Source organism: Dendrobates tinctorius, unplaced genomic scaffold (genome assembly GCF_039654945.1).
Source record: "Dendrobates tinctorius isolate UK_male_01 unplaced genomic scaffold, ASM3965494v1 ptg000191l, whole genome shotgun sequence".
Taxonomy (NCBI): domain Eukaryota; kingdom Metazoa; phylum Chordata; class Amphibia; order Anura; family Dendrobatidae; genus Dendrobates; species Dendrobates tinctorius.
In genome coordinates this window covers 8,753,025-9,041,382 of record NW_027361858.1, presented here as the reverse complement: position 1 = coordinate 9,041,382, position 288,358 = coordinate 8,753,025, and the positions used below count along the sequence as shown (strand labels likewise).

The window sequence follows — 288,358 nt, the reverse complement described above, 5'->3', positions numbered from 1 at the left end:
TCTACCTCAGAGGAGACTGCAGAGGAGATTGCCTTGCAGCAAATCTCTCCTGAGGCTACGTCCTTCTGTCCTCCTACTGAGCATGCTCATGGGACAATCTCCCATTGGAGATCGGGAGTCATGTGCTCAGGTCCCGCTCCAGATCTCATTGGTCCATCTCAGAGATCTGGAAGCTTGCGGAAGGTCCCAGCTGCTAAAAAAGGCACGCATGGCTGTTCCGCCTTGCGCTAGTATAAACTTACTTGCTGCTGTGTGTATGAGGATGGATGTATGATTCTGGTGAATGACTCATTATAAAACCCCTTCCCTCTGATATTATGTATGTGGTTAAGGACTGAGTCAGACTCAGCGTCAGCGCACCTCTGCTGCAACATCCACAGCTGCTAGCGTCCGACATTGCACTTGCACCTTAGCCTTGTCGTTTAGCGGCAGTGTCCATGCCGCACTGCAGTAGCAGCCCCTTTGTGTCCGCAGTTGCGACGCTCCGCACACGGTAGGTCTAGACGGACGTAGTGCCGCCATCTGGGGCTACTCCTTTGACCTGATACCGTGTGTGCATTTTTACTGAGTACTGTGACCTCAACAGGCTCAGTCTTTTGTGTTTGTACTTATTTGGCATCTCTGAATTAACTGAGATTGCTCTGTGCACCTAGGAGAAGTTTAACCTTGTGCGCATTTCCACCATATTGCTCCTGCCACCACTTAGCAGCGGTTATATCACCTACTGCACGGTGGACCCCGAGCGGCGAACGCACTTTATTATTGTTTTTATTTAGTGCGTTCCACCGTTCCTAACATTATACTAGCGCCAGGGTCTGGCTAGTGATGGCAGAGCAGCAGCAACTGTTACAGTGTATTTGGTAGCTTGAGGGCCGGTTGACCACTCTTGAGAGTGCTCTCTCAACTGCACAATCAAACGAAGCTGCTGTAAAGGCAATCACAGACGCAGTTTCCCGTATGTCCACGTCCTCCCTCGCGCCGACAGTTACCTGCCTCCCGTTGCCCGATAAATTTTCTGGTGATGGCGCCTCCTGTAGGGGTTTCATCAGCCAGTGCTCTATTCAGCTGGAGCTTCTGGCTGTGCGATTCCCTACGGAGCAGGCCAAGGTGAGGTTTATTGTTTCCCTTCTGTCGGGCAAGGCGTTGGAGTGGGCTACGCCATTATGGGAGCGTGGTGACCCAGAGGTTCGGACTGCTGCTCAATTTCTAACAGCTATTAAGCAGATCTTCCTCGGTCCATGGGTCACGCACGACACCTCTCTTCAGCTTTTTGCTTTGACTCAGGGTTCTCTCTCGGTTAGTCAGTATGCCGTCCGTTTTCGGACACTGGCTTCTGAGCTGCAGTGGTCCGATAAAGCCCTCATCCCTGTGTTTTGGAGAGGTTTGGCGGAGCATGTTAAAGATGCTCTCTCCACCAGAGAGGTTTCTGCAAGTTTGGAAGAGCTGATTGCCATTTCCACCTGCATTGACCTCCATTTTTCGGAGTGCAGTATGGAGCATGCTCAATCCAAACCGAAGGTTACCTCGGCTCCCAATTTTTTTGAGCCTCTGGAACTACCCGAGCCAGAGGTTCCACCCCCAGAGCCCATGGAGGTGTCTTGCGCCGTTCTCCAGGCACGTCCGGCACAAGACTCCAGTTGCGGTTATAGTTGTCAACATGCTGTTTCTCAGAACAACAGTGCCCCGCAACGGCCAAATTCTGTGCCGCCGGGCAAGACCCTTGTTCCTCCCCACCTTCGGCTGAAGGTTCTCGCTTGGGCACATGCGTACAGGAGGGGTGGTCACTGTGGCTATATGCAGACCACAAAACTCCTGGCAGGATCTTACTGGTGGCCGCACAGGGCTCGGGATGTTAAATAATATATTCGGGCATGCGACTTTTGTGCACGGAATAACCTCCTTAAACAAAGGGTGGAGATGCCTGCCGACACACGGTGGCGTTCCACTTTAACTTCTGCTCCATTGTCTCCCATGGGTCCCTTCTCAAACCTGGCGATCTTGCCGCCCTGATGCCTTCCATTTGTCCCGGGTCTCCCTGTCACCTAAAGGGACATCAGACTTGCCTTCGGACGAGTCTGAGGCCTATATCTCTGATGGGCACAAGGTGGTGGATCAGAAGGCTCAGGGAAGAGGGGGCCCTAGGAGGGGGGTAATGTTAGGCGTCGGATTTCTGCGTCTACTCCGCAGGGATCCAGACCCTCACATTCATGCAGCGGTTATATCACCTACTGCATGATGGACCCGAGCGGCGAACACACTTTATTATTAATTTTATTTAGTGCGTTCCGCCGTTCTTAACAGGAAGCACTGCACCACCAGGTTCAAAGTGTGAGCCAGGCAAGGTATGTGTGTGAGCTTTGCATGGGCTATGGCTGCCACAAAATTACGGCCATTATCACTGACTACCTTGCCTGCCTCAAGATGTAGACTGCCCAGCCATGACTCTGTTTGTCGCTGCAAGTAGTCGGCCAGTACCTCCACGGTGTGTCTGTTGTCGCCCATAGACATCATCTTTAACACAGCCTGCTGACGCTTACCACTAGCTTTTCGATAGTGGGACACCTCGTGTGCAACACTGCCTGCTGTGGATGTAGTACTCGTGTGACTGCGCTCTGTGAACGAGCGTTCGCTGATAGACGAGGAGGAGGAGCGAAAGCCTACAGCCAACTGTTTCCTATACCGTGGGCTAGGCAGCACTGTTCCACCGCCGCTGTCCCCAGTGGAGCCTGCATCCACCACATTAACCCAGTGCGCAGTGATGGACACGTAACGGCCCTGGCCATGCCTACTGGTCCATGCATCCATTGTGAGGTGCACCTTTACACTCACTGACTGTTTTAGTGCATGGACAATGCGGTCTTTCACATGTCGGTGGAGGGCAGGGATGGCTTTTCAAGAAAAGAAGTGCCGACTGGGTAGGTCATAGCGTGGGACAGCGTAGGCCATGAGGTCGCGCAAAGCTTCGCTTTCAACCAAACAGTAGGGCATCATCTCTAATGAGATTAGTTTGGCAATGTAGGCGTTCAAACACAGTGTACGCGGATGAGAGGATGAATACTTTCTTGTCCTACTCAGAGTGTCTGGTAGGGTGAGCTGGACTGGAGAGCCGCATATAGGGGAAGTAGCGGTGGACGGGATGGAGTGAGAGGGGGTTGGTGATCGTATTGTTGGTGATGGCCTAGATTCAGTGTTGTGTTGCAAAACCATTGTGATTCCCTGAGTGCTTTGGCCTTGCGACGACACCTCCACATTTAGTGCTGGTGGTGTGCTTAATGGTGGCGGTGGTCTTACAGTGGGGATAGCGATGGAGCGTTGTTGGCTACCTTCAGTCGGAGCAGGTGCACATGTGCTACCTGAGGTTTTGTAGTCCATCCACGCTTGCAAGTGCATGTTGATTAAATGTCTAAGCATGCAACTGGTATTCAAATTTCTGAGTTGTTTACCTCGGCTAAAGGTCCTTCCGCACTTATTACAGGTAACCTTTGCCTCATCAGTAGGATTTTGGACAAAGAAGTGCCACACTGCCCTCTTCCAACTATGGTAAACATTTTCTGGCCTTGCATGCTGTGCTAAGTTGACCGTCTGGTCAAGCTGTCCTGCAACTCTTTTAGTTTTTGTTCCACATTTTAGGACAGCTACGGGCCTGCTAGATAACCTCTTCTGCGATGTCAATGCCTGTTGCGGATCCTTCTCCTTATCTGAACTATTGCTAGTGCCACCCTCCTCCCCCAATGGATGCCAATCCGGGTCAACAACTGGGTCATCCATCACCTCCTCTTCAAAGTCATCTGCACCTTCCTCTGTGTCACCGTGTAAGGTGGTATGCAGGAAGGGGAACCTGGGTTTCATCAGGGTCAGATTGTGGCTCAATAGACTGCGAGGGCAATGTAGTGGTGTGGGTCAACGTACCAGCAGAATCATCTAGCAGTGGCTGTGCATCAGTGCACTCCATGTAAGATTCATCTTGGACTGTGGAATTCAGGATTTGACTGGATAACCCAGGCATGGTGTGTGAAAAGAGCTCCATTGAGTTATCTGAAGTGTGGGCTGCCGCATCCTTAACTTTTGGTGGGGGTGAAGAACACAAGGAAAGGGGTTTTTATGACCAGAACCCTGCACTGACGACTCCGTGCTTGCAGGTTTCAACCGTTCAGAAGAGGAGACAATAGAGCTGGTGGCTGTTTTGGCAATGTACGCCAAAACCTGTTCTTGATGCTCCGGCTTTAAAAGCGTTTTTCCAAGAAAAGGCAACCTTACAGGCCTTCTTGGGCCAGAGGATGATGCAGGCTCAACACCTCCTGCCTTAGCTGCTATTGTGCTTTTGCCAGAACCATCCGATGCACCACCACCATCAGTACCAGCTGCGCCCCCCTGCCCATGTCCGCGGCCTTTTCCACCATACTTACTCATGTTTGGAAAAATGTACCAAAAATACCAGCAGAGAGATGGTACTGTATGAGTAGCATCCAGCTGTGTAAGGTGTATTAAACAAATTAAATCAACGTATATATTATGTTAGTCATAGACGCTCTCACAGTATGTATTGGACCGTAATCCAACAAGCAGATATATGGAACTGTATCAGAAGTGTACAGCTGTATACGATTTTTGTGCAACTAACAATCTCCGTATATGTATTTACAGAGTGTCACACAAACACGCTGACTAGGTATAAAAGTGACAGTAATGCGAACGGCAGATATACAATACTGTTGGAGAATTGGACAGCTCTATACGATGTGTGTAAGGAAAATTGTCAAGCTCCGTGTATTTGTATATGGACTGACACACGCTGTCTCTGTCTAGTTTTGACCGTTATCAAACAGCAGATGTACGAAACTGTTTGAAAAACGGACACGACTCTAAGGTGTAGGTCTGTAAAAATGGACAAACTCCTCGGCTTTTTTTTTCCAGAGTCACACACAGGTAGCTTCTATTTGTCCATGCTAGAAGGCGGTACACGGTAGTGTGTGAGGAGCGTACAACGCTGTACGGTGTGTGTATGTAAAATTGTCAAGCTCCGTGTATTTGTATACGGACTAACACACGCTGTCTTTGTCTATTTTTGACCGTGATCAAACAGCAGATATACGAAACTGTTTGAAAAACAGACACAACTCTACGGTGTAGGTCTGGAAAAACGGACAAACTCCACGGCTTTTTCTTCCAGAGTCACACCCAGATAGCTTCTATTTGTCCGTGATACCAGCCGGTACACGGTAGTGTGTGAGGAGCGTACACCGCTAGACGGTGTCTGTATGGAAAATTGTCAAGCTCCATGTATTTGTATATGGACAGACACACGCTGTCTCTGTCTAGTTTTGACTGTAATCAAATAGCAGATATACGAAACTGTTTGAAAAATGGACACAACTCTAAGGTGTAGGTCTGGAAAAACGGACAAACTCCTCTGCTTTTTCTTCCAGAGTCACACCCAGGTAGCTTCTATTTGTCCGTGATACCAGCTGGTACACGGTAGTGTGTGAGGAGCGTACACCGCTAGACGGTGTGTGAAAAAATGAATGCTCAGTAACTCACCAGGACAAAATAATAAAATTTGGAGTGCTTTGAAAAAAGTAGTTTGAACAGCAGTGTGCACACAGCAATGTAGCTAGCAGGTAACCTTTAAAGGCAGCCTAATCACCACCAGCGCTGCTGCACACAACAAAAATCCTCCCCTTTCACTGCACACTAACTGTACAGTGAAAAGCGCTATCAGCAGAAGCAGTTTTTTTTTTCTTCTTCCCTGCCTAACTCTCTCCCTGTTCAGAATCAGCAGCAGCACCTTTCCCTATTCTAAGATCAGCAGAAGTAAGATGGCGGTCAGCGTTCACAGCCTTATATACCCACTGACACCACACAATGCCAGCCAATCACTTCAATGCCCTTCTCTAAGATGGTGCTGGCCGCTGCACATGTCATTGCATTGCCCACAGTGTGCGTCCTCCATCATTTGGTGAGAAAAGGTGCTGAAAGCATCATTTGAAATGCGACTTTGGCGCGCTGACCGGCGACCTCATGGCCGACCTCACGCTAGGGTCGGGTTTCGATCGGCAAAACCCGACTTTGGCGAAAGTCTGCGATTTTTGAATCTGACCGACCTGTTTCGCTCAACTCTAGTTATCAGAAACAGCATGAAAAACAGAGGTCACATTTGTTAAGCAGATTATGGCACGAAAAACCCTTTGACACTTATATTTACTATTACTTTTAGAGGACCCATTGTTCTTTTCAGTTTCGAGTCTGAAATGAGGTTCAAAAGTATAATGGTATCAGATACGGACAAGGTGGTGCTTTCACTTAAATTTTGCAAAGATTAACTAAACTGAGTCTAAAAAGAATAATGTTGCAACCTTTGCTTTGTGACTTCTGTTCACATCACAGGAGTTTCTTCTAATGATTGTATCACTTCACACACGTCCATGTGTCTTCTCAACTACCACCAACAAATGTTTATTGTACGCTTAGACTAAGCCTTCCTTCTCATAGACCTTACTCTTTCTCGGCTACTAAAATACTGATTAGTTCAGTACCAATATGTAACACCACTGAATTCAACAGTTCACTAAGGCCTCTTTCACACATCAGGTTTTCGCCGTCAGGCGCGATCCGGCGCTTTTGACAGAAACCGGATCCGGCGAAATGCAATGCAGGATCCGGTTTCCCCCCCATTGACTTGCATTTGCGCCGGATCGCGCCGGACGGCCATGCGCTTCATCCGGTTTTCGCCGGATCCGGCAATGTGTCGCAATGTGTCGCGATCCGGCGTCTGGAAAAAACGTCTACTGTAACGTTTTTTGTCTCCGGCGGCCGGATCCGGTTTTTTGGTCTGAGCATGCTCAGTAGCTCTGCCCACAAGACATATATAAAAGCAAGACAGTGGGACCCACAACCACACCCAACATGCCACCCAAGACAGCAACCAGGCGCAGGAGAAGGCAGGAGACATCTGCAGCAGCACCATCAGCACCACCCCAATTGGAGCAGCATGCTGAACAACGGGAGGGGAGTCCAGCAGCAGATGAGAGACGTTAATTATCAAATCACCCATTCCTCCAAACTAGGGCTATTGAATATCAAGATATTCATTGGCCCTTTGTTTCTCTTTATTCAACAGCCGCCCAATAGATGCAGCAGCAGCAGCAATGGCAGCAGCTGGAACACCACCCACAGGCATGGAGTGTGGCCACCAGGAAGACAGCACATCATCTTCTGGGAGCCCTCCCTCGCATCGTCAGCGTTTGACGGTAAGTTTTTATTTCCAAAATCCATCTTCTCTGTAATATATGTCTATTCATGGCCTTTTATTTCAAAACAGGAATCACAAGATGAAGAGGAGCTCCCAGAAGAAGAAGGAAGGGGTGGACAGACACCTGGAGTGGGCTCACAATTGGTAAGTTTTTTGCATCAAACGCAGAAACACAACATCACACTACACACAACACATAGAAAACAATGTTCTGCAGACCACACACAGCAAACAAATGCCTACATCCAAAGACATAACTTTTTTTGTTTTCTTCTCTAGTCTTCCCAATCTGGTGCTTGGCCAAGAGGTCCTCGCAGTGCCTCCCAGGGTCGTCGGCGACAGCAACGCGGTGGTCACCAGCGTGTAAGTATAAATATTTTTGCTTTGTTTTTTTGCACTTTTTATTTCATTTCTTTTGTGGAGGCTAATTATGTTATTTTTGTCTTTTTCTTTAACAGCCTTCACAGCGTGCTCCCGACTCTGACGTTGAGGATGGAGGGATTGATGTGGACCGCCTCATCGATCTCGTCAGAGAAAGGGAGCCGCTCTGGAATATGGCTGACCACCGCCACGCTGACCTGATCGTTACCCGACGACTCTGGGAGGAAATTTGTTCGCTCCTTGTGGGCCGCTGGGAGGACCTCGATGTTCGGGCCCAGATTACAGAGTGTAAGTATATACAGTACCGGTTGCTTGATTTAAACCAGTGTTTCCCGAACTCCAGTCCTTGTGGTCCCCACGGATCATGTGTTCAGGATTTCTATTTACTATGGAAATCCTGAAAACATGACCCCTGGGGACCATGAGGACTGGAGTTTGGGAAACACTGATGTTGTATACTAACCACTCCTTTCTCGTTTCAGGGAACAGAATTGTGAATCGGTGGCGGTCTGTGAGAGATCGTTTCAAGAAGGAGTTCAATAAAGAGATGCGGGCCCCGAGTGGATCTGGAGGACGCAGGAGCAAGTACAAGTACGCAGAAGCCCTGTCGTTCCTCCGGGAAACAATGGTCACCAGAAGGTAAATATTACACACCACATGTGAAAAAAAATGTTAGATGTAAATTTTTTTTTCAGCCAGGGCCATACCATGTCAGTATTTTAATTGTTTTTTTTTCTCTTTATTCCACAGCACGGTGAGCAGCACTCGGGAGCCGGCACGATTGGACCCTTCTGAGGCGATCCCTGAGGAGACCGGCACCGAGGGACACTTCGACCGCCCCGGTACATCTGCACCTTCCCAGCCTTCCAACACATTCGACCCATCTGTCCCATCCACCAGCACAGGAGCATCGTGGCCGCCTACATTACATGAAGCTGCTGGTGAGGAGATCGCTTTCCCTTTACCCCACCCTTCTGCCCCTGCCACCTCTAGTACACCTGCTGGTACTGGGCGGCAGCGGCAGAGGGGTCAGGAAAAGACTTATGCGCCAGAGTTCTTGCATCTGAATGCATCTTTCCAGAACTGTCTAAAAGTCTTGTCAGAGCAAATCTCCGCAGGCTATCAGCAGATCAACTCCAGCATTCTGGAGGTGAAGACACTTCTGCAAACCATGCATTCAGAAGCAAGATCTTCGCCAAACCACACCTTTTTCAGGTCTGTTGTGGAGCGCATGGAAACGCTCTCTCCTGCCCAGCAGATGCATGTAATGCATTCATGCCACGCTGCTCTCCAGCAAGTTACCTCCCAACCTCCTCCTCCTCCCACCACAGTAGTTCCTCCACCTGCACCCCCTCCAGCCACTTTCCATCCTCCCCCTCCTATTACATCTACACCCCCTCCAGCCACTTTCCATCCTCCCCCTCCTATTACATCTACACCCCCTCCAGCCACTTTCCATCCTCCCCCTCCTATTACATACCATCCACCTCCAGCCACTTTCCATCCTCCCCCTCCTATTACATACCATCCACCTCCCCAGCACCATCCACCTCCCCAGCACCAGCAACCTCCCCAGCACCAGCAACCTCCCCAGCACCAGCAACCTCCCCAGCACCAGCAACCTCCCCAGCACCAGCAACCTCCCCAGCACCAGCAACCTCCCCAGCACCAGCAACCTCACCAGTACCAGCAACCTCCACAGTACCTGCAAACTCCCCAGTACCTGCAAACTCCCCAGTACCAGCAACCTCCCCAGTACCAGACATCTCCCCACTTCCAGCAACCTGCCCCGTACCAGACATCTCCCCACTTCCAGCAACCTGCCCCGTACCAGACATCTCCCCACTTCCAGCAACCTGCCCCGTACCAGACATCTCCCCACTTCCAGCAACCTGCCCCGTACCAAACTCCTTCCCCATACAACTTGCCATCAACATCATCTGCTCCTACAGTCCCTGCCCAACCCTCCACTCCACCACCCACCACCTCTTCTGCTTCCCACATGTCCACCCATTCTGTAGTTTTTTCCACACCTTCACCTCTAACTGTTCCTTCCCCACCACGATCCCAGTCCTCTCTCCACACTCCCAGTGTCGAAGTGTCCCGCAGCCCCTACAGCAGTATTTCCACCACACACACACAGAATTATAATGTGTGAATTTAAATAAAAATGACCAGTTTTATGGTTTCAGTTTTATAGTTTCAAATTTTTATTAAACATGTTTATTAAAATTTTAAAAAAGTTTACTAAAAAAAACATTTTTCAATAAAAGTTAAATTATTTTACACTGGTTGTCTGTCATTTCTTTCTGCGGCGAAAAAGGTTAAATACAGGGTATTTAAAAGGTGAAATGGTATTCAAAACTAGGTATATAACTGTGGGTAAATTTTAGCTTTTTGCCACAGTTGTGTTCCTGGTTGTGTTTGAAGCAAAGTATTTCACCTAAAAAGTTGTGTTTATTGTTGGTGATTTCCTAACAATGTACACAACTTTTGTTAAAAGGTGAAATACTTTGCATAAAACACAACCAGGTACACACCTGTGGCCTAAAGCTAAAAATAGAGACCATGACAAGATAGCCAACTTTGGTTGGCAAAGGTATATACTGTTGGTACAGAAGGTACACAAGTTTGGTTAGGGCACAAATCTTTCACACTCTGTCATCCTGCCAGTGTACTCCTGAAAAAGGTGTGGTTTGGCGAAGATCTTGCTTCTGAATGCATGGTTTGCAGAAGTGTCTTCACCTCCAGAATGCTGGAGTTGATCTGCTGAAAGCCTGCGGAGATTTGCTCTGACAAGACTTTTAGACAGTTCTGGAAAGATGCATTCAGATGCAAGAACTCTTGCGCATAACTCTTTTCCTGACCCCTCTGCCGCTGCCGCCCAGTACCCGCAGGTGTACTAGAGGTGGCAGGGGCAGAAGGGTGGGGTAAAGGGAAAGCGATCTCCTCACCAGCAGCTTCATGTAATGTAGGCGGCCACGATGCTCCTGTGCTGGTGGATGGGACAGATGGGTCGAATGTGTGGGAAGGCTGGGAAGGTGCAGATGTACCGGGGCGGTCGAAGTGTCCCTCGGTGCCGGTCTCCTCAGGGATCGCCTCAGAAGGGTCCAATCGTGCCGGCTCCCGAGTGCTGCTCACCGTGCTGTGGAATAAAGAGAAAAAAAAACAACTAAAATACTGACATGGTATGGCCCTGGCTGAAAAAAAAAAGTTACATCTAACATTTTTTTTCACATGTGGTGTGTAATATTTACCTTCTAGTGACCATTGTTTCCCGGAGGAACGACAGGGCTTGTGCGTACTTGTACTTGCTCCTGCGTCCTCCAGATCCACTCGGGGCCCACATCTCTTTATTGAACTCCTTCTTGAAACGATCCCTCACAGACCGCCACCGATTCACAATTCTGTTCCCTGAAACGAGAAAGGAGCTTTCGCCGGATCAGGCGCATTGCGGCGCTCATAGGCTTTCATTGTGTGAAAAAGCAGGACGCGCCGGATCCGGCGTGTCCGGCTTTTTTGCCGGAGACAAAAAACGTTACAGTAGCCGTTTTTTCCAGACGCCGGATCGCGACACATTGCCGGATCCGGCGAAAACCGGATGAAACGCATGGCCATCCGGCGCGATCCGGCGCAAATGCAAGTCAATGGGGGGGAAACCGGATCCGGCATTGCATTTCGCCGGATCCGGTTTCTGTCAAAAGCGCCGGATCGCGCCTGACGGCGAAAACCTGATGTGTGAAAGAGGCCTAATTCAAATAGATAGACGACACATAAGATCTTCTTTTCAGTCCAAGAATGCTCTCTTCCACAGCTTCATGGCTTCCTGTTTGCTTCATTGACAGTTTGGACAATCATCACCATTATGCCACCATAAAAATGGTTATAACACTTCATCTTATGTTACGCACTGACTGGACCTAGTAATTGTTTTTTTTCAGTTCTTGGCTCAGCCTTGCAGCCACTTTGTACTGGTTCCCTTCAGTTTGCTATAGTCTCCACAGTTACATAAGACTCTACTACCAGAACTGACCCTTCCAAGGTTAACGATATTTTCAGCCTACTGATCAGCAATTGTGCACAGAACACCTGCAAAGCTCCTTTCCACATGGTTAGGCTAGCCTACTTACCTCACAGTCTGGTTACCTGTTGATGAGCTATCTCACCATCTGCTCTTCTGATGGCTGGATCTCTTTTGGAGGAACTGTATCACTTCTTCCCTTCAGGGATTCACCTTTGCAAACTAGACAATTTCCCTGTCCAGTTTTGCATGGACTACATCATTCAAACTTTGCCAAAGTTTGTGACTTTTAGACTTGAAGTACACCATGTTTCCTAAAACATAGTGGAATAGGTCCAGGTCTAATCTTTTCACTTGACAATAACATCTCCAACAATGACCCTACGTACGCTGCTTCTATTGATCACAAACTTCCCCTTCCAGCTACACCTCCAAGTTTCTCCTAACAACTCCTTTGCCACAGCATGGTGGCTGAGTGGATATGGACGGCTCTCCATGGGCTGACTTATCCTGCCTTTTTATGGTTATTATCCAATCAAATCACTCTGGCATTTAAGGAAAAGAACACATGACAAAATAGTATGAAACAATATCTTCATGCAACATACTAGATAATTACAAGCTCATATATCCCTATTCCATAATATTCCACAACTTAGAGATCAAATATAAAGACAAATGTTAGATATACAGACAAGGGCACTTTTGATAATAAATTGTATACAAAATAACACATTTTCTGTCTTGCATTATATTATTATGTCTTGCTTATACTGTATATCAGCAATTAAGGGAAGGTAGTCTCTTGCTTGTGTATTGTGGTCATTTGACAATCAAAGTCTGTTATCTTTCTATTCCAACACTGCCCCCTACAGTACAACTGCTAGCTATGTTGTATTAACCTAATACATTTTACTTTAAATTTTCAAAATATTTTCACAAATAATATATTGACACCAATATCATTTATTGTTTCGCTGATTTTATCATGATACATGCACTTATTGTAAGTTATTTACTGTGTAATCAATCTAAAAAAAAACATTATCCTTGGGTTCTGTAAATTTGATGTCTGTATAGGTTGCAGTTGATTAGTTAGGAGTTGAGCTCAAGGAAAGCCAACATGTTATTACCTGATTAGGGGCGCACTAAGTTTACAACTATGGTGGCGCACCCAAATGGGTAGGGAACCCCAGCAGATGACTATGCTGCTACTGAAAAGAAATTTCTATACAAAGACCATTAACAATATTAGAGCCATATGGTGGTAGACTCCAGTCCTACAGAATATACAAGAGATTACAGTACAGTTACAGATAGTGTCTTCCACCTGACGCCCGTTCTGATGGAGTCATTCACTTTTCCCATTTTTACCATCCAGCCTAGACCACCATGACATGACTTTTCAGCCACAACTTTTCACCAGAGTTTACAACAAAGACACATTTACTTCTGGCATTTCCAGCAGCGTCCCCATCTAATCCCAACCTGCACAACCTACTCATCTTACTGTCACCCTAATGCTGAACCTGCTTCTGACATATTTATCCTTTACTGGACCTGCTGGGTGGCACAAAAATAGTTCTGCTCATAGTACCCTACATAATAATGCCCCAAACTGTGCCCTTCTCAAAGTTAAATGCCTTGTTTGTGCCTTCTGGATGGTAAAATTGTAGATGTAGAAAAAAGTAATGTGTGCAGATGCCCACATTTAGCCTCCTAGAAAGCAAAAATGACATTCACAATACCCCGAGTTCCCCTATAACAATAATGCTTCTTAAGTGGCCACTCATTATTTAATAATTTACCCCTGAATCTTTTTCATGTGCAGTAATAATTTTCCACTAAATCACTCCATGTACACCATGTACGTACAGCAATAATGTCCAAAGTCCCCCCACATACAGCTCCCCTATACACAGTATGAGCCTCCATTATTCTCCTATGCACAGTATAATGCTCCCCACACTATACTATGGACTTCATAATAGTCTACAAATTGTATTATGGCCCCAACAGTAGTCCCTGCACTGTATAATGGTACCCACAGTAGTCCCTACATGGTATGATGGTCCCCACAAGTAGTCCATATACTGAATGAGGGCACCCCCAGTAGTCCCCATACAGTATCATGGTCTCCACAGTTGTCCCTATACTGTATGATGAACAAACACCATTACTCACACTGTATTATAGTCCATACATTGTATGATGGACCCCATAGTAATCTCCATGCTGTATGATGGCCTCTACAGTAGTCTCCATAGCAGTCCCAGCCTTGAATAATGGCCCCCACCGTTATCCCTATACTGTTTGATGCCCGGATAATATACACAGAGTCATACCCTCTGTATATTATAAGCCCCGTATTTCCCCTAAACAGAGTATGGGGCATTTTGGTCTCCACAGTAGTCTCCACACTGTATTATGGCCCCCAACAGTAGACCCCACACTGAATTATGGCCCCAACAGTGGTTCCCATACTGTATTATGGCCTGCACAGTAATCCCCACACTGTATGGTTGTCCCTACAGTAGTCCATACATTGTATGATTATGCAAATAAAGTCCGTGGAGCCCCATTTAAGAGTCTCAAACACGGGACTAGCCAGATCTTCCTCCAGGGAAGGACCCAGCCAAGGAGTGGCTCCTTTCAGAAACCATTACCACCATATTAAGTGGCCCTTTAAGTTAACTCGTAAAGAGCTGGATATTGACTTAAAGGGCCACTTAATATGGTGGTAATGGTGGTTTCCGAAAGGAGCCACTCCTTGGCTGGGTCCTTTCCTGGAGGAAGATCTGGCTAGTCCCGTGTTTGAGACTCTTAAATGGGGCTCCACGGACTTTATTTGCATATTCGTATTTCCCAGGGAGCAATGCACCTAAGATTTCACTGATTGAGCGCCTTTGCTGGCTGCCGCAGTGTTTTCTTTGACTGGTCTCCCTGAGGTCAGTGATTGTTTCGTGATACATTGTATGATGACACACACCGTTGTCCTCAAGCTGTATAATGGCCATACAGTTTTCCACACACTGTATGATGGCCTCTACAGTAGTTTACGTACTGTATTATGGCCCCCACTCTAGTCCCTACACTGTATGATTGACTCTGCAGTGGCCCCCACATTTTACGACGGCTTCCATAGTTGTCTCTACACTGTATGATGCCCCCATAGCAGTTGTCACATTGTATTATGGTACCCACACTGTGTTATTTCCCCATAGTAGTCCCCAGACTGTATAATGGCCTCCACGTTAGTCCCTACACTGCATGATGGCCCCAACAGTACTCCCAAAACTGAATGATAGCATCCGTAGTTTTTCATATATTGCCTGATGCCCGGCAGCAGTCACCACACTGTATTATGGTCCCCACACTGTATGATACATCCACAGTAGTCCCCACACTGCATAATGGTCACCACAGTCAACCTGCAAGTACTGAAATTAATTAAAAAACAATCATATACCCACCTATCCCCATATTCTGGCTAGTCCGCTGACAGACATAGGCAAGGCATTGGTAGACCAATGCGATGAAGTCACCATACTGGGGCACACACAGGACATCAGAGTCCTGCTACAATGATGTCATCACATCACTCCGCTCCCGTTCTGGGGCTCACATTGTACATTAGCCTGCTGTTCTGGTAGCTGCAGGCCTAAAACAACTTATGGACTACAGGATGGAAAGCAGTAGTGCAGGGAATCCATGCTTCCTTGTTCTATCAAAGAGTCTAACTGTGTCGACATGTTGTGCATGTGTGCTGTGTATGCTGATACGGTTACGAGTTGTGGTCACTCCAGGCTGATCAGTTGGTGACTACTTAGTAGAAGGAAGAGTGTAGTTCGCCAGATTATAGTATTCAATTTACTTTCATTTTTCATTTTAGGCATTTTTATCAAATAATACACATGAGTACATATATCATACTATTACTCCTTTCTATATTGTTAGAACCATTACCTTTGTTTACCATTTTTTCAAATAGTATTGAAACAATACTGCCAATTACAACTTCCATTAGTTGCAATCCAGGATACATATAAAGGCATAAGCAATATCTATAAAAAATTACATGCAAGACAAAGTACCATAAACGCTCAAAAATTTTACTAGTACATATTAAAAATAGGCACATATATATATATATATATATATATATATATATATATATATATATATATATATATATATATATATATATGTCCTGACGAAGGAAGTTTTATTCCGAAACGCGCGTCGGGGCGCGTTCACAGGCATCCCCAGGCATCATTCTCCGGCTCATTAGGTATTATTTTATTTTCCGCTCCCATTACTTCTTTCCCCTCTCACATTGTGTGACACTCTCGTAGTGTCTTTTTTTGTTCACTGCACTATTTTTTTTTTTTTTTTTATTGCACGGTTCATTTTACACATTATTTGCACAGCTGTTGTTGTTATTATTATTCTTTATTTATTATTTTTTGTATACTGTGTTTACACAATTTTTGGATATTCATTATTATATGGTGCACTGTATACACAATTCCTTTTGGGGGATTTATTAAGGTTCCATTAATATTTATTTTAATTTTCTTTTTTCATATTCCTTTCGAGCCTTGCCTTATGGGTATACATTTTACCCTATGTTGTAGGATATCATAATCCAATATTACGCATTTATTTGGGATGCCTTTTTATTATTTTTTATTTTATTTAAGTGTACACCCATTTATATATTAATAAAGGTGTTTTTATCTATCCTCACGTGTTGCTGTATACAGTATATTATTTCTTCTTGGCACTCTGTCAGTATCATCTTCCACCATACTCATTGGTATTGGGTTCTTACATATATATATATATATATATATATATATATATATATATATATATATATATATATACACACAGTGGGGCAAAAAAGTATTTAGTCAGTCAGCAATAGTGCAAGTTCCACCACTTAAAAAGATGAGAGGCGTCTGTAATTTACATCATAGGTAGACCTCAACTATGGGAGACAAACTGAGAAAAAAAAATCCAGAAAATCACATTGTCTGTTTTTTTTTTCATTTTATTTGCATATTATGGTGGAAAATAAGTATTTGGTCAGAAACAAAATTTCATCTCAATACTTTGTGATATATCCTTTGTTGGCAATGACAGAGGTCAAACGTTTTCTGTAAGTCTTCACAAGGTTGCCACACACTGTTGTTGGTATGTTGGCCCATTCCTCCATGCAGATCTCCTCTAGAGCAGTGATGTTTTTGGCTTTTCGCTTGGCAACACGGACTTTCAACTCCCTCCAAAGGTTTTCTATAGGGTTGAGATCTGGAGACTGGCTAGGCCACTCCAGGACCTTGAAATGCTTCTTACGAAGCCACTCCTTCGTTGCCCTGGCGGTGTGCTTTGGATCATTGTCATGTTGAAAGACCCAGCCACGTTTCATCTTCAATGCCCTTGCTGATGGAAGGAGGTTTGCACTCAAAATCTCGCGATACATGGCCCCATTCATTCTTTCATGTACCCGGATCAGTCGTCCTGGCCCCTTTGCAGAGAAACAGCCCCAAAGCATGATGTTTCCACCACCATGCTTTACAGTAGGTATGGTGTTTGATGGATGCAACTCAGTATTCTTTTTCCTCCAAACACGACAAGTTGTGTTTCTACCAAACAGTTCCAGTTTGGTTTCATCAGACCAAAGGACATTCTCCCAAAACTCCTCTGGATCATCCAAATGCTCTCTAGCAAACTTCAGACGGGCCCGGACATGTACAGGCTTAAGCAGTGGGACACGTCTGGCACTGCAGGATCTGAGTCCATGGTGGCGTAGTGTGTTACTTATGGTAGGCCTTGTTACATTGGTCCCAGCTCTCTGCAGTTCATTCACTAGGTCCCCCCGCGTGGTTCTGGGATTTTTGCTCACCGTTCTTGTGATCATTCTGACCCCACGGGGTGGGATTTTGCGTGGAGCACCAGATCGAGGGAGATTATCAGTGGTCTTGTATGTCTTCCATTTTCTAATTATTGCTCCCACAGTTGATTTCTTCACTCCAAGCTGGTTGGCTATTGCAGATTCAGTCTTCCCAGTCTGGTGCAGGGCTACAATTTTGTTTCTGGTGTCCTTTGACAGCTCTTTGGTCTTCACCATAGTGGAGTTTGGAGTCAGACTGTTTGAGGGTGTGCACAGGTGTCTTTTTATACTGATAACAAGTTTAAACAGGTGCCATTACTACAGGTAATGAGTGGAGGAAAGAGGAGACTCTTAAAGAAGAAGTTACAGGTCTGTGAGAGCCAGAAATCTTGATTGCTTGTTTCTGACCAAATACTTATTTTCCACCATAATATGCAAATAAAATGAAAAAAAAACAGACAATGTGATTTTCTGGATTTTTTTTTCTCAGTTTGTCTCCCATAGTTGAGGTCTACCTATGATGTAAATTACAGACGCCTCTCATCTTTTTAAGTGGTGGAACTTGCACTATTGCTGACTGACTAAATACTTTTTTTCCCCACTGTATATATATATATATATATATATATATATATATACACTGTACACTAGATGGTGGCCCGATTCTATCGCATCAGGTATTCTAGAGTCTCTGTTAAAATAAAAAATAGTGATATACTCACCTCCCGGCGGCCCCCGGATGCTTTCTCTCCTCTAATCACGCTCCCGGCATCTTCTGATCCCAGTAATGCTTTGCTCAAAACACCGCTGGTGATGTCGCGCTCTCGTGAGAGTGACATCATCTCCGGCCCTTCACGCTAAGCATTACTGGGACAGGAAGAGCGTGGTGAGAGGCGGGACAGAGTCCAGGGGCCGTCGGAAGGTGAGTATATAACTATTTTTATAACTATTTTTTATTTTAACAGAGACTCTAGAATACCCGATGCGATAGAATCGGGCCACCATCTAGTGTATTATACTCCTGTTACACCCAGAGCTGCTGTCACTGTTCTGCTGTTACCTAAAGTATTGTACTCCAGTTACAGGCAGAGCTGCAGTCACTGTTCTGCTGTTACCTGATGTATTGTCCTCCAGTTACATCAGAGCTGCTGTCACTGTTCTGCTGTTATCTAATGTATTGTACTCTAGTTACTCCCAGAGCTGCAGTCACTGTTCTGCTTTTACCTAATGTACTAATGTATTGTAGTCCAGTTACACCCAGAGCTGTAGTCACCATTCTGCTCATACCTAATGTATTATACTCCTGTTACAGCCGAGCTGCAGTCACTGTTCAGAGCTTACCAAATGTATTGTACTTAAGTTGCACCCAAAGCTGCAGTCACTGATCTGCTCTTACCTAATGTATTGTACGCAAGTTACACCCAGAGCTGCAGTCACTGTTCTGCTGTTACCTAATGTATTGTAGTTCAGTTACACCCAGAGCTGCAGTCACTGTTCTGCTGTTACCTAATGTGTTGTACTCCAGTTACACCCAGAGCTGCAGTAACTGTTCTGCTGTTACCTAATGTATTGTACGCAAGTTACACCCAGAGCTGCAGTCACTGTTCTGCTGTTACCTAATGTATTGTATTCCAGTTACACCCAGAGCTGCAGTCACCGTTCTGCTCTTACCTAATGTATTATACTCCTGTTACAGCCAGAGCTGCAGTCACTGTTAACTGCCGCGACCAATCAGCTAGGCAGGATTTCCATTACAGACAGAATTAGACAATTATATAGTAGATATATACAGTATATACAGTATATATATATATAGTGAGGTAGCGCTGTCATTTAAGTAGGGGATCACTCACTTGGCAGCCACAAAATCAGATCCATCACAGGTTTTCCATAAACCAGTGTAGTCCATGCAGTTTACTAAACATCATAAACCATGACCAGCAATATATAAGCGGCATAACGTCCATGACAGAGCTTCACTCTGCTAGCAATGTCCAATACGCAGGCTTTTCAGCCTCACAGTTATATCTCACCCCATCAGGGTTCTCTCATGGCTACTTCTCCTTACTGCAGAGATTCATTCCCTCCAGGGAACTCTCAGGCACTTGCAGCCATTACTCACAGCGTCCACATGTGCTGTCAGGCAGGAAGCCCCATCTCAGTGGGACCTTCCACACTGGACCAACCAGGTCCCAGCATTCACCACATGTAACCTACCCTGGCCACATTATATGGTCCACAGCCACGCCCACCGGGTCACATGACTCTGACCTCATCACAGGTCCTTCAAGCATTTACACACTCTTTACAACAGTGTTCTTTAAACACACCCCCTGGGTGGGTTTGTAGGTAACCAGGCCCACCCATCAATCTAGTTACCTAGAGACTTCTCCCTGACACATTGAAGCAACACCTCAGCAATGTCATTGCTGATCCACACACATACATAAGTCTCCATCTCAAGGCCACCCACCTTGAGACACATAACGGTCCTTCCATATTCTGCCACTCATCCTCTCTCTTGGGACATCCACACAGCGCCCCCTAGCGGACATAGTGGTCATTACACCACATAATATATATATGTATATATATATATATACTGTATATATAGAGCGCACACAAAGGTTCACACACAAGGGAGCTGAGTAAAACTGTACATTAATATAATATGTAAAAACACACTATAATTACTCTCCTATTTCTATTTGTGCTTCTTTCCTGACCAGTATGCCAGTACACATTCATCCTCCTCTGCCTGCCATACAGTATATGCCATTTTTGTACACCAGGTGTCCCATTTATTTTGTCTCCTTTGTGTGTGGATTTCTATTTATAGGAAGGAATATAAATGAGGAAAGGGCTAAGATTCCTCAGGAACACTGCCAAAGGCTGTTATCTGACTATAGATTACATTTACAGCAGGTCCCATGAGCCAAATGGTGCTTTATTGTAGCATTATTGTCAGGTGCTTAACCCCTTCACAACTTACGATGTGCATGTACATCATAGGTTGTGTATCCCCCTTTAATGTGGGATCCGGCCCTGAGCGCACACGATATTGTCCATCATGGAATTACAACAGAAAATTATCCTGCAGCAGGCAATGACCTCATACAGGCAATGTCATTAAGAACTATCTTCAGCGTTAAGAAGCAAGGAGACCAAGAAGTGATGATATGGCCCCCACAGACCCCTGGTCTCCACATCATCAAACCTGTGTTGGATTACATGATAAGACAGAAGGATTTGGGCATGACCATTTGCAGAACAGATCTGTGGTTATGTTTCCAAGATGTTTGGAACAACCTCTCTGCCATGTTTCTTCAAAAAGTGTGTGCAGGTGAACTTAGAAGAATTGATTCTGTTTGGAAGGCAAAAGGTGGTCACACCAAATAGTGATTTGTTTTAGACTTCTTTTTTAGACGTTTCTTTTTTATTCAATACCTTGAGTTTTGATAAAATAGACTATTAGGGCCATATGTTAATGTTGAGCATTTGGTCAGTATTTTCCATCAGTATTTGTAGCCAAAAACAGGAGAGGAACAATCAGAGGAAACGTATAATAGAAACCACTTCTGTATTTATCACCCACTCCTGGTTTTGTCTTACAAATACTGATGGAAAATACTGACCAAATACTGAACATGTGCACATGGCCTTAACAATACTACTTTTGAAAGTATTCATTCTTACTTTGCAGTATTTTTTCTACACCTGCCTAAAATTTTTGCCTACATTTATATAGCAATAAATATGTGTACAGTGTATCATATCGGTATCTTTACAGGGCTTTGGTATATATTTTTATATGTACATATATGTCTAATATATATATACTAGATGGTGGCCCGATTCTAACCCATCAGGTATTCTAGAATATGTATGCAGTTTATTTTTGAAGATTTAATAATAATGCAATAATGTACCCCCCAATCCTGATATGTATGGTTCTCTCACCCCCAATCCTGATATGCATGCTACCCCTCAACCCCCTATCCTGGTATGCATGGTCCCCTGACCCCCCAATCCTTGAATGCATGGTCCTCTCACCCCCCAATCCTGGTATGCATGGTCCTCTCGCCTCTCTTTCCTGGTATGCATGGTCCTCTTACTCCCCTTTCGTGGTATGCATGGTCCCCTCACCCCCCAATCCTGGAATGCATGGTCCTCTCACCCCCCAATCCTGGTATGCATGATCCCCTCACCTCCCTATCCTGGTATGAATGGTCCCCTCACCCCCCTTTCTTGGTATGCATGGTCCCCTCACCCCCCTTTCCTGATATGCATGGTCCTCTCACCCCCCAATCCTGGTATGCATGGTCCCCTCACCCCCCTTTCCTGGTATGCATGGTCCCCTCACCCCCCAATCCTGGTATGCATGGTCCCCCTCTCCCCCTTTCCTGGTATGCATGGTCCCCTCTCCCCCCAATCCTGGTATGCATGGTCCCCTCACCCCCCAATCCTGGTATGCATCATGGTACCAATCAGCAGCAGGCGCAGCTTACCGTTACAAACAGCTGCGCCTGTCGCTGATTGGTTGCGGCCTGGCAGGGGCCTGGCGGCCGTGACCAATCAGTGGCCTGCGATTTCGGTTACAGACAGACATGATAAGGCGTTTATATATATATATATATATACTAGCTGAAGTGCCCGGCGCTGCCCAGGCATAGTAACTAACTGTGGTTAGTTATAACAAATTATAATTATCCTCCATCCCATAGGCCCATGCCCATATACCCATCATATACTGTATATCCTCTATCCCATAGTCGAGTGCCCATATACCCATCACACATCCTCCATCCCATAGTCCCATGCCCATATACCCATCATACATATTCTCCATCCCATAGTCCCATGCCCATATACCCATCATACATATTCGCCATCCCATAGTCGAGTGCCCATATACCCATCACATATCCTTCATCTCATAGTCCCATGCCCATATACCCATCATACATATCCTCCATCCCATAGTCCCGTGCCCATATATCCGTCATACATATCCGCCATCCCATAGTCCTGTGCCCATATACCCATCATACATATCCTCCATCCCATAGTCCCATGCCCATATACCCATCATACATATTCTCCATCCCATAGTCCCATGCCCATATACCCATCATACATATCCGCCATCCCATAGTCCTGTGCCCATATACCCATCATACATATCCTCCATCCCATAGTCCCGTGCCCATATACCCATCACACATCCTCCATCCCATAGTCCCGTGCCCATATACCCATCATACATATCCACCATCCCATAGTCCTGTGCCCATATACCTGTCATACATATCCTCCATCCCATAGTCCAGTGCCCATATACCCATCATACATATCCTCCATCCCATAGTCCAGTGCCCATATACCCATCACACATCCTCCATCCCATAGTCAACCATTATGACATCATAATTCGGGGCGGGGCTTGATGCGCACACACTTTTTCCCCAGTATGTAGATAGGGGCAAAATTGCTTGGTGAATTGGAATGCGCAGGGTTAAAATTTTGCCTCACAACATTGCCTAGGACACTCTCGGGGTCCAGACGTGTGACTGTGCCAAATTTTGTGGCTGTAGCTGGGACGGTGCGGCTGCCGATCCCGGACGTACACACACACACATACATATGCACACTTAAGCTTTATATATTATATATATATATATATATATATAATATTCACATAATTCTCTAATAAATGTTAAGTATATAAAGTGTTATAGAGAAAGAATGGTTGGCAGATAATGAAATGCTGTCTGACAGTAAGCCAATATTTAATAATATGTGTTCAGGCCACCCTGAAACTAATGTGAAATGGAAAAGCAAATATGAAGTATGGACACTTTCCAAGTCATATGCCAATTAGGCATGAAGATGTTCACCATAACAGTGTGATAAAATGATATTGTTTGACAGATTTGTGTAAATGCTGTTTAAATTAGAAATGTTTTCCGATGCTTTCCCGCAGAAAAAAAAACTTTAAGTATTAAAGCAAATCTCTAAAGACTTCCTTGGATACAAGGTCTGAACAGGTAAATATGTCACGTATACTTCTTGGGAAATCAATGAAAGATGAATTCAAAACGTATATTAAAATAAAAACATAAAATGTTCTCTGGCTGTCAACTTTGAACAGAACGTATAAAAATGTTAAAGTCCATAACACATAAAATGTATTGTCTACCATCGCAACCATTTATTTTATTGCAAATAATCTCAATTGATCATATCCTACCATTATATATATAGATTCTACACAGATTTATGTGTTGTCATCATTATAGACTACAAATAAATGGTGTAGTCTGGTCCTACAGTCATATTTCACTTCTATCCATCTGTCCTTTCTTATTGTCAACACAGTAGGAAGGCAACAAATGACTGGAGGGTAAGAATATATTAGGGTGATTTGTAGCCTATGCCATGGAAACACATACATTACCGCATATGGGAAAAAGTATTGGGATACCTCCTTTAACCAATGAATTCAAGTTTTTCATTCATTACCATTGCCACAGGTAAAATTCAGCCCCTAGCCATAGAGTCTGCCTTTACTAACAGAATGGGTCATTCTAAAGCGCTCCCTGAATCTGAGAGTGGTAATGTGCCATTGTCAAATCATAAAATGTTCAAACTACGACTATTGAAAAATGGAAGAGTATAAAAGTCACAGAAACTCAACCACAAAGTGGAGACCATGTAAAGTTGCAGAGTGGGGTCACCGAGTGATGAGATGCTCAGTGCATAAAAGGCACCAATGTCACGGTTCAACCCCACAGGGTGTCTGGGATGCAGTTACTGACAGCTCGGCCATCCAATCCAGTACAGGGCCGTGCTGAAGTTGTCAGTACTTTGATTGACAGCATGACCATCCATTCTGGTTCAGAGGCGTGCTGAGCTGTCAGAATGTTTATTGACAGCTCGACTCGCCAATCTGTGACTGGGAGGTGTTGGCTGTCTTCAAGTGTTCACTATCATGGGAAATTGCAATGCCTACGTAACTGAGCAGCTTGCCCCAGACCACTGCCAGATGTGCATTCATCGTGTGAGGTTTGTGCTCCGTGCTCTCCTGTGCCTTGAGTTCTATATGCTTGATCTGTTGCCTAGCCTTGGACTTTGTTCTGACCATCCGCCTGTTTAACCCCATCTGCTCCGATCTGTTGTCCTCCAGATACTCTGATCTCGTAATGTTACCTGACTATGCTCCTGCGCAGGCGTACTGATCTGCCCTGTTGAAGGCAGAGCCAAGTACTGCAGTGCAGGAGCCACGGCATGAAGCAAGGAAGATGACGACATTGCATGAAGATGGGAGGAGCCGGACCCGGACCTGCGACGCCCATCAGACCGGACCGCCCCGGGTGAGTATGATAAAACTTGTTTTTCTTATCTTTCTGGTTAGACCGAGGACTTATCTACTGCATTCTAGAATACTGTAGATAAGCCCCGAAAGGCACTGGCCACAGCTTATAGCTGAAAAATGAGGTGACAGGTTCCCTTTAAATGTTCCTGTGCTGAGATAACCTTATAAATGTGCCCCTTCTATTTACTGTGTAATGGCCGTGTCTGACCTTACAGTTAAAAAAAAAACAATAAAGGTTGCACCAGAAATTACTGAGAATGATTACTCTACAATATTGAAACTGAATTACTGCCATAGAAAATGGGAAGAAAAAACACTATATAAGGCTTCTTTTACACTTCCCGGGTTTTTTGTGGCCCGTTATTGCGACCCGTTTTTGCGGGCCGTACCGTCGCAATTTTCACCGTCTGCCGCAATAACGGGCCACAAAAAACTTGCAGATCTCCGTTTTTCAGGTTTCAAATACCATGGAAGAAGTATTGGAAAAAAAAACGGCATTCCGCAAAACTGGAAGTGATCCAAAATGGCTTCGTACGGCTTCCCCTGACGAAGCCGTACGTGTTACAGAGATACGCATGGGGCCACCATACTGGGTTCTCATTCTGGGTCCTGCCTATCACATCTTCCTGCACGGATGATCCCATTTTGGTCATCTTCTTTTGCTGCTACCATGCTTCGCACACTTGGGGCTGTTTTTTGTGGAGCTATACTCTGCTTATTCTCTTTGGGCTAGTATTTGTTTCTCAATACATTTTGCACTGGGCTTTGATAGTCTCTCCAGTCCCAGTATATTATTTCCCATATCTATGTCATATTTTTGACACTATTGCAGCCCTTCAGTTGTGTCCATATAGAGTCTTGATATATGGTTCTGGCTCAAAATTATAAATTACTGAGAGCCTCAAATCTGTTTATTACATGTACAGCTTTTGTGGCTTTCTATATTATGGATGTTATGAGCTGAGTCTTTTTCAGATATTGTCTATCTTATAAGACCTACCATATGTCACACATTGTATTCTATATGTCACAGGTGCTCTATTTTGCCTGTGCTTGGGCAGGTACCCGGTAATAGGGTTCACCCTTGGTTTTTAATTATGTTTTATTATGCACTTGCTGCTATTGTGTGCCAATAAAGCTATTGTTCACTGATTTTTTTCTATATATTAAGGTGTAGTGTGCATACTTACGATAGTACTTTCCCTCTTTTCTCATTATTATTGTGTTCATTACTACCGGTTTTGCACCTCCCTCTATTGATAAGATATGTAGTGCACCCTAAATTTCCATATATTGTGTCATTCCAACACATCACAGCCCTGGGAATGTGAGTGCCGGCACACCGCTGAAACGATGCTGGCACGATAGGTTAATAAAGACTTATTTAACCAATGTGGCAGATGGCAGCTATTTAGGGCTTTATAGCTATTGCTATCTGTTGGTTTGAAAAAGGTACGGGTACATACTTGGTTTCATGAATAAGAATAGTGAGGTCTAAAAAGTTAAGGTACTCTATACTAATGGTGGACGTGCAGTGCAAATAAAACTCATTTTTATTGATATCTAAAAACCGAAATAGAGAGTTCCCTGACCAGATAAATAACACATCATCTATAAAACATTTCCATAGGACCAGGATTGCGCACAGCTCGCTTAGGCTTGTTTCACACTTGCGTTTTTTGCGCTGTATTTTAGCGCTAAAAAACGCATGCGCTTTTTTTCCTATATTTTGCATGGGATGCGCTTATGTGCGCATACACATGCGTTTGTATGCGTTTTTACACGCATGCGGTTTTTTGTGGTGTGCGCTCGGGCGCACAAAATGCATCCTGTTGCATTTTTTGGGCGTCCGACTTGCCTCAAAAAAACGCATGCGCGCGCAATGCGTTTTTTTACAGCAAGACTCCCATTGTAAGTCTATGGGTGCGCATACGTGCGCATTGGCATGCTCATGTATGCGTTTTTTTGCGCATGCGTTTTTTTGTTGACCATTGGTTACACAATGGAAATTAGGAGTTTGGGTTAGAGTTAGGGTTAGTTAAGGGGGTTTAGGGTTAGGGTTAGGGTTAGTATGGTTTGGTTAAGGGTTAGGGTTTAGGGTTAGTTAGGGGTTAGGGTTTGTAGGGTTTGGTTAAGGGTTAGGGTTAGTAGGGTTTGGTTAAGGGTTAGGGTTAGGGTTAGTATGGTTTGGTTAAGGGTTAGGGTTAGTACAGTCATGGTTTGGGTTAATCCTAACCCGATCTTGATTTTTTTTGGTTAGGCCAACTAATGTTGAAAAAAAACGCAAACGCGGTAAAAACGCACTAAAAACGCATACAAACGCATAAAAACGCTGCGTTTTTTTCATGCATGCGCATAAAAATGCTTGAAAAAAACGCAGCATTTGTATGCGTTTGTATGCGTTTTTTCCATGCATTTTTTTGTGGGAAAAACGCGCTGCAAAAAAAAGCAAGTGTGAAAGTAGCCTTAGGGGGTAAATGTGCTGGTACTCCCATAAACCAATATAGAGATTGGCATAGCTGGGCGTGAACCTAGTCTCCATGGTTGTGCCCCACTGCTGACAATAATAGTCATGTTCAAATTTAGAAAAATTATGAGTAAGAATAAAATTCATACTGTACGTTCCCCAATAAAATTAACTTGCTCTGTGGGGATTTGTTTAAATGTATTCAAAAAGCCTTATCTATGTGCATTTTTCCTACTAGGCAGCCAACCCCACCATGGTTTGTTAGGTGTGGGGTGGTTGTTTTTATCAGTAGTTTGCACCTGAGCTGCCCCTTGCCTCTATTAGTGGAGGCCAGCTGCATCCTGCTATATGTGCATTTGTCATCAGACAGGGTTCTGGTAAGGCCATATCTTGTTGTGTGAGTTTCTCTGTGGGGATTTGTTTAAAAGTATTCAAAAAGTGCGTTGAGGCCTCACATGCTTTTTTGTGTTCAATAACTGTATAGAGTGAGGTTACATCTAGAGTCTTCATAATGTAATTCTCTCTCCATTGAAAACCATTTAAAATTTGTAAAATATGTTTGATGTCCCTAAGGTAAGCAGCCAGTCGGGGGACACAAGTCTGTAGCTGGTGATCCACGTACCTAGACAAGTTTGAAGTTAGAAAACCTATCGCTGACACTAAATCCCCCAGGGAGATGGATAGAGTAGATTTATGTATTTTTGGGAGATAATAAAAAGCAGCAATGCGAGGGTGTTGTATGTTGATGTACTGGGCCTCATCCTTATTGAGGAATCCTTGGTTGTGAACAGTGTTAATTAATAAGTTTAATTCCCTTTTTTTGAAATCTTCTGTGGGGTCATAGTTAATTTTCATATAGGATTTCTCATCACCTAGTAGTCTAAATGCTTCGATATGATATTTTTCTTGATCTAAAATCACTATCCCCGCTGCCTTTATCAGTGGTGTGGATAATAATTTGGTTATAAGTTTGAAGAGTTTTTATAGCAGTATTCTCCATAGGGGTGAGGTTATGGTTACTTCTTTTATTCATACGTATTGGATTGAGTTTATCATCGGTAACACGTTTCTGAAATGTTTCCCTTGAGTCTGAATACTCATGAACGGGGTGGAAGTTGGATTTGTTTTTAAGATTGGTATGGAAACAGGCAAAGATGGGTGTGATATTCTGAATACTAGGATGTAAAAAAAAAAATTTTTTGCGCTTATTTTCCATAAAAAAACACTCAAGAGCTGTCTATCTATGTTGGTGCATTGCTTTCTTCAATGTTATGTTACCTTTTAACTCGGTATAGCCACAAACAATATAATCTAGCTCCTATCCGGGGCAAGTACAGATATTATAGTACCTATCATAATTTATACCAAACCACTTCCCCCTCTTTTTCACATTAACATGATTGCAAACCCTCTGTGTTGAGATCCGTGACAACTATCAGTCACATGTCCATTTGGACTAATTGATCCCTCTACAGTAGTTCATCTGAATGGGGCTGTCATATCCCTGACGAAGGAAGCCACAAGCTTTTGAAATGCGTAAGATTACTGACTACCAGCCCCCTATTTACTCCAGTATCTGCCTGGGAGTGACATCACTTTCCTGACCCATCAGCGGTGCATTGCCGCTTGGGTTAACTGGCAGTGATTACTTTGCGCTTGCCGCAGGCTGGGGCTGCACAAATCTCCTTTAATCACTGCACAGCAGGTTAATTTGAACTTTTACATCCCGCAGGCCTGTAGGCCAACACTAGGATCATCATCACTCCATCACGGTACTCACCATGGCATCCTCGCAGATGTCCTTGACTGACTATTCAAAAAGCACAGCATTCACCCACCTCCGTGTGAAGCTCCAGCAGCCGTCACTGGATTGTGTGCCTTCACCCACGCTGGAGACTCAATCACAGCTCATGCTAAACTTGCATACTTCCAGGATCTCTGCATCACACGCATCAACTGGTTCTCAGTGACTTAACACCGGTACTCATACTATACGGTACTGCCTCTATAGCTCTGCCGATACTTGGGAATTGGAAAAAGCACATGGAGTGTGCTCCTCACACAACTATAGACACAGGTATCTGCCTTACATTACTCTTTTAGTTACCTGTAAGGTGAGATTGTACTGTTGCTTATTCATCTTTCTACCATAATTGATATGATATTATCCTTACTCAAACATCCTCTCCTTCACCGCAAACCTCAACACATATGGGGCTATGCTGCAAGTTATCTGATCTTTGACAACAAGGACCTATGCGTCCATGCATCTTTACATCCTGTAGCCCTAAGCGTCATTTGAATATACAGTACTTAAGATTTGCGATATAGTTTTCTCTTCTAACATCAACTAGCATGGGGAGATTCAGAGGTCAGGCAATGTTTCCTGGGAAAAATATATGCAAATTAGCATGGGAAAATGAAAGAAAAGAGGAAAAAAGCTGAAAAACAGCCGTCTGCAAATGGAAGTATTTTTCTTTTGGATAATACTACAGTTTGGCTAAATAATCTAATCATAAGGCAAGGCTTGCTTAAGAACTGGACAGTGAGTTATAGGGTAGCTGTGAGCACAACCCCCAACTGTGGACGTCAGGCCCTCAGACCATTCTCATGGAGTCGGTTTCTAACCGTTTGTGCTGACACATGCACATTTGTGGCCTGCTGGAGGTCATTTTGCAGGGCTCTGGCACTGCTCCTCCTGTTCCTTCTTGCAAAAAGGCGGATGTAGTGGTCCTGCTGCTGGGTTGTTGCCCTCCTACAGCCCCCTCCACATCTCCTGGTGTAATGGCATGTCTCCTTGTTGCACCTCCAGCCTTTGGACTCTACGCTGACAGACACAACAAACCTTCTTGCCACAGCTCTCATTGATGTGCCATCCTGGATGAGCTGCATTACCTGAGCCACTTGTGTGGGTTGTAGAGTCCGTCTCATGCTACCACGAGTGTGAAAGCACAACCAACATTCAAAAGTGACCAAAACATCAGCCAGAAAGCATTGGTACTGAGATGTGGTCTGTGGTCCCCACCTGCAGAACCACTCCTTTATTGAGGGTGTCTTGATAATTGCCAATTATTTCCATCTATTGTCTATTCCATTTGTGACCCGCCCCGGAGGCAGTAGGGTACTCGGTGCTGGGCCCATTGATTTCAATGGGAAATGTCACAGTGGCAGTGACCTGGTCCGTGGCCTCAGGCAGTCATTGTAAAAGGGGTAGAGTGATGGGGATAAAGTTATTGAGATGATTCATGATGCCACCTGTGGTTTCTAGCAAGTAGTAGAGATGGTTAGCACTTGACTAAGAGGTGTGGATATACGGTGCTAGTGAGAAGGGAACTGGTAGTCCCGCTAGCATAAGTCAAATATAAAGTCACTGCACACGTGGATTTTTTGCAAAAGTGGAAAATCTTTATTTCTATTGGACGGTGAAGAAGCGACAGCTTTTTTGACGTTTCGGCCTCACAATGGCCTTTATCATTTAGTCGCTGAAAAAATAAAATATATACAATAAAAATTACAGACAAATATATACAATAAAAATGACATGTAGAATAGATCTTAGAATAAGTATCTCTTTGAGAAGCATCTTCATGTTATGTGCCAAACGATCATTAGGGAGTATAGACACATTTTTAAGAAAAGAAACAGAGAAAAGGAAAGCATGGCGGCAGACAGAGTATCACTCGATAAGTAAATATTGATATCATACCCCTTCGAGAAGAAAGATTGTAGTCATCAGTTAGATAGTTTCACTGTTAGACAATGTTTTTAGAGTAAATGGATTGTCCTGTAAAGGGAGGTTGAATGAGAATATAATTAGATAGGAGCCAATACTTGAGAATATAATTAGAAGGGAGTATGATCAGATGGGAACCAATAATAGAGACAAACATGTTACAAGGTAATGAAAAGGTCTTTATAAGAGTCTATAGACCGTATGGTTCCTAGTACTACTAAGATCAGAAATATAGACAGAAAAGTTTCATTTCTAGTGTGACTAATGGAAACTTGTATATTGATCATGTAAATGTGGGATATACGGTGTAGGCCTATGGAAAAATGATGTAACACTCTAAATGACTAGTTTGTATAAAGAAAGAATAAAATCAACAGGAAAATTAGAATACCTTTGTGGCAAGTGGTCCTGGTTCAAGGGGATCCACAACTGTGTGAATGTGCCAAAAGCTAATTGCCTTAAAAGAGAAAATCTTATATAGGTATGTGCCAAAAAGGCATACTAATAAGTATGATATGTTGAGGACAGAGATACATATGGAGTCATGAGGAAAAATGAATACCTTTAAGATAAGTGATTCTAGAGGGTCCACAATTATGCCAGTATGCCCAAGGTACATCGCCTTAAAGGTAAAAATATACACATAATAACATTAAAAAGTGAGATCTATTGGTGGTGCAGCGGTAGTTATGGGAATCTCTTCCATGTTACTCACAATCATTGGTGGCAGAGGTGGATGCAGGCACCGCCGTGCCTGTGCAGTGAATGAGCGCTGTGTCTGTATCAGCGCTCTTATTGGTGGCAGGGTCGGTCATCTGACCGGAAGTGACGTCAGACGCCGGCGCCTGCGCAGTAAGGAGTGGAACATGTCGCCCATAAGGGGAAAACCACCAAGAAAATGGCGCGGGGAACCCGCGCCTGCGCAGTAGCGCTTGGGGAGAAACTTACTCACAGGAGAGACGCCAATGGGCGGGAGCAGATATCGCCATGGGCAAAGTTAGATAAAAGGAGATGAAAGCTCCATATGGAGCAGATAAGAATGCATACATATCGATTGTAAGGCACAACATGGTGAACATGAGAGATATAAACCAATGACAATATTTATAGCAATACATTACACAGATTTAATAAAAATAACAATATTCTATTGTAGGAGTCCAAACTGAAAGGAAGGGAGAAGAGGAAAGGGGGAAAAAGAAAAAAGAGAAAATAAAAGAAAAAAAAGGGGGGAGGGAAAGAAATGTTTTAATGATATTATGTAAAAAAGGAAAAGGAGGGGGAAAAGAATGGAAAAAAAAGGGGAAAAAAAAGGGGAAAAAAAGGGGGGAAAAATATGTGTAAATGGGGGAAAAAAAAGGATACACAAAAAAAGGAGTTGAATCTAAATGGATCATGCTAAAAAGTGAAAACAAAAAGAAAAAGTAAAAAAGAAAGAAGAAAAAAGAAAAATTGAAATATAAAATAAATATACATGAGAAATGGAGAAAAAATTGTGGGAAATTTGGGGGAAGAAAAAGGGTGGGAGAAAGGGGGGGGGAAAGGTTGGGATGAAAAAATAATGGTGAAAGAAGGAGAAAGGGGAAGAAAAATAAATGGATGAAAAAATGAATGTAAAATAAAAAGGAAAAAAAATTGAAATAAAAAATAAAAAATTAAAATTAAAATAATAATAAGAAATGAAAAAAATGAAAATGAAAATGAAAATAAAAGAAAAAATAAGAAAAATAAGAAAAATAAGAAAAATGGGGTTGATATGTCTTACCGCCATGGAGGATGTCAAAAGAGACCCATACAAGAAAACGATCAATTGGTCTAAAGAGAAAAAAAAGGGTTTATTAGATTAACCAATCAATTTTGCGGTTGAGACCCTTGGGATGTAAAGTGTCAAGGGTATAGATCCAGTAGGTTTCGTGTTGTTTTAGTAAGCGAACATGGTTGCCCCCCCTCTTGGGCCTAGGGACTTTTTCTATGATCTGGTACCTCAACTGGGATACATTATGTCGGGCTTCCTTGAAGTGGGCAGGGAGTGGAAGCCATGTCTTTCCGCACCTGATGGTCGACTTGTGGCTAGAGATGCGATCTCTAATGGCTTGGGTGGTTTCACCTACATACAGTAAACCACAGGGGCATTTGATGATATATACGACAAAATTTGATTCACAGGTGAAGCAATCCCTGATGTGATAAGATTTACCAGTGCGTGGGTGAATAATTTCGTTTCCTTTGATAATGTTCGAGCAACTCATGCAGCTGAGACACGGGAAGGTGCCTGTTCTCCTTTGTCCTGTAAGTGTACGTTGAGTGGTCTGATTGGTGGATCCTAAATCAGCCCTAACCAATTTGTCCCTGATGTTTTGGGGCCTTCTTAGACACATAAGAGGTGGGGATTTAAAGATCTCAATTCTAGGATATGACTTGGTAAGTAAATACCAATGCTTACGAATTAAGTTGTGGATTCTTCGCATGGAAGGATGGTGGCCATGGACAAATGGGAGTCTCGGTGGTTTTGATGTAGTGTGAGTGGTGTCGCCAGGAGTAGTGAGTGCCTTCGTCATCTCGGAGGCTAACAGTGTGGATGGGTAGTGTCTTGTTTTGAATTTTGTTGACATCTCCCGCAGTCTTGAGACTCTGGTAGTGGGATCTGATACAATTCTGGTGACTCTCTTAAATTGTGACCGGGGGAGGCTGTTGAGGGTAGATTTCGGGTGACAACTGTCATACAGAAGAAGATTATTACAATCTGTAGGTTTGGTGTAAATATCAGAGGTAAGTTGACCTTTTGAATCCTTATGTATTGTGGTGTCCAAAAAATTGATGGATTCCAAACTGTGTGAAATGGTGAATTTCAGTTCCTGTCTGGCGCTATTGATTATATTGTAGAATGTGAATAGGCTATTAGAATCACCTTGCCAAATACAAAAAATGTCGTCGATATATCGGTACCAGACAACAGCAAATTGTTGGAATAATGTATTGGAATAAACATAATCATGTTCGAACTTGTCCATGTAAAGATTAGCATATGCAGGGGCTACGTTAGAGCCCATAGCGGTCCCACATATCTGGACAAAAAAATCATCCTCAAAGCGAAAGAAGTTTTCACGTAAAACTAGATTCAATAGGTCTAGACACAATTCATGTATGCCTGAATCAATGCCAGCTTGGTCTAGGGTTAATGAGACTGCATCAATTCCTTTGTCATGTGCAATAGATGTGTACAAACTATTGACATCAAATGTGCAAAGGATGCTATTAGGTGGAATGCAGTTGATAGTACGGATTCTACTAAGGAAGTCTCCTGTGTCCAGGATAAACGATTTAGTGATGTAGGTATAGGGGGTTAACAGTTTTTCTAGGAAAATGGATAAGGGATTGAGAATTGAATCTGTGGATGCGACGATAGGACGTCCGGGTGGATTATGTAGATTTTTATGGATTTTGGGAAGAATATACAGAACTGGCGTTACTGGATGTAAATTGGTCAAAAAAGTCTTGGTTTTGGTATCAATGTTTTTTTGTTGTGTATGTTTATTAAGAATGCAGTCAATTTTCTTACGAATCTGATATGTAGGATCACTATGAATTTTTTTATAGGTTTTTGTATCAGAGAGCTGTCTCCTAATTTCGTCAACATATTGGTTTTTATTCATGACAACAATGGCGCCCCCTTTATCTGCTGGTTTTATGATGATGTTTGGATTGTCTTTTAAGGATATAATTGCTTGTTTCTCGGCTGGTGGTAAATTGTGGCAGACAGGGAGTAGGCCCAAACGCTGTTCATGTATAGTGTGTTTAATGTCTCTATCGAGTAGGTTCACAAAGGTCTCGACAGCATGGTTTGTTTTAGGTGGAATAAAACTACTAGGATTTCGTAGTCCTAGAGAATCTATGGAAATGGAAGGATTAGTGTCACGATTTGGGGCTATACCTGCAGTGTTGGTCATTTTTTGATGTTGGGTCCTCAAAGTGTACCTTGAGTCTAATGTTCCGATAGAACTGTTGTAGATCTTTTTCTAACTGGAAGGAATCCCATCTGGGTGTAGGGCAAAAAGAGAGGCCCAGGTTGAGTACCTTCAGTTCTAAGGGAGAGAGAGAATAATCAGAAATGTTGATGACTAGGTTTGGACTCCTACCTGTTGTGATCGGAGTATCATCTGTCGATTCTGTTCTCCTCCTCCTCGATCGCCTTGTTGGCCTATTCTTTGGCCTAAAAAAGGAGCCCTTGGAAGAGATGTTCCACCAGCATCGCTCCCGGAACCTGGTGAAGACCCTCCGACAGGAGAGGATCCCCCGGAGGCTGTATATCCTCCCGGTTGGCGACGATTTCTTGACCGGAAGCGTCTTGGTGTTGGGTCTTCCCATCTATAGACCCTGTTGTTCAGATAGTCCTCAGTATCACGTTGGAACTTAGACCTTTTTCTTTCCTCAAGAGTCTTCTGATGTGAAAGTAGAGCCGCATCAACTTTGGTTCTAAGAGTATTAAATTCAGTGCTATTAAGCGTTGAGGATAACTGGCTTTCAATGGTAGTTATTTTTACTTCAGTTTCTTTTATAGCTTCTTGAAGATATTCGATTGTTAGAAGTATAATATCAAATGAGCATTTATTCAGGATTTTCTGAAAGGTGGCACAGTATTTAGAATTATCTGAGAAGAGGGTAGGTTTCAGATGACTTCGAAGACCACAGGGTATTTTTCCTTGTCTGTGATATTCACCCAAAGTGGCACAATGTAAGTCGTAAGCTATGAGTTATTTTCTTAAAAATGTCTCTATACTCCCTAATGATCGTTTGGCACATAACATGAAGATGCTTCTCAAAGAGATACTTATTCTAAGATCTATTCTACATGTCATTTTTATTGTATATATTTGTCTGTAATTTTTATTGTATATATTTTATTTTTTCAGCGACTAAATGATAAAGGCCATTGTGAGGCCGAAACGTCAAAAAAAGCTGTCGCTTCTTCACCGTCCAATAGAAATAAAGATTTTCCACTTTTGCAAAAAATCCACGTGTGCAGTGACTTTATATTTGACCTGTGGTTTCTGGTCAGTTTGACCAGCGCTGCAGGGTAGCTTCCCTAGGATAGATGGTGTGGTGCAGCAATGATGTTGGGGCTCCCCACAGGTGGAGCTGAGGTCCCAGGGCAGTAGTAATAGGTGTTGAGGAAGAGGGTGCAGTGTTAGGCACAGAGATGTAGCAGTGCTGAAGGGATTGCAGGAAGAAGGCAATGACACAACAGGGTGCAGTTTCCTTTACCTTTACTGTGCTTTGCAAGTGCAGTCCAAGATACAGTTTACAGATGGAACAGGAGTTGATCAGCCTGAAAGCAAATTAAGAATCTCTCTATGCAGATGGGTTGTGTAGTCTCCTTTCTAGCACTTATCTGAGGCACTTGAAGTACTGAGTTACACTGAAGTTCCCCTTGCTTGCTCTCTTTAGAACTCCCCTCGTATGGCAGACAGCCGTAGCCTTCTATCTCTTCTGTCTCACACACGTTACTGCTGTGCCTCCGAGTCTTAGTTGGGAACAGAGCATTTACAGCTTTCTGTTCCTCCGGTTTCTGCTGCAGGACCATCAGCATCCATACAACTTTGGATACCGGACTCCGAACCATGCTCTTGAAGCCAGAAGTGGGCCTGAATTCCCCTCAATCCTCCAGCTCCTCTTTTTCACATCCACACACTTTGACCTCCTCACAGAACTGACTTAACTTCCCCTTCCCGGCCCCAGAGAGCAGCTCCTCCCCCAGTTTGGTTCAGAGCTCCCTCTGCTGGCCTGGAGAGGGAACTGTGCTGTGTGTTGTATTTAACTGATAGAGAGACCCTTCATTGCTTCCAAGCATGACATCACAATCCCTAGGAGGAAGGTAATGCGACTGTGGCGACCATACTCCTTGGGGCGCCACCTTCCCCCTAGTGCAATTCAGTACTCCTGGACTGAAGAAAACGTGCAAAACATATTAACGAATGAACAACTGTAACTGTTACAAGATTTCAAAATTGAAAAGTTACAAAAACCAAAGCTCAAAAATAGTCCTTGTGACGATTAGTCCATGCATCAATGTCCATGGTCCAATTCCTCAGCAAGTTGGTAACTATTTACAAGGATTGTTTTGGCCACACATAGTCCTGTGGCCCAGTTGTCCATCAAAACAAAATAAGATATTCAAAAAGTTCTTACAGAGTCTCTGTAGGCACATAAGCTTGAAAAGTTGCATATTTACAGGTACAGTTTACATTTTCTATTTGTCCTATAATCTCTATATCTAACTGGGATCTCACCTTTTGTACTACGAGTAGATCTGCGTAGCATGGGTACTTCTAATGGCCTATTTAGGTTTAGTGGGTCTGTTACTGCTGTTGGGTAAACTAAAACTGGGTAGTAGACGTCTGAGAACTCTTAGACTCACTGTGGGCATGACAGATTCACCACTGGAAGGGCAAGGCTCCTCTTGCTCCACTGCTGGTGTGGTATCCGCTGCCTGAACTTCCTGACTTTGAGTTGTCTTGAGTCTCTGCTACTTCAGTTGCAGTAGGCTGGGGAAAGATTAGGACAGGAACTACGATGGCTTGATCCACTCTTGTCTAGGAAATTCTCCAAGTACAGTGCTGACCTTTTTCTCTTCTTCCTCTACGGGTTGAAGGTTTTTTTGCTCTTCCATCTTTTCCTTTAGTTGGTCAGGGCACAGTTTCAGATGATCCCTCGATACTGCTGATGAGGTTTCTCCTCCATCCTTACTGATAAGGCACACTTTGGTGTTGTCAAAGTTTGATGGTAGGATGGTGTAGGGTTCAGCTTCCCATTGGTCATCCAATTTATGCTTCCTCCTTTTCCTCTTTAGAACTTGTTCTCCTGGTGACAGGTGAACTGCAGGTGCATGTTGATTGTAGTTCTTTTCCTGCTTTTGTCTCGCCTGAGCTAGACTCTTTTCTACGCACTCTTGTACTCTTCGGTATTGCTGCTTCCTCTCTGTGTCCCAGTCAGCATCTGGTGATGTCACCTCAGGTGTAAGGACTCCCATATCCAAATCAATAGGCATCTTGCCAGGCATCGCTCTCATTAGGTAGGCTGGAGTGCAGTTGGTGGAATTCACAAGAATGTGATTGTAGAGGTCTACCAGATCTGGCAACTTCTCTGGCCACAGATTCCTCTCTTCCAAAGGCAAAGTCTTCAGTAGATCGATCACCACCTGATTCATCTTTTCACACATGCCATTGGTCTGTGGATGGTACGGTGTTGCCCTTATCTTCTTACAACCATACAAGTTACAGAATTCCTGGAACACTTCTACCTCAAAGGCTGGACCTTGATCTGTAAGCACTCACTCGGGATATCCGTGTGGTCGACAAAAGTGCTGTTGGAATGCTCTGGCTGCTGTCCTGGCTGTTTGATCCTTGACAGGCACGACTACCAAGAATCTCGAGTAGTGGTCAATGATGGTAAGAGCATAAATGTAGCCTGAACGGCTTGGGACCAGCTTCACATGGTCCAGGGCTACCAACTCGAGTGGCTGTTTAGTTATTATTGGCTGCAAAGGAGCTCGCTGGCTGTTACGGTCCTTCCTGCGTAGGTTGCATTGTCCACACTCCCGGCACCAATTTTCAATGGCCTTCCTCAAACCAGCCCAGTAGAATCTCTCTCGGAGCAAGGCCTCCAACTTCTTCCATCCAAAGTGTCCTGCTCCATTATGGTACGCTTCCAAAACCATCGATGCCTCCCTCTTTGGGACTACCACCTGCCAGACCAGCTCATGAGTGCGGGCATTGATACTCCTCCGACCCAGCTTTCCCTCATAGATGAACAACCTGCCTCTTTCCTTCCACAACTGCTGGGTTTCTTCAGGACCATCTGGACCTGGGCGTGAGTCAGCTTGTGACAGTAGCTCTTTTACCAGGCAGACTGCAGGGTTGGTATCCTGCATTTGTGCCCAGTCATGATGAGGCAATGGATTTAGGGTGGCTTCTTTCACGATAGATCGTCTGTTTCTCACTCCTTGGGCACATCGGGCCGCAATTGGCCGGTGGAAGGCAGGTAACTCTATTTCTTCGAGTGCCTCAGGGTCTTCTCCCCCATCTGGCAGATTGGGCATCCTGGGCAGAGCATCAGCATTGGCATTCTTGTGCCCCGCTCAGTACTTGATGGTAAATTCATAGTTAGACAGCCGGGCCATCCATCGCTGCTCCAGTGCACCTAGTTTTGCAGTTTCCAAGTGAGTCAGCGGGTTGTTGTCCGTGAAGATGGTAAACTTGGCTGAAGCTAGGTAATGCTTGAATTGTTCAGTCACAGCCCAGACTATGGTGAGGATCTCCAGTTTGGAGGAACTGTAGTTGTCTGGGTTCCTTTCAGTGGGACGAAGCTTCCTGCTGGTGTAGGAGATCAATTTCTTTGCCATTCTGTACCTGTGACAGTACTGCTCCCAGTCCCACGTTGCTGGCATCAGTATACAGAACAAATGGTTGGTGATAATCTGGGTAGGCCAGAACTTTATCTCCTGTGAGAGCCATTTTCAGTCGAGTGAAGGACCTCTCCAGTTCCTCATTCCGTTCAAATGTAGGACTCTTCTTCCTGGTTTTCTTGGGCTGGCCCACCAGAAGATTTTGCATAGGTGTGTCTATCTCAGTGAAGTCTTTGATGAACCTTTGGTAGTAGCCTACCAACCCGAGGAATTGACGTACCTCATGGAGGTTGCTGGGTTTTTGCCAGTCCCGGATGACAGTGACTTTGTCAGGATCCGGTGCCACACCTTCTGCACTCACTACATGACCGAGGTACTGCACATTGGGCTTCAGAGGGTGGCATTTGGATGGCTTCACTTTCAGGCCAAAGTTGGACAGGGCTTCAAACACCTCAGCCAGGTGCTCCAGATGGTCTTCATAAGTCTTGGAGAAAACAATGACATCATCAAGGTACAACAGAAATGTCTCGAAGTTCTTGTGTCCAAGACAGCACTCCATTAGCCGTTGAAATGTCCCTGGGGCGGTGCAGAGCCCGAACGGCATGTAGTTGAACTCGCAGAGACCCATTGGTGTAGTAAATGCTGTTTTCTCTTTGTCTGCCTCTGCCACGGGAACCTGCCAATACCCACTAGTGAGATCCAAGGTGGAAAAATAGTTAGCAGTTTTAAGTGCTGCTAATGACTCTTCAATTCTGGGTAATGGGTAGGCAACCTTATGTGTAATGCTGTTAATTTTTCTGTACTCAACACACATTCTCATGGTACCATCTTTCTTTTTCACAAAGACTATTGCGGCTGCCCAGCTTCCTTCATTTCCCGCAACATACTTTTGGCAAATTGATATTGTGTTGGGCGTATAGGCCGGTACCTTTCTTTAATGGGTGGATGATCTCCAGTGGGGATATGGTGCTGAACCCCTTTTGCCTTCCCACAGTCTAGAGGGTGTTTGCTGAATACCCGCTCATACTACTGAACCACTCGGTAAACCCCATTCTTTTGGTATGAAGGGGTGGAGTCAGTTCCCACATGCAGCTACTGACACCACTCCTCCAGCTGCTTTACAGAGCCATTGTCCCCTGCCTGGTCGGATGAAACCAAGGGCTCTGCTGCCTGTATTGCGCTGTTACTGACAGTAAACAGCTTAGCGACTGTGGCATACCGAGGTATTGTGGCCTCCTCTTCCCCACAATTCAAGAGGCGTACAAGTACACTCCCTTTGCAGACATCAACTACCCCTCTGGCTGTCAGGACAGTGGGCCAGCTATCAGAGTACACTGGCTCTACCAATGCTTGGTAATCTTTTCCTCTGAGGCCTATGGCTGTCCGACACCAAATTAACATTTCACATCTGGGGGGTATCGCAATGGGGAAAGAATCACTCACTCTGACGCTGCCAATTTCTCCGTCAGACAGTTCTAACTGCTGTCTTTGCATCAGGGCCTTGATCTCCTTCTGCAGGACTCATTGTTCACTGGAACCAGCAGTCTCGGCTACCTGTTGCAACAAAACAATAACCTCGGCAAGACAATTTTCAATCACATTAGTACCTAAGGTCATCATTGGCTTACATTCTCGTCGATCAATGTCTACAACTATCAGACCTTGAGATTTTAACTCTACTCGCCCCACTTTAATGGTAATCTCTTTACATCCTACTTGCGGCAAAGACTGACCATTGCTGGCAACTACTGTCAGCTCATCACTTGGGCTAAGTTCAGAGTCAGCCCAATACCATTTGTAAAGGATATATGGCATAGTTGTCACTTGAGAGCCAGTGTCCAGCAAAGCGTTCATGGGGATACCGTCAATCACCACTGGGAGGCCCAGTCGCCCTTCAACATGCTTGGCTCACCAGTTCCTTGGGCCTTGTGGTCCTACTCCTGGGGGTTGGCCCTCTGCCCCAGGGGTTGCTCATTTAAATAACAGAATCTTGCGATGTGGACTGCCTTGCGGCAGTGACAACAGATGGGACGTCCGTCCTGGTCATAGCGATCATTGTCTCTCTGTTGTGAGTTCATTTTCCCCTTCATTACTGAGGCCCGAGGAACTCTCTCTACTGGTAAAGAAAGGTAGTGAGCCTGATTATCAAACACCTGAGGCTGATGATGATGACTGGCTGAGTGGAGTTACTGACTGGATATAAGGCTGCCGACGCCCTTCTGCCCTGCGGGTGATTTCTCTGTGGGATCCTTGGAGACCAGTCTGAATTCCTGCTCCTCTAAAGCTAAGTTTGCTGCTCGGCCTTTTGCATTGGTGCTTTGACTTTGTTTTGCTTTGTTTTTCTGGATTTCTGCCATTACCTGCTGGGGTGTGCTGAATTCCTTTAGCTCTGTCTTCTGAAAATACCTGAGTGCTGATTTAGTTTTTGAAGCCTAGCTGCTTCAGGGTCTTTTTCATATCAGCTTGTTGGCTTATGTCTTTGATAGGGTTTTGGCAGATTGCAGACAGCAGCCTTCCTGTCCTTTCCTATCTAGGTAGTTTTGGGCCCCGTCTTTGCCCAGTCTATCTTTCTGTCTGTGTTAGTGTTTTCATCTTGCTTCACCGTCATTATATGTTGGGGGCTGCCTATTGCTTTGGGGTCTGCTCTGGGGCAGTTTAGATTTCCCCATTCTTTCTTTAGGCCTATTTAATTCTCCGGCCGTGATCGAGGGGTCTAGGGCATCGTAGGAACCCCCCACGGCTACTGCTAGTTGTGTTGATAGGTTCAGGGGTCTGCAATCTGATAGTTGCCAACTTCTCTGGTTTTCTGGACTTAGCTTGTATTTCTGTTTTGGCCTCCTACGGTGACTCATTCATAACAGAATCACCCGCCATACCGCAGATCCTAGGGTACTCAATAGCAGGAAAGAATTGTGTAAAAAAAAAAAAAAAGTGTGTATATTTTTTCCTCTATATCTCTGAGGCCGTAGGGGGAATTTTTTTTTCTCTCAATGGAGATAAAGCAATTGTCTGATCGTGTGGAGCAGCTCGCTGCGGAAGTGCGGGGAATTTCCGCCTACCTTGCTCATTCACATGCTGCTGAACCAAAGATTCCTACACCTGATGTATTTTTTGGGGATCGGTCTAAATTTTTGAATTTCAAAAATAATTGTAAATTATTTTTTGCCTTGAAGCCTAACTCGTCAAGGAGCTCCGCGCAGCAGGTTAAAATTGTCATCTCTTTGCTGCGTGGCGATCCCCAGGATTGGGCATTTTCTTTGAAACCAGATGATCCTATTCTGACTAATGTGAACGCATTTTTTCAGGCCTTGGGGTTGTTGTATGACGAACCTAATGCCATTGATCAGACTGAAAAGACCCTGCTGGCATTGAACCAGGGTCGTGATTCTGCAGAATTGTACTGTCAAAAATTCCAAAAGTGGGCAGTACTTACTACCTGGAATGATAATGCCTTGGCTGCTCTCTTTCGGAAGGGGTTGTCAGAAGCCGTAAAAGATACTATGGTGGGATTTCCTGTTCCCTCTGGTCTTGACGATTCTATGTAATTAGCCATTCAGGTTGATCGGCGTTTGCGCGAACGCAAAGCTGCACGAGAGGTGTTGCCACCTGTTGAACAAATGTCTGAACCTATGCAATGTGATAGAGTTTTTTCCAGAGAGCAGCGTCAGGAGTTCAGAAGGCGTAATAAGTTGTGTTTTTTCTGTGGAGATGCCTCGCATATTATTTCTGTCTGTCCTAAACGAGAGAAACGCTTTGCACACACGTTTTCTGTTGGGGGTGTTCAACCTAAGTTTCTTCTGGCTATTACTCTGATCTGCTCCCTGTCCACATTTTCCGCCAAGGCTTTTGTGGATTCGGGAGCAGCCCTAAACCTAATGGACTTGGATTTTGCTAAACGTTGTGGATTTCCGATGACACCTCTGCAGACGCCTATCCCTTTGAGGGGGATTGATGCTACTCCTTTGGCTAAAAATAAACCTCAGTTTTGGACCCAGGTGGTAATGCGGGTCGCCCCAGACCTTCAAGAAAATTGCAGATTTTTGGTGTTGCATAATCTGCATAATACTATTGTTCTGGGGTTTCCCTGGTTACAAATTCATAATCCAGTTTTGGATTGGAAATCTGTGTCTGTGGTGAGTTGGGGTTGTCGGTGTGCCTTTAGTGAGGCTCCGGTGTTTTCCACCTCTCCTCAGTCGCATGATGTTCCTGATTATTTGGCGGACTTTTATGATGTATTTAGTGAGAATGAGTCTGCGTCTCTGCCTCGTCATAGGAGTTATGACTGTGCAATTGAACTGAGCCCGGGGTGTAAATTTCCCAAGGGTCGGCTCTTCAATTTATCTGTACCCGAGCACGAGGCTATGCGATCCTATATTAAGGAGGCGTTGGAGAAGGGTCATATTAGACCATCCTCGTCACCCTTAGGTGCCGTTTTTTTTTTTGTAGCCAAAAAGGATGGATCATTAAGACCTTGTATTGATTATCGTGCCCTCAACAAAATTACTGTTAAATATCAGTATCCGTTACCCCTGATTTCTGATCTATTCTCCAGAGTTAAAGGTGCTTGCTGGTTTACCAAGCTTGACCTCAGGGGGGCGTATAATCTTATTCGCATTAAGCATGGGGATGAATGGAAGACGGCGTTTAATACTCCGGAGGGACATTTTGAGTACCTGGTGATGCCTTTTGGGCTCACTAATGCCCCTTCTGTCTTCCAGTGCTTCATGAACGATATTTTCCGAGATTTTGTCGATAAATTTTTGATTATCTATCTGGATGATATTTTGATCTTCTCCAAGGATTGGGATTCTCATGTGGAACATATTTGGACTGTGTTCCGGATCTTGAGGGAGAATTCCCTGTATGTCAAAGGATCTAAATGCCTTTTTGGAGTACAGAGGATTTCTTTTTTGGGATTTATTTTGTCCCCGTCAACTATTGAAATGGACCCGGCCAAGGTACAGGCCATTTACGATTGGGTTCAGCCCACTTCTTTGAAGGCCCTCCAGAAGTTTTTGGGTTTTGCTAATTTTTATCAGAAATTTATAGCAAAATTTTCTAGTATTGCCAAGCCATTGACTGATTTGACTAAGAAGGGTGCTGATGTGTTAAATTGGTCTCCGGAGGCTGTTTCTTCCTTTCAGGAGCTGAAGCGAAGATTCACCTCTGCCCCGGTTTTGCGGCAACCTGATGTCTCACTTCCATTCCAGGTAGAGGTGGATGCTTCTGAGATTGGTGCAGGAGCTGTTTTGTCCCAAAAGGATCCTGTAACATCTAAAATGAATCCCTGTGCTTTCTTTTCCCGAAAGTTCTCTCCATCTGAACGTAACTATGATGTGGGGAATAGGGAACTGTTGGCCATGAAATGGGCATTTGAGGAGAGGAGACATTGGTTGGAGGGAGCTAAGCATCAAGTCGTGGTCCTCACTGACCACAAGAATTTGATTTACCTAGAGTCGGCTAAGCGCTTGAACCCTAGACAGGCTAGGTGGGCCTTGTTTTTTACACGTTTTGATTTTGTGGTTTCTTTTCTTCCTGGAACGAAGAATGTCAAGGCAGACGCCCTCTCTAGGAGCTTCTTTGCTGATTCTCCTGTGGTGACCAAGCCTGCTACCATCTTAGGCGAAGGGGTAGTTATTTCTGCCATCTCGCCCGATTTGAGACGTGCTCTGGAAGAGTTCCAGGAGGACAAACCTGAGCGTTGTCCCAGTGGAAAGTTGTATGTTCCTGACCAGTGGAAGAAGAGAGTTATGTCTGAAGTTCATTGCTCTGCTTTGGCTGGTCATCCAGGTATTTTTGGTACTAGAGATCTGGTGAGTCGGTTTTTTTGGTGGCCCTCCTTGTCTCGTGATGTCAGGAATTTTGTGCAGTCCTGTGGGACGTGCTCCCGGTCTAAACCGTGTTCTCGCTCTAGTGGGTTGTTGATGCCTTTGCCTGTCCCCAAGAGGCCATGGACACATATTTCAATGGATTTCATCTCTGATATGCCTGTCTCTCAAAGGATGACTGTTATTTGGGTGATTTCTGATAGGTTCTCTAAGATGGTTCATCTTGTACCACTCCCTAAATTGCCATTTTCCTCTGAGTTGGTGCCCCTGTTTTTACAACAGGTGGTTCGTTTGCACGGGATTCCTGAGAACATTGTATCTGACAGAGGAGTCCAGTTTGTGTCTAGATTTTGGAGAACTTTCTGTTCCAGGCTGGGAATTCAGTTGTCCTTCTCCTCTGCTTTTCACCCTCAGACCAATGGGCAGACAGAGAGAACAAACCATACCTTGGAGTCATATTTGAGATGTTTTATTTCTGCTGATCAGGATGATTGGGTTTCATTTTTGCCCTTGGCCGAATTTGCTTTAAATAATAGAGCTAGTTCTGCCACTTTGATGTCACCTTTTTTTTGTAACTTTGGGTTTCATCCTCGATTTTCTTCAGGGCAGGTGGAGCCCTCTGCCTGCCCAGGTGTTGACACTGTGGTGGAGAGAATGCACCAGATCTGAGACCAAGTGGTGGATAAGTTATCTCTCTCCCAGGAAAAGGCCCAGCGGTTTTCCAACTGACATAGGACCATTGGTCCCCAGTTTAAGGTTGGTGATATGGTGTGGTTATCATCAAAAAATATTGCTATGAAGGTGGCTTCTCCTAAGTTTAAGCCTAGATTTATTGGACCTTACAAGATTGTGGAGAGTATTAATCCGGTCTCTTTTCGTTTGGCTCTTCCTGTCACATTTAAAATCCATAATGTGTTCCATAAATCTTTGTTGAAGAGGTTTGTTGAACCTGTTGTTCCGGGGGTGGCACCTCCAGACCCTGTATTGGTTGAAGGTAACATGGAATATGAGGTAGAGAAAGTACTGGATTCCCGTCTGGCTAGACGGAGACTCCAGTATTTGGTTAAGTGGAAGGGTTATGGTCAGGAGGATAATTCCTGGGTCTCTGACTCTGATATTCATGCCAAAAGATTGGTGCGTGCCTTTCATCGGGCTCACCCTGATTGCCCTGGTGGCGTAGTTGAGGGTTCGGTGACCCCTCCTCAAGGGGGAGGTACTGTTGTGAGTTCATTTTCCCCTTCATTACTGAGGCCCGAGGAATTCCCTCTTCTGGTAAAGAAAGGTAGTGAGCCTGATTATCAAACACCTGAGGCTGATGATGATGACTGGCTGAGTGGAGTTACTGACTGGATATAAGGCTGCCGACGCCCTTCTGCCCTGCGGGTGATTTCTCTTTGGGATCCTTGGAGACCAGTCTGAATTCCTGCTCCTCTAAAGCTAAGTTTTCTGCTCGGCCTTTTGCATTGGTGCTTTGACTTTGTTTTGCTTTGTTTTTCTGGATTTCTGCCATTACCTGCTGGGGTGTGCTGAATTCCTTTAGCTCTGTCTTCTGAAAATACCTGAGTGCTGATTTAGTTTTTGAAGCCTAGCTGCTTCAGGGCCTTTTTCATATCAGCTTGTTGGCTTATGTCTTTGATAGGGTTTTGGCAGATTGCAGACAACAGCCTTCCTGTCCTTTCCTATCTAGGTAGTTTTGGGCCCCGTCTTTGCTCAGTCTATCTTTCTGTCTGTGTTAGTGTTTTCATCTTGCTTCACCATCATTATATGTTGGGGGCTGCCTATTGCTTTGAGGTCTGCTCTGGGGCAGTTTAGATTTCCCCTTTCTTTCTTTAGGCCTATTTAATTCTCTGGCCGTGATCGAGGGGTCTAGGGCATCGTAGGAACCCCCCACGGCTACTGCTAGTTGTGTTGATAGGTTCAGGGGTCTGCAATCTGATAGTTGCCAACTTCTCTGGTTTTCTGGACTTAGCTTGTATTTCTGTTTTGGCCTCCTACGGTGACTCATTCATAACATCTCTCCCTCGGAGTGGCAGGATCCTCTTCTTCCATAGCCATGGGACATCCTCTGGACTGGAGGCCAGCTGGTTCTTCTCCTTTGAGGACACCTGCATGGACTGCACAGTTTTTGCAAGTGCAGCCATATTTTTGGTCAGCTCTTGGACCTGAAGACGCAGTTCTGTAGATGGATCATTATCCAGAGTCTGTGCGTCAGCCTCCACAGGGCTCTGAGGGAAAATGTCAGAGTGACAGCCAGCTAGCGCTGTCACTCGGAGAACCAGGGCTGATTAAAAGACAGCAGACTGTTTACTCACCGCGATGAGATTCTGCAGCGCTGGCAACAGTAACTTGGCTGTAGGACCTGCAGGGAGGGCGGAGCAGTGGTGAGACTTCCAGAGGTCGCAGGACCTGCGGTCACGTGACCGCGCATCAGAGGGAGTGGGCGGAGCCACGGACAAGCTCCCGGGACGCTACCAGCTGTACAGGGAATGCTGTGGCACAGAGAATTACAGTAGTGAAGCATGCAATCGGGTCATACACGGGGCGGGCAGCAAGGTACAGAAGGGAAGTACAGAGGCAGGTCAATCAACATAGCCAAGGGTCATACACAGAATGGGCAGTGTGGTACAGGAGGGGGATGCTCAAGAAGGGTCAGAAACGTAGCCAGGGGTCATACACAGGACAATCAGCAAAGCACAAAATCAGCAGGCAGGAGACGTAAACCAAGACGGGACCGAATGAAATACCAGACAGACAGACAAGGATTGGCATGAAGCACAGGCAGCACAGGGTCAGGCACACTCAACTAGGAGTATAAATGACAGGGGACTGCACTCCCCTGAAGCAATAAAAACCCTCCCCAGACCCAAAGAGAGGCTCTCCCCATTAACTCCTACACCACCTGCCCAGCATTCTAAATAAACCATGACAGTACCCCTCCTTCAACGGGGGGCCTCAGGACCCCCAGATCTCTCCGGGTACTGAGCATGGTACGCGCTAACCAGTCGATCCGCGTGCATCAACCTGGCCGGTACCCACGACCGATCCTCCGGACCATACCCCTTCCAATGGACGAGATACTGCAGTGAACCGCGAACCCATCGGGACTGCAAAATGTTTTGCACTTCAAATTCCATATGACCGTCCACCGACACCGGAGGCGGTAGAGACGCAGGTTCCTCTACCACCGAGCCTACAGGTTTGAGTAAGGACCTATGGAAAAAGTTATGCAGTTTCAAAGACGAGGGGAGGAGTAAGCGATAGGCCACTGGGTTAATCACTTCAGTTATCACATAGGGGCCAATGAATTTGGGACCCAACTTGGCGGAGGGCAACTTTAAAGTTATGTTTCGCGTTGAGAGCCACACCTTATCCCCACAGTGAAGTGTCTGACGTGGTCCCTCTTATTATCTGCAAAGTGTTTATATTTCCCTTGTGCTTTGCAAATGTTTGCACGAACCTTCGACCATAGCTCACTTATTCTGCTGACAGAGTCCTCGGCCCCCGGACAGTTTGAATCCAGGCGTGAAAACTCACCAAAATGAGGGTTCAATTCGTAATTAATAAAGAATGGTGACCTACCAGTGGATTGGTTAATTCGGTTGTTGAAAGCGAATTCCGCCTATGGCAAGGCATCGCATCAGTCATCATGCAACGTCGAAGTCAAACACTGGAGGATCTGTTCCAGTGACTGGTTGATACGCTTCGTTTGTCCATTGCTCTCTGGGTGGTAAGCTGAGGAGAAAGATAGAGATATCCCAATTTCCTGCAAAAAGCCTTCCAAAATTACGCTACAAATTGTGTCCCCCTATCAGAAGCAATATTAATAGGCACACCATGGAGGCGAACAATTTGGGAAAGGAAGTGTTTCGAAAGAACTTCAGCTGACGGTAACTTGGCCATGGGTACGAAATGTGCCAACTTAGAAAATCTATCCACAATTACCCAAACTACCGTGTTACCCCGGGATAGAGGGAGATTGGTTATGAAGCCCATGGGCAAATGAGTCCAAGGTCTTCTCGGAATTGGCAAAGGTGCCAATTCCCCGGCCAGCCGGCAATGAGAGCTCTTTGAACAGGCGCAAACCCCACATGCTGTGACATGTTTCTTAATCTCTGCAGACATTAATGGCCACCAAAAAACTCTTTTCACTGCCTCACACGTAGCTGCAATACCTGGGTGAGTGCCCAATTTAGAGTCATGAAATTCTCGCAGAAGATCAGAACGTAAATGTTGTGGGACAAACAATTTATGAGCAGGTTTGGACCTTGGAGCTAAAGATTGAGCCCCCACAATCTCCCGCTCCAGTTCCGATGACAGCTCCGCTATAACCACCCCAGGTTGAAGAATGGATGACGATGGATCAGGGGCAGACAATGGTTCAAAACTACGTGATAAAGCATCTGCTTTTACATTCTTAGACCCAGGACGGAACGTAATAGAGAATTGAAACCGAGAGAAAAGTGACCACCGGGCCTGTCTGGGCGTCAATCTTTTAGCTGTTTTTATGTATTCCAGATTTTTATGATCCGTGATGACCATAATTGGATGCTCTGCCCCTTCCAAAAAATGTCTCCATTCTTCAAACGCCAGATTAATTGCCAGAAGCTCTCTATTCCCAACATCATAATATCTCTATGCCGGAGAAAATGTTTTGGAAAATAAATTACAGGGTCTAAGGTTAGTCAGAGTAGCTGGCCTCTGAGACAATACGGCCCCCACCCCCACTTCGGAAGCATCGACTTCCACAACAAATGGCAAGGACGGGTTAGGTTGCACAAGTATCAGAGCAGACATAAAACATTTCTTCAAGTCTAAAAAGGATTGTTTCGCCGGGAGAGACCAATTTTTGATATCAGCCCCTTTACACGTGAGGTCGGTGAGAGGCTTCACTATCTTTGAAAAACCCTTGATAAACCTTCGATAATAGTTTGCGAATCCCAAGAAGCGCTGGAGTCCTTTTAGGTCCTGAGGTTGAACCCACTCCGCAATGGCCTGCACTTTCTTGGGATCCATGCAAAACCCCTGTGGTGAAATTATGAGCCCTAAAAAGGTTAGTTCTTCGACAAAAAATGTACATTTTTCCAGTTTAACAAATAATTGATTTTCCTTGAGTCTTTGGAGAAGTTTTTACATGTAACAAATGAGAATCCTCGTCAGTCGAATAAATCAGAATATCATCCAAGTAGATGACAACAAAGCGGCCGAGTAGGTCCACGAATACCACATTGATGAAATTTTGAAAAACTGCTGGTGCATTAGTGAGTCCAAACGGCATCACTAAGTTTTCAAATAACTCCTCTGTTGTGAGAAAAGCAGTTTTCCATTCATCCCCCTCTTTAATTCTTATCAAATTATAAGCCACCCTAAGATCCAATTTGGAGAACCATTTTGCCCCCGAGAGTTGGTTGCACAAATCTGGAATCAGGGTAAGGGATACGTATTCCTGACGGTAATTTTGTTGAGTTCTCGAAAGTCGAGGCAGGGACGCAGGCCACCATCTTTCTTTTTAACAAAGAAAAACCCCGCTGCCACCAGAGAAACTGAGGGTCTTATATGCCCTTTACGGAGACTTTCCGTTATGTATTCCTTCATCGCCAGACGCTCAGGTCCTGACAAATTAAATAAACAGGCTTTGGGCAATTTGGCCCCAGGGATCAGGTCAATTGTGGAGTCGAATGGCCTATGTGGGGGTAATGCCTCAGCCTCGCTTTCGGAGAACACGTCCTCAAAGTCCTTAAGGTACTCCGGAATACCCTCCAGACCAACAGAAGACTCATAGACAGATTGTGCGGGTGTAACACAGAACACGGGTTTATAGGAACAGTTAATACATTTACCGCCCCACTTAACAATTTCTCTTTTCTCCCAATCAATAACTGGGTTGTGCTGTTGAAGCAACGGCATGCCCAATACCAGCCCTTCGGGCAGGTTGTCCTTGACAAAACATTTCACCTCCTCAACATGGGAGGAACCAACATGCAAAACAAAACTGTTAGTAACGTAATGAATCCCCGAACGGGTGAGAGGGGAAGAGTCAATGGCCACAATTTTCAGAGGGGTCTCCAACCTGAATGTCCCTATCTTGACCCTGGAGATGGTACTGGAACTGACCAGGTTTAGTGATGAACTGCAGTCCACCAAGACTGTAGAAACAAAATGATAGTTGTCTACTACCAGTTCGACATTAAGCAGAAATTTAGTGCATGAGGAAAAAAGTACCTGGGAGTCTGGGCAGCCTCCTCGATCACTACCCAGACCTAGTAGTTTCCCGTCGGCTTGGAAGATGCTGGACATGATGGATAGTCTCTTCTCCAATGTCCTGATTCCTCACAGTAGAAGCAGAGTTGCTTTTCTCGGCGGCGTTTCCTTTCCTTATCTCTGACCGAGGTAGCGCCAATTTCCATGGGCACAGGACTGGTCTCCACCTCTTTGCTGCCAGAAAACAAGTGAGAAACTGGGTCTGAGCAGAAAAAGTAAATTAATGTGCATGCAAAATGTAATTGCATATGAACACATGACCTTTACACAGAGAAAACCAAAAGCAAAACACAAAACAAATATCCTGGAATAAAAAAGTAAAAAAATATATTGCAAAAATTGCATGAAGGTAGTAATAATAGTAATAATAAGGGAATTTAGTTAACATAATTTTGATCAAATGATGTAGAAGCCATCCCGCCACGTCACGGCAACCCTTGTGGGACAGTCCTAACTCTTGTATTTAAAACCTTTCCACTTGTCAAGTGACGTAAATGTGAACAAGGACAGAGGGACTGAACCACCAGTAATAGTATAGGCCAGACAGGATGGATTTTCCAACTCAGAAACAGGGCGGTCACACCCGTATATGCACAGAATGCACTATGAAACAAATGAGAAACTGGATCTGAGCAGAAAAAGTAAATTAAAGTGCATGCAAAATGTAATTACATATGAACACATGACCTTTACACAGAGAAAACCAAAAGCAAAACACAAAACAAATATCCTGGAATAAAAAAGTAAAAAAATATATTGCAAAAATTGCATGAAGGTAGTAATAATAGTAATAATAAGGGAATTTAGTTAACATAATTTTGATCAAATGATGTAGAAGCCATCCCGCCACGTCACGGCAACCCTTGTGGGACAGTCCTAACTCTTGTATTTAAAACCTTTCCACTTGTCAAGTGACATAAATGTGAACAAGGACAGAGGGACTGAACCACCAGTAATAGTATAGGCCAGACAGGATGGATTTTCCAACTCAGAAACAGGGCGGTCACACCCGTATATGCACAGAATGCACTATGAAACAAATGAGAAACTGGATCTGAGCAGAAAAAGTAAATTAATGTGCATGCAAAATGTAATTGCATATGAACACATGACCTTTACACAGAGAAAACCAAAAGCAAAACACAAAACAAATATCCTGGAATAAAAAAGTAAAAAAATATATTGCAAAAATTGCATGAAGGTAGTAATAATAGTAATAATAAGGGAATTTAGTTAACATAATTTTGATCAAATGATGTAGAAGCCATCCCGCCACGTCACGGCAACCCTTGTGGGACAGTCCTAACTCTTGTATTTAAAACCTTTCCACTTGTCAAGTGATGTAAATGTGAACAAGGACAGAGGGACTGAACCACCAGTAATAGTATAGGCCAGACAGGATGGATTTTGATCAAAATTATGTTAACTAAATACCCTTATTATTACTATTATTACTACCTTCATGCAATTTTTGCAATATATTTTTTTACTTTTTTATTCCAGGATATTTGTTTTGTGTTTTGCTTTTGGTTTTCTCTGCCAGAAAACAAGGAAGTTTCGGAGTGCAAAACCCCTCTGGCTCTCAGCTTGCGATCTATCTGCACTGCTTGGGTCATGGCTTCCTCCAAAGTGTCAGGGGGTGGATGCAGGGCCAGAGCGTCCTGAAGGCGTTCTGACAGGCCTCTACAAAATAGTCCCCGGAGAGCGGCATCATCCCAGGAGACTTCTGCTGACCACCATCGGAACTCTGAGCAGAACCACTCCGCTGAGTGCCGACCCTGGTGTGCAGTCATCACCTTGTCCTCAGCCAACTGAACCCTGTCGGGTTCATCATAAATGCGGCCCAAGGCCTCAAAAAACGCATCCACAGTCATATGTTCTGGGGCTGTAGGGGCTAGAGAAAACGCCCAGGCTTGTGGGGCACCCCGAAGTAGGGAAATAATCACCCCCACCCTTTGAAATTCTCCCCCAGAAGAACGGGGTCTCAGGGAAAAGAACAATTTACACCCTTCCCGGAAAGCCCTGAACTCCCTTTTGTCTCCGGAGAAAGAGTCCGGCAGTTTAACCGGAGACTCTGGGGACGTAAGAGACACGTCCCTGTTCTCAGGACCGATAGCCCCTTGTACCATATTAACTAGTTGTTGCTGGGTGTGGGCCATATAGCGTTGTTCCATGTTTAATTTCTGGAACATCTCTGACAACTGTTTTACCTGCTCTGACAGTGCCTGCATGGGGTCCATGACATCAGCAGTTCCTCTCACACTCCCACACCTTCCAGTCAGGGGGAGAGGAAGAGAACTGAACTGGTCGTTTATAATGTCAGAGTGACAGCCAATTAGCGCTGTCATTTGGTGAACCAGGGCTGATTAACAGGCAGCAGAGTGTTTACTCACCGCGGTGAGAGTTTGCAGAGCTGGCAACAGTAACTTGGCTGTAGGACCTGCGGGGAGGGCGGAGCAGTGGTGAGACTCCCAGAGGTCGCAGGACCTGCGGTCACATGACCGCGCATCAGAGGGAGTGGGCGGAGCCATGGACAAGCTCTCAGGATGCTACCAGCTGTACAGGGAATGCTGTGGCACAGAGAATTACAGTAGTGAAGCATGCAATCGGGTCATACATGGGGCGGATGACAAGGTACAGGAGGGAAGTACAGAGGCAGGTCAATCAACGTAGCCAAGGGTCATACACAGAACGGGCAGCGCGGTACAGGAGGGGGATGCTCAAGAAGGGTCAGAAACGTAGCCAGGGGTCATACACAGGACAATCAGCAAAGCACAAAATCAGCAGGCAGGAGACGTAAATCAAGACGGGACCGAATCAAACACCAGACAGACAGACAAGGATTGGCACGAAGCAAAGGCAGCACAGGGTCAGGCACACTCAACTAGGAGTATAAATGACAAGGGACTGCACTCCCCTGAAGCAATAAAAACCCTCCCCAGACCCAAAGAGAGGCTCTCCCCATTAACTCCTACACCACCTGCCCAGCATTCTAAATAAACCATGGCAGAAAGATGCTGCTTCTTGGTGGTATATAATTGCCGGATGGCTAGGGGGCACTGGACGGCTGACATTTGGTTCATGCAGCACCCGGATAGCCCTGTCTTTAAAGTCTGCAAAGTCTAGATCAGGGTTCTGTAGAGCTATGATGCGCAGCTGTGCTCTGTGGGTACTGGAATGGAGGCCCTCAATAAATTGCTCAATTAACAGTCTGTCTCCATTTTTCACACTATCTGGGTCAACCTGCTTTATGGCTCGCAGCGCCTCCTGCAGGTTAAGAGCATAGTCCCATATACTGTCCTGCACTCTTTGCTTACACCCAAAGAATCTCATTTTTATTTCAGCTGCAGAGCGGATGTCAAAGGTGCTTCTTAGCTTATCCAGAATCTTTTTAACAGTCTCTTTATCAGTGTCATGCCAGGACTTTACTTCTCTTTGTGCTGCACCAGTTAGCTGCCCAACAAGGATGTTCACTTTTTGGCTTTCAGACAGGGGATACACCTCAAACAAACTGCACAGTCTGTCTTTGAATTCACTCAGGGTATGTGACTCCCCTGAGTACTGCAGTAACCAGGCCACTCCGGGTATATAGGGCATGGACAGCGGCATTATGTGGACTACTGCGGTGGGCGCCTGTTCTTGCGGAGCTCTGGAGGTGGCGCTGGCCGCTGGATTCTGTGGTGCCATTGGAGCTGGAACTGCGCTGGCCCCTACATCTTGCGGCTAGGTGGGGGGGTGCGGTGGCGTTCACCGCTGCATCTTCTCTTGCCTCAAACATTCTCTTCCTCCCCTAGTTAATGTTGGCCAGGCCCTGTGTTGCACTGGCTTACCGGTCGCCGCTGCGCAGGCTGGATGATCGAGGGATGCCGGGACTGCAGGCCTCTGCTCCTCACTTCCCACCTGCTGGTCTCTTCCCTCGCAGCACCTCACTTTTCGCGCTCTCTAGCAGGCTCCGTCCATGACGGCACGCCCCTTCGGCTTCCCGCGCGCGCCAAGTGGCGGGGTAAAGGCGGCAATTGCACAATAAGTCTCTGGCACACAGGACCAGGGGCACCGGGCTTCACAAATCCTGTTTGTGACGCGAAAATTTGACCCGCCCCGGAGGCAGTAGGGTACTCGGTGCCAGGCCTGTTGATTTCAATGGGAGATGTCACAGTGGCAGTGACCCAGTCCGTGGCCTCAGTCAGTCAATGTAAAAGGGGTAGAGTGATGAGGATAAATTTATTGAGATGATTCTTGACGCCACCTGTGGTTTCTGGTCAGTTTGACCAGCGCTGCAGGGTAGCTTCCCTAGGATAGATGGTGGGGTGCAGCAGTGATGTTTGAGCTCCCCACAGGTGGACCTGTAGTCCCAGGGCAGTAGTAATAGGTTTTGAGGAAGAGGGTGCAGTGTTAGGCACAGAGATGTAGCAGTGCTGAAAGGGTTGCAGGAAGAAGGCAATAACACAACAGGGTGCAGTTTCCTTTACCTTTACTGTGCTTTGTAAGTGCAGTCCAGGATCCAGTTTACAGTTGGAACAGGAATTGATCAGCCTGAAAGCAACTTAGGAATCTCTCTATGCAGATGGGTTGTGTAGTCTCCTTTTTAGCGCTTATCTGAGGCACTCGCAGTACTGAGTTACACTGAAGTTCCCCTTGCTTGCTCTCTTTAGAACTCCCCTCATATGGCAGACAGCAGTAGCCTTCTATCTCTTCTGGTTCACACACATTGCTGCTGTGCCTCCGAGTCTTAGTTGGGAACAGAGCACTTACAGCTTTCTGTTCCTCCGGTTTCTGCTGCAGGACCATCAGCATCCATACAACTTTGGATACCGGACTCCAAACCATGCGATTGAAGCTAGAAGTAGGCATGAATTCCCTTCAGTCCTCCAGCTCCTCTTTTCCACATCCACACACTTTGCCCTCATCGTAGAACTGACTTAACTTCCCCTTCCTGGCCCCCAGAAAGCAGCTCCTCCCCCAGTTTGGTTCAGAGCTCCCTCTGCTGGCCTGGAGTGGGAACTGTGCTGTGAGTTGTATTTAACTGATGGAGAGACCCTTTGTTGCTTCCAAGCATGACATCACCCTCCCTAGGAGGAAGGTAATGCCACTGTGGCGATCGTACTCCTGGGGGCGCCACATTTGCACAACAGCATGTGAAATTGATTGTCAATCAGTGTTGCTTCCTAAGCAGACAGTTTGATTTCACAGAAGTTTGATTTACTTGGAGTTATATTCTGTTGTTTAAGGCCTCTTTCACACATCAGGTTTTCGCCGTCAGGCGTGATCCGGCGCTTTTGACAGAAACCGGATCCGGCGAAATGCAATGCCGGATCCGGTTTCCCCCCCATTGACTTGCATTTGCGCCGGATCGCGCCGGATGGCCATGCGTTTCATCCGGTTTTCGCCGGATCCGGCAATGTGTCGCAATGTGTCGCGATCCGGCGTCTGGAAAAAACGTCTACTGTAACGTTTTTTGTCTCCGGCGAAAAAGCCGGACACGCCGGATCCGGCGCGTCCGGCTTTTTCACACAATGAAAGCCTATGAGCGCCGCAATGCGCCGGATCCGGCGAAAGCCGGATCCGGTGGTCGGATCCGGTTTTTTTGGTCTGACCATGCTCAGTAGCTCTGCCCACAGGAGATATATAAAAGCAAGACAATGGGACCCTCAGCCACACCCAACATGCCACCCAAGACAGCAACCAGGCGCAGGAGAAGGCAGCAGACATCTGCAGCAGCAGCACCATCAGCAACACCCCAAATGGAGCAGCATGCTGAACGGGAGGGGAGTCCAGAAGCAGATGAGAGACGGTAATTATCAAATCCCCCATTCCTCCAAACTAGGGCCATGGAATATCAAGATATTCATTGGCCCTTTGTTTCTCTTTATTCAACAGCCGCCAAAGAGATGCAGCAGCAGCACCATCAGCAACAACCCAAATGGAGCAGCATGCTGAACAGGAGGGGAGTCCAGAAGCAGATGAGAGACGGTAATTATCAAATCCCCCATTCCTCCAAACTAGGGCCATGGAATATCAAGATATTCATTGGCCCTTTGTTTCTCTTTATTCAACAGCCGCCAAAGAGATGCAGCAGCAGCAGCCGAAATGGCATCACTGGCAGCAGCAATACCCACAGCCATGGAGTCTGGCCATCAACAGGACAGCACATCTTCTTCTGGGAGCCCTCCCTCGCATCGTCAGCGTTTGATGGTAAGTTTTTATTTCCAAAATCCATCATCTCTGTAATATATGTCTATTCATTGCCTTTTATTTCAAAACAGGAATCACAAGATGAAGAGGAGCTCCCAGAAGAAGAAGGAAGGGGTGGACAGACGCTTGGAGTGGGCTCACAATTCGTAAGTTTTTTGCATCAAACGCAGAAACACAACATCATACTACACACAACACATAGAAAACAATGTTCTGCAGACCACACACAGCAAACAAATGCCTACATCCAAACTCATAACATTTTTTGTTTTCTTCTCTAGTCTTCCCAATCTGGTGCTCGGCCAAGAGGTCCTCGCAGTGCCTCCCAGGGTCGTCGGCGACAGCAACGCGGCGGTCACCAGCGTGTAAGTATAAATATTTTTGCTTTGTTTTTTGGCACTTTTTATTTCATTTCTTTTGTGGAGGCTAATTATGTTATTTTTGTCTTTTTCTTTAACAGCCTTCACAGCGTGCTCCCGACTCTGACGGTGAGGATGGAGGGATTGATGTGGACCGCCTCATCGATCTCGTCAGAGAAAGGGAGCCGCTCTGGAATATGGCTGACCGCCGCCACGCTGACCTGATCATTACCCGACAACTCTGGGAGGAAATCTGTTCTCTCCTTGTGGGCCGCTGGGAGGACCTCGAAGCTCGGGACCAGATTAAAGAGCGTAAGTATATACAGTAACGGTTGCTTGATGTAAACCAGTGTTTCCCGAACTCCAGTCCTCGTGGTCTCCACGGATCATGTGTTCAGGATTTCTATTTACTATTGAAATCCTGAAAACATGACCCCTGGGGACCATGAGGACTGGAGTTTGTGAAACACTGATGTTGTATACTAACCACTCCTTTCTCGTTTCAGGGAACAGAATTGTGAATCGGTGGCGGTCTGTGAGGGATCGTTTCAAGAAGGAGTTCAATAAAGAGATGCGGGCCCCGAGTGGATCTGGAGGAAGCAGGAGCAAGTACAAGTACGCACAAGCCCTGTTGTTCCTCCGGGAAACAATGCTCACCAGAAGGTAAATATTACACACCACATGTGAAAAAGATGTAACTTTTTTTTTTCAGCCAGGGCCATACCATGTCAGTATTTTAATTGTTTTTTTTTCTCTTTATTCCACAGCACGGTGAGCAGCACTCGGGAGCCTGCACGATTGGACCCTTCTGAGGCGATCCCTGAGGAGACCGGCACCGAGGGACACTTCGACCGCCCCGGTACATCTGCACCTTCCCTGCCTTCCCACACATTCGACCCATCTGTCCCATCCACCAGCACAGGAGCATTGTGGCCGCCTACATTACATGAAGCTGCTGGTGAGGAGATCGCTTTCCCTTTACCCCACCCTTCTGCCCCTGCCGCCTCTAGTACACCTGCGGGTACTGGGCGGCAGCGGCAGAGGGGTCAGGAAAAGAGTTATGCGCAAGAGTTATTGCATCTGAATGCATCTTTCCAGAACTGTCTCAAAGTCTTGTCAGAGCAAATCTCCGCAGGCTTTCAGCAGATCAACTCCAGCATTCTGGAGGTGAAGACACTTCTGCAAACCATGCATTCAGAAGCAAGATCTTCGCCAAACCACACCTTTTTCAGGTCTGTTGTGGAGCGCATGGAAACGCTCTCTCCTACCCAGCAGATGCATGTAATGCATTCGTGCCACGGTGCTCTACAGCAGGTTACCTCCCAACCTCCACCTCCCACCACTGTAGTTCATCCACCTGCACCCCCTCCAGCCACTTTTCATCCTCCCCCTCCTACTACATACCAGCAACCTCCCCAGTACCAGTCATCTCCCCACTTCCAGCAACCTGCCCCGTACCAAACTCCTTCCCCGTACCAAACTCCTTCCCCGTACCAAACTCCTTCCCCATACAACTTTCCATCAACATCATCTGCTCCTACAGTCCCTGCCCAACCCTCCACTCCACCACCCACCACCTCTTCTGCTCCCCACATGTCCACCCATTCTGTAGTTTTTTCCACACCTTCACCTCTAACTGTTCCTTCCCCACCACGATCCCAGTCCTCTCTCCACACACCCAGTGTCGAAGTGTCCCGCAGCCCCTCCAGCAGTATTTCCACCCCACAATACACAGATTTGTAATGTGTGTTTTTTAATAAAAATGCCCATTGGGTTTAAAACCTTTATTAAAAAAGTTTTTTGCACTTTAAAAACATTTTACAAAAAAAAAAAAATTTTTAAATAAAAGTTAAATTATCGTTTCACAATGGTTGTCTGTCTTTTCTTTCTGCGGCGAACTATGTTTAAAAAAAAGGTTAAATACAGGGTATTTCAAAGGTAAAAAGGTATTCAAAACCAGGTATAACTGTGGGTAAATTTTAGCTTTTTGCCACAGTTGTGTTCCTGGTTGTGTTTGAAGCAAAGTATTTCACCTAAAAAGTTGTGTTTATTGTTGGTGATTTCCTAACAATGTACACAACTTTTGTTAAAAGGTGAAATACTTTGCATAAAACACAACCAGGTACACACCTGTGGCCTAAAGCTAAAAATAGAGACCATGACAAGATAGCCAACTTTGGTTGGCAAAGGTATATACTGTTGGTACAGAAGGTACACAAGTTTGGTTAGGGCACAAATCTTTCACACTCTGTCATCCTGCCAGTGTACTCTGCCTTGAGGGGCCACAAGGGTCAATTTTAAAAACCGGATCCGGCGTAATCCGTCGAAAAAACGGATAGAAAAACGGATGAACCGGATGAGACGGATCCGGTTTTGTCTGTCAAGAACAAGACGGATCCGGCAGAAAACCGGATCCGGCACATCAGGTTTTACAAAACATTTGCCGGATTCGGCATTCCGGCACGACGCCGGATCGCGCCTGACGCCGAAAACCTGATGTGTGAAAGTAGCCTTAGTGATCCCTTTATTTTTTTGAGCAGTGTATTTAATTTTTTATGAAAAGATGCTGCTTAAGTCTGCAGGTAAATATAAAGCTGGATGCAATCAATTTGGAAGGGAGCTGCAAACTTTCCCATGAATGATTGCAAAATTTAAGTCAGGCACTGCTATTTGGGAAAAAGGTATGCAGCTATAAGATTTTATTTATTTTCTTGTCTAACTTAACATGTTTTTTTTTTTTTTTCATTTTGGGCTTCTTGATTTTGCTGCGAACCAATGGGCACCCTGCAGTAAAATCTGCAAAAAATGTTGACTTTCCCAATTAACCTCTTGATGACATTCCACAGTACATCCACATTGCATCTGCAGAAACTGACACACTGCGATGAAAAAAAAATCCACACCACAGGTCAGTTTCTGCACAGAAAATACCTGCAGTGCCTGGATGAGAATTTGATGTTCTCATCCACTTTGTTGCTACTGGAACACACTTTGGATTTTAACATTTGAATATCCCTAAAGTTTTTGCGATATATGAATTAAAGTCTTAAGAGCACAAAACTGTTACACACAGTAGAATAATAGATACCCTGTATGAAAATACAAAGACATTTCTTTTAAGGGAGATTCAAAAGACAAAAAGGAATCTAAATCTTAAGATCAAGGCGGTCAGAACAACATGATTATGTTCACTGGTCATTCACGATTATATTTCGACAATTATCCTGCTTAAAATTTGTTTGGCTATTATTAGGTAAAGATTATAAAGTGAGCAAATTACTTTTGTTAAGAATAAAAAAATGTTTTTCAGATGTGGCCGTGTAAGGACAAAGATAAAATATACTGTATATTTCCCCATTTCAGAGCAATGTATTTCTCAAAATAGACATTAGAGGGCAGCAAAATCTAACCCAAGATCACGAACATACAGCACTGACAAAAAACATTTAAATAAAATGGTAATTAAATTTATTTGAATCAACTGCAGTTATTTACCGATTATATTTCGTCAATGTATGTTCCACGCAGTGAAAAGAAAACAACATAAAGCTCAATGAACTGAAAAATTATCCTCATACAGTAAGAATCAGGAAATGGAAAAGTTAGAAGTTGTAATTTTGATACAATAAACAAAAAAGTTAATTAATATTAATGAATTTATATATACATATTAATGAACTTTTTATTTAGTTTATTAAATCAAAAGTACATTTGTACATTGTGTGTATATATATATATATATATATATATATATATGATATATATGTGCATAGGCTTGATTAGGCTTTTATAGACATGAGTTGCATGTTAAATGCTTTGTAACAATCACTGTCAATAATATACACTCACTGGCCACTTTATTAGGTACACCTGTCCAACTGTGTGTTAAGACTTAATTTCTAATCAGCCAATCACATGGCGGCAACTCAGTGCATTTAGGCATGTAGACATGGTCAAGACAATCTCCTGCAGTTCAAACCGAGCATCAGTATGGGGAAGAAAGGTGATTTGAGTGCCTTTGAACGTGGTATGATTGTTGGTGCCAGAAGGGCTGGTCTGAGTATTTCAGAAACTGCTGATCTACTGGGATTTTCACGCACAACCATCTCTAGGGTTTACAGAGAATGGTCCGAAAAAGAAAAAAAATCCAGTGAGCGGCAGTTCTGTGGCCGGAAATGCCTTGTTGATGCCAGAGGTCAGAGGAGAATGGGCAGACTGGTTCGAGCTGATAGAAAGGCAACAGTGACTCAAATTGCCACCCGTTACAACCAAGGTAGGCAGAAGAGCATCTCTGAACGCACAGTGCGTCGAACTTTGAGGCAGATGGGCTACAGCAGCAGAAGACCACACTGGGTACCACTCCTCTCAGCTAAGAACAGGAAACTGAGGCTACAATTTGCACAAGCTCATCGAAATTGGACAGTAGAAGATTGGAAAAACGTTGCCTGGTCTGATGAGTCTCGATTTCTGCTGCGACATTCGGATGGTAGGGTCAGAATTTGGCGTAAACAACATGAAAGCATGGATCCATCCAGCCTTGTATCAACGGTTCAGGCTGGTGGTGGTGGTGTCATGGTGTGGGGAATTTTTTCTTGGCACTCTTTGGGCCCCTTGGTACCAATTGAGCATCGTTGCAACGCCACAGCCTACCTGAGTATTGTTGCTGACCATGTCCATCCCTTTATGACCACAATGTACCCAACATCTGATGGCTACTTTCAGCAGGATAATGCGCCATGTCATAAAGCTCGAATCATCTCAGATTGGTTTCTTGAACATGACAATGAGTTTACTGTACTCAAATGGCCTCCTCAGTCACCAGATCTCAATCCAATAGAGCATCTTTGGGATGTGGTGGAACGGGAGATTCGCATCAGGGATGTGCAGCCGACAAATCTGCGCCAACTGTGTGATGCCATCATGTCAATATGGTCCAAAATCTCTGAGGAATGCTTCCAGCACCTTGTTGAATCTCTGCCACGAAGAATTGAGGCAGTTCTGAAGGCAAAAGGGGGTCCAACCCGTTACTAGCATGGTGTACCTAATAAAGTGGCCAGTGAGTGTATATATTATATACACCGATGGTCACATTTGTTGGTACCCCTCATGTAATGACAGAAAAACCCACAATGGTCACAGAAATAACTTGAATCTGACAAAAGTAATAATAAATCAAAAATCTATGAAAATAAACAAATGAAAGTCAGACATTGCTTTTCAACCATGCTTCCACAGAATTAAAAAAAATAAAACTCATGAAATAGGCCTGGACAGAAATGATGGTACCCTCAACTTAATATTTTGTTGCACAACCTTTTGAGGCAATCACTGCAATAAAATGATTCCTGTAACTGTCAATGACACTTCTGCACCTCTCGACAGGTATTTTGGCCCACTCCTCAAGAGCACTATGCTCCAGTTGTCTCGTGTTAGAAGGTTGCCTTTTCCAGACGGCATGTTTAAGCTCTTTCCAAAGATGCTCAATAGGATTTAGGTAAGGGCTCATAGAAGGCCACTTCAGAATAGTCCAATGTTTTCCTCTTAGCCATTCTTTTATGTTTTTAGCTGTGTTTTGGGTCATTATCCTGTTGCAAGACCCATGACCTGTGATTGAGACCAAGCTTTCTGACACTGGGCAGCACATTTCTCTCTAGAATCCCTTGATAGTCTTGAGATTTCATTGTACCCTGAACAGATTCTAGACACCCTGCACCAGATGCAGCAATGCAGCCCCAGAACATAACAGAGCCTCCTCCATGTTTCACAGTAGGGACAGTGTTCTTTTCTTGATATGCTTCATTTTTGTGTCTGTGAACATAAAGCTGATGTGCCTTGTCAAAAGTTCCATTTTTGTCTCATCTGTCCATAGGACATTTTCCCTGAAGCTTTGTGGCTTGTCAACATGTAGTTTGGCAAATTCCAGTCTGGCTTTCTTGTGATTTTTTTTCAACTATGGTGTCCTCCTTGGTCGTCTCCCATTAAGTCCACTTTGGCTTATACAACGATGGATGGTGCAATCTGACACTGATTTTCCCTGAGCTTGAAGTTCACCTTTAATCTGTTTAGAAGTTATTCTGGGCTCTTTTGTTGCCATTCATATTATCCGTCTCTTTGATTTGTCATCTATTTTCCTCCTGCGGCCACATCCAGGGAGGTTGGCTACAGTCCCATGGAGCTTAAATTACTGAATAATATGTGCAACTGTAGTCACAGGAACATCAAGCTGCTTGGAGATGGTCTTAGAACTTTTACCTTTAACATGTTTGACTATAATGTTCTTTCTAATCTCCTGAGACAACGTTTTTCTCCTTCCCTTCCTCTGGTCCATGTTGAATGTGATACACACCATGTCACCAAACAGCACAGTGAGTATCTCTGGCCCTCCATACAGGCCCACTCACTTATTCCAAGATTGTAGACACCTGTGATGCAAATTAGTGAACACACCTTGATTTAACATGTCCCTTTTATCACATTATTTTCAGGGGTACCATCATTTCTGTCCAGGCCTATTTCATGAGTTTTATTTTTTTTAAATTATGTGGAAGCATGGTTGAAAAGCAATGTCTGACTTTCATTTGCTCAGTTTCATAGATTTTTTTTATTATTACTTTTGTCAGATTCAAGTTATTCCTGTGACCACTGTGGGTTTTTCAGTCATTACATGAGGGGCACCAACAATTTTGACCGTGTGTGCGTATATACATACATATATATATATATATATATATATATATATATATATATATATATGCACTGCTCAAAAATAAAGGGAACACTTAAACAACGGAATATAACTCCAAGTAAATCAAACTTCTGTGAAATCAAACTGTCCACTTAGGAAGCAACACTGATTGACAATCAGTTTCACATGCTGTTGTGCAAATGGAATAGACAACAGATGGAAATTATTGGTAATTATCAATAAAGGAGTAGTTCTGCAGGTGGGGACCACAGACCACATCTCAGTACCAATGCTTTCTGGCTGATGTTTTGGTCACTTTTGAATGTTGGTTGTGTTTTCACACTCGTGGTAGCATGAGACGGACTCTACAATCCACACAAGTGGCGTAGGTATTGCAGCTCATCCAGGATGTCACATCAATGCGAGCTGTGGCAAGAAGGTTTTCTGTGTTTGTTAGGGTAGTGTCCAGAGGCTGGAGGCGCTACCATTAGAAACCAACTCCATGAGGATGGTCTGAGTGTCCAACGTCCACAGATGGGGGTTGTGCTCACAGCCCAACACCCTGCAGGACACTTGGCATTTGCCACAGAACACCAGGATTGGCAAATTAGCCACTGGCACCCTGTGCTCTTCACAGATAAAAGCAGGTTCACACTGAGCACATGTGACAGACGTGACAGAGTCTGAAGACACTGTGGAGAGCGATCTGCTGCCTGCAACGTCCTTCAGCATGACCGGTTTGGCAGCGGGTCAGTAATGATGTGGGGTGGCATTTCTTTGGAGGGCCGCACAGCCCTCCATGTGCTCGTCTGAGGTAGCCTGACTGTCATTAGGTACCGAGATGAGATCCTCAGACCCCTTGTGAGACCATATGCTGGTGCGGTTGGCCCTGGGTTCCTCCTAATGCAGGACAATGCCAGACCTCATGTGGCTGGAGTGTGTCAGAAGTACCTGCAAGATGAAGGCATTAAAGCTACGGAGTGGCCAGCCCGTTCCCCAGACCTTAATCCGATTGAGCACATCTGGGACATTATGTCTTGCTTCACCAACCAACGTCACGTTGCACCACAGACTGTCCAGGAGTTGGCGGATGCTTTAGTCAAGGTCTGAGAGGAGATCCCTCAGGAGACCATCTGCCATCTCATCAGGAGCATGCCCAGGTGTTGTGGAGTAGGGAGGTCATTCAGGTACGTGGAGGCCACACACAATACTGATCATCTTTTCCTTGTCATGAGGCATTTCCACTGAAGTTGGATCAGCCTGTAATTTGATTTTCCACTTTGATTTTGAGTATCATTCCAAATGTAGACCTCCATGGGATATTCATTTTGATTTACATTGTTAATTGTTATGTTTTATTGTTCTGAACACATTCCACTATGCAATGAATAAAAATTTCAACTGGTAAATTTAATTCAGAGATATCTAGGATGTGGTATTTTAGTGTTCCCTTTATTTTTTTGAGCAGTGTATATACTGTGTATATATATAATCTGGCAAATGCCATGAGCAGCATCAATTACAACTCAGCTTACAACTCAGATTACAGTACTGTTAACAGCTGTGATGGAGCATGAAGCTACAGGCTCCGTCATTTACTCTAGCAGGCCATAGCTTACTATCAATCTGTGACCTGCTGGAAGCCGCAATCCTGTAGGGGACATCAGTCAATGTGATATCGTCACTGCCTTGTGCTGCCTCGTCCATAACAGGATACAATAGAAGACAGTGGCTATGGCTAGATCGGATGAGTATAAGGTGCATGGAGCTTTTTGTGGATTGTGGTGACCAAAATATTGTGTGAGAAGACCATCCTATTATATTAAGGGGCTGTGGGAAAACCATCATACTGTACTGGAACTCTGGGGGACATCATACTTTAAGGGAAGTTGATGGTGGAGCATTATACTATAAAGTTGGTTGTAGGGAGTACCATCATAATGTATTGGGGCTGTGATGGACCATCATTTAATAATATGAGCTGTGGGGTGGACCCTCATGCTGTATAGGGGATGTGGGGGGTATTATACTGTATAAGGGTTGTGGAGGGACAATCATACTGTATTGTGGCTGTGGGAGATCATTATAGTGTACTGGGGCTGTAGGAAAACATCATACTATGTGTGGGGTTGAGGAGACTATCATGCTTTAGGGGAACCATCATAATGTATGAGGGAGGTGGTTTGCATGCCATCATAGAATCATAGAATAAAATGTTAGAGTTGGAAGGGACCTCAAGGGTCATCATGTCCAACCCCCTGCTCAATGTAGTGCAGGATTAACTAAACTATCTCAGACACATGTCTGTTCAGCCTCTGTTTGAAGATTTAAATTGGAGGAGAACTCAAGTCACCACTTCTCATGGCAGCGTATTCCACTCATTGATCACCCTCATTGTCAAAATGTTTTTTCTAATATCTAAACTGTGTCTTTAGATTCATTCCATTGCTTCTCGTGTTTCCACGTGCATATGAGAATAAGGATATTCACTGTACACTGTGACATCCTGTCAGATATTTGTAGACAGCTATTAAGTCTACTCTTAGCCTTCCTTTTTGCAAAACATTTCGCAAATACTTTAACTGTTCCTCATAGGACATAATTTGCAGTCTGCTCACCATTATAGTAGCTCTTCTCAGAACTTGCTCCAGTTCTCTAGTTTTTCAATGTCTTTTTTAAAATGTGGAGCCTAAAACTGGACACAATAACTCAGAAGAGGCTTGACCAAGGAGTAGTAGAGGGGGATAATTTCACTTCACATGATCTAGACTCTATGTTTCTTTTACTACAACCCATGGCAAAAATTATGGACTCACTAGCCTTGGAGGATGTTTAATCAGTTGTTTAATTTTGTAGAAAAAAGCTGATCACAGACATGGCACAAAAATACAGTGCCTTGCGAAAGTATTCGGCCCCCTGGAACTTTTCAACCTTTTCCCACATATCATGCTTCAAACATAAAGATACGAAATGTAGACTTGATGACAAGCAGGTGGATTATAGCTATCATCATTAGTCATTTAGGACAACATTGGATCATTCAGAGATCCACAATGAACTTCTGTAGAGAGTTTGCTGCACTGAAAGTAAAGGGGCCAAGTAATATTGCACGCCACACGTTTCAGTTTTTGAATTTCCACAAAAATGTAAAATAACCAATAAATTTCGTTCAACTTCACAATTGTGTTCCACTTGTTGATTCTTCATCTTCACCAAAAATTTGCATTTGGTATCTTTATGTTTGAAGCATGATATGTGGGAAAAGGATGAAAAGTTCCAGGGGGTCGAATACTTTCGCAAGGCACTGTAAAGTCATTTCAAATGGCAATTTTCTGGCTTTAAGAAACACTAAAAGAAATCAAGAACAAAAAAATGTGGTAGTCAGTAATGGTTACTTTTTTAGACCAGGCATAGGGGAAAAATTATGGAATCACTCAATTCTGTTGGAAAAAATTATGGAATCACCCTCTAAATTTTCATTCCCAAAACTAACACCTGCATCAAATTAGATCTGCTCGTTAGTCTGCATCTAAAAAGGAGTGATCACACCTTGGAGAGCTGTTGCACCAAGTGGACTGACATGAATCATGGCTCTAACACGAGAGATGTCAATTAAAACAAAGGAGAGGATTATCAAACTCTTAAAAGAGTGTAAATCATCACGCAATGTTGCAAAACATGTTGGTTGTTCACAGTCCGCTATGTCTAAAATATGGACCAAATACAAACAACATGAGAAGGTTGTTAAAGGCAAACATACTGGTAGACCAAGGAAGACATCAAGTGTCAAGACCGGAACCTTAACCCCTTAACAACCAAGCCATTTTATAGGTTAATGACCAGGCATTAATTTTGAAATCAGATTATTGTCACTTTATGTGCTTATAACTCTGGAACACTTCAACGGATTCTGAGACTGTTTTTTCATGACATATTGTTCTTCATGTTAGTGGCAACATTTCTTTGATATGACTTGTGTTTATTTATGAAAAAACAGAGAGATATGGTGAAAATTTTTAAAATTTTGCAATTTTAAACTTTTAATTTTTATGCCCTTAAATCAGAGAGATATGTCACAAAAAATAGTTAATAATTAACATTTCCCACATGTCTACTTTACATCAGCACAATTTTGGAACCCAAATTTTTTTGTTAGGAAGTTATAAGGGTTAAAAGTGACCAGTGATTTCTCATTTTTACAACAAAATTTACAAAACAATTTTTTTAGGGACTACCTCACATTTGAAGTCACTTGGAGGGGTCAATATGACAGAAAAATACCCAAAAGTGACACCATTCTAAAAACTGCACCCATCAAGGTGGTCAAAACAACATTCAAGATGTTTATTAACCCTTTAGGTACTTCACAAGAATTGAAGCAATGTGGAAAAAATGAACATTTAATTTTTTTCCCCCAAAATTTATCTTTGGACACAGTTTTTTATTTTGTCAAGGGTTTCAGGAGAAAATGAACCACAATATTTGTTGTGCAAATTCTCCTGAGTACAATGATACCCCATGTGTGGAGGAAGACCAATCTTTAGTGCTCAGAAGGGAAGGAGCATCATTTGAGATTTTGAATGTCAAATTGGCTGGAATCGAGAGCGGACGCAATGTTGCGTTTGGAGAGCCCCTGATGTACCTAAACAGTGGAAACCCCCCATAAGTGACCCCATTTTGGAAACTAGACCCACCAAGGAACTTATCTAAATGTGTGGTGAGCATTTTGAACCCCCAAGGACTTCACGGAAGGTTTTAACGTAGAGACATAATATAAAAAAATCATATTTTTTCCACAAAAATGATCTTTTCACCCCGGTGATGATACCACTTGGAAAAAGTATAATTGGCTACTTTTTTGTGTTTTTTTTACGGTGTTCACTGAAGGGGTTAACTAGGGTGGCACTTTTATAGATGGGATTTCTACAGATGCGGCAATACGAAATATGTGGATTTTTTTGTTTATTTTTTTAACATAAAAATGTATGTTTTTAGGGGAATTTTTTTTATTATTTTTCATTATTTTTTAATATTTTGTTTACATATTTTTTTTTAAAAAAGTTTGTTTTTTTTACCTTGTCCCTTTAGGGATCTTTCACTTTCACTTTCGGTATAATACATTACAATGCTCCAGCATTGTAATGCATTATACCTATGCTGAAAGCTGCTGACACCATGCTGTGAGCATGGTCTCAACAGCTTTCCGTAGGTGAATGACCCGGAGGTTGTCATGACACCTCCGGGTCATCATGGCACAGGTCGGGCCCCGCAATAGCATCGCGGAGACGCCAACCTGAGGCAGAGGGAGCCGCCTAACCTCTGCCTCCTCCCTCTGAAAGCTGCGATCGCTCTAGATCGCAGCAGTGAGGGGGTTAACAGCCAGAGGTGGCGGGGCACCGCTCCTAGCTGTCAGTTCAGAAGCTCAGCCACTGCCATGCTCCTGCACTGAGATCGGGCAGGAGACGCTGTAATTTCAGCCTCTCCTGCCCAATCGCTGCTGTGTTTGGTCGGTCAGATTGAATCTGCATTGGGCAAGGTGATGATGCTGGAACTTTTGTTTGGTGCCGTTCCAGTGAGATTTAGAAAGATGACTGCCTGAAGAGAACATGCCAATTTTCACAGTCATTGATGATATGGGGCTGAATGTCAGGTAAAGGCACTGGGGAGATGGCTGTCATTACATCTTCCATAAATGCACAAGTTTACGTTGATATTTTGGACACTTTTCTTATCCCATATATTGAAAGGATGTTTGGGGATGATGAAATCATTTTCAAGATGATAATGCATCCTGCCATAGAGCAAAAACGGTGAAAACATTCCTTGAAAAAAGACACATAAGGTCAATGTCATGGCCTGCAAATAGTCCGGATCTCAATCCAATTGAAAATCTTTGGTGGAAGTTGAAGAAAATGGCCCATGACAAGGCTCCAACCTGCAAAGCTGATCTGGCAACAGCAATCAGAGAAAGTTGGAGCTAGATTGATGAAGAGTACTGTTTGACACTCATTAAGTCCATGCCTCAGAGATTGCAAGCTGTTATAAAAGCCAGAGGTGGTGCAACAAAATACTAGTTATGTGTTGGAGTGTTTTTTTTTGCTTGTTTGTTTTTCATGATTCCATAATTTTTTCCCACAGAATTGAGTGATTCCATAATTTTTCCCCTCTGCTCGGTCTAAAAAAGTAACCATTACTGACTTTTTTTGTTCTTGATTTCTTTTAGTGTTTCTTAAAGCCAAAATTTGCCATTTGAAATGACTTTAGTTTTGTGCCATGTCTGTGATCTGCTTTTTTTCTACAAAATTAAACAACTGAATGAACATCCTCCAAGGCCGGCGATTCCATAATTTTTGCATGGGGTTGTATATCCTAGAACTATGTTTGCCTTTCTTGCTGCTACCTCACTCTGCTGACTCGTGTGCAGTCTCTGATCTATTAGCATACCCAAGTCTTTTTCACATGTGCTGTTGCTAAGTTCTATTCCTTCCATTTTGTAGACATAATTTTTGTTTTTCTTGCCCTGATGTAGGATCATGCATTTCTCCCTGTTAAATACCATTCTATTGGTCGCTGCCCATTGTTCAAGCTTACTAGATCTTTCTGAATCCTTTCTCGTTCTTCTCTAGTGTTAGCAATCCCTTATAGCTTTGCATCATCTGCAAGTTTGATCAGTTTACCTTCAGTTTTCTTGTCTAGATCATTTATAAAAATGTTGAACACCTAACTGTAGCCCTGTCAATCCCATCCTTGGTAATTTTTTCAATAAGGATAGTATGAGATACTTTTCCAAATGCTTTGCTGAAGTCGAGATATACTATATCTACTGCATTTTCCTCATCCATCTAGTCAGTGATTCCATCATAGAAGGAAATTAGATTAGTCTGAAATGACTTGTTTGCTTCAAACCCATGCTAGCTCTGGTTAATTAATTTATTCTTTTCCAAGTACTAACATACATAGTGTTTAATAATTTGTTAAAATATCTTTCCCGGTATAGAAGTAAGGCTCATTGGCCTGTAAATTACTGACTCCATCTTTTTTCCTTTTTTGAAGATAGGGGCAACATTTGCCCTTATACAATCCTCTGGGACTTCTCGAGTTCTCCAGGATTTTTCAAAGCTTCTGGCTAGTGGTTCTGCAATTTCCTCTGCTAACAGTTTCAGTATCCTAGGATGTAATTCATCTTGACCAGAAGATTTAAATTCATTTAAATTAACTAAGTGTTCCCTCACTATCTCTATGTTTATTGATATTGTGGATTCATTTATCACTTCACTGACACTGCAAATATCAGTTGATATTACAATTGCTTTCTTAGAGAACCCAGATTCAAAATAGGAATCTAAAAGTGTGGCCTTCTAAACATTATTTTTGACCACTTCACTCTTTTCATCCTGTAAAAATCATATTGTGTGGGGGGCCTGTGGACACCATAATGCTGTGGGGGGGGCATAAAAATGTGTGGGGGGCACTGTGGTGGACATCATAATGTGTGGGGGCTACTGTAACCATCATAATGTGTCATAGGCTGAGATAAAAATCATAATGTGTGGGGGCAGTGGTGACCATAATACTGTGGAAGGGGCAGTGGTGAACATCATACTGTATGGGGGCTGTACTCATTTGTCTACTCCATTACATTTTGATGGAGATCTCAAGCAGTGTCAGAGGGTTTATTAAACAGTGTTGTGGGTTACCATAAAAATGTGTGGGGGCACTGTGGTGGACATCACACTATGTGGTGGCTGTGATGACCGTCATTCTGGGGCTGTCAGTGGTGACCATCATACTGTCCTCGTCTGTCTGTTCCATTACATTTTGACAGAGATCTCAAGCAGTGTTGGGGGTTTATTAATCAGTGCACTTAGCACTAGGAACTGCTGGCCCATGAGTTTCCCTCTGACCAGGCCAAAGTGGCATTTTTTATGTCCCACCTACACTGGGAGACCCTAGCATGGCTCGATGGAAGAGAGGGGATCCTGTGATCTCGGATCTGCAGATCTTCCTGGAGGCATTCCACAAGGTCTTCGAAGAGCCAGGTCGTGCCACATTCTTTCTCCTCAGAATGCAACAGGGAAGTCTGACAGTAGGACAATATGCTGTTCGCTTACGCACCTTGTTTGCCGAAATTGGCTGGAACAATGAGTCGATGGTAGCCATTTTCTGGGAGGGTTTGTACAGAAGGATTAAAGACTAACTGACTGGCTGAGACATCCCTGCTACCCTAGATTTTCTAATTTTCCAGGCTATCTGGATAGATCTCAGGTTCCAGGAGTACCCAGAGAAGCAACAAGTGAGAGGAAACCAATGCGGCAGCAGTCTCCCTTGTACCTATGCAGGTTGACTGCATTAAGCTGGTTGAGCAACAGCAGCAATACTGTCATGCCAAGGGATTGTGCTACTACTGTGGTAGCACGAAACATCTTATTGGCTTTTGTCTTGAGAAGTTGGGAAACTTCCAAACCTAGGGTCTATAGGAAAGGCTACCCTGGGAAAGAGTAATTCCACAATTGGCACTGACCTTATTTGAGAAGGCCTATCTACATTGCGGTTCAGTAGGTAACTTTATGCAGCAAGCTGTGGTAGATCAATAACAGATTCCCGTCCGATGCCTCCAGAGTCCTATGATAGTGTCACCTGTAAATGGAAGGGCTCTATCTGAAGTCGTTATTTTTGTTATTGAGCAGGTGGAGCTCTGGGTAGGAATTCTGCATACAGCAAAGATCGCCTTTTGTGTCTGCCTAGCCTGTCACATCCACATCTCTCGGGCTAATCCTAGACTGTATTTCCGGTGAAGTGCTTAGTTGGGGACAGTCTTGCAATGAAACATGTCTTGTCCCTATGCATCCAGTTCGGCCACCGGTGACGCCATCTACTCTACCATGTCTGCTACTCACTTGTTGGTCATACACTGACATCTTTGATAAGAGGGAAGCGGAGACGTTACCTCCATGTAGGCTGTATGATTGTGCCATAGATCTGCTTCAGGGATCTTCATCTCCTTGAGGAGGCATCTCTCCTCTGTTTCAGATGGAGACCCTAGCCATGTCCAATCACATATAGGTGAACTCGGCAGGGAGATTCATCCAGAAGTCTTCCTTACCGGTAGGATCTGATTTCTTCTTTGTCAAAAAGAATGATGTGACTCTCTGGCCTTGTATTGATTATAGAGATTCCAACCGGGTTAAAATTAAAAATAAATATCCATTGTCACTAATCCCAAAATTGTTTATCATCTTAGAGGTGCCAGGATCTTCACCAAGATCGATCTGAGAGCAGCATGCAACCTAATCCACATACGCCAAGGCGATAAGCGGAAGACTGCTTTCAACACCGGGACAGTCACATAAGTACTGTATTATGCCATTTGGGCTCAGCATTGCCCCAACTGTCTTCCAAGATTTCATGAATAACATTGTCCAAGATTTCCTTTACTCTTGCTTGGTGGTTTATCTGCATGATATCCTTATCTTCTCTCCAGATTTGCCTTTCTCATAGGTGGAACATTCGCCAGGTCTTGCAAAGACATTGGGAGAATCTCCTGTATGTTAAGTTTGAGAAATGCATCTTTGAACATTCCTCTCTGCCTTTCGTAGGATATTTAATCTCCGAAATGGGTTTAAAGATGGATCCTGTAAAAGTTGTCTTCAGTTTTCAAATTGCCGCAACCTGCTGGTGGCAAAGCAATTAAGTGATTTTTAGGATTTGCCAATGATTATGGCTATTTGATTCCTCACTTCTCTTCTTGAACTGCCTTCATTTTTGCAATGATCTGCACGAGCGTCAATCTAAAGGTTTGGACCCAGGGGCTGAAAACACATTTCTCTCCCTAAAACAGGACTTCTCTTCTCCTCCTGTACTACAAAGGCCTTGGATTAACAATCAATGATTCATCCTCTGGGGCAAGGGCTGCTCTCACACAGAAATCTTTCTTCGGTTGAATGGTCACCTGCGGGTTCTTATCCAAGGCCTTCTATATCCCCATCCAAATGATGCCCAAGATCTCCTGTAATAAATAAAAAATAAAAAAAAACAATATACCATACCTGTCCGGTGTTTAGTCCCACACCGTAATCCATATCTGGGGGTTAAATAGTTTACATCCGGGAGCGGTGCTAATGCTACCGGCCAGGCTGTAAACCACTGAAGAATGAGTGAGAAGCTGCCAGCGGCAGCATCAATGATGTCAGCGCAGCCTTCCAGCCTGACCAGAGGTGAACTCTTGAGTGTGGCTAAGTGACAGTTCATTTTCCCACGCTGGTGAGTTCATAGCAGGTCAGGCTGGGAGGCTGCGCAGCATCAGAGATGTCAGCGCTATATATATGTTTTGAAGATTATTTGGTATTAAAACAATGTTTACAGTTGTGTTTTAAATGCGATTTTAGCACAAGCTTTTACATAGGGAGAACTGCTGTATGTAAAAGCTCATGCTAAAATCGCATTGCATACGGATGCCATATGGATGTCACACTGTTACTCAATGCAAGGAAATCACATCCTCGCATTGCAAAAGGATTACATATGGATCACTGTTAAGGGAACATTTGTGCGATTCTCGGCCGTCAAAATCGGACCAATTTTTTTATACGGTAAGTATGAATCCATCCTTAGGCCATGTGCACACATTGATTATTTGGTGAGTTTTTTACCCCATTATTTGTAAGCCAAAGCCAGGAGTGGAACGGTCAGAGGAAAAGCATAATAGAAATATTTGCACCATTTCTGCATTTTTCACCCACTCCTGGTTTTGGCTTACAAATACACAAGTAAAAAACTCACCAAATACTGAATGTGTGCATGTGGCCTAAGAAGGACTGTTGGTTTAGCTGGATTTGTGTATTCAATAATGGTAAATCCACACTAACTTAAACAAAACCAATTCTGTCCCTACCTGTGCAGCAACTCTCCCCATATTGCCTAAGTCCAGAGCTGACTGTGACGAGCAGGTCGGGAGTATGTCTCATATAGACCTGATGATGCTGTGAGGCCAGCCAATCACTTCAATGTCACAACCACCATGGCTGCGGCATTACAGTGTTTGGCAGACAATCTCTGCAGGTTGATTGGTGTTCTAAAGAGCGCCAAACATGCAGGGTGGTGACCCGAACTCCCGCCAAGCAAACCCGGAAATGCTCAACTCTCGCTGAGCATCGCGAGCACTGTGATGGTCGGTACTGAGCATGCTCGCTCATCACTAATGTAAACTTAAAAACACTAGGCTCTTGATTTTCTCTTCTACAGTTACAAAATGACTAGAAAATATTGGATTTCATTCAATTGCGATTATGGATGTTTCTTTGTAATTCAGCATTTAACTCTGCACTGATACTTTTTCATTTCTAGTGAATCCATGGTTTTCAGTGTTCAACACAATAAAAGAAAGAATAACTGGTAAGGAGTGTGTACCAAAACATTAAGTGACCATTGTTCCAAAGACCCGGAAATATTCTGCTGTTAAGTACTGCAAACTAAAGGACCATTTCTGTATCAATTTTAATTCCATTAAACATTACACTTACACAAAGAAATACTAAAATGCGCAATGTGAAAACATAATGTATGCAATGTTCACTACATGCTGTTGCTGACTTCATGCAGTGCCAAACACATTTTCATGGAAAGAAAATTACATGCAATTATTAACTGAATGATGTGACTTTAATCCAAAGTCTAGTATTTGCTAAGAAGAAATACTGAAACAAAATAGTGCTTCATTTCATTACTGAACTGTCACAACTAGTGTTGAGCATTCCGATACCGCAAGTATCGGGTATCGGCCGATACTTGCTGTATCGGAATTCCGATACCGACTTCCGATATTTTTTCAATATCGGAATTCGGCATCGGAATCGGAAGTTCAAAGTTGATTGACAGACTGACGTCATCATGATGCGCGGTGTGTGCGCATCATGATGCGCCGTCATTTCGGGCCTTCCGGGGGTCTCTGCCGGCCTGCCGGGGGGCTGTGCCGGCCTGCCGGGGGGGCTGTGTGGACTGCCCGGGGTCTGTACCGGCCTGCCGGGGGGCTGTGCCGGCCTGCTGGTGGTCTGTGCACCCTGTGGGGGTCTGTGCCGGCCTGCCGGGGGGCTGTGCCGGCCTGCCGGGGGGCTGTGCAGGCTCCGGGGGGCTGTGCCGGCCTGCCGGTGGTCTGTGCAGGCTCCGGGGGGCTGTGCCGGCCTGCCGGTGGTCTGTGCAGGCTTCGGGGGTCTGTGCAGGCATCGTCCGATGGGACTACAAGTCCCATCGGGCGATGCCTGCTACCATGACAGTGATTGACACATTAGCCAATGATGGGACAGTAGTAGTCCCATCATCCGGCTAATGTGTTAAATGTTAAAAAAAAAAAAAAAAAAAAATACTACATACATACTACATGCATGCTACATACATACTACATGCTACATACATACTACATACATGCTACATACATACTGCATGCTACATACATACTACATACATACTACATGCATGCTACATACATACTACATGCTACATACATACTACATATATACTACATACATACTACATACATGCTACATACATACTGCATGCTACATACATACTACATGCATGCTACATACATACTACATACATGCTACATACATACTGCATGCTACATACATACTACATATATACTACATGCATGCTACATACATACTACATGCTACATACATACCACATATATACTACATGCATGCTACATACATACTACATGCTACATACATACCACATACATACTACATGCATGCTACATGCTACATACATACTACATATATACTACATGCATGCTACATACATACTACATATATACTACATGCATGCTACATACATACTGCATGCTACATGCATGCTACATACATACTACATACATACTACATACATACCACATATATACTACATACATACAATACATTCATACAATACATACATAGACATACAGTACATATAACATAGAGTAACATACTTACCAATACTTGTCACATTGTTCCCCGAAGCCATTGTCGTCTACGGAATAAATATTAACATAACAAACCACAAAAATACTCACCCACGATCCGAAGCAGTCCACGAGTGTGTCCCACGACGATCTTGGGTAGAGAACTGCAGCATCAGATGATGCTGCCGTTCTCTACGGGCTGCAGGAATCCAATGACGGAAGGTAGGTATCCTTCCGCACTGTATTCCTCCGCCACTTAAAAAAAAAAAAGTCCCTAGTCTCACTTTATGCCATTGCTGCGTGGGAAATTCCCACACAGCAATGGCATAAAGTGAGACTAGGGACTTTTTTTTTTTTTAAGTGGCGGAGGAATACAGTGCGGAAGGATACCTACCTTCCGTCATTGGATTCCTGCAGCCCGTAGAGAACGGCAGCATCATCTGATGCTGCAGTTCTCTACCCAAGATCGTCGTGGGACACACTCGTGGACTGCTTCGGATCGTGGGTGAGTATTTTTGTGGTTTGTTATGTTAATATTTATTCCGTAGACGACAATGGCTTCGGGGAACAATGTGACAAGTATTGGTAAGTATGTTACTCTATGTTATATGTACTGTATGTCTATGTATGTATTGTATGAATGTATTGTATGTATGTAGTATATATGTGGTATGTATGTAGTATGTATGTAGCATGCATGTAGCATGCAGTATGTATGTAGCATGCATGTAGTATATATGTAGTATGTATGTAGCATGCATGTAGTATATATGTAGTATGTATGTAGCATGTAGCATGCATGTAGTATGTATGTGGTATGTATGTAGCATGTAGTATGTATGTAGCATGCATGTAGTATATATGTGGTATGTATGTAGCATGCAGTATGTATGTAGCATGCATGTAGTATGTATGTAGCATGTAGTATGTATGTAGCATGCATGTAGTATGTATGTAGTATGTAGCATGTAGTATATATGTAGTATGTATGTTGCATGTAGTATTTATGTAGTATGAATGTAGCATGTATGTAGTATGTAGTATGAATGTAGCATGTATGTAGTATGCATGTTGTATGTATGTAGCATGTAATTTTTTTTTTTTTTTTTTTTTACATTTAACACATTAGCCGGATGATGGGACTACTACTGTCCCATCATTGGCTAATGTGTCAATCACTGTCATGGTAGCAGGCATCGCCCGATGGGACTTGTAGTCCCATCGGACGATGCCGGCACAGACCACCGGCAGGCCGGCACAGCCCCCCGGCAGGCCGGCACAGCCCCCCGGCAGGCCGGCACAGCCCCCCGGAGCCTGCACAGCCCCCCGGCAGGCCGGCACAGCCCCCCGGCAGGCCGGCACAGCCCACCGGAGCCTGCACAGCCCCCCGGCAGGCCGGCACAGACCACCGGAGCCTGCACAGCCCCCCGGCAGGCCGGCACAGCCCCCCGGCAGGCCGGCACAGCCCCCCGGCAGGCCGGCACAGCCCACCGGAGCCTGCACAGCCCCCCGGCAGGCCGGCACAGACCACCGGAGCCTGCACAGACCCCCTGGCAGGCCGGCACAGCCCCCAGAGAGGCTGTACAAGGGCAGGAAAGGGTTTTTCTTATTCCGATACCGGAAGTCCCATAGACTTGAATGGGACTTCCGGTATCGGAATCGGCGATACCGATACTTTTTTTAAAGATCGGCCGATACCATCCGATACGATACTTTGAAGTATCGGACGGTATCGCTCAACTCTAGTCACAACCATGGATGTCCATACCAGTCCAACATAGTACTGCTGTAATATAGTATATAAGCATACTGCGGAATAGGTTTGTGTTATATAAATAAAATTATTATTATCAGTAGTTATTTTTAAAATGTCATTGGGTTTTGATAACAATAGAGTGGTGCATTCATTTACAATCGGGATAAGAGAACCCGACCAGTAAAGTTCATATAGAGAAAAGAATGTTCAGCTCACCCCGTTATGTCCAGGATCATAGGCTGATCATCGGTGCACGGAGCCGCCCTGGTCCCGGCGGTAAGGAAAACCAATGTGCAAGAAGAGTTGTATCCAGCGAGCACAGGAGATATTATTCTTAAAACTTGATGTTTATTTAGCCATCATGTTAAAAAGCACAGATATGCAGAAAAGAGCAATCCCAGTGCAGGGAACAAATCCCACATGTTTCAACCTACATGGTCTTACTCATCCATGATGGCTACATAAACGTCAAGTTTTAAGAATCATATCTCCTGTGGTCACTGGATAGAACTCTTCTTGCACATTGACCAGTAAATTTCGGGGTTTGTACTGGTCACCTAGTGTCTGATGCTGAATCCTGAACACGGACTTCTAAACGGAAGTCCGTGTTACTCTTTGGATTCGCCAGACGAATAAAACTTGTTGAAAGGTTGCAGCACCGCCAATCAAAAAGCCTTAAGGATGTCAGCACTAACAGCCCCATCACAGCCTTGTCAAGAATTGGCATGGCTGTGATAGGCTGGCGCTCCACGTGACACGGCCTGTATAAAGACCGAATCACATGTCGCAACGCTATTCTGTTATCAGAGACTGGTACAGTATGTCATAAAAAAATTGTCTAGAGTGCTTTACAGCCTTATGTAGAGTGCCCTAACAGCCTTGTGTAGAGTTTCATAACAGCTTGGTACAGCGTGCCCGTAATACAAGCCTGGTGTAGCATGCCCGTAAAACAGCCTGGTGTAACGTGCCTGTAATATAGCCTGGTGCAACACATCCGTAATACAGCCTGGTACATGCTCCCCTAACAGCCAGGTTCAGAGTTTTGTTAGGGTCAAAAACATGAGGAGATCATCAAATTAGGGATGTGGACATGGTGATGATGCTACTGGTGTTGATGGTGTAGCTGCTGCAGAGAGAAGACGTGGTTGATCTGTGCCCGTAACATGTTAAAGTGCAACACCTTCCTCAGGTGCACGCAGGTGATAGAACATTCTGTGTCATTTCATTGGGCCGAGAACTGCTGGCTGAATTGTGAAGCCAGAATATATAGAGGTGGTAATAGATTGGATGGCTGAGAGTGCCTCAAGTTCCTTTGCATTGTCTTCCACCTGGTCCCCTGCAGAAAGTGCAGAGTTGGCACTTGAAGACCATGGACATCTTTCACCTCAACCCCTTGCAAATCAGGTAAGCAGTCTGAGTGCAAAGTCATGCAGCAGTTTCTTCTGATTTTTGATGATATCGCTTACTGGGGTTCCATGTCCCATCCACCTACCCCTACCCCAGAAGTGGAAGAGATTGACTGCACTGATGCCCAACCACTTATGTTGGAGGATGAGTATGTGGGTGGGCTACTGCACATGGTCAGTGGATTACCACAGCACATCTCAGAGGATGAGGACACACAGGTGCCAACTTCTGCGCCTTTCTACAATGTGAAGGCCAGCAAAGAGGGCAGGGATGATAAGTGGGTGGAAGATGATGCAGGTGATAATAAAGTTCCTAGACCCCCCACATGGAGCGAAGGCCATTCTAGTGACATGTACAGTTTTGAAGAAGACGAGATGGTCATGCTCCCTCTGGATTACAGCAAAAAAGGGAGCAGGGTGCAAAAGCACAACGGTCAGCCCCTAACTATGACGCCGGCTGCTACATCCCACCGTGCCAAGAAAATTAGCAAATGAAAACTAGCTCAAAGGAGCTCCCTGGAGTGGCATTTCTTCAGGCAATGTGCTGACAACAAGACACGGGTGGTTTGCATGATGTTCTGTCAGAGCCTTAACCCCTTTGCGATATGCGCCATACTAGTACAGCGCAAGTCCCATCTCCCCCTTTGAAGTGGGCCCATCTCAAAGCCGGGACATGTCAGTTATTTTCAACAGCTGACATGTGCCCGCAATAGCCGTAGGCGGAATCGTGATCCGCCCATGGCTATTAACTAGTTAAATGTCGCTGTTTCCTGCCGTCGGGCCAGAAGTACGTCCACAGGTTATCCACGTCACGTGATTGCGGGTCACCGGTGTGTCGGCATGGCAACCATTCGTCTCCCTGAGACCTCTATGGTTGTTGATGCCGGATTGCTATGAGCGCCACCCGGTGGTTGGCGCTCATAGCAATGCAGTAATTCTGCTACATGGAGGCAATCTGACCATCGCATCTATGTAGCAGTGCCGATCAGGCTATGGCAGCTTCTAGCCTCCCATGAAGACTATTGAAGCAAGCCAAAAGTAAAAAGTTTTCAAAATATTAAAAAAATACAAAAACACAAAAAGTTCAAATCACCCCCCTTTTGCCCCATTCAAAATAAAACAATGAAAAAAATCAAACATACACATATTTGGTATCGCCGCTTTCAGAATCACCCGATCTATCAATAAAAAAAAGGATTAGCCTAGCTGCTAAATGACGTAGCGGGAAAAAAATACAAAACGCCAGAATTACGTTATTTTTGGTAGCCTCGACATTGCGTTGAAATGCAATAATGGGCGGGGGGCGTGGCCTAATGGCTCAGGAGACAAGACGTGTCTAACAGGAGCTCCTGATAAAATCGAAATAAACCTGAGTGAAACCAAGACCCAGGCTACCAGAAATATTGCAGAAGAGTGCGAATCACTCACAACACTATCTGGCACAGTTACAAGGCGAAGGGAGTAAAAATTGAGTGCCTTTTCTGCTGCTTTGAGAAGCGGTGTGGAGCAGCCTTTGGAGACCCGAACAGGAGTAGCTGGAGGACACCTAGTCAACAAGCTTGGAGACCTGGAGCGGGAGCAGCCTTTCCTGCAGAGGTACCGAGTCTCCGGGCCATCTCTCACGAGCCGCCTGGATTCGGGAGAGTAAGATCCCCTGCTGCCCACTGCCCCCCTCCTCCTCCCTAGACACCAGATGGGAGTGCATGGGGCGCGACGGGCCTGCCTGCCTGGCTGCGGGCACCCCTCTCTTCCTCCCTGCTCACACGCGTTGAGCGGAAACCGGGACTGCTGGGGCTGGACGGTGAGGCCCTCTGTGGGTGGACTGTCCCGCTGGACCGGGGACGGAGGGGACGGTCACGGGGAGGTGGTGAGAAAATTTTGCACCCTTTTCTGAGCCCGGGCAGATGCCATATTCCCCCGGATACCGCAGTGTTGGGGGAGGAACCAGAGGAGATAGAGCCTGAGGAGGGACTCTGCTGAGTCAAGCGAAAAAGGCTACGACTGTACCCCCCTCCTTTCTACCCAAGAGAGACAGCGACATATCTATTGTCTTCCCTTCCCTGCACTTACAAACCGGCACCATTAATATCAACGTTGGGGCCAGAGAGTGAAACTTGTGCAAAACACCAGACGCACAGCGGTCTTTTTGTCACCGTTTAGAGAGGCAGAGAGAGAGAAGTGGAATAAAAGAGAAACACGCTTTCTAACCCTCGGACAACAGTAGATTTTAGAGGGAGGATAGAGACTGACACCTGGTGGCCATCAGAGGAAAATATTGGTATAATTCTCAGTTGAAATAGCTGAAGGAAAAAAAAAAACCTGACAAGTCTTTTCTCCAGGCCTAATATTAGACAACGCAAGATAGTGACGAACAACAGAATAATCTCGTACTGGACTGAACCAATTTAAGAGTCACTAAATATCTCCTCTGAATGTCACAGGAATGCTCAATTCTCACGTAGAATCAATACCTGACATGCTCTTCTAACCCCGTAGATTGTTGGCGGAGAGAAAATAGCGCTATATTAACATACAGTAATTCTCAGAGCCTAGCAACAAGAACTATGGGAAAGACCACGGTAAAAACTCTGAAAAGCACTACTAGAGCCACAAAATCCCTAACATAAGCGGATGTAGACAAATTTTTGAAGAAGCAAGCCTCTTTCCCGGACCCTATTAAACCTTCACGACTAACAGACTCTCAAATGGAAGATGACTCAGAAACAGATCAGGAGAGTTATTCAGATAGAGGGGGAACCACTAAAGACACCCTGGTGACCCGCTCATTTATTAAAAGGATCCTCGCAAAAGCTTTGGAACCTATCGGAAGAGAACTGGCAGAGATAAAGCAAGACATCTCACAACAAGGCCACAGGCTTGAAGTCGTTGAAAATTATCAGACAACCCTGACACAACATACCAACGCCCTTTATGACTGTCTTAGCGAGCATGAAAGCCAGATTCATATGATCCTAACAATGCTAGAAGACCACGAGAACCTCGAACGAAGGAACAACATTCGCATAAATGGGCTCCCGGAATCAGTGGCTATCGAGGCGCTATCCAAGGCTTCAGCAGAGATCTTTTCTGATCTTTATTGGAAGACGACCCCAAAGAAATTGAACTTATAAGAGTGCACAGACCCAGACAAGGAGAACCCCCAAGAGATGTGCTGTGCCGTTTCCTTGACTACCGGGTAAAGGATTTGATTCTTTGCAGAGCCCGAGAAGCGCAAGAAATTTTATATGAAGGCTCGCAGATAGGACTTTTCCAAGACTTGTCAGCCACAACACTCAAAAAACGCAAGATCCTAAAATCATTTACAGAAGCCCTAACACAAAAAGGCTATCGCTATCGCTGGCTGTTCCCATGTGGAATCTATATAACAGCGGGAGACAAAAAACTTCAAGCCAGATCATCCCCGGACATTAAAGAAATCTGCAAGACTCTGGACATCTCCCTGGAGCAGTATTCGGACCCAGAGACGTTTCATTCTGCCTCAAATTATCAACACCTGCCAAACCCAGCACCGTGGCAAATGGTGGGGACTCCAAAACTTCAGAAACAAAAGAAGAAACCTGCAAAGTCTCCAAGCTCAAAGGGAGATGAAGGGGCGACTTGAACAATCGGACCCCTTGTTGACCCGCTGTTTCACTGTGGACTTTCCCTGTGTTCATAATACTCTATGACTGAAATTTTTGGATCTGTGACCATTGCCATTGCCTAGTTGCGGTGGCTGTCGTTACATTATCAATGTTACGTTAAACTAGGTTCGCCCCATTGGGCTCTGAGCCTCAGAGAAAATTTTCCCTCAAAAGCCTACAAGAGCAATGATCGAGTTCAGTAGAACTGTTAAATGTAATTTTTTGTTTGATGTGTTATACATGAATCTCATCACATTATATCTTCTTCTATCTTCCTGCCTATTCTGTATCTCCTGTCTCTTTCCCCTCCCCACCCTCTACCCAAGATCCGGCATCAAGAAGCGCCTGCGTCAAAAGCCGTTACTGATCCAGAGAAGATTCAACCGCCAAACCTTTCAACCCTATGGCTATCCATAATAAGGTATTTACTTTCGCCTCCCTCAATGCAAATGGCCTAAATTCGCCGATTACTAGACGACAAACATTAGACATGCTCAAAAGACAAAAAGTACATATTTTGATGGTCCAGGAAACACACTTTAAATCAGAGAAACTCCCTAACTTTGAATGGTCGCATTACAACTCATGGTACCACGCTACAACAACACAAACGGGCTCTAGGGGTACTTCGGTGGCGATAGCGAAAGGAATTCCATTTCAAATACATGATATAAAAGCGGATTCAAATGGGAGATATGAATTTGTTAAGGGACTTTTGGCGGGGAACAAGTACACAATCTGCAGCCTTTATGCCCCGAATAAGAAACACTTGAAGTGGCTATTGGCAACCTTTTGAAAAATAGAAGAATTTAGGGAGGAGTCACTGGTTTTAGGTTATAGGGGGAACCTAAATGTAGCACTAGATCCCCAATTAGACACCACAAAAAAGAAAAGCTCAATATCTCTACGAGATCTGATTAGGATTAAAACAAAAATTAGGTCAATGCAGATGATAGATGTTTGGAGGTATTTGCAGCCTAACGACAAGGACTTCACCTTCTACTCCCATCCCCACAAGACTTATCATACACTAGACTACATACTAACTCTGAGAAGATTACTTCCCAATGCCCTGACCTCAAAATAATCCCAAACGTTCACTCTGACCACTCTATAGTTACACTCCAAATGACGCTGCCCAAACCCTTTTCCCTTACAAGAACATGGCGACTCAATGAGTCAATCCTGACTGACCCAGAAATAGGTGCCCGCATATCCAAACACTTGAACAATACTTTGCACAAAATGACACAGAAGAGATTTCAGTCCCCATATTATGGGAAACGCATAAATCAATAATAAGAGGAGAACTAATCTCAATCACTTCGTACCTAAATAAGAAGCGGCAACACAAAATAAACACTCTATATGAGGAGATATTCGAATTAGAGACCCTACAAAAGAAACAACCAGATACAAAGTGGCTGAATGCGCTAACCAAAAAGAGACAACAGATGAAAGATTTATTAACCAAAAAAATCAGCAAAATGGTACGCCTCATGGCGAAACAAAATGTTTGTGCATGGAGACAAAGCTACTAAATTTGTGCTCTCAAGCATAAGAAAACGCCAAAACCGCACATATATACACTCAATCAAAAAGTCAGGAGGACTAAGCACTCAAGATTATGCGCAAATAGAGTTAGAGTTCCTAAAATATTACAAGCAACTATATAACATACGCTCGATAGAATCAAGTGTAGAACAACAGAAAAGGAAAGAGGCAATTGGGAGATTTTTAGCCCGACTGAAAATGCCTCAGTTGACTGAAACACAGCGGCCTCAACTAACTAGGCCGTTTCGGATGGATGAGCTCCGTTCTGCCCTGTCAAAGAGCCCGAAAGGGAAAACACCCAATGGCCTACCAATAACTTACTATAAGACCTTCTCCCTAATACTCAACTCGCACCTGTTGGGAATGTGCAACTCTATAATGGGCGGGGATCAGTTTCCTGCCCAAGCTTTGGAAGCTAAAATATCATTAATATATAAAGAAGGCAAAGATCAGGAACAATGCAGTAGCTACAGGCCAATATCGCTACTTAATGTCGACCTGAAGCTATTTGCAAGCATGCTGGCCTGTAGATTAAAAAAGACTTTGCCGACAGTAATTTCTCTAAATCAAATGGGTTTTGTGGGGGGGAGAGAGGAGAGAGACAGCGCATACAAGGTTATACACCTTATGCAACATGCGAAAAGGAGTAAACTTTCTCTGGTCTTACTAGGTACGGATGCTGAAAAGGCCTTCAACAGGGTGGACTGGACTTATCTAGAAGAAACGCTGTTGGGGTTCGGATTCCCGCACCAGATAGTTCTAACCATAAAATTATACAAAAACCTGAAGGCCCGCATTGACATTAATGAATCACTTACAGACACGTTCATCATAGGAAATGGCACACGCCAGGGATGTCCGCTGTCGCCGCTGCTTTTCGTGATGACAATGGAGCCTCTCCTGAATGCAAAACAGCAAAGCCCAGAAATAGAAGGCGTAAAAATTGGAAAGCAAAATTATAAGACTGCAGCCTTTGCTGACGATTTACTTATCATAATGGCGAAACCACTTAGAAGTTTTCCAGCCTTAAGGAGGATATTGGATGAGTATGGCAGAGTCTCAATTGTTAAGGTGAATGTGTCTAAATCGGAGGCATTGGACTTAAACGTCCCAGTGCACATCCTCAGCAAACTGAAAAGGGAATACCCGTTCACCTGGCCTAAAAATTATAATACGTATTTGGGAGTCAAAATAGCTAGAACAGAAAAAGAACTAATAAAGTATGATCTGATACTTATTATTGTATTTTGAATTTCTCAGATATTAAGCTATTTTCTTCAGCATGGTAGCATAATGCAAGCTATAAGTATATAATTTGTGCCTTAAGGGTTTTGATTAGACCATTATATGTTTGTTGAGTAATGAAACCCTAATATGTAATACTGTGCCATTACATTCAATGTTACGCCTTAAAATTTAATAAAAAGAACATTGAAAAGAAAAGAAATGCAATAACGGGCGATCAAAAGATTGTATCTGCACCAAAATGGTATCATTAAAAACGTCAGCTTGGCACGCAAAAAATAGATCACAAAAATGGAGACGCTACGGATATTGAAAATGGAGCAAATTTATTTTTTTAACAAAGTTTTGAATTTTTTTTCCCCACTTAGGTAAAAATGAACCTAAACATTTTTGGTGTATATGAACTTGTAATGACCTGGAGAATCATAATAGCAGGCCAGTTTTAGCATTTAGGGAACATGGTGAAAAAAAAACAAGTGTGGGATTGCACTTTTTTGCAATTTCACCGCTCTTGGATTTTTTTCCCATTTTTGAGTACATGATATGGTAAAATCAATGATGGCGTTCAAAAGTACAACTCGTCCATCAAAAAACAAGCCCTCACATGGCCATATTGACAGAAAAATAAAATAGTTATGGCTCTGGGAAGAAGGGGAGTGAAAAAGAGAAATGCAAAAACGAAAATGATCAACAAGACCACCTCCCACAAAGAGAGGATGTGACAACACCACCACCACCAGCAGTGTCCCAAAGCATCTCCACACCGTCTCTTGGAAGTGTTTAGTTCTCAATTTCCCAAGCCCTTGAGAGAAAGAGGAAGTACCCCCTGGGTGACATGAGCCATGGTACTGTACTTAATGATAGGATTTCCATATTTCTGGCCTTTGAAAAGTTGCCATTCCAACTGGTGGAAGTGAATAGTTTTAAAAAATTCATGGAGGTTGCTGTCCCGCAGTACGTTGTTACCAGTTGCCACTACGCTTCCAGCAGGGCCATCTCTGCCCTACACACACATGTTGTGGACCAAATCAAGTATGGACTGCACAACTCCATCAGTGACAAGGTCCACATATTGGTAAGCATGGCCTGGAACATTACAGCCCACTGGGGAAATGTAGAAATGGCTGGGAAAGAGGTGGAAGGCATTCTAGCACAAGTCCTACCTCCACCTAGTACTGCAGGTAGTTTCTCTGTCCATGTTGCCTCCTCCTCCTACTAAGCTTCCTCCACCACCTTCTCATCAGGTAAGAGTAATAGCTGCACAACCAATGTCCGTACAGCCAGGAGAAACAATAGCAGGCTGTTCTGAAACTCATTTTGTTTGGGGGACAAATTACACAAAGTGCAACAGCAATTGTGATGCCACTAGGGGACGAGTACCTAGAGTGGACCCTCTGAACCATGGAACAGACCTACCCCTGGGCGAGCTGACCTAGTGGAGACCGAGCCTATACAGGGACCATCAGGGGCAAGCCCAGAGATCACAAAACCACAGTGGCCGATACCAAGAGGGGCGGCTCGGATAGTAAGTAGGGCGAGAAATAGGGCAAAACCGTGGGAGGACGGTGGACACAGTAGTACAGGAACCAGGGATACAGAACCATGAGTAACCATGAGTAGCAGACACTGGAGGCGGATATCTGGACAGGACTACAGGAGCACTGAGGCGGGAGGTAAATGCAGAGAGAGAGAGAGTATTAGAGGGAAGAGGAATATGGGACCAGGGCAGCACACAATGTAACGAACGTGCAGGGTACTGGCAAGACAGCACAGGGGATACGAGCGTGCAGCGCAATGTACAGGGCCACGTACAGGGCACAAGCATGCAGAGCATGAGGTAGTAAGTACCGGCCTGTGACACTAGTTGAAGGCTATATGACAACCAGGCATCTCCTGGAGGAGGAGGCATCCTTACCCGGATTGGCTGTAGGGGATTTCCGGGTCCCAACATCCGAGGGCAAAAGGAACTGCAGAGGTGCACCCGCGCCCTCTAAGGATCCCAGGGCGAATGCGCAGATGCCAGGATCTTTCTGCAGAGTGAGAGACCGGAAGCCGGGGAGGAGCACAGTGGGGCCGAGTGAGGACAGCGTGCCGGGACCCGGAAGCAGAGCCGGAGGCGCCATCACTAGCCGGGAGAGCAGGCACATCAGCGGTAATAGCTATACACAGGGATCAAACAGCAGACAGATGATTGATCGGTTGGGATCAACCTATAGCATTGCTGAGCAATACTATGAAAAGGAAAAGAAAAAGAAGCATGCCAAACAAGAGATCACCAATAGAAAAAAATTTTTTATTAAGATATCAAACAAATAAAAAGAAACACATGCAGATAATAAACATTTAAAAAACAAAAAGTGGTAATAACTACAAGACATGACATGCCCATAATAAGGAGATATGTAACCTCCTATAACCACTATTGTAGTAAAAATGCTTACCCCCAATCATATATCAAGATGATATTACTCCAAAAGTGCTGATGCTGTATACCCAGGCAAAAAAATATCAAATTCTCTAGTGTCTTTGTGGGACCTAGGTATTGGTAAAACACAAAAAAGGATGTAGACAAATATTCCCAGCACAATGCACAAAGACTAATGATTTAAGGCTATGCTAATTATAATAGGACCTAATGAATGGTATAGTCACTGCTGAGCGCAGATGGAAAAGATCCCACTCCAACGAGCACTTCATCGCATTCAAACAGTCCCTCACTACTTTCAAGACCACACTCGCCACAGGTAAACAAACCTACTTCTCAGCTCTCATATCCTCCCTGTCTCACAACCCTAAACAGTTATTCAACACCTTCAATTCTCTCCTCCGCCCCCCAGCACCTCCTCCCTCCCCACTCATCTCATCTGAAGACTTTGCCTCATTTTTCAAGCAGAAGATTGATAACATCAGAGAAAGTTTTGGTCAACAACCCCCAGAACCCTTCCTCCCGACTTCCCAGCCCTCCACCTTCAAAACTAACTTCTCCACCATTACAGAAGATCGACTCTCCACTCTACTCTCAAGATCACATCTCACCACCTGTGCACTCGACCCGATCCCATCCCACTTCATACCAAACCTCACCACAGTCTTCATCCCAACCCTAACCCATCTCTTCAACCTATCACTAACAACTGGTGTTTTCCCCTCAAGCTTTAAACATGCCTCCATCACACCTATCCTCAAAAAGCCCTCTCTTGACCCATCCTCTGTATCTAGCTATCGCCCTATATCACTTCTCCCCTACGCCTCCAAGCTACTGGAACAACACGTCTACCTTGAACTGTCCTCCCATCTCTCTTCTTCCTCCCTCTTCGACCGCTTACAATCTGGCTTCCGGTCACATCACTCGACTGAAACTGCCCTTACTAAGGTCACCAATGACCTCTTAACTGCCAAGAGCAAGCGACACTACTCTGTCCTCCTCCTCCTGGACCTGTCGGCTGCCTTTGACACAGTGGACCATTCCCTATTATTACAGACCCTCTCATCCCTCGGCATCACAGACTTGGCCCTATCCTGGATCTCATCATACCTAACAGACCGGACATTCAGCGTCTCCCACTCACACACCACCTCCTCACCTCGCCCCCTATCTGTCGGAGTCCCACAAGGTTCAGTCCTTGGGCCCCCGCTGTTCTCTATTTACACCTTTGGCCTGGGACAGCTCATAGAATCTCATGGCTTTCAGTATCATCTCTATGCTGATGACACACAGATCTACATCTCTGGACCAGATATCACCTCCCTACTAACCAGAATCCCTCAATGTCTGTCCACTATTTCATCCTTCTTCTCCGCTAGATTTCTGAAACTCAACATGGACAAAACAGAATTCATCATCTTTCCCCCATCTCACGTGACCCCCCCTATGAACCTATCAATTACAGTAAATGACTGCCCACTCTCCCCAGTCCCACAAGCTCGCTGCCTCGGAGTAATCCTTGATGCTAATCTCTCCTTCAAACCACATATCCAAGCCCTTTCCGCTTCTTGCCGACTTCAACTCAAAAATATTTCATGAATCCGTTCATTCCTCACCCAAGAATCTGCAAAAACCCTAGTCCATGCCCTCATCATCTCTCGCCTTGACTACTGCAACCTCCTGCTCTGTGGCCTCCCCTCAAACACTCTCGCACCCCTCCAATCTATTCTAAACTCTGCTGCCCGACTAATCCACCTGTCCCCCCGCTATTCCCCAGCATCTCCCCTCTGTCAATCCCTTCACTGGCTCCCAATTGCCCAGAGACTCCATTACAAAACCCTAACCATGACATACAAAGCCATCCACAACCTGTCTCCTCCATACATCTGTGACCTCGTCTCCCGGTACTTTCCTGCACGCAACCGCCGATCCTCACAAGATCTCCTTCTCTACTCCCCTCTTATCTCCTCTTCCCACAATCGCATACAAGATTTCTCTCGCGCATCACCCCTACTCTGGAACTCTCTACCACAACATATCAGACTCTCACCTACCATCGAAACCTTCAAAAAGAGCCTGAAGACCCACCTCTTCCGACAAGCCTACAACCTGCAGTAACCACTGATCGACCAAACCGCTGCACGACCAGCTCTACCCTCGCCTACTGTATTATCACCCATCCCTTGTAGATTGTGAGCCCTCGCGGGCAGGGTCCTCTCTCCTCCTGTACCAGTTATGATTTGTATTGTTTAAGATTATTGTACTTGTTTTTATGTATACCCCTCCTTACCTGTAAAGCGCCATGGAATAAATGGCGCTATAACAATAAATAATAATAATAATAATAATAGTATAATCACATAAAGTGTAGTGCAAAGTATGATGGCAAAAAATGAAAAATTAGGTTGAAATACAACTATTGACCCAAACCACAACCAGCTATGTCAAAATAAGGCAAATTAATGTTGATGCAAAATGCATCAACATAAATATTAGAAGCGACTGAAGTCAAACCTGAATATGCCAAGATAAAGACGAGATAGATAGGGGCCATGCAGGCGGGCAAATGTTGCAGAGGATGGGCAGACCTCACGCATATCGCCAGCCACTGGCATGTGAGACTTCTTCAGGGGTATTGTGAACATTTTGTTTGCTGTATAGATATAAATATAATGGGAAATTAAGTAGATAGTTACGAGTGGGCCAGAACGTGCACAACCATTGTGGCATCCGCCATATTGTCAGCACATCTGTGTATGTTACGATATCAGTAAAGTTTATTTAAAGTATCGTTGCACATGCGTGTAGGAACTGATCACATAGTATGAGCTGCATCGGTGCAGTGCAAGTCAAATTAGATCTGTTAATTTAAACCAGTGCCTACAAGAACAGCACACGTGTAGTGTTGAGTTTTCCGATACCGCAAGTATCGGGTATCGGCCGATATTAGCTGTATCGGAATTCCGACACTGACTTCCGATACTTTTTTCATATCAGATACCGGAATCGGAAGTTCCCATAATGCCATCAGCCCTCTCACTTTGATTAAGCCAATGGGATTCCTCAGAAGTGTGGGCACATCCTGTTAGGCATGTAGGCATGTTAACTATTGGCATGGCTGTGATTGGCTGCTGAAATGATGTCATGATGCACTATAAAAGCCACTGCCGCCGCCATTTCTGGTCACTCTGCTGTGAATTCAGTTAGGGACAGGCTGCTGTTGAAGACTGTGAGGGACAGTTAGAAATAGCGATTCTCAAAACAATATAGTGCTTAACCCAGACTACATAAACCACCACTGTAGCTTTCTTTTCCCTAGCAGCAGTGTTCACAGCTGTCTGCAAGGGCTGTGTGAGTGCAGCTCACGCTGTGGAGTGGGGCCTGCAGGCACGTCTGGTTGTAGGAAGCCCAGCGTGCGTCACTGCTGCCTCATACATATTTTTCTTTTTGAACTGCTTATTTTTAAAAAATTCTATCTAGTGTGCTTCCATCCGTATCCATATACGTTGGTTGCAAACACTAGTAGTAGACAGCGGAGCCTTTCTGCAGCCTTTCAGTGCTAGTGCCCACTTAGCTGCACTGTTCACGGCTGTCTGAGAGGTCTCTGACTGTGTGTGAGTGCAACTCACGCTGAGTAGTGTGTCCTGCAGCTACGTCTGGCTGTAGGCTGCTCAGCGTTCGTCACTGCCTCACACATTTCTCTTTTATTGCAGCTCATTTTTTCTCCTATTAGTGTGCATCCATCCATATCCATCTACATTGGTTGGTTGCAAACACTATATAGGAGTAGATAGAGGAGCCTTTTTTCTGGCTTGTGCCCTTCAGCTGCAGCCAGATTAGTATTACCCAATTTTTTTGGAGCCTCATCTTTTGCATTGTAGGTTACCTGCCTGCATTGTAATAGCTCCAGAAAGTTGGTGATACTCTGACTTTCAAATCTTTGGTCACATCCTTTTAGTTTTTTTCCCCCCAAAAAAAACAACAAAGTTCACCAAACACTACATTTGAAAGTTGTGTAGGCCGCATTATCTCCTATTAAAGTGTAGTCCACACACACACTTCATAAAATTAGTGTTTCTTATACCTGTAACCTGCTGTTCAGGAATAAGCACAGTAAGGCCCCCCATTGTATTTTTCTGCCTATCTTTCTCAGTCTAGCAAGACGAAGAAGGCAGGGAGTAAGGCACGTGGCCGTGGAGTTTCAGCAGGGAGAGGATGTGGGGATTCTGCAAGGAGAGGACGTGGGGATTCTGCAGGGAGAGGACGTGGGGATTCTGTGCCTGCTGCTGTCACCAGTGAGTCAGCATCCCCCAGTTTTAGCAGGCAACAGTCCTTTATGCGCAGCTTTGTAGGACCTCACCGTACCCCACTGCTGCGGGAGGAACAAATTGAAGCCGTTGTCGGATGGATGACAGCTAACGCATCGACTTCAATTACTTCCACATCCTCTCAGGGCCAGAGCACCGAAGAGCAACCATCTGTCTCTTCACCACCTGCCAAAGTGCCCAGGCAATCAGAGACCCCTGGACAGGAGCCATCAACGGCTTTACTTCTGTTCTCGGAATCTGTTGGTTTGGAAAGAGGGGGCCAGCGAAGCAGCATTCCAGAATGTGAAGAAGAGGGAGTATGCAGTGATGCGCAACTTCTTTGTCCCTCTGAATCTGAAGAGGCGGGTGGGCCAGTGCTTATGGTCAGCACACCTCAGTACGCATCAGATGACGAGACTCAGTTACCACTTTCTGGTTCGTACGGTGCTGGCGAGACAACCCAGGAGAAGCAGGTGTTTGAAGAGGGGAGTGTAGATGATGAGGTCCTTGACCCATCATGGCGTGAGGAACAGGAAGGTGGTGGGAGCAGCTCTGAGGAAGAGATTCCCCGAATGGCCAAAACCGGAGAGAGGGAGGGGGCAGACTTGGTTGCCTGTAGCCTCCACTTCGGCACCCGTTAGGAGCATTCCACTTTCAAAAGGCAAAAAGGGCGCTCCCAAGACTTGCAGTGCGCGGTCCTTTTTTGACACAGTTGCAGATAACATTTGCTTTGTCAAATGCAAGCTGTGTCATCAGAGAGTCAAAAGAGGGAAAAATGTCAGCAACCTCAATACCACTAATATGTGGAAACATGTGCGGACCAAGCACGAGCTGGAGTTACACAGACACACTGAAGACGTAGGCCAACGTACAGCACCACCTACCACCTCTTCAGCTCGTGTTGGGGCCTCTTCCTCCAGCTCACACACAGCTGGTTCGGCTTCCTCACAGGATCGCCAAGGAAGAACCTCTGGCATTGTTGTCCGGAGACCCTGTGACATTCCACCCACAGCACCACGTTCCAAGTCATCCTCACACTCCCAGGCCACTCGGCAGCCATCGGTAGCACAGGCATGATAGAAAAGGCGGCCATACTCTGAAAACCATCCCCGAGCACAGGCTCTGAATGCTGGCATTGCGAAACTACTGGCCCTTGAAATGCTGTCATTCAGGCTGGTGGAGACTGACACCTTCCGGGACTTCACGGCATTGGCAGTCCCACAATACACTGTGCCCAGCCGCTTTTATTTCAGCAGGCGAGCCGTCCCTGCCCTGCAGAAACATGTGGAGGCAAACATAAAACATGCGCTACTAAACGCCGTCAGTAGCAAGGTCCACCTGACCACTGATGCGTGGACCAGTAACCATGGACAGGGATGATACCTTTCCGTCACTGCCCATTGGGTCAATGATGTGGAGCCGGGTACAGATCTGGAGTGGCGCTCTACACATTCTGCCAACTCCACGGATTGCAGGAATCCAGTCTGTACACATTAACTCCTACTCCAGTTCCTCTGAAACAGCGCAGCAGGAGCCTGTTACGACCGATATGAGCACAGCCGTGGCCAAACATCAACAGGCCGTACTGAAATTAATTTCATTGGGGAATCGAAGCCACACAGCGCAGGAGCTCTGGAATGCCATCAAGCAGGAGAGCGACGTGTGGCTTCTGCCAGCGAATCTCCAGCCGGGCTTGGTAGTGTGTGACAATGGCCGAAATCTGATGGCAGCTCTTGGCCTTGGCAACCTCACTCACATCCCATGTCTGGCACATCTGCTCAACTTGGTCATGCAGAGCTTTCTGAGGGACTATCCGGATCTTGATGCACTGCTGCACAAGGTCCGCATAGAGTGCGCTCACTTGCGGCGTTCCAGCACGGCAAGATCGCGCCTTGCTGCTCTGCAGCGCCGATTACGCATTCTGGAACATTGCATCATATGTGACCCACCAGGTGGAATTCAACGTTACATATGTTGGAGTGGTTGTGTGAGCAGCAGGCAGCAGTCATGGAGTACCAGCTGCATCCACAAGTCGTAATGTGCGCCGGTCACACTTCAGCACCACTGAGTGGGCCTCTATGAAGGACATCTGCTTCGTTTTGCGTGCCTTCGATGATTCCACGCGAATGGCGAGTGCAGATGATGCACTAGTCAGCATGACTGTCCCCCTTATCTGCATGCTTCAAAAAACACTGCAAGCACTAAGGGATGAGGTTTTGGAAGAGGTGGAGGATGAGGAGTCCCAAATGTCTTCTGCTTCTGGACAGTCTGCGCTACGTGCTTCCTCACAAAGGCCTAGGCAGGGGACACTTTGTGAGAAGGATGAGGAGGAGTCGATGGAGGAGGAAGACATCTCTCCACAGGAGGGAGGTACACAAAGCTCTAGTCAGTATGTACAGCGAGGGTGGGGTGATGCAGAGCAGGCAGAGATCACGCCTCAAGCAGGGGACAGCGGTTCTTTGGCAGTTGGGAGTCTGCAGCACATGGTTGACTTCATGCTGCAGTGCCTGAGACACGACCGCTGCATCGCCCACATTCTCTACACGGGTGATTATTGGGTGTACACCCTCCTAGATCCTCGCTACCGTGACAACTTGCAAACCCTCATACCAACGTAGAACCGGGAGCGTAAACTGCGGGAGTACCAAGACACACTGGTGCAGGCCATCATGTTTTCCATTCCACCCGACAGCAGTGGTGCCAGTGCTTTACAAAGCACCTCTGTGTGTCGACCCAGTGGAGGAAACTCGGAACAAAGAGGGAGCAGAGGCAGCGCCTCAGCACAAGGCAAGACCACTATGGCCCAAATGTGGCAAAGTTTTGTGTGTCCGCCACAATTGTCTACACCATCACTGACGGCTCCAGTCAGCAGGAGGCAACGTTTTTTCGTCAGATGGTGACAGACTACATGTCTTGCCCTGTGAGTGTACTCCCAGATGGCTCTTCCCCCTTCAAGTTTTGGGTCTCTAAGCTGTATACATGGCCAGAGCTTAGCCAGTATGCATTGGAGGTGCTGGCTTGCCCTGCTGCCAGTGTATTATCGGAGCGCGTCTTTAGTGCCGCAGGTGGTGTACTAACATACCGTCGCACGCGACTTTCTTCCGATAACGTCGACCGGCTTACTTTTCTGAAAATGAACAAGGCCTGGATCTCCCCAGAATTTGCCAGTCCTCTTCCCGACTAAATAATTGGTTGGCAACTGTATCCGGGTCTCCTGTTGTGTTCATGTTTCTACCACCTGAACTATAATCCCTGGGCTTCAACACAGCCAGTTGTTGCTCAGATGTGTCGTCTGCACAGAGAAAAACACTAGCTCCTGTGTTAGTGGGGTCCAGTAACGCCAGCTGCTCCCCTGCTTTGTGGACGGCAAAGTCTCCTGCTCCATCCACATTCAAACGACTACTGATTTTTAACCCTGCTCCACTTAGGCCTCTGTCTCCACTGTCTCTAGTATTTCCCCTGGCCTCCAACCCCACCAGTGACAGCTCTTAATTGGCCTCTGCATAATCCACACTTGTTCCAGTATTACTTGGCCACAGTCACGTCAGTTGATCCCCTGATGTGGGTCCGGCAAGGTCTCCTGCTCTGTCCACATTCCCATTACTAGTAGTGTGAATGAGGACAGAGCAGGAGACCTTGCCGGACACACATCAGGGGATCAACTGACGGGACTGAGCCCAAGTAACACAGGAACAAGTGTGGATTGTGCTGACGCCACTTCAGAGCTGTCACTGGTGGGGTTGGAGGCCAGGGGAAATACTAGAGACAGTGGAGCCAGAGGCCTAAGTTGACCAAAGTTACAAATCTGTAGTAGTTTGCATGTGGAGGCAGCAGGAGACTTTGTCGTCTACACAGCAGGGGAACAGCTGGCATTACTGAACCCCACTAACACAGGAGCTAGTGTGTTTTTCTCTGTGAAGACGGCACTTCTGAACACCAACTGGCGTTGTTGGAGCCCAGGAGGAGGCATGGAGCAGGCTGAGGCCTGCTCTTTTTTGAATGTCAATGCCAGTTGGTGTTCAGAAGTGCCGTCTCCGCAGAGAAAAACACTCTAGCTCCTGTGTCAGTGGGGTTCAGTAATGCCAGCTGTTCCCCTGCTGTGTAGACGGCAATGTCTCCTGCTGCCTCCACATGCAAACTACTACAGATTTGTAACTTTGTCTCTGGCTCCACTGTCTCTAGTATTTCCCCTGGCCAACAACCACACCAGTTACAGCTGTGAAGTGGCGTCTGCACAATCCACACTTGTTCCTGAGTTACTATGGCTCATTCCCGTCAGTTGATCCCCTGATGTGTGTCCGGCAAAGTCTCCTGCTCTGTCCACATTCACATTACTAGTAGTGTGAATGAGGACTGAGCAGGAGAGCTTGCCAGGCACACATCAGGGGATCAACAGACGGGACTGAGCCACAGTTACACAGGAACAAGTGTGGATTGTGCAGACGCCACTTCACAGCTGTAACTGGCGGGGTTGTTGGCCAGGGGAAATACTAGAGACAGTGGAGCCGGAGGCCATAGTGGAGCACGGTGACAATCAGTAGTAGTCTACAACCCCTATAAAACCAGCTGCAAGTTGTCCTCCGCCTGCTGCATGCTTCATCCTGGGCTACAACACAGCCAGTTGTAGCCTGGAAGTGCCGTCCGCACAGATAGAAACACTCGCTCCTGTGTTAGTGGGGTTCAGTAACGCCAGCTGTTCCCCTGCTGTGTGGACGGCAAAGTCTCCAGCTGCCTCCAAACTCACACTACAACGCTTTTTCTCCTTGCTCCAAGTAGGCCTCAGCCTGCTCGGAGCATTGATCCTGGGCTACAACACAGCCAGTTGTAGCCTGGAAGTGCCGTCCGCACAGATAGAAACACTCGCTCCTGTGTTAGTGGGGTTCAGTAACGCCAGCTGTTCCCCTGCTGTGTGGACGGCAAAGTCTCCAGCTGCCTCCAAACTCACACTACAATGCTTTTTCTCCTCGCTCCAAGTAGGCCTCAGCCTGCTCGGAGCATTGATCCTGGGCTACAACACAGCCAGTTGTAGCCTGGAAGTGCCGTCCGCACAGATAGAAACACTCGCTCCTGTGTTAGTGGGGTTCAGTAATGCCAGCTGCTCCCCTGCTGTGTGGACGGCAAAGTCTCCTGTTCCATCCACATTCAAACTACAACTGATTTTTAACCCTGCTCCACTTAGGCCTCTGGCTACACTGTCTCTAGTATTTACCCTGGCCTCCAACCCCGCCAGTGACAGCTCTGAAGTGGCATCAGCACAATCCACACTTGTTCCTGTGTTACTTGGCCTCAGTCACGTCAGTTGATCCCCTGATGTGTGACCGTTAAGGTCTCCTGCTCTGTCCACATTCCCATTACTAGTAGTGTGAATGAGGACAGAGCAAGAGACCTTGCCGGACACACATCGGGGGATCAACTGACGGGACTGAGGCCAAGTAACACAGGACCAAGTGTGGATTGTGCTGACGCCACTTCAGAGCTGTCACTGGCAGGGTTGGAGGCCAGGGGAAATACTAGAGATAGTGGAGCCAGAGGCCTAAGTGGAGCACGGTTACAATCAGTAGTTGTCTACAACCTCTATAAAACGTGCTGGAAGTTGGCCTCAGCCAACTCCATGCCTCATCCTGGGCTCCAACAATGCCAGTTGGTGTTCAGAAGTGCCGTCTTAACAGAGAAACACACACTAGCTCCTGTGTTAGTGGGGTTCAGTAATGCCAGCTGTTCCCCTGCTGTGCGGATGGCAAAGTCTCCTGCTGCTTCCAACATCACACTACATGTTATTTTCCACTTGCTCCAAGTAGGCCTCATCCTGCTCGGAGCACTGATCCTGGGCTTCAACACAGCCAGTTGTAGCTTGGAAGTGCCGTCCGCACAGATAGAAACACTCGCTCCTGTGTCTGTGGGGTTCAGTAACGCCAGCTGTTCCCCTGCTGTGCAGATGGCAAAGACTCCTGCTGCCTCAAACATCACACTACATGTTATTTTCCACTTGCTCCAAGTAGGCCTCAGCCTGCTCAGAGCATTGATACTGGGCTTCAACACAGCCAGTTGTAGCTTGGAAGTGCCATCCGCACAGATAGAAACACTCACTCCTGTGTCTGTGGGGTTCAGTAACGTCAGCTGTTCCTCTGCTGTGCGGATGGCAAAGTCTCCTGCTGCCTCCAACATCACACTACATGTTATTTTCCACTTGCTCCAAGTAGGCCTCAGCCTGCTCGGAGCATTGATCCTGGGCGTCAACACAGCCAGTTGTAGCTTGGAAGTGCTGTCCGCACAGATAGAAACACTCTCTCCTGTGTCTGTGGGGTTCAGTAACGCCAGCTGTTCCCCTGCTGTGCGGATGGCAAAGTCTCCTGCTGCCTCCAACATCACACTACATGTTATTTTACAATTGCTCCAAGTAAGCCTCAGCCTGCTCGGAGCATTGATCCTGGGCTTCAACACAGCCAGTTGTAGCATGGAAGTGCCGTCCGCACAGATAGAAACACTCACTCCTGTGTCTGTGGGGTTCAGTAACGCCAGCTGTTCCCCTGCTGTGCGAATGGCAAAGTCTCCTGCTGCCTCCAACATCACACTACATGTTATTTTCCACTTGCTCCAAGTAGGCCTCAGCCTGCTCGGAGCATTGATCCTGGGCGTCAACACAGCCAGTTGTAGCTTGGAAGTGCTGTCCGCACAGATAGAAACACTCTCTCCTGTGTCTGTGGGGTTCAGTAACGCCAGCTGTTCCCCTGCTGTGCGGATGGCAAAGTCTCCTGCTGCCTCCAACATCACACTACATGTTATTTTACAATTGCTCCAAGTAAGCCTCAGCCTGCTCGGAGCATTGATCCTGGGCTTCAACACAGCCAGTTGTAGCATGGAAGTGCCGTCCGCACAGATAGAAACACTCACTCCTGTGTCTGTGGGGTTCAGTAACGCCAGCTGTTCCCCTGCTGTGCGAATGGCAAAGTCTCCTGCTGCCTCCAACATCACACTACATGTTATTTTCCACTTGCTCCAAGTAGGCCTCAGCCTGCTCGGAGCATTGATCCTGGGCTTCAACACAGCCAGTTGTAGCTTGGAAGTGCCGTCCGCACAGATAGAAACACTCGCTCCTGTGTCTGTGGGGTTCAGTAACGCCAGCTGTTCCCCTGCTGTGCGGATGGCAAAGTCTCCTGCTGCCTCCAACATCACACTACATGTTATTTTCCACTTGCTCCAAGTAGGCCTCAGCCTGCTCGGAGCATTAATACTGGGCTTCAACACAGCCAGTTGTAGCTTGGAAGTGCCGTCCGCACAGATAGAAACACTCGCTCCTGTGTCTGTGGGGTTCAGTAATGCCAGCTGTTCCCCTGCTGTGTGGATGGCAAAGTCTCCTGCTGCCTCCAACATCACACTACTACTGACTTTTAACCGTGGTCCACTTAGGCCTCTGGCTGTACTGTCTCTAGTATTTCCCCTGGCTTCCAACCCCGCCAGTCACTGCTTTGATGTGCCGTCTGCACAATCCACACTTGTTCCTGTGTTACTGGGGCTCAGTCACGTCAGTTGATCCCCTGTGGTGTGTCCGGCAATGTCTCCTGCTCTGTCCTCATTCCCATTAATAGTTGTGGGAATGTGGACAGAGCAGGACCCCTTGCCGGACACACATCAGGGCATCAACTGACGTGACTGAGCCCCAATGTGTCAAAACTAGAGGAACAAAAGAGCGCAATAGGGTCTTATCCGGGTTAATGCTGAAAACGTAGATTAGATTATACTCACCCTTTTTAGGAGAGGTTCAGGCATGTAGGATCAGTAATCTGTTTGCTGCACGTCCAAAGGTCAGCTCTGCGACAGCTTACACATCAGATTTTGGAATAAATTCTCGGACTTTTGTGCGCTACCAGATAAATTCACCAATCCAATATTTAGGAAAAAGATTAATCCATTTATTTCCCAACGCGTTTCGAAATGTGTACCATTTCTTCTTCAGGGGATGACATATATCTGACTGAGCCCCAGTAACTCAGGAACAATTGTGGATTGTGCAGACAACTCTGCAGAGCAGCAACTGCCGTGGTTGGAGGCCAGGGGAAATACTAGAGACAGTAGAGCCAGAGGCCAAAGTGGATCACGGTTACAATCAGTAGTTGTGCACAACCAATATAAAACTCGCTTCAAGTTGGGCTCAGCCTGCTGCCTGATTGACCCCTGGGCTTCAACATCGCATTTTGCTGCTCAGAAGTGTGTTTGCCACGGGTACTCCCTCCTGCCCAGCCGCGTTCCAGAAACGTCATCTGTTTCTCGGCAGAGCCTTTGGCCTAGGTGCCTCCTTCATGGTATCCGAGTTCCAGCAACGTCTGCTGGTCCTTGGTAGTGCTTTGGAGCACAGGTACCTCCTACTTAGAAACCATGTTCCAGCACCGTCAGCTGGTCCACGGTTGTGCCATTGGCTCTTGTTCCTTTTGCTGCCCCTCCGGGATCCAGCACCGTCAGCTGGTTCTCGGCAGTGTCTTTGGCACGGGTACTCCCTCCTGCCCAGCCTGGTTACAGCACGCCTGCTGTTTCCGGGTAGTGTTGACGTCACTTTGCCACTGATACGTTGTCCTGTCTTGTTGCGGTCGGGTTAGCCGAGTCTATGGTGCCTGCAGTTTCAGTGATTCCTATGTGGGCTGCGGGTTCTGGTAACAAAGGCTGGTTCCATAGTGCCAATAGGACAAGCACTCCCTGTAGGACTGTGGGTTTCGGTAACTGCGGCCGGCTCGCGGCCTTGCAGCTTTGTTTTTCATGGGTACCTTCTGCTACCCATCCGGGTTCCAGCACCGTCAGCTGGTTCTCAGCAGTGCCTTTGGCCTAGGTGCCTCCTTTTTGGTATCCGAATTCCAGCAACGTCTTCTGGTCCTTGGTAGTGCTTTGTAGCACAGGTACCTCCTGCTTAGTAACCATGTTCCAGCAACGTCAGCTGGTCCACGGTTGTGCCATTGGCTCTAGTTCCTTTTGCTGCCCCTCCGGGTTCCAGCACCGTCAGCTGGTTCTCGGCAGTGTCTTTGGCACGGGAACTCCCTCCTGCCCAGCCTGGTTACAGCACGCCTGCTGTTTCCGGGTAGTGTCGACGTCACTTTGCCACTGATACGTTGTCCTGTCGTGTTGCGGTCAGGTTAGCCGAGTCAATGGTGCCTGCAGTTTCAGTGCTTCCTATGTGGGCTGCGGGTTCTGGTAACAAAGGCTGGTTCCATAGTGCCAATAGGACAAGCACTCTGTGACGGACTCAGCTCCTGCTGAGCCCATTTTTTGAGTGGACCCTCTGGGTCGTGGCACCCACCCACCGAGGGCGAGCTGACCTTGTGAGAATCCACCCCCTATACAGGGAGTGTCAGGGGCAAGACCAAGGGGGTGAGCCACCACGACTGCTGGGACCAGACGGCCGGCTCAGGGGACACTAGACGAGTGTCTGACGACAAGGACGAGCAGGAAGCAAGACGAGACTAGACGTAGGTTTAAGGTATCTTCATTAGAATAACACAAGATCACATACAGAGAAAACAAGCAAAACGTGCAAGGTGCACGCGTGGGCACGCCAAGGTCCATAACATGGTACGTGCCAGATGGCACGCCTAGGCACAGGTAATGGCATGATGGCATCGGACTCCGGACTGCTGGCAAACCGACAGGGTCCAGGGATCAGGCTGCGGACGTCAGCTCCGGACATCAGGCCGTAGTCATCTGGTTCCGGACCTCTGGCAACGGTCGGCAGGTTCCGGGCATCCGGCAGGCAAACCAGGGTTCAGGCAAGGAGGCACGACAGATATCCAAGCAGGGTGCGTGTTTAGGGAACACGCCAAGGTCCAAGGCTAGGTGCGTGTGTAGGGGACACGCCAGGGTCCAAGGCTAGGTGCGTGTGTAGGGGACACACCAGGGTTCAAGACTAGGTGCAAGGCAAGGTGCGTGTGTAGGGGACACGCCAGGGTTCAAAGCGAGGTGCGTGTGTAGGGGACACGCCAAGGTTCGCAAACGAGACAGGGTGCGTGTGTAGCCACGCCAAAGCATAGAATAAGACAGTGCTTGTAGAGACACGCCAAGGTACAAGACAGAGTGCGTGTAGAGACACGCCAAGGCACAAGACAGGGTGCGTGTAGAGACACGCCAAGGTACAAGACAGAGTGCGTGTAGAGACACGCCAAGGTACAAGACAGAGTGCATGTAGAGACACGCCAAGGCACAAGACAGAGTGCGTGTAGAGACACGCCAAGGCACAAGACAGAGTGCGTGTAGAGACACGCCAAGGCACAAGACAGGGTGCGTGTAGAGACACGCCAGGGTTCAGAGCAGGGCTGCGTGCTAGGAGCTACGCAGGGACGCACACCTCACTGGCCAATGCACACGGCTGTAACGCCAGCACGAGGCACGACTAAGGCACAGGAGGGGGCAAAGGAACCTTCGTGCTAGGAGCCACGCCAGGTTCAGGGCAGGGTGCGTGCTAGGAGCCACGCCAGGGTTCAAGGCAGGGTGCGTGCTAGGAGCCACGCCAGGGCACAAGGAAGGGCTGCGTGCTAGGAGCCACGCAGGGGGCACGCCACACTGGCCAGTACACACGGCTGTACACAAACACGTGGCACTTACCACAGCACAGGAGACGGCCAAGGGGAACCCACGCCGGGGTTCAATGCAAGGACAAGGCAGGGAACAAGGCAAGGAATACAGGCAGAAACAGAGCCAGGTCAGAGAGAGGACAGAGTCTAGCAGCGGAGCGTAGGCAGAAGCCCAGAGCCGGGCCAAGGGAAGACCTTGGGACTAGACAAAGAAACGAGCACTAAGGAGAGGAGAAATGGTGCGTGTGCCAGGGAGCACTACAGAGCACCATAGGAGAGAGCGAGGCAGAGCAAGCAAAGACTGAGACCATAGGGAGGAACACCAAGCAAGGAATAGCAAGGCAGAGAACACAGGGAGGACTACAAGTCAAAGCATAGCAAAAGCAAGACATGGCAAAACAGGCGAGGCAGAGAACAAAGGAAGGACTACAAGTCAAAGCATAGCTAAGGCGAGACATAGCAAAACAGACTAAGACAAAGAACAGCAGAAGGACTACAAGGCAAAGCAAGGCAAAGACAAACATGGCACAAGAGACAACACAAGACATGGCACAAGACAAGAGGCGGAATACGAGCATGGAGCGTGTGCAGAGACGCACTACAGAGCAAAGTGCAAGGGCACAGAATAGAGGGAGCAACCCCACAGACCCAGAGCCTTGCAGGGAAGCAACACAATAATCAGGCCCTGAGCATAGGAAGAGGCGGCCTGATATAGGGCATAGCACCTCCTCCTCCAGGTCAGGACCAGGGGAGAACTTCCGGGATTCTAGACATGACGAGATGATAGCAGAACCAGACAGTGCAGGATCTTAGGAAACGTCACATGATCAGGGTTTCAGACATGACGAGATGATCACCGAACCAACCGGTGCAGGATCCTAGGAAGAACACATGATCCGGGATTCTAGACATGACGAGATGATTGCAGAACCAGACAGTGCAGGATCTTAAGAAACATCACATGATCAAGGACTCCAGACATGACGAGAAGATCACAGAAGGCAGAGCAGAAACGCAGGGATCCTGCAGCTCAGACATGAGGTGAGTCTGCACACAGCTCTAGCGAACATGCAGGACAGCAGACAAAACATGCGCATGCACATCGCTCCAGGAGTTCTTGAGACAAACAGACATGGCAGACGTGACACACTCCCTGTAGGACTGTGGGTTTCGGTAACTGCAGCCGGCTCGCGGCCTTGCAACTTTGTTTTCATGGGTACCTTCTGCTACCCATCCGGGTTCCAGCACCGTCAGCTGGTTCTCGGCAGTTCCTCAGCTTTCTTGTACCTTCTGCTACTTTTCCAAGTTCAAGCTTGTGGAAATGGTTTTTGATTCTCACTCTGGATCTCCCTGACAATGACCCTGAAGACGACGACCCTGAAGACCACACAGAAGAATACCTAAAAGATGACCCTGAAGAAGATGACCAAGAAGACAAAGAACAGGAAGACAACCACCAAGATGCAGAACAGCAAGAGACAGAAGACCAAGAAGCATAAAAACCAAAAGCAGAAGAACATGAAGCATAAGACTAACAATCAGAGCAAATGATATTATCTAATTTATAAGCAGAAGAAGACTAAGCAGTGTATGGGGGTGAGTCCGTTCCTCCTCGTGGTGCCCCTGGAAAAGGCCTGCTGCTGCAGGCCAAACTGAACGCGGACAAATCCTGTTGTAAATCTTTTGTGACAGGCTGAACGGAAGGTGTAATCTTCAAACTTTTATAGATAACAACTACAGGAATGCCTGACACAAATAAGAATATGATGAAGAAAAATAGGAAGAAGATGAAGAAGTAGAATATGAAGAAGAATAAAAGAAGAAGAAGAATAAAAGAAGAAGAATAAAAGAAGAAGAAGAAGAAGAAGAAGAAGAAGATACTGCTGCTGCTGAAGATGATGAAGGAGAAAGTGTGGGAGAAGTAAAAAAGAAGGTGAAGAGCATGGAAGTAGTGAAACATACATATCTGACAAAAAATGAAAGACTTTAACATAGTCAATATCTTTGTACCTACGAACGTATTTAAAAAAAAAAAAAAATACTGCGATTCCATTTGATTGGGCAAAAGCTCTATGGCTTTAATATCTCATACACCTCACACAATACATTCTACAATATTATTAGTTGTTTTTCTCCATGTAGAATTAACCAACAGGGAAAGAAAGGGTTTTTTTTAATTCCGATATTTCTGTTCCATTGACTTGAATGGGACTTCCGGGATCGGAATCGGCGATACCTGATACTTTTTTTAGATCGGCCAATCCATTCCGATACGATATTTTTCAGTATCGGGTGGTATCGCTCAACACTACACACGTGTAAATCAAGGTGTTGAGGACAGAGAGAAACACATTTGACACGAGAACAGTATATGTATCAATATGCATAAGTTGAATAAAGTTCTTATGTGCAATTGCACTTTGTTAGTTAGAGCCAATCAGGTAAGTATGAATGTATGTAGTGATGAGTGGCAGTACTCGCCACTAGAGTTGAGCGACTTTTGGTTTTTTAGGGTCGCGTTTCGTTTCGTGAAACCCGACTTTTCCAAAAGTCGGGTCGAGCAAGATCGTCCGATTATAGGGAAAAGTCGGGGTCATCCCGAAACACGAAACCCAATGTAAGTCAATGGGGAATAAAAGTCGGCAGTGAGAGGAGGACAGGAAACACACCTACAGTGCCCATTTGAATGCCAAAAGCATCAATTCTTCTTTCTTAAGCTTGTCAACCTTAATTAACTTCATAATACAAGTTACGCACTGAAAAATGGGGGTTATTTGGCTACAAACTGTGGGGGGGAGGGCTGGCTCCAGGTTTTCATGTGCCCTGGGCGAAAGAGCGCCCCTTTAACACATACCACAACTCATCATGCTCCGATACGGCAGAGAAATAGCGGTATAGTCCAATGAAAAATACCTCACTGTTTACATCTCATGACGAGGACCATCTATTTCTCCACACAGAATCATTGGTCCCATATAATGTTTGAAACAGTATATGATGAGCTCCACATAATGCTACAGTATATGTTGGTCCCCATGGATGAAGCTCCACTGTCTTATGGGCCCAAATAATGCTCCAAACATAATGGGCCCCATTTCTAATGCTCTAGTGTATAATGGGCCCTGTAAATGCTGCTCCAGTGTCTGATGTCCACCTTTGGAATGTTCCAGTGTATGGTGGGCCCCATCTATCATTCTCCAGAGTATAGTGCTCCCCAAAAATTGCTGTCCCAACATTGAAAACAATCAAATAAGTCTCCTCGCTAGGGAATCCCTGTACTTGTCTGGACAGGTGCTGTAGCTTTCTTAACAGCTCGCCAGCCGTTCTCACGCCCAGAATGGATTACACGTGATTGCACAAAGGATAGAAAGGGTACCGTATCCCCGGATAACATGTATGGATAGCGTACACATTCAAAATATATGTCTATACAGCATGAGGCAGGCTCAGACGGTGTTAGGCCCAGTATGGATTGCACGTGATTGCACAAAGGTTAGAAAGGGTACCGTATCACCGGATAACATGTATGGATAGCGTACACATTCAAAATATATGTCTATACAGCATGAGGCAGGCTCAGACGGTGTTAGGCCCAGTATGGATTGCATGTGATTGCACAAAGGTTAGAAAGGGTACCGTATCACCGGATAACATGTATGGATAGCGTACACATTCAAAATATATGTCTATACAGCATGAGGCAGGCTCAGACGGTGTTAGGCCCAGTATGGATTGCACGTGATTGCACAAAGGTTAGAAAGGGTACCGTATCACCGGATAACATGTATGGATAGCGTACACATTCAAAATATATGTCTATACAGCATGAGGCAGGTTCAGACGGTGTTAGGCCCAGTATGGATTGCACGTGATTGCACAAAGGTTAGAAAGGGTACCGTATCACCGGATAACATGTATGGATAGCGTACACATTCAAAATATATGTCTATACAGCATGAGGCAGGCTCAGACGGTGTTAGGCCCAGTATGGATTGCACGTGAGTGCACAAAGGTTAGAAAGGGTACCGTATCACCGGATAACATGTATGAATAGCGTACACATTCAAAATATATGTCTATACAGCATGAGGCAGGCTCAGACGGTGTTAGGCCCAGTATGGATTGCAAGTGATTGCACAAAGGTTAGAAAGGGTACCGTATCACCGGATAACATGTATGGATAGCATACACATTCAAAATATATGTCTATACAGCATGAGGCAGGCTCAGACGGTATTAGGCCCAGTATGGATTGCACGTGATTGCACAAAGGTTAGAAAGGGTACCGTATCCCCAGATAACATGTATGGATAGCGTACACATTCAAAATATATGTCTCAGGAGGCAGGCTCAGATGGTGTTAGGCCCAGTATGGATTGCACGTGATTGCACAAAAGTTAGAAAGGGTACCGTATCACCGGATAACATGTATGGATAGCGTACACATTCAAAATATATGTCTATACAGCATGAGGCAGGCTCAGACGGTGTTAAGCCCAGTATGGATTGCACGTGATTGCACAAAGGTTAGAAAGGGTACCGTATCCCCGGATAACATGTATGGATAGCGTACACATTCAAAATATATGTCTATACATCAGGAGGCAGGCTCAGACGGTGTCAGGCACATTATGGATTTGACGGCCCAGATTACACAGCGGAGGAGCAGGGAGAGGTAAAGATTGCAAATGCTGGGGCCCTGCCCAAGCAAGGGGGGCCCACTCGTGGGCGTCGGTACTGGCACTGGGCCCCTCATAGTACAGCGGTGTGTCTGACGGCAGATGTACACCACCACCGTCAGAGACACTTGATTGCACTATGAGGGACCCTGTGCCAGTGCCCGCGCCCAAGAGTCGGCCTACCCACCTGTCCAGGGCAACGGCACTCGCACGGTGTCGTGGGCTAGGTGGTGACCCCGGCCATGGGGGGGGAGGCAGCACAGTTAGGGAGTTTTAGAAAGTGGCATATGTTGATGTTGGACATTCAGCTGATGCAAAAGGCGAAATAGGTGAAGTACCAGGAAGAGGTGGACCAAAGCAAGCCATTTTTCTGTCACCCTATGTGTCATCAGGGGAAGGTGGGACAAAATCCTTGGAAACCCATGCGTGGTTCATTTTAATGAAGGATAGATCATCCACATTTTGGGTTGACAGACGGGTCCTTTTTTCTGTCAGGATTGATCCAGCTGCACTGAAGACTCTTTCCGATAGCACACTTGCAGCTGGGCAAGCGAGCTCCTGTAAGGCATATTGGGCAAATTCAGGCCAGGTGTCCAGTTTAGCGGCCCAATAGTCAAAGGGGAATGACCTGTGTGGGAGAACATCGATATGGGAGGAAAAGTAGTTTGTAACCATAGTTGACAACTGCTGTCTCCTGTCACTTTCCATCGATGCAGTATTACCAGTTGTGTGAGCGGTATTTGAAAAATCAGTCCACAACATTGTCATGAAACCCCTGTCTCCAACGCCACTTCTGCTGTGTGCACCACGAACACCTCTGCCAAGCTGCCCCCGGCCCGTACGGCTCGTGTGAGAACCATCACCGCTGCTGTGTGCTGGGAATGCCTCAAGCAACCGATTTACCAGAGTTGCTTGTTTATTAGCCAATATTAGGTCAAGGTTCTCCTGTGGCATGATGTTTTGTAATTTGCCTTTATAGCATGGATCCAGGATGCTGGCCAACCAGTAGTCGTCATCGTTCATCATTTTGGCAATGCGGGGGTCCCTTTTTAGGATCCGCAAGGCATAATCTGACATGTGGGCCAATGTTCCCGGTGTCAATGATGCACTGCGAGTGCTGGGTGGAGGAGCACTTTCTGGCAAATCCACATCCCTCCAGTCACGCACAAACCCTGTACCAGACCTTGCCACGCCAACATTTTCACTTGCCCCACGAGATGCATCCTCCTCCCCTAAGTAATCATCCCCATCATCATCCTCCTCCTCCTCTTCTTCCTCCACCTCGTCCAGGAGAGGTCCCTGAGCAGACAATGGCTGAATGTCATCAAGGATTCCCTCCTCCTCTTCCTCCTCATCAACATTGGCTGCAGACGCCTGCTCCTTAAGGTGCGTCAAAGTTTGCATGAGCAGACGCATAAGTGGGATGCTCATGCTTAGGATGGCGTCGTCTGCGCTTACCAGCCGTGTGCATTCCTCAAAACACTGAAGGACTTTACAAAGGTCTTTCAGCTTCGACCACTGCACACCTGTCAACTCCATGTCTGCTCTCAAAGTGCCTGGCCGTGTATCCTCCCACAAATGCATTATGGCCTGCCTCTGCTCGCACAGCCGCTCCACCATGTGCAGGGTGGAGTTCCACCTTGTTGCAATGTCGATAATGAGGCGGTGGTTGGGAAGGTGGAGCAATCGCTGCAGCTTCTGCATACGAACGGAGTGTACAGGCGACCAGCGGATGTGCACGCACAGTCTTCGCACCTTCTGGTGCAGGGCTGTTAACTCCGGATAATTTTTGAGGAAGCACTGCACCACCAGGTTCAAGGTGTGAGCCAAGCAAGGTATGTGGCTGAGTTTTGAAAGGGCTATGGCTGCCACAAAATTACGGCCGTTATCACTAACTACATTGCCTGCCTCAAGATGTACACTGCCCAGCCATGACTCAGTTTGTCGCTTCAAGTACTCGGCCAGCACCTCAGCGGTATGTCTGTCGCCCAAACACATCATCTGCAACACAGCCTGCTGACGCTTTCCACTAGCTGCTCAATAGGGGGACACATCGTGTGCAACAGTGGCAGCTGCAGATGGAGTGCTCATGGACGAGCTTTCGCTTCTGGAGGAGGAGGAGGAGGAGGGTGGAACGACTACAGCCAACTGTTTCCTATACCGTGGGCTAGGCAGCACTGTCCCACCACCGCTGTCCCCTGTGGACCCTGCATCCACCACATTAACCCAGTGCGCAGTGATGGACACGTAACGGCCCTGGCCATGCCGACTGGACCATGCATCAGTTGTGAGGTGCACCTTTCCGCTCACTGACTGCTTGAGTGCATGGACAATGCGGTCTTTCACTTGATGGTGGAGGGCTGGGATGGCTTTGCGAGAGAAGAAGTGGCGACTGGGTAGGTCATAGCGTGGTACTGCATAGGCCATGAGTTCGCGGAAAGCTGTGCTTTCCACCAACCTAAAGGGCATCACCTCAAACGAGATTAGTTTGGCAATGTGGGCGTTCAAACCCAGTGTACGCGGATGAGAGACTGAGTACTTTCTTGACCTACTCATAGTGTCTGGGAGGGTGAGCTGGACTTGAGAGCTGCATATGGTGGAAGTAGCGGTGGACAGGGCGGACTGAGAGAGGGTTGATGATGGTGATGGAGTTGGTGTTCTTTCTGATGGCCTAGAATCAGTCTTTCGTTGATATAACAGTGGGATTCCCTGACTGCTGTGGCCTTGCAACGACACCTCAACATTTGCTGCTGTGCTAACCGGTGGGCTTACAGTGGGGGAAACAATGTAGCGTTGATGACTACCTTCGTTGTGATCAGTTGCACATGTGGCACTTGAGGTTTGGTGTTGTGTCCACGCTTGCAAGTGCATGCTGGTTAAATGTCTAAGCATGCAACTGGTATTCAAATTTTTCAGATTTTTCCCTTGGCTAAAGGTCTTTGCGCACTTCTTACAGATAACCTTGGCCTGATCATGAGGATTTTGTTCAAAAAAGTGCCACACTGCACTCTTCCTACTTTGGCAGACATTTTGCGGCCTAGCACGCTGTGATCTTTTGACCCTCTGGACAAGCTGTCCAGCAACTCTTTTGATGTTTGGAACCTGTCTTTGGAGTGCTACGGGCCTGCCAGATAACAGCTGTTGCGATGTCGATGTCTGCTGTGGATGCTCCTCATCTGAGCTATTGGATGCAGCACCCTCTTCCCCCAATGGATGCCAATCTGGGTCAACAACTGGGTCATCCATCACCTCCTCTTCTATGTCATGTGCACCTTCCTCTGTCACCGTGTATGGTGGTATAGTGTGCGGGAAGGGGCACCTGAGTCTCATCAGGGTCAGAATCTGGCTCTGTACACTGCGAGGACAATGTAGTGCTCTGAGTGAATGTACCAGCAGAATCATCCATCAGCGGCTGTGCATCAGTGCACTCCATGTCAGATTCATCTTGGCCTGGGTAATTCACCATTTCACTTGATAATCCAGGCATGGTATGTGAAAACAGCTCCATGGAGTAATCAGTAGTATGGCCTGCGTCATCCTTCAATCTTGGTTGGGGTGAAGGACACAAGGAAAGGTGTGGTTCATGAACATGAGCCTCCAATGACGACTCAGTGCTTTTACTTTTTACAACTGAAGAAGAGGAGGCGATAGAGCTGGAGGCTGAGTCAGCAATGTAAGACAAAACTTTTTCCTGATGCTCTGGCTTTAAAAGCGGTTTGCCAACTCCTAGAAAACTAAGCGTTCGAGGCCTTATGTAGCCAGACGATGACGCAGGCTCAACACCTCCTGCATTCGGTCCTATTTTGCTCTTGCCACTACCATCAGATCCACCACCAACACCATCATTACCAGCTGCCAACCCCCGCCCAATTCCACGGCCTCTTCCACCAGCCTTCCTCATTTTTGGTAGAAATGTAGACAAAATCCAACAAACTATATAGTATGTAAAACAAGGTACAAGGTGTCTATAGGACAGGGGAGATTTTGAATGTCTGCACACACTTTTGGACACTGGACACTTTTGGATTGTGTGAGGCCCAATGAATATCTGAGCGCTATGTGACAGGCTCGATGGCACAGCTGTGACCTAAGTGACTAGAGGATAAGTGAGATTTTGAATGTCTGCACACACTTTTGGACACTGGACACTTTTGGATTGTGTGAGGCCCAATGAATATCTGAGCGCTATGTGACAGGCTCGATGGCACAGCTGTGACCTAAGTGACTAGAGGATAAGTGAGATTTTGAATGTCTGCACACACTTTTGGACAGTGGACACTTTTGGATTGTGTGAGACCCAATGAATATCAGAGCGCTATGTGACAGGCTCGATGGCACAGCTGTGACCTAAGTGACTAGAGGATAAGTGCGATTTTGAATCTCTGCACACACTTTTGGACACTGGACACTTTTGGATTGTGTGAGGCCCAATGAATATCTGAGCGCTATGTGACAGGCTCGATGGCACAGCTGTGACCTAAGTGACTAGAGGATAAGTGAGATTTTGAATGTCTGCACACACTTTTGGACACTGGACACTTTTGTATTGTGTGAGGCCCAATGAATATCTGAGCGCTATGTGACAGGCTCGATGGCACAGCTGTGACCTAAGTGACTAGAGGATAAGTGCGATTTTGAATCTCTGCACACACTTTTGGACACTGGACACTTTTGGATTGTGTGAGGCCCAATGAATATCTGAGCGCTATGTGACAGGCTCGATGGCACAGCTGTGACCTAAGTGACTAGAGGATAAGTGAGATTTTGAATGTCTGCACACACTTTTGGACACTGGACACTTTTGGATTGTGTGAGGCCCAATGAATATCTGAGCACTGATACACCACTATATAGCCTCCCCTTGCACTGCAACACAGTGACTGGTGTGTTGTGCAGGCCAAATTGCTATCAGCAGCAGAAGCAGTTTTTTTTTCTTCTCAGCAGGACAAAAAAAAAAATTGGGATTGCTTAAGCAGTTTGAGGCCCAATGAATATCTGAGCGCTATGTGACAGGCTCGATGGCGCAGCTGTGACCAAAGTGACTAGAGGATAAGGGAGATTGGATTGCTTTTAAAAAAGCAGTTTGCGGAGCAGTGGGTAAACAGCAATGCCAGCCTGTCAGGAAGCCTTAGAAGGCAGCCCAACAACCAACACCACTGATACACCACTATATAGCCTCCCCTTGCACTGCACACACAGTGACTGGTGTGTTGTGCAGGCCAAATCGCTAGCAGCAGAAGCAGTTTTTTTGTCTTCTTCCCTGCCTAACGTTCTCCCTACAGAATCAGCAGCAACCTCTCCCTATGCTAAGATCGGCAGAAGTAAGATGGCGGTCGGCATGCACGCCCTTTTATACCCCCTGTGACGCCCACCAAAGCAAGCCAATCACTTGCATGCCCTTCTGAAAGATGGTGGTGACCCGTGCCTATGTCATCACGTTGCCCACAGTGTCCGTGGATCCTGATTGGCTGAAAAAGAGCGCAAAACAAACTTTTGAAACGCGACTTTGGCGCGTAAGTCGCCGACCTCGTGGCCGACCTCATCCTAGGGTCGGGTTTCGTTTCATGAAACCCGACTTTGCCAAAAGTCGGCGACTTTTGAATTTTTTCGACCCGTTTCGCTCAACTCTACTCGCCACTATTCGTTACTCGCTCGAGCATCTTTGTGCTCGGGATGCTCGTTACTCGGCGAGTACATTTTAAATGCTTGAGCGGGAGCTCGAGTCCCTGCCTGCATGTTTGGCACTTTCTAGACAGCCAATGAGCATGTGGAGATTGCTTACCACTCACTGTAATACCATGGCCATCTTGGTTGTGGCATTAATGTGATTGGCTGGCAGCATAACGTTATCAGGTCTATATAAGACCCGACACGCACTGTACCGAAACTGTACCCCGGACACAGGCAGTGTACAGAGAGATGCTAATTAGAGGTCAGCGAACTTGTTCAGAAAACGATCGCCAATTTTAAATTTGGCACAAATGTAACACTTTTGGATTCGTGTTCAGTTTCACAAGCATTTTTAGTCAAAGACGTCATGACACAAGGTCTTCTGTGATTGGCGGAGTCACATGTCCCTGGCCATATAAAAAGCGGACATCTTGTTTTGCTGGCAACATTTTCTCAGTGTTACAATGGTTGCAAGTGAACTTGTCTGTTAGCTACACAGGATCCTGTCCTGTGTGAAATCGATCTTCCAGCATTGAAATAGATTGTGCAAAAAACTGTGTTGCAGTCTCAGGAGGCCCATTTGCAATTCAAAATCTTTGTGATAAAACTGTGTTTCAGTGAGAAATCAAAAGGCCACATTTTCACTTAAAAATTGTTAGGCCTAATATTGGGGTGCAGCCAGGAGGCGCAATTTGTTAATCCAAATCGTTTGAGATAAAACTGTGTTTCAGTGAGAAATTAGAGGGCCAAATTTCCACTTACAAAACGTTAGGCATAATATTAGGGTACAGCCAGAAGGCCCAATTTGCTAATCCAAATCGTACATTAAGTGATAGGTGACTGACAGGTGTGGGCTTCAAGTTGCAAAACAGCAGGTTACAAGAGAGAAAGGGCACATACAACATGAGTGGGAAATAGTGAGGTCATGGTGGAAGGGGGAACAAACTTGGTGTTTGACGTGTACGTGGGTTAGGTGTTAATGTTAATGAAAGTTCAACTGAACTAACTATCTGAACTAACCATCTCGTCCTATCCGAAGACCATTGACAACATCTGTGACTAGACAAGCTTCTCGACTCCATTTTTTTGACAGTTGCACAGCAGTATGCATTGTAGATGAGGCTCAGAAAGAACAAGTGCTTCAGTGAAAGGCAAGCGCTGAGTCAAGTGGCCTCTCCTCCTCATCCTCCACCTTAACATCACACACAGTACAATCCTCAGAGGTATCACCCTAATCACCCTTTAAATCCCCGTGTCACAAATTTACAAATGCCTAACTGACTGTGTGGAACCACAGATGAGTCATTCGGCAGAGCTTTTCACACATTCTATCCTATGGGCATCAGAAGTGTGCTTCAAAGATTAACAGAATCCAGAGGAAGAAAGCATCTGCACTGATACCCAAAATATTTTCATGTTGGATCCAGGGCCAGACAAAGTAGGGTCCGAGCAGAATCTAGACCCTTGTCACCAGATGTTAACCACAGGGGGTGGGGGGGATCATGATGAAGCTCAGATACCAGAGATACATGTGGACTGCACTGAGGAGGACGTTGACTCTCATGGTGAGGAGTGTGAGAACTGAGACCATGATGTCATGAGGTTGTAGATCCCACTTGGTGTAAATCCAGAGATGCACAGCTTAGTATATCAGCAAAGAAGGTGGAAGAGGAGGAAGACGAGGAGGTTATGTTGCACAGACGCAAAGTAATGCAACAAGCACCGCATCCTCAGCCACAACTAGCATCAGTTGCGAGTGTGGAGTTCGCAGGGGTGGCAAGGGTTGCCTAGCCCAAGCCTTTTTTTTTTTTATCAATGGACAAAAATTTATTTTTAGAAATTAGTACAGATGCTGTGGTTTGCCCATTGTGCTCTTAATATAAAGAGCCCTTACATTCTGCCAATTCTTTTTCAGCAAAGATGCCAAGAAGTTAATTGCCAGTTGGATATTATAGACCAGCTCTTCCTCAGACATCTTCACATGGCCAACTGCAACAGCAAGACCCAGGACCTTTTTCATCTGGAATTTGAAGGTGGGCTTGACTTCATCGACTTTTGCCACCATGTTTTCATTGCGTGTTAGCAAGAAAAGAAACTTGCCAGCTTTGTTCAAACCAGGTCCTAAGATAAGAGGAATCTGCTTGACCAATGATTGAGATGCTAAAAATGCATCGCATTTCTTCGCCAGCTTTTTCACCATTTTTTTGTTCTTATTCAGCTTCTTAAGGGCTTCTATGTCCATGTGAGGCAATTCAATAGCCTTTACCTCATCAGAGTGCTGCTGGTCTCCGAAAACACAAGCTGAAAATTTGTGTCTTGGTGTAGACTTTAGCCTGACTGGGACAGAGAAACGCTTGTCTTTCTGAGGGTTGTAGTTTTTAAGGCTGATCTGAAGCTCCACAGTCTGCAGAAACTTTCTTTTCCATTTTGCTGTGACCATTACTTCCTTCACTGCTGCATACAGCGTATCACGAGAAACTTTACTACTCATGGTGCACACAGAAAAGGTTCAGCCACGAGAAAAGCAGCCCAGGCCTTTTTTTGAGACATGCAAAGAATGATTCAACTCACGTAATCTGCCAAATTTGCAAAACAAAACCTTAGTAGAGGCAAAAATTTGCAATAATTTGTCAACTACATGCATGAAGCAGCACACGCACAAACAGCATGCCTTTGTCTGGAAATCTCACTGCGCTAATATGCTGACTAGTGGGCCTCACCAACCACCAGCCATCCTATCAACCACATCTACTGCTTGTTCCTCCTCTTTCACCATGCCAAGTGTTCTCACACAGGTCTCTGCTGCAGAAAATCCACTTCTTTACTCGCCACATTCTGGGTGAGTGAGAGCCCATCAGCTGTTATGGAAGTGGAGATGCCTGCTGCTTTTGTGTCACCTAGCACAACAAATCTTTATCAATCCACCATAACATCTATGCCTGCACCTCATTGACAGTCCAGCAGTTTGTCCTGTTCACCCTACTCCACCATCTCTCAGCAAAATAGCCAGCCCTTGGTCCAGCAGTCATGGTAACTTAAAATAATGTTTTTTCCTACGCAAGCCAAAGCTAAGAACTTGAACTCCACCATCTCCAATCTGTTGGCCATGAAAATGCTGCCTTTTTACCTGGTAGATGCAAATGGATTCAGAAAGTTGATGGCCGTAGTAGTCCCCCAGTACCAGTTGCCCAGTCACAATTACTTCCTTAAGAAAGCTGTGCCTGTACTGCACCAGCATGTCACAGACAACATCAACCGTTCACAGAAAAAATGTATATCTGCCAGGGTGTTAATCTATGGGGCAGCTCACATCACCGTATTTTTTCTCGGGCGTATTCTACGTGCGTGTAAAATCACAGCATCCTGCGGTTTTACATGTATATCGGCTGAGTCTCGACAATGCAAGCCTATGGGTGCAAGAAAAAATCGAATACCACACGGACCATGCGAGTATTGTCCGATGTTTATGCACCGGTGTCCTTTGAAAAGCCAGCAATTCATGTGCGATGCACAGTAAAATCACACTGACAGGATAGAATAGAATAGATAGGTTAGATATATACATATAGAATACATAGATAAATAAATGTCAGTGACACACACATATATATATATATATATATATATATATATATACTAGCTATGAACCCGTTCTACGCCCGGGTGGCGAGCATTTTAACTGGCATATGGTCTCCCATCCTGGTATGTGCTGCCACCCTCCTATCCTGGTGCGCATTACACCCCTCATTCCTATCCTGGTATGCATGGTACCCTCACCCCCCCAATCCTGGTATGCATGGCACCCCATTCTTCATCCTGGTATGCATGGTCCCCTCACCCCTCAATCCTGGTATGCATGGTACTCCCTCATCCCTATCCTGGTAAACATGGTCCCCTCACCCCCTATCCTGGTATGCATGGTCCCCTCACCCCCTATCCTGGTATGCATGGTCCCCTCACCCCCAATCCTGGTATGCATGGCCCCCTCACCCCCTATGCTGGTATGTATAGTCCCCTCACCCCCTATTCTGGTATGCATGGTCCTCTCATCCCCCAATCCTGGTATGCATGGTACCCCTCATCCCCAAATCCTGGTATGCAGGGTCCCCTCACATCTCAATCCTGGTATGCATGGTACCCCTCATGCCCTAATCCTGGTATGCATGGTCCCCTCACCCCCTATCCTGGTATGCATGGTTCCCTCACCCCCAATCCTTGTATGCATGGCCCCTTCACCCCCTATCTTGGTATGTATGGTCCCCTCACCCCCTATCCTGGTATGCATAGTCCTCTCATCCCCCAATCCTGGTATGCATGGTCCCCTCACCCCCCAATCCTAGTATGCATGGTACTCCCTCATCCCTATCCTGGTATGCATGGTCCCCTCACCCCCTATCCTGGTATGCATGGTTCCCTCACCCCCAATCCTGGTATGCATGGCCCCTTCACCCCCTATCTTGGTATGTATGGTCCCCTCACCCCCTATCCTGGTATGCATAGTCCTCTCATCCCCCAATCCTGGTATGCATGGTATCCCTCATCCCCCAATCCTGGTATGCATGGTCCTCTCACCCCCCAATCCTGGTATGCATGGTACGCCCTCATCCCTCTCCTGGTATGCATGGTCCCCTCACCCCCTATCCTGGTATGCATGGTACCCCTCATCCCCCAAATCCTGGTATTCATGGTACTCCCTCATCCGCCAATCCTGGTATGCATGGTCCTCTCACCCCCCCCCCAATCCTGGTATGCATGGCATCCCATTCTTCTTCCTGGTATGCATGGTCCCCTCACCCCCCAATCCTGGTATGCATGGCACCCCATTCTTCATCCTGGTATGCATGGTCCCCTCACCCCCTATCCTGGTATGCATGGTCCCCTCACCCCCAATCCTGGTATGCATGACCCCCTCACCCCCTATCCTGGTATCTATGGTCCCCTCACCCCCTATCCTGGTATGCATGGTCCTGTCATCTCCCAATCCTGTTATGCATGGTACGCCCTCATCCCTAACCTGGTATGCATGGTCCCCTCCCCCCCTATCCTGTTGTGCATGGAACCCCTCATCCCCCAATCCTGGTATGCATGGTACTCCCTCATACCTATCCTGGTATGTATGGTCCCCTCACCCCCTATCCTGGTATGTATGGTTCCCTCACCCCCAATCCTGGTATGCATGGCCCCTTCACCCCCTATCTTGGTATGTATGGTCCCCTCACCCCCTATCCTGGTATGCATAGTCCTATCATCCCCCAATCCTGGTATGCATGGTATCCCTCATCCCCCAATCCTGGTATGCATGGTCCTCTCACCCCCCAATCCTGGTATGCATGGTACGCCCTCATCCCTATCCTGGTATGCATGGTACCCCTCATCCCCCGAATCCTGGTATTCATGGTACTCCCTCATCCGCCAATCCTGGTATGCATGGTCCTCTCACCCCCCCAATCCTGGTATGCATGGCATCCCATTCTTCTTCCTGGTATGCATGGTCCCCTCACCCCCCAATCCTGGTATGCATGGCACCCCATTCTTCATCCTGGTATGCATGGTCCCCGCACTCCCTATCCTGGTATGCATGGTCCCCTCACCCCCAATCCTGGTATGCATGACCCCCTCACCCCCTATCCTGGTATCTATGGTCCCCTCACCCCCTATCCTGGTATGCATGGTCCTGTCATCCCCCAATCCTGTAATGCATGGTACTCCCTCATCCCTAACCTGGTATGCATGGTCCCCTCACCCCCTATCCTGTTGTGCATGGAACCCCTCATCCCCCAATCCTGGTATGCATGGTACTCCCTCATCCCACCCCACAATTTTTGCAATCAGCAGAGGGAAAGCTTACGACTGGTAGCAGATGTCTATAGCCTGAGAAAGGGGGTAATACCAATGGAGCTTCCCAAGCTGTTAATTTCAACGCACAACTGTATGATTAGCCTTTACTGGCTATTAAAATGGGGGATCCCTAAAAAAATTATGTGGGGTTTCCCCTATAATTAATAACCAGCAAAGGCTATGCAGACAGCTCCAGGCTGATATTAACAGCATAGGAAGAGGCCATGGATACTGCCCCCCCTGGCCATAATTATCAGCTCTCAGCTGCCCCAGAAAAGGAGCATCTCTAAAATGCACCAATTCTGGCACTTAGTTTTGCTCTTCCCACTGTTATGGCTCAGGATGGGATTTCCTTTTCCATCCTGGGCTTGTTGGGGTTAACTCTGCATGGCCTCCCTTTGGTTTGTGAAGATCTATTTTAACCAGCTCTGGTGCTGGCTCTTTGTCCGTGATACTTCAGTCCTCGGCTGAACCACTGACCTGAGTGACTCTAGGGTATACCTCTTGTTCCTCTCTGTGCTTGTATTGTTTATGATTCGGCTTGTCCCTTTGTGTCTGCATTGTGATTCTGTACTTCTGATATTTCTCAGGTTCTGACCTTTGGCTAAGTTCTCTGACTTCCCTCCTATCTGTGCCCCTGGTTACTGCATTCCTGTCTAGTTTCTGACTTCAGCTTGTATTGCACCATTCTGCTGCCTCTTCCCTGTGACACTGAGCTACCCTCTGTTTACTGAAATCAGCTAGTCTGACCTCACTCCTGGCGTTGCCGGCTACAGCTTTCATTTCTCTCCCGTACGGGAATTAGCTCCACCTCTGGCCACTCCCCTGGTGGTCACGTGTCTCAGGTCCTGCTCTCGGGCAGCTTGCACTCAGCAGCAGCCGCACACTATGACTCGAGATTGCTGCCTCCCTCCAAACTCCCCCTGGTGTTAATTACACCACACTTGCCCTGTATCGGTGGCAAGTGGGGTAATAGTTGGGGGGTTGATGTCACCTTTGTATTGTCTGGTGACATCAAGCCCCAAGGTTAGTAAAGGAGAAGCATCAATAAGACGTCCCCATTACTAACCCCATAGTCACATTATAAGAAAACACAGACACCCATAAAAAAGTCCTTTAATTGAAAGAAAGACACAGACTCTTTTAATAATCTCAATTAAACCATACCTACGACCTCGCCTAATTCAAATGAATTCCTCGATCTCCTGTAATAAAACAAAAATGAAAGCCAACAATATACCATACATTTTGGTTGTTCTGTCCCACGCCGTAATCCATGTCTGGGGTAGAATTAGTTTTCAACCTCGATGGTGCCAAAATGCAACTGTCCATGCTGAATAGCCACTGGTGAATGAGATGCTGCAAGCGTAGCTTCAGTGACATCACTGAGACAGTGCTCCCAGCCGGGCTGAACTGCAGTGACCTCTGGACCATGGGAAAATGCCAGTAATGTGGTCACTGCAGTTCAAGCTCAGTGCCTTCACAGCAGATTACTGGGAGAATTTTTCATGGTAATAACATTTCTCAGCAACAAGACCATTAAAATGAGGCATACAGGTAGAACTAGTGTAACGGAGGGTGACAGATTCCCTGTAAGTTCAGTAAAGTGGTTCAGTAAAGTTCCAATGTTTGAATGGAAGTCTCCTTTATTAATTTGTGGAATTCGTGGTCCTTACTAGTCAATGTAATCGGCCATAGGCAGCCTGCCAACACAAACACCTAGCCATGACCCATCTTTTCATGTAAAGTGCCAGGGCTACATGGAGCAGCAGTTCACCCAAAGCTATGGCCCTCGGCACTTAACAAGTTCTTCCAAACAAGTGATGTGCTGCCACATATGACCACATGTGAATATCATCAAAATGTTAATTTATTTCAGTTCTTCAATACAAAAAGTGAAACTCATATATTATATAGAGTCATTACAAACAGAGGGATCCATTTCAAGTGATAATTTTTATTAATGATGATTATCACTTACAGCCAATGAAAACCCAAAAATCATTATCTCAGTAAGGGTGGTTTCACATTAGCGCTTTTTAAGCGCACGCACGGCCGGGGGTAGATCCGCCCCCGAGCCGGCTCTCTGCCCGGCGTGCCCGCCCCTTGCTTGTAGTGCCGCCTCCTAGCGCACAGCGGCGCCTGCGATCGGCACACCCTATCTTTAGCATAGGGTGCGCAGATCGTGCGCAGGCCGTGCGCTAGTTGCGCTTTGACCTGCGCTGCGCACTTTTGACGGTGCGCCGTGCGCGCCAAAATCAAACTTTTCGGATTTTGGCGCGCACGGCGCACTGTCAAAAGTGCGCAGCGCAGGTCAAAGCGCAACTAGCGCACAGCCTGCGCACGATCTGCGCACCCTATGCTAAAGATAGGGTGCGCCGATCGCAGGCGGCGCTGTGCGCTAGGAGGCGGCGCTACAAGCAAGGGGCGGGCACGCCGGGCAGAGAGCCGGCTCGGGGGCGGAGCTACCCCCGGCCGTGCGTGCGCTTAAAAAGCGCTAATGTGAAACCACCCTAAATTAGAATAATTAACACAAAAAACCTGCAAAGGCTTCCAAAGCATTTAAAAAGTTCCATTAGCCTGTTTCAGTAGGCTCCACAATCATGTGGAAGACTGCTGACTTTACAGATGTCCAAAGGCAGTTATTGACACAAAAGATCATTGCTAAGGCTACTTTCACACATCCGGCTTTTGTAATCCGGCATGATGCGGCGAAATTTGTAAAAACCGGATCCGGCACCGGTTGGCAACGGATCCGTTTTTTTCCTATAGGCATTCATTATCGCCGCATTGTGCCGGATGGGCATGCGGCACGTACATTTTTTGCCAGATACGGCCAAACTTCGCCATCCGACGTCTGCAGAAAACATTCCATGCTATGTTTTTCGACAGCGCTGGACCGGTTTTTTGAACAGCGCATGCCCGGACACTGTGAGTTTTAACCCTAGACGTGCCTGACGAATTACGAAAAATTCTCTCTCTCTTTCTCTCCCCTCCCAGAACAGATGATACCTTTGAGCGGGTGCACTGCTCCATTAAATCTGAACAACACCGTATCCGGCCAAACAAAAGGATCCGGTGTCACCGGCACATCCCGGGTTCCGCTGCTACGTCTTTTCACCGCGCGGCGCCAGAGTACAAAAGCCGTATGTCTGAAAGTAGCCTAAAGAAGTTGGCTGTTCACAGAGTGCTGTATCTTAGCATATTAATGGAAAGTTGAGTTGAAGACAAAAGTGTGATAGAAAAAAGTGCACAATCAACCGGGATAACCGCAGCCTTGAAAGGATTGTTAAGAAAAGGCCATTCAAAAATTTGGGGGAGCTTCACAAGGAGTGGACTGCTGCTGGTGTCGTTGCTTCAACAGCCACCAACTACAGACATATTCAGGACATGGGCTACAAGTGTCGTATTCCTTGTGTCAAGTCACTCATGACCAATAGACAACGCCTGGAGCGTCTTACCTGGGCCAAGGAGAAAAGGAAAAGTACATTTTGCATTTCATAAGGAAATCAAAGTCCCAGACTCTGAAGGAAGAGTTGAGAGGCACACAATCCAAGCTGCTTGAGGTCTAGTGTGAAGTTTCCACAATCAGTGATAGTTTGAGGAGCTTTGTCATCTGCTAGTGTAGGTCTACTGTGTTTTATCAAGACCAAAGTCAGCACAGCCATCTACTAGGAAATTTTAGAGCACTTCATGCTTTCCTCTGCTGACAAGCTTTTTGGAGATGGAAATTTTATTCTCCAGCAGGACTTGGCGTTAAGCTTCTCTTGCTGCGCGGGATAGATCCAAAGCATTGCCTGGTGCTGTGGTCTCCCATTCTGATCTAGCCGCTGCAAGTGCTGCTCAGCACAGACGTCGGTCCCAGGGTCTTGCTCAGGCTCGCAGTATTCATTTGGTTACTACTGGCTCCCCAGCCAAGTCTATGGTAACCAGCGATATGCGGGTGCAGCCTGACGCTTGGGAGTCTAAGTTTAGAGATCATCCAACTGAGCATATCCACAATGTGGCGTCTGCTCATTGGTGGTTGGACGCTTGCTGCTCTGTTGAGGTAGCAGCTACGGATTGGCCTGCGGGCGACATCTCGGCCTACTGGGCGTGAGTGTTTGGGGTGGAGCCTAGTGTATAAAAGGCTCCCAGTGTTGCACTCGGGTGCGCTAGTATCACTTATGTGGGGTTTATGCGAGAGGATACGCTACCACTCTATCTGCATGTTGGAATGTGTCCCTCTAGTCTCTGAAAGTACCTAAGTAGTCAGGTAGGGTTAGGACTGGGTAAATTTCCTTGGCTTACCATCTGTCTCCTTCATGTGTGCGGTTAGCACAGTTGAGTTACAGAACAAGTCCAACTCTCAGGCTATATTTGTCTGGGAAAGCGACAGGGACGTGCACCTAGTGACCCGTTTGTTCTCTTCCTTAACTCAGCATCTGCTTTATTACCTGTGTGTTGCTAGCACAATCTACTTGCAGAGCGAGCTCAACCCATGTGATAGTTCCTTGTGACGTTTAGCAGGGTTTAGTACTTTGGTTACTTTTTACAGTGCCACTCTGTGCAGTAACGGAGTTGGGTACTCTGAGTTCCATTCACACTCTGTAGCATTTAATACAATATGTTTAAGCTGATCGCTTGCTGTTTGGTCCCGCCATTGTTCACTAGCAGCAGTTATACATCTTTGCGCAGAGGACCCCGGGTTGTGATTGCGCTTTATTGTTTATTTTGATTTAGTGCAATCCGCCAACCTTAACACTTGGCACCTGTCCACACTGCCAAAAGTACCAATACTTGGCTTAAAAACAACAGTATCACGTGCTTGATTGATCAGCAAACTCACCTGAACATACATATATACATATATATATATATATATATATAGATGCAGAAAATCTGGAGTTTCTATGACATGTGATATATGTCTCTTGCAATTTGGTGTTCTGTACATATGGGAATTACATATATTTTATCTTCCCCCTGAAAAACTTATATGCATGTATAAAATTGTAATATCTATGCGATGAGCCTACGACATCTAATACTGTTAATAATATATATATATACATGTATGTCTCTATGCACTATTATGTTTGTGATTATTATACCTCTGTATATATTTATATATATTTATGCATAGGACCCTATCATAGTTGTGATTCTATGTTAATGTATTTGATGGTATGATATGATAATGAGTTTACTGGGGCTTTAGTATTTAATTATTGAGCAACAATTAGTTTCTGAGTATTTCTCCAAGTCCATAACCTGCCATCAGTTAGTATGACTCCCTCTTGAATATGCTTTGCAGTGTGCATGCGCTCTGGTCCCATTCTGTCTGCCGCTATGTGACTCAGCGGTGCGCCGGCTTCCGGGTCACGTGGGGCCCCACGTGTTTCCGGCGTTCGACTGCCCGGCTGGGCGTGACTCGGCGGACGTAATGGGATCCATGGCAACATGACGCTGCATTCAATTTCCGGGACTTGGATACTTAAGCCTAGCGCCCAGTCTCTGCCACACGCCCTTGAGGAAGGCACTGCCGAAATGCGCGTCAGGGTGGGCGGGTCTGTCCTGGAGAGCGGTCCACTTTACATGAGGTACTGTTTATACACTGTTATGTAATCTTTAGGATATTTGAGCAGACTAATCTTGCTACTTGTGTGCAATTCTGCCATGTAGTGGTTTACTTTTTCTTGTGTGGGCGCTATGCCTCTTATAAGATAATAATATATTTTGCAACCAGTAACAAACCCAACCTTGGGCAAGTTTTTGATACTGGTTTCATCATGTCATCATTTTTTAGCCCTGTATATCCGTCTGTCTGTATGATCTTTTAAATATATGTTTAAAGATGATGCTACATTTTTGGATTCTATGACTGCCTGTTTCGCTAGATATAGTGTACAGGTAATGCAGGGATCACCAGTGACATTATACACAGGAGCTCTGTATATAATGTACAGGTAATACAGTGATCATTGGTGACATTACACACAGGAGTTCTGTACATAGTGTCAGTGTTCAGGTAATACAGTGATCAACAGTGACAATATAGACAGGAGCTCTGTATATAGAGTCAGTGTACAGGTAATAAAGTAATCACCAATGACCTTATATACAGAAACTCTGTATATAGGGTCAGTGTACAGGTTATACAGTAATCACCAATAACCTTATATACAGAAACTCTGTGTATAGTTTCAGTGTACAGGTAATACAGTGATCACCAATGACCTTATACACAGAAGCTTTGTGTATACTGTTAGTATACAGGTAATACAGTGAACACCAATGACATTATACACAGGAACTCTGTATATAACTGTAAGTGTACAGGTAATACAGGGATCACCAGTGACATTGTACACAGAAGCTCTGCATATAGTGTATAATGCGCATGTACATGTAATACACTGAACTCACCAGTGATGTCTGTGGTTGAAGCCCTTTGTCTTTGCTTTTCTCCATCCAGCACAGACCATTACTCCTTGCAGCCAGGGCTCGTCTCTGCAAAATATAACACACAGTCATCAATAGCTGATCACTTCCAGAGCACTTTCCCCACTTTTGTCCCCGACTTCAACACTGTCAGATGAAAAAAAGCAGCAAACTGCCATACTGTACAGTAACAAGACCCCCATTTTGTTCCCTCCATGGAAAACAGTTTCCTAAAAAGTAAATTATATGACAGTAGAAATAATATCCATAATTGGATCCTAAAACAAATAATGTTCCCCAATTGTCTCCATAAACTAATACAGCATGTTTCTCATTCTGGCCCCAAAAAAGTAATTAAGTCCCTCTTTATTTAATAATGTCGGCCAGCCTGGCACCCTTTATTTTATAATATGCCCCATCCTGGCCCCCCATGTCCCTTGTCTAGCCTGGGCCCCAGATATCAATCTTGCCCCCCAGCTATCCATACAGACCCCCATATATGTTAATTGTCCTCCTCCCCCCATATATCCATCCCTTGTGATGCTCCCCCATATATCAATCATGGACCCATGTACTGCTCCCCTTATATATCCACCCTGGTCCTTTGTGGTGCTCCTCCTGTGTAACAATCATGGGCCATGTGCTGCTCCCCCCTTATATCCAATTAGTACTTTGTGTTGCCACCCCCCCATATATCCATCCTGGTCCCTTGTGCTGTTCCACCCCATATATCAATCATGTGCTGCTCCATTCTGGTCATTTGTGCTGCCATCCCCCCCATGTATCCATCCTGGCCTGTTGTGCTGCTCCCCACATATGTCTTTCCTGGTCCATTGTGCTGCTCCCCTCCTATATCATCCTGGCCCTGCTCCCACCATATATTCATCCTGGCCCCTTGTGCTGCTCCCCCCATATGTCCTTTCTGGTCCCTTGGGCTACTCCCCTCCATATATCCATTCTAGTCCCCTGTGCTGCTCCCCCCATATATTATCCTTGCCCCTTGTGCAGTTCCCCCCATATATTCATCCTGGCCCGTTGTGCTGCTCCCCCCATATATCCATTCTGGTCCTTTGTGCTGCTCCCCTCCATATATCCATCCTGGTCCCTTGTGCTGCCACCCTTCCATATATCCATCTCGGTCCCTTGTGTTGCCACCCCCATATATCCATCCTAGTCCCATGTGCTGCTCCCCCCATATATCCATCCTGGTCCCTTATGATTCTCCCCTCCATATATCCATCCTGATCCCTTGTGCTACCACCCCCACAAATATCCATCCTGGTCTCTTGTGCTGCCACCCCCATATATCCATCCTGGCCTTTTGTGCTGCTACATGCCATATATCCTTCCTGGTGTCATGTGATGCTCCCCCCATATATATCATCCTGGCTCCCCCATAAATCCTTCTTGGCCCCCATATATCCATCCTGGTCCCTTATCCTGCCCCCCATATATCCATACTGTCCCCCATATGTATCCATCCTCGCACCTTGTCCTGCTACCCCAAGTGTCTCCAGCCTGGTCCCCCCAAGTGTCTCCAGCCTGGTCCCCCCACCCCATGTGTCTTCAGCCCCATCCCTCCCATGTGTCTTCAGCCTGGTCCCCCATGTGCCTTCAGCCTGGTCCCCCCATGTGTCTCCAGCCTGGTCCCCCCATGTGTCTCCAGCCTGGTCCCCCCCATATGTCTCCAGCCTGGTCCCCCCCCATATGTCTCCAGCCTGGTCCCCCCCCATATGTCTCCAGCCTGGTCCCCCCCCATATGTCTCCAGCCTGGTCCCCCCCCATATGTCTCCAGCCTGGTCCCCCCCATATGTCTCCAGCCTGGTCCCCCCCATATGTCTCCAGCCTGGTCCCCCCCATATGTCTCCAGCCTGGTCACACTCACACACACACACGAGAAAAAAAAATTCCTCTTACCTTCCTATGCTCCCAGTGCTGGGCCACATCCTCCTCCTCCTCTCTGCAGGTCCGGCATGCACAAGGTAAAATGGCTGCCGGCATAGCAGAGGCCACGGTGAATGTGTCCACCCGTCGCAAGACACTGACGTCATACGCTAGGTGCACACTTGCTGGAATACTTCGGGACGCTTGACGTGGCGTTTCATGTAATGAATGGTGCATGTGCGCACCCCTGCACATGCGCTGCCTGCGCTTTTAAAGGGCCCGTGCCCCTTAAAGCAGCAGACTTTTTTTTTTCTTCTCCTCCTCTTCTCCTTCTCTCAGCCAAGGGTCCACTGGGGGAATTCCTGGTACCCCACCAGGCCAGACCGACCCTGGCTGTGCAATCCTCAAATGAAAGTCAAAGCTCTGTCATGCAAAGAAGAAGCCACATATCAGCACAATTCAGGAATTCTGCTTTCATCTCTGAGCTAAAACTAATTTAAACTGGACTAAAGCAAAAGAGAAAACTGTTCTGTGATCAGATTAATTCAAATTTGAAATTCTTTATAAAAACCATGAATGCTGCAGACTCAAAAAAGAGGGACCATCCAACTTGTTGGCAGCACACAGTTCACAGTCTGCATCTCTGAAGGTATGGGGTTGCATTAGTGACTCAGGCATAAGCAGCATACATATCATAGTGAAAAGCATTATCGATGCTGAGCATTATATAGAGGTTTTAGAAAAACATATGCTCCCATCTATGCAACATCTATTGCAGGGAAGGCCTTCAGCAAAATAATAACGCTAATCTATATACGGCATCCATCACAACAGCATGACTTAACAGAAAAAGATTTTTGGTGATGAAAAGGCCTGTCTGCAGTCCAGGGAAAAGATGCTAATAAATTATTACATGGGTACTTTCTAAAACAGACATGTCGGGGGAGCTAATAAGTCCATTTTACGTTCACCTCTAAATTATCACAGCATACATATGTTTAACAAGGGCCACTTTCTGTATGCAACAAGTCACATGCCAAATACCAACCACAATAAATTCTAAACCCTTCTAAGTTTGCAGCTAGCTAGGAGGCATTTTTAAAAAGAGATCTCATTCAACATAAATCATAAGAAAGAAAGTGATTCAATACTCTTTACTGTAATTTTTTTTAGCCTCGGTATTAAATTGTGGAGGACACGGCAGGATCTATGCTTCGAAAAATTACCGTAATTCCTTCATAATTTTTTTTCAACTTTAAACCATTAGTTTAATTTATTTTGAAAAAAATAAAGGTAGTATTTTAAAAATACAAAAAAAAACCTCTTTGAAGCAACCAACTAGTCTAGTCTTTTGCAGCAGTCACACTGTGTTAGAATAAATAGAAATAATAAACATGCCAAAAGAGTTTTTTTAATTATAACAACATTTTGTTTGCATGAACTACTTAGGTCTCTTTCACACTTCCGTTTTTGACCATCAGTCAAAATCCGCCAGTTTTTGAAAAAAACGGATCCGCCATTTTTTTTGGCGGATCCGTTTTTCTCCCCATTGAGTTGCATTACCGGCGGATTTTGACGGATGGCCATCCGTTGGATCCGTTTTTTTGCGGATCCACCAAAATGTTTGCTTCCGCCGGCATGCCTGGACGGACCCTGCAACGTTTTTTTTGCAGTAGGATCCGCATTTTACAGTGCGCATGCCCGGAGAAAGGAAGTTAGCTGGGAATTTAACCCTGAAATCCTTTCTGGCGGTGGTAAAAAAACATTCTCTCTCTCTCTCTCTCTCTCTCTCTCAAAACCAGACCGCTGACATCCGTTCAGTTCAGTTAACAACGGATCCGCTTTCCGCCATTTTGGCGGATTTTAACTGATGACAAAAAACTGAAGTGTGAAACAGGCCTTAGGAACAGTACTAAACAGTCTGAAATCAATGTCCCCCAACTCAGCCGCATAAACAACCTGCCTCTGTCTAAAAGATATTGTGTGCACATATCTTTAGATGCTGCTGTCAATACAGACTACGGCAGTTAATTATTTCACAGAGAAATCTCTTTACACTCTAATGTTCCCCCATGACACAATGGTGGGGTGCTATTTCAGCCAAAGGCCTAACAATGGCCTACTGGTGTGTCATCTAAAGAAGTCTACAAAGTCAAGCTAGAACTATTGAAGTGTATTATAACAGTGATCAGGTGATTAGATGTTCCAGTCCCATGAAACAACCAAAAATGTAAAAAAAAAAGAATTGAAAATATGTTTTAGAAAAATGTAAAAAGAAAATGCACAATTATTTCCAGATAGCATCTGTTGGGTCAAAATGCTCTCTACACCTTTGAATTATGTCTGGTTTCTTTTAATTCTTTCACCTTAGAGCTCCTGTGATGTGCACCATGTGCATGGTGCGCTTTCAATTCTGAGCCCTGTCTTATGCCCAGGTGAAATAAAAAGGCCAAAACTAGAAGTGTTTCTAAAGTTGGGAATCACAGCATAATGGTAAGAGAGCTATGCTTTTATAGTGACAAAGGCTAGAAGATACATATTAGGCACTAAAATAATATGTTTGTGGAAAAACTGCAACTTGATCTCTGAAAAATCCATTTTCCATTTCTGTTCCATCAAAATTCTCTGCTATATTGCTACATGTATTTTAGAGGGTTGTAATTTCCAAAATGAAGTTCTAAAGTACTATCTGTACTGAGACTTCAGGGGCTTGGAAAGTGTTAATATTAGCTATTTAAGCATAATCTCTGCTCCAACCATCATATTGTGCCCTTTTCCTTCTGGCGTTGCCCTGTGCCAAAACATAAGTAACAACTTGTGGGCAATTCCATAACAAAGTGTGAAGTGCATTGTCTCACGACTCATTCAAAAAATTTGAAAATTTTAGCAAATGCTACATATCAATTTCAAGGATCTGTGCTAAAAAAATTACATGAAACACAAGCAGAATCCTGGCAGCTGTTTCGAAAATAAGATCACCTCTGGGGGGTTTCCACTCAGGGTCAGACTGAGGCACCGGGACACCGGAAGATCCTCCGGTGGGCCCTGCCCCCAGCCCCAACTACTGCCTCCTTCATTAGCCCTTGCCAGCGTCAGTCTGGACTGGCGGGATACCAGGGAAATCACCGTGGTGGGCCCCGATGAGAGAGAATAGGTCACGGGGTCCCTCTGAAAGCGTGGTTCCTTTAATAGCCTGGGCCCATTAAAAGCATGTCATAAGAGATAACGCAGGCCGCGTGCACATACCTTCAGCTCTCACCCTGACCACAGTGACACTCCCACTGTCTCTGGATTCAGGAGGTAGACATTCTTTGTGGGTGGTGATATGCACCATGCACTGCTTTCCTGCTTTATCTGTGTGTTGCTGGCTATAGCATTGGACTGTGTCAGGTGACAGCACGCTGTGCTCTCCTCTGCTGTCCTGACCTGTAATGCCGGCTGTGTGTTGACACCCTCCCTAGAAGTGCCAGATTCAGCTCACTCTCCCTGCTTGGGCTGCTGCCTGCTGCTAAAGTGCAATACATTTTTTTCTGGGTGAGTGTTCAGCAAATATGTATGTATATGCCTGTGTGTATACCTGTGTGTGTGTATATGCCTGTGTATGTATATATCTGTGTGTGTATATGCCTGTGTGTATATACCTGTGTGTATCTGCCTGTGTGTATATGCCTGTGTGTGTATATACCTGTGTGTATCTGCCTGTGTGTATATATGCCTGTGTGTATCTGCCTGTGTGTGTATATGCCTGTGTGGATCTGCCTGTGTGTGTATATGCCTGCTATAGTATCTTTATAGAATCTTTCTTTCTCTCTCGGTTTCTTTCTCTCTCTGTTCTTTCTTTCCCTCTCTAATCTTTTTCTTTCTCTCTTTGTTTCTCTCTCTGCTCTCTCTCTAATCTTTCTTTTTTCTTTTTCTTTCTTTCTCTCTGTTCTTTCTTTCTCTCTAACTCTCTCTGTTCTTTCTTTCTCTCTCTGTTCTTTCTCTTTCTTTCTCTCTCTCTGTTCTTTCTTTCTTTCTCTCGCTCTCTGTTCTTTCTTTCCCCTTTCTTTTTCTCTCTGTTTCTTTCATTCTCTCTGCTCTTTCTTTCTCTCTCTGTTATTTCTTTCTTTCACTCTGTTCATTCTTTCTTTCTCTCTGTTCTTTATTTCACTCTCTGTTCATTCTTTCTCTGTTCTTTCTCTCTCTCTTTCTTTCTCTCCCTCTGTTCTTTCTTTCTTTTCCTTAGTACTGGTCAGTGTGCCCACAGTACCAGCCACTGTGCCCATAATGCCATCCACTGTGCCCTCAGTACCAGTCAATGTGATCAGCAGTGCTAAATAGGTGCTGTTGGGGCGTGGACATGAGTGTGACTAGTTGTGAAATGAGTGTGTTCAAGGCATGGCCTAAAATTTGCCGCGCCGCAGCCTTTGTCACTCTTTCCCTTCAAACATTGGGAGATATGATGGTGTGCTCCAAGAATGTTTTTTCTCTGGTGGGCCCAAGGTACTCCAGTCCACTGTACTGATATCTCAGGGGCTCTGCAAATTCAACATTTGTTCCAGAAAAAAATTACAGCAAAATCATGACTTCATAAGCCAAATGACAAATGACATTGACATTAACTTTTGCGCTCTGCCATGTTAAAAAACAGCAGTTTTCTTCCACATATTGCAATGCTCATGAGTAGTGTTGAGCATTCCGATACCGCAAGTATCGGGCGATACTTGCTGTATCGGAATTCCGATACCGACATCCGATATTTTTTCAATATCGGATGTCGGTATCGGAATTGGAAGTTCAAAGTTGATTGACAGCCTGACGTCATCATGATGCGCGGTGTGTGCGCATCATGATACGCCGTCATTTCGGGCCTTCCGGGGGTCTCTGCCGGCCTGCCGGGGGGCTGTGCCGGCCTGCCGGGGGGCTGTGCAGGCTCCGGGGGGCTGTGCCGGCCTGCCGGTGGGCTGTGCAGGCTTCGGGGGTCTGTGCAGGCATCGTCCGATGGGACTACAAGTCCCATCGGGCGATGCCTGCTACCATGACAGTGATTGACACATTAGCCAATGATGGGACAGTAGTAGTCCCATCATCCGGCTAATGTGTTGAATGTAAAAAAAAAAAAAAAAAATTACATGCATACTACATATATACTACATGTAACATACATACTACATATATACTACATGCAACATGCATGCTACATACATGCTACATGCTACATACATGCTACATTCATACTACATGCATGCAACATACATACTACATATATACTACATGCATGCAACATGCATACTACATATATACTACATGTAACATACATACTACATATATACTACATGCATGCTACATGCATGCTACATGCATGCATGCTACATACATACTACATGCTACATACATACTACAATTCCCACGCAGCAATGGCATAAAGTGAGACTAGGGACTTTTTTTTTTTAAGTGGCGGAGGAATACAGTGCGGAAGGATACCTACCTTCCGTCATTGGATTCCTGCAGCCCGTAGAGAGCGGCAGCATCAGCTGATGCTGCAGTTCTCTACCCAAGATCGTCGTGGGACACACTCGTGGACTGCTTCGGATCATGGGTGAGTATTTTTGTGGTTTGTTATGTTAATATTTATTCCGTACACGACAATGGCTTCGGGGAACAATGTGACAAGTATTGGTAAGTATGTTACTCTATGTTATATGTACTGTATGTCTATGTATGTATTGTATGAATGTATTGTATGTAGCATGCATGTAGTATATATGTAGCATGCATGTAGTATGTATGTAGCATGCATGTAGTATATATGTAGCATGTATGTAGCATGTAGCATGCATGTAGCATGCATGTAGTATGCATGTAGTATATACGTAGCATGTATGTTACATGTAGTATATATGTAGTATGCATGTTGCATGCATGTAGTATATATGTAGTATGTATGTAGCATGTAGTATGTATGTAGTATGTATGTAGCATGTAGTATGTATGTAGCACACATGTAGTATATATGTAGTATGTATGTAGCATGCATGTAGTATGTATGTAGCATGTAGTATGTATGTAGCAAGCATGTAGTATGTATGTAGCATGCATGTAGTATGTATGTAGCATGCATGTAGCATGCCTGTAGCATGCATGTAGTATATATGTAGTATATATGTTACATGTAGTATATATGTAGTATGCATGTTGCATGCATGTAGTATATATGTAGTATGTATGTTGCATGCATGTAGTATATATGTAGTATGTATGTTGCATGCATGTAGTATATATGTAGTATGAATGTAGCATGTATGTAGCATGCATGTAGTATGCATGTTGCATGTAGTATATATGTAGTATGTATGTTACATGTAGTATATATGTAGTATGCATGTTGTATGTATGTAGCATGTAATTTTTTTTTTTTTTTTTTACATTCAACACATTAGCCGGATGATGGGACTACTATTGTAAAGTGCTGCGGAATATGTTGGCGCTATATAAATAAAAATTATTATTAATTATTATTAATGTGTCAATCACTGTCATTGTAGCAGGCATCGCCCGATGGGACTTGTAGTCCCATCGGACGATGCCTGCACAGCCCCCCGGCAGGCCGGCACAGCCCCCCGGCAGGCCGGCACAGCCCCCCGGCAGGCCATCACAGCCCCCTCGGCAGGCCGTCACAGCCCCCTCGGCAGGCCGTCACAGCCCCCCGGCAGGCCGGCACAGCCCACCGGAGCCTGCACAGACCTCCTGGCAGGCCGGCACAGCCCCCCGAAAGGCCCGTACAGACCCCAGAGAGGCTGTACAAGGCAAAAATAGGGTTTTTCTTATTCCGATACCGGAAGTCCCATAGACTTGAATGGGACTTCCGGTATCGGAATCGGCGATACCGATACTTTTTTTTTAAGATCGGCCGATCCATTCCGATCCGATACTTTGAAGTATCGGACGGTATCGCTCAACTCTACTCATGAGTAACTGTGAACAAAGTGTGGAACGCTACTTGTCCTTTAATCATTTTTGAAAATGATTGCTATCAGTGTGTCAAGAGTGGGAGAAGAGGGTTGCATTGAAAATCCAACACAATGGGCAGCACTTTGAACACATTTTATAAGTGGTCATAAACTTGTAAATAACTCATGAAAGAATAAAGTTGCGTTAAAACCAAGCACACCATTGTTTTTCTTGTGAAAATCTCTAAGTTTGATGTGTCACATTGGAAAAAATAAAGTTGGATCCAAAATGGCCGACTTTAAAATGGCCGCCATGGTCACCACCCATCCTGAAAAGTTTCCTCCGTCCCATATACTAATGTGCCACAAACAGGAAGCTGATATCACCAAGCATTCTCATGTTATTTAGGTGTATCCATATAAATGGCCCACCCTGTGTTATAGATCCTTCAGTATGCATCATTTATCAAATGACCCCCAAACGATAAATGTTTACCTATCAGCAGACGTATCATGCTGCCAGTCGCTCTGGTGTAACCAGACCCTTAGTCTATGAGCTCCACTAGAAGGACATTTATCAAATAAGAAAGAAAAACACTTTTGCAATATTCAAGGAGGTCTGCTATGTGTTTGTTCTGTATGGAACAGTCGAACCTTTAAATCTGCGATTGGTAAATTAAACTATTTATGGTCTGACAAAGGTGATATTACATGACAGCTCAATTCATTAATCCTGCCTTGTGATAACTCCATCAAAAGGTCACATATCCTGTTCCACTTATCTCTGTTTTTCTCATTGTACAACATCCTACTATCAAAGCTCTGACCCTTGTAACCTAGTCTTCATTTGATTGATGTCTCCTTGATGGGGATTTTCTCAAACAACAAGCCCCACATCCATCAAGTAATCATCATGAGCCAATCTGTGTAGTGTTGCAATTGGTGGAATGTTAATGCCAATCAACACTAGGACATTGTTTAAATGAATGGACAGGCGGGATAAAACAAACGTCAACATAGAGCTTTAGATTTTGTCTCAAACCTCCAGATGTTTGTAATATCCCTTTGTTTTGTTTATTTCCATTATGCATTTTTTTCCATCCAACTCAATCTGACAAGATTTTGGCAAAGAAGAATCTAAAATTCTGCTGAATAATATATTCATTTTCATGCCTTAGTTTTGTAATTGGTCATGGATTTTTAGACTATTTGTCAAAATGTTCCGATTTCACAATACATTTGAACATAACTTTTATTCTTGAGTTTAAGGCAATTCTATGAATTTCATGCTGAAATGAGATGGTAAGAAAGCAGTCAATCACCTTCAAATGGTCAGCAGTCTATCACTTTCTTTCTAATTGCATACCCAAATCCCACCAGGCTTTCAATTCCAGAGATATATTAAAGTATTATACAAGAGTTTTCGCAGATGCCGTCTCACTAGACCTACCGCTCTAATTGTCTGAGAAACGTCTGGGGCCTACACACAAATCATTGTGATAACTGTTTCAGAATTGCCGGTTAATAGAAATTATTTCACATCACTAAGAGAAAGCAGTGTAAGGAATATTTTTTTCTTTAACACATGACATCCTTCTTAGATGTGAAGCCTAGAACTATGTTACATTTCTGCTAAGAAGGCTTCTTGGTATTGATTATGGCTAATCAAAACATACTGTACCAATATTGTCTGCCTAGAGGAACCATCCAAGGCAAAAGCAATGATATAGGACTGAGGAGCAGTCCAAGGTAAAAGGATTGATACAGGAGACAATTCACATGCCTGGTTAAAGGTCATGTTAACCACTTAACCCATTGCATCCAGAGTCAGATTTCTTTCTTTCAAGAGCCATAATTTTTTTTCTATTTTTCCATCAACATAGCATCATGAGGGCATGATGAGTTGTAATTTTGCACTACATGATTCATTTGACTATATAATATGCTGAAAAAAAAGGAAAAAATTCAAAATGGGATAAAATGGTAGAAAAACGGAAGAACTCCATTGTTTTAAAAGGTTTAATTTTTACGTTATTTATTGCATCACAAAAATGACCATTTATTTCAGTGCTGAATAAAAATTCAAAAAAATTGTAAGAAAAAAATTGTTCATTCTTCAAGATTTTATTTTTTTGGAGCTGTGTGAGGGTTTGTTTTCTTGTGCGATGAGCTGATCGTTTTAATGACACAAATTTAGGGTATATAAATGATTGACATTATTGTTTACTTTATTGTAATTGGATATATATATATATTATATACGGTACATATACAATGGGGTAAAAAGTATTTAGTCAGCCCCCAATTGTGCAGAATATCACCTTGTCTGATTTGACAAGATTTATTTTGCAAATTATGATGGAAAATAAGTAATTGGTCATTAACAAAAGTTCATCTCAATATTTTGTTATATATCCTTTTTCTGTCCGTTGTTGCCAATGATAGAGGTCAAACGTTTTCTGTAAGTCTTCACAAGGTTGGCACACACTGTTGGTGGTATGTTGGCCCATTCTTCCATGCACATCTCCTCTAGAGCAGAGATGTTTTGGGCTTGTCGCTGGGCAACACGGACTTTCAAATCCCTCCAAAGTTTTTCTATGGGGTTGAGATCTGGAGACTGGCTAGGTCACTTCAGGGCCTTCATATCCTTCTTGGGAAGCCACTCCTTCGTTGCCAAGGAGGTGTGCTTGGGATCATTATCATGCTGAAAGACCAATCCACGTTTCATCTTCAATGCTCTTGCTGATGGATGGAGGTTTGCACTTAAAATTTCACGATTCATTGTTTCATGTACACGGATCAGTCGTCCTGGTCTGTTTGCAGAGAAACAGCCCCAAAGTATGATGTTACCACCCCCATGTTTCACAGTAGGTATGGTGCTCTTTGGATGCAACTCTGTCTCTTCCAAACATGACAAGTTTTGCTTCTACCAAACAGTTCTACTTTGGTTTCATCAGACCATGAGATATTCTCCCAATACTCTTCTTGATAATCCAAATGCTCTCTAGAAAACGTCAGATGGGCCCGGACATGTACTGGCTTAAGTAGGGGGACATGTCTGGCACTGCAGGATCTGAGTCCCTGGTGATGTAGTGTGTTACTGATGGTGGCTTAAGTTACAGTGGTTCTAGCTCTATGCAGATCATTCACTATATCCCCCGGGGTGGTTCTGGGATTTTTGCTCACCATTCTTGTGATCATTTTGACCCCACAGTGTGAGATCTTGCGTGGAGCCCCAGATCGAGGGAGATTATCAGTGGTCTTGTATGTCTTCAATTTTCTTATTACTCCCACAGTTGATTTCATCACACCAAGCTGCATGCCTATTGCAGATTCAGTCATCCCAGCCTGGTGCAGGGCTACAATTTTGTTTCTGGTGTCCTTCGACAGCTCTTTGGTCTTCACCATAGTGGAGTTTGGAGTCAGACTGTTTGAGGGTGTGCACAGGTGTCTTTTATACTGATAACAAGTTCAAACAGGTTCCATTACTACAGGTAATGAGTGGAGGACAGAGAAGCCTTTTAACCCCTTCACTACCAAGGGTGGTTTGCACGTTAACTCCCGGGCCAATTTTTACAATTCTGACCACTGTCCCTTTATGAGGTAATAACTCTGAAACGCTTCCATGGATCCAGGTGATTCTGACAATGTTTTCTTGTGACATATTGTACTTCATGGTAGTAGTAAAATTTCATTCAACTAAGTTGCGTTTATTTGTGAAAAAATGGAAATTTGTCAAAATTTTTAAAGTTTCGCAATTTTCCAACTTTGAATTTTTATGCCCTTAAATCACAGAGATATAGCACACAAAAAGCTTGATAAGTAACATTTCCCACATGTTTACTTTACATCAGCACAATTTTGGAACCAAAATTTTTTTTGTTAGGAAGTTATGAGGGTTAAAAATTGACCAGCGATTTCTCATTTTTGCAACACCATTTTATTTTTACGGACCACATGACATTTGAAGCCACTTTGCGGGGTATATATGATAGAAAATACCCAAAAGTGACACCATTCTAAAAACTGTACCTCTAAAGGTGCTCAAAACCACATTCAAGAAGTTTATTAACCCTTTAGGTGCGTCACAAGCATTTTTTGAATATTTAAAAAAAAAATGAACATTTAACTTTTTTTCACAAAAAAAATACTTCAGGTTCAATTTTTTTTATTTTACCAAGGGTAGCAGGAGAAATTGGACTGCAAAAGTTATTGTGCAATTTGTCCTGAGTACGCTGATACCTGATATGTGGGGGGGAACCACTGTTTCGGCGCATGGCAGAGCTCAGAAGGGAAGGAGCGTTGTTTGACTTTTTCAATGCAAAATTGGCTGGAATTCAGATCGGACGCCATGTTGCATTTGGAGAGCCCCTGATGTACCTAAACAGTAGAAACCCCCCACAAATGACCCCATTTTGGAAGCTAGACCCCCCAAGGAACTTATCTAGATATGTGGTGAGAACTTTGAACCCACAAGGGCTTCACAGAAGTTTATGACGTACAGTGGTACAATTAAAAAAACATATTTTTTCCACAAAAATGATCTTTTCACCCCCAATTTTTATTTTCCCAAGGGTAACAGGACCCTAAAAGTTATTGTGCAATTTGTTCTGAGTACGCTGATACCCCACATGTGGGGGTAAACCACTATTTGGGCGCATGGCAGAGCTTGGAAGGGAAACAGCGCCATTTGACGTTTTTGGCTGGAATTGAGCTCGGACACCATGTCGCGATTGGAAAACCCCTGATGTGCCAAAACAGTGGAAACCCCCACAAATACACCATTTTGGAAACTAGACCCCCCAAGGAACTTATCTAGATGTGTAGTGAGAACTTTGAACCCCCAATGGCTTCACAGAAGATTATAATGCCTGGGCGTGAAAATAAAAAAAATCGTATTTTTTCCACAAACATGATCTTTTAGTCACCAATTTTTTTATTTTCCCAATGGTACCAGGAGAAATTGAACCACAACAGTTGTTGACCAATTTGTCTTGAGTACGCTGATACCTCATATATGGGAGAAAACTACTGTATGGACACACGTCGGGGGCTCGGAAAGGAAGTAGTGACGTTCTGGAATGCAGACTTTGATGGAATGATCTGCGGGTGTCATGTTGCTTTTGGAGAGCCCCTGATGTACCTAAACTATTGAAACTCCCCACAAGTGACCCCATTTTGGCAACTAGACCCCCCACGGAACTTACCTAGATGTGTGGTGAGCACTTTGAACCCCCAAGTGATTCACAGAAGTTTATAACGCCCGGTCGTGAAAATAAAAAATTGATTTTTTTTTCCACAAAAATGATATTTTTGCCCCCAATTTTTTATTTTCCTAAAGGTAACAGGAGAAATTAGACCCCAAAAGTTGTTTTGCAATTTGTCCTGAGTAGGCTGATACCCTACATGTGGGGGTAAAACACTGTTTGGGCGCATGGCAGAGCTTGGAAGGGAAGGAGCACCATTTGACTTTTTCAACGCAGAATTGGCCGGAATTGAGATCCGACGCCATGTTGCATTTGGAGAGCACCTGATGTGCCCAAACAGTGGAAACCCCCAATTCTAACTCCAACCCTAACCCCAACACACCCCTAACCCTAATCTCAGCCCTAACCATAGCCCCAACCCTAGCCCCAACCCTAGCCCCAACACTAGCCCTAACACTAATGGGAAAATGGAATTAAATACATTTTCTTTTAATTTTATTATTTTTCCCTAACTAAGGGGGTGATAACAGGGGGTTTGATTTACTATTTATGGCGGTTTTTATATTTGGAGCTGTCATAGGCTAAAAGATGCTTGCAAAAATAGTTTTTGCATCACCACATATTGAGAGCTATAAGTTTTCCGTATTTTAACCCACAGAGTCATGTGAGGTCTTATTTTTTACGAGACGAGTTGACGTTTTTATTGGTATCATTTTCGGGCACGTGACATTTTTTGATCGCTTTTTATTCCGATTTTTGGGATGCAGAATGAACAAAAACCAGCGTTTCATGAATTTCTTTTGGGGGATGCGTTTACTCCGTTCTGCGTGCGGTAAAATTGATAAAGTGGTTTTATTCTTCGGGTCAGTACGGTTACATCGATACCTCATTTATGTCTTTTTTTATGTTTTGGCGCTTTTATGCAATGAAGACTATTTTATATAAAAAATAATTATTTTTGCATCGATTTATTCTGCGAGCTATAACTTTTTTATTTTTTTGCTGATGATGCTGTATGGCAGCTTGTTTTTTGCGGGACAAGATGACGTTTTCCGTGGTACCATGAATATTTATATGCGTCATTTTGATCGCGCGTTATTGCACTTTATGTTCAGCGGTATGATAATAAATCATTATTTTTTGCTTCGTTTTTTATTTTTAATTTTTAAGGGGTTCTCTAAAGAGGTTAACTAATGTGGCAGTTTTAAAGGGCAGGTAATTATGGATGCGGCGATACCAAATATGTGTACTTTTATTGTTTTTTTTTTTGCTTTTTTTATTTCCAAAAAATGAATTTATTTGGGAATATTTTTTTTTTTCTAATTTATTTAGCGATTTTTTAAAAATTATTTTTACACTTTTTTTTAACTTTATTAGGTTGTCCCAGGGGGGACTTCACTGTCCTGTGACAGATCGCTGATCTGTCACATCACAGATCACCAATCTGTCACAGGCATAGACGCAGACTTCCTCATGCCTGCGCTTTCCAGGCACTGAGGAAGTCAGCTCCCTACAGGCGCCCCCAAAGGTCCCCGTCACCATCTTGGATCCGAGGACCTGTAGGGAAAGAGACCCCCACAGCAGCGCTGCACATTGCGCTGCTGTGGGGGCTCAGGGAAGCCTGGAGGGAGCCCCCTCCCTGCCGATGCTTCCCTTGAACCTCCGGTACACTGCAATCGTGTTTGATCGCGCTGTGCAAGGGGTTAACATGTTGGGGTGGTCCATGACCGCCCCTGACACATTGTGCCGGGTGTCAGCTGTGATAATCAGCTGACACCCGGCCGCGATCAGCGGCGCTCACCACGTGAGCGCCGCTGATCTCACTAGATGTACTATTCCATCCTTGGGACTTAGGTCCCAGGTCACATGGATGGAATAGTACGTCCAATGTAGGTAAGGAGTTAAAGAAAAAGTTACAGGTCTGTGAGAGACAGAAATCTTGATTGTTTTTAGGTGATCAAATACTTATTTTCAACCATAATTTGCAAAATAAATCTTGCCAAATGAGACAAGGTGATTTTCTGGATTTGTTTTCTCATTTTGACTCTCATAGTTGTGGTCTACTTATGATATCAATTACAGGCCTCTCATCTTTTTAAGTGGGAGAACTTGTACAATTTGTGGCTAACTACATACTTTTTTCCCCACTGTATATGTAAGGGGTGTACCTGGACCACATGATGCTCCACTCCCTTTCCTCATGTTGATGTTACCTTGTTTGTGTAATTGTATATATAATTACCTGATGCTGCCATATGTATATGTATATATGCTGTGTAGATGGGGAAAGACCAGCTATAGGGTTTGCCACTAGAGGGGGCATAGTAGAATAGGATAGGAGTTTAGTATTGCAAGTAGTTAACATAGGAGCAGCCTACTCTGGGTAAGCCAGGAGTATTTCCTGATTGTAATCAGTAGGGCCAGGGATCCCAGACAGTCCTGTAGGGCTCTAGAGCCTGGGGAAGCGCAGTGTACCATGCAACATTTGCAAGATAGGAGTCCAGTCATCCAGTGCTTGGGAACTGAACAATACAGCAGCAGTGAATGCAGGGCAGCACCAAGATGTGGCAGCTTACTGCATTGGCAGATGCCTTTATGTCTGGGGTGAAACAGACAGGGGAACTCCTGAAGGTAGTTAAGTTGGACAGAAAGAACGCTGCGGTACCGGACGAAATGGCATTCTAGAAGTAGGGAAAAGCACAGGAATAGACAAGGATGTATACTGTGATGTTCCCAGTGAGGTCGCTGTAAGTGAACTGGACGTACTGCGAAAGAAAACAAGTAAAGTTGTCTCTTACAATTTGAAACTGGAGTTTGTCTCTCTTTGTGTGAAACCAAAAGGAGTGAACCCACAGCAGACCATATGGGACCCAGATGATATAGAAGGCGTTACAAAAGGTACATTGTATGTATGTGGCTGGAGACCAGGGAGTGATTGAGTAATCTATGTCAGCCATGACTACGACCCTGGCTCCCCTCGTATATATATATATATTGTGAGGTAGCGCTGTCATTCAGGGTTGGGGGACACTCGCTTGCAGCGATCAAAAAACACATCCGGCACAGGATTTTCCAACAAATCATAGTCCATGAGGTTTATTCATCCTTCATAAACCTCCAGCAGTAACATGCAACAGTCTTATAGCAGACAGCAGGGTATCTTCACACTGGAGCTCTGCTCCCCTATAGCCCTCCTAGTCACACAGGCTGTGCTTCATCTAGCCAGCAGGCTATACAGTCGCTCAGTAGTAGTTCCATCTCCGGGTTACCTTGCATGCTGCTTTACACTGCAAACGTTCCTTCCCTCTCCCTGGGAACGGTCAGGCACACATCGCCATTACTCACAGCATCCACACGTGCTGTTGGGGAGGAGATCCTTCTCCACACGGGACCTTCCAACTGGACCAATCAGGTCCCAGCATTCACCCCTTGTGACCAGACCTCAGGTACCTTATATGGTCCATAACCACACCCACAATTGATCACATGACTATGACCTCACACAAGGTCCTATTGAATACAGCCACACACAGGCTTCCCTGACACATTGTAACGGAACGTACTACTCAGCAGTACCTCTGCCGATCATTATGATCTTTCAGTATCCTACACCTATCAGGGTAATGGAAATGCTTATACTGCTGTCCTGGGACACCCACACAGCGCCCCCTAGTGGACACAGCGGTCAATGCACCACAATATATATGTATATATATAAATATATATATATATATATATATATTTTTTTTTTAGTTCCCTAGAGGATTTAAATCAGACATCAACTGATTGCTTATACTATATATTACAATACCACAGTATTGTTGTTTATAATGTAAACTACTGTCTTCTATGAAGCTTTGCCTTACAGGAGTATCTAGATTGCAGCAAAGGGAGCCTTCGGTATGTCCCTGGCTGCTATATTAAAATATCACTAATATGATACTCTGCAATGCTCCATATGTATTTCTTAAAGGCAAACACAAATTGCAGAACCATAGCACCCTGCAGTTGCATTGTTGAATTTTTGCAGTCGTAGTACGATTAGGGTCGCAATGTGACCCTATTCGCTTGTATAGCACTGCGTTGTAAAGCACTGCGATGTAACCTAGCAAACTTTGGTTGTACGGCAGGTGTCATGGCCAAAGATGCCATGTAAACCCAGCCTAAATAAATGTCTTCATTATTCTTTATCACAAGCTGTTTCTTTTCTGGGACCTTGTGTAATCAATTGTACAGTAGTTTCTATGCAAAGACACTGTAGGAGGAATTATTCGTTACACAATGCTCATTCAAATGCATGAAATGTCTGTGTATTGCTGGACAGGACAGTTCAAATCCCCCAGAGCCATGTCATTTTTTCGTGTACCATGAAAAATGTTTTTTGTGATCCCTTTCTACCCTAAGAAATAATCTTCACTACAGGAGCACCATGATAAGTCAGAATTCTTAATAATATTTACTTATGTTTATGAAGCCTGGAAACCCATTAGGTGCACCTAAAAGCAGACTTCAAACTTCCAATAGTCCAGAATATGAGTTTGTCTCACTGCAAAGATCTTCTATTCTTCTGACAATGTCTTACACCCACAATAGGTTTACTGTATTAAGATAGGGAAGTGCCAAGAGTAGAGATGAGGGAACCTTTCAATGTTTGGTTCGGTTCAGCGAAAGCCCCAATGTTCACAGAAGAGGTTCGCCGAACAGTTCATCGAACACAATGAATTCAATGGGTGGCAAAACTAAACGCATACACAACACCTTCAAGAGGGGCAAAAAACTGCCCAAACAGCTCAAATTAAGGGCAGACACCAGAAAAAGTGGCATCAATTGACCCAGAGTACAAATAATATAACATGTCTGCGCTGGATAAACCACACGGATTAGAGAACAACACAAAAATTGTAAAGATAAGTGGCAGATAAATATGGAAGTCTCAATAGACAAATATATCCAATGAGAAACAAAATATTCGCCAAACTGACATATTCTGAAAAAAAAAATCACGATCCCAGAGATCAAACTAATTGAGACCATACACCAACACCATACAAAAGGATTTAAAAATCAAACATGTAAAACAGACATATAAAAAAAGGAGACACTACAATGGAATATACAGTGGGGAAAAAAAGTATTTAGTCAGTCAGCAATAGTGCAAGTTCCACCACTTAAAAAGATGAGAGGCGTCTGTAATTTACATCATAGGTAGACCTCAACTATGGGAGACAAACTGAGAAAAAAAAAAAACAGAAAATCACATTGTCTGTTTTTTTTCATTTTATTTGCATAATATGGTGGAAAATAAGTATTTGGTCAGAAACAAAATTTCATCTCAATACTTTGTGATATATCCTTTGTTGGCAATGACAGAGGTCAAACGTTTTCTGTAAGTCTTCACAAGGTTGCCACACACTGTTGTTGGTATGTTGGCCCATTCCTCCATGCAGATCTCCTCTAGAGCAGTGATGTTTTTGGCTTTTCGCTTGGCAACACGGACTTTCAACTCCCTCCAAAGGTTTTCTATAGGGTTGAGATCTGGAGACTGGCTAGGCCACTCCAGGACCTTGAAATGCTTTTTACGAAGCCACTCCTTCGTTGCCCTGGCGGTGTGCTTTGGATCATTGCCATGTTGAAAGACCCAGCCACGTTTCATCTTCAATGCCCTTGCTGATGGAAGGAGGTTTGCACTCAAAATCTCACGATACATGGCCCCATTCACTCTTTCATGTACCCGGATCAGTCGTCCTGGCCCCTTTGCAGAGAAACAGCCCCAAAGCATGATGTTTCCACCACCATGCTTTACAGTAGGTATGGTGTTTGATGGATGCAACTCAGTATTCTTTTTCCACCAAACACGACAAGTTGTGTTTCTACCAAACAGTTCCAGTTTGGTTTCATCAGACCATAGGACATTCTCCCAAAACTCCTCTGGATCATCCAAATGCTCTCTAGCAAACTTCAGACGGGCCCGGATATGTACAGGCTTAAGCAGTGGGACACGTCTGGCACTGCAGGTTCTGAGTCCATGGTGGCGTAGTGTGTTACTTATGGTAGGCCTTGTTACATTGGTCCCAGCTCTCTGCAGTTCATTCACTAGGTCACCCCGCGTGGTTCTGGGATTTTTGCTCACCGTTCTTGTGATCATTCTGACCCCACGGGGTGGGATTTTGCGTGGAGCACCAGATCGAGGGAGATTATCAGTGGTCTTGTATGTCTTCCATTTTCTAATTATTGCTCCCACAGTTGATTTCTTCACTCCAAGCTGGTTGGCTATTGCAGATTCAGTCTTCCCAGCCTGGTGCAGGGCTACAATTTTGTTTCTGGTGTCCTTTGACAGCTCTTTGGTCTTCACCATAGTGGAGTTTGGAGTCAGACTGTTTGAGGGTGTGCACAGGTGTCTTTTTATACTGATAACAAGTTTAAACAGGTGCCATTACTACAGGTAATGAGTGGAGGAAAGAGGAGACTCTTAAAGAAGAAGTTACAGGTCTGTGAGAGCCAGAAATCTTGATTGTTTGTTTCTGACCAAATACTTATTTTCCACCATAATATGCAAATAAAATGAAAAAAAACCAGACAATGTGATTTTCTGGATTTTTTTTTTCTCAGTTTGTCTCCCATAGTTGAGGTCTACCTATGATGTAAATTACAGACGCCTCTCATCTTTTTAAGTGGTGGAACTTGCACTATTGCTGACTGACTAAATACTTTTTTTCCCCACTGTATATATATATATATATACCTTAGGTGCATTCAAAAAAATGTGCAGGGCCACATAAAGGAGCCCAGAATGTAGCGATTATATAGGAGTTAGTGAGGTTGAAGCTCCGTCGCTGCAGTGGTAATCAAATGCTATGTTATGCACTTGCAGTGTCCAAAACCAGGATAAAGTACGTTTCAAGCACTGAGTCCAGCAATAACTGCTGAGAGAACTGTCCCAGCCGGTGACAGTCTCTTCTCACTGTACGCTTCTCCCTCGGTGCGCCGGCGTTCTTCGCAGCACGATGCAGCCGGCTGCAGTGGAGTTGCAGGACCTTGGTGACGTCAGAAGGTCACATGGCTGAAACCAGCGAGTAATACAGACCAAATCCTTCCAACCGGTTTCGGAAGTGCACGGCTTCCTTCATCCTGGCACCCTACAGATGAAATACAATGTCCCTTGCACTCCATGTGCAACAACACACTCACGATTATTGTCAGAGGCCTCTCGGCTGATGTCATGTCGATTCCGCAAATCACTTCAGAGATGAGGTCTTTTTCCAACAGCTTAACTTTACTAGACAGCAGTGTATTCATCACATAGGCAGCACAAGTCAAACACAGAGACATCTTATCTTTCCCTGTCATCCGGACAGACTCTAACTTCTGCATCAGCTTCCCTTTCCCGGCAAGCTCAACTATATCCATGGATAATCCGTGTCCCACCTGTTTCCTTGGGCAATTCCTGTCCCTATTTGGGGAAATATCTGTCTCACTCATGCTCCAGGCCCACCAGCTTCCTGCTGTTTCCCTGGTCCGGCTGCGAGTTATAGGGTAATGGGCTCGCCAACTCAGCTGCCTACTAATCCCAGCCACTAGCGTTAGACCCTTCCTTGGAACGGTTCTGTATAAGCTGGTGACCACCTGCATGATTCTCAGCCCATGGTCACTTACTGAAAGAGCTTTATCCCCACAGCCTATAATGCTCTGCTCACACGTCCTGCCCTTGGGCAAGGTGCCTGGGCATCTACCTCTGATCAGGAAGTGCCTTTCCTATATCTCCCTGCTCTGTGCTGCTCTGCTGTGTGACACCTCCCATCTGCTTAACCCCTATGCTGCCTGTATCTAACTAAGACTCTTATCTATCCTACTCTCTATCTCTAATGTGCCCCTGTATTCTATTCCCCTATACTATATCCTAATCTATCCCTAAGATAAAAGCACAATACATTACAGTACATGACAATAACATTAAGAAACCACACATTAGCAGTGAGGTGCCACATGTAACCGTGTGAACAGTTTCCAGGAAAGAGAAGGCACACGAAGGTCACCTCCACCTCCTTACAACTCAGTGCCCAGTCAGCGAGATATAATACCCCTGGCCATGATTGCTGGTCCAGGTGTCAGTGGTGAAATGCATGCTTGCAGACATAGATTTTTTTAAGGAGTACGGTAGGTGAAGTTGTCTGCGACATGATGGTTTAGCGCAGACACAGCCTTCTTTAAAAAGTAATGGCGACTGAGCAACTGCTACTGTAGGACTGCAACAGCCATCAACTGTTGTATCCACCAGGCAGAAAGGCAGCATTTCCATGGCCAACAGATTGAAGGTGTTGGAGTTCAAGCTCTTAGCTTTGGCATGTGTAGGAGTAAACATTATTTTACATGGCCACAACTGCGGGACTGGGTGCTGTGCTGAGAGAGAGTGAACTGTGACTGAGGTGCAGGCGGAGATGTTATGGTGGATTGAGAAAGATGTGGTGTGATCGGTGAAACAAAAACAGAAGGCATCTCCACTTCCATAACAGCTGATGAGCTCGCACTCTCCTGGACTGTTGAGAGTAAACAAGTAGAGGTTCTGTGTCTGGAGACCTGTGTGAGAACACTTGGCATGGTGATGGAGGAGGAAGAAGCAGCAGATGGGGTTGATGGGACGGCTGGTGGTTGGTGACGCCCACTAGCCTGCATTTTGATCACACATGTGCCGGTTCATGCATGTAGTAGTCAAATTATTTTACTTTAACTGAGTAGTTTTTTGCAAAGTTGGCAGATAATGTGAGCTGGGTCATCCTTTGCTGCCTCAAAAAAAGGCCCAGGCTAGGGCTCACGACCGCTGCTGGCCTAAGCCAGAATTTTGACTGAGGATGCAGTGCTTGTTATGGCTGCATCACTCCATGTCTGTGCGGGAAGATGCAAAGTAACCTCTTTGTCCTCTTCCTCCTCCTCCTCCACTACTGAGCTACTCAGCTGCATGCCTGTAGGTTTTTACACCAAGTGGGATCAACAACCTCATCGTCATCTTCTCTGTTCACCCACTCTTTGTCCTGAGAGACACCCTCCTTTTCCTCCTGCCCTGACTGCACAGTACAGTCTGTATGCACCTTAGGTATCTGAATCTCATCAAGATCCCCTCTACTCTCGATGAGTAATGTATGGTGATGAGGGTCTGGATTCTGCTTGGACCCTATTTTGTCTAGCCCTGGATCGAACAGGAAAAAGTTTTGGCCATCGGTGCAGATGCTTTCCTCATCTGTATTCTGTGAATCTTTGGAGCAGACCTCTGATGCTCTTGGAATAGAATGTGTGAAAAGATCTGCAGACTCTCCCATCAATAGTTCACCACAGTCAGTTGGCCGGTTGGAGAGTTGTGATGAGAGAGAAAACACGGGTAATTGGGGTGCCACCTCTGAGGATTCTACTGTGTGTGATGTTAAGGTGGAGGAAGAGGAGGAGAGTGTCACACTGCAGCACTGCAGGTAAATGCAGAGTAATGCTAACTCCACTAGATGGCAGCAGAGTGGAGAAAGGGCTGAAATCCTGCTCAGAGCAGACCAGCAGAACTGCAGAAAGGCTACCACCAGGTGGCAGCAGAATAGTAAGACAAGTCGGGTCAATACCAGAGAGTAGCGTAGTACCAAGGGGAATCCCACACACAGAGTCAGAGAAGCACCAAAAATGTCAGTATCAGTCCGTAGCAGAAGTACCAGAAGGAAGAGACATAATCAGGTCAGAGCCAAAGCAGAGTTGAGTACCAGGGAATCCAAACACATAGGAACACACAGAGTCAGGACACAGAGTCGGGATGAGTAGGAGAGGAGTGAAAAAACACGGGCAAAGACAGCTAAACGCAGCAGGACATATCAGGGTTTCACCAGAGCCAGCTACACACGCCGTCGGCAGGAAACATAACTGGCACTGCTTGCAGGATGCAGCGCAGAGAAATAGCAGACCCAACCATGGAACAAGGCAGAGAAAGTTATCCCTTGACATGACCAGACTGGGAAGGGAGAGACAAGACCCAAAACCCAGTCTGGATCATGACAGTACACAACTAGCAGTAGCCGTGGAGCCTACCTACGATGATTCTAGATGCCTCGGCACAGCCGGAGAGCTAACTAAGACTAAAGCAAGAAAGAGGAAATCTAAACTGCCCCGGAAAAAGACCCCAAAGGAATAGATAGCCCCCAAACATATATTGTCGGTGAGACAACATGAAAACACAAATGCAGGCGGAAAAATAGACTGAGCAAACGATGGGGCCCACACTGACTAGTCAGGACAGGAAAGGAAAGACACTGCAATCACGCAAAAAAACATTCAAAAAGTCCAACACGTCTGATGCACAAAAACACTGAAGTCGCACGACTTCGCCCCCACATTATCATCACTCTGGTTTATTCTGAAAGCAAAGCAAAAAGAGACTAATATAACAGGGGACAAAACAAACTGGCGCATGCAGTAACATAAGGGCGGTGATTCAGCACAGCCCCAGCCGGAGCTGGCTGACCCGCACAAAGCAGAGATAGACAAAACCTGATCAAATGCAAACAGAATAGCAAATGAACCACTTAGCTGAACCATGCAGGGAAAGAGAAGGAGACATCAGACCTCAGAAGGCACAGGAAGAAAATCACCAGCAGGGATAGAGGGAGTCAGCTGTCTTAAATCCCAATCAGAAACCCCAGATCTCAAATCGTCTTCCTCATTATCAGGTGACAAGCCTCTGTCAATCAGATCAGCTCCACTACCTCCAGTAACCACCAGAGGGAGCCCAGAAAGAGAATTTGCAACCCCTCTGTCAATTTGACCAGCTCCACTATCTTCAGTAATCACCAGAGGGAAGCCAGAGAGAGAATTCACAACAATGAGGTGTCCCCTTGGTACCACTGAAAAAGAAGTCCTCTCCCTCCTCATTTTCATCATCATCTTCATCCCCCAATGTTATCTGATGATATTGGCTGGGCTGGCTAGGATCACCCATTGTAAAATCTTGCTCCATACCCAGCTGCTGGGCACGCAAATATTCCATTTTTTGATTCTGCAGCGATATTTTTCAGCAAACATAGCATAGGGTTGGTTACGCTGATAATAGCCTGATCACCGCTCACAAGCTTGGTGCAGTACTCAAAGTTATCAAACACCTCACAAATATCAACGATCCACACCCACTCAACAGTTGTCATGCGTCTTGGCTGAGTCTCAGTGTGACAGGCATGTTTAAGCTGGTATTCAGAAAGTGCCCTCTGCTGCTCACTTACCCTTGCCAACATATGATATGTTGAGTTCCACTATGTTGGCAAAGGAGTCTGTGGTTTGGCAAATTAAATTGCTTTTGAAGTGCTGCAAGACCGGCAAAAGCGGTTGAGGAGTGGCAGAAATGGGCGCAAATACGGCGCACCTTCTCAAGTAGGTACGGCAAGTCAGAGTATGTTTTTATAAATTTTTGCACCACTAGGTTCAGCACGTGAGCCATGCATGGCACGTGTACCAGCTTCCCGAGCTTTAAAGCCGCCACCAGGTTATGCCCATTGTCACAGACAACCAGACCAGGTTGGAGTTGCAGTGGGGAGAGCCACTGATAAGTCTGTTTTATTCCTTGCCACAGCTCTGCTGCAGTGTGTGGTGTTTCACCTAAGCAGATCAGCTTCAGCAGAGCGTTTTGCCGCTTTGCCGATGGATGACAAGGCAGAGGAGGAGGAAGAGGGGAGACTGGACGTATATGATGAGGTGGAAACCCTGATTGAGGTTGGGCCCGCTATTTGTGGCGTGGGTAGGATATGTGTTGATGGTCCAGTTTGAGACTTTGTCCCACCCTTCACCAGGTTGAGCCAGTGTGCCGTGACAGAGATGTATCGTCCCTGGCCACAAGTGCTTGTTTACGTGTCTGTTGTAAGATGGACCTTCCCGGTTACGGCGTTGGTAAGAGCATGCTTTAGATTGTTTAACACGTGCTAGTGTAACGTGGGGACGGCACACCAGGAAATATAGTGCCGCCTGGGAACCGGGTATCATGGGGAAGCCACAGCCAAAAGACCACAGAAAGACTGTGTCCCCACAAGCCTGAATGGCAACATCTCCACGGCTAGCAACTTGGCAATGTGCGCGTTCAGTATTTATGCTTGTGGGTGCGTGGCTTGGTATTTATGCCTCTTTTCATACATCTGGGGAACGGACAATTGGACGTTTTCCTGGGACAAAAAAGTGGATGAGCTTGTTGTGGCCTGTGTCTGTGCAACCACAGCTTGTGAGCAAGAAGTATGATGATCACCTGCTTCCTGCCCAGCAGATTGGAAAGGAGGTGTCACAGGCGACATGGCAGTGGTTTGACCCGCAGTCGCAGACACTGATTTGGCACCCTGTTGTTCAGTCCACCAACTAGGGTGCTTGGCTGCCATGTGTTTCTGCATACATGTGGTGCTTTGGTTGCCTTTGCCCTGGCCTCAGCTCAGCTTCCTATAGCAGATGCTACAGATGACAACATTTGGTTCAGAAGGACTATCGTAAAAAAATTTCCAGACAGTGGCTGAATGCACCCTTGCCTTGACTTGGGGCACAGAGGGATTGCTCTTGGCAACAGTTGACACAGTTCGCACACTGCTCAAACCAGTAGCCCTTGGTGCCTTTGTTGGTGCTACATATCCACCTTCATCCTCTGTGCTGCTGTGCTGGCTATGCGTGCCAACGGTCCAGGTCAGATCAGTGGTCTCATCATCGACCACCTCGTCGTCCATGTCATCCTCCTTCCATGCTGATATTGGCGACTGGCCAGATGGCAACTGTGTGTCATCACCATCAGCCTCTACCTCTTCACCCGGTATATCACGTGGATGAAAGTGGGTTTCTTCTGGCCATGGGGTTTCAAATATTTGTCCATCTTCAACAGACGATAACCCCTCACGTTCCTCTTCAATGTCGTGCTGTGAGAGGCCAGAGGCAATGCAAGGAAATGGATCAAACAGAGTGACCAAGGTTGGGGTCAAATTTTTCCTGTGACTCCTGACCGGGTGATGAACTAGGAACAGGTTGAGATTAGGATGACCCAGCGTTATCTGTATGGACAGTAAACTGTTTTGTCATGGACGATTGGGTGCTGCTAGAACATTTTGTTGAGGCCTTATCAGCCATTCACTAAAAAATTGCCCTGAGGTTTAAGGCAAGAATACGCAGCCCAGACACCACACAAGACAGCGGTGCTGGCTGCATGTCGGTTGTGCAGTACCGTGCGTGCATAGTATTCGCTGTGAACACAACACCACAACAGCACAAAAAAACTGCCCTGTGGTTTAAGGCAAGAATACGCACCCCAGACACCACACAAGACAGTGGTGCTGGCTGCGTGTCAGTTGTGCAGTACCGTGCGTGCGTACTATTCACTGTCACAGGGTCCTTCTTCGATACCACACAATCAACAGAATGAGGGAAGGGTGAACAATCCCAAGACCTTTATTACATGCAAAATTAGAAGGTCCATAAACAATCCACCACACTGAGGATACAATAGTCCAGAACAAGAATGTAGTCTAGTAACAGGATAAAATGTCCAGGGAGACGAGATTGCAAAACTCTAGCACCAGAGGATAAAATGGGTCCTTCTCTCTGAAGTGCAGTCTTTACACGATCCTCTCCACACAGGAACTGACTTTACCAGCTCCTGTTCTCCCCACCCCCTTCCTTGTGTCCAAGGATAGTCAAACAGGTTGGGGCGGTTTCCAGGCCTCCCAGAGGAGAACAAAGGAGCCTTGGGGATTAAAGAACTACAGGGGGTCATCAAGAGACAGATACAGTCAGGCTATAGACATACAAGAAAAATGCTATGAAAATAAGTGAAATAGAAATATGCACAAAATGATATCCACATAGCCTATCACACCATCACAACCTCTCCCCCCCCATAAAAAGGGAGCACGCTATGAGGTCTACACAAACCTTTGGCCTGCTCACTTGAGTTGACATTGCTCAACCATTTATAGTTCCTTGAACAATGGCAGGGGTAGGTCGGCCTGGGGAGCCTATGTTTCTTCTTGTCAAGACAGACCATCGGCATTCTGGTGTTGGCTTCCCCGCTTGCATTGGATGGAGAAGCTGTAGGGTTGTAAGGACAAGCTCCACTGCAGCAATCTTCCATTGTCCCCTGATACGCGGTTCAGCCATGTGAGGGGGCTGTGGTCTGTAACAATTGTAAAATCTCTGCCATACAAGTATGGCTGCAATTGTTTTAGCGCCCATACGATGGCAAGGCACTCTTTTTCAATAGTGGCATAGGCAACTTCCCGATCCAGTAGTTTCCGACTGGCAAAAGCAACAGGATGTTCTTCTCCGGCGAAGTTCACATGGCTAAGTACTGCCCCAATCCCAAAGGTGGATGCAACTGTCTGCACGAGGATCCTGCGCTTATATCCAGGGCAGCCAAGACAGGAGCAGTGACGAGGGCGGTCATTAACGCTGAAAAGGCATCCTCGCATGCAGCCGTCCATGTCACATTCCTAGGCATGTTCTTGCGGGTCAGGTCGGTTAGGGGCTTGGCCAAGGTGCTGAAGTTAGAAGCAAATTTGCGATAGTAACCAGCAGTTCCTAAAAATGCAAGTACCTGCTTTTTAGTCTGGGGTCTACACCAGTTGCTAATGGCTTCCACCTTGGCAGGCTCAGGCCTTAGGGTCCCACCCCCTACTCTATGCCTGAGGTACTGCACCTCAGCCATCCCTATTTGGCACTTATCATGGCAAATGGTCAGCCCTGCACTATGCCCAAGTGTTTAAGATGTTCCTCCCAGGTTGTGCTAAAAATGGCAATGTCATTTAAGTAAGCACAGGCAAAGTCCTGACATTGTTGTAACAGTCGATCTACCAGTCTCTGGAAAGTAGCGGGGGCAGTTTTCATCCCAAAGGGCATTCCCAGGAACTCAAAAAGCCCAAATGGAGTAAAGAAGGCCGAGCGCTCCCGAGCATCCTCCATTAGGGGTATCTGACAGTACCCCTTGCTCAAGTCTAACGTGGTCACAAATTAGGCACTGGCCAGACGATCCAATAGATCATCAATCCTGGGCATGGGATAAGCATCACTTTGGTGGCATCATTTAATCATTTGTAATCAACGCAGAATCGTGTTGTACCATCCTTCTTGGGGACCAGGATGACAGGAGAGGCCCAAGAACTGTGAGATGGCTGAATAACTCCCAGTCATTTCATCTCCTCCAGTTCGTTCTTTATCATGCCTTGAACAGCCTCTGGAACCCGGTAGGCAGCCTGCTGGATGGGGCGTTGTCCGGGGGTTTCCACATGGTGGCTGGTGAGAGTAGTCTTTGAGGAGAAAGCAGCAGCTCTCGGCCTTAGTATGGCGACAATATCGTCCTTTTGTATATCCGATAAATGGGAGCCCAGGGGCACTTGTTCCAGTGATCCTCCCGCTTGGGCAACCTGGAGGAGATTGGGGAGATACTCATCGTCGGCGGTATCACTAGGAGGGTGGCAGACGGCTAGAACAGGCAGAGATCGGTCATGGTAGTCTTTCAGCATGTTAATGTGAATGGTTTTCTGTCGTCGACCACTAGAGTCCAGGGCAATAATATAGTTAGTGTCATTAATTTTCTTGACAACCTGATAAGGGCCTTCCCACACTGCTTAAAGCTTTTTGGCAGTGGAAGCAGTAATCATGAGCACTTGCTGTCCTTCCATAAATTCCCGGGTCCTGGCATTACGGTCATACCAGGTTTTTTGTCTGGACTGGGCCATTCGCTGATGTTCTTTAGTGAAGGTAGCTAGCGGGGCGAGACTGTCTCTGAGCTCTAGAACATAGGGAACGATGGGCATTCCGGTATCTGAGATGTCTCCCTCCAAATGTTCTTTCAGAAGAGTGAGAGGCCCACGGACCTTCTGGCTAAACAGTAGTTCGAAGGGAGAGAACCCTGTGGACTTTTGGGGAACCTTCCGATAGGCGAAGAGGAGATGTGGCAGGTAGAGTTGAGCGAAACGGGTCAAAAAATTTCAAAAGTCGCCGACTTTTGGCAAAGTCGGGTTTCATGAAACGAAACCCGACCCTAGGATGAGGTCGGCCACGAGGTCGGCGACTTACGCGCCAAAGTCGCGTTTCAAAAGTTTGTTTTGCGCTCTTTTTCAGCCAATCAGGATCCACGGACACTGTGGGCAACGTGATGACATAGGCACGGGTCACCACCATCTTTCAGAAGGGCATGCAAGTGATTGGCTTGCTTTGGTGGGCGTCACAGGGGGTATAAAAGGGCATGCACGCCGACCGCCATCTTACTTCTGCCGATCTTAGCATAGGGAGAGGTTGCTGCTGATTCTGTAGGGAGAGCGTTAGGCAGGGAAGAAGAAAAAAAAACTGCTTCTGCTGCTAGCGATTTTGCCTGTACAACACACCAGTCACTGTGTGTGCAGTGCAAGGGGAGGATATATAGTGGTGTATCAGTAGTGTTGGTTGTTGGGCTGCCTTCTAAGGCTTCCTGACATTCCTGCATTGCTGTTTACCCACTGCTCCGCAAACTGCTTTTTTAAAAGCAATCCCAATTTTTTTTTTTGTCCTGCTGAGAAGAAAAAAAAACTGCTTCTGCTGCTAGCGATTTTGCCTGTACAACACACCAGTCACTGTGTGTGCAGTGCAAGGGGAGGCTATATAGTGGTGTATCAGTGGTGTTGGTTGTTGGGCTGCCTTTTAAGGCTTCCTGACAGGCTGGCATTGCTGTTTACCCACTGCTCTGCAAACTGCTTTTTTAAAAGCAATCCAATCTCCCTTATCCTCTAGTCACTTTTGTCACAGCTGTGCCATCGAGCCTGTGACATAGCGCTCAGATATCAGTGGGCCTCACACAATCCAAAAGTGTCCAGTGTCCACAAGTGTCTGCAGAAATTCAAAATCTCCCTTATCCTCTCGTCACTTTTGTCACAGCTGTGCCATCGAGCCTGTCACATAGCGCTCAGATATCAGTGGGCCTCACACAATCCAAAAGTGTCCAGTGTCCACAAGTGTCTGCAGAAATTCAAAATCTCCCTTATCCTCTCGTCACTTTTGTCACAGTTGTGCCATTGAGCCTGTCACATAGCGCTCAGATATCAGTGGGCCTCACACAATCCAAAAGTGTCCAGTGTCCACAAGTGTCTGCAGAAATTCAAAATCTCCATTATCCTCTCGTCACTTTTGTCACAGCTGTGCCATCGAGCCTGTGACATAGCGCTCAGATATCAGTGGGCCTCACACAATCCAAAAGTGTCCAGTGTCCACAAGTGTGTGCAGAAATTCAAAATCTCCCTTATCCTCTAGTCACTTTGGTCACAGCTGTGCCATCGAGCCTGTGACATAGCGCTCAGATATCAGTGGGCCTCACACAATCCAAAAGTGTCCAGTTTCCACAAGTGTCTGCAGAAATTCAAAATCTCCCTTATCCTCTAGTCACTTTGGTCACAGCTGTGCCATCGAGCCTGTCACATAGCGCTCAGATATTCATTGGGCCTCACACAATCCAAAAGTGTCCAGTGTCCACAAGTGTCTGCAGAAATTCAAAATCTCCCTTATCCTCTCGTCACTTTTGTCACAGCTGTGCCATCGAGCCTGTGACATAGCGCTCAGATATCAGTGGGCCTCACACAATCCAAAAGTGTCCAGTGTCCACAAGTGTCTGCAGAAATTCAAAATCTCCCTTATCCTCTCGTCACTTTTGTCACAGCTGTGCCATCGAGCCTGTCACATAGCGCTCAGATATCAGTGGGCCTCACACAATCCAAAAGTGTCCAGTGTCCACAAGTGTCTGCAGAAATTCAAAATCTCCCTTATCCTCTCGTCACTTTTGTCACAGCTGTGCCATCGAGCCTGTCACATAGCGCTCAGATATCAGTGGGCCTCACACAATCCAAAAGTGTCCAGTGTCCACAAGTGTCTGAAGAAATTCAAAATCTCCATTATCCTCTCGTCACTTTTGTCACAGCTGTGCCATCGAGCCTGTCACATAGCGCTCAGATATCAGTGGGCCTCACACAATCCAAAAGTGTCCAGTGTCCACAAGTGTGTGCAGAAATTCAAAATCTCCCTTATCCTCTAGTCACTTTGGTCACAGCTGTGCCATCGAGCCTGTCACATAGCGCTCAGATATTCATTGGGCCTCACACAATCCAAAAGTGTCCAGTGTCCACAAGTGTCTGCAGAAATTCAAAATCTCCCTTATCCTCTAGTCACTTTGGTCACAGCTGTGCCATCGAGCCTGTCACATAGCGCTCAGATATCAGTGGGCCTCACACAATCCAAAAGTGTCAGGTGTCCACAAGTGTCTGCAGAAATTCAAAATCTCCCTTATTCTCTAGTCACTTTGGTCACAGCTGTGCCATCGAGCCTGTCACATAGCGCTCAGATATCAGTGGGCCTCACACAATCCAAAAGTGTCCAGTGTCCACAAGTGTCTGCAGAAATTCAAAATCTCCCTTATCCTCTCGTCACTTTTGTCACAGCTGTGCCATCGAGCTTGTCACATAGCGCTCAGATATCAGTGGGCCTCACACAATCCAAAAGTGTCCAGTGTCCACAAGTGTGTGCAGAAATTCAAAATCTCCCCTGTCCTATAGACACCTTGTACCTTGTTTTACATTACTATATAGTTTGTTGGATTTTGTCTACATTTCTACCAAAAATGAGGAAGGCTGGTGGAAGAGGCCGTGGAATTGGGCGGGGGTTGGCAGCTGGTAATGATGGTGTTGGTGGTGGATCTGATGGTAGTGGCAAGAGCAAAATAGGACCGAATGCAGGAGGTGTTGAGCCTGCGTCATCGTCTGGCTACATAAGGCCTCGAACGCTTAGTTTTCTAGGAGTTGGCAAACCGCTTTTAAAGCCAGAGCATCAGGAAAAAGTTTTGTCTTACATTGCTGACTCAGCCTCCAGCTCTATCGCCTCCTCTTCTTCAGTTGTAAAAAGTAAAAGCACTGAGTCGTCATTGGAGGCTCATGTTCATGAACCACACCTTTCCTTGTGTCCTTCACCCCAACCAAGATTGAAGGATGACGCAGGCCATACTACTGATTACTCCATGGAGCTGTTTTCACATACCATGCCTGGATTATCAAGTCAAATGGTGAATTACCCAGGCCAAGATGAATCTGACATGGAGTGCACTGATGCACAGCCGCTGATGGATGATTCTGCTGGTACATTCACTCAGAGCACTACATTGTCCTCGCAGTGTACAGAGCCAGATTCTGATCCTGATGAGACTCAGGTGCCCCTTCCCGCACACTATACCACCATACACGGTGACACAGAGGAAGGTGCACATGACATAGAAGAGGAGGTGATGGATGACCCAGTTGTTGACCCAGATTGGCATCCATTGGGGGAAGAGGGTGCTGCTTCCAATAGCTCAGATGAGGAGCATCCACAGCAGACATCGACATCGCAACAGCTGTTATCTGGCAGGCCCGGAGCACTCCAAAGACAGGTTCCAAACATCAAAAGAGTTGCTGGACAGCTTGTCCAGAGGGTCAAAAGATCACAGCGTGCTAGGCCGCAAAATGTCTGCCAAAGTAGGAAGAGTGCAGTGTGGCACTTTTTTGAACAAAATCCTCATGATCAGGCCAAGGTTATCTGTAAGAAGTGCACAAAGACCTTTAGCCGAGGGAAAAATCTGAAAAATTTGAATACCAGTTGCATGCTTAGACATTTAACCAGCATGCACTTGCAAGCGTGGACACAACACCAAACCTCAAGTGCCACATGTGCAACTGATCACAACGAATGTAGTCAGCAACACTACATTGTTTCCCCCACTGTAAGCCCACCGGTTAGCACAGCAGCAAATGTTGAGGTGTCGTTGCAAGGCCACAGCAGTCAGGGAATCCCACTGTTATATCAACGAAAGACTGATTCTAGGCCATCAGAAAGAACACCAACTCCATCACCATCATCAACCCTCTCTCAGTCCGCCCTGTCCACCGCTACTTCCACCATATGCAGCTCTCAAGTCCAGCTCACCCTCCCAGACACTATGAGTAGGTCAAGAAAGTACTCAGTCTCTCATCCGCGTACACTGGGTTTGAACGCCCACATTGCCAAACTAATCTCGTTTGAGATGATGCCCTTTCGGTTGGTGGAAAGCACAGCTTTCCGCGAACTCATGGCCTCTGCAGTACCACGCTATGACCTACCCAGTTGCCACTTCTTCTCTCGCAAAGCCATCCCAGCCCTCCACCATCATGTGAAAGACCGCATTGTCCATGCACTCAAGCAGTCAGTGAGCGGAAAGGTGCACCTCACAACTGATGCATGGTCCAGTCGGCATGGCCAGGGCCGTTACGTGTCCATCACTGCGCACTGGGTTAATGTGGTGGATGCAGGGTCCACAGGGGACAGCGGTGGTGGGACAGTGCTGCCTAGCCCACGGTATAGGAAACAGTTGGCTGTAGGCGTTCGACCCTCCTCCTCCTCCTCCTCCAGAAGCGAAAGCTCGTCCACAGAGCGCAGTCGTACGAGCACTCCATCTGCAGCTGCCACTGTTGCACACGATGTTTCCCCCTATCGAGCAGCTAGTGGAAAGCGTCAGCAGGCTGTGTTGCAGATGATGTGTTTGGGCAACAGACACACCGCCGAGGTGCTGGCCGAGTACTTGAAGCGACAAACTGAGTCATGGCTGGGCAGTGTACATCTTGAGGCAGGCAAGGTAGTTAGTGATAACGGCCGTAATTTTGTGGCAGCCATAGCAATTTCAAAACTCAGCCATATACCTTGCTTGGCTCACACCTTGAACCTGGTGGTGCAGTGCTTCCTCAAAAATTATCCGGAGTTAACAGCCCTGCGCCAGAAGATGCGAAGACTGTGCGCGCACATCCGCCGGTCGCCTGTACACTCCGTTCGTATGCAGAAGCTGCAGCGATTGCTCCACCTTCCCAACCACCGCCTCATTATCGACATTGCAACAAGGTGGAACTCCACCCTGCACATGGTGGAGCGGCTGTGCGAGCAGAGGCAGGCCATAATGCATTTGTGGGAGGATACACGGCCAGGCACTTTGAGAGCAGACATGGAGTTGACAGGTGTGCAGTGGTCGAAGCTGAAAGACCTCTGTAAAGTCCTTCAGTGTTTTGAGGAATGCACACGGCTGGTAAGCGCAGACGACGCCATCCTAAGCATGAGCATCCCACTTATGCGTCTGCTCATGCAAACTTTGACGCACCTTAAGGAGCAGGCGTCTGCAGCCAATGTTGATGAGGAGGAAGAGGAGGAGGGAATCCTTGATGACATTCAGCCATTGTCTGCTCAGGGACCTCTCCTGGACGAGGTGGAGGAAGAAGAGGAGGAGGAGGATGATGATGGGGATGATTACTTAGGGGAGGAGGATGCATCTCGTGGGGCAAGTGAAAATGTTGGCGTGGCAAGGTCTGGTACAGGGTTTGTGCGTGACTGGAGGGATGTGGATTTGCCAGAAAGTGCTCCTCCAACCAGCACTCGCAGTGCATCATTGACACCGGGAACATTGGCCCACATGTCAGATTATGCCTTGCAGATCCTAAAAAGGGACCCCCGCATTGCCAAAATGATGAACGATGACGACTACTGGTTGGCCAGCATCCTGGATCCACGCTATAAAGGCAAATTACAAAACATCATGCCACAGGAGAACCTTGACCTAATATTGGCTAATAAACAAGCAACTCTGGTAAATCGGTTGCTTGAGGCATTCCCAGCACACAGCAGCGGTGATGGTTCTCACACGAGCCGTACGGGCCGGGGGCAGCTTGGCAGAGGTGTTCGTGGTGCACACAGCAGAAGTGGCGTTGGAGACAGGGGTTTCATGACAATGTTGTGGACTGATTTTTCAAATACCGCTCACACAACTGGTAATACTGCATCGATGGAAAGTGACAGGAGACAGCAGTTGTCAACTATGGTTACAAACTACTTTTCCTCCCATATCAATGTTCTCCCACACAGGTCATTCCCCTTTGACTATTGGGCCGCTAAACTGGACACCTGGCCTGAATTGGCCCAATATGCCTTACAGGAGCTCGCTTGCCCAGCTGCAAGTGTGCTATCGGAAAGAGTCTTCAGTGCAGCTGGATCAATCCTGAGAGAAAAAAGGACCCGTCTGTCAACCCAAAATGTGGATGATCTAACCTTCATTAAAATGAACCATGCATGGGTTTCCAAGGATTTTGTCCCACCTTCCCCTGATGACACATAGGGTGACAGAAAAATGGCTTGCTTTGGTCCACCTCTTCCTGGGAATTCACCTATTTCGCATTTTGCATCAGCTGAATGTCCAACATCAACATATGCCACTTTCTAAAACTCCCTAACTGTGCTGCCTCCCACCCCCATGGCCCGGGTCACCACCTAGCGCACGACACCGTGCGAGTGCCGTTGCCCTGGACAGGTGGGTAGGCCGACTCTTGGGTGAGGGCACTGGCACAGGGTCCCTCATAGTGCAATCAAGTGTCTATGACGGTGGTGGTGCACACCCGCCGTCAGACACACCGCCGTACTATGAGGGGCCCAGTGCCAGTACCGATGCCCACGAGTGGGCCCCCCTTGCTTGGGCAGGGCCCCAGCATTTGCAATCTTTACCTCTGCCTGCTCCTCCGCTGTGTAATCTGGGCCGTCAAATCCATACTGTGCCTAACACCGTCTGAGCCTGCCTCCTGATGTACAGACATATATTTTGAATGTGTACGCTATCCATACATGTTATCCGGGGATACGGTACCCTTTCTAACCTTTGTGCAATCACGTGCAATCCATACTGGGCCTAACACCGTCTGAGCCTGCCTCCTGATGTACAGACATATATTTTGAATGTGTACGCTATCCATACATGTTATCCGGGGATACGGTACCCTTTCTAACCTTTGTGCAATCACGTGCAATCCATACTGGGCCTAACACCGTCTGAGCCTGCCTCCTGATGTATAGACATATATTTTGAATGTGTACGCTATCCATACATGTTATCCGGGGATACGGTACCCTTTCTAACCTTTGTGCAATCACGTGCAATCCATACTGGGCCTAACACCGCCTGAGCCTGCCTCCTGATGTATAGACATATATTTTGAATGTGTACGCTATCCATACATGTTATCCGGGGATACGGTACCCTTTCTAACCTTTGTGCAATCACGTGCAATCCATACTGGGCGTGAGAACGGCTGGCGAGCTGTTAAGCAAGCTACAGCACCTGTGGTTTGCACACGTAAGTTTTTCATTTTTTCAGGAATGACGGTTAGGCCTAATTCCGGAACTGCGGTTGACCTGCACTTACTGGGAAATCATTGTTCGTGGGTAATAATTGTCATCAGTGATCCCCATCACTAACGTTGTTCAGCGTGTTATCTGCACCTGTAAGCGACAAACGCTGGCCTTTTCAGTGTAGCGCACATGCAGCCACGGACATGTAATGGCATGAAACACCAGTTATTGGCCAATCTCATGTGCCAGAGCCTCACGTGTCCCTCTAGTAAGCCAGACTCGGACCACGGGGCATGACGGAGTCTCGTTCGTTAACGGAATTAAGCTTGCAATGTGTGCATCTGTTCTGTAGCTGGCATGGTTGAGGTTTCCCAGGTGGAGTCGAATTTAACCGTAGGCTCCACTCCTGGTGGTGCCCTTCTGGACATTCCTTTAAGGTTCAGCTTTGCAACCATACTCCCCACGTAAAACAAACACTTTGCCTTCATGAACGCTGTTTGGAGGGTCATGACTCATGGGAATAACGCCGCCCAATCAGTTAACCTGCTAGAGAGATCCTTCATTGCTCCCAAGCATGACATCACACTCCCTAGGAAGAAGGTAATGCCACTGTGGCGACCGTACTCCTGGGGGCGACACAAGTGCACTGATGCCCAGCCACTGCTCGATGAATCTGCTGGTACATTGACCCAGACCACTACATTCCCCTCGCACGCTACACGGCCTGAATCTGACCCTGATGAAACTCAGGTTACCCTTCCCATATACAGTTCCATCTTACACGGTGACAAAGAGGAAGCTGCAGATGAAAGTGCAGGTTCGGCCCACCCGCCATCAGACACTCCACCGTACTATCAGGGGCCCTGTGCCAGTACCGTCGCCAACGAGTGGGCCCCCCCCTGCTTGCTCAGGATCACAGCACTTGCAAAGTTGAAATACTGTGCAGTGAGATGGAAGATGGGGACGACGAGGAGTCCAGACAAGTACAGGGATTCCCTAGCGAGGAGACTTATTTGATTGTTTTCAATGTTGGGACAGCAATTTTTGGGGAGCACTATACTCTGGAGAATGATAGATGGGGCCCACCATACACTGGAACATTCCAAAGGTGGACATCAGACACTGGAGCAGCATTTACAGGGCCCATTATACACTAGAGCATTAGAAATGGGGCCCATTATGTTTGGAGCATTATTTGGGCCCATAAGACAGTGGAGCTTCATCCATGGGGACCAACATATACTGTAGCATTATGTGGAGCTCATCATATACTGTTTCAAACATTATATGGGACCAATGATTCTGTATGGAGAAATAGATGGGCCTCGTCATGAGATGTAAAAAGTGAAGCATTTTTCATTGAACTATACCGCTATTTCTCTGCCGTATCGGAGCATGATGAGTTGTGGTATTATGTGCTAAAGGGGCGCTCTTTCGCCCAGGGCACATGAAAACCTGGAGCCAGCCCTACCCCCCCACAACTTTAGCCAAATAACCCCCATTTTTCAGTGCGTAACTTGTATTATGAAGTTAATTAAGGTTGACAAGCTTAAGTAAGAAGAATTGATGCTTTTGGCATTCAAATGGGCACTGTAGGTGTGTTTCCTGTCCTCCTCTCACTGCCGACTTTTATTTCCCATTGACTTACATTGGGTTTCGTGTTTCGGGACGACCCCGACTTTTCCCTATAATCGGACGATCTTGCTCGACCCGACTTTTGGAAAAGTCGGGTTTCACGAAACGAAACGCGGCCCTAAAAAAACAAAAGTCGCTCAACTCTAGTGGCAGGTACTTTTCCCAGTCTTTTTCAACATCAACAAAAGCCCTCAGCATATTTTTTAGGGTTCCATTAAAGCGTTCACATAGTCCGTTGGTCTGCAGGTGGTATGGGGTGGTGCGAATGGCTCGAACACCACAGGTAGTCAAAGATGCTATAGGATTTTTACAGGATGAAAATGATGAAATGGTAAGACAGGATGTTGAGAAGGCTGAACTTTTAAATTCCTATTTTGCATCTGTTTTCTCTCAGAAAGGAAATGTAACATCAACTGTTCTTCACTGTCCTATTAAGGGAATAGAAGAATCCAGGATATCTATAAACAGAAAGATAGTGAGGAAACACTTAGCTAACCTAAATGAATTCAAGTCTCCAGGTCCAGATGAATTACACCCCAGAGTACTGAAGGAGATAGCAGAAGAAATTTTTGAACCCCTCTCCATAATCTTTGAAAATTCTTGGAGAACAGGAGAAGTGCCAGAAGACTGGAGAAGAGCAAATGTTGTTCCTATCTTCAAAAAGGGGAAGAAGGTGGACCCAGGCAACTATAGGCCGGTGAGTCTGACTTCTATACCAGGAAAGATCTTTGAACAAATTATTAAACAACATGTGTGTCAGTACCTGGATAAGAATGAAGTGATTAAACAGAGTCAGCATGGGTTTGTAACTAATAAGTCATGTCAGACTAACTTAATTTCCTTCTATGACGGAATCACTGATTGGGTGGATCAAGGAAATGCTGTAGATATAGTATATCTTGACTTCAGCAAAGCATTTGACAAAGTCTCTCATACAATCCTTATTGAAAAAATGACTAAGTATGGAATGGACAAGGCAACTGTTAGTTGGATTCATAACTGGCTTAGTGATCGGACCCAAAGAGTGGTCGTAAATGGCTGCACATCCAGTTGGAAGAATGTCTCAAGTGGGGTACCACAGGGCTCTGTCCTGGGCCCTGTATTGTTCAACATCTTTATCAACGATTTAGATGAAGGAATTGAGGGTAAACTGATTAAATTTGCTGATGACACAAAGCTAGGAGGGATAGCTAATACTAGAGAAGAGAGAGAGGATTCAAAAAGATATAAATAAACTGGAGAAGTGGGCAGCAACTAACAGAATGGTTTTTAACAGGGAGAAATGCAAAGTACTACATCTGGGCAATAAAAATGAAAAAAGCATATACAGAATGGGAGGAATAGGGCTAAGTGACAGCACATGTGAAAAAGACTTGGGTATACTAATAGATCACAGACTGAATATGAGTCAACAGTGTGATGCAGCAGCAAAAAAGGCAAATGCAATTCTAGGATGTATTAACAGAAGCATACAGTCTAGATCACGTGAAGTCATTATTTCCCTCTACTCCTCTTTGGTCAGACCTCATCTGGAATATTGTGTCCAGTTTTGGGCACCACATTTTAAAAAAGACATCAACAAACTGGAGCAAGTTCAGAAAAGAGCGACCAGAATGGTGACCGGTCTGCAAACCCTGTCTTATGAGGAAAGGTTGCAGGATTTGGGAATGTTTAGTTTACAAAAGAGAAGACCGAGAGGAGACTTAATAGCTGTCTACAAATATCTAAAGGGCTGTCACATTGTAGAAGGATCAACTTTATTCTCATTTGCACAAGGAAAGACTAGAAGCAATGGGATGAAACTGAATGGGAGGAGACACAGATTAGATATTAGAAAAAACTTTTTGACAGTTAGAGTGATCAATGAGTGGAACAGGCTGCCACGAGAGGTGGTGAGTTCTCCTTCAATGGAAGTCTTCAAACAGAGGCTGGACAGACATCTGACTGGGATGATTTAGCGAATCCTGCTTTGAGCATGGGGTTGGACCAGATGGCCCAGGAGGTCCCTTCGAACTCTACGATTCTATGATTCTATGATTCTATGGTATGCCATAGAGACTGGACCAGATCTGACATGAACTGAGTGAACTGAGTGCCTTCATGCGATAATATTTCACTAGGAAACCCTAAAGATGGTAACAAGGGCCTTGGCTACCTTTACTGCTGTAATACTGGACAGGGCCACAGCTTCAGGATACCTAGTGGCATAGTCCACCACGGTCAGGATATATTTTTTCCCGACTGGCTGGGGTGGGCCAGAGGACCTATGATGTCGACAGCTGCACGTTGAAATGGTTCCTCAATTATGGGCAGGGATTGCAGGGGTACCTTATGTTGAGCTCCTGTATGCCGCATTCGCTGGCACACATCGCAGGTGCGGCAATAATGGGCTACCGACTGCGAGATGCCAGGCCAGTAAAAACTTTGGGTGAGTCTCTTTTCAGTCCTTTTTCTCCCTTGATGCCCAGCCAAGGGGATGTCATGGGCCAGTTGGAGTAGCTGTGCCCTGTACTTCTGAGGGACAAATGAGTTGCCTGGTCATTGCGTCAGGGTTGCCCTGGTCACTGCCCTTTGTTACAAGATAATGCAGTCCGTTTTCTCGAGTGAAGCCATCCCCATTATCTCCCATGTGCCCAGTTTCTGCCTTTCGCCTAAGGGCTGCTAAGGTAGTGTCACCCTCTATTTCTCTCCTAAACTCCTCTCTGTCCCAAGTCTCTCCCAATGTAGTAGCAGAGAACGTATTGCTTACCGACTCTGATGTGATTCGTGGTGGTTGTTCCCCGGTGAGGTCCGGATGATGTAGTGCTTGAAGGGCCTGTAGTTGGGTGACTGCTCCCACAAATTGGCACTGTAACTCCCCAATGTCGTTACCAAGGAGGATATCTGTAGGAAGTCCTCCCATAACTCCAATCCAACACAGTTTTTCTCCACCACCATAATCCAAACGCACAGAAGCTCGCTGTATATATTTACGGGCACCCCCCACCAGGACAATGGGAATTCCTAGACCCTGGTAAACTGTCTCGGGTCGAACCACACGGGGGTCAGCGATAGTCAAGAATGCCCCCGTGTCTCTAAATCCTGACACTTTGTATCCATCAATTAAGACATCCTGCAGGTGGCGTTGCCGTTGCTCTGAATAGCTAAAGGACAGAGGCCAGAGTCCGTACACTGGTGGAGTATCTATGGTGCCATGGTCGGTGGTCCACTCTGTTGGGGGTGGTGGTAGCTCTTCCTCAGGTGGGGTGGAGTGCACAAGATGCACTGGACGAGGTGGGGCTGCGTGGGGCTCCTTCCAAATCCTGGAGGGACAGCCAGACTGCAAATGTCCAGGTTGCCCACACTCATAACACCTCCTCTCTGTGATATCCCCAGAGCATGGTCGGAACTGTTTGGGCCTAGGATTGTGAGGCGTGATTGTCATTGGCTTGCGACTAGGTGGAAGGGCAGATATAATTGGAGGGGGACGAGGCACGGGAGCAGGGTTCATTATCCAGAAGCCTCCATTGCGGCCGGATAGTAAGGACTTCATCGGCCAAGGCTGCAGCTCTATCCACGGTACACGGCGTGCGCTCCCGGACCCATTCCCGTACCTCTGCGGGGCACTTGGCAAGAAATTGTTCTATAACGAACGCCTATATAAGATCTTCCACATTAAAAGCGTTTTCTGCTTCCAGCCATCTCCGACATGCCTGGGACATCTTATGTGCATGCATCCTAAACGATCCCCCTGTTGTGCATGGGAGGTCTCGGAACTTGGCCCAATATGAGTCTGGGGTGATAGCATGGTAATCCAGGATAGTCCGCTTTACAATGTTATAATCCCGATTCCGAGGTGCGTCAATGGCTCGGTAAGCCTCCGCCATGCTTCCGTTCAGGAGCCCCGCTAACAAATGCATCCAGCTAGAGTGGGGCACCTCCATCACAGCACACTGCTGCTCAAAGTCTTTAAAGAACCCCTCCACATCTAAAGTAGCCTCATCAAATGGCTTAAACTCTGTCCGGGTGATCCGTACAGGCTCCCGGATCGTTGGGGTTACACTCCACATTGCGTTACTCCCTCTTTCAAGCTCCATTGCTTCCTGTCTCCACTGTGCCCGGCGGGCAGCCTCTTCCTTGTACTCCTGAGAGACGCCGGGGCCCAGAACCGCCATCTCTTCTTCGTACCACACCAACCACTGGCTTTTCTGGATGGGGATCCCTGTCTCCAGTGCTCGTCCTTCAGACATCTTGAAGGAGGTGGCCAGGCTAGCACCCACCAGTAGATCGATTAAGGCCTCTTTAGTAAGTCCCTGGTAGTTTAGGCCCAGGTCTCTGGCTCTCTCCTGTAAACTAGATACAGTTCAATTTCTGTACTCACTCTGTGGGTGGTTTTCCATTGGGTTATGCTCTGTTGATCCCACCGCTGCCACCAGTTGTCATGGGATCCATCTCCAATACTTCACAATCAACAGAGCGAGGGAAGGGTGAACAATCCCAAGACCTTTATTACAGGCAAAATTAGAAGGTCCATAAACAATCCACCACACTGAGGATACAATAGTCCAGAACAAGAATGTAGTCCAGTAACAGGATAAAATGTCCAGAGAGACATGATTCCAAAACGCTAGTACCAGTGGATAAAATGGGTCCTTCTCTCTGAAGTGCAGTCTTTACATGATCCTCTCCACACAGGAACTGACTTTACCAGCTCCTGTTCTCCCCACCCCCTTCCTTGTGTCCAGGGATAGTCAAACAGGTTGGGGCGGTTTCCAGGCCTCCCAGAGGAGAACAAAGGAGCCTTGGGGATTAAAGAACTACAGGGGGTCATGAAGAGACAGATACAGTCAGGCTATAGACATACAAGAAAAACACTATGAAAATAAGTGAAATAGAAATATACACAAAATGATATCCACATAGCCTATCACACCATCACATAGTACCGTGCGTGCATACTATTCGCTGTGAATACAACACTGCAACAGCACAAAAAAACTGCCCTGAGGTTTGAGGCAAAAATACGCACCCCAGTCATCCCACAGGACAGCTGGCTGCGTGTCAGTTGTGCAGTACCATGTGTCTTAGTATTCGCTGTGAACACAGCACCACAAAAGCACAAACAAACTGCCCTGAGGTTTAAGGCAAGAATACGCAGCCCAGACACCACACAAGACAGCGGTGCTGGCTGCGTGTCAGTTGTGCAGTACCGTGCGTGTGTACTATTCGCTGTGAACACAGCACCGCAACAGCACAAAAAACTGCCCTGCAGATGCCTGATCTTAAAATGCTGTGGGAGTGTCTTCAATATGCTCACGTCATCTATCTCCCGGGCTGCCAAAATGTTTTCTATGATAGTTTTCCATAACCAAGATGGCAGTTTCTACACATCCGGTTCCAATAGTGGCCAGTGCGCATGTCGCACTTTGCTTTCTGCAGCTGGAGCATCGCACTTGACATCCTTACATGACATCTGCGGGTCACTGACGTCAACGGGGTATTCCCCGTGACCCGCATTGTTATGGACTGCCAGATGTGATGCAAATTCCGGCGCTGCACAGCGTTACATGCGCCGGTAATTTGGCCTCATGTGGACACATTTATGGAGCATTTAAATAGCAGTATGGACAAACTCTGGACACGGCCCCCCGAGGAAGCTAACCCAAAACGCGCGTTGGGGCTGCGTGTTGCGGAACCCTTAGTGAGGGACTATGGGTAAGAGTGGTTATTTATTATAATATCTATTGTTGATGTATTGGTTGATATCAGGGATCTGCTGGGAGACCCTGAATATGATACGGCTAATTAGTTAATTCATTTTTATGGTTTACATTGAGGCACTTGCATTTTAGGCCGTGTATTACTATACATATGAAATTAGTGTTATTCTAAACCACCTTCCCACCTCTTGATGTTTTTCTAAGGCCCGGTTTACATATTTGCTTGTTTGTTCCTTCTCTGTATTTGAACCCTCTTTTCTATGTGTATGTATATTTATATGAATTCTGTATAACATACTGATTTTTTTAATAAAATTTGGATTTTATATTGCCGGCCAATAACAGCCCTCTCTCCAGCTGCATCTTATCCCTACTCTAACGAGAACTTAATGGCGATGGTACTAGTGATCCGGCCTTTATACAGGCTGGGTCACATGCTGCGGTGGCCAATCACAGCCATCATGGCTGTGATGGCTCCAGAGGTGCCCAGAGTCTAAAAGCATGATATTTGGCTGTGCCGCAGCCTTTCAACAAGCTTTACTAGACTAGTGAACCCGAAGAGAAAGCAGGACATACAGTAAAAAGTCAGTGTTCAGTAAAGGACACTAGGTGTTTGGTATAGACCCCGAACTTTCCCATTCGGAGTTCGCTCATCCCTAGTTGGCATAGATCTCCATGACCATTAGGTTTTTTTTCTGATTAAAAAAATGACACATTTCTAATTCAGATTTTCATCAGTGTTTGGTCAGTGTGTCAGTTTTTACCATCATGGTTACAATGCTTTTTTTCTTGTACAAAAAAAAATGAAGGATGTTTGGTGCTCGTGTCTCCATTGCCACAAAATTCCTGCATGTATGATATAATTTATCTGTATTGCCAGCTATAGTGAGGGCTAAGTTCCTCTGCTGTTCTAATTGCATCCACAAATTTAACCCGAGGGATGAGGGGTTTGAGTACCAGTATTTGTAGTTTGGAGGAAGAAGGTCTGGCATGATGGAGGTCCTGCATGTAGAGAGAAGCATCATGCTCTCTGCAAGGACAACTGCATAAGGCAGGGCACCAGTCCTTGGAGCACATAGACTTCCAGAGTCTGTGCTAAAGGCAGGCTTCACACTACTTTAGAATACGGGTGAGTGCTATGCGAGAAAACATCGCATAGGACTGGGTCCAGTGTTAATCTATGGGGCAGCTCACATCACCGTTTATTTTCTCAGGCGTATGCGACGTGCATGTAAAATCGCAGCATGCTGCGACTGACCCCAAGACTCGGCCGAGACTCGCTAATGCAAGCCTATGGGTGCGAGAAAATAATCGCACTACATTTTTACCCACCGGTGACCTTTGAAAAGCCGGCAATTCATGTGCCGTGTACAGTAAAATCACACTGACAGGTTAGACTATAATAGATAGAATAGATATATACACATAGAATACATGCATATATATGTATGTGGCAAAAATTAAGAGACCACTGCAAAATTTTCAGCTTGTCTGATTTTTCTCTTTAGGCTGGAGTCACACACAACGAATAAAAAATCGGTCCCATTTTAACGGTCCGAAATCGCACAAAAGTATCTTAACCAGTGATCCATTTTTGATGCGATTTTTCTTCATTGATGCGATTTTAATCGCATGTAAGGATCCGTTTGACATCCGTCTGGCGAGATTTTCTCGCAGGATAGCTAAATGGACATATAATGGAGCCCAATGACAGGTTTCCGCACACAAACGAATTAATAGATCTAGACACATTAAATACATATATATATATACAGTCATGGCCAAAAGTATTGACACCCCTGCAATTCTGTCAGATAATATTCAGTTTCTTCCTGAAAATGATTGCAAACACAAATTCTTTGGTATTATTATCTTCATTTAATTTGTCTTAAATGAAAAAACACAAAAGAGAATGAAGCAAAAAGCAAAACATTGATCATTTCACACAAAACTCCAAAAATGGGCCGGACAAAAGTATTGGCACCCTCAGCCTAATACTTGGTTGCACAACCTTTAGCCAAAATAACTGCGACCAACCGCTTTCGGTAACCATCAATGAGTTTCTTACAATGCTCTGCTGGAATTTTAGACCATTCTTCTTTGGCAAACTACTCCAGGTCCCTGATATTTGAAGGGTGCCTTCTCCAAACTGCCATTTTTAGATCTCTCCACAGGTGTTCTATGGGATTCAGGTCTGGACTCATTGCTGGCCACCTTAGAAGTCTCCAGTGCTTTCTCTGAAACCATTTTCTAGTGCTTTTTGAAGTGTGTTTTGGGTTATTGTCATGCTGGAAGACCTATGACCTCTGAGGTACACCCAGCTTTCTCACACTGGGCCCTAAATTATGCTGCAAAATTTGTTGGTAGTCTTCTGACTTCAAAATGCCATGCACACGGTCAAGCAGTCCAGTGCTAGAGGCAGCAAAGCAACCCCAAAACATCAGGGAACCTCCGCCATGTTTGACTGTAGGGACCGTGTACTTTTCTTTGAATGCCTCTTTTTTCTCCTGTAAACTCTATGTTGATGCTTTTGCCCTAAAAGCTCTACTTTTGCCTCATCTGACCAAAGAACATTCTTCCAAAATGTTTTAGGCTTTTTCAGGTAAGTTTTGGCAAACTCCAGCCTGGCTTTTTTATGTCTCGGGGTAATAAGTGGAGTCTTCCTGGGTCTCCTACCATACAGTCCCTTTTCATTCAGATGCCGACGGATAGTACGGGTTGACACCGTTGTATCCTCGGACTGCAGGGCAGCTTGAACTTGTTTGGATGTTAGTGGAGGTTCTTTATCCAACATCCGCACAATCTTGCGTTGAAATCTCTTGTCAATTTTTCTTTTCCGGCCACATCTAGGGAGGTTAGCCACAGTGCCATGGGCTTTAAACTTCTTGATGACACTGCGCATGGTAGACACAGGAACATTCAGGTCTTTGGAGATGGACTTGTAGCCTTGAGATTGCTCATGCTTCCTCACAATTTGGTTTCTCAAGTCCTCAGACAGTTCTTTGGTCTTCTTTCTTTTCTCCATGCTCAATGTGGTACACACAAGGACACAGGACAGAGGTTGAGTCAACTTTAATCCATGTCAACTGGCTGCAAGTGTGATTTAGTTATTGCCAACACCTGTTAGGTGCCACAGGTAAGTTACAGGTGCTGTTAATTACACAAATTAGAGAAGCATCACATGATTTTTCGCACAGTGCCAATACTTTTGTCCACACTCTTTTTTATGTTTGGTGTGGAATTATATCCAATTTGGCTTTAAGACAATTCTTTTTGTGTTTTTTCATTTAAGACAAATTAAATGAAGATAATAATACCAAAGAATTTGTGTTTGCAATCATTTTCAGGAAGAAACTGAGTATTATCTGACAGAATTGCAGAGGTGTCAATACTTTTGGCCATGACTGTATATATTTATATATAGATATATTTTATACATGTCATAGCGGCACATTTACATATATATTTCTAATTCATACAGTTCTTCATTGCAGAATAGCCGCTGAAACATTTGCCGGCTTTTGTATAATCACTCTTCTGCCCGACATGAAATGACTAGTGTTGAGCATTCCGATACCGCAAGTATCGGGTATCGGCCGATACTTGCTGTATCGGAATTCCGATACCGACTTCCGATATTTTTTCAATATCGGAATTCGGCATCGGAATCGGAAGTTCAGTTGATTGACAGCCTGACGTCATCATGATGCGCGGTGTGTGCGCATCATGATGCGCCGTCATTTCGGGCCTTCCGGGGGTCTCTGCCGGCCTGCCGGGGGGCTGTGCCGGCCTGCCGGGGGGCTGTGTGGACTGCCCGGGGTCTGTACCGGCCTGCCGGGGGGCTGTGCCGGCCTGCCGGTGGTCTGTGCACCCTGTGGGGGTCTGTACCGGCCTGCCGGGGGGCTGTGCCGGCCTGCCGGTGGTCTGTGCACCCTGTGGGGGTCTGTACCGGCCTGCCGGGGGGCTGTGCCGGCCTGCCGGTGGTCTGTGCACCCTGTGGGGGTCTGTACCGGCCTGCCGGGGGGCTGTGCCGGCCTGCCGGGGGGCTGTGCTGATGTCCGGGGGTCTGTGCAAGCATCGTCCGATGGGACTACAAGTCCCATCTGGCGATGCCTGCTACCATGACAGTGATTGACACATTAGCCAATGATGGGACAGTAGTAGTCCCATCATCCGGCTAATGTGTTAAATGTTAAAAAAAAAAAAAAAATACTACATACATACTACATGCATGCTACATACATACTACATGCTACATACATACTACATATATACTACATACATACTACATACATGCTACATACATGCTGCATGCTACATACATACTACATACATACTACATGCATGCTACATGCATGCTACATGCATGCTACATACATACTACATGCATGCTACATACATACTACATGCATGCTACATACATACTACATGCATGCTACATGCATACTACATGCTACATACATACCACATACATACTACATACATACTACATACTACATATATACTACATGCATGCTACATACATACTACATACATACTACATGCATGCTACATACATACTACATGCATGCTACATACATACTACATGCTACATACATACCACATACATACTACATACATACTACATGCTACATACATACTACATATATACTACATGCATGCTACATACATACTACATGCTACATACATACCACATACATACTACATACATGCTACATACATACTACATATATACTACATGCATGCTACATACATACTACATATATACTACATGCATGCTACATACATACTGCATGCTACATGCATGCTACATACATACTACATACATACTACATGCTACATACATACCACATATATACTACATACATACAATACATTCATACAATACATACATAGACATACAGTACATATAACATAGAGTAACATACTTACCAATACTTGTCACATTGTTCCCCGAAGCCATTGTCTTTTCCGGAATAAATATTAATATAACAAACCACAAAAATACTCACCCACGATCCGAAGCAGTCCACGAGTGTGTCCCACGACGATCTTGGGTAGAGAACTGCAGCATCAGATGATGCTGCCGTTCTCTACGGGCTGCAGGAATCCAATGACGGAAGGTAGGTATCCTTCCGCACTGTATTCCTCCGCCACTTAAAAAAAAAAAAGTCCCTAGTCTCACTTTATGCCATTGCTGTGTGGGAATTTCCCACACAGCAATGGCATAAAGTGAGACTAGGGACTTTTTTTTTTTTTAAGTGGCGGAGGAATACAGTGCGGAAGGATACCTACCTTCCGTCATTGGATTCCTGCAGCCCGTAGAGAACGGCAGCATCATCTGATGCTGCAGTTCTCTACCCAAGATCGTCGTGGGACACACTCGTGGACTGCTTCGGATCGTGGGTGAGTATTTTTGTGGTTTGTTATGTTAATATTTATTCTGGAAAAGACAATGGCTTCGGGGAACAATGTGACAAGTATTGGTAAGTATGTTACTCTATGTTATATGTACTGTATGTCTATGTATGTATTGTATGAATGTATTGTATGTATGTAGTATATATGTGGTATGTATGTAGCATGTAGTATGTATGTAGTATGTATGTAGCATGCATGTAGCATGCAGTATGTATGTAGCATGCATGTAGTATATATGTAGTATGTATGTAGCATGCATGTAGTATATATGTATGAATGTATGTAGCATGTAGTATGTATGTAGTATGTATGTGGTATGTATGTAGTATGTATGTAGTATGTATGTAGTATATATGTAGTATGTATGTAGCATGTAGTATGTATGTAGCATGCATGTAGTATATATGTGTTATGTATGTAGCATGTAGCATGCATGTAGTATGTATGTAGTATATATGTGGTATGTATGTAGCATGTAGTATGTATGTAGCATGCAGTATGTATGTAGCATGCATGTAGTATATATGTAGTATGTATGTAGCATGCATGTAGTATATATGTAGTATGTATGTAGCATGCATGTAGTATATATGTAGTATGTATGTAGCATGTAGTATGTATGTAGCATGCATGTAGTATATATGTAGTATGTATGTAGCATGTAGTATGTATGTAGCATGCATGTAGTATATATGTAGTATGTAGCATGTAGTATGTATGTAGTATGTAGCATGTAGTATGTATGTAGCATGCATGTAGTATGTATGTGGTATGTATGTAGCATGTACTATGTATGTAGCATGCATGTAGTATGTATGTGGTATGTATGTAGCATGTACTATGTATGTAGCATGCATGTAGTATATATGTGTTATGTATGTAGCATGTAGCATGCATGTAGTATGTATGTAGTATATATGTGGTATGTATGTAGCATGTAGTATGTATGTAGCATGCAGTATGTATGTAGCATGCATGTAGTATATATGTGGTATGTATGTAGCATGTAGTATGTATGTAGCATGTAGTATGTATGTAGCATGCAGTATGTATGTAGCATGCAGTATGTATGTAGCATGCATGTAGTATGTATGTAGCATGCATGTAGTATGTATGTAGCATGCATGTAGTATATATGTAGTATGTATGTAGTATATATGTAGTATGTATGTTGCATGTAGTATTTATGTAGTATGAATGTAGCATGTATGTAGTATGTAGTATGAATGTAGCATGTATGTAGTATGCATGTTGTATGTATGTAGCATGTAATTTTTTTTTTTTTTTTTTACATTCAACACATTAGCCGGATGATGGGACTACTACTGTCCCATCATTGGCTAATGTGTCAATCACTGTCATGGTAGCAGGCATCGCCCGATGGGACTTGTAGTCCCATTGGACGATGCCTGCACAGACCCCCGAAGCCTGCACAGCCCCCCGGCAGGCCGGCACAGCCCCCCGGAGCCTGCACAGCCCCCCGGCAGGCCGGCACAGACCACCGGAGCCTGCACAGACCCCCTGGCAGGCCGGCACAGCCCCCCGAAAGGCCCGTACAGACCCCAGAGAGGCTGTACAAGGGCAGGAAAGGGTTTTTCTTATTCCGATACCGGAAGTCCCATAGACTTGAATGGGACTTCCGGTATCGGAATCGGCGATACCGATACTTTTTTTAAAGATCGGCCGATACCATCCGATACGATACTTTGAAGTATCGGACGGTATCGCTCAACTCTAGAAATGACACATGGTTTACATATAGTTAACCATTTCATTTCATGTTTTTTTTTATGTCTATCACTATTAATTATATGAGGGTTTGTGGGTAAAATTTTGGAGTTGTAGGGGTTCATTTAAGGGGTTAATTCGTTGCCTCAGTGACGTCAGCAGGAGTCCCAGCAATTTAATACAACAAATTAACCCCTTAAATGAACCCCTACAACTCCAAAATTTTACCCACAAACCCTCATATAATTAATAGTGATAGACATAAAAAAAAAAACATGAAATGAAATGGTTAACTATATGTAAACCATGTGTCATTTCAGAAGAATAATTATACAAAAGCCGGCAAATGTTTCTGCGGCTATTCTGCAATGAAGAACTGTATGAATTAGAAATATATATATAAATGTGTCTCTATGACATGTATAAAATAAATATATATATATATATATATATATATATATGTGTGTCTAGATCTATGAATTTGTTTCTTTATTTAACCGGTCACTGTGATATTACTGTATTTTTTAAAAAAAATTGTGCTTTTGGTGCGATTTTACCGCAACTCACACATCGGGTCCGTTTGCAATCCACTTTTTTCTCGCCCCCATTGACTTGCATTGTCGAATCCGATCCGAAAATCGGTGACAATCGCAGCATGCTGCGATTGTCTTGGTCCGAGGATCGGATCCGATTAAAAATCGCATGATGTGAGCTGCCCAATAGAATAACATTGGGACGAATGCAATGCGATTTTTTATCACATTGAATTCGTCCGATTTAATCGCCAGTGTGACCCCGGCCTAATAGGTATATTTTTGAGTAAAATGTAAATTGCTCTTTTATTCTATAAACTACTGACGGTTTCGAATTTCCAAGCACTAAATTTTGTATTTATTTTCAGAAAATGAGAAATGGTCAAAATAACAAAAAATGCAGTGCTTGCAGACCTCAAATAATGCTAAGAAAACTAGTTCATAATCATTTAGAAACAACACTAGTAATGTTTTAACTCAGGAAGAGTTCAGAAATCAATATTTTGTGGAAAAACCATGATTTTTAATCACAGCTTTCATGCGTCTTGGCATGCTTTCCACCAGTCTTTCACACTGCTTTTGGGTGACCTTATGCACTCCTGGTACAAAAATGTAAGCAGTTCATCCTTGTTTGATGGCTTGTAACTATCCATCTTACTCTTGATTTCATTCCAGAGGTTTTCAATGGGGTTCAGGTCTGGAGACTGGGCTGGCCATGACAGGGATTTGATGTGGTGGTCCTTCATCCACACATTGTTTGACCTAGGTGTGTGGCATGGTGCATTGTCCTGCTGGAAAAACCTTTCCTCAGAGTTGGGGAACATTGCCTGTGCAGAAGGAATCAATTGTTTTTCCAGGATAACCATGTATGCGTCTTGATTCATACATCCTTCGCAAAGATTAACCTGCCTAATTAGAGCCTTGTTGAAGGATCCCTTGATCATCACCGATCCTCCACCAAATTTCATAGTGGTGAAGCATTCCTTGATCATCACCGATCCTCCACCAAATTTCATAGTGGGTGCAAGACACTGTGGCTTCTACCCCTCTCCAGATCTCCGTCTAATCATTAAACAATCAGGTGTGGGGCAAAGCTGAAAATTAGACTCATTAGAGAAGATTACCTTACTCCAGTCCTCTATGGTCCAATTCTTATGGTCTTTGGCAAACTTCAGCCTGGCTCTCGTTTGCTTCTCATTGATGAAAGGCTTTTTTCTAACTTTACATGCCTGTTATGAACTGTTCTTGCCATGCACTTCACCCCAGCTGCCATTTGCAATTCCTTTTGTAGGTTACTTGATGTCATCCTGCGGTTGCTGAGTGATAGTCGAATAAGATGACGGTCAAAAAAGGCAAATGCAATTCTAGGATGTATTAACAGAAGCATACAGTCTAGATCATGTGAAGTCATTATTGCCCTCTACTCCTCTTTGGTCAGACCTCATCTGGAATACTGTGTCCAGTTTTGGGCACCACATTTTATAAAAGACATCAACAAACTGGAGCAAGTTCAGAAAAGAGTGACCAGAATGGTGACCGGTCTGCAAATCCTGTCTTATGAGGAAAGGTTGCATGATTTGGGAATGTTTAGCTTGCAAAAGAGAAGACTGAGAGGAGACTTAATAGCTGTCTGCAAATATTTCAAGGGCTGCCACATTGTAGAAGGATCATCTTTATTCTCATTTGCACAAGGAAAGACTAGAAGCAATGGAATGAAACTGAATGGGAGGAGACACAGATTAGATATTAGAAAAAACTTTTTGACAGTTAGAGTGATCCATGAGTGGAACAGGCTGCCGCGAGAAGTGGTGAGTTCTTCTTCAATGGAAGTCTTCAAACAGAGGCTGGACAGACATCTGTCTGGGATGATTTAGCGAATCCTGCTTTGAGCAGGGGGTTGGACCAGATGGCCCAGAAGGTCCTTTCCAACTCTACGATTCTATGATTCTATGATTCATCCCGGTCAGTGAAGAGTCGTTTTAGCCCTCTGCTGGTCTGTAGCTTTGTTGTCCCCAATGTCTGCTGCTTGACCTTGTTGTAATGGACTGCCGTCTTAGAAATTTTAAGGATGTAGGCAACATGCCGTTCACTATATCCCTCTGCTAGTAAAGCCAGAATTGAGCCCCTCATTTCCTCACTCAAGACTATTCTTTTCAACTCATTTGGCATGGTTAAAAGTTATTTTTTCATTCCTATTACTTTTGGGATATTACTAGCACTTGTTTTGCCATCTAGCTTGTCCTATTGCAAGTGGATTGTGAACACCACAGCAGGGTGTTTTATACTTTCCTTCATTAAATAAGATTTGTTTCAGGTGATCACCTAATCAGAAGCACATTAAGTAGAATGAGGTGTACTCTGGTTGGAATTTAGCTGACACTGGAATGGAATGGCTGTCAGACATGTAGAGAAGCTGATTTTTATAAAACCGTGCAGTGGTCTCTTAATTTTTGCCAGAGATGTAGATGTCAGTGACACACATACATATATGTATATATTACGTAGAAAGATAGAAGGAAAGCCGGCAATTCAACAGTCTCGTAGTGTAAAATTACAACAGGAGCCAACAGGATATAAGAGATGTATTACATATAGTAAATACAAATAGAATAGGTAGATATACAGATGTCAGTGGAAAATACAATTAGTACAGTGTGTGTGCAGCTTACTGTATATGTAAATAATTAATAAAAGATTATTTTTCAGAAAAAAATAGTGTGAGCTCCCATGCAATTATTGTAATCAGCAGAGGGAAAGCCAATGGCTGGGGGCCAATAGACACCACACGGACCATGCTAGTATTGTCCGATACTTACGCACTGGTATCCTTTGAAGAGACGGCAATTCATGTACAGTAAAATCACACTGACAGGTTAGAATAGGATAGATAGAATAGAAATATACACAAAGAATACATAGATATATACTGTAGATGTCAGTGACACACACACACATATATATGCATCTGCTGTGTCCTGTAAAATCACTGCAGGAGTCGACAGTATAGAAAAGATGGATTACATACAGTAAATACAAATAGAATAGGTAGATATATAGATGTCAGTGACAAATACAATTAGTACAATATGTGTGTGCAAATAATTGTACATGTATTTAATTAATAAAAGATTATTTTTCAGAAAAAAATGGCGTGGGCTCCCGTGCAATTTTTGTAAACAGCAGAGGCAAAGTCGATGGCTGGGGGCCGATGTTTATAGCCTGGGAAGGGGGTAATACCCATGAAGCTTCCCAGGCTATTAATATCAGATCACTTCTGGATAATTAGCCTTTACTGGCTATTAAAATGGGGACCCCCCCAAAAAAATTATGTGGGGTTCCCTATAATTATTAATCAGCAAAGGCTTTGTAGACAGCTGCGGGCTTATATTAGTAGCCTAGGATAGGGCCATGGATACTGCCCCCAGGCTAAAAACATCAGTTCTTAGCCACCCCTGAAAAGGCGCATCTCTAAGATGCTCCAATTCTGACAATTAGCTTCACTCTTCCCACTTGTCCTGTAGCGGTGGCATGTGGGGTGATAGTTGGGAGGTTGATGTCACCTTTGTATTGTCAGGTGACATCAAGCTCCAAGGTTAGTAATGGAGAGGTGTCAACAAGACACCCCCATTACTAACCCCATAGTCACCCACTGTACACGGCTGCTGAATTGCCAGCTTTTCTTCTATCTATGTATGAAATATATATATACATATATATGTGTGTCACCGACATCTATATATCTATGTATTCTATGTGTATATATCTATTCTATTCTAACCTGTCACACTGTTATTTCACTGTATACGGCACATGAATTGCCGGATTTAATTCTATCTATTATACTGTATATATATATATATATATACTAGCTGAAGAGCCCGGTGCTGCCCGGGCATTGTAACTAACTGTGGTTAGTTATAGCAAATTATAATTATCCTCCATCCCATAGTCCCGTGCCCATATACCCATCATACATATCCACGATCCCATAGGCCCGTGCCCACATACCAATCATACATATCCTCGATCCCATAGTCCCATGCCCATATACCCATCATACATATTCTCCATCCCATAGTCCCATGCCCATATACCCATCATACATATTCTCCATTCCATAGTCCCATGCCCATATACCCATCATGCATATTCGCCATCCCATAGTCGAGTGCCCATATACCCATCACACATCCTTCATCTCATAGTCCCATGCCCATATACCCATCATATATAGCCTCCATTCCATAGTCCCTTACCCGTATACCCATCATACATATCCGCCATCCCATAGTCCCGTGCCCATATACCCATCATACATATCCTCCATCCCACAGTCCAGTGCCCATATACCCATCACACATCCTCCATTCCATAGTCCTTTGCAAATATACATATCCACCATCCCATAGTCCTGTGCCCATATACCCATCACACATCCTCCATCCCATAGGCCCGTGCCCATATACCCATCATACATATCCTCCATCCCATAGTCCCATGCCCATATACCCATCACACATATTCTCCATCCCATAGTCCCGTGCCCATATACCCATCATACATATCCGCCATCCCATAGTAGAGTGCCCATATACCCATCACACATCCTTCATCTCATAGTCCCATGCCCATATACCCATCATACATATCCTCCATTCCATAGTCCTGTGCCCATATACCCATCATACATATCCGCCATCCCATAGTCCTGTGCCCATATACCCATCATACATATCCTCCATCCCATAGTCCAGTGCCCATATACATATCCGCCATCCCATAGTCCTGTGCCCATATACCCATCACACATCCTCCATCCCTTGGTCACGTGCCCATATACATATCCGCCATCCCATAGCCCATGCCCATATACCCATCACACAACCTCCATCCCATAGCCCGTGCCCATATACCCATCATACATATCCTCCATCCCATAGTCCCGTGCCCATATACCCATCATACATATCCGCCATCACATAGTCCCATGCCCATATACCCATCACACATCCTTCATCTAATAGTCCCGTGCCCATATACCCATCATACATATCCTCCATCCCATAGTCCCGTGCCCATATACCCATCATACATATCCGTCATCCCACAGTCCAGTGCCCATAAACCCATCACACATCCTCCATCCCATAGTCAACCATTATGACATCATAATGAGCGGCGGGGCTTGCAATCTATGATGACATCAGCATCGCCATGGCAACCATTATGACATCATAATGAGGGGTGGGGCTTGATACGCACACACTGTTTCCCCAGTATGCAAATAGGGGCATTATGATATCATAATGAGGGGCGGGGCTTGGCGCGCACACACTTTTTCCCCATTATGTAGATAGGGGCGAAATTATTTGGTGAATTGGAACGCGCGGGGTTAAAATTTTGCCTCACAACATAGCTTAGGACGATCTCGGGGTCCAGACGTGTGACTGTGCCAAATTTTGTGGCTGTAGCTGCGAAGGTGCGGATGCCTATCCCGGACATACACACATACATACATACATACATACATACATACGTACACACTTTGAGCTTTATATATTAGATATATCACAAAACTTCAAGGAAAATGTGCATATCATTTCCAAGTATACATATTGTAAAGTATGAGATAACATAATCCGATTTTTGTGCACAAATGGACGAAGTCAAAAGTTTAAAGGAAAAATCGGAAAATAAACAAAACAACTACGAAAAAACCCGATAAAAACTAGTGTCCGATATTTGCAATAAAATAAATATTTTATTCACAGAAATCAATCACATACAAGAATGTTGGAGAGTGGAGACACAAATAACAGAAGAAAAGGGGCAAAACTGGGAATCCATATAACACATATATTGCACATAGATTATGGCAATGTATACTCATGAATAAATGTCAAAAAATATATATATTAGAGTTGAGCGAAATGGGTCAGTCAAATTAAAAAATCACTGACTTTAGCTAAAGTCGGGTTTCGCCGATTGAAACCGGACCATAGCGTGAGGTCGGCCATGAGGTCACCAAGCCGAGCGCCAAAGTCGCATTTCAAATAATGCTTCCAGCGCCTTTTCTCAGCCAATGATGGAGGATGTACACTATGGGCAACGCGATGACATGGGCAGCGGCCATCACCATCTTAGAGAAGGGCATTGAAGTGATTGGCTGGCTTTTTGTGGCGTCACAGTGGCTATAAAAGGCCGTGACCGCCGACCGCCATCTTACCTCTGCCGATCTTAGAATAGGGAGAAGTGGTGCTGCTGATTCTGAATAAGGGAGAGCGTTAGGCAGGGAAGAAGAAAAAAATTTTGCTTCTGCTGATAGCGCTTTTCACTGTACAGTTAGTGTGCAGTGAAAGGGGAGGATTTTTATTGTGTGCAGCAGCGCTGGTGGTGATTAGGCTGCCTTTTAAGGCTACCTGCTAGCTGCATTGCTGTGTGCACACTGCTGCTCAAACTGCTTTTTTCAAAGCACTCTAACTTTTATTATTTTGTTCTGGTGAATTACCGAGCGTTCATTTTTTCACACACCGTATAGCAGTGTACGCTCCTCACACACTACCGTGTACTGGCTGGTATCACGGACAAATACAAGCTATCTGTGTGTGACTCTGGAAAAACAAGCCGAGGAGATTTTCCATTTTTCCAGACCTACACCTTATAGAGCTGTCCATTTTTCAAACAGTTTCGTATATCTGCTGTTTGATAACGGTAAAAACTATACAGAAACAGCGTGTGTGACTCTGTATAAAAATAGACGGAGATTGACAATTTTCCATGCAGACACCGTATAGCGGTGTACGCTCCTCAAACACTACTGTGTACTGGCTGGTATCACGGACAAATACAAGCTATCTGTGTGTGACTCTGGAAAAACAAGCCAAGGAGATTTTCCATTTTTCAGACCTACACCTTATAGAGCTGTCCGCTTTTCAAACCGTTTCGTATATCTGCTGTTTGATAACGTTAAAAACTATACAGAGACAGCTTGTGTGACTCCATATAAAAATAGACGGAGATTGACAATTTTCCATACAGACACCGCATAACGGTGTACGCTCCTCACACACTACCGTGTACTGGCTGGTATCACGGACAAATACAAGCTATCTGTGTGGGACTCTGGAGAAACAAGCCGAGGAGATTTTCCAATTTTCCAGATCTACACCTTATAGAGCTGTCCGCTTTTCAAACCGTCTCCTATATCTGCTGTTTGATATCGGTCAAAACTATACAGAGACAGCGTGTGTCACTCCGTATAAAAATAGACGGAGATTGACAATTTTCCATACAGACACCGTATAGCGGTGTACGCTCCTCACACACTACCGTGTAGAGGCTGGTATCACAAACAAATACAAGCTATATGTGTGTGACTCTGGAAAAACAAACCGAGGAGATTTTCCATTTTTCCAGACCTTCACCTTATAGAGCTGTCCGCTTTTCAAACAGTTTCGTATATCTGCTGTTTGATAATGGTCAAAACTATACAGAGACAGCGTGTGTCACTCCGTATAAAAATAGACGGAGATTGACAATTTTCCATACAGACACTGTAGAGCGGTGTATGCTCCTCACACACCACCGTGTACCGGCTGGTATCACGGACAAATACAAGCTATCTTTGTGTGACTCTGGAAAAACAAGCCGAGGAGATTTTCAATTTTTCCAGACCTACACCTTATAGAGCTGTCCGCTTTTCAAACAGTTTCGTATATCTGCTGTTTGATACGGTCAAAACTATACAGAGACAGCATGTGTCACTCCGTATAAAAATAGACGGAGATTGATAATTTTCCATACAGACACCGTATAGCAGTGTATGCTCCTCACACACTACCGTGTACCGACTGGTATCACGGACAAATACAAGCTATCTGTGTGTGACTCTGGAAAAAAAAACGAGGAGATTTTCCATTTTTCCAGACCTACACCTTACATTACTGTCCGCTTTTCAAATAGTTTCGTATATCTGCTGTTTGAGTACAGTCAAAACTATACAGAGACAGCATGTGTCACTCAGTATAAAAATAGAAGATTGACAATTTTCCATACAGACATCGTACAGCGGTGTACGCTCCTCACACACTACCGTGTACTGGCTGGTATAACGGACAAATACAAGCTATCTGTGTGTGACTCTGGAAAAACAAACCAAGGAGATTTTCCATTTTTCCAGACCTACACCTTATAGAGCTGTCCGCTTTTCAAACAGTTTCGCATATCTGCTGTTTGATAACTGTCAAAACGATACAGAAACAGCGTGTGTCACTCCGTATAAAAATAGGCGGAGATTGACAATTTTCCATACAGACACCGTATAGCGGTGTACGCTCCTCACACACTACCGTGTACTGGCTGGTATCATGGACAAATACAAGCTATCTGTGTGTGACTCTGGAAAAACAAACCGAGGAGATTTTCTATTTTTCCAGACCTACACCTTAAAGAGCTGTCCGCTTTTCAAACCGTTTCGTATAACTATTGTTTGATAACGGTCAAAACTATACAGAGACAGCGTGTGTCACTCCGTATAAAAATAGACGGAGATTGACAATATTCCATAAAGACACCGTATAGAGCTGTCTGATTCTCAAACAGTATTGTATATCTGCCGTTCGCATTACAGTCACATCTATACAGAGTCAGTGTTTGTGCGTGTGACACTGTGTAAATACATATACGGAGATTGTTAGTTACACAAAAAACGTATACAGCTGTACATTTCTGATACAGTTCCGTATATATGCTTGTTGGATTACGGTCAAATACATACTGGGAGAGTGTCATTGACTAACAAAATATATACGTAGATTTAATTTTTTTAATACACCTTAGGCCGGTTTCACACTAGCGCATTTTCAGCGCGCGCACGGCCGGGGGTAGCTCCGCCCCCGATCCGGCTCTCTGCCCGGCGTGCCCGCCCCTTCCTTGTAGCGCCGCCTCCTAGCGGACAGCGGCGCCTGCGATCGGCGCACCCTATCTTTAGCATAGAGTGCGCCGATCGTGCGCAGGCCGTGCGCTAGTTGCGCTTTGACCTGCGCTGCGCACTTTTGACGGTGCGCCGTGCGCGCCAAAATCAAACTTTTCGGATTTTGGCGCGCACGGCGCACCGTCAAAAGTGCGCAGCGCAGGTCAAAGCGCAACTAGCGCACGGCCTGCGCACGATCGGCGCACCCTATGCTAAAGATAGGGTGCGCCGATCGCAGGCGCCGCTGTCCGCTAGGAGGCGGCGCTACAAGGAAGGGGCGGGCACGCCGGGCAGAGAGCCGGATCGGGGGCGGAGCTACCCCCGGCCGTGCGCGCGCTGAAAATGCGCTAGTGTGAAACCGGCCTTACACAGCTGGACGCTCCTCATACAGTACCATCTCTCTACTGGTATTTTTGGTACATTTTCCCAAATGTGAGGAAGTATGGAGGAAGAGGCCATGGACGTGGCACAGCTGGTAATGATGGTGGTGGTGCATCCGCTGGTTCTGGCAAAAGCACAATAGCAGCTAAGGCAGGAGGTGTTGAGCCTGCGTCATCGTCTGGCCCAAGAAGGCCTGTAAGGTTCCCTTTTCTTGGAGTAGGATAACCGCTTTTAAAGCCGGAGCATCAGGAGCAGGTTTTGGCGTACATTGCCAAAACAGCCACCAGCTCTATTGCCTCCTCTTCTGAACGTTCAAAACCTGCAAGCACGGAGTCGTCAGTGCAGGGTTCTGGACAGGAAAAACACCTTTCCTTGTGTCCTTCACCCCCACCAAAAGTTAAGGATGCAGCAGCCCACATTTCGTCTTACTCTATGGAGCTCTTTTCACATACCATGCCTGGGTTATCCAGTCAAATCCTGAATTCCCCAGTCCAAGATGAATCTGACATGGAGTGCACTGATGCACAGCCACAGCTAGATGATTCTTCTGGTACATTGACCCAGAGCACTACATTGCCCTCGCAGTCTACTGAGCCAGAATCTGACCCTGATGAAACTCAGGTACCCCTTTTCGCATACTATACCACCTTACACGGTGACACAGAGGAAGGTAAAGAGGAAGGTGCAGAAGACTTTGAAGATAAGGTGATGGATGACCCAGTTCTTGACCCGGATTGGCATCCATTGGGGGAGGAGGGTGGCACTGGCAATAGTTCAGATAAGGAGAAGGCTCTGCAGCAGGCATTGACATCGCAGCAGCAGTTATCTGGCAGGCCCGTAGCTGTCCAAAATCGTGGACCAAAAACTAAAAGAGTTGCAGGACAGCTTGGCCAGATGGTCAACTTAGCACAGCGTGCAAGGCTAGAAAATGTATACCATGGTAGGAAGAGTGCAGTGTGGCACTTCTTTGTCCAAAATCCTACTGATGAGGTAAAGGTTACCTGTAAGAAGTGCGGAAGGACCTTTAGCCGAGGTAAACAACTCAGAAACTTGAATACCAGTTGCATGCTTAGACATTTAATCAACATGCACTTGCTAGCGTGGATGGACTACAAAACCTCAGGTAGCACATGTGCACCTGCTCCGACTGAAGGTAGCCAGCAACGCTCCATCGCTTCCCCCACTGTAAGACCACCACCACCGTTAAGCACACCACCAGCACTAAATGTTGAGGTGTCGTCGCAAGGCCGAAGCACTCAGGGAATCATAATGGTTTTGCAACACAACACTGAATCTAGGCAATCACCACCAATAACATCACCAACCCCCTCTCACTCCATCTGGTCCACCGCTACTTTCCCATATGCAGCTCTCCAGTCCAGCTCACCCTACCAGACACTCTGAGTAGGACAAGAAAGTACTCATCCTCTCATCCGCGTACACTGTGTTTGAATGCCCACATTGCCAAACTAATCTCATTAGAGATGATGCCCTGCCGTTTGGTTGAAAGCTAAGCTTCCGCGAGCTCATGGCCTACGCAGTCTCATGTTATGATCTACCAAGTCGGCACTTCTTTTCTCGAAAAGCCATCCCAGCCCTCCACCTGCATGTGAAAGACTGCATTGTCCATGCACTCAAGCAATCAGTGAGTGGAAAGGTGCACTTCACAACAGATGTATGGTCCAGTAGGCATGGCCAGGGCCGTTACGTGTCCATCACTGTGCACTGGGTTAATGTGGTGGATGTAGCATCCAAAGGGGACAGCGGCGATGGAACAGTGCTGCCTAGCCCATGGTATAGGAAACAGTTGGCTGTAGGCTTTCGACCTTCCTCCTCCATCCGCGAAAGCTCATCCACAGAGTGCAGTCGCACGAGCACTCCATCCGCAGCTGACAGTGTTGCACACGAGGTGTCCCACTATCGAACAACTAGTGGTAAGCGTCAGCAGGCTGTGTTAAAGATGATGTCTTTGGGCGACAACAGATGCACCGCAGAGGTACTGGCTGACTACTTGCAGCGACAAACTGAGTCATGGCTGGGCAGTCTACATCTTGAGGCAGGCAAGGTAGTCAGTGATAACGGGCGTAATTTTGTGGCAGCCATAGCCCGTGCAAAACTCACACACATACCTTGACTGGCTCACACTTTGAACCTGGTGGTGCAGTGCTTCCATAATAGTATAATAGTTATCCAGAGTTATTATCCCTGCTCCATAAGGTGCGAAGACTGTGCTCGCACATCCGTCGTTCAAACGTCCACTCCAGTCATATGCAGAAGCTGCAGCGATTGCTCCACCTCCCCAAGCACCACCTAATCATAGACATTGCAACAAGGTGGAACTCCACCCTGCACATGGTTGAGTGGCTGTGTGAACAGAGGCAGGCTCTAATGCATTTGTGGGAGGATATACGGGCAGGCAGTTTGAGGGAAGACATGGAATTGTCGGGTGTGCAGTGGTCAAAGCTGAAATACCTCTGTAAAGTCCTTCAGTGTTTTGAGGAATGCACACGACTGGTAAGCGCAGACGACGCCATCATAAGCATGAGCATCCCACTTATGCATCTGCTCTTGCAAAGTTTGATGCACATTAAGGATCTGGCATCTGCAGCAGAGAAGGAACAGGAGGAGGAGGAGGGAAGCCTTGCTGACAGTCACCCATTGTCTGGTCAGGGAACTGTCCTGGACGAGGTGGAGGAAGAATAGGAAGAGGAGGAGGTGGAGGAGGATGAGGGGGATGACTATTTTTGGCAGGAGGATGCTTCTCAGGGGGCAAGAAAAAATGTTGGCGTTCCAAGGTCAGGTACAATGTTTGCGCGTGACTGTAGGGATGTGGATTTGCCAGAAAGTGCTCCTCCACCCAGCAGTGGCAGTGCATTATTGACACCTGGAACATTGGCCCACATGTGCAATTATGCCTTGCGGATCCTAAAAAGGGACCCCCTCATTGCCAAAATGATGAAGGATGACGACTACTGGCTGGCCAGCATCCTCGATCCACGCTACAAAGGCAAATTACACAACATCATGGCACAGGAAAACCTAGAGATAATTTTGGCTAACAAACAAGCAACTCTGCTAAACCGTTTGTTTGAGGCTTTCCCAGCACACAGCAGCGGTGCTGGTTCTGCCACGAGCCGTAGTGGACACAATAGAAGAGGTGTTCATGGTGCACACAGCCGAAGTGGCATTGGAGACAGGGGTTTAATGACCATGCTATGGAATGATCTCTCAAATACTGCTCACACGACTACTAATACTGCATCGATTACAAGTGACAGGAGACAGCAGTTGTCAACTATGGTTACAAGCTACTTCTCCAATATTGTTGTTTTCCCTTACAGGTCCTTTGACTATCGGACCTCTAAACTGGACACCTGGCCTGAATTGGCTCACTTTGCCTTACAGGAGCTCGCTTGCCCTGCTGCTAGTGTGTTATCTGAAAGAGTTTTCAGTGCTGCTGGATCCATCCTGACAAAAAAAAGGACCCATATGTCGACCCAAAATGTTGATGATGTAACCTTCATTAAAATGAACCATGCATGGGTTTCAAAGTATTTTGTCCAACCTTCCCCTGACGACACATAGGTTGCCAGAAAACTGCCTCGCTTTTGTCCTCCTCTTCCTCGGACTTGCTCAATTCCGCCATTTGCAGCAGCTGAATGTCCAGCCTACACATCAACATATGCCATTTTTTAAACCTCCCTAACTGGGCTGCCCACTCCCCCAAGGGCTGGGGTCAACACTTGGTGCACCCGGGCAAGTGCCGTTGCTAAGAACAGGTGGATTGGCCCACTGTTGGCCGATGGCACTGGCACAGGGCCCCTCATAGTACAATACAGTGTCTTTGACGGTGGGGGAGCCAACTCGCCGTCAGACACACCAGCATACTATGAGGGTTCCTGTGACAGTACATTGCCCACAAGTGTGCCCCCCTGCTTGGACATGGCCACAGCACTTGCAAGTTGCAATACTTACCTCTCCCTGCTCCACCGCTGTGTAGTCTGGCCAGTTAAATCCTTCAGGGACGGCCACTAGAAATTTGGTGTATTGATCGATGATGGTTAAGATGTAGCTATGGCTTGTCCTGCTGGCCTCTACCTTCAGATGATCAATGGCTACCAATTGTAATGGACATCAACTTACAAGCAGATGCAGTGGTGCGTTATGATCACCTTTCACAGTTGTGATAGTCACAGATGTGTGACATTCCTGCCACCATTTTTCAATGTCTCTTCTCATGCCAATCCAATAGAATCGCCTATGGCATGTGGCTTCTGTCTTTTGCACTCCAAAATGACCAGACACATCATGATAGGCAGTGAGGACCATGTCTACATCTCTCCCTGTGATTACAATTTGATGGAGATGAGTAGCGGTGATGTGATCCACGTATTGCGATAAAGCAATCCTTTCTTCACAAAGAACCGTTTTCGCTGTCTCCACAGACACAGTAATTGAGGGTCTGCATCGCCTCTGCAACATCTACTGGGAGGTTTTCCCATGATGAGTAATTCCCAAATTTCTGCTAGCACTCGACTTTCCGTCTTTACTTTTATCCATGTAGTTTCCAGTAACGGAGAGTCTGGACTGGCTTACTGAGATTGAAATATATACAAAGATTTAAAAGTACCACAACACTGTATACTGTTGTACGCTTCGAATACCTTTCCCTTTTTCTACTTTTTAAATTCTGGTATAATACATAGTGAGACTGTGAATGTCTGTGTCTGACTCAGGAAGTATAGACGGAAATTTACAATTACCCCTAGACTGGATACACCTGGTATGTGCTGATACAGTACCTTTGTTCAAAATTTTTTATTACGGTATCATCCATAGTGAGTGAGCTTGTGTGGTTTACGGCTTCTATATATACGGTGAATCGGAGATACCAATTTTACCCTATACTCGATACAGCTTGTATCATATTAAACAGTACCTTTGTTCGACATTTAGTATTACAATCAAATGCATACTGAGTAAGCATCTGAGAGTGACTATGGGACTATGTATACGGAGATTTCAATTGTACCCTATAATATATATACTTGCTATCTTGTTATCCAGTACCTTTTTTACAACATTTTTTATTATGGTCAAACCCAGACTGAGTGAGCGTCTGAGGGTGACTCCGGAAATATATACTGAAATTTCAAATTTGGCCAACACTGTATACAGCTGTACGCTTCTGATACAGTAACCTTTTTGCTATGTAGACACTGGTGTAATCCATAATAAGCCTGTGAACGTCTGTCTGTTACTCCAGAAATATATTTGGAGCTTTAAGATTACCTCAACATTGTATACAGCTGTATGCTTGTGTTACATTACACATTTACAGCTTTTCATATTCTTGTGAAATCCATACTGGGCCTGAGAGCGTTTGTGTCTGCCTCCTGAAATATATACGGAGATTCAGAATGTTTACACTATACTATATATACCTTGTATCTGGTGATACTGTACCCTTTTTCAACTTGTTATTTTATTGTGTAATCCATACTGAGCCTATGACTCATGAAATATATACAGAGATTTACTGTTATCCCTAGACTGTATAGAGTTGTCCGCTTCTGATACAGTACCATATATCTGCTGGTATTTTGGGTCCATTTTCCAAATCATGAGGAAGTATGGTGGAAGAGGATGCGGATGTGGGTGTGGGGAGCCACCTGGTACTGATGGTGGTGGTGGTGCATCTGCTGGTAGTGGCAAAAACACAATAGCAGCTAAGGCAGGAGGTGTTGAGCCTGCGTCATGGTGTAGCTCTGGAAGGCCTGTAAGGCTCCCTTTTCTGGGAGTGGGTAGTCTGCTTTTAAAGCCGGAGCATCAGGAACTGTATTTGGCTTACATTGCTGAAACAGCCTCCAGCTCTATCGCCTCCTCTTCTGAAGTTTCCAAAAAATGCAAGCACTGAATCGTCAGTGCAGGCTTCTGGTCAGGAGTAATCCCTTTCCTTGTGTCCTTCACCCACACCAAAAGTGAAGGATGCAGCAGCACATGCTTCAGATTACTCCATGGAGCTCTTTTCACATACCATGCCTGGGTTCTTTAAAAATGGGGCCCCATCATATACTGGAGAATTCCAAATGGGGGACATCAGACACTGGAGCAGCATTTACGGGGCCCATTATACACTGGAGCATTAGAAATGGAGCCCATTATATATGGAGCATTATTATGGCCCATCATACACTGGAGCATCATCCATGAGGCCCATCATATACTGGAGCATTCAAAATCGGGGACATCAGACACTGGAGCAGCGTTTACGAGGCCCATTATACCCTGGAGCCTTAGAAATAGAGCCCATTATATATGGAGCCTTATTAGGGCCCATCATACACTGGAGCATCATCGATGAGGCCCATCATATACTGGAGCATTACAAATGGGGGACATCAGACACTGGAGCAGCATTTACGGGGCACATTATACACTGGAGCCTTAGAAATAGAGCCCATTATACACTCACTGGCCACTTTATTAGGTACACCATGCTAGTAAGGGGTTGGACCCCCTTTTGCCTTCAGAACTGCCTCAATTCTTCGTGGCAGAGATTCAACAAGGTGCTGGAAGCATTCCTCAGAGATTTTGGACCATATTGACATGATGGCATCACACAGTTGGCGCAGATTTGTCGGCTGCACATCCCTGATGCGAATCTCCCGTTCCACCACATCCCAAAGATGCTCTATTGGATTGAGATCTGGTGACTGAGGAGGCCATTTGAGTACAGTAAACTCATTGTCATGTTCAAGAAACCAATCTGAGATGATTCGAGCTTTATGACATGGCGCATTATCCTGCTGAAAGTAGCCATCAGATGTTGGGTACATTGTGGTCATAAAGGGATGGACATGGTCAGCAACAATACTCAGGTAGGCTGTGGCGTTGCAACGATGCTCAATTGGTACCAAGGGGCCCAAAGAGTGCCCAGAAAAAATTCCCCACACCATGACACCACCACCACCAGCCTGAACCGTTGATACAAGGCAGGATGGATCCATGCTTTCATGTTGTTTACGCCAAATTCTGACCCTACCATCCGAATGTCGCAGCAGAAATCGAGACTCATCAGACCAGGCAACGTTTTTCCAATCTTCTACTGTCCAATTTCGATGAGCTTGTGCAAATTTTAGCCTCAGTTTCCTGTTCTTAGCTGAGAGGAGTGGTACCCAGTGTGGTCTTCTGCTGCTGTAGCCCATCTGCCTCAAAGTTCGACGCACTGTGCGTTCAGAGATGCTCTTCTGCCTACCTTGGTTGTAACGGGTGGCAATTTGAGTCACTGTTGCCTTTCTATCAGCTCGAACCAGTCTGCCCATTCTCCTCTGACCTCTGGCATCAACATGGCATTTCCGGCCACAGAACTGCCGCTCACTGGATTTTTTTTCTTTTTCGGACCATTCTCTGTAAACCCTAGAGATGGTTGTGCGTGAAAATCCCAGTAGATCAGCAGTTTCTGAAATTCTCAGACCAGCCCTTCTGGCACCAACAATCATGCCACGTTCAAAGGCACTCAAATCACCTTTCTTCCCCATACTGATGCTCGGTTTGAACTGCAGGAGATTGTCTTGACCATGTCTACATGCCTAAATGCACTGAGTTGCCGCCATGTGATTGGCTGATTAGAAATTAAGTCTTAACACACAGTTGGACAGGTGTACCTAATAAAGTGGCCAGTGAGTGTATATGGAGCATTAATGGGGCCCATCATATACTGGAGCATTCTAAATGGGGCAGATTATATATGGAGCATTATTTGGGCCCATCATACACTGGAGCATCATCCATGAGGCCCATCATATATTGGAGCATTCCAAATGGGGGAAATCAGACACTGGAGCAGCATTTACGGGGCCCTTTATACACTGGAGCATTAGAAATGGAGCCCATTATATATGGAGCATTATTTGGGCCCATAACTGTTAGGGCTGGCAGAACGCACCAAATTATAAAATAATAGTAGGTGCGTTTGCAGCCCGGGGTCCACCGTGCAGAGGTGGTATACTGCTGCTAGGTAATGGCGGAAGTATAAAGCGGTGTGGAAAGGTCACACGTGGGTTACGTCACCCCGTGTGAACAGGAGCGAACTCTGTTAACTCACAGAGCTGCACTACCGCTGAACATAAATGCCGGGGCCTGTTTAGCTCACAGAGCCCGGCTAAAGCGCGCACAGGAAGCGGCCACAGACTCTACCCCAAGGACACGGGGTTAGAGTCTCTCTAGGCCCTCTGAGCGCGCGGCGTCGCTGCCACGAACGCCGCTATAGACGCTGGCAATGGAGTGTGGAGCACGTGCACTGAGGCGTGCCAAGTCACTGATGATGCCTAAAGCCTGAATCTGGAATTCCCTGCCTGAGGAGGTGGTGATGGCGAACTCTGTCGAGGTGTTCAAGAAAGTCCTGGATTTCTTCCTGGAGCGTAACAATATTGTATCTTACAGTTATTAGGTTCTTTAGAAGGGCGTAGATCTAGGGATTTATTCTGAAGGAATGTAGGCTGAACTGGATGGACAAATGTCTTCTTTTGGCCGTGCTAACTATGTTACTATGTTATAATGACATATTGAATTGCTGTATGTAAAAGCTCATGTTAAAAATCGAATTGCAATTAGATAGCAATCGCATTGCATTCGGATACTAGGTGTGAAAGATCGGATTGTACTGGCACGACACTCGCATTACACTCCTGTGACTCTTGGCATGGAGACTCGGACAGATATTTCATATGTTTAGTGTGACTCCGGCCAAACTGTGAGTCTGCTCAGTCTTTATATAACTAGCAGAAGAGAACTTTTGCCCAGGAGTTCAGCAACTTCAGGGATTCGAGGACAATGTTGTAAGAAGAAGTAAATGTTCTGACAGGATTGACATTGCCTGCTCGCTAGAAGGGATCACGATCAAGTAACTCTTTACCAAGGACCCCTGGGGATACAAAGAAACATTTACCAGAAGTATAAGGGTATGTTTCCACGGTCCATTACAGTAGCTCCATTCAAAGCGCTGCCGGCTTTGCACGCGCGGTGATTCCGCATGTGTTCATTGAACCATGCAGAATCATCGCATCTTATACATAGACTGTGATATTTCTCATGTGGAGACTGTGCATCTCCGCAAGTTAAATAGACATGATGCGGTCTATAAAGACGCCGCAAGTACGTATAGGCAGGTCTGCGACCTGCGTCTTTGAACACATAGTGGAGATGGGATTTCATAAAATCTCATTCACTATACTGTAACATTTGGCCGCTGAGGATTGGATTCTGTGGCTGTACGCAGTGTCCAATCTGCAGCAAATACTGAATGTGGAAACAAACCCTAATTTGGCAGCAGGAAGGCTACACAACCTCACAGAAAAGAAACTGAACCCTCACCAGGCAGGTCTGGCCAACACTCTGTTTGTGAACTGTATGGAAGTTTTTGGAACTGTTTTGCAGAGCTGCAGTAAAAGATAAAAACTGATCATTTCCCTGTCTAAAGGCCCCGTTACATTTAGTGATGCACCAGCGATCCCGACCACGATATGACCCAGTCAGGATCGCTGGTGTGGGTCGCCCTCCCAGGACTGTGGGGTACTCGGTACCGGGCCCAATGAGCTTCAATGGGAGATGTCACGGCAGCTGGGACCCGGCCCGTGGCCCTGGGTGCCCATTGTAAAAAGGGGAAAGTTTATAAGTGATTTGTGACGCCACCTGTGGTGTTCGGCAATGTAGATGTAAGCCGACGCTGCAGACAGATCCTCTGGGACAGATGGTGTGGTGCAGCAATGATGTTATAGCCCTCCACAGGCAGGACTGTAGTCCGAGGGCAGAGTAGGTGAAGTGACACTTAGATGGTGTAGTGTCAGGCGCAATGGGTGTAGCAGTGCTGGGCGTGTTGGCGCAGGAATAAGTGGAGGACACCAGGGCATGTAGTTCCAAAGCTTTACTCACACTCTGTTGCAGGTACAGGTGCCCGCATCCGTGCCGTGTCCTCCGGGTCAGAAGCTCAGCCAACTTCCAGGCAAGATGAAGTACTCCTTTCCAACACTCCGCCAACATATGTGCCTTTTCTGAACGTCTCCTCTTATAGCGCCCATGAATGAAGTACTCCTAGTACGGAGTTACACTGGAGTTCCTCCTGTCAGATGTTCCTATGAACTCTACTTGTACGGCAGACAGCTGTAGCCTGCTTCGGGGACTCCTTACTACCTAGTCCCAGCTGACTATCGTTGCTGCTGTGCCCCCCAGTCTTGTGTGGGAATAAAGTGGTCACTACTTCCATTCCTCCGGTGTCTGCTGCAGGACCATTAGTATCCATACAACCTCGGGGACTGGACCCCCAGCCTTGCGTTGTGGACTTGGAAAGGGTTCTCTCTTCCAACCCTGATCCTTAGTCCTCCTATTCTCCTTACGTTCCGTGCTAATCCTTCTTCCCAATGGAGAATCAAGCTTCCTTTCTCTGTCTCTTTCCTGTGCCAGCAGACCCAGATCACTGTGGTCTGCTGCAGCACTTCCTTCTTCCATCCCTCTCCTGGGGATCTTCTCTGTCTCCCTCTCTGTCCTTCTACATCCTCACTCACTGACTGAATGACTGAACGACTGAACTGCTGACTCAACTCTTCCCGCTCTTTTATGTAAACTCCGCTCCACCCACCTCCCAGCACGTTTCGTGTTCCAAGCAGGGAGCCACCAAGGGGTGCTATGCTACACTCCAAGCAGGGAGCCGCCGAAGGTGCTTTGCTACACTACTTTGTGGTGTGGGGTGCAGGTGTTGGAGTGTGGTCAGGTGTCTCCACCTTACCTGGATGGTGGGACACCACACCTCAGGAGGAGGTGCAGTACTTCTGTGGCGACTGAACCCTCAGGGGCGCCACATACCCCCCCGTTAAAAACACAGCATGTCCGTGGGCTGCAAGAAAACAGAAGTTGACAAATACAGGAACATACAAAAATTTTATAATACTAATAAGCAGTTCTTATCTAATCATCCCAATGTGGGAGGCACTGACTCTTGAACGTTGCAAACAATTTTAACTAACTATATCTTACTACAGTTCCTAGTTCAAAGTGCTATTTCAAGCATTATCACTCATCACTTCTTCTTTCACATTTTCTACCTTCTTTTATTATCCCTAAGTGACAACCGTTGATGCCTGGTTCATCACCTGCATTTTTCAAATCTTCATCTTTATTCACATTTCTTAATTAAAACATTCCTATTAGTCATTGCTATTAACTAGATCCTATATAACAGCTATTCTCTATTAATACTTTCATAAGGCACATTATAAAATACTTCACATCAAAACTTCAATAATTCTTGTAAGTGCTGGACACCGCTCTCAGCCAGGATCTCTTGCAGTGTCCTTTTGGTAGGAGCCGTGCTCCACAATGAGGTGGTTCTTATCCATAAAAGGGCTATGTAAAACCAAGAGAGGGCACCTAAAGAGGTGCAAACTATTTACATGACAGTTCCGGATCATTCAGCGTCCATGATCTCCACAGTTCCAATATGAAAAACAACACTGCCAAATCAACTGGGCAACAACTGGAAAAACAAAAGCATGATGAACAAACCAAACAAAATAGAAAAACAGGCACAAAGGTGCAAATACCCTCCAGGGTAGCAGTTAGTTTAAGCAAACATTATGGCTACTTGTCCCCTCCTGGGGTTCTGGAAGCTGGTTGCTTGGGCTGCTTCCAGGGAAGATGCTCTGGGTGTCTTCATCCTGTTGCTGGCGGTCTACAAATTGCAGGTATTCCCTCTCTCCAGGTGAGGGATGGGTTGCTACTGCCTCAGGTGGAATGGCAGCGATTGTCATTGCTAACGGTATGGACTGCACATCAGCTGTTGCAGGTGATTTTTCTGCTGCCAACAAGTCAGCAAGGGCTGTAGACGGTACCGATAGATGCTGCTCTGCGATCCTAAGTGGTATCACAGTTGGCGGTACTACGGCCGGTTGTTGTGGGCTGGATGCCATTTGGGTGCCACCACTCATGGTCTGGGTAATCACTGTACCATTTCTGTCCACAGGCATGGCTCCTAGTACAAGGATCATGGCAGGGGCGGCGACCATACCTGGTGCTTCCCGGTCATGTTCTGACTCCTGCTTAGGTACCGGGTGGCGAATGATGGCAGCCGCAACCCCTGGAGTGGGTTGATGAACGGCCGGTAGCTGTATCTGTGTCGGCACAGGACGGGGGCATGCCGGTAAAAGCCTGCGCGGCCGCGCCAGATCCGGGCTGGGACTCAGCTCCTGTCCCACAGCCTCCAGAACCCTCATGTACCTTCTCCTGGCAGGCTGCATCCAGTGACAGCACCGGCCTGGAGGTGGTGGCAGGCGCTGTAAAGGGTGTCGCAGCGGCTGGATGCTCAGCGGGTGTTGCCTGGCGGAGGATGGCTTTTCCCCGCCATTTTCTCCTGGCCTCTGTGCTCCTTCCATCATGGCGTTCTCTCCTTCTTCTTCCTGTCTGGCCTCTTTTCCTGCCACCGGCCCCCGCTCCTCCTTCTGGGGGCGGCATCTTCTTCCTACTCCTCCATACCAAGCCAGTATACGAACCCCTCGGGAGGTGGGCCATGTTGCTGTGGCATAGAAGTCCAGACAGGGGAGGCCCAGGACAGTTTGTGGTCTTTTCTTAGGACCACCCATGTTGTCACGCTCTTCTTCTCTGCGCTGGCAGCCATTTTTAGCATTCATTTTACAGTCTATCAAATTGGGTCTTTTGCACATTTCCACAAATTTTTAAGTCCAATAAATCGTAGGCACACAGAACCCGGAGGCACCGGGCTTCGCCATCCTGTTAATGACGCCAAGTTGGGTCGCCCTCCCAGAGCTGTGGGGTACGCGGTACTGGGCCCGATGAGTTTCAATGGGAGATGTCACGGCAGCTGGGACCCGGCCCGTGGCCCTGGGCACCCATTGTAAAAAGGGGAAAGTTTATAAGTGATTCGTGACGCCACCTGTGGTGTTCGGCAATGTAGATGTAAGCCGACACTGCAGACAGATCCTCTGGGTCAGATGGTGTGGTGCAGCAATGATGTTATATCCCTCCACAGGCAGGGCTGTAGTCCCAGGGCAGAGTAGGTGAAGTGACACTTAGATGGTGTAGTGTCAGGCGCAATGGGTGTAGCAGTGCTGGGCGTGTTGGCGCAGGAATAAGTGGAGGACACCAGGGCATGTAGTTCCAAAGCTTTACTCACACTCTGTTGCAGGTACAGGTGCCCGCATCTGTGCTGTGTCCTCCAGGTCAGGAGCTCAGCCAACTTCCAGGCAAGATGAAGTACTCCTTTCCAACACTCCGCCAACATATGTGCCTTTTCTGAACGTCTCCTCTTATAGCTCCCTTGAATGAAGTACTCCAAGTACTGAGTTACACTGGAGTTCCTCCTTTCAGATGTTCCTATGAACTCTACTTGTACGGCAGACAGCTGTAGCCTGCTTCGGGAACTCCTTACTACCTAGTCCCGGCTCACTATCGTTGCTGTTGTGCCCCCCAGTCTTGTGTGGGAATAAAGTGGTCACTACTTCTATTCCTCCGGTGTCTGCTGCAGGACCATTAGTATCCATACAACCTCGGGGACTGGACCCCAGCCTTGCGTTGTGGACTTGGGAAGGGTTCTCTCTTCCAACCCTGATCCTTAGTCCTCCTATTCTCCTTACGTTCCATGCTAATCCTTCTTCCCAATGGAGAATCAAGCTTCCTTTCTCTGTCTCTTTCCTGTGCCAGCAGACCCAGATCACTGTGGCCTGCTGCAGCACTCCCTTCTTCCATCCCTCTCCCGGGGATCTTCTCTGTCTCCCTCTCTGTCCTTCTACATCCTCACTCACTGACTGAATGACTGAACGACTGAACTGCTGATTCAACTCTTCCCACTCTTTTATGTAATCTCCACTCCACCCACCTCCCAGCACGTTTCGTGTTCCAAGCAGGGAGCCGCCGAAGGTGCTTTTCTACACTACTTTGTGGTGTGGGGTGCAGGTGTTGGACTGTGGTCAGGTGTCTCCACATTACCTGGATGGTGGGGCACCACACCTCAGGAGGAGGTGCAGTACCTCTGTGGTGACTGAACCCTCAGGGGCGCCACAGGTGCATCGCTAAATGGTCGCTAGTGAGCTGCCAAACAGGCAGATCTCACTAGCGATGCAGCAGCGGTCGGCGGTCGTACTCACCTGTCAGACGCGGCAAGGGTGACTGTCTTCCGCCTGTGTCCATGGCTCGCTCATCGGTGCCAGCAGGAAGCTGACAACGAGAAATGGACCAGGTCGATCTCGCGCGATCAGCGATAGCGGGGGAGCCGGTCAGAGGTGAGTATCACAAGTAGCGATATCGCTAGTCATAGCACTGCTGCGTCACAAAATCAGTGACGCTTTAGCGATATCGCTAGCAATATCACTATGTGTAAAGGGCCCTTAAGGCCAGGGTCACACTTGTGAGAAACTCGCATGAGTCTCGCATCTCAATACCCAACACTGTCACCAACACTCGGGACCAGAGTGTGCGGCTGCATAGAAATACATGCAGCCGCACATTCCGGTCCCAAGTGTCGGCGGCAGTGCCGAGTATTGAGATGCGAGACTCATGCGAGTTTCTTGCAAGTGTGATCCCGGCCTAACACTGATTATTCTCTGCTGCACCATTTCTCCTCCAACTCCCCTGGGAGCCAGCCCTAGTTGGGAAGGGGTTAATCATATGGCACTGTCCAACACCACCTAACTCCCAGGGACCCCTATCAGTGCCCGGCCATACCAGGCCGGACATCCCAACTGGCGTCACAAACCTTTTTATCATTTTATTATTAACCCCCACAAATGACAAAGACTGGTGCACGAACCCGGCCAGATACCATCACTCGGAACCGCCATGCACCAGTACCATTACTGCAGTGGCCCTGCCAGGGTGGCACAGCCTCTTTCCTGGCATCATGAACAGGATCCTGTGTGCCTAAGGACCCTAGCTTTTCTAAGGAACTGTTGTTTTGTTTCAAGTCCCTGCAGCAGCAAGGGTCGGCACAGATGTCTTCAATAAATCAGTGAGAGGAAAACAGACAGCACATGGGTACAACTAGAACACCAGCAATGTGTTGTCTGCATTTTTCATGGACATACACACTTTAATGTTTTATTTTGATCTATGAATCTGATCAAAATCATATATGTCGCCATGTTTTTGGGGACACTCAGTCCTCAAAAAAACTATGGATAAGTCCTTTGCACATGGTACACAAAGGCATATGGAGGTAGGTGTGTTGGTGCTTCACTGCACTTCTGTTTGTCTCTTTGGAAGAAAATCATCCACCACAATTTTTTTTTCTCTTGAAGATTATCATTTTCCAACTTAATGACAAAAGATAAAGAATTAGCTTAGGCAAAGTTTGGGAAGTGCTGCAAAAAGATGCCTTTTCCAGATTGTTATGCTTGAACGCTCACATAGACACTTGCATTTCTTTACAGCTTCTCTTTCTACAAAAAAAAGAACAAGAGACTCAGATCTCCAGGTATTCTGCACTACAATCAAAGAGCAATTTAGGGGCATTATAGGATAATTGGTCTCCTACAGCCAATGTGTGCGAATAATAAGGGCCCCGTCACACATAGCGACTCACCAGCGATCCCGACAACGATATCAACTTGTCAGGATCGCTGGTGTGTCGCTACATGATCGCTGTTGAGCTGCCAAACAGGCAGCTTCAACAGCGATCAGCACCAGCGACGACGAGCCCTGGCGTCACTGTGTACCTTAGTTACCAGCGCGCTGATGCAGGGAGCTGGTAACCAAGGTAAACAGCGGGTTTCTAAGTGCCGCACAGCGTTAAGAAACCCGATGTTTACCTTGGTTATTAGCTCCCTGCATCAGCGCGCTGGTAACTAAGGTACACAGAGGGTTTCTAAGCGCCGTGGGCGCTTAGAAACCCGCTGTTTACCTTGGTTACAAGCTTCTGCTCGCTGATCGCTGGTCTCCTGCCTGTCACACGCAGCGATGCATGCTGTCCAGTGGGAGACCAGCGACCAACAAAATGTCCTGGCCATTCCAGCACGATCAGCGATACCAGGCAGGGGGGCCGGACGCTGATAGGAGTCACACACAGCGATCTCGCTGGTGAGATCGCTGTTGCGTCACAAAACTTGTGACTCATCAGCGATCTCGGTAGCGAGATCGCTGTGTGTGACGGGGGCATAAGAAATAGAAACTTTTCACTCCTGGTTAAAAAAAATAGCTGTATGACTACATGATTTATTTTGGCATTAGTTGATTTTTGTTCAACATCAAATGTTTATGGTAAACTGTAAAACCTATTTAGCATGAAATGTTATAATATTTATTTGTTATAAGGCATTCATTCACAAGTAATAAATAGGGTTTTTGGTAAAGGTAAAAATCCTACCCTGTAGATTGTACAGATCTAAATATACATGTGCATCTTCTCCCTCGTGGTTGTGGAAGAGAGAGAGAGACTGGAAAATGCTGCTGCTGAACCGCAAAAAGAATTGACATACTGCGGAAAAAAAGCAGCTGTGCGGATTTTTACAATTCATGTGCACAGCAGTTCTTCATTTATCATAGACTAACATTGCCTGTGCACTACACTGCGAATTTGATGCAAATCCGACAGCAAAATCCGCTGCAGATCCGCATCAAAATCTGCAACGTGTGCACATACCCTTAGAGGCCTGGGGATTTCAGTATAAGCATCAGAGATCAGAAGATGCAACAAAGATCGGGCAAGTGGCGGTGAGGAGCAGAGCTGCTGCAGATTTGAGCATTAACCCCTTTACCACCTTAGATCTACAGTGGGTACAGAAAGTATTCAAACCCCTTTAAAGTTTTCACTCTTTGTTTCAATGCATCCATTTGGTAAATTCAAAAAAGTTCATTTTTTTCTCTTTAATGTACACTCTGCACCCCATCTTGACTGAAAAAAACAGAAATGTAGAATTTTTTGCAAATTTATTAAAAAAGAAAAACTGAACTATCACATTGTCATAAGTATTCAGATCCTTTGCCCAGACACTCATATTTAAGTCACATGCTGTCCATTTCCTTGTGATCCTCCTTGAGATGGTTCTACTCCTTCATTGGAGTCCAGCTGCGATTAATTAAACTGATAGGATTGATTTGGAAAAGCACACACCTGTCTATATAAGACCTCTCAGCTTACAGTGCATGTCAGACCAAATGAGAATCATGAGGTCAAAGGAACTGGCCAAGGAGCTCAGAGACAGAATTGTGGCAAGGCACACATTTGGCCAAGGTTACAAAAGAATTTCAGCAGTACTCAAGATTCCTAAGAGCACAATGGCCTCCATAATCCTTAAATGGAATAAGTTTGGGACCACTAGAAGTCTTCCTAGACCTGGCCATCCAGCCAAACTGATCAATCGTGGGAGATGAGCCATGGTGAGAGAGGTAAAGAATAGTCATGAGCGAGTATACTCATTGCTCGGGTTTTTCTGAGCATGCTCGGGTGTCCTCCAAGTATTTTGGCATGCTCGTAGTTTTAGTTTGTGTCGACACAGCTGCTTGATTTGTGGCTGCTGAACAGGCTGAATACATGTGAGGAATGCCTGTTTCTTAGGGAATCCCCACATGTATTCAGGCTGTCTTGCAGCTACTTCGACAAAAACTAAATCTCCGAGCATGCCAAAATGCTCGGAGGTCACCCGAGCATGCTCCGGAAAACCCGAGCAACAAGTGTACTCAATCACCACTAGTAAAAAAGAACCCCAAGATCACTGTGGCTGAGCTCCACAGATGCAGAAGGGAGATGGGGGAAAGCTCCACAAAGTCAACTATCACTGCGGCCCTCCACCAGTAAGGCCTTTATGGCAGAGTGGCCTGACGGAAGCCTCTCCTCAGTGCCAGACATATCAAAACCTGCATAGAGTTTGCTAAAAAAACACATGAAGGACTATGAGAAATAAGATTCTCTGGTCTGATGAGACGAAGATAGAATATTTTGGTGATAATTCTAAGCGGTATGTGTGGAGAAAACCAGGCAATTCTCATCACCTTCCCAATAAAATCCCAATAGTGAAACATGGTGGTAGCAGCATCATGCTATGGGGTGTTTTCCAGTTGCAGGGACAGCACTACTGGTTGCACTTGAAGGAAACATGAATGCAGCCAAGTACAGAGATATCCTGGATGAAAACCTCTTCCAGAGTGCTCTGGACCTCAGACTTGGCCGAAGGTTCACTTTCCAACAAGACAATGACCCTAAGCATACAGTTAAAATAACAAAGGAGTGGCTTCAGAACAACTCTGTGAGCATTCTTGACTGGCCCAGCCAAAGCCCTGACCTAAACCCAATTGAGCATCTCTGGGGAGACCTGAAAATGGCTGTCCACCAACGTTCACCATCCAACCTGATGGAACTGGAGAGGATCTGCAAGGAAGAATGACAGAGGATCCCCAAATCAAGGTGTGAAAAAATCTGTTGCATCATTCCCAAGAAGACTCATGACTGTACTAGCTCAAAAGGGTGCTTCTACTTGATACTGAGCAAATGGCCTGAATACTTATAACCATGTGATATTTTATTTTTTTTAATACATTTGCAAAAACTTTTACATTTCTGTTGTTTTTCATTCAAGATGGGGTGCAGTGTGTACATTAGGGTGACCGGATCTCATATGGGGGGGGGAAAATGTCAGAATCTTGTTAGTCTGGACCCCACAAAACGATTCCCCTTTCCAGATGTTGAGAGAGCCAAAATTTGAGCTCGATCAAACAACGTTAACCCGTGCCGCTCGTCGCTCAAAGTTTGAAAAAATCCAAATTGAGGTATTTTAAGATTTAGGTATTTTGCATAGTCTGTTAGACTAAAAAGAATGTGACAACAACATTGCAGAAATAGCCCTGACCAAATTTTAGAACCATTTGTGGTATTTGAATGCAGAGTTGGTGGGATTATCGTTTTTTGATCCCACCATTACAGACAATGAAAAGTTGTTAATGGCTAATAAATTGCTCAGTAGCACAGATGAACCATCAGAGCACACTAACCTACATGAGTTGATAATTTTACATAGTTATCTAATCTATTCTAGAGCTTTTGTTAAAGTAGTTTTTGAAACGTCAGAATATAATGCTCGGCATTTGCTTACAACTTGCAGGACATATTGCTTTTGTTCTTCATCTTTTGTCAGAAGGTCGTTAAAGTCGGTTACTTCCTACCTCTTTTAATTTTTCTTTCCTAACTTTTGGATTTACAACCCTAGCGTGCTCTGATGGTTCATCTGTGCTACTGAGCAATTTATTAGCCATTAACAACTTTTCATTGTCTGTAATGGTGGGATCAAAAAAAACGATAATCCCACCAACTCTGCATTCAAATACCACAAATGGTTCGAAAATTTGGTCAGGGCTATTTCTGCAATGTTGTTGTCACATTCTTTATAGTCTAACAGACTATGCAAAATACCTAAATCTTAAAATACCTCAATTTGGATTTTTTCAAACTTTGAGCGACGAACGGCACGGGTTAACGTCGTTTGATCGAGCTCAAATTTTGGCTATCTCAATATCTGGAAAGGGGAATCGTTTTGTGGGGTCCAGACGGACAAAATTCCGACATCGATTTTTTGCGGTCACCCTAGTGTACATTAATGAGGAAAAAAAAGAAATTTTTTGAATTTGCCAAATGGCTGCAATGAAACTAAGAGTGAAAAATTTAAAGGGGTCTGAATACTTCCCATGCCTACTGTATCCATACATCTCTGTGGCCTAGTATTTACCAACCTGGGACAGATGGATACGTCCAGGCGATTTTGCGCACACAAAAGCTGTGCGTGCATGATCGTCACCCAGTGTCAGCTGCTTGTGACAGTTGACACTCAGTGCAAGGAGCAGTCCCGCACCGCTCCCGGCACTTTAAACCCCTAAATGATGCAATCGAGTAAGTAGAGATTCACGTGCAGTTTAATGGCCCATGTGCAACATTTCGGACCAAAATGTGGACCTTTTTCAAGCAATCCAAAAGTGCCATTACATGGTTTTTATGGCAACCAAATTACTTAGGTTTTTAGTGGCAATTGTAACAATTCTATGCTATATCACAATCTCAAGCATAAATCATAGACACAATGTGATAATCAATAATTCATAAAAAGTGCTGCAGTGTACAATTAATCAGACATACTGTGAAGGAAATAATTATTTGATCCCTTGCAGGGCCGGTTTTAGACAAAGTGGGGCCCTAGGCAAAAGTTTAAAGTGGGGCCCCAAATGCTAACATTGTAAAATCATACATTTAGGTTACATTGCATGAGCAGGATGTGGATACAGGTGGCAGAGGGGCCTGTGCTGGCACTGTGGCCTCCATATTCAGGGGCCTTATATCAGCCAACGGGTCTGCCACTATTAGCATTACACAGGAGCATTGCTAGGGTCAGAAAAGATTGGGAGGCCCAAGCCCCAAGACAAAGAGTTGTCCCCCAACCCCCTCTTAATTTTTTTTTTTAACACTGCAGATAACACAGCAGGGCTCCCAACTGTCCTGGATCCAGCGGGACAGTCCCGATTTTGACACTCCCACCCGCTATCCCGGCCGAGATTGCAGTTTTTCAGCACTGCGAATCAGCCACCACGCCCACCTGTCATTTCAGAAGGGGCTGTGTACCGATTGCCATACAATTCCATCTATGCACAGCACACCGCAGAACAGAAGCCCTCCCCGGCTCACGTGACCAGTCACATGACTGTGACCTCATCCTATGTAACACCAGAGATAGCAGTGATAACTCTTTGAGAACAGATAATATAGTAGATGTCACCTGCAGTCCTATGTAACACCACAGATAGTCTTACTCTGAAATGCTATGGCTATATTCACATGCATTTTTTTCAGTAGCCAAAACCTGTTCTATTGGCGGTAAAAATGTTGCGTTCAAAACACCTGATTTTCAGCTTGTTCGTTGTTCTTTACACTTTTTTCAGCTTTTTTTAAAGTGAGGATGTTTGCTTTGTCTACAGTATGTTTAAGGCCACGTTCACACGTTGAGTATTCGGTCAGTATTTCACATCAGTATGTGCAAGTCAAAACCAGGAGGGTGAGAAATTCAGAAGTGGTGACATGTTTCTACTATACTTTTCCTCTGATTGTTCCACTGCTGTTTCTGCATTACAAATCCTGATGTGAAATACTGACCAAATACTAAACATGTAAACGACACTTAATAGTTTAATTCACCAAAACCACTTAAAAAATTGCAGCGAAAAATGCCGTTGCAATATCTGCAGCTTTCTTTTTTTATTCTTTCATTGCTTTCTACAGGTGAAAACACACTGAAAGAAGTGACACGCTGCAGATTTAAAAAGAGCTACAGTTCAGAAATTCAGTCAGAAAAAAAACAAGCGCATGCAGGAGATTTTGGAAATCTCATATGCTTTGTGGGCACTTTAAAAAGCCGCTCTTGGCCATGTTCATATGCAGAATTTCTGCAGCTTTTTCTTCTGCAAATAAGAAGTTTACAGCATTTTATAGCACAAGCAAAGATTGAGATTTTCAGAGATCTCCTGCACACCCTTTTATTTTCTCCTGACTGAATTTCACAACTGCAGCATTTTTTAAATCTGCAGCGTGTCACTTCTTTCAGCAATTTTTTTTCATCGTAGAAAGCAATGAAAAAGTTTTAGAAAAGCTGCAAATGTCGCAACACTGTTTTTCGCTGTGTTTTTGGTGATTAAAACTAACTTTATTAAACAGGTACTGTAGACAAAATGAATACTATACCAAAAAAACAGCAAAAGCTCTAAGGGTATGTGTCCACAATCAGTAAACTCTGGATGCTGCGTACATCCACAGCATCCAACAGGCCAGATGTTAAAGCACAGTGGAGGGGATTTCTAGAAATTCCATGTCCACTATGCGTGCACATACGCCCGCACCTCACCCATGGAGACGGACAGGCAGCACGACCCTCCAGACCTCAGCATGTCATTTTATCTTGCATAGATGCAAGTCTCCGCAAGAGAAATCTCACCCCTACGATGTATTGGGTGCAGTGATTCCGCACGGTTCAGTGACCACACGCGGAATCACCTGCGTTCAACAGATGGCAGCACTTTAGATGGAGCACATGTCCGCTGCTTCCAAAGTGCTGCCATTTCCGGATCGTCTGCACATACCCTAAAAAAATGGGTGTTTTGAAAGCAGTGTTTTTGTGGGAGGAACGTCCCCCGTCGAGAGTCCGGGCCGGAACCAAGGGAGCCGTCATCTAGGTTCCGGAGGAAACGATTCCCGGGGGACAGAATTCGGGGATGGACCGTTGTGACAGACAGATGGGCTGGGGGAGGGACCAGTATAAAGGGGGCAGGGAATCCCCAGGACGATGAGTCAGCAGACCGGGACAGAGGCATCAGGAGACAGTGGGAGCGACCGAGAGCTAGAGCGACTTACCAGTGCCAGGGAAGACGCTCACTGAGGACTCCAGAGGGACGGCACCAAGACGAACATCTGGGACTTGCTTCCCCGCTCCAGCCCGCGGCCACTGCGGCCCCAGTCCAGCCCACGGCCGCTGCCTCACCTCAGCCCGCGGCCACTGCGGCCTACCCGCGGTCGCCCACAGCCACAGCTGCCTCACCTCAGCCCGCGGCTGCTGCCTGTCCCTCACTACCCGTAGCCGCCCTGCCCTCACCAGTGGCCACGGCAAGTACAGTGCCGTCGGCGGCCACCAATGTCCCGCTCCAGACCGTGGCAGGGGCCGAGCCTCTGCTTGCCGTGGATTCCCCGCGGCGGCTGTTAGCTGCGCAGGTGGCCTGCCCTTCACCACACCACATCACTGCCGCTTGCCCCAGTCCGGGGGCTACGGCCCAACTGTCCAAAGACTCCGCCGGGGCCTGTGGTGCTCCCGTGTCATCTTCGTCTACGCTTCAGCAACTGGGCCCAGCGACTGCTGCGCCGAAAGACCACCATCCCGAACGGCGAGGGACGTCTGGACGGCTAAGTTGACTATATAATTAAGGACCCGTAGTTGGCCATACCACGGCCCTATAGTGACCGGCTATTGCCGGATGTAGTCGTGTTCTACCCCGTTTGTGTTTGCTTGTATAGAGCCCCTGCAAGGGCAACCCTTGTTACCCCTTTTGTTGATCAGGCCGGGACTCAGGGAAGTTAGCTCCAGTCCTATAAACATTATTATAAAAAGCACCAGGCCGTCTCGCGACTCGTCACTGCATCCTGCGTACCTGCTAGCACCACATTTTTACTGCTAAGACAGAGGCTTTGACTGCAAAAAAATGCACCAAAAATGCTGATTCCTATACCCTCCTGTACTATATATGTGTATGATTTACCCTTATTATTTCACATGGGAATTCATTTATTTCTATATAATAAATCCCCTGATTCAGCAGACAATATCCCTGCCTTGTGTCATCCAGACAGTAGTGACAGGAGGTTGGCCTGTCACATTACAAGCAGTGATTTAGTGACTGTGGACAGAGCCGATGCTGATCGCTGCTGTATGTGTCTGTGAATCTTGATCCTGCAGCGATCAGCACAGAGCTCTGGCACCACAGTGAGTAAATCACTGCTCTCTGACCTGTTATTGCTGCTCTTACCAGGTTCTGTGGCTTCACTTAGGCATATCCATTCTGAGGACGGTGCTAGGAGCAGCCATGATCAGGACTCAGGAGGAGACAGAGCTTCAGGCACCTTCCTGGCTGTCACTGTGCTGTAATCAGCCCCTCCCCTCACTCTCAACCTGACTGCAGGGAGAGACAGGGGGGCTCAAGAGGCTTTGCGAGACAGACACTCCAGACTACAGAGCAATGCACAGCATTATTCACTGCTGTACACCCTCTGGGCACTTCATAAATGGGCTGCAGATGCCTGGTACAAACGCCGGCCCTGATCCCTTGCTAATTTTGTAAGTTTTCCCACTGACAAAGACATGAACAGTGTTAGGCGTCGGGTTCCGGGCACTGCACAGCGGGAATCCTGAGCCTTGCCATCTGCGGTCTCCCATTCACCTCCGGCCGCAGTGGAGCCTGCTCAGCAAACTCCACAATCCCGATGTTTTGCCCACACCAGCATCATGGGTTTAGTTGCTGCTGCTGCCACCTCTGGTCCAGTTATGGCAATGCAGCCTGTCCAGCAGCAAAATACTCCAGAGTCTAAGTTCTTCCTTCGTTCCACTAAGCATGCTCAGGAGACGATCTCCCATTGGGGATCGGGAGTCACATGCTCAGGTCCTTCTCCAGTTCTGATTGGTCCATTTGGAGGATCAGGAAGGTTCCATAAGGGCACGATAAAGGCGTGCATGGCTGCCCCGCCATGTGCTATGATAGACTCTGAGGCTAATGCATTTAGTGTATGTGTGATGATGGATGAATGAGCCTGGTGACTGACGCATTATAATTCCCCCCTCCTCCGATATTACGTATGTGTTAGGGTGAGGGATTAGAATCAGTACGTTATCTCTACACTGCATAGCGCTGCAGTGTTGCTCCACATCCACTGCTAACGCCTAGAGCGTCGGCCAGTATAGGCCTCCTTGGCCACTGCTATCACAGCGTCTGCTAGTTACGCCGTGAGCTTTAGCAGCACTTTTCAGCCCGGTAATTAGGCTGGTTAGTGGCGTCCGTTAGGGCGGATACTGCACACGTTGCAGCAGTGGTTCACACCCTGTGACCTGTGACGTTAACAGGTTGCGGTTGTTCGCCGGCAGGCACGTGCTACTTGAAGTACTGGCGCACGAGTCTGTTAGCACCGGCTCAGTGGTTACACACCGGTGTCCGGCTTTACTCCTACACGCCTTTCCCTCATTGTTTAGCAGGAGTTGGTCACCTCTGCACGGTGGGCCCTGGGCTGCGAACGCACCTTATATATTATTTCATCTTTACTATTTGGTGCGTTCCGCCAGCCCCGTAACAAACAGTCTATAAATTTAAGGGTAGGTTAATTTTAACATTGAGAGATAGAATATCAAAAATAAAATTCTGAAAATCACATTGTATAAATTATATAAAAGTATTTGCATTTTGCAGTGAGAAATACAGGTAAGTATTTGATAGCCCTACCAACCATTAAGAGTTCTGGCTCCTACAGACCAGTTAGATGCTCCTAATCAACTCATTACCTGCATTACAGACAGCTGTCTTACATTGTCACCTTTATAAAAGACACCTGTCCACAGACTCAATTAGTCAGTCAGACTCTAACTTCTACAACATTGGCAAGACCAAAGAGCTTTCTAGTGATGTCAGGGACAAGATCATAGACCTGCACAAAGCTGGAATGGGCTACAAAACCCATACATAAGGCGCTGGGTGAGAAGGAGACAATTGTTAGTGCAATAGAAAAAAAAATGGAATAAATACAAAATGACTATCAATCGACATCGATCTTGGGCACCATGCAAAATCTCACCTCGTGGGGTATCCTTGATCATGAGGAAGGTGAGAGATCAGCCTAAAACTACATAGGGGGGAACTTGTTAATGATCTCAGTGCAGCTGGGACCACAGTCACCAAAAAAACTATTGGTAACACATTACACCGTAAGGCCTCTTTCACACATCAGGTTTTCGCCGTCAGGCGCGATCCGGCGGTTTTGACAGAAACCGGATCCGGCTAAATGCAATGCCGGATCCGGTTTCCCCCCCATTGACTTGCATTTGCGCCGGATCGCGCCGGATGGCCATGCGTTTCATCCGGTTTTCGCCGGATCCGGCAATGTGTCGCGATCCGGCATCTGGAAAAAACGGCTACTGTAACGTTTTTTGTCTCCGGCGAAAAAGCCGGACACGCCGGATCCGGCGCGTCCGTCTTTTTCACACAATGAAAGCCTATGAGCGCCGCAATGCGCCTGATCCGGCGAAAGCCGGATCCGGTGGCCGGATCCGGTTTTTTTGGTCTGAGCATGCTCAGTAGCTCTGCCCACAAGACATATATAAAAGCAAGACAGTGGGACCCACAGCCACACCCAACATGCCACCCAAGAAAGCAACCAAGCGCAGCAGGAGAAGGCAGGAGACCACTGCAGCACCATCAGCACCACCACCACCCCAAATGGAGCAGCAAATGGAACATGCTGAGGAGGGGAGGCCAGCAGCAGATGAGAGACGGTAATTATCAAATCCCCCATTCCTCCAAACTAGGGCTATTGAATATCAAGATATTCATTGGCCCTTTGTTTCTCTTTATTCAACAGCCGCCCAATAGATGCAGCAGCAGCAGCAGCAATGGCAGCAGCTGGAACACCACCCACAGGCATGGAGTGTGGCCACCAGGAAGACAGCACATCATCTTCTGGGAGCCCTCCCTCGCATCGTCAGCGTTTGACGGTAAGTTTTTATTTCCAAAATCCATCATCTCTGTAATATATGTCTATTCATTGCCTTTTATTTCAAAACAGGATTCACAAGATGAAGAGGAGGAGCTCCCAGAAGAAGAAGGAAGGGGTGGACAGACACCTGGAGTGGGCTCACAATTGGTAAGTTTTTTGCATCAAACGCAGAAACACAACATCACACTACACACAACACATAGAAAACAATGTTCTGCAGACCACACACAGCAAACAAATGCCTACATCCAAAGACATAACATTTTTTGTTTTCTTCTCTAGTCTTCCCAATCTGGTGCTCGGCCAAGAGGTCCTCGCAGTGCCTCCCAGGGTCGTCGGCGACAGCAACGCGGCGGTCACCAGCGTGTAAGTATAAATATTTTTGCTTTGTTTTTTTGCACTTTTTATTTCATTTCTTTTGTGGAGGCTAATTATGTTATTTTTGTCTTTTTCTTTAACAGCCTTCACAGCGTGCTCCCGACTCTGACGGTGAGGATGGAGGACTCGATGTGGACCACCTCATCGATCTCGTCAGAGAAAGGGAGCCGCTCTGGAATATGGCTGACCGCCGCCACGCTGACCTTATCGTTACCCGACGACTCTGGGAGGAAATCTGTTCGCTCCTTGTGGGCCGCTGGGAGGACCTCGATGTTCGGGCCCAGATTAAAGAGCGTAAGTATATACAGTACCGGTTGCTAGATGTAAACCAGTGTTTCCCGAACTCCAGTCCTCGTGGTCCCCACGGATCATGTGTTCAGGATTTCTATTTACTATGGAAATCCTGAAAACATGACCCCTGGGGACCATGAGGACTGGAGTTTGTGAAACACTGATGTTGTATACTAACCACTCCTTTCTCGTTTCAGGGAACAGAATTGTGAATCGGTGGCGGTCTGTGAGGGATCATTTCAAGAAGGAGTTCAATAAAGAGATGCGGGCCCCGAGTGGATCTGGAGGACGCAGGAGCAAGTACAAGTACGCACAAGCCCTGTCGTTCCTCCGGGAAACAATGGTCACTAGAAGGTAAATATTACATACCACATGTGAAAAAAAATGTTAGATGTAACTTTTTTTTTTCAGCCAGGGCCATACCATGTCAGTATTTTAATTGTTTTTTTTTCTCTTTATTCCACAGCACGGTGAGCAGCACTCGGGAGCCTGCACGATTGGACCCTTCTGAGGCGATCCCTGAGGAGACTGGCACCGAGGGACACTTCGACCGCCCCGGTACATCTGCACCTTCCCAGCCTTCCCACACATTCGACCCATCTGTCCCATCCACCAGCACAGGAGCATCGTGGCCGCCTACATTACATGAAGCTGCTGGTGAGGAGATCGCTTTCCCTTTACCCCACCCTTCTGCCCCTGCCACCTCTAGTACACCTGCGGGTACTGGGCGGCAGCGGCAGAGGGGTCAGGAAAAGAGTTATGCGCCAGAGTTCTTGCATCTGAATGCATCTTTCCAGAACTGTCTAAAAGTCTTGTCAGAGCAAATCTCCGCAGGCTTTCAGCAGATCAACTCCAGCATTCTGGAGGTGAAGACACTTCTGCAAACCATGCATTCAGAAGCAAGATCTTCGCCAAACCACACCTTTTTCAGGTCTGTTGTGGAGCGCATGGCAACACTATCTCCTACCCAGCAGATGCATGTAATGCATTCGTGCCACGGTGCTCTACAGCAGGTTACCTCCCAACCTCCACCTCCCACCACTGTAGTTCCTCCACCTGCACCCCCTCCAGCCACTTTCCATCCTCCCCCTCCTATTACATCTGCACCCCCTCCAGCCACTTTCCATCCTCCCCCTCCTATTACATCTGCACCCCCTCCAGCCACTTTCCATCCTCCCCCTCCTATTACATACCAGCAACCTCACCAGTACCAGCAACCTTCCCAGTACCAGCAACCACCCCAGTACCAGACATCTCCCCACTTCCAGCAACCTGCCCCGTACCAAACTCCTTCCCCATACCAAACTCCTTCCCCGTACCAAACTCCTTCCCCATACAACTTTCCATCAACATCATCTGCTCCTACAGTCCCTGCCCAACCCTCCACTCCACCGCCCACCACCTCTTCTGCCTCCCACATGTCCACCCATTCTGTAGCTTTTTCCACACCATCACCTCTAACTGTTCCTTCCCCACCACGATCCCAGTCCTCTCTCCACACTCCCATTGTCGAAGTGTCCCGCAGCCCCTCCAGCAGTATTTCCACCCCACACTACACCGAGTTATAATGTTTTTTTTTTAATAAAAATGCCCATTTGGTTGGTTTCAAACCTTTATTAAAAAAGTTTTTTTAACTTTAAAAACAGTTTACACAAAAAAAAATATTTTAAATAAAAGTTAAATTATTGTTTACACTGGTTGTCTGTCATTTCTTTCTGCGGCGAAATATGTTTAAAAAAAAGGTTAAATACAGGGTATTTAAAAGGTAAAAAGGTATTCAAAACCAGGTATATAACTGTGGGTAAATTTTAGCTTTTTGCCACAGTTGTGTTCCTGGTTGTGTTTGAAGCAAAGTATTTCACCTGAAAAGTTGTGTTTATTGTTGGTGATTTCCTAACAATGTACACAACTTTTGTTAAAAGGTGAAATACTTTGCATAAAACACAACCAGGTACACACCTGTGGCATAAAGCTAAAAATAGTAAGACCATGACAAGATAGCCAACTTTGGTTGGCAAAGGTATATACTGTTAGTCCAGAAGGTACACAAGTTTGGTTAGGGCACAAATCTTTCACACTCTGTCATCCTGCCAGTGTACTCTGCCTTGAGGTGACATAAAGTATAGTGCAAAATTGTCCCTCATTACTGAAACCGTCACAGAACTTCTAGCGGTAATATTTCCAATGACAACATCCATCTTCGCCAGTAACTTGCTCTTCTCTCCAACCTGCACTTTCTCCTCTACAACCTGTCAAAGAAGGGCTATAGGAACATGCTATATATAGTTTTCCAGTAGCCAATCCCGTTCGGAAGGCCACAAGGGTCAATTTTAAAAACCAGATCCGGCTTAATCCGTCGAAAAACGGATAGAAAAACGGATGAACCGGATGAGACGGATCCGGTTTTGTCTGTCAAGAACAAGACGGATCCGGCAGAAAACCAGATCCGGCACATCAGGTTTTTCAAAACATTTGCCGGATCCGGCATTCCGGCACGACGCCGGATCGCGCCTGACGCCGAAAACCTGATGTGTGAAAGTAGCCTAAAGGTTCAAAATCCTGCAGTACCCGTAAGATTCCCCTGAACGCCCTGATGATTATGTGAGTGATTGGGAGAAGGTGCTGTGGTCAGATGAGGAAAAAATTGACTCTTTGGCATTAATTCAACTCACCGTGTTTGGAGGAAGAGAAATGCTGCCTATGACCCAAAGAACACTGTCCCCACTGTCAAGCATGGAAGTGGAAACATTATGTTTTGGGGGTGTTTCTCCGCTAAGGGCACAGGACTACTTCACTGCATCAATGGGAGAATGGACGGAGCCATGTACCGTAAAATACTGAGTGACAATCTCCTTCCCTCCACCAGGACATTAAAAATGGGTCGTGGCTGGGTCTTCTAGCAAGACAATGACCCAAAACATACAGCCAAGGCAGCAAAGGAGTGGCTCAAAAAGAAGCACATGGAGTGGCCTAACCAGTCTCCAGACCTTAATCCCATGGAAAATTTATGGAGGGAGTTGAAGCTCCAAGTTGCCAAGCAACAGCCTCAAAGTCTTAATGATATAGAGATTTAGGTGTGGACAAAAATTCATCCTGATATGTGCGCAAACCCCATCTTCAACTACAAAACACAAATGACTGCTGTGCTTGCCATCAAGGGTTTTTGCCACCAAGTATTAAGTATTGTCTGCATTTTTTCTCACTGCAAAATGCAAATAAATGTATATTATTTATACAATGTGATTTTCTGGATTTTATTTTTGATATTCTATCTCTCAATGTAAAAATTAACCTGCCCTTAATATTATAGACTGTTCATGTCTTTGTCAGTGGGCAAACTTACAAAATCGGCAAGGGATCAAATAATTATTTCCTTCATTTTACATACATACAAGTAGACATGTATACATGTATGTATACATACATTAGAATCATAATTGGTGATCAGTAGCAGCTGTAAACAATTGATCCAAAATGTGAATCAACCCATTCATATTTGAAAACTGCATCATAAACGGCGTACTATTAAACTAATGCGCATGTCAGGAAGTGCTAAAAGACATAATGGAAATCACTGGTACTTCCGCTCATGCACGGGTGTTCATTGAAGCCTTCAATGCCATCTTGATGAAGTATATTCAATTGTGCAGGCTCCGGCAAGCAACAATACCAGAATCCACTGCAACTTTAGCACACATGCTCAATAGAAACTAGAGAACTTAATTCCATTTTGGAAGTGGGAATACCGGGCGCAACTGCCCTCAAGGTATTTATAAAGCGATATGGCATAAAATACAATTTTCAATAGAAAATTAAGATAATCCATGTGTAGATTTGTGAACTTATAGTTCCTAACTGGTGATATCAGACTATGGCATAACACAGTGTTCCTGGGAACACCCCCCCATTAGCTGGGGCTGGAAACCCATAACACCTAAAAGCAATAGGAGAAATGAATCCTTGTAAGGGCACAACTCTCAACCTCCACTCAATTGGGTCAGAATCCTTATTTCACCAATATATTGCCTCCGGATGGATATTCATACACATAGAAACAAAAATTTGAATGGAAAATATATAAGTATATATATAAATAACATTTAAATAATTACAATTGAATTGTTTATTAATTCCAATATTAATGGGAAGCCACATATCTTGAACGAACTCAGTAGCCGTCAATTGGTCTGAAAAAGAAAAATGATAAAAAATTAATAACAAAAAAATTATTAAAATTAATAATGTACCTATTAAGTTACACCACAGAGTAATCAAGAGGACTTAATGGAGCAACAAATGGCAAACCACAACCATATATCATGTAATATTAAGCATATACTCCACATTCAGACCTAATGGTCTGACTATAATGTTAATATCTACTTATATGTATGTACTGTATACAATTGTGGCCAAAAGTATTGACACCCCTGCAATTCTGTCAGATAATGCTCAGTTTCTTCCTGAAAATGATTGCAAACACAAATTCTTTGGTATTATTATCTTCATTTAATTTGTCTTAAATGGAAAAACACAAAAAGAATTGTCCTAAAGCCAAATTGGATATAATTCCACACCAAACATAAAAAAGAGGGTGGACAAAAGTATTGGCACTGTTCGAAAAATCATGTGATGCTTCTCTAATTTGTGTAATTAACAGCACCTGTAACTTACCTGTGGCACCTAACAGGTGTTGGCAATAACTAAATCAAACTTGCAGCCAGTTGACATGGATTAAAATTGACTCAACCTCTGTCCTGTGTCCTTGTGTGTACCACATTGAGCATGGAGAAAAGAAAGACCAAAGAACTGTCTGAGGACTTGTGAAACCAAATTGTGAGGAAGCAGGAGCAATCTCAAGGCTACAAGTCCATCTCCAAAGACCTGAATGTTCCTGTGTCTACCGTGCGCAGTGTCATCAAGAAGTTTAAAGCCCATGGCACTGTGGCTAACCTCCCTAGATGTGGATGGAAAAGAAAAATTGACAAGAGATTTCAACGCAAGATTGTGCGGATGTTGGATAAAGAACCTCGACTAACATCCAAACAAGTTCAAGCTGCCCTGCAGTCCGAGGGTACAACAGTGTCAACCCATACTATCCGTCGGCGTCTGAATGAAAAGGGACTGTATGGTAGGAGACCCAGGAAGACCCCACTTCTTACCCGAGACATAAAAAAGCCAGGCTGGAGATGGCCAAAGCTTACCTGAAAAAGTCTAAAACGTTTTGGAAGAATGTTCTCTGGTCAGATGAGACAAAAGTAGAGCTTTTGGGGCAAAGGCATCAACATAGAGTTTACAGAAGAAAAAAAGAGGCATTCAAAGAAAAGAACACGGTCCCTACAGTCAAACATGGCATAGGTTTCCTGATGTTTTGAGGTTGCTTTGCTGCCTCTGGCACTGGACTGCTTGACCGTGTGCATGGCATTATGAAGTCAGAAGTCTACCAGCAAATTTTGCAGCATAATGTAGGGCCCAGTGTGAGAAAGCTGGGTCTCCCTCAGAGGTCATGGGTCTTCCAGCAGGACAATGACCCAAAACACACTTCAAAAAGCATTAGAAAATGGTTTGAGAGAAAGCACTGGACACTTCTAAGGTGGCCAGTAATGAGTCCAGACCTGAATCCCATAGAACACCTGTGGAGACATCTAAAAATGGCAGTTTGGAGAAGGCACCCTTCAAATATCAGGGACCTGGAGCAGTCTGCCAAAGAAGAATGGTCTAAAATTCCAGCAGAGCATTGTAAGAAACTCATTGATGGTCGCAGTTATTTTGGCTAAAGGTTGTGCAGCCAAGTATTAGGCTGAGGGTGCCAATACTTTTGTCTGGCCCATTTTTGGAGTTTTGTGTGAAATGATCAATGTTTTGCTTTTTGCTTCATTCTCTTTTGTGTTTTTTCATTTAAGACAAATTAAATGAAGATAATAATGCCAAAGAATTTGTGTTTGCAATCATTTTCAGGAAGAAACTGAGTATTATCTGACAGAATTGCAGGGGTGTCAATACTTTTGGCCACAACTGTATATATATATATATATATATATATATATATATAGTAACGTTCCACACTATGAATGGGCAGGGATTACTCACTTTGCTGGTCGTTGAGGCATATGCTGGGACACTCATGGTTAAAAGCAAGCCCAATGGGTTTATTAGTTAGCACCATAAGCACAGTCTCTTTCTCTCTCTGACCCTGCTCAGTATAACACGGATCCCTGTCCGATATCTGTTGGTGTCGGCCACACAAGTTTCTGGATGCCTCTTATCCTCAGAGGTATCCCACAAACGTCTCTCACTGACTCCGGTCAGTATCACTCACGGTTATCAGACCATATACTCCGGAGGTATCGCACAGGCCTCCTTCCTCTGGCTCAGACTAGCCAGCACTGCAACATGTGCCAAACACACAGGCTCCATTAGGTAACCTTAACCACTCCCAGGTATCTATCACATGGCTAGTCAGGTGATTGTGACATCCCCGCTGGTCCTTAAACACATTATCATATACAAGCTTCATCTTGAGTATTCAGACTCACCTCCTTGGGTGGGTATGTAGGTGACTGGACCCACCCATCTCTCCAAGTCACCTGGAAGCCTACCAATGTATAGCAAAATCCCTCAGCAGTAGATCTGCTGAGAAAAACACGCCCAGGATCCCATCACAGGGTCACCCACCTCTGCGATACATACTGCCCATCAATCACATGACCAGTCGCCGTGCCAATATATATATATATATATATATACACACAGTAGTGCCCAAAACTTTACATACCCAAGTAGAATTTTTGCTTTCTTGGCCTTTTGTCAGAGAATATGAATGATAACACCAAAACTTTTGCTCCACTCATCATTAGTGGTTGGGTGAAGCCATTTATTTTCAAACTACCATGTCTTCTCTTTTTAAATCATTATGACAACCCAAAACATCCAAATTACCCTGATCAAAAATGTATATACCCTGGTGATTGAGGCCTGATAACATGCACAGAAGTTGACACAAATGAGTTTGAACTGCTACTAAAGGTAACATTCCTCATCTGTGAGCTGTTTTCTTGTAATAGGTGTGTGTGTGTGTGTGTGTGTGTGTGTGTGTGTGTGTGTGTGTGTGTGTGTGCATAAAAACTGAGTGAGTTTCTGTGATCCAGACAGACGCTTGCATCTTTCATCCAGCCACTGACGTTTCTAGATTGTGAGTCATGGGGAAAGCAAAATAATTGTCAACAGGTCTACGGAAAAAGGTAGTTGAACTGTATAATTTTGGCCACAATTGCCAGGAAAATTGTTCAGGATGCAAAGAAAAACCTACAAATACCATCAGCTGAAATACTGGACTCTGAAAACTAGTGATATGGCTGTTTCAAGATGCATAATAAGGAGGCACGTGAAGAAAAATGGGCTGCATGGTTGAGTCACCAGAAGAAAGCCATTACTGCGCAAATGCCACAAGGTATCTTGCCTACAATACACAAAACAGCACAAAGACAAGCCATAAAACTTCAGGAACAAGGTAATTTGGAGTGATGAGACCAAAATTGAACTTTTTGGCCACAACTATAAATGCTACATTTGGAGAGAGGTCAACAAGGCCTATGATGAGAGGAACACCATTCCTATTGTAAAGAGTTGGATCCCTGATGTTTTGGGGATGTGTGAGCTACAAAGGCACAGGAAATTTGGTCAAAGTTGGAGGAAAAATGAATGCAGCACATTATCAGCAAATACTAAAGGCAAATTTGCAATCATCAGCCTGGAAGCTGTGCATGGGATGTACTTTGACGTTCCAACATGACAACGATTCAAAACACAAGGACTAGTCGACCTGCCATTGGCTACAGCCGAACAAAATGAAGGTTCTCGAGTAGCCATCTCAGTCTCCTGACATCAATATCATTGAGCCACTCTGGGCACAATTCATGCTAGACAGTCCAGGAATTTACAGGAACTGGAGGCATTTCGCCAAGAAGATTGGGTAGCTTTGCCATCTGAGAAAGTAAAGAACCTCATCAACAACTACCACAAAAGACTTCAAACTGTCGTGGATGTTAGAGGGTGACAATACACAGTATGAAGAAATGGGACATGTAAACTTGATCAAGGTCATTTGTATGTTTTGGGTTGTCATTATAATTTAAAAAGTAGTTTGACAATAACCCAACCACTAACCATGAGTGGAGAAAAAGTTTTGGTGGTTTCATTCATATTCTCAGAAAAAAGGCAAAGAAGCAAAAATTCTGCCAGGGTATGTAAACTTTTGAGAGCAACTGTATAAGAATAAACATATATAATACCCACAAATATATATTTCTATGAAAAAAATATAAACAAGAAAAGTATATATATTTGGTATCGCTGCATCCAGAACGATCCAACCTATAAAACTGTCTCGCTAGTTGACCGCTTTAGTGAAAAAATAAAACACAAGGCAGAAAACAATGCTTTATCATCATACTGCCGAATAAAAAGTGAAATAAACCATGACTAAAAAGACAAATATAAATCAACATGGTACCGCTAAAAATGTCATCTTGTTCCGCAAAAAACAAACCAACATACAGCTCGATCAGCGGAAAAGTAAAAAAGTTACAGCTCTCATAATAAAGCAGTTAAAAAAAAATTCTATATACCGTAGTTTTTATTGTGGAAAATCAACAAAACATAAAAAAGAAATAAATGTGGTATCACTGTAATCGTACTGCCCTGAAGAATAAAGCTGCCTTATCAATTTTACCACACGCAGAACGACATAAAGAAAAACCTCAAAAAACTATTTCTGAATTGCTGTTTTTTGTTTATTCTTTATTACAAATATCAGAATAGAAACTGATCAAAAAATGTCATGTGCCTGAAAATGATACCAATAAAAACGTTAACTCCTCCTGCAAAAATCAAGCCCTCACATGACTCTGTTGGCAGAAATATGGAAAAATTATAGCTCCCAAAATATGGCAATGCAAAAACAAGTTTTTAAAATAAAAAGCGTCTTTTAGTGTGTGACAGCAGCCAAACCTAAAAACTGGATATAAATCGGGTATCACTGTAATCACACCCACCCAAAATATAATGTTGTGTAATCACTTATACCACACTAGGAACAGCACAAAAAATAAATAAAACCAATTCTTCACCCACTGTTGATTTGTTCATTCTGCCTACCAAATATTGCAGTAAGGCTCGACGCACATTTATACTGTGCTCTACGTTGAACTCTTACACTACGGTTTCCACGTTAATCACTGAAATACATGATTTAGTTGGAGCACATGGTGAAAGATTCCCTATAATGTGGCAGATGGAAGCACAGTGGACAGTGTCTGGTCTATGAGCTGGCGGAGTCCGTCTTTTTAGAATTACATAAAAGTGCAGTCAGACATAGTTTTGTGCATTTCTGAAAAGGACACCACTGAACAGAGGCTAGACTGAGTCCAGAGTAACTCTGGTGCCTTATTATAGTGAATGGATCTCTTGAGAGTTTCATCTGAATCACACCAATTGAAGATTTAGATGTAAATCCCTGATGTAAGTACTCAGCATAGCTAGCAGGATAAATGTGACCCCAAACATTATGTAAAATGTTTGCAATAAAAGCTTCAACTCAATTCTCAAAGAAAAGCAAGTCTCCACTCAAGTCCGTCATCTGTTAACAGAAATATAGGGGACTTTCACGTAACTGGTAGTATAAAGATTCTGAAAAAGTGAATTGGCTCCTCACATTCCAAACGAAATTCAGCAAATTCTCCGCTCCCAAATCCACATGCCCCCTCCCTTCTGAGCCCCAATGTGCCTAAACCACATATAGCGTCCACATGTTTAGCATTTCTGTGGCGATGAGAGCCCACCTAATTTACAGTTGCGTGTCTCGTGAAGCGTGAGCTGGGCAAAGCATACTGGTCACTATTAGGTACTGGTCACTACAGCATACTGGTCACTATAACGGCAGTTTACAATTTTCACTTGGCAATATCCACTGCTGCTTATTTCTGGAAAACACCCATGGAGTCAAAATTCTCATTACATCTGTAGATAAATTCCCAAAGGGGTATAATTTCCAAAATGGGGTAACTTTAGGGAGGGATTCTGCTCTTCTAGCACTTAGGGGTTCTGTATATGGAGTCCGCAAACTATTCTAGTAAAGTCTGCGCTCCAGGAAGAAAATAGCACTCCTCTCAAATATCACTGTATGGCTAAGCAGTACTGTATAGCCACATATGAGGTATTGTCACGTTTTAAAGAAATTTTGGGACAAATTTGGTGCAATTTTTAGCCACTTCTTGTGAGAAAATCTAAAACAAAATTTTGGTGGTAAAAATGTAATTATTTTTTCTTCACTGCACAATGGTATACAATTCAGTAACACACCCGTGGTGCCAATATAATCACTGCCCCCATTTGTTAATTTGGTGAGAGGTATAGTTTGCAAAATGGGGTCACTTATGGAGGGTTCTGCTGTGCTGGCACCTCAGTGGGTCATGGCACCCGCAAACCATTACATAAAAATCTGCACTATAATATGGTGCCCTTCCTTTCTGAGCTTTGCACTGTGCCTGAAAAGTGTTTCCCTATTACATGTAGGGTTTTCAAGAAGTATCATTTCTCCTTGCGGAGAATGACATGCTAAGCATGTCGAGGTGAGGAGACTTAAAGCCGCAATGCTCCTCTGGGAAATATGCTAATTATGCAAAAAATTGTCTGAAGAGACAATTTGCATAATTAGCATATTTCCCAGAGCTGCATTGCGGCTTTAAGTCTCCTCACCTCGACATGCTTAGCATGTCATTCTCCGCAAGGAGAAATGATACTTCTTGGATATCGGTCAGACGCCTCTCTCACAGCCAAACCAGATCTCCCACTGTGCACTGATGAGGGGCAGTACCCCAAAACACAGTGTCTGCAAATGGAGATTCTGGCTTGGCTTTTATCCTAAGTCATGTAACTAGGGTCATTAAAGGGTCAACATTGACTTTTAGGATTGCTACCTCCAATAGGTGGCACTAGAGTTCTAGTCCTCTTCCTCTCTGAAGAGACAATTTGCATAATTAGCATATTTCCCAGAGGAGCATTGCGGCTTTAAGTCTCCTCACCTCGACATGCTTAGCATGTCATTCTCCGCAAGGAGAAATGATACTTCTTGGATATCGGTCAGACGCCTCTCTCACAGCCAAACCAGATCTCCCACTTTGCACTGATGAGGGGCAGTACCCCGAAACACAGTGTCTGCAAATGGAGATTCTGGCTTGGCTTTTATCCTAAGTCATGTAACTAGGGTCATTAAAGGGTCAACATTGACTTTTAAGATTGCTACCTCCAATAGGTGGCACTAGAGTTCTAGTCCTCTTCCTCCCTGAAGAGACAATTTGCATAATTAGCATGTAGGGTTTTGGCACACTCAAGAAAAAATGGACCTCAGTTTGTTGTAAAAATTTCTTCTATTAGGCTGTGTGCGAAAACGCAGCAAAAACATTTAAAAATCGTGTACAGAATGCCCCCCATGCATTCCTATGGCATTCCGCACATGCTGTGCTAATGCTGCGCTTTTTTCCGCGGCGGAATCGCATCGCGGAAAAAATCGCAGCATGCTCATTCTTTTGTGCGGAATCGCAAAAAATTGCCGCGATTCTGCACCCATAGGAATGCATGAGAATCGCTTACTTCCCGCATGTGGCTATGCCCACCATGCGGGAAGTTATGCGTCTCATGTGCGATTGGTACCCACGGTGTGGAGGAGAGGAGACTGTCCTCCAGGCCCTGGGTACCATACCCCTGTAAAAAAAAAGAATAAAAAATAAAAAATCGGGGTATATTTACCTTCCAGCGTCCCGCGCTGCATTCCCGGCCTAAGCGTTCCCAGTAATGCCCTTCGGCACGGTCCAGTGATGACGTAGTCTCGCGTGACTCTAGCGGTCTCGCAAGATCGCTATAACAACGCGAGACTACGTCACTACAGGTCTCGCAAGGCATTACTGGGAACGCTGAGGCCCGGGAATGCAGCGCGGGACACCGGAAGGTAAATATACCCCGATTTTTTATTTTTTTTAGCATTTTAACATTCTATCTTTTACTATTGAGGCCGCATAGGCGGCCTCAATAGTAAAAAGCTGCTCACACTTGTCAAACACTATGTTTGACGAGTGTGACCAACCTGTCAATCACTTTCCAAGCGATGCTTCAAATCGCTTGGAAAGTGCTTTAATATCGCACATGAAAATCGCAGCAAAATCGCGATAAAATCACGGTGAAATCGCGCGGAAAAAAATGCGCGATTTCTGGGAAGGAGTCTGGTTTTTGGTGTGCGTTTTAACACGCACCGTGGGCACATAGCCTTAGTCCTTAGAAAAATTAAACACTTGGGGCTTAAACAACATTTATTCTTTCTTCACTGCTTAATGGTACTGCACCCCTAGATGAATTAATTTTGGGGTGTGTTAGGGTTGGCAGATTGAACTAAATAAAAAATAATAAAGCGCAATCACTTCCTGGGATCCACAGTGCAGAGATAGAAAACTGCTGCTAGTGAATTATGACGGAATGCACGGCAAGCAATTACCTGTACACACTGGGTTGAACACCACTCAGTATGAACAGCATGTGAACTGATCTCGCACACAGAAACGAAACAGCTGCTCTGCAACTGAGCTGTGTCACTTGTACATAGAAACGAAAGAGATGCTCTACAACTGAGTTGTGTCACTCGCACACAGAAATGGAACAGATGCTCTGAGCTTAATACCCTGACTAGGGTTGTGTTTGCTCTGGAACTCTACTATGCTAACTGCACACATGTAGGAACCAGATGCTAAGCCAATGGCTAATTGCCCACACTGACGATAGCTGTCTGACTACGTGTACAGTCCCAAGCTAGACAGACACTCAACACTTGCAGACAGCGCGGTCTCAGCTGTGGATAAAATGATACTAGCGCAACTGTGAGCCTTTTATACCCAAAGCTCCACCCCAAACACTCATGCTGACATCACCCGTGCACCAATCTGGAGATGCCGCCTCACCAGAGCAGCTGACGTTCGACCACCAATAGGAAGACGCCACATCATGGACATGCCCAGTATGGTGATCTCTGGACTTAGACTCTGGAGTGCCAGGTTGCACCTGAATATCACTGGTTACTAAGGACTTGGCTGGAGAGCCAGCAGCAACCAACCACAGTCCTGAGCAAGACGCTGGGACTGATACCTGTGCTGAGCAACACCCGCAGCAGCTGAACTAGAATGGGAGACCGCAGAGGCAGAGAAGGCTTGGGATCTATCCTGTGCAGGAGAAAAATCACAATACATAACAGGGTGTTGTTTGTAAAATGAGTTCACATATGGGGTTTCTACTCTAACACCTCAGGGGCTCTGCCAATGTGATATGACACCCTCAAAACCATTTTACCAAATCTCAAATCCAATATGGTGCTTCTTCCCTTCTGAGCCTCAAAAGTAGTTTTCCCCCACTTATGGGGTTTCAGCCTACTCAGAAAAGTATCACAACAAATTGTATGGTGCAATTTCTCCTGTTACCTTTTTGTGAAAATAAACAAAAATTGGTGCTAAAATAACATTTTTGTAGGGAAAATGTGATTTTTTTATGTTCACAGCTCAACGTTATAAACTATTGTGAAGCACCTTGGGGTTCAAGGTGCTCACCACACATCTAAATACATTCCTTGAGGGGTCTACTTTCCAAAATGGGGTCACTTGTGGGGGTTTCCGCTATTTAGGCATATCAGAGCCTCTCCAAACAGGACATGGCGTCCGCTAATGATTCCAGCAAATCTTACATTCAAAAAGTCAAATGATGCTTCTTCCCTTCAGAGACCTGTAATGCGCCGTAGTCAGGAGAAATAGCACGACAAATTGCATGGTGCAACTTCTCCTGTTACCTTTTGTGAAAATGAACAAAAAATTGGGGCTAAAACAACATTTTTGTAACGAAAATGTAATTTTTTTTCATTTCACGGCTCAACGTTATACACTTCTGTGAAGCACCTGGGGGTTCTTGGTGCTCACCACAAATCTAAATACATTCCGTGAGGGGTCTACTTTCCAAAATGGGATCACTTGTGGGGGTTTCTGCTGTTTTGGCACATAAGGGGCTCTCCTAACGGGACATGGCGTCTGCTAATGATTTCAGCAAATCTTACATTCAAGAAGTCAAATGACGCTTCTTCCCTTCATAGATCTGCCGTGCACCCAAACAGTAGTTTTCTCCCACATATGGGGTATCGGCATGCTCATGAGAAATTGCACAACAAATTGTACATTGCAATTTCTCCTGTTGCATTTATGAAAATGCAAAATTTGGGGCTGAAAAACATTTTTGCTGGAAAAATGTCCTTTTATTATTTTCACGGCTCATTGTTATATACTTCTCTGAAGCACCTGGAGGTTCAATGTGCTTATCATACAGTGGGTTCAGAAAGTATTCGGACCCCTTTAAATTTTTCACTCTTTGTTTCATTGCTGCCATTTGGTAAATTCAAAACAGGTCATTTTTTTTCTCATTAATGTACACTCTGCACCCCATCTTGACTAGAAAAAACAGAAATGTAGAAATTTTTGCAAATTTATTAGAAAAGAAATACTGAAATATCACATGGTCATAAGTATTCAGACCCTTTGCTCAGACACTCATATTTAAGTCACATGCTGTCGATTTCCTTGTGATTCTACTTGAGATGATTCTACTCCTTCATTGGAGTCCAGCTGTGTTAAAACAAAGAGTGAAAAAGTTAAAGGGGTCTGAATACTTTCCGTACCCACTGTACATCTAGATAAGTTCCTTGAGGGGTCTAGTTTCCAAAATAGTGATACTTGTGGGTGATTTTCACTGTTTAAGCACATCAGTAACTCTCCAAACACAACATGGCGTTCACTAATTGTTCCAGCAAATTTTGCATTCAAAAAGTCAAGTGGCATTCCTTCCCTTTTGAGCCCTGTTGTGCATGCAAACAGTGTTTTTCCCCAACATATTGGGTATCAGTATGCTCAGGAGAAATTGCACAACAAATTTTGGGGTCCATTTCTTCCATTCCTCTTACTAAAATAAAAAAAAATTGGGTCTAAAGTAAAATTTTTGTGAAAAAAGTTAAATGTTCATTTTTTTCCACATTCCAAAAAATCCTATGAAGCACCTGAAGGGTTAATAAACTTGTTGAATGTGATTTTGAGCACCTTGAATGGAGCAGTTTTAATAATTGTGTCACTCTAGGGTATTTTCTGTCATTTAGACCCCTCAAAGTCACTTCAAATGTGATGAGGTCCCTAAAATAAATGATTTCGTAAATTTTATTGGAAAAATGAGAAATCGCTGGTCAAATTTTAACCCTAATAACTTCCTAACTAATAAAAATTTTGTTTAAAAAATTGAGCTGATGTAAAGTAGATATGTGGAAATTTTATTTATTAACTATTTTGTGTGATTCATCTCGCTGGTTTAAGGGCATAAGAATACAAAATTTGAAAATTGCAAAATTCCATTTTTTTTGTACAAATAAATGCAAGTCAGATCAATGAAATGTGACCACTACCATGAAGCACAGTACAATATGCATTGAAAAAACAGTCCTAGAAAGAATCAGTGGTCTCCTTTGAAGCATTCCAGAGTTATTACCACATAAAGTGACACTGGTAAGAATTTTAAAAAATTTCCTGGTCATTAACGTGCAAACCACTTTGTGGGGTAAAGGGGTTAAGTTAAGTATAGATATTCAGAAGTGGAAGGGATCAGAAGGTGTGATGAGAGCTGGATGAGGATACTGAGAAGCCAAGGGGTCACAGAGGAGAGTGATGAGGTGAGTATAAGGAGAATACCGTAATTTCTCCACAAATCAAATTTTCTGGGAAAAAAACGCACAAACAGGGGAACTCAAATTTTTCCTGATACTCTCATCTCAACTATACACCAAACACATACTGAAAAGTCACACTTTTCCAAGCAGTATACTCTTTAAAGAGTAAGTAAACTTTAATTTTTTTATAATTTTTTTGCAGCATGGAAAGTTATGAAACTTTGCAAATCAGTTTATTAGGAGATTTTTCTTCATTCTCATAAAAAAATCACATAAGTGGCTTCAAATCCCCTGCTTTTCCCCTGTCTATTTGCCTGTCTTCATCCGCACTGATATCAGACTTCATTTGGATTACATATCATGGCAGTGAAATATGTCAGCAGCTGTGTCCTCCTATTAGTGTTTTGCTTATTAGAACAATCTCTTACAGCAGCTTATTGCCAGAGTTAGGCTGGTTTCACATTTGCGTCTGTGCGTGCAGCGCTTCATCCGCATAGATCCGCATGCGTCATGTGTACATATCTTTAACATGGTGTGCGCAGGGGCATGCATTTGCATGCATTCGCTTGCAGATGCTCACACAGTCGTTGTTTCGCGGTGTGCAACGGAGTCCGGCGAATGCAACATGTTGCATTTTTTGAGGCATCAAAAATCCGTCAAATATGCGCAGGCACGCACATGAGAATGAGTGCGTAAAAAAGTATTACTGTCTATGGGAACGCTTGCAAATGCAAGGACATGCAAGGTCACAGGTGAGGATGTTACCTTTAGCAGCAATTCAAACCCATTTGTTTCAACTTCTGTGCAAATGGGTTTTGATCAGGGTTATTTGGATGTTTTGGGTTGCCATTATGATTTAAAAAGAGAAAACACAGTAGTTTGACAATAAATGGCTTCACTCAGCCACTAACCATCAGTGCAGAAAAAGTTTTGGTGTCAGCATTCATATTCTCTGAAAAAAAGGCCAAGAAAGTAAAAATTCTGCCGGGGTATTTATCCTTTTGAGCACAACTGTAGTTAAAGGTAGACAAATTACTTGGGGAAAAGCAGGGGTTGAAAGCCACTCACGTGCTATCTTTTACAGGCATGAAGACAAATCTTTTAATAAAGTCGTTTGCAAAGTTTCATAACTTTCCATGATAGACAAAATTATATATATATATATATATATACAGTATATATATATAATGTTTGTTACTGTTTAAACAAATGGCAGAGTTAAGGAAAGATCATAATTGTTGTGTTACCTGGTACAAAACTAATACAACCCTTTATTTGGGGTATTGGTTTTTCATCACCAAATTACAGACCTATGCAGCCAGGAACGTGCAGCTAGGATCTGAAGGTCAATAGATATTTTGCTTTGCATACAAAGATTATAAAAAAGAAAACATGACATCAATAGAAATGAAAAAGAAAGTCATAAAATTGAATAACTTTAGTGAATATTCTATTAAATGGTACTATGGGTTACTGACACTTTTGCCCAATACTTTATATATATGTAACTCTATATACTGTATTTCCTTATCATTGAAAGTAATACACCAGGAATGAAAACTCATGGAGTTCAGGAAATCACAAGACCTGTAGTCATTTTATTGATCTACAAATGCTGAAAAAAATAGATACAAAATTTGATAATTTGATTGATGTTGTTTTGAAGCCAAAGGATGGTCTCTGGTCACACCCAATATGGATGTGAATTCGATTTCTCATTTGTTCACTACTTTCGCATTTTGTTCATTGATAACAATAATAACGCCAGCCATGGGAGCAGGGCGCAAGCATATCCCGGATGGTCCTACAGCCTCAGGACACAGTCACCACCATTGGCCACCTAGGATTGGCACTACTCTGACTATAGGTGCGCAGCAATACGTATATCTTACCATAACGGATACAAAAAATATTACACACAAAAGCAACGTCTTTTATTGCACAGGACTCTACCGGGCCTCCATTTAAAGCCTCTTAAGGTTACCTCTAACCTATTACCTATCATTACCTGGTACATTTCATATCCTCCAAAGCATGGAAGTTTATATACTAACCCTGGCTCCCATTCATCTTGAACCCAAGGACTCATGCATGCCCAGTTAAGCAGTTCTGTGAAGGTGGAAAAAGCTGTGAGTAATGTTTTGGGAGGAAAACCTGCTCCAAGCTCAGCAAAGAAGCAAGAAGGAAAAGTGGCAGTGAGTAATGAAATCCTGCACAATGTGAAGTCATGTAACTCCCCAAGCAGCTCTTGCCTGGTGCAAAGGTGAGATCAGCCCCAGCTGTGCAGATCACCTCTCCTGCTCCCAGAGATGGACGTCTTTGGAAAGACAATCAATCAAGGAGAACTTACAGCAACATGGCAGTATGGCGTGGTCAGGACGCACACGGTCGCAATCAGGTGGCAGTGATAAACCTGCTGTGGGGCCTGCATCCAGCCAAGGAGCCACAAAACCATCCATGGTGGAACCGCACAAGACTGTGTTCAAAATCCCTGTACCCATGGTCAACACTAAACCTGTGGAGTCGGTGCATGCACCCGAGCTGCAGCTAGCGGATGAGATACCGGGACTTGTCCGAAAACTGGGTGAGTTATAGCAGCAAAAAAAAGCACTGCAAATGGAAGTAGACTTCATCTATAGCCTAAAGATCACTAATCCTGTAGTGACCATGTAGAGTCGTGGGCCAGGCTGGGGGGTGGTCCCTCTGTATACCGCTCAGTGATGTACAAACAAAAGATGGAGGCAGATTTCAGGATCAACAGGTACAAGTTTATTTTCCTCACCGTCCAACTGATGGCCTCAGCTGTGCAACGTAATACCTTCACGGCCTTCTGTTTCCAGGCCTCGCTACACACACCATACTTTTTCACCAACTAAGTAAACACACGTACCATCCCTTTTTTTTCACTGAACGACGATCCTGTCAGCCCAGTCACTGTGGCCACCTTAGGCCCATACACCATCAGCACTTTTACTGGTCAGTTTTCATCTTCAATACGGTATGCTTTTCCCCAGGGCCTCGTCTGTACTGTGGTAATTCATGTCAGGACAACCCCCCTGACTTTCTCTCTCCTCAGTCCCCTGGTTTGGCTCTCCTCACAGCACACAAACTGTCACAGACTCCTTGTCTCTTGAGCACCTCCCGGGGACTGGAACTTTCTGGAACCCTCCTGTCAAATTTATAACTTTCCCGGTTCACTGTAACTCCGCCCCCATGACCAATGGTTTCTAAAGCCCTAAGCTGCTGTTAAGTCCTGAACTTACACTCCTCCCTGCCATCTAGTGGTAAACCCAGGGCACTGCACGTCATCTACACTTTCCTAGCTGTTTCCCCACTGTCATAACTGCTATCTGCCTAAAATGTGCAAACCCTCCTTCCTACTTGCTGACAAGTCTGTCCGTCAGGTCACCTTCCCTACACTCTCCCTTCCTTTGTCCATTGTCATCCCTGACAATCACAACCCCTACCTTTGTCATTCTGAAACTTCTCCTACCATCTGTTGTCGGACCAGTTGTTGGGCCAGACCCGCTATCTGTGGGGGCCAAACCAAACCGGGAGCACCATGCTCCGAGCAGCCTACTGCCACTCGCCAGCGCTCACGCCACATGACAACGTCATTCAAATTGGGCTAGGTACACCCCGGATTCTCTCTATGGCGTGTACCTTCCCCTACTCTCCCCTTCTATCACCTTCCACTATCCGGTAAGCCATGATCGAGGCCTTACACCTACCAGATCATTGTCAGCGTCCACTTTCTCAGGAATGTCCATGGTGTTAGGGACCTGACTCGGGACTTCTGTCCGTCTCACATCTTCCATCTCTTTACCATCCTCTTGGTAATAAGTCATGGTCAGCGTCTCGGTCACACAGGCCCTCTCATCTCGTAGACCCCGTTGGTCTCACACTTCCTTCGGTCACACAGACCTTCCCATATCCGGACCTGTTGCATTTTACTTTTGCATATTATACATCAAAACAACTTTATAATAGCACAAGTTCCCCTTTTTCTATATTTTTTTTTCATTTACTGTGTCTTGTTAAAACCAACAGCTAATAAAACAAACACATAACAGGCTTTCTCCCCCTTCCTTCGACATTGACACTCCCCTTTTTCCGCATCCCTGCCATGTCAGGCAAACTAACTTCTACTCTTATTAAAACATTTCTCTTTAACCTGAACGCAAACTGTCCCAGTTATCTGCATAACGATGCAGCGAATTCCCGACAGTCCAAGCCATCTTCTGGTGGCCGGTAGCAAGGGGGCCCCACAGCCGTGGAGCTCCCAGGATGCAGGGAGTGTCCTTAGAGTCCTTTTTACGGGGGCTCGTGTTCCTCAGGTTCAGCGAGCACGGCTACCACGTAGTAGCCGCGGGGACAATATTCTTTATAGTATGACACCAAGTCCCCCTCTTGCAAGGCCCGGCCATGGCAGATCGATGCCACATTAAGGTACACTTTCTGACCGGTCACAAGGTTTCGGATAAACCCGTACCCTTTTGGTATATTAGTATACACAAGCCGTCCCAAGGATTGTGCAGCCGCCATGCCAGACTATCCCTTCTCATGGTGCAGGTTCCAAATTTCCTGCTCCCTGGCCTTTTTTTTTTTGATGACCTCCGCGACCCAAACAGAGGGTCCAGAGTAGGCCCCGGAGTCCGGTGGACGGGGCTCAGCCGGGGTTGAGAACGGGGCAGAGGTGGCCGTTGATGTCATCGGCCCAGCAGCCGCTGGGGCCGGGCGGCGGGGAGGAGCAGCGGTAATTCTTGCTGAATCGGCCGCAGAGCCTGATAAATAGCCCGCTGTCGACTTTGGTGACGACACAGATGCAGCCGCGGGGTAGGCCGCACTCGTAGTTGCAAACGGGGTTGTAGCAGAGGCCGGCTTCATGGACGAGGTCGCTGCTGGCAGGGAGAATGCATCAGCGCCTTCCGTGGACAGACTCCGCACCGGTGACACTGGGCGTGGCGCGGGCGGGGTGGTTCGGGGACAGGAGCGGGGGCCTTGCTCAGCTCAGCATAAACCGTAGGGCCCTCCGCGGACAGGCTTTCATAAACGGAGGAGGCCACGTGCTGCGGCCGAGTGGTGGGGGCCGCCTGCGGAGCCGCTGGCTGAGTCGGGGGAATTCTCACCTTCCCCGACATGGCAGCCTCCGACATAACATCCCGCGACTCCTCCTGCAGTCTCTGTCCTTCACCCGCCGTCCGGCGGGGCTAGCCTCCAGGCTCAGGGGTTCTGCGGGGAGGGACTCTGCTGTCAACGTTGGTGGCCACTTATGCTGGACCAGCAATGGCTCTGCTTCTCCACCCACGATCCGTATGTCTGCCCGTGACTCTGAGGAATAAGTCTTCCAGCGAGGCGCGATCTCCCGACGCCATCGCCACTCCAGGCTCCCGATGCCTCGACAACCACAGCGGCGCATCCCGTCCGGTGGACAACAATCAAATGGCACCAAACAGCCACAGCCAATCTTTCCCTCGGTGCAGGGCCGGCCCGAACGTATAGGCGAACTAGGCGGCCGCCTAGGGCGCCGACCCAAAGGGGGCGCCAGAGAAAAAATAGAAAAAATTATAAAACATCTTTTCAAAAGGCAAAAAGTTTTAGGGATGGAAAGAAAAGTGTACATATTTAAGGGCAAATATGACGCAAGACAGGTTGGTTGGGTTTGCAACAATTTCGATAGAATCTGAAGTTGCTAAACAAATTAATCTCGGTGACTTAGTGTCATCCTTTTCAAAAAAAAGGCAAGGAAACAAAAATTTTAATTACCTATGGTCGTTTTTGTTTTGTGTTATTTATTACTTTGTATATATTTGTCCTATACAGCTTCTCAGAAGATTAAAGAGTTAGGATAGCGTTAATTAATCATTGTTGTTGTGGTTTATTTTGCTCCTAAATTTATATCCCAACTTCCCAAGTTTTCATCTGCTGCCAAGAATAGTAGGGGCGCAACAAAATAGTTTCGCCTAGGGCGCCGTAATCTCTCGGGCCGGCCCTGCCTCGGTGCCACTCCCTCTGCTGGGTGGAGCGATGGCAGGCTTGTCCACCCAATGGCCTGGGTCCAGTATGTGGGAGCATTGGCCTCCGGGTTCTTATCGCTTCCCCCAGAGGTACGTTGGAGGGGGTCCCAGACCATCCTGAATGGCTGCAAACAACCGGACCTCTCTCCTGCGTTGGAGCAACACCACCATCTTACACAGCGCTCCCAATTTATAATCCACAGGTAAGCAATTTGTAATCCACAGATATTTTCAATCCAAACAGAGCAGTCCAAGTCCTTCTCTGTTCTTCAGAGGCAGGTCTGCCGCAGAAGATATCGTATTAGCGGCGGCGATCCTGCCGACTACACCAAGTGTAGAGTCGTGGACCGGGCTGGGGGGTGGTCCCTCTGTATACCGCGCAGTGATGTACAGACAAAAGATGGAGGCAGATTTCAGGTGCAACAGGTCCAAGTTTATTTTCCTCACCGTCCGACTGATGGCCTCAGCAGTACAACGTAATACCTTCACGACCTTCCGTTTCCAGGCCTAGCTACACACACCGTACTTTTCACCAGGAACGTAAACACACGTACCGTCCCTTTTTTTTCACTGAGCGACGATCCTGTCAGCCCAGTCACTGTGGCCGCCTTAGGCCCGTACACCATCAGCACTTTTACTGGTCAGTTTTCATCTTCAATACGGTATGCTTTTCCCCGGGGCCTCGTCTGTACTGTGGTAATTCATGTCAGGACAACCCCCCTGACTTTCTCTCTCCTCAGTCCCCTGGTTTGGCTCTCCTCACAGCACACAAACTGTCACAGACTCCTTGTCTCTTGAGCACCTCCCGGGGACTGGAACTTTCTGGAACCCTCCTGTCAAATTTATAACTTTCCCGGTTCCCTGTAACTCCGCCCCCATGACCAATGGTTTCTAAAGCCCTAAGCTGCTGTTAAGTCCTGAACTTACACTCCTCCCTGCCATCTAGTGGTCAACCCAGGGCACTGCACGTCACCTACATTTTCCTAGCTGTTTCCCCACTGTCATAACTGCTATCTGCCTAAAATGTGCAAACCCTCCTTTCCTACTTGCTGACAAGTCCGTCCGTCAGGTCACCTTCCCTACAACCAGAAGGTACAACTAACTGCTGCGTATAAATGTACTAAATTTCTTTTGCCTTCTAAATTACTCTCACCATGCTGACATACGCTCTAACAGTTTTGGCTCCATTAATCCTCACTCTCCTTCGCTATCCGCAAACCCCAGCACCCGCTAACCAAATAGTAATCTCTCCTTCCCTCTTGCCTCCCCTCCTGACCTCCTCTGCTGAACTGCTCCTCAACCTCAGAGCTCTCCTAATAAAATACAAAACAAGCCACCCACCTTCCTTCTCCCACATGCTCTCCCTCTCTCTGCTTCTCTTCACTGCTGGCGACATATCTCCCAACCCTGGACCCCTACAGTCCATAACTCCCATTATTACACCCTTCTATTGTTCAAAACCAACACAAACACCAGAAATCTTTCCCACCTCAAATCCGTGCCCTTGACAACCACCACCCTGCTCCCACTCTCTGGATCACTCTGGAATGCCCGCTCCATCTGCAATAAATTCCATGTGATTCACGACCTCTTAATCTCTCATAATTTTTCCTTCCTTGGCCTCACCGAAACATGGCTGACACTCTCCGACACCGCCTCCCCTGCTGCGCTTAGTTACGACGGTCTCCACTTCACCCACACTCCTCGCTCTGGCAACAGACATGGCGGAGGAGTGGGCCTTCTCCTTTCTTCCAACTGCACCTTTAACCCAATCCCACCTCTACCCTCCCTCATCCTCCCCTCTTTTGAAGTCCACTCTGTCCGCATCTATTCTCCCTCCAACCTCCAAGTGGCAAACATTTACCGACCTCCGGGCCTGACCACTGCGTTCATTGATCAATTCTCTACCTGGCTCCTTCACTTCCTCTCTGCTGACATTCCCACCATTATCATGGGTGACTTCAACATCCCCATTGACACTCACCAGTCAGCTGCCTCCAAACTCCTGTCCAAACTCCAAACTCCTGTCCCTTACTCAGTGGTCCTCCTCAGCCACCCACACAGACGGACATACATTAGACCTGGTCTTCACCCGCCTCTGCTCTCTTTCAAACTTCACCACCTCCCCTCTTCCTCTATATAACCACCATCTACTCACTTTCTCATCCCTGTCCTCCTCACCTGTCACCCTCGTCCAGCAGCATGCGCACCCCGCAGAAACCTCGCACATCTAGACACTCGCACACTCTCTGACTCTATTCTACCACTGTCCTCCATATCTTCACTCCATGACACTGACACTACTTTCTACAATGCCACTCTTGCATCAGCCATCGACTCGGTCGCCCCTGTCATGCATAACAGAGTGCGACGAATCAATAGATTACCCTGGCACAATAACTTCACTAAAAAGCTTCGGCAAGCATCCAGAATTGCAGAACGGCGCTGAAAGAAAACGCATTCGCAAGACGACTTCACTGCACTCAAACAAGCAACACTTGCATTCAAATCTGCCCTCACCTCTGCTAAACAGGCCTACTTTACATCCCTTGTATCTTCCTTATCCCACAACCCCAAACAGTTGTTCAATACTTTTAACTCCCTCCTCCTCCCACCACTGCCCCCTCCGACTTCCCTAATCTCTGCCGAGAACTTTGCCGCACACTTCAAAAACAAGATAGACCAAACACGGCAAGTCTTTATTGCTCAACCACCACAACCCCTTTGCATACCAGACCAATGCCCAAACCCCATAACTTCCTTATCTAACATCACTGAAGGGGAGCTTGCTCATCTTCTCTCCAAATCACACCTCACCACTTGTGCACTTGACCCGATCCCATCCCCCCTTTTCCCCAACATCACCACCTATATTATCCCATCGCTAACCCACCTCTTCAACCTATCACTAACTTCTGGTACCTTCCCTTCTGCTTTCAAACATGCCACAATCACGTCTATCCTTAAAAAGCCAACCCTCAGTCCAACGGCCAAGTCCAGCTATCGCCCAATATTGCTGCTCCCATTCGCTTCTAAACTCCTGGAGCAGCATGTCCACGCTGAACTTTCCTCCCACCTCTCATCTAACTTGCTCTTTGACAATCTACAATCTGGCTTCCGCCACCATCATTCCACTGAGACAGACCTGACCAAAATTACCAATGACCTACTTACAGCCAAAGCTTACGGACAATACTCTGTACTTCTCCTTCTAGACCTGTCCTCTGCTTTCGACACAGTTGATCACTGCCTTCTACTACAGATTCTCCCCTCCTTTGGCATCAAAGACCTCGCCCTATCCTGGATCTCCTCATACCTTTCCAACCGCACATTCAGCATCGCCCACTCCCAAACTACCTCCTCATCCCACCCTCTCTCTGTTGGAGTCCCCCAAGGCTCTGTTCCAGGACCCCTACTCTTCTCAATCTATACACTTGGCCTGGGGCAACTCATAAAGTCCAACAGATTCCAGTACCACCTTTATGCCGATGATACTCAGATCTACCTCTCTGGCCCAAACGTCACCTCTCTGCTCTCCAGAATCCCAGAGTGTCTATCAGCCATATCTTCCTTCTTCTCCTCTCGCTTCCTCAAACTCAATGTGGACAAATCTGAACTAATCATCTTTCCCCTATCTCACAGATCTTCCTTGCCCAACCTTTCTATAACAATTGACGACATCACGCTTTCCCCCGTACCGGAGGTCCGCTGCCTCAGAGTAATCCTTCACTCTACCCTGTCCTTCTTACTGCTCATCCAAGCTCTCTCCACCTCCTGTCACGTCCAGCCTAGAATCCGTCCCTTCCTTAACCCTCAGTCTACTAAACTACTTGTGCATGCCCTCATCATCTCCCACCTCGACTACTGCAACATCCTTTTCTGTGGCCTCCCTGCTAACACCCTTGCACCTCTCCAGTCCATCCTCAACTCTGCCGCCCAACTAATTCATCTCTCTCCTTGCTACTCCTCCGCTTCTCCCCTCTGCAAATCTCTTCACTGGCTCCCATTCCCTCAGCGTATCCAATTCAAATTACTAATACTGACCTACAAGGCCATCTACAATTTTTCTCTTCCATACATCTCTGAACTAATCTCCCGATACCTTCCCTCACGTAATCTCTGGTCCTCCCAAGACCTCCTTCTCTCCTCCACACTTATTCGCTCCTCACCCAACCGCCTCCAAGACTTCTCCCGAATAGCCCCCATCCTCTGGAATTCCCTGCCCCAACACGTCCGGCTATCATCCACACTCGGATCCTTCAGATGGAACCTGGAAACCCACCTCTTCAGGAGAGTCTACAGCCTGCAATGATCCCCGCTGCCTCCTCACCACTACTGGAGCTACCGCCTCATAATCACTGGAGCTGCTGCAACCCCCAACCTACTGTCTCCTTCCCCACCATCCTGTAGCATGTAAGCCCGAAAGGGCAGGGTCCTCTCTCCCCTCTATATCAGTCTGTGATTGTTAGTTTGTTTACTGTAAGTGATATCTGTAATTCGTATGTAACCCCTTCTCATGTACAGCACCATGGAACCAATGGTGCTTTATAAATAATAATAATAAAAATAAACTATTAACACTTCTATTTTTTAAGGCTTTCTACCTTTGCAGCATTGCACACAAACTTTCTACACAGTACTGTAAATCTTTATATCCCCTGATTGCTTTTGGTCCATTGATTTCTTTCTCTATGAATGAGGGAATGTGCACTTTTTATAGTTAATTTCGTCTATAAATGAATCACTGCTAGCTATAGGAAATCTATAACACATGAGCAGACAAATATAATAAATATATCTAGATCTATCTCTATCTATCTATTAAGTCACTCTATTCTATGTCAGCAAGCAGATGTAATGGTATTTACCCCATACAACTACTGCATTGATCCTGCATGTCTTCAGTCACTCTATTCTATGTCAGCAAGCAGAAGTAATGTTATTTAGCTTCTTCACCTCACTTTCTTTGTCCTTTAATGCTGTGAGGTCATGTAACTTTTTTCAAAGAGGTTTATGATCCATGTAGGCATGCACACTTGTTTATCTGTTCACTACATTTATTGTTTCCTGCTGTCTTAACTTAGTTGATTGATTGCTAACAAGGTAAAATAGTGAGAGATCTAAGAGCAAGCCTCCTATATATTCAGACACAGTCTGGGGAAGCATTAATGCAGGGGTAGCATTTATGTACATTTAATCCAAGTACATTTATCAAAGTACCTTGCAGTTATGCCATGGCAGTTACACAGGGCAGGAGACAGGTACGACAATTAAACAAACCTATTCTCTGTACACTTGGATTACAACAAATATTTATCACATGCATTTATATAATTTATATCCTGGCTGCTGCATTCACTCACATCCACCGTCCATTCATTAACTCTTAACATTCCATCCATATCGGCCACACAGTCCTTTACTACATATAGCACTCGTGCTCTTTTCACATTGCTAAACTGCACAGATCCATTCAGTCCCACCATCCAACACAAGAGAAGCTCTCACAAATCACTTAACCATCTGCTCACTCTATCTATCCTCCTTCTCCTAGTCGCTGGAGATATCTCTCCCAATCCTGGCACCCATGTTATAGTAAGTCCAACTCATCAACTGCTACACTCATAAACCCCTCTAGTCTTATTATTTTTCCCTGCATGTCTTCTGCCTCTTTTAATTGCGCCTGTTGGAATTCTCATCAGTGTGTAATAAACTCTCCTTCATCCATGACTTCTTCCTTTCTGATTCTCTTAACCTTCTAGGTCTTACTGAAACCTGGATCCAGCAGTGTGACACCACTGCTGCTGCTGCTCTCACATATGGTGGACTACACTTCTCTCATACTCTAAGATTGGGCAATGGAGCAGGTGGAAGCATTGGTCTGCTCCTATCAGTCAAATGTACCTTTCAGGCTATCCCTCAAGTACCCTTGCTTGTCTTCCCTTCTTTTGAGGTCCATGCTGTCAGACTCTACATCCCCTCCTCCATGCGAGTGGCGGTGGTGTATAGTTCTCCGGGCCCCTCCCATCAATTGCTGGATCACTTTGCTACCTGGCTTCCACATTTTCTCTCCTGTGACATCCCCACCCTCATCATGGGTAATTTCAACATCCCCATTGCATTTCCCCTCTCCCAGTCTGCCCCTTACCTTTTATCTCTAACCTCCTCTTTTGGCCTTTCGCAGCTTACTAACTATCCTATGCAAGAAGACGGAAACTCCCTCGACTTGGTCCTATCCCGGCTTTGCTCATTGTATGATTTTACAAACTCCCCTCTGCTGCTCTCTGACTACAACCTTCTTTCATTCTCTATCAAGAACTGTCATCCTGCTCAGGTCACTGCCACTTTCCACACTTATAGAAATAACCAGTCACAGAAGAAGTAATCAGGTTCCTTGCATCTTCTCGCCCTACCACTTGCAACAGTGACCCCATTCCGTCACATCTCCTCCAGTCCCTTTCCCCAGCTGTCAGCACTCATCTAACAAAAATATTCAACCTCTCTCTCTCTTCCAGTATCTTTCCCTCCTCATTTAAGCATGCCATCATACATCCATTACTTAAAAAATGATCCCTCGACCAAAACTGTTCTGCTAACTATAGACCTGTCTCTAATCTTCCCTTCATCTCTAAACTCCTGGAATGCCTGGTTCACTCCCATCTTATCTGCTGTCTCTCAGACAACTCTTTTCTTGACCCTCTATAATCCGGTTTCCACTCTTTACACTCTGCTGAAACTACCCTCACTAAAGTCTCTAATAATCTACTAACAGCTAAACATAATGGTCACTACTCCATGCTAATTCTCTTGGATCTCACTGCAGCATTCAACACTGTGGATCATCAGCTCCTCCTCACTATGCTCCACGGCATCGGCCTCAAGGACACCATTCTCTCCTGGTTGTCCTCCTATCTCTCTGACCACTCCTTCACTCTATCTTTTGCTGGCTCCTCCTCCTCTCATCTTCCCCTTACTGTTAGAGTTCCTCAAGGATCGGTTCTAGGCACCCTCCACTTCTCTTTGTATACTGCCCCTATTGGACAAACAATCAATAGATTTGGTTTCCAGTACCATCTCTATGCTGATGACACCCCTTTATACACTTCTCCTGATATCACGCCTGCCTTTTTAGAAAACACCAGTGATTGTCTTACCACTGTCTCTAACATCATGTCCTCCCTCTATCTGAAATTAAACTGCCAAAAACTAAACTCCTTGTGTTTCCTCCCTGTAATCACCTACCTATGCCCCACATTGCCATTTCCATGTGTGGTTCCACCATTACTCCCCAGCAACATAACCGCTGTCTTGAGGTCATACTTGATTCCGAGATTTTATTCACCCCCAACATCCGATCACAAGCTCGCTCATTGTTATCTGCACCTAGAAAACATTTCTAGTATTCGACCATTTCTTACTTTCAACTCTGCAAAAACTCTTACTGTTTCTCTTATTCATTCTCGTCTGGACTATTGTAACTCTCCACTAATTGGTCTCCCTCTTACCAAACTCTCCGCTCTCCAATCTGTCTTGAATGCTGCAGCTGGGATCATATTCCTCACCAATCGTTATACCGATGCCTCTACCTTGTGCAAGTCATTACACTGGTTACCCATCCATTCTAGAATCCAGTACAAACTTATTAACCTCACCCACAAATCACTCCATGGCTCAGCGCCACCCTACATCTCCTCCCTCGTCTCAGCCTACAACCCGACCCGTGCCCTCCATTCTGCTAATGACCTACGGTAAGCATTTTCAATAATCAGAACCTCCCACTCCCGTCTCCAAGACTTTTCACATGCTGCGTCAATTCTTTGGAATGCACTACCTAGGTTAATACGATTAATCCCCACACTTTTAAGCATGCCCTGAAAACTCATTTGTTCAGACTGGCCTACCGCCTCAATGCATTAACCTAACTTTCCCTGTGTTGCCCATTCAAAATTATAACCATAACCAGGTTCCTCGTATCATGTTCTCACATGGCTTATGCATTAATAGCCCTCTGTGTCTGTACTGTTACATACTTAGGCTGATAACCGGTTCATGCAGCATTACATAATCATCCGATTCTTACATTATGACTGGTCTGAACAACGATTTTAAACGTTACTATCCACATTTTGTGCCTCCCCTTCTTCCTCGTAGATTGTAAGCTTGCGAGCAGGGCCCTCATTCCTCTTGGTAGCTGTTTTGCTCTATGTGTTTATTGCTATGCTGTAATGTTTATTGTCTGTACAAGTCCCCTCTGAAATGGAAAGTGCAGTGGAATATGTTGGCGCTATAGAAATAAAATTATTATTATTATTATTATGATTATGATCTATTATCTAGCTATCTACAGTATCTATTATCTATCTATCTCATACCTATCTATCTATCTCTCTCAAATCTATCATCTATGTATCTATTATCTATCTATCTATCCCATATCTATCTATATATCCTATCTATCTTCTATCTATCCCATATCTATGTCATATCTATCTTTTATCTATTTGTAAGGGGAAGGAACTAACTATTCATGTCTCCTCTATGACGGGTCCGGAACCGTAGGGGCTGTCACCTATATTGCGTTGCAGAAAGCTTGAGACTCCAGACAGTACTCTGTGTTTGAGAAAAGGGGGCGTGGCTAAGCGGACAGAGCTGCAACTTGCGAGTGACCAGACAATTTGGGCGGGAACTTGGGGCACACGGGATGCCTGTGAGGTAAAATCAGTTGAGAGGCGTCAGGGCAGAGCAGAGCCTGGGATGGCAGAGAGCTTTGACAGGAGACCGTCGACTGAGTATCGCTCAGACACCGCTGTCCTAGCCAATATCTCTGCCCTCGCTGAGACAGCTGCCACAGCCGACAACGCTGCCACAGCCACCCCCGCTGATATGGGTAAGTATAGTTCTGTAATAAATAGAAGCCAGGAGGGCACCACTAAATGAAGATAGGGGATACACCTGTAATCAGTAAAAAACTAAACTGAAAAATAGGTAGAGAAAGCTACTGATCACAACACAAGGATCACCACAACAATTACAAATTTTATTGCAGAATAAACAACGCCTTAGATAAAAACATTAAAAAGTCATAAAATGACATACAAGAAAGCACACATGGCCCATAATAGAGCCAAACAAAGCTCACCCTATATCATGTGAACTGATACATAGGCTCAAAACATAATACAATTTAGACATACAGTAATGCCAAAAACAGAATTGTGTAATCTAAGGCTCTTCCTGATGATGGAAGAAGAAATGGGCCCAAAACTGATGAACATGCCACGAAATTCACTATATCAGAATGAAGACAAATGAAAAAGTAGGTATACACTATGGCAAATAGGGACCATAAATATGCCTATGGAAGAGCCTAGAGTGGATGAAAATACATGTTAGCACAATACACATCTGTGAGAGCCATGCTTGCAATCAAAGATAAAGCACACTCAATAAAGCAGGAAAATACAGCTATCTATGAAAGAAGTGATACCTATAGACACGCCAAAAAAAGGCTAAAAAGTGCAAAAATGCAGCAATTGAATCCTGCCTGGGTTATCTGAGAAAGGTAGCGCTCACATGGGGGGAGCTTGTGGAGTGCCCGACGCGTGTCGCCACCGCAAGGTGGCTACGTCAGGGGCTGGAGAGTTAATCTGCAATATGCCATATAAATATATTCAGTAATTATAGATAATGAAATGCAGCCGCGGCAGTATACCTCTTGAAGCCGCGTTAAGCATGGCGGCCGGGAGGCGCAATCACGCCGAGGAGAGAGGCGTGGTCTCAAGCTGGTGGTCATTTCCTGGTTGAGATAGTATGACGTATCAAGCTCCCACTGCGCAAGCGCAGGAGGGAATATCACATTGCCAAGGAAATAGTCCCAACCATAGCATCCCCAGCAAGGGGAAGTAGAGTGGCGTGATTACACCCGAAATGGAGGCACAGTCTAAGAGACCTGGCAACTTCCTGATATATCACTATGTGACCAGTCAACCCTACTGCGCAAGCGTAAGGAAACATTTACTCCCAAAATGAAATATTATGATAATAAATTGTGTTTTTATCAATGCGCCCATGCGCAGTAGGCGGCATACCCAATATCACAAGATTTTAAATAGAAAGTTATTATAAAAGCAAGGGCATAAGCCAAACAGATAATACAGCAGCTGTTGTCCGAATTAAATAGCTCAGTGCGCAGGCGCATAAACTCCACCAAAAGAATGTAACACCATTTCATAATGTGAGTACAAAGAATAGAGAACATTCACAGTAGAAGGGTCAAAGGTCATTTAGAAGTAGTACATAAAATGACGCAACAAGAGCCAATGCATTAATGAAAAGTAAGGTCCGTTGGGTGCCCAATCCCCAATGCGCAAGCGCATAAGGTCTACCAATAAGATGTTACACAATTTCATTACGTCATGTGATTGCACAAAATAGGAAATATTCACAATACAGAGGTCGAAGATTGCTTAAATATTGTATATAACACAACAAGGGTAAATGCGTTAGTGAAAAGGAAAATCTAAGGGGTGTCTAATCCCCCATAAACACACGAGCTCGTGAGGCTAACACCACAATGGCCCGAGTAACACCCCAAGCTAGCGTTTGCCAGCCACCCATAAGTATATTCATATACATGGATGTTATACACTCAAGATGTAATAAAAGATAATTTTTGATATAATAACAATATAAGTAGTCAGAAAAATCGCAAACAGTGATACAAGGTGTTGAAGTTTGCCACTGAACAGGCATAAACCGGGCAGTGATCCCAGCAATGAAAAGAGAGAACTGCTGGGTAGCTAATCCCAGATACGCGAGCGCTTGGTATGGATATAACACCCAAAAAACAAAACCAAATCAAAGAACACAAATCCAGACAGCGTATGGTGTTAGCAAACGACGCACTAATGTCAGCAAACAGATTGTCAAAAAATTAAAAGTTTAATAGATGATCAATAAACATATGCCATGAGCAACAAAATGTGACACCGTAAGTAGGATGAACCATTGTACATGTAAAGGCCAGGGAGCAATCCCGGCGAAACGTCAAATGATACTAGGTAGTGAGTCCCCAATGCGCAAGCGCTAATGAGATTGAATCACCAAACATAGCCTCAAAAAAGAAAGCAGATGGTCTCACCCTCTTGATATTGGACCCAAACAATCCCTTAATGGGTACTAGAGTGGGGAAAAAATCAAGCTGAATGTTCAAAAAAACCCCATAATCATGATGTACAAAAAACAATGATTCTACTCCATTAAGAAAGATATATTATGGGGAAGGAACCACAAAAAGATGTAACTCCACAAGTTGCACCCCATTGTTGAAAAATGGGGTATATTAACTAGTCCACCCCTAGGGATGGTGAGACCGTAAAATAGAGGGGACGGACAACTCCACAAAATCCTCCCAATGCCCAAACACACCCAGAAGAATTTAAATGTTGACCACATATAAGGGAGATATATAAAAAGAAGTATACCCATAAGAGATTATTTTCAAATCCCCCAACGTGATTGGGTTGAACTGGGACCATTATAAGAGGCAAAAAAATTACAGAATATTCAAACACAATAGTGTAATACAAAGTTGCCTGTTCATGATAAATCACTGGGCCAGGCTAAACACAAAAAGTCCATCATGGTGCCGGGGCCTCTTCAAAGCTCGCATGCCCTGATACATATCATCCAGGCGGCGTTGTAGAGAAGATATACACTCACTGGCCACTTTATTAGGTACACCATGCTAGTAAGGGGTTGGACCCCCTTTTGCCTTCAGAACTGCCTCAATTCTTCGTGGCAGAGATTCAACAAGGTGCTGGAAGCATTCCTCAGAGATTTTGGACCATATTGACATGATGGCATCACACAGTTGGCGCAGATTTGTCGGCTGCACATCCCTGATGCGAATCTCCCGTTCCACCACATCCCAAAGATGCTCTATTGGATTGAGATCTGGTGACTGAGGAGGCCATTTGAGTACAGTAAACTCATTGTCATGTTCAAGAAACCAATCTGAGATGATTCGAGCTTTATGACATGGCGCATTATCCTGCTGAAAGTAGCCATCAGATGTTGGGTACATTGTGGTCATAAAGGGATGGACATGGTCAGCAACAATACTCAGGTAGGCTGTGGCGTTGCAACGATGCTCAATTGGTACCAAGGGGCCCAAAGAGTGCCCAGAAAAAATTCCCCACACCATGACACCACCACCACCAGCCTGAACCGTTGATACAAGGCAGGATGGATCCATGCTTTCATGTTGTTTACGCCAAATTCTGACCCTACCATCCGAATGTCGCAGCAGAAATCGAGACTCATCAGACCAGGCAACGTTTTTCCAATCTTCTACTGTCCAATTTCGATGAGCTTGTGCAAATTGTAGCCTCAGTTTCCTGTTCTTAGCTGAGAGGAGTGGTACCCAGTGTGGTCTTCTGCTGCTGTAGCCCATCTGCCTCAAAGTTCGACGCACTGTGCGTTCAGAGATGCTCTTCTGCCTACCTTGGTTGTAACGGGTGGCAATTTGAGTCACTGTTGCCTTTCTATCAGCTCGAACCAGTCTGCCCATTCTCCTCTGACCTCTGGCATCAACATGGCATTTCCGGCCACAGAACTGCCGCTCACTGGATTTTTTTTCTTTTTTGGACCATTCTCTGTAAAGCCTAGAGATGGTTGTGCGTGAAAATCCCAGTAGATCAGCAGTTTCTGAAATTCTCAGACCAGCCCTTCTGGCACCAACAATCATGCCACGTTCAAAGGCACTCAAATCACCTTTCTTCCCCATACTGATGCTCGGTTTGAACTGCAGGAGATTGTCTTGACCATGTCTACATGCCTAAATGCACTGAGTTGCCACCATGTGATTGGCTGATTAGAAATTAAGTCTTAACACACAGTTGGACAGGTGTACCTAATAAAGTGGCCAGTGAGTGTATATTCCAATAGAGAAAGACCATAAGAAGACTTGATCCAGAAATGTGATGAACGGATAAAGTCTTGCAATCCAAAAGGTTGGTCCCCTAGGGGGTGGCCTCAAAAGAAATCCAAGCCCTCCAGATAAAACACAGTAAATAGACAACCTGTGAATGAAACAAAAAAGAGGAAAATACAAATCTGGGAACTCAAACTTGTTTATAAAACCCAGTAAATAATAGTTCCTCATTTAGACCCAGAGGTGATCGACTTCGAAGATCAAAAATCCATCTGGATTCACGTTTCAGTAATTCCAGAGAAATATTGCCCCCTCTGATGTTAGTTTGTATTGTTTCCAGACCCATAACCCTGATGCCAGTCACGCAGCTATTGTGTTCACACAAAAAATGAGTGGCTACGGATGTCAAGGGTTTACCTTTTTCACGATCAGTTCTGGCAGTGTTGATATTAGACAGATGTTGTTGCATCCTTTTCCGAAGCTCTTGTGTAGTTTGTCCTACATAAATTTTCGGACACTGGCAAAACAAGGCGTAGACAAGGTTCTTAGACCTGCAATTGAAAAAGGTCTTAGAGGCAACAGGAAAAGTCAGGGTGGGAACAACAACCCCTTCACTACAAGTAGTTAAATGGCAAATATTGCATCTGCCACAGGCAAAAGTGCCCACCAGACGCATACCTCTATTTAGATTGTGTACCGGCCATTTGAAATGGCTGTGGCAAAGAAAATCTTTTAGTGATTGTGCCTTCCTGGCAAGAAGGGTAGGATAAGAGGCTATATGGGGTGATAGCTTAGGCTCATTCACTAACATACACCAATATTTGCTCAGGATACCCTGTAAATCTCGCCATTGATTATTATATGTAGTTATTAAACTTAAAGGTTTAATAGCCTTAGGAGGTCGTGGACCTAAAAGGTCAACACGGTCCCTATCCCTGGCGGATGAAAAGGCCCTGGAAATAACCTTGCGTGGCTATCCTCTATTTTTGAAGCGTAGGGTCAAATCCTTAGCCTGTGTTAGAAAATCCTGTTGGTCCGAGCAATTTCTTTTTAACCGGTAGAATTGTCCTTTCAGAATTCCATTTCTCAAGTGCTCTGGATGAAAGCTTGAATAATGCAGGATACTGTTGGTAGAGGTGGGTTTCCTATAGAGGGTAGTCTGAATGGATTGTCCTTCAATGGTCAGTTTCAAATCCAAAAATTCCACCACAGTACCTGCAAAATTAGCCGTCAAATGTATGTTAAATGCATTATCATTGAGGCTGCCAACAAACTTTTTGTATTCTTCCAATGGCCCTGTCCATAATAAAAGGACATCATCAATATAACGCCACCATTTGAACACATGGTCCTTAAAATCTGATGACAAATAAACCTGGGTCATGTCCCACCACCCAAGAAAAAGATTTCCATACGATGGTGCACATCTTGCACTCATCGCCGTCCCAGACACCTGTCTATAGAATACCCGATCAAATACAAAATAATTTTTGTCTAGAACAAAGTTCAATAAGTCCTACAAAAATTGATCATGTTGCCGATCCCCCCTCGTATGCTGATCCAAGAAAAAAGTTACTGCTTGACTCCCCAAATCGTGTTGGATATTGGTGTAAAGGGACTCAATATCCAAAGTAACCAAAAAAGTGTGGGGGGGAATGATTAAATCCTGCAAAAAAAACAACAAATGAGAAGTGTAGTATAGTATAAGTGAAGCATAGTTCTGTTACGGGCCACTAGATGGGGGCATACTAGTGGGTTCTATAGTTATAGCTGATAGGATGTTCATAGAGAGTTAAGTGTAGGAGGGGCTGCAGGGTAGTAAGCGGGGACCTCGTGGGAAGTTAGGTCAGATGGGGCAAGGGTGCCCTATTGTCCACATGGGCTATAGGCCTGGACAGCTTGGCAGCCATGCAACATTCAAGCGCTGCAGCCCATGTTACCCACGGCCACTGTGTGTGATAGCAGTGGGCCAGTACAGAAATGGAAGGATGTGGCAACTTATCGCCTGGGCCAATGCTTTTAGGCAGGAGTCGGCTGGACAGCTGAAGTAAAGAGAGCTGGAGCATCGACAAGTTCAGTACAGATGGGCCGGATGCTTTACCAGAGGTAACCAAACCTGGTGGCTGATGATTTCGAGTCTGGGGCGAAACAGGCAGAAGGAATTGTCATCATGTACCAACTGTGGATGTAACGTGAAGTACTCAGTAAAGAATGTGTTAAGGTTAATTTGGACTCTGTCTCCTTTGATAGGGGTCGCCTGAGAGAGGGACTGTTATTGCCTGTGAAGTGCCCAGAGGAAGCTGATCCTGAAGATACAGCTATGCAGAAGAAAAGAGCACGTTTTCCTTAGGGGAAGGACTGGACATGGATATGGTAATTGTTCAGGTCACGACTACAGTCCTATCCCTCCCTTACACCAGTTCCTTAAATTATCCCCATTAGCCTTTTGCTGTATTAAGGAATATTATCCCTCCGTTTTCTCCCCGTGTGGAGTTTCTACTGTATAATAAACCCCTTTCACCCTTGGTCTGTGTACAGTCCGTTACTGCATCCTACGTGCCTGCAGTCTCCTCACATATATATCCCATATCCCATATCTATTTCATATCTATCGATCTATCTACCTATCTGTCTATCTATCCCATATCTATCTATCTATCTAATATCTATCTATCTATCGCATACAGTGGGGAAAAAAAGTATTTAGTCAGTCAGCAATAGCGCAAGTTCCACCACTTAAAAAGATGAGAGGCGTCTGTAATTTACATCATAGGTAGACCTCAACTATGGGAGACAAACTGAGAAAAAAAAATCCAGAAAATCACATTGTCTGTTTTTTTTTTCATTTTATTTGCATATTATGGTGGAAAATAAGTATTTGGTCAGAAACAAGCAATCAAGATTTCTGGCTATCACAGACCTGTAACTTCTTCTTTAAGAGTCTCATCTTTCCTCCACTCATTACCTGTAGTAATGGCACCTGTTTAAACTTGTTATCAGTATAAAAAGACACCTGTGCACACCCTCAAACAGTCTGACTCCAAACTCCACTATGGTGAAGACCAAAGAGCTGTCAAAGGACACCAGAAACAAAATTGTAGCCCTGCACCAGGCTGGGAAGACTGAATCTGCAATAGCCAACCAGCTTGGAGTGAAGAAATCAACTGTGGGAGCAATAATTAGAAAATGGAAGACATACAAGACCACTGATAATCTCCCTCGATCTGGTGCTCCACGCAAAATCCCACCCCGTGGGGTCAGAATGATCACAAGAACGGTGAGCAAAAATCCCAGAACCACGCGGGGGGGACCTAGTGAATGAACTGCAGAGAGCTGGGACCAATGTAATAAGGCCTACCATAAGTAACACACTACGCCACCATGGACTCAGATCCTGCAGTGCCAGACGTGTCCCATTGCTTAAGCCTGTACATGTCCGGGCCCGTCTGAAGTTTGCTAGAGAGCATTTGGATGATCCAGAGGAGTTTTGGGAGAATGTCCTATGGTCTGATGAAACCAAACTGTAACTATTTGGTAGAAACACAACTTGTCGTGTTTGGAGGAAAAAGAATACTGAGTTGCATCCATCAAACACCATACCTACTGTAAAGCATGGTGGTGGAAACATCATGCTTTGGAGCTGTTTCTCTGCAAAGGGGCCAGGACGACTGATCCGGGTACATGAAAGAATGAATGGGGCCATGTATCGTGAGATTTTGAGTGCAAACCTCCTTCCATCAGCAAGGGCATTGAAGATGAAACGTGGCTGGGTCTTTCAACATGACAATGATCCAAAGCACACCGCCAGGGCAACGAAGGAGTGGCTTTGTAAGAAGCATTTCAAGGTCCTGGAGTGGCCTAGCCAGTCTCCAGATCTCAACCCTATAGAAAACCTTTGGAGGGAGTTGAAAGTCCGTGTTGCCAAGCGAAAAGCCAAAAACATCACTGCTCTAGAGGAGATCTGCATGGAGGAATGGGCCAACATACCAACAACAGTGTGTGGCAACCTTGTGAAGACTTACAGAAAACGTTTGACCTCTGTCATTGCCAACAAAGGATATATCACAAAGTATTGAGATGAAATTTTGTTTCTGACCAAATACTTATTTTCCACCATAATATGCAAATAAAATGAAAAAAAAAACAGACAATGTGATTTTCTGGATTTTTTTTTCTCAGTTTGTCTCCCATAGTTGAGGTCTACCTATGATGTAAATTACAGACGCCTCTCATCTTTTTAAGTGGTGGAACTTGCACTATTGCTGACTGACTAAATACTTTTTTTCCCCACTGTATCTATATATCTATCTCATATCTATCTATCTATTATCTATCTATGTAGGCCATGCCAACTTTGTTAATGAACTGAGGTTTGTGACGTACCTTCTGCTACAAGAGTGGCCATTGTGACTTTCTCTTCCAAGAACAATGTTCAGACCAGAGTGGATTACGTCTTGTATCTATCTATCTATCTATCTATCTATCTATCTATCTATCTATCTATCTACTCTTTCTCTTTGTATCTATCTTATCCATCCACTCTATCTCTTTCTCTCTCTTTCATTCTCTATCCAGTTAATCACGCTAACACATAATAGTTTTCCTTAGTTGTACAATATACAGCTATGTAACTTATGGAATAGGTAAATATACTGTAGGTTAAGTAGGTTAGTATATTACTTCTCACCAAAGATGTTTCCAATTACAGTGGCTCTCGTGGTATCTGTAGACATGTCCCCTGAATGCCTCTGCATATCTCTGCCAGACATGTGGGATCAATCAGGGGCTGATGTGCGCTTTTGGGAATGTTGACAGGCTGACATACATAGGACTCCGGTGAGAAGAGAGCTCAGCAAATCAGCCATGAATAGAGGAGGGGGTGAAGGAAGGAAAATTTGCAAAAAAAAAAAAGGCAGGCAGATCTTAGCAGAGTAGGAAACAGACAGAGGGAGAGAGAGAAGGGAAAGTAAAGCTGAGACAATAGAATAGAAAGGAGAAAGAAGCACAAGAGGAGGATAGAGGTTTGCAGAGACTCTTGGCCACACTCCTGCACAGCTTCTTAAGAATGAAGAGGAGGGAAGGACATTGATTTGTACAGCACATGAGCAAAGCATGCAGCCAGAATCCTTTCTTGCAATATGTTCTCCGTCATTCTTCACATCTGCACAGCTTCTTGGATAGTCAATGTGGAACCTTAGTTTTAGATCAGGCAGTTTACAAGAAACACTTTAAGAAACAGGGGAGGGTAAGGGCAATAGAAAAGTGTATTTTATTATTATTACTTCCTAAGTAGCAGCCAAGTGTGTCCTGCTCAGGTGACCATGTTGTGTTTGGCTTCCCTATGGTGCTGTCTTTCTTTGGTCCACTGCTGGACAACTTTTCAGCACCAAGTCCCAGCTTTTAGGAGTTCCTCATCACAAGTTTTCCAGATCGCAGACAGCAGGATTATTCAAGAAACTGACAACACAGAAAACAAAGTGGAAAGGCTGGGACAGTACTTCAAGAAGAACATTAGAAGGTTGAGAGAGAAAAGTCACAATTTGGACCTGGTGTTCTTGGTGGACGAATCTTCCAGTGTAGGCCATGCCAACTTTGTTAATGAACTGAGGTTTGTGAAGAAGCTTCTCTCTGACTTCCCAGTGGTACCTTCGGCTACAAGAGTGGCCATTGTGACTTTCTCTTCCAAGAACAATGTTCAGACCAGAGTGGATTACATCTCGTCTAGTCAATCCCATCAACACAAGTGTTCTCTCCTCAACAGAGAGATCCCAGGTATCACATACAAGGGAGGGGGGACTTACACCAAAGGAGCCTTCCAGCAAGCAGCGGTAAGATAATGCAACATCTCTTGAAGTCTACCCATTATGAAAAGTGTGACCCATGCATACTTGAAGTGCTTGTGTATGGATTGTAATCAAACAAGCACATTATTTGCTTATAAAAAAAACCTCTATAGTTAAGTATATTTTACTATTTATATCCATACACATAATGTATATTATTTATGATCAGTTATCAACTTTTATAGTAATGTTAGTCTCTGGTCAACTCTCTATGTCAATGATGGGACAACTAAAACACCACCCATCAGCATACCAGAAAGCATTGTCCTTGAAAAGAGGCCAGTGATGTGCACAAGTGCGTCCATAAAACTTTTAGGTGAAATACAGATTCTTGACTTTCTTTGAGTTGAGTAAACGTCTTTTAGGGAAGAATTATATATTTCCCAAAAAGTTGATAACCTCCAAATAAAAAATAATAAAAATGTTTATCAGGTTAGATTTAATTTGATCTTTAAATTGTTGTTATAGATTTTTCTTGTAAAAACCTTGTCCACTTAAATATAATTTCTAATGCAAATGAAAGGGTATTATCAAAGAAGGCTATGTATAAAGGGATAGCATTAGGAAAAATGCATTATAGGAGAGGACAAACCTCTCCATTGTTACACCAGTATATTGTCTTACACATAGTGGGTAGAGGAAGGAGATGCTGAGCAAGGAATTAAGGTAGTAGATGAAAACTGAGAGTTGCTGTATGAGCAGTTCTCTGCAATGCAAGCAAAGTTTTACAAAAAGTGAACAATCCCTTTAAGATAATGGCACAGGAAGGGGGAAGGACAGAAGTTTTAGTAATTATTGTATAGCACTTGGCAATGTTTGCGGTAATTAAGCTAAATGAAGTAGTTTGTTTCATTGATAAAAACAACTAGTAGTCATGTTGTAAACCTAAGTGGATCCACATGACTGTGTGATGTTTGCTTCTTGTCCAGATGTTGTAATTGATGTCGCCCTGCAAAAACATTAATAATCATTATCTAGATAATGGTTAACTACGTGCCTTAAGGGCCCTTTACACATAGCGATATCGCTAGCAATATCGCTAAAGTGTCACCGATTTTGTGACGCAACATGTGATACTCACCTTCGACCGGCTCCCCCGCTGGCTATCGCTGATCGCGCGAGATTGGCCTGGTCCCTTTCTCGTCGTCGGTTTCCTGCCGGCGCAGACGAGCAAGCAATGGACGCGGGTGGAAGAAGACGTCATCGCTGCATTGCTGGTGAGATCTGCCTGTGTGACAGCTCACTTGCGACCATTTAGCGATGCACCAGCGATCCTGACCGGGTCATATCGTGGTCGGGATCGCTGATGCATCGCTAAATGTAACGGGGCCTTTAGCCGCAGCATAGTCTGTTGTCAATATGTTGCCCATATCAGCGGACTATGGAAATACTTGGTACAGAATATCCATAGTTCATATTTTAAATAAATATTACAAGTTAGTACATTGGAGATTTACTATCACTTTCTATCAGTATTTTTGGATCTAAATTTAAGAGGTTCTTATATGGATTGTAATAAAAAAAATTTTAAGCAGAGCAAGAAGCGAATATGTGCAAAAAATTTTTATTTAACTTTTTCTTAAAGAGGTTGCTCACCAAGATCAAAGTTTACCACCTAAGCAAAGAATGAAGTGGGCACCCCACTAATGTCATCATTACAAGAAAGGCAGTCCCATGTATCGCATTCTTTGTTACAGCACAACTGCGGAGATTTAATCAATCAGTGTTTGATCATGGTTGCTCTCCCTCCAGTCAATACCTATGAGGCTAACAGAGAGAGCTGAGCGCTATGTCATTCTAGGCAATACTTCAGAAAAAAATAAATAAATCAGCTAGTGCTGGATTTGACGCTTATGTGACTAATTTAGTATATATTACAATTTTTGGAGTTACTTTTTTATTGTACTCTCACACAAATCTTTTTGAATATATTAGTCAGCAATCCCCTGGCTTTCTGCACTGTGGACGTGGGATATTTGGTTTATGGAAACACAGAAATATTAATTTCATAAATAACGGTAAATTAAATATACTTCAAACTTTGCTAAGATATTGATGAATAATGCTGACATTATAGGGAATCTGACAGTAGGCCCAACACTTCTACGCCGTCTATATGGACATATAGGTCATAGGAAGCTGAATAAAATGATACATTGATATTTGTGATACGACATTGTATTCCAAAGAAATCAACATTTCTCTTAATATATAAATGAGCTGTTAAGATCTATGAGCCCGACATGAATGGGAGTGTTATTAGTGTGAGTCATGTACTGACTAACAGTCTGCGCTCCCGATCTACATGTCTTAAACTGGTAACATCCCATCTCATTTACAATATGCTCTGGAGACAGATTCACAGGGAGATCAGTATCCTGCCCATAAATCTTAACAGCTCATTTACATAGTAGGAAAAACGTGGTTTTCTCAGGGACAAGACATCGGATCGCTTCCATGAATATTATTCTATGACCTGCATTTAACTTTCTATGACCTATATGCCCATATAGATGACTTAGCAGGGTTCATGCTTCTGACAGATTCACTTCAAGGATGTGCAGCCTGTGAAGGTCCACAAAATTTGCATCACTTGTTCATACTGAAAGGAAAACCACTGGGTCCTCATGGCCCAGTTATCTGGAACTTGCATATTTTATTCCATGAACATTTCCAAAAGTTTTGAGATTCACACAAATTTTGGTTTTCAGAAAATTTGCTGTTTCAGTGTTTTCAGATCTTTTAGTTTTGACTCTGGTAACTGAACTGCAATTATAAGCATTTCAAAAGTTTTTAGATTTTATATATATTTTAAATATATTACATTTATGCAAAGATTTAAAGTATTTTTCAAAACTTCTGCAACTTGGAATGCTGCATATCAAATTCTGGTCCAATGTTTTGTTCACTGAGCCTCTTAGTTATCACTTTTGCCTTGTGACATGGTCTCCATCATGCTGTAAAAAGCATTGTTCATCACCAAGTTGCTCTTGGAACGTTGAGAAAAGTTGCTCTTAGAGGATGTTTAGGATACCATTCTTTATTCACTTATACAGACTGCCAAAATCCTAATACATTGGAAGCACCACTAGCCAGAAACTTTTCTGGGAAGAATACACTATTTCGAATGTAAAGAGGGAGTAAGGGCTGCTAAAAATTAGTCTTAGTGGACAAACCAGTGTACATTTTTCAGGTCAGTAAACTCACAATATACTCCTTTATTTACTGTGCAGCTTGTCTTTATCTTCTGCTGGCATCAAAAAGCCATAACATCAATGGTGGGCATTCTAACTTCCCAGTTTGGTTATAGGCCTGATAAACTTAAAGCTAACTCAAATTAATAGTTTTATTAACAACCTTTGAGATGGAAATCACCACCTGGAAATACACTAAGGGTACCGTTACACATAACGATGTCCCAGCGATCCCACCCACGATCTGACGTGGATGGGATCTCTGTGACATTGCTAGCTGATCGCTGGTGAGCTGTCACATAGACAGCCCCTCCAGCGATCAGGACCAGCGAGCACGCTGGTTACCAACGTAAACATCGGGGCCCTCAGAAACACGATGTTTACCCTCCAAGAGCTCTTAAAAGAGATTAACCTCTGCACTGCCCAAATAAATTTTCACCATTTAATAAGAAGGTGAAGCGCTATTCAGCACAGGACTAGGAGAACTAAGATGCTGCGGTCTTCTGGCTCATCTCTGTCATGGTAAACCCATGACAGTAAGTCTGTTTTTGCCCACCTGTTTTCTAGTCCAATTTGACAACCATGCCAAACTGTACTGTGGCTTGCTGCCACATTTTGATTTTTTTACATGTTCTTACCTAGCATTTTTTATTATGTCCATTTTGGCCAGGGTTGAAGTAGTGGGGTTAAAAAGAATGTGAGAGCTGCTGTCAGCAGCAGGACCACAACATCAACACTAGTATTAGCCATCTGGGCAGTACCAGTAGTGTGCAAAGCTATCAAACATAGCCACTGTTGGCCTCCTTTGTGTCTGGCATGTGTAGTAGCAATCAGGAAGACAAAAGTGTTATGGACTATATGGCACATCACTTCTCTCAGTCACAGCAGGACTATGTTACCTTTAAAAACAACACCATCAGTTTGATTGCATGCAAAGAGAAAGATTGAGTAACTAGGTGAATATGGTAAAAATACGTCTTTATTAATTAACATATATATTGTTAATACAAAAATACAAAAATTAAAATGACACCACAAGATGAAAGAACAGAATAGCCCGGGAAAAGCATCCAGCCACAGGATATCAGGTAATATAGCAGTGTATATAGAAAATAACCACATCTATATAGATAGCCAATGTCTGCTAATTCCCCATCCCCCCAATTGGGGATCACTGCGCCACATTATCAAATTATAACCACCTAGTGTGCACAGATAAATTTAGCGTGGCCAGTTAAGAAAATATATCTTACCAGATATACGTGGAGGCTAGGGTAGGGTCCCTACCTGGTCCTGGGCTCACCTAGCCTCCACGTATATCTGGTAAGATATATTTTCTTAACTGGCCACGCTAAATTTATCTGTGCACACTAGGTGGTTATAATTTGATTATGTGGCGCAGTGACCCCCATTTTGGGGGGATGGGGAATTAGCAGACATTGGCTATCTATATAGATGTGGTTATTTTCTATATACACTGCTATATTACCTGATATCCTGTGGCTGGATGCTTTTCCCGGGCTATTCTGTTCTTTCATCTTGAGGTGTCATTTTAATTTTTGTATTTTTGTATTGAACAATATATATGTTAATTAATAAAGACGTATTTTTACCATATTCACCTAGTTACTCAATCTTTCTCTTTGCATGCATACTTATTGGAGTGGGTGTTTCAGGTGTTTCTCCTGATTTAGGGTGGCTATCTATAGCCTTAAACCCTATTCTTTGACATAGTTATAATGTCACTGAGGGTTTTGCATTTAACCATCAGTTTGATGCAGTGTTTTCACAGAATGGTATGACTGATCACAAATGACTAAGAGGGATAATTTTTGGACCATTTTTAATTTTAAAAGCCCAGAAAAATCTATCAGCATGCTGTGTTATTAAATATGATGTTGATTAACACCAGTTAACATCTGTTTTTATGCTGAGGTCAATTTGACATAACTGAGGCTGTGCTTACGTTAAAGAGGTTAAAAGGAATTGGATACAGTCCTAGGATAAGTCAGAGTTTTATAGCCATGTTTTGAAGACAATTGAAAATGCAATTCGAATTTCAGAAGATTCGACCATCTCTCCTGAGAATTATTATTATTGTAAAGATTCTAAGATTCTGTCCTTTAACTATATACATATTATTAATGAGGTTAATGTACTATAATATTAATAGTCAAAGATCTTAAAATATGAATAAAAATGTTATAATATCCCTACATCATGTACAGTGTATTCACAGTCATCCCTGTGGTATTGATATGTGTAAGAAAAAGGGGGAACCTGAACCTCAGACATTTATAGCATAGCGGCAGAACATGCCATGAATGTCTTATAGATGTAGAACCTACCTTTGAGAAGGCATCTATCTCAAGAACAGCGGCCCATCTTGCACCACTCCCATTCACATCTATAGGATTAAGAAAAATAGCTAAGCCACTATATTTAATTTTTATAAAATTGAAAATCAGTTTAAGGCCGGGGTCAGACTTGCGAGAAACTCGCACGAGTCTCACACGTCAATACCCGGCACTGCTGCCGGCACTCGGAACCGGAGCGTTCAGGTGCATAGAAATACATGCAACCGCACACTCCGGTCCTGAGTGCCGGCGGCAGTGCCGGGTATTGACGTGCAAGACTTGTGCGAGTTTTTCACAAGTCTGACCCCGGCCTAACTCTTGTGGTAGGTTGTGTCTACACTGGATTAGTCCTGCATGAACAGGTTAACTGCAGCATTATTGTATACAAATAAAAGCCATTAGTTTTATAAATGGTTTGTGGTATGTAAGAGATCCTGTTAAATATTTTGCATTTGTGTCCAGGAGCTTTAATTTATACCAAAACGAGACCTGCTTCCTGATAGCTGTTCTCTGCTGTGGCGCAAAAGTTTCAATAGCCTATAGATGAGCATACTGATCAGTTGTCTCTTTACTGCACTGAAATCATACAAAATACAATAAAGACTGGCTTAACCTGCTCTATTAACCCCTTAGCGACAGAGCCAGTTTGCAGCTTAATGACCAGGCCAATTTTTACAATTCTGACCACTGTCCCTTTATGAGGTTATAACTCTGGAACGCTTTAATGGATCCTGCTGATTCTAAGACTGTTTTTTCATGACATATTGTACTTCATATTAGTTGTAAAATTTCTTCGATAAGTCATGTGTTTATTTATGAAAAAAATGGAAATATGGCGAAAATTTTGAAAATTTTGCAATTTTAAAACTTTAAATTTTTATGCCCTCAAATCAGAGAGATGTGTCACACATATTCCTTCATAAATAACATTTCCCACATGTCTACTTTACATCAGCACAATTTTGGAAGCAAAATTTTTTTTTAGTTAGGAAGTTATAAGGGTTAAAAGTTGACCAGCGATTTCTCATTTTTAGAACAAAATTTACAAAACCATTTTTTTTAGGGACCACATCATATTTAAAGTCATTTTGAGGGGTGTACATGACAGAAAATACCCAAAAGTGGCACCATTCTAAACACTACACCCCTCAAGGTGCTCAAAACCACATTCAAGAAGTTTATTAACCCTTTAAGTGCTTCACAGGAACTAAAGCAATGTGGAAGGAAAAAATTAGTATTTAACTTTTTTTGCAAAAAATTTACTTCAGAACCAATTTTTTTTATTTTCACAAGTGTTAAAAGAGAAAATCAACCACAAAATTTGTTGTACAATTTCTCCTGAATACGCCGATACCCTATATGTGGGGGTAAACCACTATTTCAGCACACGGCAGAGCTCGCAAGGGATGGAGCGCCGTTTGACTTTTTCAACGCAGAATTGGCTGGAATTGAGATCGGATGCCATGTTGCGTTAGGAGAGCCCTTAATGTGCCTAAACAGTGGAAACCTCCAACAAGTGACCCCATTTTGGAAACTAGATCCATTAAGGAACTTATCTAGATGTGTGGTGAGCACTTTGAACCTTCAAGTGCTTCACAGAAGTTTATAACGTAGAGCCGTTAAAATAAAAAATCCATTTTTTTTCCACAAAAATGATCTTTTCGCCCCCAAATTTTTATTTTTACAAGGGTAACAGGAGAAATCATACCCGCACAGTTGTTATGCGATTTGTCCTGAGTACGCCGATACCCCATATGTGGGGGGAACCACTGTTTGGGCGCATGGGAGAGCTCGGAAGGGAAGGAGTGTCATTTTGGAATGCAGACTTTGATGGAATGGTCTGCGGGCATCATGTTGCTCTTGCAGAGCCCCTGATGGGCCTAAACAGTGGAAACCCCCCACAAGTGACCCCATTTTGGAAACTAGACCCATTAAGGAACTTATCTATATGTGTGGTGAGCACTTTGAACCTTCAAGTGCTTCACAGAAGTTTATAACGTAGAGCCGTGAAAATAAAAAATCCATTTTTTTTCCACAAAAATGATCTTTTCGCCCCCAAATTTTTATTTTTACAAGGGTAACAGGAGAAATCATACCCGCACAGTTGTTATGCGATTTGTCCTGAGTACGCCGATACCCCATATGTGGGGGGAACCACTGTTTGTTCTAAATAGATGAAAGACTATGCAAAGAAATAATTTAGGATCACCACACTAATAACTAGTAATTGTGAAAAAATCATGAATTTTTATTGTACATCAGGTCATGAAACACTACACACAATAAAAACATTTAAAAACAAGGCAAGGGACTATAACAAACAAGAGGTCCCATAGTCCACAATATGTCCACCAACTGCCTGGACAGTATACAAATCACATATAAATCACTATTTAGTAGTAGTATGCTGCTGGTTGTTCCATTTAGGTAAGACCATTGGTTATGTAAAACAAAACCTGATACAAGAGAGAGCTCGGAAGGAAAGGAGTGCCATTTTGGAATGCAGACTTTGATGGAATGGTCTGCGGGCATCATGTTGCACTTGCAGAGCCCCTGATGGGCCTAAACAGTGGAAACCCCCCCACAAGTGACCCCATTTTGGAAATTAGACCCCCTAATGAACTTATCTAGATGTGTGGTGAGCACTTTGAACCCCCAAGCGCTTCACAAAAGTTTATAAACGCAGAGCCGTGAAAATAAAAAGTCTTCTTTTATTTCCACAAAAGTGATTTTTTAGACCCCAATTTTTAGACCCCCAAAGTTGGCAAATAGTGGAAACCCCTCAATTCTTGCTCCAACCTTAACCCCAACACACTCCTAACCCTAATCCCAACCCTAACCCTAATCCCAACCCTAATCCCTAATCCTAATTCTAACCCTAATTCTAGTTCGCCCTAACCCTAATTCTAACCCTAGTCGTGACCCGAGCCCTAACCCTAGCCCTAGCACAACCCTAACCCTAACCCTAGCCTAACCCTAGCCCTAACCCTAGCCCAACCCTAACCCTAGCCCAACCCTAACCCTAACCCTAGCCCAACCCTAACCCTAACCCTAGCCCAACCCTAACCCTAACCCTAACCCTACCCTAACCCTAGCCCTAACCCTACCCTAACCCTAACCCTACCCTAACCCTAACCCTAGCCCTAACCCTAACCTAACCCTAACCCTAGCCCAACCCTAACCCTAACCCTAATGAAAAACTGAAAAAAAAAATATTTTCTTTATTTCATTATATTGGCCTATATAAGGGAGTGATAAACGGGGGGGTTATGTATTATTTTTTTTATTTTGATCATTATGATCATTTATCATAGTGATCAAAATAATGAATGGAATCTGCCAGCTGGAGCCGGCAGATTCCCGGCGGGCGCACTGCGCATGCGCCCGCCATTTTCAAGATGGCGGCGCCCATCGGAGGATGCCGGCAGGACGTGGGACCACCGGGAGGGGACGGAGGGCCACGGAGAGGTACCGGGGGGGATCGGGGACCCTATTTCTCTCTCCTCTGATGTGCGATCACATCAGAGGAGAGAGAAATTAAATGTAAAATCTCGGCTTTTTTTTTTTTGCGGTCGCCGTTATAGGGTTAATAACGGCGATCGCAAAAGCGGGGGTCGGTAAAAACCGACCGATTCATGTTCTCTGGGGTCAGCCGAGACCCCGGAGAAAATCCGACACTGGGGGGCGCTATTCACTTAAATCACAGCGCCGTGAATTAACGGCGCTGTGGTTTTAGTACCCTTAATTACCGCCGTTAAAAGGCGTATCGGCGGTCGTTAAGGGGTTAATGGACTACTAAGAGAATCTGTCACCAGGTTTGTTCTACCTCATCAGAGAGCAGCATGATGAGACTTTAATTCCATTGATTTATATTTATACTTGCTGGGCTACTTGCTGTAGTTTTGATAAAATCTGTTTTTTTTTCTGCTGCACATCTAACAGTTCTCTGAATGCTGAGCTCTGTATTCCCCTGACCACATTACTGATTGGCAGCTTTCTGTGGACATAGTGTGTAGGCAGAAAGCTTCAATTCATGGTGAAAGCAGGTTTACACAGAACCCGTGTATATACTGTATATGATATCAGGTTTACTAGTGATAACCTACAGCAAGGAGTCCAGTAAGTGATACCTCACTGGAATCAGGGCCTCTGCTCCCTCATCATTCTGTTCTTGGATTAGGTGGTAAAATCATGGTAATAGATTCCCTTTATGGGCAACATTAGGAAAAATTCCTTGCAGTTTTTAAATTAAGTCATTTCCACTTGTAAAAGGAGTAATTCTGAGTTTGCATGTTCTCGCTGTGTTTGCATGGGTTTCCTCCGGGTACTCTGGTTTCCTCTCACATTCCAAAGACTTACTGATAGGGCTTCTAGATTCGGAGCCCCAGTGGGGACAGTGTTGATAATGTCTGTAAAGCGCTGTGGAATTAATGGTGCTGTGGGGACAGTGTTGATAATGTCTGTAAAGCGCTGTGGAATTAATGGTGCTGTGGGGACAGTGTTGATAATGTCTGTAAAGCGCTGTGGAATTAATGGCGCTATATAAATTAGTAAAATAAATAATGACGTTATATTAGGGAATTACGAGTTATATCATTAATCTCTAATGTAATGTTTAAATTGGAGCTTTATTGAAGACGGCATAAATTATTTTCAATTTTAAATTATTATTTTGCACGCTAGTCATACTGAAATATGCTAAAAAAAAAGTCTGGTACATGTGCACAGAAGTGATGTCAATTGTTAGTTTACAGCTGCTGGGTCTGTTGGGAAGTGTTACTAATCCTCTGTGAATCCCTTGTATTTTAGGGTTGTTTAAGCCTTGATTTATCCTGTCTGCATGGATATCACTAGGCTAAAATCTGTCAGTTGGGAGTGCATGGCGGCAGACCTTACACCCACACAGTTTTATGAGACAAGCCATGTGCTACTTTCAGTGTAAAGTTAGCTCTTTGTATTCTGTTACTGAAAACCCTGAAGAGTCTGACCATAGGTATCAAAGAAAACTTTATCCTGTCATGTCACTAGCCAAATTGGCTAGTTTTATATATTAAATAGTACTATACTAAAGCACCTTTATCGGCCATCAACGGAATGTAGAGAAACTTCCACCTTGAGCTGTTATAAATTATTACTAACCACTATACCTTTGCAATTTATACACATAGAGTTTATACATTTAGAATTGATTCTCTATATTTATTTTTACATTTTTTAAGGCATTATCGTAATTGATTAATATCAGACCAAGGGCCAGTGATGTAACTAGATTCTGATAGGTAACTTTGGATCTGGGCACCCACCTACATGTTGGTCATATGTAGCATTTCAAAATCCTAGAATGCAAATGGTCTATTCAGAGAGGACTAGAACTATAGTGCTACCTATAGGAAGTAGCAATTCTAAAAGTCAATATCAGCCCTCTAATGATCTTTGTCACATGACTTTGGATAAAAGTCAAAACCGAAGTCTCAGTTTGCAGACACTGTGTATTGGGGTACTACCCCTCGTTAGTGCAAAGTGTAAGATCTGGTTTGGCTGGGTGAGAGGCGTCTGACTGGGATCCCAGAGGTTACATTTCTCCTTCCAGAGAGTGACATGTCAAGCCTGACATGCCAAGATAAGGAGACTTTTAGGCTGTGTGCCCACGTTGCATTTTTAAGCGTGATTTTGCCGCTTTTTTCCACAGCGGAAACGCTTAAAAAACGCTAACAAACCGCATCCCATGCAATCCTATGGGATTCCGCAGTTGCTGTTCCAATGCTGTGGATTTTTCCGCTGCAGAATCGCATAGCGGAAAACTCTGCAGCATGTCCATTATTTCTGCGGAATCGTGGCAATTCCACCCCCATAGGATTGCATTGAAACGCTCATTTTACGCATGTGGCTATGCCCACCATGCGGAAAGTGAGCGCTTCATGTGTGGATGGTACCCATGGTCTGGAGCAGAGGAGACTCTCCTCCCTGCCCTGGGTACCATATTCCTGTAAAAAATAGAATTAAAATAAAAAATAGTGATATACTCACCTTCTGATGGCCCCCCGAGCTCTCCCTCCTCTCAGCCACGCTGCCAGCATCTTCTGTTTCCAGTGATGCATTGCGCGAATCACCTGAGATGACGTCGTGGTCACGTGACCGTGACGTCACAAAGGTCCTTCGCTCAAAGCATCCCTGGGAACAGAACGTACCGGGAGCACCGCTGAGATCGGGGGCCGTCGGAAGGTGAGAATAACCATATTTTTTATTTTTTTATTTTTAACATCCTATCTTTTACTATTGATGCCGCATAGGCAGCATCAATAGTAAAAAGTTGATAACACTTGTCAAGCACTATGCTTGACAAGTGTGACCAACCTGTCAATCACCTTTCCAAGCGATGCTTCAAATCGCTTGGAAAGTGCAAGCATTCTGCCAGCTAAAAACGCTTGCAAAATGCTTGTGTTTTGCGGCAAAACGCATGCGAATTCTGCATGCGTTTTACCCGCGGCAGGTACTTGTGGAAATGCTGTGGACATTTCAGCAGCATTTCTGCAATGTGGGCACTTAACCTTAAGCTGCAATGCTCCTTTGGGAATTATGCATATTATCTCTTCAGAGAGGAAGAGGACTAGAACTCTTGTGCCACCTATAGGAAGTAGCAATCCTAAAAGTGAATATCGACTCTCTAACGAGCCTTGTCACATGACAGGATAAGAGCCATAAAATCCTATAATGACATATGTGTTGCCCTCCCCCCATAATGCCCCCCATCCTGTACTAATGTCAACCATCCTGGACGCCTTCCTGTTATAATGTTCTCCATCCTGGGCCTCTTCTAGTAATAATGTCCCCCATCCTGTAATAATGCTCCCCATTCTTCCACTGTTCTCTATCACAAGTAAAACAAAAGAATTGATTCTTGTCACCTTCTCTCGCTTCCACAATGCACGGCATCCTCTTCTATAGCCGATGCAGAGGCGTGCCTATGGGTGATGCATGGCGTCACTGCAGTGCTCCGCCTGTGGCAAGCATGCCGATGTAAACTGCTGGCCTCTAATTGGCCAGCGGCATGTGTTACAGGGCAGGAACCTGGTGGGTCTCTGTGCCGCAATATATTCCAGCTGAAGTTGAGTCCTCTGATACACATCCAGCTGAAATAGTTATTGGGGTTGGTGAACCTCTTCCCTCACAGGCCCAGTTGAGGTCATACCCAATGCGACTGCAATAATTACTCCCATGCAAAGGGCTCATGCACACTCGCATAGAGTTGGGTGGCAGTACCATACAGCATGATAAGAATTTTCATTCATTCTTTATATGAAACCAGAGTCATACGGCAATACAGTAGAGTTCTCTGAGGAAGCAACGCATGAAATGGAACTGTAATATGGACATGTGCCTCGGCTCCTAGGGACACAATAGGTCCATATGTACAAAACTACTGTTTGAAACAAATACTGCTTTGACTAAGCACATGCCTGAATCTTGTCATGGTAATTATTATTATTCATACAATGACTGTGCCATTAACTCAGAAACAGCAGGGTGTTAGGAGAAGATTACTACTTGCGAGTGTTCTGTCACAAGCGGTAATCCAAAGAATTCCTCTGGAAAAACATATCCTTCCAGCTCACCATGGGATATTCTACTTGTCGATGAAATGGTTTGTGCTCATGAAGTGGCTCTGCTGTGCATGAAAAAAACTTCAGACGTCCCATCTGTTTTCTCTTTAACAACTTACTCATGCCTTTAAGATCCATGATAACGAATGTTGGGTTCAACTAGAAAATTCAGGGCTGTACACAGCAAAGTAATAAAATGCATTGTTAGGACACAGCAGCTGTCAGCAGTCTAGCAAGGTAAGTACGAGATATACTGTGCCATATTATGTTGAAAAGTATACAAACACTGATTATCATAGTGTCTAATATTAGATCCCCCAATGCTCCTAAAACAGCTTGAACCAATTGAGACATTGCATAAAGTTGTGATCTTATCTGCATCAATAAGCTTCAAGCACCAGTTGTTCTTCCATGGATCATTTTTGGTTGGTACTAATCAGTTCTTACACAGAACACGCTAGAAAATCATCAAGTTTTCTAACCATTAAAATTGCATCCTTGTCTGTCGAGATATCGCAAGAAGGTCACGCAGAACCATCCACTGTGATCTTCGTGTGGAATAGCTCTCTGCTGCCCCCTGTCATCATGACAATAACTCGATTGACAGATGATTAACAGATGAGGCCGCAAGCTGCTTCCACTAATAGGCCAGTTATTGGGGAATTAACAGTAAGCATATGGTAAATGTACCTCCCTTTCCAACACAGAGAATATATGTATATACCCCTATACAGTCACTGAAAAATCCACAATAACCCCAGCACTACTCGCTCCCACCATCAGTCGATTTTTATATTCAGGCTGACTGGAGGCCTGGTTGTAGTAGGGTTTGGCTTTTAGGAGTGTGCTTTACAGATGAACAGAACTATTAAATGTTATATTTAATAGTTATATGTTATATTTAATCCAAACATTAGGCAGTGTTTATAAAAAATATACAAAAGATGTTACAAATGGGACAAAAAAATACAGCTATTACAGTTATATAACATAAATTGGTTAAAACAAAAGAAACTTTTTACACCAATTACAGATATGATTCAGCCTATCAAAGGGAGTGCTTCATTTGAGGAATGTCCAGCAGACAAGAGTCATGCATACAGAAAAGTGTATCTCTCTACAGGAACACCTATCACAATGTTTCTTGAGCTTTTATCAGTACCTGAATTACACCCACACACCCCCCATGATGACTTCACATGGGCCGGGTTGTGGGAAGTCCTTAGGCCTTCAGGATTTTATGAAATTCACGACTAATGAGATATTTTCACTCCTGATGATCACCGTCATATTTTCTATCAGGATTTTACATTTCCCCAGAGATCAAACAATCAACAGTTGATAGTTTTCTCGCTACTATGGATTTGCGGCTTATAAACAGGGATTACAGTTATGAGAAAACATGAATAATTTTTCCTCGCTTCACCCTTGCAACCCTTGAAATTGAATATTCCATCAATATCGGATTTAAACAAGCCCCAATAGTCACACTTTTCTATTATTGCCTATGCGTCTGGCAAAATTGTAACGATGAAAGGAATGTGCACCTATGAAGAACAATAGCTATTTCTAAAGGGTGCGAGATACCCACTTTAATCCTCTCGAAATTTAAAGGCCCCATCTCACATAGCGAGATCGTTAGCGAGATCGCTAAAACGTCACAGATTTTGTGACTTAACAGCAACCTCGCTAGCGATCTCGCTACTAGTGACACATAGCGGCGACCAGCCCCCCACTGGATATCGCTGATCATGCTTGAATGTCCTGTGCCATTTTTTGATTGCTGGTGTCCCGCTGGCCAGCATGCATCACTGTGTTTGACTCTGACGAGCGACCTCTTTGGCGACGCAGAACCCAGGGACGCAGGCGGGAGTCATCAGAATAGCTGCAGTGTGACAAGGTACCAATGACCAACGAGGTTGCTACACGGATCGACGGATCGTTGCTGCGTCGTTGAGTAGATCTGTCTGTTTGACAGCTTACTAGCGACCATTTAGCGACGTACCAGCGATCCTTACCAGGTCGTATTGTTGTCGGGATCGCTGGTGCGTCGCATAGTGTAACGGTACCCTAAGGGTACCGTTACACATAGCGATGCACCAGCGATCCCGACAACGATATGGATCGCTGGTGCATCGCTAAGTGGTCGCTAGTGAGCTGCCACACAGGCAGATCTCACCAGTGACATCGCAGGGGTCGGGGGTCGCTACTTACCTGTCAGACGCGGTGATCCTGACGTCCTCCTGCCCGGCTCCACGCGTCGCTCGTCGTCACAGCAGGAAGCGCCGCAGGAAGCTGAAGACAAGAAACAGTCCAGCCTGTTCTCGCGCGATCAGCGATAACCAGCGGGGGAGCCGGTCGTGGGTAAGTATCAGACACAGCGATATCGCTAGCAATATCGCTATAACGTCACTAGTTATAGCGATATTGCTAGCGATATCTCTTAGTGTGACAGGCCCTTAACTCATTATTCATGCACAATAGACATCCTCATTCGTTCACTTGGAGTCTTTTGTCCTAAAAGGAGCTCCTGCATGTTAATTAGGCTGGTTTACTTCTCTTTGCCTATTGTACAAGCCTATCTCTTGGAGACTCAAACTGTCAGCTCAGATTACAAGTTCTTGCCCAGTGCTGCAATTCTGTGTGACAGGGTGGGAGAGAGGGGTGTGAGGGTACAATGCCCCTTTGCTATAGTGGTTTAGAGATTTTTAATATTTTCTATGACATTGTCAAAGTTGCTCAGATCCTTACATTTGTTCATTCATTTGTTCAACATGTAAGAAGGATAGTTGATGTGTAGCCTGTGATTGGTTACATGGCATTATAGATCTCAGATGGTATAGTATCTCTAACAGACAGGGCAATATTCAATTGTAAAATTTAGCACAACAGTTATGGTCTCTCAATAAGCGTACAAACTCGTCAATGGCAAAACTATTCTGGCAGTTATACAAGACAATGCTGATACAGAGCTTGGTGGTTACATTCAGAGTTAACATACACAGCTTGATTGTCACGATCCATTTTTGGATCTGTGTCAGAGTTTGGACTCACTTATATAAACCTTTTTCCTTTCTGGCCCTCGGGGGTTAATATGGGTTTTTGCCCCTGGTGGCCGCTGGTGTTACTACAAGTTTAATTAGCCTGCTGGAGACCACTCCCACCTTCCTATATAAGGTCACCTGGTACACCAGCTAGGTGTTGGTAATACTGGTCATTTGCTAACCAACCTTGGTGAAGACTGGACCTACCTGGTGCAGAGGGGGTTCAGCTTATCTGGAGCAGTGGTGATGCTGCTGGATGCTGATCGGGTGCCTTACTCTGCTGCTGGGAGCATTGGCAGCAGATAAAGCTAAATTTTGGTTTTTAGTTGCATTAACCCCGTGGTGTCTGTTTTATATTTCCTTTCGTGTTATTGGTGCAGTTCACTTTATTTCCTGTCTCACCTCCTGGGGAGGGGGTTGGGTGTTTAGCTCAGGGCTAAACAGGAGATAGGGACAGGTCGGGGACTTGGGCCTCACTACCATCAAGTGTACCCCCAAGTTAAGGAGAGTCAGGGCACCCCCTTTAGACTGAAGGGCAGTTCAGGGGCCCTGGTTCCACATCTCCTGTTTCCCCGCAACTGCCCTGTGACATTGATATTTTCAAATCAAGGTTGACACACAAAGCTTAGCAGTTAATGGCAGCAAAAGGAATATTCTCTTAATACGGTTCACATCTATCTCATATCAGGTAGTTGACATCTGCAACCCAGTTGGCACAACTCTCAGCCCAGCTCACTCCTACAGTTCACAGTTAACTGCTACATACAGATCATTGTGTAACTACGAATTTTAGGTGGTTTTAGGCCAGGCATTCACAGTTGATGTTACAGATGACTCTCATCTACAGGTTGTTCCTCCTTGTAGTAGTCCAAGAGCATGTTATCTTCTCCAATGCTTATCTTCTTGTACTTGTCTATGATGACATCTACAATTAATCTGGGCTTTTCAGCTTGAACTTGTCCAGTCTACCAGGTACCGTGTCAGACTGAGATGTCAAGGGCCCACCAGTAACCAACTCCAGGACCCCACTTTTCAGCTACATGCAAATGTGACATTATCCTCAATCATAAATTTATATAACAATAAACTAGTAGATTGTTAAATAAGATGCTGCATTTATCTGTACATAGTGAATTAAGTGCATTGTGCCACATACTGCTCATATAAGAGAATGGTGAGCCACTCTTGCACAAGGGCCCTCCAGAGGTTTCTCTTGTTCTTCTGTGAGTCAGTCCAAACCTAGGTACAATTCATCAGTGCATTGCTTTTTAAAATTGCCAAAGTTATCAGATCAGATTTACTCAGGAAGTATTCAGTGTACTTGCCCAGGTATAATCAACAGAGCAGAACATGTCCACAGCATTGGAAGTGGTCCACAATCACCATGTCAGATTTCAGGGTCTGTCCAGTCTTCAACCCAAATAAACCACAAATTCCCTTACTACTTATTTCCAGGGCAGAAGCACAATGGTTGCACTGCAATGTGATTGCAGTGTTTAACTGTATTGCTAACTGAATATAGTCTGAACCAAACTGAAATCATAGTCTGAACAGTGTTTCTTTTTTATATAGTATGACGTCTTCAAGCACTGAGCAAAGTGGTGCATACATTGATTTCCACATTTGTTACCATAGTCTTAGCCAACCTGTGTGCCCCCTGTTCACAGATCAATCACTTAAAGGTACCTTACGCAAATTAAAGATATGAGAGCGTAGCCACAATCAATAAGTCCGCTCAAAATGGCAATCATATAAGCAATATTCACTGGTGGTCATGACTCAACATAATATTACCTTGAAGAATATGATAAAAGGCTATTAACGGCATAAGTCACTGGCAGAATACAACTCAATGATAGATATACAGTGGGTACAGAAAGTATTTAGATCCCTTTTTTCCCTCTTTCTTTCATTTCAGCCATTTGGTAAATTTAAAAAAAGTTTTTTTCTCATTAATGTACACTCTGCACCCCATCTTGACTGAAAAAACAAATGTAGAAATTTTTGCAAATTTATTAAAAAAGAAAAACTGTAATATCACATTGTCATAAGTATTCAGACCCTTTGCTCAGTATTGAGTAGAAGCACCCTTTTGAGCTAGTACAGGCATGCGTCTTCTTGGGAATGATGCCACAAGTTTTTCACACCTGGATTTGGAGATCCTCTGCCATTCTTCCCTGCATATCCTCTCCAGTTCCCTCAGGTTGGATGGTGAACTTTGGTGGACAGCCATTTTCAGGTCTCTCCAGAGATGCTTAATTGGGTTTAGGTCAGGGCTCTGGCTGGGCCAGTCAAGAATGGTCACAGGGTTGTTCTGAAGCCACTCCTTTGTTATTTTAGCTGTGTGCTTAGGGTCATTGTCTTGTTGGAAAGTGATCCTTCGGCCAAGTCTGAGGTCCAGAGCACTCTGGAAGAGGTTTTCATCCAGGATATCTCTGTACTTGGCCGCATTCATGTTTTCTTCAATGGCAACCAGTCCTGTCCCTGCAGCTGAAAAACACCCCCATAGCATGATGCTGCCACCACCATGTTTCACTGTTGGGATTGTATTGGGCAGGTGATGAGCAGTGCCTGGTTTTCTCCACACATACCGCTTATAATTATCACCAAAAAGGTCTATCTTTGTCTCATCAGACCAGAGAATCTTATTTCTCATAGCCTGGGAGTCCTTCATGTGTGTTTAGCAAACTCTGTGCGGGCTTTCATATGTCTTGCACTGAGGAGAGGCTTCTGTCGGGCCTCTCTGACATAAAAGCCCCACTGGTGGAGGGCTGCAGTGATAGTTGACTTTGTGGAACTTTCTCCCACCTCCCTACTGCATCTTTGGAGATCAGCCACAGTGAACTAGGGGTTCTTCTTTACCTCTCTCACCAAGGCTCTACTGACACAATTGCTCAGTTTGGCTGGACGGTCAGGTCTAGGCAGACTTCTGGTGGTCCCAAACTTCATCCATTTAAGGATTATGGGGGCCACTGTGCTCTTAGGAATCTTGAGTACTGCAGAAATTCTTTTGTAACCTTGGCCAGATCTGTGCCTTGCCACAGTTCTGTCTCTGAGCTCCTTGGCCAGTTCCATTGACCTCATGGTTCTCATTTGGTCTGATATGCACTGTGAGCTGTGAGGTCTTATATAGACAGGTGTGTGCCATTCCAAATCAAGTCCTATCAGTTTATTTAATCACAGCTGGACTCCAATGAAGTAGAACCATGTCAAGGAGGATCACAAGGAAATGAACAGCATGTGACTTAAATATGAGTATCTGAGCAAAGGGTGTGAATACTTATGGGTTTTTATTTTTTAATAAATTTGCAAAAATGTCTACATTTCTGTTTTTTTTTCAGTCAAGATGGGGGGGCAGAGTGTACATTAATGAGAAAAAAAATGAATTTTTTTTTAATTTACCAAATGGCTGCAATGAAACAAAGAGGGAATAATTTAAATTCAGTGCTCACACAGATTTCTTCAAAGCAAAACATAGGCTTCAAATATTAACTCTTCATTTATTTCTTAATTTATCATAGGTATCGTTATAACAGAATGATCAGTTGTATTTACGTCATTAGTGGTTATTGTTGATAGGAGTTTACTTCAGCTGTTAATGGTTATTACTGATATACACTTCAATGAATATATACTTTATTTACATAATATTGTACATGAATACAGTAAAACCATATCCATGATATTTGTATAGTGATGTGAATGTGAATTCAGTATCGTGTAATATACTAAGGTCATACTCATGTATTTTCCGACACATGTATTTTTTAAAATAGGTTACTGGACTAAGAAGTCAGAGGGCAGACTTTGTAACACAGCGGTAGAGTTTTTGGTTAACTGCCTAATACATTTAGGAATTTAAATTTTGAATTCCAAAATCATTCAACTAGAGATTTAAAGCTGCGGAACGTTTATCGTGAGAAGATAGAACTGGGGTATGTGCCAATGATTATGTCCCCAGAACACAAACACCTGTCATCTAAGAAATTTAATAGTTGTTTGTACTTCACACTTGGCCTATAGGGAATTTTTAGAAGCATTCTTTACATTACACTTTAAAATAAATGGTATTATAAAAAATATGAATTTTAATTTGAAAGAAACCCAACATTTTGCCCAAAATGCGGAAAAGTGTGCTTTAAATGGCATACATGAAGGCAAAGTATGTATTCCTAGGGATGATATTTGTCTATATTTAGAAAAGTTCCAGCAGGAAGTCAAAATGAAGTTCACAGGTAGCTCTTCTGTAAAGCCAATTTATTAAAATAAGCTGACTTACAGTTATGTCGCCCTGTGCTTCTTTGTGTCCCATCCAGATGTGACTTAAGTGTTGCTTAAGTGTTACTAAGATTTGTAAAATGCAGATGTTTGGGGGTTTGCTGACCTTTTTAACAGTGGTATGCCCTGTTTATCACAATTTTGTTTTCTAATACAAGTGAAGAAACCACATATAAAACTATAGTAAGTCTTGAATAAAATGATCTACTTTTGGGTTTACAGTTTCTGTGAAGACTTTGTTATCTCCATAGCAACAGACTACAGACAAACCCTGTGTAGTCTGATCAAGCAGTCATGCTATCATTCTGTGTAACAATAGTTGGATTTGTGATTTCTCTTTATTAAATTAGTCTTATTAGTTAAAACCATCCATACTAATTAGTAAAATTTGTACTAGGCTGATCAATGCTATGTACTGGAAAGCAAAGACCATTTTTGACAAAGGAAAAAGGCTCTCTGCTGCTCTTCACACTTTAGGCTTGAAAGCCACAGGATCAGGAAAGTACTACATGCAATCGTGGCCAAAATTGTTAGCACCCTTAAAATTGTTACAGACAATGAATTATTTCACCCAGACAATATTGCAGTTACACATGGTTTGTGATATACATGTTTATTTCCTTTTTGTGTATTTTAATAACACAAAAAAAACAGAGGAAAAAAAAGGCAAATTGGAAATAATTTCACAAAAACCCTAAAAATGGGCCAGAGGTTTTAGCAACCTCAACTTAATATTTAATTGTACACCCTTGGGATAAATAACTGCAAAAAATCGCATCTAACATCCCTCAACTGGAATTTTGGATCACTCTTCTTTTAAAACTGCTCCTGGTCTCTAATATTTGAAGGGCGCCTTGTCCCAACAACAATTTTAAGATCACAGGTGTTCAATGTAATTTAGATGACTTGTGTATAAGCCGGGGGGGGGGGCGTTTTCAGCACAAAAAAATGTGCTGAAAAACTCGGCTTATACACAAGTATATACGGTGTGTGTATATATATATATACACACACTGCTCAAAAAAATAAAGAGAACACTTAAACAACGGAATATAACTCCAAGTGAATCGAACTTCTGTGAAATCAAACAGTCAACTTAGGAAGCAACACTGATTGACAATCAATTTCACATGCTGTTGTGCAAATGGAATAGACAACAGATGGAAATTATTGGCAATTATCAAGACACCGTCAAAAAAGGAGTGGTTCTGCAGGTGGGGACCACAGACCACATCTCAATACCAATGCTTTCTGGTTGATGTTTTGGTCACTTTTGAATGTTTGTTGTGTTTTCACACTCGTGGGAGCATGACAAGGACTCTACAACCCACACAAGTGGCTCAGGTAGAGCAGCTCATCCAGGATTCACATCAATGCAAGCTGTGGCAAGAAGGTTTGCTTTGTCTGTCAGCGTAGTGTCCAGAGGCTGGAGGTGCTTCCTCGAGACAGGCCAGTACACCAGGAGACGTGGAGAGGGCCGTAGTAGGGCGACAATATACTAGCAGGACCGCTACCTCCATCTTTGTGCAAGGAGGAACAGGAGGAGCACTGCCAGAGCCCTGCAAAATGACCTCCAGCAGGCCACAAATGTGCATGTGTGTTATGAACAGGTCACCGAGGAGGATGGCAGGAATAGGCTAGGCCACCAGGAATCCAGAAAGGTTGGTAACTTAGCGGATTACAGACCCCTAATCCTAACAACACAACTAGCAGTAGCCGTGGAGCATACCTACGATGCTCTAGATGCCTCGGTACAGCCGGAGAGCTAACTAAGCCTAAAGCAAGAAAGGTGAAATCTAAACTGCCCCTGAGTAGACCCTAAAGGAATAGATAGCCCCCAAACATATATTTTCGGTGAGACAAGATGAGACACAAACGCAGGCAGAAAATAGACTGAGCAAATGATGGGGCCCAAACTGACTAGATAGGATAGGAAAGGAAATACACTGTCTGCAATCATGCAAAAACCCTAAAAAATCCCACATGTCTGATGTACAAAAAAACACTGAGGTCTCACGACCTTGCCCCCACTATATCAGCATTCTGGTATGAACTGGCAGCAAAGCAAAAGAGACTAATATAACAGGGGACTGAATAAACTGACACAAGCTGTTGTTAGGAGTGGCAGAAGGCACTAAATAAAAATTATGAATAAAGTGCGTTCGCCACCCGGGGTCCACCCTGCGGCAGATGGTAAGACCGCTGCTAGGAGATGGCAGAATATAAAGCGGTAGAGTGCACACGGTTAACGTCACCCTGGTGCACTAGGCAAGCTCAGTTTAGGTCACAGAGCTGCCAGGATAAGCAGAAATGCAAAAGTGCTGAGTCTGTTTAACTCACAGAGGCTCAGCTACACAGACGCGGTAACTGGTCACAGGAGAGGTGTGAGCTGACGGCACCAACTCCGTCTAGATCTACTGTATACATCTTTGACAGAGACGTCGCAACTGCGAACGTACACTGTGCTGCTACAGCAGCGCGGCAGGAACGCAACCGCTAAGAAAACGCTGCTATCAGGCAAGCGCAATATGGACGCTAGGCTGCTGAGGCAGGGATGCAAATGGCGCGCTGGCACTGTAACTGACTAAGACCGACACACTGTCACCATTCGTAATAACCAAGGGAAGGGGTTTCATAATAAGTCAGTCACCAGTCCATGCATCCATCACCATACACACACAGCATAATATGCTACACTTTTTATAGCGCACGGGACCTTCCGGAAATCTCCAGGAGTCCAGGAAGAGCCAGTAGGATCCAGAGCGGGACCTGAGCACCTGACTCCCGAAGTCCAATAGGAGCTCGTCCCGTGAGCATGCCCAATAGATGGAATAAAGGACTTAGCCTCTGGAGATAGTTGTTGTGAGACAATCTCCTCAGCAATCCCTTCTGCTGCAGCAGATGGGCAAGAGACTGCAGCATGTGAGAATCTGAGTTTCTGTATAGACGTGTCAGAAGCCAGATTCCTAACATTACCCCCCCTCCTAGGGCCCCCCCTCCCTGAACCTTCCGATCCATCACCCTGTGCCTAGCGGTGGCACAGGGCTCAAACTCGCCTACAGATGAGCTTGGTGTCCTGGTAGGTGACATGGTAACCCGGGACACATGGAAGGTACCAGCGGAGGCAAGGTCACCCGGTTTCAGGAGGGAAATCTGGGAAATGGCAGGAGCGAGAGTGGCTGTGGCACGCCGCCGTGTATCGATGGTCGTCACCCCACTCCGCCTAGAGAGGCTATGCTGAGCACAAGAGGTACATGCCTGAATGAACCTCTTAACATCCCGAGCCCTATGAGGCCATCAATATGCTCCGGCTAAGAGCTTCGAGACCTGCATGTAGCCTCGGTGGTGAGACGCATTGGATGCATGCGCCCAAGCGAGTACCTGAGCCCTAAGATGAGGAGGGACAAAGGTCTCGACAAGCGATTCAGACTCAGACCATTGTGGGGAGCTGGCTTCCGGAGAAACCGCACATACGTGGTGACAACCGCAAACAGATTCCTGGTCTGAGTCCATGTTAAGATCGGTACGAGACACCTCCATGGGCTCAGGCGGTTGGACCTCTGGCTCAGGTGGCTCCAGCGGCTCAAAAAATTTGGGAAGCGGAGTACCCTTCCGTTTTGAGTGAGCACGCTCTAGGCCGCGCTCCGAAAAACGGAGGTCATTGCGCGAGGAGATGGAAATCAACTCTTCCAAGGTCGTAGGAATCTCTCTGGTAGAAATAGCATATTTAACATGCTCCGCTAACCCTTTCCAAAAGACAGGGATAAGGGCCCTATCAGCCCACTCCAACTCGGACGCCAGTGTCCAAAAACGTACGACATACTGGCTCACCAAGAGGGATCCCTGAGAGAGTGCAAGTAGCTGCAGGGAGTTGTTGTGCGTGACCCTTGGGCCGAGGAAAACCTGCCTGATGGCCATCAGCAGGTGCATTGCGGTTCGTATATCGGGATCACCACGCTCCCATAACGGCATAGCCCATTCCAGAGCCTTGCCCGACAGTAGGGATATAATGAATGCCACCTTGGCCTGTTCCGTAGGGAATTGTGCAGCCAGCAGCTCCAGATGGATCGAGCACTGGCTGATAAAACTCCTACAGGAGGCGCCATCCCCGGAAAACCTATCGGGCAATGGGAGGCGGGTTACTGTCGGCGCAAGGGTGGACATGGACAAACGCGCTACTGCATCATCAATAGCTTGTGCAGCTAAGAGAGACTTCTCAAGAGTGGCCACCCGGTCGCCGAGCTGCTTAACGCATTGCAACATTGCTGATCTGCCATCCCTGGCGCTAGTGTAATGTTAGGAGTGGTGGAAGGCACTAAATAAAAATTATGAATAAAGTGACTTTGCCACCCGGGGTCCACCGTGCGGCAGATGGTAAGACCGCTGCTAGGAGATGGCAGAATATAAGGCAGTAGACTGCACGGGGTTAACGTCACCCTGGTGCACTAGGCAAGCTCAGTTTAGCTCACAGAGCTGCCAGGATAAACAGAAATGAAAAAGTGCTGAGTCAGTTTAACTCACAGAGACTCAGCTACACAGACGCGGTAACTGGTCACAGGAGAGGCGTGAGCTGACGGCATCAACTCCGTCTAGACCTACCGTATACGTCTGTGACAGAGACGTCGCAACTGCAAACGTACACTGTGCTGCTACAGCAGTATGGCAGGAACGCAACCGCTAAGACAAGGCTGCTATCAGGCAAGCGCAATATGGACGCTAGGCTGCTGAGGCAGGGATGCAAATGGCGCGCTGGCACTGTAACTGACTAAGACCGATACGCTGTCACCATTCATAATAACCAAGGGAAGGGGTTTCATAATAAGTTAGTCACCAGTCCATGCATCCATCACCATACACACGCAGCATAATATGCTACACTAGCGCATGGCGGAACGGCCATGCGCACGTTTTATAGCACACGGGACCTTCCGGAAATCTCCAGGAGTCCAGGAAGAGCCAATAGGATCCAGAGCGGGACCTGAGCACCTGTCTCCCGAAGTCCAATAGGAGCTCGTCCCGTGAGCATGCCCAATAGATGGAATAAAGGACTTAGCCTCTGGAGACAGTTGTTGTGAGACAATCTCCTCAGCAATCCCTTCTGCTGCAGCAGATGGGCAAGAGACTGCAGCATGTGAGAATCTGGGTTTCTGTATAGACGTGTCAGAAACCATATTCCTAACAGCTGTAACATATGGAGCGGGGTCCAGCACAGCCCCCAGCAGGGATCACGCTGAACCCACAAAGCAAAGCAGAAAAAGGCAAAGCCAGATCAGAAGCAAAGGATTAGCAAATCAACAACTTAGCTGAAAAATGAAGGATCAGGCAGGAGATAGCAGACCTCAAGTTGCACAGGAAGAACTAATCACCAGCAACAATTGAGGGAAGTCTGCTCACTTAAATACTCCCAGTCTGTAACCCCACATCTCCAATCATCATGATCAGGTGGCAGACCTCTGTCAATCCGGCCAGCTCCACTACCCACAGTAACCACCAGAAGGAGCCCCGACTCAGAAGTAAGAGAATTCACAACACATGTGTCTGCACAAACGGTTAGAATTCGACCCCATGAGGATGGTCTGAGGGCCTGGCATCCACAGATTGGGGTTGTGCTCACAGCCCAACATCGTGCTGAATGCTTGGCATTTGCCATAGAACAACAGCATTGGCAAATTCGCCACTGCTTCACTATGATCTTCACAGATGAAAGCAGGTTCACACTGAGCACATGTGACAGACGTGATAGAGTCTGGAGACGCCGTGGAGAGCGATCTGCTGCCTGCAACATACTTCAGCATGACCGGTTTGGCAGTGGGTCAGTAATGGTGTGGGGTGGCATTTCTTTGGAGGGCCACAAAGCCCTCCATGTGCTCGCCAGAGGTAGCCTGAGTGCCATTAGGTACCGAGATGAGATCCTCAGACCCCTTGTGAGATCATATGCTGGTGCGGTTGGCCTTGGGTTCCTCCTAATGCAGGACAATGCCAGACCTCATGTGGCTGGAGTATGTCAGCAGTTCCTGCAAGATGAATGCATTGAAGCTATGGACTGGCCCGCCCATTCCCCAGACCTGAATCCAATTGAGCACATCTGGGACATCATTTCTCGCTCCATCCACCAATGTCACATTGCACCACAGACTGTCCAGGAGTTGTCAGATGCTTTAGTCCAGGTCTGGGAGGAGATCCCTCAGTAGACCATCTGCCACCTCATCAGGAGAATGCCCAGGCATTGCAGGGAGGTCATACGGGCACGTGGAGGCAATACACTACTGAGCATCATTTCCTTGTTATGAGGCATTTCCACTGAAGTTGGATCAGCCTGTAATTTGATTTTCCACTTTGATTTTGAGTATAATTCCAAATCCAGACCTCCATGGGATATTCATTTTGATTAACATTGATAATTATTATGTTTTATTGTTCTGAACACATTCCACTATGCAATTGGGTCGCCCTCCCAGGGCTGTGGGGTACTCGGTACCGGGCCGGTGGTTCTCCAAGAGGGGGTTTTGTCACGGCAGCTATGACCCAGTCCGTGGCCCTGGGCACCCATTGTAGACAGCGGAAATGTTCATTGCACGTGTGGGCAATGGTTGAAAGATGGTATAGGAATGATTCGTGATGCCACCTGTGGTGTTCGGCAAGAGAGGTGTAAAGCCGACGCTGCGAACAGATCCTCTGGGACAGATGGTGTGGTGCAGCAATGATGTTGTGGACCTCCACAGGTAGGGCAGTAGTCCCAGGGCAGTGTAGGTGAGGAGATAGAAATGAGATGTAGATGGTGCAGTGCCAGGCACAGAGATGTAGCAGTGTGGAGTGTGTGACTGCTGGAATAAGTGGAGGACACCAGGGCATGTAGTTCCAAAGGTTTACTCACAGTCTGTTGTGCATACAGGTGCCCGCATCCATGCCGTGTCCTCCGGGTCAGGTTCCCAGCCAACCTCCAGGCAAGATGAAGTACTCCCTTCCAGCACTCCGCCAACATGTGCCTTTTCTGAATGTCTCCCCTTTTGCGCCTATAGTGAAGTACTCACAGTACTGAGTGACACTGGAGTTCCTCCTTTCAGATGTTCTTAGAACTCTACTTGTACGGCAGACAGCTGTAGCCTGCTTCGGGGACTCCTTGCTACTAAGTCCCAGCTCACTCACGTTGCTGTTGTGCCCCCAAGTCTCATGTGGGAATAAAGTGGTGACAACTTCTATTCCTCCGGTGTCTGCTGCAGGACCACTAGTATCCATACAACCTCGGGGACCGGACCCCGGCCTTGCGCTGTGAACTTGGGAAGGGTTCTGCTCTAATCCTAATCCTCAGTCCTCCTCTTCTCCTTACGTTCCGTTCAAATCTACTTTCTTATTAAAAGTCAGACTTTCCACCAATGTCTCTTTCCTGTGCCAGCAGACCCAGGTCACTGAGGTCTGCTGCAGCACTTCCTTCACCAAATCCTAAACTCTTCCCAATCCTTTTGATGCAGACTAAGCTCCACCCACCTCCCAGCACTCTTCGTGTTCCAAGCAGGGAGCCACCAAAGGGTGCTTTGCTACACTACTATGTTGTGTGGAATGCAGGTGTTGGAGTGTGGTCAGGGGTCCCCACCTTACCTGGATGGTGGGGTACCACACCTCGGGAGGAGGTGCAGTAACTCTGTGGCGACTGAACCTTCAGGGGTGCCACACAATGAATAAATATTTGCAACTGGAATATTTCATTCAGAGATATCTAGGATGTGGTATTTTAGTGTTCCCTTTATTTTTTTCAGCAGTATATATATATATATATATATATATATGTAAAAAATATACATGGTAACATGAACAGACCTGCAACATATATACTATATATATATATATATATATATATATATATATATATATATATATATATATATACAGTATATATGTTGCAGGTCTGTTCATGTTACCATGTATATTTTGTGCTTCAATTTAATCTTACATTTTACCTATTTTGTTTTATATTCCTATCTAATTTGTATTCGACAAGATTCCATTTTCTTGCCAAAATTGCCTGTTGATCCTGTCACATTTTATTAATTTTACTTTTTTGGAAACAAATTAATAGAGGTGACCTTATACTCAGCACATCCTCACCTTAATACACTCTTTTGTATGAAGTGACACAGCTTCTAATGTGTAATACTAAAGGACAATATTAATGTGAATTTTATATTCATGAGCATTTACACTCATATTGGAGCTGATTCTATGAAGAGGAACGCTTCATCAAACTATTTGTAGTTTACAGCCTTACTCTTGAATTAAAGAGAGAAATTTGCTTCTTTTTCTGCCAGGATTGATCAGTCATTATCAAAATTCTCATTTCTGCGATAAAGTCTGTATTCAGTGAAGAATTTCCCATTACTGAGATGAAATTCGATGTAGATAGGAAATGAAGAAGGGTGGAGCTCTGTGTCAAGCTCCTCTCTCCTCCTTTCCCTCCTATCTACATAGAATCTCATCAGCACCAACTTCTATCTCCTATCTACTGTAGAAGGGGGGGAGACGTAGAAGCTCTGCCTCTAGCTCCTTCCTTCTCCCATCCACACAGTAACCCTTCAGTAGCAGCTACCATCTCCTATCTCAGTAATGGGAAAGTCGGTCTTCACTGAACACTGATTTTACCTCACAACTGAAAATTTTGATAATGACTGATCAATATTGACAGAGAAATAAGCAAACTTCTCATAAGATATATTACAAAGTTGCTCATTTTCATGTGTACTCTCAATTTATGAAATAAAAACTAAACGACTGTTACCTCTTTGCGACATATGACGTTTATATACGTCATATGTCGCATCGTTGACTTTGACAGGTGATTTAATCAGTCAATCACAGCTTTAAGTCTCCTAAGGTGACAAATAAAGTAAAAAGGGAAAAATGTTTTAAAAAAATATGAAAAAAAAATAAAACACAAAAGTAGTTTGTCCACCGCAACATTGCAATAAAATGGAATATAAGGCGATCAAAACATTGCATCGACCCCAAATTGGAATCAATAAAAAATGTCAGTTTAGAGCACAAAATAAGCTATCACCTGGCACCAGATCCCGAAAACTGAAACATTATGGATCTTGGAAAATGGCTACAAACACAAAAAACTTTTTTTATACAAATTTCTGGGTTTTTTTACCACTTAAGTAAAAAATAAGCTATAAATGCTTGGTCTCTGCGTACTCGTACTGACCTGGGAAATCATATTGCCAGGTCAGTCTTACAATATAGTGAACATGGTAAATAGAAAAAAAAAAAACGGTAGTGGAATTGCACTTTTTTTTGCAATTTCACCATACTTGCAATTTTTTCTTATTTTCAAATACACTACATGGTAAAACCAATGGTGTCATTCCAAAATACAACTCATTTAACAAAAAACAAGCCAAACAAGCCCCAATATGGCTGTATTAGCAGAAATATAAAAAAGTTATGTCTCGAAGAAAAATCTAAAAGAGAACGGGCCCTAGGTGAAGGGCTTAAATACATGGGGCAAATTTATTAATGCTGTCTTAAATTTATGAAGCTTTTAATTATGCAAAATTACTCTAAGCAAATGGATAGAACATTTTTCTACCATCTTTTTGCTTGCTTACTTTACGCTTTAAAGGGAATCTATCAGCAGGTTTTAGTGCTCCCAACTGATCTAATTAATCTGTGTTAGATCATTGTGGTGCAGAATAATTCCATACCTTTTTGTTTCAATCCTTTAATCTATTCTTGGGTAATTGCTTTTTCACTTTTATGTAAATGAGCCTCAAGTGCACTTACAGCTCCCCTACTGCTCTCTTTATTTTCACCACCACCCCCATCCTACAGTCACGAAATGACAGGCCACTCCGAGTGACCAGTCTCCCCCACCGGAGATCTTAAGCAAGTGTTGTCATTCTCTGTGGCAGCTCATGCACAGCTCAATAGTCCGCCTCTCAAAACATCCTCAGTATGGGACTGGGCATGCACCGCCCCAGGTAAGTGTGCAGCCTGCATAAGATCTCCAGTGGGGGAAGCATAATAAGTCACCAAAATGTCACATGGGTGAATGGAAGGTTCATTTCACTTGATGTGTTTCCTTTGTTAATTGTTAGTGACTGATTACTTGTACACCTACCTTTCAATCACCAATGGTGCCGCATCGTGAACAATGAAAAAGTTCAGCAGCAGTTGTTTTATTCTGTCTCATTCCTTTAGTTTTTGCAAAAACATGTCTACTGGCATTCACACCTACAGTATTTCATTCCAGAAGTCCTTGTGTTCATGTAGGTTTTCATGGACAAACTGTAGCTTTGCCTTTGATGTTCTTTCTAGACAGCAGAACTTTTCTTCAGGCTCAGTCCTCATGTAAATCTAATTTCTTATGACATGGTAATGGCAATGTTGTGAAACACCTTATGAAGAAAATCCGGTGTTCTTAGACATTTCTTTAATGGTGTTCACCAGCCTTAAACTACAAGTTTGGAGTAACGCTATGTAACTGCAGACTTATGATGAATCCTCACATCGCGCGCAATATGTGCTGTAAGAATTCTCCAGTGCCGGAAGTGGATGGTTATGTGACCACAAGTACAGTGGGGCAAAAAAGTATTTAGTCAGTCAGCAATAGTGCAAGTTCCACCACTTAAAAAGATGAGAGGCGTCTGTAATTTACATCATAGGTAGACCTCAACTATGGGAGACAAACTGAGAAAAAAAAATCCAGAAAATCACATTGTCTGTTTTTTTTTTCATTTTATTTGCATATTATGGTGGAAAATAAGTATTTGGTCAGAAACAAAATTTCATCTCAATACTTTGTGATATATCCTTTGTTGGCAATGACAGAGGTCAAACATTTTCTGTAAGTCTTCACAAGGTTGCCACACACTGTTGTTGGTATGTTGGCCCATTCCTCCATGCAGATCTCCTCTAGAGCAGTGATGTTTTTGGCTTTTTGCTTGGCAACACGGACTTTCAACTCCCTCCAAAGGTTTTCTATAGGGTTGAGATCTGGAGACTGGCTAGGCCACTCCAGGACCTTGAAATGCTTCTTACGAAGCCACTCCTTCGTTGCCCTGGCAGTGTGCTTTGGATCATTGTCATGTTGAAAGACCCAGCCACGTTTCATCTTCAATGCCCTTGCTGATGGAAGGAGGTTTGCACTCAAAATCTCACGATACATGGCCCCATTCATTCTTTCATGTACCCGGATCAGTCGTCCTGGCCCCTTTGCAGAGAAACAGCCCCAAAGCATGATGTTTCCACCACCATGCTTTACAGTAGGTATGGTGTTTGATGGATGCAACTCAGTATTCTTTTTCCTCCAAACACGACAAGTTGTGTTTCTACCAAACAGTTCCAGTTTGGTTTCATCAGACCATAGGACATTCTCCCAAAACTCCTCTGGATCATCCAGATGCTCTCTAGTAAACTTCAGACGGGCCCGGACATGTACAGGCTTAAGCAGTGGGAGACGTCTGGCACTGTAGGATCTGAGTCCATGGTGGCGTAGTGTGTTACTTATGGTAGGCCTTGTTACATTGGTCCCAGCTCTCTGCA

General features: G+C 45.0%; 2 protein-coding genes and 2 long non-coding RNA genes across 6 annotated transcripts in view; 1 reads left to right on the top strand and 3 right to left on the bottom strand.

Moving 5' to 3' along the window:
* Positions 1–30,415: 30,415 nt before the first annotated feature.
* LOC141055747 (uncharacterized) lies at positions 30,416–39,935 on the bottom strand. 2 transcript variants are annotated; one of them, XR_012221528.1, is made up of 5 exons: positions 35,098–39,935; positions 32,888–32,937; positions 31,685–31,744; positions 31,514–31,579; positions 30,416–31,173 (listed from the first exon to the last, which is right to left on the bottom strand). It is a non-coding gene; the product is annotated as an uncharacterized lncRNA (long non-coding RNA). The 2 variants fall into 2 exon arrangements; XR_012221527.1 differs by lacking the exon at positions 35,098–39,935 and having other exon boundaries at positions 31,685–34,009.
* An 11,225-nt stretch (positions 39,936–51,160) lies between these two features.
* LOC141055719 (uncharacterized) lies at positions 51,161–212,478 on the bottom strand. Its single transcript, XR_012221519.1, has 3 exons — positions 212,369–212,478; positions 51,571–51,783; positions 51,161–51,494 (listed from the first exon to the last, which is right to left on the bottom strand). It is a non-coding gene; the product is annotated as an uncharacterized lncRNA (long non-coding RNA).
* On the bottom strand, positions 116,818–117,530 carry LOC141055718 (large ribosomal subunit protein uL1-like). The gene has a single exon (XM_073552417.1). The coding sequence runs from the start codon at positions 117,507–117,509 to the stop codon at positions 116,859–116,861; it is 651 nt and encodes a 216-aa protein (XP_073408518.1). The 5' UTR covers positions 117,510–117,530; the 3' UTR covers positions 116,818–116,858.
* Positions 212,479–255,401: 42,923 nt separating the features above from the next.
* SVEP1 (sushi, von Willebrand factor type A, EGF and pentraxin domain containing 1) overlaps positions 255,402–288,358 on the top strand; it is a 543,713-nt gene continuing 510,756 nt past the window's right edge. For both annotated transcript variants that reach the window (XM_073552438.1, XM_073552437.1), the window contains exon 1: positions 255,402–256,331. In XM_073552438.1, coding sequence (XP_073408539.1) covers positions 255,825–256,331 — 507 coding nt within the window. In that variant the 5' untranslated portion in view covers positions 255,402–255,824. The remainder of the gene's footprint in view (positions 256,332–288,358) is intronic.

Coding starts and splice junctions, on each gene's coding strand:
- LOC141055718 (XM_073552417.1), bottom strand. CDS start 117,509: ATGAGTAGTAAAGTTTCTCGTGATACGCTGTATGCAGCAGTGAAGGAA.